The sequence below is a fragment of the Manacus vitellinus genome, unplaced genomic scaffold (assembly GCF_001715985.3).
Source record: "Manacus vitellinus isolate BGI_N305 unplaced genomic scaffold, ASM171598v3 scaffold_2_pilon, whole genome shotgun sequence".
NCBI classification, from domain to species: domain Eukaryota; kingdom Metazoa; phylum Chordata; class Aves; order Passeriformes; family Pipridae; genus Manacus; species Manacus vitellinus.
In genome coordinates, this window is record NW_021940208.1 from 37,060,709 (window position 1) to 37,335,200 (window position 274,492).

Consider the following 274,492-nt stretch of genomic DNA (forward strand, 5'->3'; position numbering starts at 1 on the left):
CGCGGCCGTGCCACAGCAGCGTCTTCTGCCGAGCCACTGCCGAGTCAGAGTTTCGTTTAACACTGATTTTATTTTTTTTTTTCTAGGCTTGTTTTTCCTGCTCGAGTTTTAGTTGTGGGGGTTTCGCCATCGCTATCGCGATAACATCTCTTGTCAACGACAAATCCGCCACCTACTGCAGATGTTAGTAACTAGCCTCCTCTACCTGAGAAAGTAGTTGGACAAAGCTCTGCCAGTCATACATCATCCGTATCCCTTTGGTAATTGCCAGTTGTAGCGACTGTCTCCTTGTTTACATCTGTAGCAACAGCGGGGATGACTCGCAGTAAAACGTTACTATGGGTCCCGTTTTAACTGCCTAGAGATAAAAAGTCTGTAGCTTGAGCTGAAGAGCTGGTCGGTGTAATTTGAGGCTGCATCATTATTAGGGCAGAGAGGGGTCACGTAGCACTCAGGTCACAGCCCACAGCAGTCTGAACTGACACACAAACTGTCGCATTAGCGTTATTTTCATAGCAGTATAAACCACTCAGCTTATTTTCTGAGCAAACTATTTTGCTCTTCATATTTTTCCAGTTTAACCATCTAATTTATCCATTTTGGTTTATCAGTTGTAGTTTTCAGTTTTAACATTCTGGTTTGGCAAGACCTCAAATACATATCCTCTCATGGCATCCTCCAAGCCTTAAGGGACATCCTGCAATGTCCCTTGGGACAGGAGCGCTAATGCAAAAAGTCTTATGTAGGCAGAACACCAGCTTCAATATGTGCTACAGTGGTACAAGTTAAAGCCAGACTGGCATTGCTTCCCTAAGCTATTTTTGCACACTTTAACATCTGAACTGCATTGTTGTACAGTAGATTTTACAACGAGGGTAACTAGAAGAATAATGGCCAAATTTTTTGGATCATAAAACTAAAAAATTTCTTGTCCCTCACTCTGCACAGTTAGCATTAACCCTTTAGCTGAGAATGGTACTTGAGATTTTGTGTCCACCATTGCGGGATGACAATTCAGGAGCCACTGCGATCCTCTTAACAGTGCACCTAGGAGAAAGAGCCATTTGGTTTCTGGCAGCAGCACTGGCTCTGCTTTAATCCTGCAGTGAGCTGTTTCTTTTCTGCCAGTTCAGTTCTGTGAGCCACCTCTAATTTAAGTGACAGCACTCATAGAGATACCGCTGTTAGCACAAAGGAAGCGGGAATGACTGCTCAGGGGTGAAGAGGGCAGCAAGACTACTCACCCCTTTTGGGGACGGTTGGTTAGACGATTCATCTAGAGCATGAAGCTGAAATTCAGTCACTTGAGCGCAAAGACCAATTTAACCTACCAGGGAAGTGAACTAAATGCTGGGCTCGCACTACAGCAGCGGCAAAACCCCCTTGTACGTTCTTTTGCAGTGGTTTTAGATGGGATAATCATTAACAGGCTCCAATGAAGCAGCCTGAGGGAGAGGTTGCAACATAGTGAATAGCTGCAACTGCTCACCAACACCATCTCCAAGACTATTAGATCCCTTTTGTTTTATGTTTGTATACGACCTACCAAAAGCAGTTTGCAGACAGCCACATAGGCTTTTAGGTGTTACGGCAATACAAATAATTAATAATAATCAGGAAACTTGAAGACAACCATGTGAATACATTAAAAGAATAGCAAAAAGAGACTGAAATTCTTTTAAGCAATCACAGATCCACTGATGTTCTCACATCATTCAAATAGAACAAGAAGCCTTGAAGATGCTACAGAGCTGCATTTTCAGCTTTTAAGGCTTCAATTTTTGCAAATTATCAGGTAGAACTGAAATTCTAAAATGTGAAAAGTTAATGTGAAATTCTTCAATTGTCAACATTGTGCCTGTTATGTAAAGCTGTTTGGTTCCTCCTTCAGTTGGGTGATTTCCTTAATATGGTATGAGATCTGATTATTTTGACCTCATTTCTTTTTATTACTGAATTCTTTATACAAATCCCTTATAAGATGAAATTAATCTATATAAACTCTACCACTAATATTTTAACTACCTTCAAAATAAAATTCAGATGTTAATCCAAAGTTTTCATGTTTTCTTCTCGCTTCAGCTTTTTATGTCTCCCTGAATTGATTCTTCATAGTAATCTCTTTTAGCTGTCCATTAACTTTATCCATTTATTCATTTATCCTTTAATCTGCCTAACACTTTTTATCCCCCCATCTCATTAATAGTGTTTCATTGGAAAGTCCTTTTGTTACATAACTTTTCTTCTTGAAGTTGGTCCCCTTTTCTCGTTTCTTTTCAGTTGTAAGATATCACACACCTTTAAGTTAAAAATTCCTAGTTTCTCTCATATTGAGCACGGTATTCCTGTGCCCGTGACATCTGACATGCCTCTCATGTAATTTCTAGTGTTTAAAACTATAATGGTAATAAGAGCATCCCTCTCTAATTCTTTGCACAATATAGTTAGGAATTCACCTAAGTTATATAATCCTTATAGCTCAGGAAATAGGAATGAGAAACCTAGGGACAAAGAAGAAAGCAACTTTCCATAGCCCTTATCCACAGAGCTTTGAAAATACATCTCTGTTCTTAGTGAAAGAACAGTTTCTCTCCAGGTCATCCCAAATGGAAAGAAGTGTAAATGCTACATCTGTGCCAGAGACATGACAGACAAAGCCTCTGGTGAGAGGCAACAATTTTTTAAAACTTATTATCATTGGCCAAGCTTCTTGAAACAAACTGGAAAATTCAAAGGGACCACTATATTGGAAGATCTTAAGTACATAAAGTACTATGGGCAGTAATTGTCACAGCATGTGCTGCAAGTGCATGCTCAGCTGGTCAAAGAAAACCAACCATATACCCAGTCAGACTTTTTTGAATTGTTAATAACCTGCCATAATTTTTTGTTGAATAGACATTAGATGCAAAATCTGTTAAATTAGGGTATATTATTGAAGTGACCAAACACAGATCCAGGTAACTAAATGTGAGTAAATGCCTCTGAACATTTTGGATTTGATATGCTTGTCAGTGGAGTACTGCATGTAAAGACTATTTTTCCAAATAAAATGGATAAGTGTGTTTTCTTTCTGTTTATTAGAGAAAGCATGTTTTGTTTCTTAAGACAATGCCTTGATAATGTATGCTGTTTCTGTACAAGGCACCACAGCAGCCATTTCATATATGATATCTGCATCTTCAGTTCCAGATATCGTGTTCAAGGAACTTAAAGTGTTAAAGGATTTAGACCTACAAACTGGTAAGCAACCACAGCTCTAAGCACTTTCTTAAGCAGCAGAGACCTCAGCATCTCACACGATCAGACTGTTAATTGCTAGTAATTATCCATCCCCTTAAGCTTTCTAGCCACAGTTTTAATTGCAGAAAAAATATTAAGTTATTAGAGGAGCTGTAGGCTTGACTTTACAATCCCATGTTTATGCATAACTTCAATCACCTTGAACTATTATTTCAGTAATATGCCATGTAGCTGGGATTGTTTGTCATTCTATTGCTTTTCTAAGAATGATCTCACTTAACTGTCTGGGAATTCAAGGTCCATTTCCATATTTGCAGTATTTTTTAACTAGTCAAATTTTATTTTACTTTCAAATCACCTTTTTGCAAGATCCAAGATACAGGCATTTTTACTTTTAAAAAGCATTTAATTAATTTAAATTACCCAGCCTTATTTGAAGAATGTAATGAAATACGTTTTGGAAATACAACTGAAGTATTAGAAAGTAAGTTCAGTAGACTGAACATATTACCAAGGCCTGAAACTTCTGGAGTGCTGGAGAAACCCTGGTGCTTCCTCTTTTAAGTACATAAAAAACGTCTCACTAGAAATGATGAAAGTTGTATATTTTGCAGGATGTATAGAGATTACAATAGTTTAAAATGCAATGCCAGAAGTTTGAGTAAGACATATTGGTCTTGTAGAGACATGTCAATAGCAGGAGACTCTCACTGCAATTTGTACACAATGAAAAGGATGAAAAATTAATCTGATATGGGGTGGGTGGTTTGGTTTTGTTTTTTTCTTCTCAAATGGCACTAATCTTTTTTGATGGTAATGACAGATTAGAATTTGTTCTGCCAATAAGACCCACTCCAAAACAGATTTAGGGGAACTGGAATGAGCAAAGTTCATAAGAGAATAATCCCTAGGCAGAATTTCATAAGCACCCCTAGAATTTAAGGACACATTTTATGTCTGAGTTCAGCATATTCTTATTCAATTTAATGTAGCACCTATTAAGAGAGACAATGTATTGAAATATTATATTTCTCTTCAAAGAAGAGAAATTTGATTGGGGATTCTTATTTTAGTCATTTTTTCATGTAACAGTCATCCCATGAAACTTTCCAGCACAACAGACTTTGAATCCAGTGAAGAACCACAATTTGTTTTGTTTAAAACTAAGTTTTAATCTTGAGTCCTGTGTGCTTACATGTGATCATAGCATCTTTCCAGGTGGGAACATTTGAAATTGGATGGGGTTTCTTTGGTCCCTTTTTTTTTTTTTTAATAAGGCTTCCCCCCCTCGAAAAAGTGTATCAGATCAGCTTACTAAAATCCCTGTTGTTGAGATAATACAGTTTGGTAGCTGTTAGCAGCTCAGATCAGTTGCAAAGCTATTTACTGCAGAAGACAGAGCAACTTCTGCAACAAGATCTTCCCTATTCCCAATTATTTCTGCTTTTATATAAAGGAGCCATTTACTTCTCTACCATTCCCCAACCACTGCAGTAACAGTAACATAGAAGAGAAAAAAATGAGGAAGAATGGAGTATGTGCTGTGGCTGCTGGAGCTGTCTACTCTGCCTGGCAGTGCCTACTACATCTACCTCATTTTGGGATTTGGAAAGGATCCTAGTCCACTCCAACTCTCCAGCAATGGAAACTAAGACAGAATTGTCATTGCCAAAGCCAAAAGGAACATCTAATATTATTCCACAAATATATTATTACAAAGGATGAACCACAAGCTAGAAAGGTTAGCAAATCTGTAGTAGACTGCACTTGTAGGCCCAGCACAATACCAAGAATGGTGCCAGTGTAGCTGCCAAAAAAAAAAAAAAAAGAACAGATGGGAACCCCTTAATCCTCTTTCTCATTGTCCTTGACTCTCTCCTAGGTAAATCGACATCTGTTGTCTTGACTCTGTTGCCTGCAGAGCATCTCTCATCTTCCCACGTTCCCAACTGTGAGAAGCAGCATCGTACAGCACACTGGTGATTCGTGTGAGACGTGTGCTTACATTCCTCTGCTTATTATGAATGTAAACCTTAGCACCACTCTCAGGCCTCATATGTGGTTGCAATATCCGGTACTTCCCAGTTCAAAAGCATCACTAGGAAGGAAGCCTGTCTTGCTTTAATTTGGCCAAGCTCTCAACTGCCAAAGACATCACAGTGATGACATTCATGGGAACAGAAAAATTCTTTGCAGCTTCAGTATAACCAAAAAGTCTGATTTTTCAGATTCAGAGATAATTCCCAGAGGAATTAAGCACCTGGACCAATTTCAGTCGCAGAGAAGTGTACTCCTAAATGTAGCATAAAGACACTGGTAACTAAGCTGCATAAAAAAATAGGGAAGAAGGATTTTAGAGCGGTCAAACTGCATGAAAACCTTGGATCGAGAAATGAAAATGCTTATTCTATAAACAAGACACAGATCTAGAAAAATCTTTTTGAGAAATGTATAAACAGGGAAAAAAGTAAAATGAAAACAGGCTCCAAATGCAACATGATACTTTTAGAAGAACAAGTCATAATGCAGAAACATTAGTATAATTAAATTACTGTTTTAAGCTGGTGCAAATATACAATGGTAGGTATTCTGTTATCATTAAAATGCTGAATGTTGTTTGTGTCACTGGAAATCTTTATGCTCATCTTTTTGATAACTAAAACAGAAATTAAAGTGTTTCCATACAATGTAAGAAGTAGGATGGAAGTTATGATGACATGACTGTGTACAGTTCCGGATCCAAGCAACACAGGGGAGAAAACCTGAAGTTCTTATCCCATTTCCAGACACGCTCTCAAAGGATTGCTGTGTAGCAAGACTGTGTGTAGCAGTGCCACCTGGTGACCGATGCTATGACCAAGTCCCCTGGAAATACTACCTACCTAGCACAGAGATTTATCGTATGAAATAATAAATTTTCCTTACTGTTCCTAAGCTCAGTATGTGATGTACAAAACTGACATTGAAACTTCCATTTTATATAAACATAACAATATTTGTAATGTAAACACTGACAGAGTATTTGTAACTATGGCACTTACACATATCGAACAGAAGCAGTTCTCAAATTAGGGCAACTAGACCATAATTAGCCACAGGATGCAAATGAAGTATAGGGAAGAGGAAACCCAGAACCCCTAAAATTAGCCTTTATGGAGACAATCAGCAATCTCATATTCCTTACTTTCTCAATGACACAAAGTCATAATTAACAGACATATCTCAGTAACTCAGTTCAAGTGACAGGTCATTTCTCCCCCTTCCCTCAGAAAAGCCTTGGAAACAAGAATCAGGAAGTCTTTCAAAGGTATGAGGAGTACTGAGCATCGTCCCTCCAACTTGTGTTCTTCCTAATGTGCTGATTTTGGCTGGGGTAGAATTAATTTTCTTTACAAGAGATAGTACAGGGCTATGTTTTGGATTTGTGCTGGAAACAGTGTTGATAATGAGAGATGTTTTTGTTGTTGCTGAGCAGTGCTTAAACACAGCCAAGGCCTTTTCTGCTTCTCACACCATCCCTCCAGAAGTGGGCTGGGAGGGGACCCAGCCAGGACAGCTGATGCCAACTGACCAAAGGGATATCCCAGACTGCATGACATCATGCTCAGTATATAAAGGGTGGAGAAGAAGGAGGAAGGGGGAATATTTGGAGTAATGGTGTTTGTCTTCCCAAGTAACCATTACACAGGAACAGAGCCTGGCTTTTCTGGGGATGGCTGAACATGTGCCTGCCCATGGGAAGTGCTGAATGAATTCCTTGTTTTGCTTTGCTTGTGTGTGCAGCTTTTGCCTTACCTATTAAACTGTCTTTATCTCAACCCATGAGTTTTCTCACTTTTACTCTTCTGACTCTCTCCCCCGTCCCACAGAAGGGGAGTGAGCAAGTAGCTTTGTGGTATTTGACCTGGGATTAAACCATGACCCTCCTCCCCTAAAGAACCAAAAGTAGACCTGGATGAGTAGGTATGGACAGTGCTGTACAGATAAAGCAAAAGTAAAGCAAATGTTTGGTCAAAATTTCTCAGTGACAAGAAAGTCCAGTTATGAACTGCCTGAGCCTCAGGAGGACCGTAACAACATACCATGCAAGCTCAGGTCAAGGCACTCAGGTCAGATATGGACCTGCACAAATCCAGCTTCCTAATGAAGTGAATGCCCAGCAAGCTAGCAGCCCAACCAACAGGCATATAACTGTCCTAAAAATCTATCTGGGAAATGAGCCCTAACATGATCAACCAAAGAATTCTGGAAAGGATAGAGGGTGCTCAGCTTCAAATGCCCCCTCCCCCTGCCTCCATTGTAAAGGTTCTTCAGAGATGAGGCATTTTTTGCTGCAGGTAGATCAAATGACTCAGGCACTTTAGTGTGTTACTTTAGTACCTGCAAGGACTAGCCAGAACCACCCTGCATGCCTCTGCAAAGGAGTGGAAATTACCCTCTCATTATACCTACAGTTAGGAGGGTAACAAAACATTCAAATATGACAAGGAACAGGGCAAGCAAGAAAAAAAACATTCTTCCCCCAACTTATCATCTATCTACTTTTGTTTTTAATTGATCCAAGGTAATGTATCTTCAGATAGAGTGCATAGGCTTGAAAAGGAGAAATGTAAAAAAATCAAAGGGGATGGGCTCACAGTGAACAAGAAGGTTACATACCTTTATAATGTGGTTAAAGAAAGGCAGGACAGTTTTGTGGAAGTAGGAACAGCGATGCTTTTACTTGGGTCATGACTAGGCCAAAGTGTACGGAAGCTCAATATATAAAACACTAGTGCACAGACATACTACAGCTATTTGTGTACTCTTTCTGTGGCGCTTTCTACAAAATAGCTTTTTGCAAGTGGTCTGGTGTGTTTGAAATTAAAGCAAAAGAAAAGTCATATGATGATGACAACAGTTGTTGTTAGGACATTCCTTCACTATTCTCTCCCCTGGGTTTGTTGACTGTGCAAGACCCCATCCCCCTTCCTTCCTCTTGGTCTGTTCTAGGCAAATGTTGAAAAAAATAAAACGTTCATGTGTCTCCTAAATACAATTAAGAAAAGGAAATAATTTAAATGCAATCTCCTGCAAAATTTCATTAATCTTGTCTGTCCTCTGTCTTTTCCTGATTCAATACAACATTTTGTCTAGGTCTAAGTAACTGATACAAATAGTCCTTGCAGCCTGCAGTTACCCATCAGCTCTTTGGTAGGCCCATCACAGAGAAAGACTGCGTATGTTTGAACTCCATCCTAATTTAAAAAGGAAAGAAAATTTAGTCATAGTCTAATCCTGAACTTAAGTAATTTACAGGACAGATTTCCATGCAGTAGGCTTAAAACAAAATACAGACCAGCTTTATCTTTGTTACCTACATGTTTAATGACTGTGGATTTACAAAAATATTCATGTTATACAGTTTTGTATGAATCAACAATTAGAATTAGGAACACATGAGGACTCCTGATTCTCTTTTAAAAGATCTGGTTTCTGCACATAAAATAGACAAACAATTCAACAGTTTGTCAGCTTGTCTGAATGTGTTAGTATTGCTATCCTACAAACCGATAGGTTTCTTTTAGTTTGGTTTCTTTTAATGAAGTACTTAATTCTTCCATTACTCAGTATAGGAGTTCCCACTGGTAGATCAGGATATGTCAGAAGTTTGAGTACAGAGCCAACTTCAAATCATAACTCCTCTGAAAATTCTCAGACAGTAAACTGGTATAGCACACATGTCCAAGCATCTTCCAGCCAGAACTACAACATGCTGGATGGAGTTCAGGGACATTTTAAAAAATATTCATCAATATTTCTAGAATATCTGACTTGACAAAATGTAAGTTACACTTTAGAAAGGCTGACAACTTTCTCCTCTTCCTGATGAACCAAGCAAAAATGCTAACTGGAAGTTCCCTCATTACATTCCAGCATCTACTGAATCGTTAAGATATGATTAATAAAATCTTTTCCATCCAGTTCCAATGAAGGCACAAGTTATTTCCAGCTATATGAAGAATTTATGTGCATTAGAACACATGGGAAGTATTTGTAAGGCTCCAGCTTTACTAAAAAAAAACCTTATTCTTTTTTTGGAACTCTTGCACTAATGTAAAACAATTAATTCACTAGGCCGAAGCCAATGTTTTCAAGTAATAGCAGCCTTACACTCCAACGTTTGCAAATTAAAAAAAAAAACACAAAAAAAAAATCAGCTGCTCACATCACTTTTCCATACACAGAGAGGATTTGTTTGCACTATGTTCAGCCTTGAGCCCTTGCAGATAGACAAGGGAAGAGCAAACTGTAAGTTTGTTTCAAGACCGTTTTGTGACATTCTATTCAGAGGGTCCCAGAAAAGACCAATCTGTTCCCCCCCGCCGCAAAGCAAACACCTCAGACTTCAAGCAGCACAAAGAAAGTATCATCCAGATCAATGGCCATAGCTGAAAACTTTTGTTAAAGCCTGTTCACTTATTTGGGCTTCTAAGCAACTCCAAGTACTGTTTTTATGCATCATGCATAGTACCCAAATCGTGGGGGTGAAAATCCTTTCTTTCCTGAAAGGATTGCTGCATGCAGCACAATGTGCTGTTTATTTTTATAGCACAAAAAGGCAGGCATAACCAATATCAACGACTTTCAGCCAGCTTTTAAAAAATGTTAGTGGGAAAAAACCATTAAGTGAGTTAGAAAGGTAGATGTTCTCACTTTTAAGGGGGCCTGAAATCACTTGAGGATCTGTCCCAGCAAAACTAGTGCTGAGTCTCTACCATTCTGAATTTGAAGCATAAACTTCAGTCTGCTTATAGGTATAACTTATCTCTCTTCAGATTTAATTGTTCTACTACACCACCAGCACATCTTGAGATGCAATAGTGTTGCTTTTACTACATCCCACAGTACATGCAATGTGTTTTTTGCTTTACGGAAAACTCAATGAAAAAAAAATTAAAAAACCAGCATGCAATCACACTGGATTTATCACTCCTCTTTGGAAATGCCCCCATTCTTCAGCATCGAAGTCCAAAATCTTGCTGGTTAGGACATTCTCTTAGAGCGAGTCTGCAGAACAGAGTGCAGTGGATGCCTAACACAATGCAACAAGCAAAGAAATCTTTTAGTGTCGTCCTTTCTCTGACGTGCTTGGCTAACACTCCAGCCTGAATTTTCAAGTTTCCTCTTGACTTTTCTAATTCAGAGCTTGGACTGAAGCAACTACATGAATATCCTAATTTAATTAGAAAGCAGACTGCTGACCAAAACATCAAGCAGAATGCAACAAATTAGTACTGGATGAAATGAAAAAGCAAAAATATATTAAAATGCTTTTGAATTAAATTTGCCTTCCTACCTTTAAGTAAAATTAGCCTCTGGGCTTCAATTCAGAGGATAAATTTTGGGTTTCTGGAATAACTTAATGCATTAACACAGTTTTTAGAAGCCTAGGTGGTGAGAAATAAGTATTTGAAATAAACAAGCCATTAAGACAAGTTCATTCTCCAGTTATTAAAAGATTGGAAACCAGGTCTGCAAATACCTGCACCAAACTACTTGACAATGCTATTCTTCAAGAATAACTATATGCTTGTTACATGTACCTTCATATTCTCCTTATATGTAATATCATTTCTGACTCCAAGAGCATCCCAATTTTACAGACAAAAGTGTTAACATGAGATTTACTTCTCTCTGTATCTTTCCAGTCAACATTTTTCAGGTGTCTTTCTGCACTAGAGTTCAGTGTGGGTATTCGGAAGTCTACAGGGATGCTTCTCCATATGCATCCTGATCTTCTGTCTACCAGGATGAACAAAGCTGAACATGTGTTCACAAACACTGCAGAGTTGGCTTCAAAGCGAAGAAATCTTCACAGCAATGCAAGGATGATGCCGAGCAATTCCTGTCAAAAAGACAAGGATACATACCTTGCAGAACAATGGCACTTTATTCCCTGTGCAGAAAGGAAAGTTTCCTTGATCTAACTTTGTCCAAAACGTCACTGTAAATGAAAATTCTCTTCAAACTGTTTCAAGAACAGATGCCATTTCCTTGAACTGTCTGAAGAAGTTCTAAAAAGCAAAAATTAAGATAAATTTCAGTTGCTTGAAGTATAGTTTGAACAGTTCAAACTAGCATGTTAGGCAAAAAACACTATCCATATTTCTCACATTCCCTTTTTCCTCCAGTTACAATGTGCAGCTTGAACTGAAAGTTACTGCTTTTCTTTTTGTTGGCTGGTTGACATTTGGGCACATTAACTACTAACTCTACAAAGGTGATGCCTTATTTGCATGGGCTTGTCTATTAATAGGGAAAGATGCTAGGAAAGAAAAATACAAAGTAGCTCTCATACCATGAAAAAATAAAATAAAAACACCCCTTTCCACACTAATGTTTCTACTCCCAGCTGAATTAATCCAGACTTCTCAAATGTAGCACCCATTTCCTATAGTAGCTGAATAGCAAATTGTTAAATAGCCTTCAGTCAGAATGAATACATTTTACAACACCAAAGGATTCAGAATATCCTTCTCAAATTTCTTCCAATCCAACAGTCTATTTATTTTAAGCTTATATGATATTCTAGGTGATGTATTATCCCTTTAAACAGGAATGACAACACAAGTGCTGCATTTATGCAAAATTTAAGATGCATAAATTCATAGATGAAGACATAGTAATTAAGAGTCAGTGGTGACAAAGAAGACTGATCTCCATTCCTAATCATTAGTAAATGTTAGGCTTAAGACAAGTTTTAGATTTTGAGGCTGGGGAACAGTTCCATAGATTAAGAATATTCTATAAATTTCTAATAAGGCAGAATGATAGCTGACGTGATCTGAAAGACTTTATGTCTTCAGTTGTTAGTTTATTTGTATGAGAACAGATTAATTACTGCTAAAATAACATTTTCAGATAAGAGATGTAGAACTAACTAACAGAAGTATTTAACTTCTGTGTTTTAAATAGTTATTTAATGCTTCCTCTTCGCATGACTGTATTGGTAAACAAGCAACACAAAAGTATGGATTAAGGTATACAGTTGCTCCTTCACAACAACAGCACTGTTTTTAGGAGACTGAGTCAAGTAACACTCACTACAGACCTTGAACTGTGGGATCGTCATTTCAAAGGACTTGTCTGTTATTTGTCCTGAAGGGTCTGCCACCGTCAGCGTCACTGTAACATACGGGTACTTCAGAGACCGGCAGGTGTCAGAGCTCATGGCGACTCCCAGCTTCCATTTCATATCTACAAACTGCAAAGACGAAAACCATTGGAAACAGTGTCAAAGAAAGAGATCTACCTTACCATTGCTATTCAGTTGGAGGGATGTTTCACGGACAATACAGGATGTCTAGAGCTCTTATCCAAATGGAAAGCAAACATACACATTCGGATATTACCATGAATAAAAAATCATCTGCCCATCCTTTTATTGGTGAAAAAATAAGCAATTTAATAAGTTATTTCCCTTAATCTGTTTTCCTTATCCAAGTACAGGCAATAGTCAAGTACACTGTATTTAAAATTCTACTAAGAGGAATTTCAGACACACAAGTTCACATGGCTTGTATATCATGAATGTGTTTGTCATGTTTTCTTTTTTTTAATAAGTTTCTAAATCAAAAACAAAGTTTCTAAGTCTAAACCAAATAATTTATAACGGCAATAACAGAGAAAAATTACGGCATTTTATAACTGTATTTTAGATAAATCACAAGTACATTTTTTGCCTTTTGTGAAGAGCCTTTATAAGCTTACTAGCAAGCCTCAGACAAAGATTTTCTTTTTTTTCCTAATTCTGTAGTCTTTTAAGCTGTTGTTATAAAAAAAAAAAAAAAAGATAATAAAATGCAAATACACTGCTATTTTTTCAAGCAAAGAAAGTATGCTGGAAATTGACAGAAAGTATCTTTAAAAATAATGTTTGAACTTAAGGGAGACAAAGAACAAACAATCAAGTGCTGGGGTTATCAACTTTAAAGAATTTAAATTACATTTAAAACAGATTTACATAAACAGCCAATCCAATTGTCTGCCAAACTGACTACCACCTTTGTTAATAGTACTACAAAGCATTAATCTTTAAAAAGGTATGAAACTGTTCAGTATGTAGACAACCTTTACTGCACATGCTGCTTTATCTGGATAGATATTTGGCAACATGTACATACACATATAGGTAGGAAAGCTTTTTGCAGTCAAGATACCACTGTGTGCCAACAACACAACGCACTGATGCTTCTGAAATGTTCATAGTTGGCTCAACTGCACTTGGTCACACTTAGTTACCTGCCCCACGGTGGCCACATTTCTTGCATCTTCTGCCGCAGAAATGGATTTGCCCTGCTCATTCCATACATGACGGATAACTTGAAGTGCATGTTTTGGCAGTGTGCTGACTGCACTGCCCAAGGTGGTGACGAGTTCTTCTGTAGAGAGATTGTTTCTGGCTGCTGTGCTGTAAGTATATCCAGAGAACACTGCATCAATTTCATTCCCCGCAAATTTAATAAAATTTCTCACTTCACTCCCAATAGCTTTTTTTTTGTTTCTGCTTTATGTGTACTTTAAAATACTCAGGCAGCCTGGGATTTTTTTTTTCCAGAATGTTACTCACCTTTTGTATTCACATGCAAAAAACATGACTTTAATATGTCTTAGTATACAGAGACCCAGCTTTGCTGGGCTTGCACAACATCCAACATTAAAACAAAAATAATCACAGCCTCCAAGTGCTGTAGCAACTGAAACAAGGCATAATTCAGTGAGAGATGTGTGCGTGGAGCAGTTAAACAATATCATTACTTTAGAAACAAGGCAATTTAATTAAACATTCAGCAGATGTAGTTTAAGTATTGCCAAATGGCAAGTAAGGACTTCTAGGTATAATCGGTACCAACAGGAGTCAAATGATGCCATAAACCCTCAACTGAAAAGGCAGCAAGTCTAGAACAAAGTTGCCACTTGATTTCCTCTAGAGAAACAGGTAAAAAAATAAATCCCAGCCTATGTTTGTTCATGCAGGTCCACTCCTCTTAAAAGAGACACTAATACAAGACAAAGTGAGTTGGTCCTCCAAGTAGCACAATCTAATATAATTTAAGGCCTTCTGTTTTATTGTTAGAGAAGTAGTATTTTAAATTTCTACTGGCATTATTTTCTCCAGTTGTATTAACGTTACATAAAATGTTTTGGCACTATACATTAAAAGAACAAGCAAGATCTTGAAAATTTTATGCCTGAATACAGAAAAACTTAGAGCAAAACAACAACTCAAAATACTCCCTAAAAACTCTACTCATGGCAGAGTGCAACATTATAAGCTGTGTGTCCTTCAAAGAGGTACAAATGCTGGTTTCTAATCTCCAAGAAACAAGAAAGTTTAAAAACACACTCCTCCCAGGCAGAGGTACAGCTGACTTAGCTTTAAAAGTGACCCTAACTTCCTCTATTTTGCCACTAGTTCTAAAGCTTGCAGACAGGATCTTGGACAATTTCCTCTCTTTGTCTTTTTATTACAAAAAGTTATATTATGTATTAAGTAACTACTTGATTTTAAGGACACAAACTAAGCCCAGGAGGGTTTTTTTGTGTACTGAGACCTACGAACTTTTGCCCTTTTCCCAAATCAGTTCATTTTATACCTGCATTTGATGTAACTTTTTAATACCATTATAAAGTTAGGGGGGAGGGGGAAGACATGGTGAAAAGTATATTATTTTGTGCTTACCTAAATAGAAATGAAAGAATGTTAGCTATTTTTGCCAGGTCACCAATGTTAATCTCAATCCCTGATGTCTGAATTCTCTAGAAACAGAATGTTCAAACAATTACAAACATTATGCATTAATAAAAGCCTCTTTGTACACACACACACGAACCCCCACACGGACTCAGGGATTCTATCCTTAACAGCATATACAGCTACTATACTTACAAGTGTGAGTATCCCAACTTACCTGACACAATTCAGCTGTATTTACACCTGGGATCTTATGGTTCAGATGATGAATTATTTGTTCGCACTGTGGAGAAAGTATTATTGAAGACATTCTTAATGCGTATTTTAGTACACAAGACAGAGCTAGTTCAAATACTTGGGAGATTACAAAACAAAAAAGAAAATGGGTTAGTACAAAAATGGACAACAGTAGGATGCTTTATTAAAGAATCAAGAATAAAGTAACTGAAGTGACTGATTTTAAAATTACATCAACTCCACGAAAAGAAAGTCAATCAAGAATTTATAATTTCTACCTCACTGGCTATTCCTACTTAACACACCATTTTCACATTAATTGAACAGTCATCTTGTTCAAGTGTACACTATACTTAACAAGCCAAATATTTTTTAGGAAAGCTACCTTGGTACCCCACCTAGATGACAGGCGAAAATAGATTCTTAAAAATCTGTGATAAAAACGTAAATTTCAGGCAATACCACTGCTCTTAGCAGGACTGGTGCACTTTATGAATCATGTAAGTGAAGCTACCACACACACAAGATTCCCTTTGCAACAGACAAAAACCAGGAAAGCTTAAACAAAAAGGCTTCCTAGAACCAGAGTGCCAGAAGCCCTTCCACATCCTTATCGCCCTACTTACCAGCTCTGCAAAGAAGTCTTGAGGTATTAAATTAATCTTATTTGCTGCACCACCAGCATCTAAAAAAACACAAGCAATAGCGATCAGGAGCAAACTTCAAGGGTTACAGTAAAAATATAAAATCTTCGTCTGAAAAATCCTTAGGCCATCGTGCATGCGTTTACCTTAATTCAATTTTTTAACCTAAATTTACCTAAAAGAAGTACACCCCTCTTCTGAGCCCACTTCCTCCTCAGCCCCACCCTTCCACGCAGCCCCCTATCCCTTTAGCCCCGTTCCCCCCTCAGCTCGCCCGTCTTCCCATCGGCCCCCCTTTCCCCTCACCTCCCCAGTCCCTCCCGCCGGGTCCCCCCTGCCCTCACCGAGCGTCCCCAACGCCTGCGCGAGAGCCCGCGCGACCCGGCGGCATGGCGCCGCGCCACCCGCCCGGCGCAGCCCCCGCCGCACAGCGCTCGCCGCCCTGATTGGCTCCGAGCGCCTCCAGAGCGAGGCCGGGCCAGCGGTACCGCCCCCATTGGCTGCGCCGCGGGGAGCATGCGCTGTTCCCGCGCGATGGCGCGGGAAAGGAGACTGGCCGTAGGGATAACCGTCCGCGGAGGGTTCGGGAAAGGCCGGCTCGAGGCACGCTTGATTGGCGCAAGAAGTTTCCTGAGTTTGATTTATTGACAGGGCTTTCTTGGAGCTCGTTGTCATAGGCTGGGGGACGCAAATCATAGAATCACAAGATATTAAGGGGTTGGAAGGGACTTTAAAGACCATCTATTCTCAACTCCCCTGCCAAGGCCAGGGGCACCTCCCACTAGACCAGGTTGCTCAGAGCCCTATCCAACCTGGCCTTGAACACTGCCAGGGATGGGGCATTCACAACCTCCCTGCGCAACCTGTGCCAGTGTGTCGCCACCCTCACAGTAAAGAATTTCTTCTTAATATCTAAACCTACTCTCTTTAAATTTGTACCCCTTACTCTTTGTCCTGTCACTGCAGTTCCTGTCTGGCTTCCCTGTAGGCCCCCTTCAGATACTGGAAAGTAGCTATGAGGTCTCCACACAACCTTGTCTTCTCGAGGCTGAACAGCCCCAGCTTTCTCAGTCTGTCTTTGTAGGAGAGGCGATGCCCTGTTCTGTGTGCACGCAGCACTTACAGTGTACTGAACTTGGTACAAAATGACCATACTTTGTTCAGGTGGTTTATAGAATCATTCTGTACACCTGTGAAAAAAGTGTGCAGTTTATGCGTGACTTGTGTAGGTAAACAGCGTCTTCAGCTTTATGGGAAAATAAGCACCTTTTGTAAACTAGAACCATATTCAATAAGCATTTCATACTGATCTTAAGTTTGGGCTGTGGCTGGAGTACTAAGGCAACACTGATCCTTCACCAGTCTCACTTTTAAAAATAATATTTTTAAACTTCTCTAGTAATCAGTTTTAGTTTTAACTTTATATATCTACAGTAATGTTAAAATTTCTGTAGACCTAGTCTGAGACTGTGACAGAGTAGTAAAACATAATATACAGTATTGCTGACTAGTTTAAAATTACATATTTTCAATTAATGAAAGAATCTAGATTATATTTCAGGAAAAGAATATTATGGAACATAATATATGTTTATGAGTTTTATACATTTATGGCCTGTCTGGTCTTGGCCTCTCCCTTCTAAAGTATCTAATTAAATGTGCAAATGATTTTAAATAGTGTGTGTTCTTATGACCTCATGGTTGTCAAAACACTAGCAATATATGCACCACTGAGATCTGTCTCTGATACCAAGGACATGACTTAACAATCTCTTTGTTCTTAAATTACATAACTCTATTACATACTTTGTTATCTAGAGAACTTCACATATTATTTTACATTGCAATTTCATTAAGTCTCTCAGTAGTGCCTTTAGCACTATGACTAATATTCATTATGGTACTTTTCTTTCTTTCTCCAAGATGTAGAGATGGATGTGAAGTTTAATATCTTTGTGGTTTGGTAATTACAAAATCATTTGCTGAAATTTGAAGTTATTTTGGGTTATTTTCATCAACATGTAAACATACTTTTAATTCTTTGAATTTGGAAAAGAAGGTGGTGAAGTACGCAGTGATTTCAGCTTGTCTGCCCATCCACAGAATTAAACTGTGCATCTTTAGAAAATTCTGCCTTTTGGAAGTGTGTTCTATGAAGTTTTTCATGGCAGAGAACGGAGATGCAGGCTATGATGGTGACCTGACAGTCCAGGCTCATCTTTTAGCAAGAAGACTGAGAACTTCCTCTGAGGAGACACTTAGTATAGAAACTAGAAGACAAATGTCACGAGCTACAAGTAGACTGAATAGAGAGATGCTACAGTATTGTTGATAGGCCAAAGCAGAAGCTTCAGGCATAGGCATGTAGCATCACCATAGTCCTGCTGAGTAATTATAGGGGGTAAAATAAAATAAAAACATCATTTCTTCAATTAGTAAACTTAACATTTACAGAAGGCAGTGCAATTTGCATCAAAACTCTCTAAAGAACTACACCAAGTTCTTCAAAAAGCTCTTCAGGCAGACAGGAGAAAGTGTATCAGTGAACTGGGTTCCTCCAGTGCCTGGGTCCTCAGCTGTGCCCCAACACCCTGCCCTTCTGGCCTCCTGGCACTTGGATACTTCTGGGTACCACAGTACTTAGAGACACCATCTGCTCCTCATGCTGCACTCCTTCCTTCTCTCACAGCACTCCAATCAGCCAGTGAGCTGGCACAGATCCCAGCTTTCCTGCACCCTCTCCGCTCACAGAGATGTACATGCATGCTCAGGCACCTGCTTCCCGCTGTCCCAGGTCTTTGTGCTCACAGGCCATGCAGGCTGGGAGGCCCAGCTCATGGGCTTTACAAAAACCTTGTCCAAATGTCTGCCTCTGGAAGTGCAAGGCCCTGTAAAAGTGCTGCAAGGGACGCACAGGTCAGCTGCAGTCTGTGGAGGGTGGTGGGCAGCAGCAGTCAGGGAGGGCTGGGGCCGACAAATCACAGAATCACAGAATCAGTTGGGTTGGAAAAGACCTCTGAGATCATCAAATCCAACCTATGACCAAACACCACCATGTAAATTAGACCACGGCACTAAGTCCCCCATCCAGTATTTCCTTAAATACCTCCAGGGATGGTAACTCCATCACCGCTGTGTGTAATCACAGCTTCTGTGAAGAAATTCCTCCTAATGTCCAACCTAAACCTACCCTAGTGCAGCTTAAGACTACATCCTCTCGTCCTGTCACCAGCTGTCTGGGAGAAGAGGCTGAACCCCACCTTGCTACAACCTCCTTTGAGGTAGTTGTAGAGATCAATAAGGTCCCTCCTCTTCTCCAGGTTAAACACCCCCAGCTCCCTCAGCCACTCCTCATAAGACTTGTGCTTGAGTCCCTTCACCAGCTTCATTGCCCTTCTTTGGACCTGCTCTAGCACCTCAACATCTTTCATAAATTAAGGGGCCCAGAACGGAACACAGTACTTGAGGTGCAACCTCACCAGTGCCATGATGGGTTCCTTCATTTTTAGCCTTTCTGAATTAACTTGAAAAAAGGCATCTGGTATGCATCTGGTATGTGTACATATATAAAATGTAATTACACTGTATAAGCTATGTATCTATTACAATATGCTTCATCATGATGATTACGATATGCTTCATCATAGCCAAAAGGCCAAGAAATGCTATGTTTATGGTCCTGAGATGCAATGTATGAAGGGATTTGCAGCTTTAGAAGAGAAACGCCATCTTTAATTGGGTTTAACACATATTAGCAATAATTTTCAGCAGGTCATATGGGGACCTCACTGCCCGGGTCCTTCCTGCTACACACACTGAGGTCTTCTCAGGTGAGGGGAAGAGGAGGGGCAGGCACTGATCTCTTCTCTCTGGCAACCAGTGACAGGACCCGAGGGAATGGCCTGAAGTTCTGTCAGGGGAGAGGTAAGTAAGATATTAGAAAATACCAGAGGGTGGCTGGGCACTGGAACAGGCTTCCCAGGGAAGTGGTCATAGCAGACAACACTCTCAGGCACATGGTGTGACTCTTGGGGTGTCCTGTGCAGGGCCAGGAGTTCGACTGGATGATCCCTGTGGGCCCCTTCCAACTCAGAACATTCTGTGATGTAGGGGAGGCTCACTGCGACTGCCGCTCCTTCTGATTTCCCTTTGTCCCACCTCGCCCCATGTCCTGCCCCGTTCCCCATGGGTGTGTTTCCCTGCGCGCTGCCCGTGCCGCCGTTCAGTTCAGCTGCTGGAGGCCATTTCAGAGGGGCCGGGCTGTCGAAGAGCTTGGCGGCCGCTCCTCACTCACTCTCGGTTCCTGCCGGGATCGGCTCCAGCGGGAGCGGACCCGGACCCGGACCGGACCCGAACACGCACCGACCCGAGCCCGCCAGCGCCGCCGGAGGCGCCCCCCTGGCGGCTGCCATGGACCCCCCGGCGGCAGGGCGGCGAAGGCACCACCGCCTTGCCCGCTGGAGAATCCAATTGCTGGGGGGAGACTGAAACAGTGGCGGAGTGGGAAGAATTTGCCGGGCCTTTGCGCCTCGGAGCACCTCCTTGGGACGGATCGCGGTCATCGCCGCGTCCGCGCCCGCCTCGGCGCCGCTGGACGGAAGCGGCGCGGAGTTGCGGGCACGGCTAGCGTTTGTGAGGGTTTGTCTCCTCCTCGGCCCGCCCCCCTGAGCGGCGCGGTGGGCAGCCCTGGGTAGGCCTGAGGCGCGGTCGAGCGCGCAGGCGCTGGTCAGAGCTGCCCTGCGAGTTCGGCCCAGCCCGCCCGGAGCGCCACCGCTGCCATGGAGCCCCATCGCTGGCTGCCCCTGGAGGCCAACCCCGACGTGAGTGCCCGGCATGAGCGGTGGGAGGGCTGCCCGCCCGACAGCCAGCCTGCTGTGCGAGGATAACGGAGGGCGGGAGGATGGCAAAGGGCAGAGATCTCGGGGCCGCGCCGGGCTCAGCATCGCCGCCTCAGGGATGTCAGGGAACGGGAGAGGTCTTAGCCCGTGGATCCAACTGGGGTCATAACGCCCTTTTGTTTTCTGCTTTCTTTTCAGGTCACGAATCAGGTAAGCAGCTTTTATCTGAGGTAACCTTTAGTATCTCTGCAGCTTTGGGCCGTCTCGTCTCGTTTTGCTGTATTAAAGGCTCCTGCTTCTCCAGGGAGAGTGCCCCCTTCCTCATTTAACGCGTGTCCGCACTCAGTCGTCTCATGTTGGACCGTACTGGAACCTCTCACGTAAAGATACTATATGAAAGAAAAAAAAACCAAAACAAAAAACAAAAACCTAACAGTAAAAAGAGAATAGTTATGGCCTGGCTATTAACGTAATAAAATGTGTTTCAAGGTGGGTTTTAATTAATTAATTATTGATTAAATTATTATTATATATTTATATATAATGTACCAGTTATGGACATGGACATGATGGTTTTGTGCTCGTGTAAGGACCTGCTTGCATCTCTGTGTCACAGTCTCATTCTTCTTTGGCTGACTCTAAGAAATAATGCCACTTTACCATTTGCACTTTGCAGCTTATGCATGACCATATTTGCATGATTTATTGTTGCTGTTTTTGTCAGGGTGGTAGAACCCACACTAGAGAAAAGAAGCTTGTTCTAGCGCAGAAAACAATGCTCATGCTAAATAAACTCTGGCTGAAGGGAAATCACACATACTCCAGCCCTGCATCATGTCCTCAGTGATAATTCTGAGCGTCTTTAACAAGCATTGGAGGTCAGATGTTGATTTCAGCAGGCCTGTTGATAATGTTAAAGATGGCGTTTAAGCCAAAAGGCTCTGAAGCTTCCAGCGGTAAGATTACATTCTTAAAACTATATTGTTGAAATATTTTGGAAACTGGGAATTTTTGTGTGTGAAGAATGTCTTGTTTGGGGTTTTTTGTTGTAGCTGCTGTAACGTGCAACCTGCATCTGCAGGAGAGTTAAGGGTTATTTGATGCTGGGTGGTTTTGTACTTTGTAGTTTCTTAGGGCAAATAATTTTACAATTCTTACCGTATTGCTGCTGTGGAGCAGTTTGAGATGTTTGTAATCTCAGTTTCCTGAGTTAAAATTGACAACCTTTCCTGGGAGCCCTTCCTGAACATGTGCTATTACTTCCTCATGTTACTTGTTTTTCTTTTTTTTTTTTTTTTTTTTTTTTTTTTTTTTTTTTTGAAATTCAGAGACTAAATTTCAGTTTGGAAGAAAATAAGTGTGAATAAATGACTAGTAGAATTTCAAATTCTCTAACTTCTTTTGACTTTCCAAATATTGAGATGAGCTCATCATGGTACAAATTAGGTAAAGTAGAAATTGAGGAAGAAAAACTAGTGACTGGTGTTTAAGCTGAAATATTTTATATCACTACGTGTTTGTTATATGGAGAAAATCCTAGAAGAGTGTTAAATGAATACTTTTAAGTGTATTTAAAATCCATCTCTCGTGTTCATTGGCTCTGCATTGGTGATGGATGATATGTGTCACTTGTGGATGAATATGGATTATAGGAATTTGTACTCTACAAGTAATTACTTGTTAATATTTCTGTGTAGAAAAGTCCACCTGAGACCAGTTAGACTTCCTGAGCAGTCTTAACTGAGCAGTCTTAACTGCTTCCTGAGCAGTCTTAACTTGTTATTATCTAGACTGAGTCACTGCCACTGGAAATCTTTAAAAAAAAACAATGGTGAGCATTGAATGTGAATACACCTTGCCTTATTAGTCATTGTTCCTTTTAATCTCATAATTTCAGTGATGAACTGTGTAGCAACAGGGCTGTTAGTCACAAGTTATTCATACCCTGCTTATGTTAAAACCAATAATAATAGTAATTCAAGATTCAAAGGAAGTTGCAAACTTCTTTTTAGAAAATCCTGTTGAGTTAAGGGATATCTGCAAGGACAGACATTTTTTTGCAGTACTCTGTACTGTGCTCTGTAAAATATTCCAGAAGTCTTCAGGATTAAAAAAAAACAGTGGTGTGCCTCCACAAACTAAAATGACGTGCTAGGTGTGGTAGTGAACTCTTAAAACAGAAATTTCAATGGCTTGTAAAAGGCATGGATTCTGAAATTTTGGATTGTAGTTAAAACTCTCATTACGATTTAACAAATGCTTAGGCTGTTTTGATTATTGTATCAATTTCCTTTTTTAATAGTAACTAGAAAAGAAGTGTACTAAATGCAGGTTCATTTGCTTTTAGCATATTCTTACCATACTGTGTGCTCTCTAGTTTTGAAATATAAGTTGTAAATTTGAGGATTTCAGTCTTTGTGGTAGAAATTCAGCAATAATGGAGAAGAACTGGTATTTCTCAGTTATGGGGTGTGTGAAATCATTCAAAAATATCTCAAAAGTTTTTCTATATCTGAAAGTACTTATATTATAATTCAAGTCTAGGAATTTCCAAGTCCTTATTGTATATAGAACGTCTCTATGCCTATGTGCTAGAATTATTTAAAGCTTCAGAAACTGGCTGGTGAGGGTAAAGAGGAATATTCTTTCTTAAAGATTTCCAGTGGCAGTGACTCATTCAGAATACCACAGCTGTGTGTTCGTAGTGATGTTTTTAAGGAAGAATGTACCACAGTTAAATGTGCCACACAGTGGTAACTGTAATGAGTGAAATCAGTAGTTAAATGTACCATACAGTGCTAAGGTAATTGTCACAGTACTTGTTTTTTTCTCCTTCACTTCTACAGTCTTGACAGAATGAATTGTTGTCCACCTCTGATACAGAATGAGTTGATGATTCAGCATTTACAAAGCTCCACTTTGTGTACAGTGGTGACAGGGAATGGTTTCTTCTCTTTGACCTTCATCTGGGGGGCCTGCTGTGACCAGTGCCACCCTTCTTCCTGAATCTCTTATGAGTTTTTCCCCACTAATGGGAGAGAGAAGGCAAGAAAATCGTGTTTATCTGCCCACTGTTTACCACATGATGCTTGTCTGTGTATCTTGTTCTCAATTTCTTCTACTACCCAAAGAAAACAAACCAGACTACATGCAAATTTTTGAGTGAAAAGATCAGAACACAAGCTGATTGTTCTTCATCATGATGTTGTTTCAGTCTGGCTTGCAGCCCACAATTGATTGCCCAGCAAGTGTAAATAAACAAAAAAGTAGTATTGATGGATCTCTTTCTTGATCTCCTACCTTTTTTCATTCTCTCTTCCCTTTCTTCATTTCACATATTCTAAGAAATATCCTTACTTCCTGGGTAAGGTACCATTTCAACTCCCATCATCATTAAATCCAGATAAGGGTAGAGTAGTTGACTGCATCTGATGAGTGCTAAAGCAGTGGCTTCAGGTAGCTCAAAGTTAAACTGTTGAGAGTTGGCTGTGGCTTGGGTTTCTCTTGCCCCATAGGGCCAGAACTTCCTGGTTCTTAGTTACCTTCCAGCATTATTTTCAGGCCTTCAATCCTGCTTTTGGGGGTTGGATTTTTTTGTTTGGTTGGTTGCTTGGTTTTTTTAAGCCATTAAGGTATTGAGAGTCAGCTACATAAAGAGATTTATTTTAGCCCATGAGCACCCTTGACAACTGTGACTTTAAAGTTACAGGGCAATAAAGATCTCAAACATAGAACAACTGGCAGAAACTGGATGCAGCCAGTCTTCGACCACTTATGGAACAGATATCTTCAAGGTGTTAGGCAAATACAGAGATGGATTAAGTATTAATTATCTTGGAAACAGTATCTTCCTAAGGTCTTTCCATTTTCTGAACTCTGAAACACTATCCCACAAGCTTTGCCAAAGGAAAGCTATACTGATCAAAGTAATTGAAAAGACAGTGCTTATGGTTTTTTGAAGTGTGTTGGGAACTAGTACTCATAGATGAGCTACTGTGTTGGAGTGAAAGGATGTCAGAAATGGAGAAACATAGATGTCCTTCTGAAAATGCTTAGCTAAACTTACTTTTTTTTTTCAGGTGAGGGAGTGGAGTTTAACTCTTGTGGTAAGCAGAATGAAAATAGTGGAGATAGCATGTATCTCCACTTGGAAAACAGCCTGTTATTATGGGTGTAGACTGAGAAAGTGGAAAACTAGGACTGTGTGTGTGTCCTTCTGTAAAGACAACACCTCAGAACGCCTTCCACAGAGCCATCAAAGGGGGAGTGCTGGGGCTGTGGCACAGCATAGCAAAGACAAGGACAAATATGAAGGGATTGTAGATGTCCACTGAAAGAGCACGTCATAAATGGCTTCTAGTTTAAGATACCTCCAGCTATGTAGCTGTCTTACAGAGTTTAAATAGGTAGATATTTTGCAAAGAGAAAATTGTAATTTGTTTTGGGGTTATTATTTATATGGATAGTTGAAAGATTGACTTAGATCTCTCTTTGTGTGTTTTTCAGCAAATGAAAGCAAAGAAAATCATATCTTTAATTTCTCTATTTGTACTTGCCTCTTCTGGCCTTTTCTTATGCTCTTTTTTGCTCAGTTTCTTAGTTCTTGTAACAAGGAAACCCTTACTGTCTTGAAGACAGAATGGGGTGCTACAGAGTGGAGAACAAGTGACAGTGGTTCATGTCATACTTATCTTGTTGCACTGAAAATGCTGTTCCCCACTTCCACATTTTCCTTTCTTAAAGGACCAGCAGAATCAGTAGAATCCAATTATTGTTATAGTAGAACTGTAAAAAAGAAATATGTATAACAGCTTATTTAGAAGAGTGGATTTATCCAGCTCATCCCTGTTATGAATGACTTTTTAGATCATGGAAACAGGTCTCTTAAGTATAAAAGGGTATCCTGTTTTGAACCAGTGGCTCAGTAGCTGCATCTCAGGACTCTGCTGGAAGCATTCTAAAGCTCTTGCTTGTTGGGATGGTTTTGAAAGAAGCCTGGGTCAGCTGGTTAGTCCAGTTTTGTACGTGCTTTGCATTTCTGCTTCTGGGATGCCTGGGGCCAATACATACGGCTTTGCCTGGGCATACTCAGTATTCAGTTTCCAAACTACTCCATGGATATATTAAAAATATATACCTCTCATTGTGAAGAACAGGAACACTAACTATAAGTCAGTACTGCTCTTTTAGACACCCTAAAGAAATAAACACAAGTGGAAGGATAAGAATTTTGTGGGTGTATGTTTTCTCACATTTTTGATCATGTTGATGTTGAAAGTGTTCTTTCTCCCTCCTTCATTGTAAATTTTGGAAAACAAATTTGTCATGATGATAAATGGGCTGTGTTCTCTGAACTTTATTATGAGGTCCTGAAATAGAGAGCTTGAGGATATTAAAGAATTTGTAATAGATCTGGAATGTCCCAAGGAAGTCTGTTATAATGGAGCATCCCTTGTTTGAGCAAGATCATAATGGGACCATCCTAAGTGAGAAGTAGGTGGTAAAGAAGAGTAATGCGCCTCATGTAAGTTCCAGCTATCTCTTTGTTCCTGATATACCTTTTGACCTGCTGTACAGAACTAAAGTTTCTACAGCTCCTGATGTGTCACTGATGTGACATGCCTTCTCTGAGATTTATTGAAAAATGATTCTTTTGTTTTAATTCCATAAATGTTAAAAGAATGAAGAAATATATCCTTATAATACCCTAACAATAAAATATTATTTGCGTGGTTCTTTTATTTTTAGAAAGGAATTTCACTTCTGAAACAGACCTGGGTTTGTTATATGCCTCCAGGAATGATGTATAAAGAATTGAAAGCAAAATATTGTGCATTTATATTTTTAATATAGATTAGTTTAATAAGAATTGGATACTTTAAAGGATGAATAATTTTCTTGATGATAATCTCATCAGTTATATTTTACAGCGATGCTTTAATCCACTGAGTGGAAGTACAATAAATTGTAGACTTCGTTTGTGTCTTGGTTCACATTTGTGCTTAGAAGAGGATTACAACAGTTGGTTCTTCCTACAGAAGCTCTTTGACTTTGACATCTGAGTGTCTGGAAATGTTTGTGTGTTTTGCCAGTTTTATGTTTTCACAGTTGCAACTTGTATACAAACACCTCACTAAAATATGGAAAACTCAAAGTCTTCGGTATAACGCCTTAGTATTTAGAATGTGACTATCTTGAAATATTTGCAGATGCTGTCCAAATTTAATTGCACTTAAATTTCAAGGTCCTATTTTGTTTCAGTTTTTGTCTTCACTGTTTTTACATGCATGTGACAAAGTAGAAAAGTGCGTTGCTACTTCAGACAATGTTTAAATTGCGCATTTACTACTTCAGAAGTTTTCTGTTAAAATAAATTGCACCCTCACGGGTCCTTACCCCACTTACCCTTTCCACATCGCCATCAATCCCACAGATCAAATCTTCTTTCTGTCTCTGTAATTGTGTTGGCAGAAGTAGTATTCTTAACGGCTGAAGTCAAGTCACCTGGATTGCCTTTGTCCCACTGCATTTCCATTCTGTTTTTGAGGATCCTTAAATAATAAGCACGATAACTTTTCCTGTTTTTTAAATTAAATAAATCTCATGAACCTAAATGGTAGCTGGTGTGCCTCAGAACAGAATTGTGTATTAAAGATAACTGCTCTGTGTTTCTTTCAATGCTTAACATCTGGTAGGTTAAAGTAGTGGTACCAACAATGAAAACAGTATAGGTTATACCACATGCTGCATAGGGAACATGTCTGAATGTTCTTACTGTAGTGTTTTTGCTATTAACCAGCATTTAGACATACAGATTTACAATTTGTTATCATTTAGAATAGAATGAGGTAGGCTGGAAGGGACCTTTTGAGTTTTTCAGACCAGCCATGCTCTGTTCAAAACAGATTCTCAGCAGCCTGTCAAGTTCGGAATTTCTCAAAAGACAGGGACTCCTCAGCCTCCTGGGCAGTCTGTGCTAGTGTTTTGCCATGGTTGTTATTTTTAAAATTTATTTTTAAATGCCTTCCTTATCGAGTTCAAATTTGCCTGTATTTCAGCCTGTGTTTTCTCATTGTTTTACTGTGTGCTGCTGAGATGATTCTGCCTCCATCTTCTCTGCACTCTCCCTTAGCTAGTTAAAAACAGCAATAATCAAGTGAGAAAGAAGGGCCTTCTGTGGGAAATTAGAAATTCATAGTAAGTGCAGATAAGGGGTGCGGGTGTGTATGTAAAGTAATTTTAAAAGTGGCTTTTTGATCGTGGACCAGTGAAAAACCAGGAAATGTTTTTCAGGAAAGTATTTTAAAACAACAAAAGAGACAACCAAAAATATGATAACAATCAGTAAAAGAAAGTTCTGAAACAGTTAATACTAGATACAGACGTGGGGGGGTTGTGGTGGTGGTGTTCCTAATCTCCTGTAAGACTTCTGTAATATATCCAAGTTTTTTTTTCTTTTCTAAGTAAAAACTCGAAGACCTATAAATCAGCAGTGTGATAAGCAGTGTCTGTGAAAGAGAATCTGATACTCTCTTGTGCAGATCTAGGGCTGCTATTTTATGTTATGTTGAGTTCGTAGTATCATTAAGTTAAGAGAAGGTAAGCAGTGGAAAGTGAGTGAGCCCTTGAAGTACCCTAACTGTTCCTTCCAGTAGAATAAAATTGTTTGGGTAGTCACTGAGTAATTGGAACACAAAGCAGCACAGGTCTCTCCCTATAAGTGACACTGTCTAAAAAGCATAGAGAGCTGTCTGCTGTCCTTTAACAGGAATGGTTTTGTCAGTGGGGAGGGGTACTTCACCTCCTGTTGCCTTACTAATTCCGTTTTGTACCAAAATCTTTGTCTGGCCTAGGAAAGAGCCAGAAAATGAGTGAGGGAGGGGAAGATACAGAAGTTTAATGTAGGTGTTAGTGTAACTTATTAAAATTGAAACTGTTGCTGGTGACATTTATTTTTCTGACTTTCCTGTGTCACATCTAATACTGATTTTTGTCCCACTAGAGAACTTTACCTGGTTCCTAACAACTTGGTTTTATTCCTACAAAATTTCTTTTCCCTGTCCTTGCTAAATACAGTCTTGCCTTTTTTTTACCCCAGTTGCCAAAGATTACATACTTGACTGTCACTGACTGAACTCCATCTTTTTCTTTGCATGTATCCACATTAAAAATTAGTTCCATATATTTGTTTTAAGGATCCTTCCCGTCCTGCCATCTGTTGCTCAAATCTTACCCAAATGTCAACCTCTTACACAGGGGCTCATGCTGCACAGTTTTTAATATCTACTTAATTTTTAGAAGGATATTTTAATCCTTTTTTTTTATTATTTTTTCCAAGCCTGAACAAAACCCTCTTGATACACAGAGGCATATCTTCTTTGCCTATTTTGGGTCTGCTTAGTATTTTATTTTTGTTTTATGGTTCTACAATAAATTCGTTAGGCAGATTGAGTGTTAAGATCACTGCTTGTCAGACTAAACCTGTGCTCTTGCTGTTCCTCTGTAGTGCTGACCATCGTTTCTTGTCATCACTCTCATTGCTTACTAGAAGTTACAATTTCTTGGATTGTAAAGTTTCTAGGCAGTATTGTAGCAAGAGTAATAGAAGGTGCTCTATATCTGTGGAGTTCTAATTATGTTAAATACTTAATTCAGGAGTTTGTAATGCTTTAGTAAATAGTGCTGTGAGTGTTTCCACTTCCCTTTCATAAAGACTATTAAAATGCATAAAACATGGGGATTTTGTGTGTCTTTGTTAGCACTATGATTTATTCAGCCTTATTTCTTAAAACTTGAATCTTATTTATTCTCCTTAAATTTTGGAAAATATGACTTGTCGCAATGTATTTCACATTGTAAATACTCTGTTATGCTTCTGAAAAGATAGTATATGAACGTACTCATTTAATATTATACTATTTTTTTTTTATTTTCCAGTTCCTCAAACAGTTGGGTATACATCCTGACTGGCAATTTGTAGATGTTTATGGTATGGAACCAGAGCTGCTTAGCATGGTGCCAAGACCTGTATGCGCAGTGCTACTTCTCTTTCCAATAACAGAAAAGGTAAATGTTTATTTAATAATCACTTAATTGCTTTGGTTGTAAATGAAATGGGGATCAGCAGTTTGAATCTTGTACTTTAGTGCCATAATAGATTCAAGGTGAGACTGAAGCCTTATTCAAGAGACTTCTTAATTAAAAATAACACAACAAAATGCTTCCTTCAGAACCTTCTTTTGATAACTTGCAAATATATTGCTAATTTCTTTTCAAATTTGAATGGGAAAAGCTAACGTAGAAGCAGAGAGGAATATCTCACATTTTTCTATTACACACAATTTAAGGCATTTTTTTTTTAATATGCACTGTGAAATGGATCAATTCTGCTATTTTTAGCAGAAAGCTACAATAGCAAAGGCAAAATAAGAAGTAGAGTGGAGGACTCTATCAAGTGCAACTCCTTTTTGAGTTTTCATCCTGTTGCACTGACCAAACTTCCATTCACTTCTAGTTCAGTCATCAGTATTGATATGGCTTTTGCTTCATGGACAGATGGGGTGTATTTCTAAGATGAAAGACAATTTCCACCCCTTCTTTCTCTATATTAGACTTTGGAGCACTTGATTTGGTTAAACATTCAAGTCTGATTCTTTTTCTGTCATCTTGTGTGTCTACATGGTGTTATTCATAGTGATCTTTCAATTTAGAAAAATCTTATGTGATTGTGATAAGGTCAGCCAAGAAGCTTGGAGTGAGTCTGCCCAAACTTCATTCTTTTAATATGTCCCTCAAAAAGAACACGTGGTTTGTGAGGACAAACCACTTAGCTATTAAAGCTTAACTTCTACAACAAAATGCGTTTAAATACAGAGAAGAGTGACAGGTCAGTCTTTTTACACGTTAGGTCCTGTAAACCTCTGCATTCTCAGTTTCTCCAAAACAGCTATGCAGGCAGTCTGTTTCGAGCTTTATTTTGGCCACCTTGATAGTTTTGAACTTAAGCAAGCTCTTCACTCACCTGTCTTCAGGAAATGTCCTCTCTGTCACCTTTGAGGCATTGTTATCTGTGTGCTGTAGTTTGTGCCTGGCTGCTTGAGCTAGAGGTCTGAGCTCCTTCCATGACTGTCAGTTTTGTTTTGCCTCCCTACTTATGTAAACCACCTTTTTTTGGACCATGTTATGGGAGCACTATCCAGTGGAAAGAACAACCTTCCTCTTGTTCCAGAAGGTGTATCCAGTTTCATCCTGAAGAAGCATACGACAAAGAAAACCAGAGAAAAAAACATATGCTCTGTTGCATCAATCAATCAAATTTGTCCACCAGCCAAATATTCAGCATGTTAATCCTTCTGAAACATAAGGGACACAAGTGTTTCTGTCAACTGTTTAGCTTGAGTGCATGAAGGCTGACTCTTTCGTGTGAGGTCCCAATGTTCTGAACCTTTTGTTGTTCTGTGTGAACTCCACAAGACCCTTCAGCATTATTTTGTATTTCTGGAGTAATTTTCTACTCCTCAACCTCCCTTTCAGAATGGCCTGTAATATTATGTTTTTCCTTAATTTATTATTTGTTTCTGTTTCTTGGCTGTGTCTATGTTTATGAAAATATGCCTCTTAATTAATTTTGCTGCCTTTGCAAACACTTCTCTGACATGTCTATTCTTCTGTCTGAAGTTCCATTTTTTCATGTTTCCTATATATCAATTGTCTTTAACTTGCTTTTAGGGCAAGATACTCTTGTTGTCATACAGGTAATTTTAGGGTTGTTGTCCAGTCTAAAATTCAATGGCTTTCTTAGTCTGCATTGTGGGTTGTGGATAAAGTGAATACTGTGAGTGTTGGCCATATTGGACATGGTCTGATGAATAGGATAGCTCAGGTTAGGAGGTGATCTGGTCTATGCCTTGCTCAAAATTGTATTTTTGGTGTTCTCAGCATTTATGTATTTATTTTTTGCCCTGGAGTTTATTTTGATTGGCAGGGAATAAATGGCAGCTATATTGTTTACCTTCTCTACTCTGAACTTTTTGTCCAATTAAGCTCTATAAAATTTTTATTTCAATTAAGCTTAGTTTTTGTTAACTTGTAGATAAGTGGTGATAAATTAAAATGCTTTGTAATTCTCTTGATATTAGTTAGATTATGAAGAACATTCAGACAAGATGCAAGTGTGGAATAAGATGCTGGAAAAATTTCTTGGGTTTTTTTTGTCACTGACGGTACACAGAGTCTGAGGGAAATTTCTCATGAATTTTCTGGAAGAGTTCCTTGATAACATTCTGCATTCATACGTTGCTTTTGTCACATTTGTATAAAAACCCCATCTATTTAAATTTTTTTTGTCTGCAAAAGTACCTAGTAAAAGAGGCAAAGGAGGAAGCATTGTCTGGAACATTTGCGGATTTTTTTCTTTCTTTTTCTGTTTGAAATTAAAATCTTAAAAAAACGACCAAACAAAAATAAAACAAAGAAACAAATCCAACCAAAAAAACCCCTCAGTGCTCCCCCTAAAGGACCAACAAACCACAGACAACAAAAAAACCTCCAAAAAACAACACACTATTGGGCAGTATAACAGATTTTAGTCAAGTATTATCTGTATAAAACAAGTACTGAACAAGATCGTTCAGTCAAACTAAATTCATTTTTACTACAGAAAATATTTTTTTTATGAATATGGCTTTTGAAGGGCCTGTTTTAGGGCCCTGTAAAAATATATAAATGTGTTTATATAAATCTTATTTTATATTCCTGGGAAAAATGAAATGTAACAATGAAACTTTTAAGAATGATTAATCACCTGAAGTATTATGGTTTTCTTGAAAGCACTTTGAGCCCTGTGTCCTTAAAAAGCCTTTTGTTGAATTGAAGAGAGATGATGATGGGTGCTGAGATCAAGGAAATAATTTAAATATTTTTGAAGTTATGTCAGATAACACATAATTCAAAATAATGTTTCAAATGTGACAGTATTTTGGTTAGTCTCAAGGCATTGGTTTAAGAAACAATATAGAGCTGTTCAGGTGAGTAAGTTTACATACACCTGTTGGACCACCCACGTTAAATATTTAAAATTACAATATTAGTTAGGTGTTGCTTTTTATACATTATTTTTGCTTGATAACGTAGCTATTTGTACTATTTGTGAAATGTCTTTAACTGTCTTTATAGTATGAAACCTTCAGAACAGAAGAAGAAGAGAGAATAAAAGCTAAGGGGCAAGACGTGAAATCATCAGTGTATTTCATGAAGCAGACCATTAACAATGCTTGTGGAACAATTGGGCTAATTCATGCTATTGCAAACAACAGAGATAAAATGAACTTTGGTAAGTTTTTTTGGTTGGGTTTTTTGTTGGCTTTTCCCCTTTTTTCCTTAAAGGAAAGGGATACATTTTGTAGAGGAAGGATACGTTTTGTACTGTTTTCTCTGAATATAACCATACATAAATTACGAACTCTGTTCAAAGTGCATTTCTACCTATAATTACAAAACCAGTATTTTATACTAATTCACAACTAAAGCACTTGAAACGTTGCAAACTGCAGCAGGTAGCAGTTCCTCTTGCAGTCAGCCTTCAGGGTCTTTAAGATATAGTGTAATTCTATCTTCAAAACTTTTGTTGGATTCTGTAAGCTTTGAATGAAGTTGCAATTAAAACATGAGACTAATCGTTTTTTGGTTTTTTTTAAGAAACTAATTCTTCACTGAAGAAATTCCTAGAAGATTCATTATCTATGACTCCTGAAGAGAGGGCCAAATATCTAGAAACTTATGAAGTTAGTATATGTTTTTACTTTTATTTAAAATGGTATAAGAATTACTTGCATGAGCAGGTACTGTCTTGCTCTTGACTTGACTCAGTGAAGCACCTAAACAGTTTGGTTTTACAATGAGCTTGTGATCAGACAGTTGCTACAAAGAAAACTCTGCTTTGGTATTTTAGAGTATTCCTTGCCCATAGCTCAGTCAACAGAATGGTTTTTGTCAATGTTCCTCATCCATATTAATTCACTGGCTTAGTTTAAAATTACTTTGAAATGCATGAGAAATGCGTGCATAATCTTCTTTTTTGTGTGTTCAGGATGCACTTTAATGGTCAACTTAAGCTGATTTGGTGCTATTGCTGAAAGGATGGTCCTTCTGCTTTCTCTTTTCATTTGTGCCTTCTAGTCATATCTCCGTGGTTTTAGCAGTTGAGGCACACAAAAGAGCTGATTTGGCTGAAATATAATCTCCTTCCCCCAGGACCCCAGACAATGAGATGAGCTAGCTAGTAAAGTGGTTAGCCTCATCATTAGTGCTGTTCAAAAGGATGTGACAGAAACATCTGGCCAGTGGTGAAAGGAGAACAGCATGGTTGCTCCTGATGGTAATGATGATCCTCTGTAAAAATGAAAACCTTGATGATTTCTAAATCTGAGTTCAATTTAAGCTTATTGTGAAGCCCCCAGGAATATGAGTGTTAACATGTAGTTCAAGGAAGTAGTAACAAACAGAAACAGCATAGGTTTGATGACATTTTCTATAGAAATATACAAAATACCTGGTCAGAGCTTCTATCTAAATTATTTTGTCTGCTCGGGAAGTGATGGAAAACAAAAACACTTGCTTGTAGTGTTTTCTTTGTGTAAAAGTACAATTTCAAACTGTCAGATATTTGATCTGAATTAATTGTAATGAAACTGAAATATTGGTCTTCCACGATCTTTGGATGTGGAGATTATTTGTTTATTATCTTATTTATTTATTACAAGCACTGAACAAAAATAGTTACATCTATGGCATTTGAGATAACAAAGAGCATAAGTAGATCTTAAAACATTGGAAGTCTCTCATTTTAAGGTCTGATTGAAATATGTTTTAATTTTAGGCTATTCGTGTCACTCATGAATCCAGTGCCCATGAAGGTCAGACTGAGGTATTCATTTTTTAAAAAAGTCTTTGTTAATAAATACTTTGAGTTTAATATAATTGACATAAGAACAATAATATATTAAAGATTTACAGTGAAATTGAGATTATTGCTTGGTTTGCAATATTGTGTCATAAGTCCAAGATCAGGGCACAAAGTGGCATTGTTGGGGGGAGAACCAAAATTGAAGCTTGGGGTTTTATATTTGTTTGGTTTGGGGTTTTGTTGTTATTTGTTTGCATTCAGTTTTTTAGCTCTTATGTAACATGGAAGATCTTTTCAAGCTTCATTTCAGAGTAAAGCAGACAGTAATACTATTTTTAATGAAAGTTAAGGTTTTGATGTTGCAAATTTGTAGGAAAGACTGTAAGATCTGTAGTACATCACACAAATGGAACAAACATTTCATGAGAGTTTGAAAAGTTTTACTTCAGGAAAAAAAATAGTGCAATACTTGGTTTGCGATCGTCTGTGTGCTATTCGTATACAATACAAATTCAGATAAATTCTCACTAATGTGTATATTTATTAGCACTTATGCCCCAACAGATTGTGTGATATGGAAAGTAACCTAAAAGCTGACAAAAAAACCTTAAAATCAACATAAACTTGAACATTCAGCATTTTCCTGCTTCAGTTATATGAAGTCTATTTTCCATATTTCCTGTTCAGCTTTCAGTATCTGTTCCACAGAAAAAAAAAAATTAGATTGCTGCTAACACTGCTTTGACAAAACCCTTCTATGTTGGGCTGTGACTCCAACGACTCATCCATTCTCTCTTTTTGCAGTACAGTAGGTGAGGTTTTCTTTCTCTTGTGCAGTGTCTTCTAGACAACGCAGGAGAAAGCAAAGCAGTTCTTTCTGCTCCCCCTTACCTTGTTGGGAAATGAAAATTAAGAGAATTGTTTTAACTATTTCTGTTTAGATAGTCAACTTCCATTGTGGTATTTTCTTTTCAAAACCACACCGCTCTTGCTTCTTTTCTCTTCTTCTTAATTAATCAAGATTCAATTTCAAGAAGAATCATCAGAACAAATTTGTATTTCTCTTCCTTTACTAAGTTAGACACTCAAATCTGGTCTGGTTTTTTAATAAATGAGTCTTTCCTAGATATTCTTTGCAAACTCAGTGTGAGAGATAATTCCAACAAATTGATGAAGACAGAATCTTTTCCTAAGACCCTTGTAAAAGAGAAACTTCTTTAGTTGTTTTGATGTACTGTGACATGCATTCAGGGAATGGTCTGTCTGTGCCATCTTCTGGCAGATATTATGGAATGATTGGGAAAGAAAATGCAAAGGTACTGTGCTTCTGAGAGTCTTCTTGAAGATTCAGGAAACATCTTAAGTGATGGTGGAATCTCTTGATAAGGGACAGTTAACTTCTTGAACTGCTACTAATTAATTTGTTTCCTGATCAAGATAACCACATTACAAAAGATTAATAATTGTGTGCAAAGATGAAGACTTTTTTTCATAATAGAAATTTACAAGATTTTTCTTAGCAATTATGTCTAAACACAAATATTAAATAGGTAGTTCCCTTGCCAAGTATTTATTATTAAATTTTGTATAACTGTATCTGGAAATAGTTCAATATGGATATTCCTTGGACTAGTAAAATAGATTTTTCCTATCTTTTTGTTTTCAAAGTTGGAATAGTACAAAGGCTGAATACATTTCCTAGGACCATTATTTTGGAATAGTTCTAGTCCATCAAACAAGGAGGGAAGAAACAAACAAGTTGTCTTACTGCAATATCTAAAGTCCTACCTACAGTAGTTAAACGGGCAGCAAGGCCTCTCCTGTTGTCTGTACCCGAGGAATTGTTTTACTTTAAAGTACTATTCTTCTTAAGCAAAACAAAATATGAAACGTGAATATGCTGAGAATGATAGTTAAGAGTTGGAATGAGTTAATCTCCTAGCCTTTTCCCTTCCACTGGTACATTTTAAATGTCACTGTATAGCTCTTCATGTAGTGGTTGAAGGGACTGATGAACAGCATGACCTTGAAGATGCTGAAGTTACCATATACAGGTCATATGAGGTTGTTGACTTGTCCTGTGGGGTAAGTTGGTGATTTCTTGCACCTTTGGATCAAGAAAGAAGAGAATCCTCTTCCTCCTGCATTGCGCTTCAGAATCTTTCCTTTGAGTAAAGTGGCTTATTTAGTTGCTTAATGATAGTAGGTGCTGTAGCTCTGTGACCAGAAAGTTCTTTCTAGATCTTCTACAGATTTAAAGATTATGAAAACATGCAAGCCTGCTTTTTCTTCGGATGATTAACTTGGCTTGCTTGCTTTGTTAGAATAGCCTGCTCTGTGGGTAGTTCTGTCCCTTAGATAGGCATTGCATTCTAGTGTTCACTCAAATTCTTCTGAAAGTGTTCCTGAGGCTTAACTGTATTAGACAGAGTGACTTCCAAAAGTGGGATATATGGCTGACATGGTTAGGAAGCTTTGCAACTGCTTTCAAGATTCTTTTGTTTCCTTCTACCATGCAAAATGCAGCATAACACCACTGAGATAAAAGTAAAATTTTTGAAGGTTTAAAAATAGCGCAGACTACAGACAGGTTCTCTTCTGATAATCCTGTTTGATTGGGGTTGTTTTAGTGGGTTCTGAAGTCTCAGATGTTTGAGAATTCAGCCTTTAATGCTTCTAAGTAAAGCTGTTATTTGTTGATTGGTCCTGACAAGTCTTGCTAAGTCTTCACAAGGTTTTTTTTTATAATCTCAATGAGTACTTAGTTTTTACAATACGCTAATGGATTTTCTGGTTTTGTTTCTGTTTCATGTATGTGATTGTTTCAAACCTCAAAATAAAGCAAGTCTAGCTAGAAATAAAAATTAGAAGTAATAAAATACAGCAATGCTATCTTTCTAGTATCTGTGTATTCACTCATCTTGTCTGATGAGTAGGATTTTTTTCTCTTTTAGGGTAATCTGTAATGAGATTTCTTTTTCCTAAATTCCATATGTTTTGAAGAAGAGTTCTCTTTGGGTAAAAAAAACACATTTGGCAAGATACTACTTGTATAACTTCAATCTTAATGGACCTCTAGATTCCAGTTCGTAATTGCTAGAAGAGAAGAGTTATGATGGTCAGTTTGTTTCTGGGATGTATCATCTTTGTGTGATCTATTCGGATGAAGTATTAAGATGAATCACTAAGCAACTGGATTGAAAGTGAAAACTATAGAATGTTCTGCCTTGATGGGTACTTTAACAGGCTTCCCAAGTTTGATATCTGTGATTAATTTGTCTGAAAAAAAAATGGCTGTGTTTCTATCTGCTTTCTCTGACTTTCAGTGTTGCACTTAAAACATTTACAGGCCATCTACAAACTGAATTAGAACTGGGTATCCTCTGGGGAGGTTTTTTGTATTGGTTTTTTAATGAAGTTTACTGAATTTTTATTAAACTACTTAAATATTTTCTTAAAAATAGAGATTTCTTTTTTTTTTTTTCTTTCAAGGAGATTAAACTTTAAGACCTATTTTTGCTAATTCATTTCAAGTTTGCAAATTAAAGGGATTGTAAACTTGGACTTACCCTTCAGGCCAGGTTTTGGACCAGGTTCTGTGGCTCCATGTCTCACTTCATTGCTGTAGAGCAATAGGTGAAGCAGTCTTATGGGTGCTTCTATGTGTAAAAAATGTAGGTCTGTTTAAAATTACTTTGGTAGCAAAGCAGTAAGATCTGGGAATGGTTCCACAGGAAAGTGTCATGTTGACTTCAAGGGTGGCTTGATTCTGATCATGTGTTCAAGTACCAAAATGAGGGCAATTAATGTAAGACTCCTGTAACAGTCATTCTGTTTAACTTTATGCTACTGAAGCTTACACCTTCTCAAGTGACAGGTATCTCATATCCAGAGCTGCCAAAAAAAAGGATCTAGGTGTTCACCATAAAGCTTCATAGATGCAACACACTCTTTTCTATGTGATAGCTCCCGAAAGGCAGGTATTGCTGAGACTAGAGCATGTGCCAGCTACCCAAGATCCTCTTTATTCTTCCATGAGTCTTCTGCTGAGCATATACTTCTGTTTATAATATCTAGGATGTCTGAAGATGTGAAAAATAGAACCTGTTTCTTTGGAGAACTGCACACACTTTTAAGCTGATCCTTATATTATTGCTTTATGCTGAGCAGTGTTAGGGTTTTCCATTTGTTTGTCTTGCTTCTTTTTTTTCTTCTTGTTCTTCCTATGCCTCCTTCAGTGGTTCATGAGCTGCTGAAACCCTGTACTGACACATAGCTTAGCATTTCTGATACCCTCTTACAAAAATAGAAAAACACACCCCCCTTGAAAAATCGCAACCCTTCAAAAATATTAAAATGCTGTACAGTTTGTGGATCTGCATTAGCCATCTAATTAACAGTGATCAGTAATGACTAAGTTATTTGAGAGAGGAAAAGTAGCAATCTATGGAAGTGATCAGGGTTAGGTTCATATCTATCTTTTTTTTTGTATTATTATCTTGGCTTCCTTTCATAACAAAACAGTAACTATTTTTACATAATGGATCAGAAAATCTGAGGGGAAAATTTTTTGAAAATGGGAAAGCATGTTATTACACGAGAGTGACATCCAGGTCTAGAGTCTTTTGCAGAGCAAATAGCCTTTTGAATTTTGAGTTGGGAAAGAAATTTATTTTGTATTCTACCTGCTCATTTGCATTAATAATATAAAGTTATGGTATAGTTTCCTGTGAGAGCATAGGAAAGGAGGAAAATGCAAATTGTTTAGCTCAGTTAAACAATGATATGCTATGATTCCTTGAGGGATGTTATTCCAGGTAGAAGATATTATCTGTGCTGATTCCTGAAATAAAGGACCCTTTTAATATGTAAGTAGAAGATACTTTTGTTTTACTGTCTTTCTACTGGCATCAATATCCAGTACTTTTGCAGCCGTGCTTCATTACAGCTTAATCCTACAGTAAGGAAAATGGCAAGCTTTGCCACATAAAGTTCTTTTTAAAAGATAAATTGGCTTTTAGTCAAGGAATTAGATCTGTAGAATAATTTGTATTCAATTTCTGCATTTCTAAAGGCTTTGACGTGCTTAACTCTTGTTCAAGCGTTATTTTGGTAATAGTATCTGAAGTTTTAGCTAGCTGCCTGTCTCTGTGCCTGTTGAAATCATTCTGGATTGTCAGATTACCTACAGTATCTTCTGTATTCCATGAGCTTCCCAAACAGTTTCCTGAAGGAGTTCATCCTTGTAGCCTTGTTGGAGCTAGTGCTGGCACAGAGATGTTACAGGCACACTCCTGGGAGGAGAGGAGAAAGTTTTGACAGGCTAGACTTACATCAGCTTTTGCTTCTGTGGACAACAAATACTCAAATAGTTGTGGTGTTAAGTAACTAGCAGGCTATTTGTGCAACATCGGGGTATCACTAACTGCTGACAAATGGCTTTCCATATCACTTTTTGTTGTAAAGTTTAAATGACAGAGTGAACTTCTTATTATGTTGTGCGGTACTTGCAGCATATGGAACCACTTTTTTCTTTAAGGTTAAAGTTTTTTTGGACAGGGGAGTTTTAGCAAAGGTTATGCATTACTGCTTAGCAGAATGCGATTTGTGGTCTTTAAGAAGTTTACTTGTTTTAGTGTTGTTACAGCATGGCTCAAAATAATGTTTTAGTCAAGTAAATGAACACAAGTGGCATGGCCACTTGAAATAGCTGTGCTGGATATTGGTTAGGGACTAATAAGAGCTTTTGATTTTTAGGAGAAAATTAGGAGCTCTTATATTTGTGTATTTTCTCTCCTCTTCCTCAGAGGCTGTTAACAGTGTCCAGCTAAATGAAGTTTAACCTACAGTGTTTCAGTCATTAGTTGCTATGGAAGAGAGAAGAAAACAGAACTGCAGTATAAAATATATCAACTATTAAGGGGAGCAGAGAAAATACTGGCTTTGGTTCTGTAAATCCTCCTGTTTGGGAGTTTTGTTTTTGTTATTTTAGTACATTTTGTACATCTATTTACCAACTGAAAGCTTCGGCTACTGGAACTATATGTTGAGCTGAATGAGGCTCAGAACTGAATGGACTGAGATGCTGCATCTGAGCTGCTACTTCAAATGGAAACAACATTCTTGCACCTCATTAGACCTTTATCAAAACTATTGATGGTAGAAAAATCAGCCTTTGAAAATCAAAACTAGTTTTGACAGAGAGTCAAAAGTCACAAATTAGAAGTCTCAGATGTTCACAAAATACTGAAATACTTGCACACATCAGTATATTTACTTATATACTTTGTGTTCACAAGTATGATCAGGAATATTTTTAACATGGATTGAAGTTGGCAGCTACTAAAAATGCTACCATAGCTTGATTTCTTCCTTAAAACATAACTGCGAACTGTAGTCTGTAAATTTGTTTAGTGTGCCTTGAGAACTGTAATATTGCTTGGAATGCACTAAGTTAGACTTTGATCACAGTAACAGTTGTTAACGTTGGCAAGAACTAAGTAGAGTCAATGCACTCTGTGCCCAACTGCTATAAAACTTGAACTTTCAAAGATCTCTAGTTCCCTGTGGCATATACAATTTATTGTTAGAGAAGAAACATAAAGAGCTTCCCTTTTGCTCCTGCCAAGAGAGCAGGATTATGTAGTGGGATTTTTGTCTTAAATCACCTGTATTCCTCGATGTTTCTTCTAAATAATCCATAGTGTTCAAAAGAAACATTTGCATCTTGGGAGAATATAAAATTAATTATATAACTGTTTCTTAGATGATTTTTGTTTAGCTTAGCATTACAGAACAAGCATGTAATCTTTCTTGTAAAGGCAGTAAAGTTGCCTAAAAATGTTAGCTGTGGCTTTTTCTCTTTTGCAGTCTACACAGTAGAAGTGTAAAAATAAGCTTTCTAGAATCATGTGAAGTGTTTTGGAAATTGTACTTGATTAGTCTGTGACTCATTGCATTGCCATGTTATCTAACGTGTCAGTGTTTGAGACATGCAATAATCTAATTTCTATACTGAGCAAATAACTAGTAAGGTATTAATATAGTATTGCTCTGAATTGTTATTCTGGATCTTACACTTAACTGTTACATCTGTATGAAGGAATTCTGATTTCTAGGATGAAACAAAACTATAGAGGATATTCGCACCCATAAAGCAACCCATGAATTTAAATAACAAGTTTATAAGAAATAAAAAACAAGTGAAAGTACCAAAATGTTTCTACAGTTTTGCATCCAACATCTCTACCAATCAATTGCCATAAGTTTGGTTTTGTTTTTCTTTTTTTTGCATCTCTCCAATCCATAATGCTTCCTGTGCTGTTCTTGCACTATCTGTGAGACAGCAAGCAGCAGGTTATAGCCATGTGTGACAGCCAGTGATGGTTGAGCTCACACTCAGCCTCTTTCCCTCAGCCAAAAGGGAAACTTGTTTGGCCCTCTTTTTTTAATTTATCCAACAACTAATTTGGGGGGATAAAATTAGAAGAGTTTACATTTCTTAAGATTTGCAACATTTTACCAATATGGCTGAGGTTAGACAGAGAATTGATATTTTATCAACTAACTTTGCTCAAGGAAGCACTCCAAAAACGTAGTATTTGATGTGCAAAAATGCTGTTCAATTTATTAAAGGCAAAAAATCCTGTGGGGGAAAAGCTATTTGAAAAAAAATCTAGTTAATTTAGCTTTTGCAGAATTCCTAATTTGAAATTCTCTTTTTTTGTAATTCCACTAATTTTTGATCACAGAAGTCGCCATTGTGATAATCTAGCTTGACTTTTGCCTGACATAGACCATAGAACTTAAATTTAGGTCTTCAGGGAGAGATAAATTATCACTAATTTTGGAAAGATTTTTTTGGGGTGCTCTGTTCTCACCATTTTTCTTGTCTTTACTCATATGTCTAGCAAAGTAATACTCTTAGGATATTGTCCATTCTTAATCATGAATTGAACTGTCATGGAGAATACTGTAAATATTTTTATTTTTACTAGCTGAAGAAAGATTAATTATACTTACTGGTGCAGATGTTGATCACCTAACACATGTAGCCCAATTTGGTTTAAAAATTATAGTCTCTGCTTAAATACGTATTGCTGCTGATAATTATGGTGTTCACTAAAGAAGTAGGTCTGTGAGGACTGGAGTTTATGACTAACTCCCTAAGAATTTGCATGTTGTACGGGCTTTTGTTGCATGTAAGGAAGTCCTAGTTAGGAACAAGGTTTTTCTTGCAGTTGAAATACTCATAATGCCTCCAGTTTGTTTGACTTCTGTGGTGTATTGTTGGAGATGAGCTCATGAAGCATCTTCTGCCCTTGTGGAATTCTTCCTTTGTCAGGCTCCTCTGTCTGGCTGCTTATCTTGTTATAAAAACTTGAAGAAACTAAATGTCTCTCAAAATTTCACCACCACCACCACAACAGGCTTGAAATGCTGTTAAAAGATTTAAAATACTTGAGAAGTGATACATAGATTTTAATTTGTATATTAAAAAACCCACTAAGGATAATCACTCCTAAGGAAGAAAAACACTTAGTTTGAACTCTAATACAGACCCTTTAAAACATTGTGTTTCACTCAATAATGAGCAATTATTTAAGCAAAACAAAAAAGTCTTCAAAAGGTGATGGGGAAAAATTGTAGATATTAAGTACACCCTCTCTGAATGTAATCTTAAAGCTGTAGTAACCATTATATTGCCCATTTGACTGGAAAAGTTGCACTTTTTGTTGTTGATTCAACCTTCTCCCATCTCTGCTCCAGAGTTTAGTGTATGGGAACTGTATAACAGTTTGTTGGGAGGAGTTACTGCACTCTTATGGAACAGTGCAATGGAGCAGATGCAGAACATGTGTCAGGGCCTCTGATCCCAGGGTTGGACCTATGAAACAATGACCACGACTGAAATTATTGTATCTCCTTTTGTTTCCCAAGTTTCCAGTGATGCTGGTATGCAGTTAAAGCTAATTTGATCTCTGTCCCTGTGCAATTGGCATTTCTTTCTACACAGTGACACAACCTCAAAATGGAGGAAAGAAAGCCCCAGTCCAGCATAGTTTGTCAGCTGATAGGCAGGGAAGCTTCCTAAGAGGAAAGTGGCATGGGCTTGAAGTTCCTCCTGAGAGGATACCCTGAACTTGAACTTCCAGATAGATGAATTTTTGTAGCCACTAGCAAGTTAGTCAATATTTCTTCTTAGAAAGAAATGGTCATGCAATACCAGATGCTGCTTTGTCCTGTCAGATCTTCAGTGCATTAGATATGAACTGAGATACTTTGCTGGATTGGGTTCCCCAAGCAAGATGAGCACACAGATCCCTGTTTCTAAAACCTGACAGGTCTGGGCATGGGCCAAGTCGTGAGCTTCTCGGCACTGTCAAACTTCTGCACTTTTAGGGATGTGCAAAAGCACAGCTCTTAGTGCCTGACAAACTTTATACATGATTCCTTTTAGATCTTAGATTTAAGTCCCTCTAGGTTTTAATAACTGGTTATATATAGGAATGAGTTTTGGATGGGGGCAGATGGTAATTGCATGAATATTTTTTTGGACCTACTCCATGAAGCTTTTAAGTTCTTTATAATGTGTCGTTTGCATTACAAACAATAAATTTAATGTACTTACTGGTTTATATGACAGTAACATTCAATTCTATTTCAGGGCTTTTGTTTTACCACTTCAGATATTTGGCCTATTACAGTTTTCAGCACAGGAATATGTTCCTGTGATCTTTTCGTCTTGTGAAGTTAGACTAATTCTCCCTTCTCTGCAATTTCTAGCTGTTAATAAGTCTTGTTTGAATAGAGTCTTGAGTTATGATTTGTCGTTCATATTTTAAATTGTAAATGTATCCTTTGTTTGAGGATGTATATTTAACATTAATTTCATAGTAATACTGACATGTAATTCTAATTTATTTTTTTTTTAATATTCAGTTGAAAACAACTTCAGTTCACATAGCTTAATTTGTGCTTATTATTAAAGCAATGCATAGAATTTTCTGGCTATTGCAGCCTTGTTAACTAGCCATTATCCAGTATTAACTGCTTTTCCAGAATTCCTATATACCGTTTCTGAAAATTTGACTCTTAGAAATGCAAAAGTATATTTTAAATGGAGAGGAAATTTCTCTTTTTTTTAGTTGATTTCACTAGAGGACTCACTAGTACAGGAAGTAAAGGACAAAAAGATTCAATGAATGGAATTTAAAATTAGGAGAAATACTCACTAGAAATATTAAAATATTAATTGCCCTAAACTTCATTCTATGCTATAAATTCAGTTTTGAAAACCTACAGTCTTTTCTGGTCTTGTTATATTCCAGCAAGGGGCATTTTTAATATATTCACATTATTTTAGCAATATTGTCCAGAAAATAAATAAGTACTATCAATAGGAATGGTGAAATTGTAGAATTGTGGTAGAAGTGGTAACAAAAGTGAAAAAGGGTTTATGAAAAAATCTTTCAATATTCTGGTCATCCCTGTACTGTTAAACAAATCTTAAATTTGATATTGTTCAAAGTCTTCTAAATGGTTTTACAGTAATTACACAGGAGTGCTAAAAGATAGAAATTTTTTTTGGAGCAAAAGTATACAGTTTAACAGCTTCCACTCAATGGAATGTATGAAAGCCAGAGTAAGTTCAAACTCTTAGCAAGGTTTTTTGGTTTCATTTTAAGTCTTTCTCAGTAAACAGGTATTACTATACTGCAGATTCTTGGAAGACTTACCAATCTTGTCTGTTTGTAAGCTGGCAGCAGCTTACAAAATTGTACAATATACTGTGGTGTCTTGCCTTTTATCATGAACTGTCTAGTCAGCAAAGCTCTTAAATTTCTGCCCCACGGCAGGTTCTTCCTTCCAGAAGGAGGTCTGTGGGCTGTGAGGACTTCTAGAAGCAGTGTTTTATAAGTCATCTTTTGAAATTTCCTTAGGCATGCTGAGAATAAATTGTTTTTAAAGCCATCTGATATGTAATCTAAATGTAAAATGTCTCAGATCAGTTCTTCAAGTGAAGAACATGGAAAAAAAAATCAGTAGTAGAGATAAATTGTAATAGCCATTAAGCTCTTTAAGTTTCTCTTGTCGAAGAAGTATAAAAGTATTGTCATTGCTAAATTCCTCTTGATTCATGTAGTTGCATTTTTGGCTTGGAAGTTTTCTGGTTTTGTCTTCTTTCATGAGGAGCTGCTGATATGTAAGGGTGGATCAGAATGCTTAAAATTCCAAAAACCCAAACTGTGACAAACCTGAGGAAAACTATGTTCTCTGGACAGGTTATGAGACTTGGTTACACTCCATGTTTGTCTTGGAGCTCTACAGTTTCTACTGTAGTTGATACTTGCTCTTCATGAAGAATTCCTAACCCTGTCTTTGTTCTTTAAGGTCAGCAATGTGGGAGCAGAAAGAACCAATTCATTGTCCCATTCTTAATAGAAAAAAAAGAAAAAAAACCAAAACCCTAAGATTAGTTGCTTCAAAAATAATAAATAATACAAAGAAAGTAAATAGTTTTGACTGGCACTTATGCATTGATTAATGAGTGAACATATTTTCTTTTTTGGAGAAGCTATCTAATGCTTGGTTTTCACAGCCCCTACTACAGTCATTCTATTGAATGCATAATTTGGGGTATACCTTAAGGAACTGCAGTTTCTATGCTGCCTGCATAACTAATGGATTTGCAAGCAGCTGGCAGGTCTCAGTGCAGATAAGTCAGGTATCACTGATGAGTATGTTTGGTAGCAGGTCTCTGCAGGGATTGGTCCTAAGATCTCTAGTGTACATCTATACTGTTAAACAATGTGGAAGACAATAACGAGCTGACCTAATTGCAGCCTTCCGAGTACCTGAAGGGAGCCTACAAGAAAGCTGGAGAGAGACTATTTACAAGAGATGTAGTGACAGGACAAGGGGGAATGGCTTCAGGCTGAAAGAGAGTAGGTTTAGATTAGATATTAGGAACAGTTCTTTACTGTGAGGGAGATGAGGCACTGGAATAGGTTGCCCAGAGAAGTTGTGGATGACTGATCCCTGGAAGTGTTCAAGGCCAGATTGGATGAGCAACCTGGTCTAGTGAAAGGTGTCCCTGCCCATGGCAGGGGATTGGAACTAGATGATCTTTAAAGTCCTCTCCAACCCAAACCATCCTATGATTCTATGATTAAAATACACCCAAAAACCTACAGGCAGTGTGAAAAGATCAAGATATAATAAAGCACCAGACATCAACACAGGACAATCTGGATTGTCCTTTAGATTAGCTTCAAAGAAAGGAGTAATCTTCTGAGGACAAATAAAAGCTGTGTAATTAACACAAAAGATAAACTTTATTTCTTGACAGAAGGTGAGGAGGTCATCTAAAGATGACATTGGGAAAGTAATAGTGGATCATGATACGCTAAAGGTGAACTCCTTATTTGACATCATGACCAGATGAACTAATGTAATCCATTTTTCCATGTTCATGTGATCATTAAGAAGGACTAGAAAGGTTGCCTTTGTGTTTAGCACAAATGTATTTAGTAAACTGTGTGAATATGTTACTTACTGTCTCTAGCTATAGACAGGATTGATGGAATATTTTATTCTGGGTTTTTTTCAGTAGTAATAAAATTGTTAAGCTTGAATGTTTGTTTTTGTTTTGTGAGTATGTCTGATTCAAACAAAACTTGAACTTATTTGGTCCTGTGGCCTGTGTGGGACAGAAGATCAAAACTAAATCATCACAATGGTCCTTTCTGATCTTAATATATTTACTATAACTTTGTCATTTGGAGCTGAGAGTCATTTTTAATACTTCTGTGGTCTTTCTTCTAATAGTAACAATTTGAATGGTTTAACATAGTCCTACTGCTTCCACGGATACTAAAGGGATCCTGAGTGTTAATGGCAGTACTGCCACTGGCCTGCTATTTTAGAAGAATAGGTGAAAAACTTAGGAAGTTGCATACCTCACCACGGTAAGCTTCCCTTTTCCTTTGCTTTCCTTTTATGTTAGACGTGGAACAGTAAAGAAACTCTGGGCTCTGTTACAATAGTTATTTGATTCATTTTAAATCCCAGAGTAGCACAACCTAGTTTTCCCAAATTACCAAAGAATTGTTGCTCACAGCTTTTGTAGCTGTTGACAAAACTGATTCATTCTCTGTTTTCAACTGTTCCTTCCATGAGATGATAATTAAATCCCTTCCCTCCTCACTTTCCAACAGTCTGTCTCTTGAATGAGTCAGTTAACTTGTATTCATATTATAAAGTTCCCTGGGTGTGAATAACCTCTAGCTTATCTGATTATAAACTTGATATTTGGACGATGTCTTTGCTTATTCTCAGTGTTCCTTTGTCTTCTCGTTCAAATTCAACACACTCTTGATTATTATCTGTGTGATTTGAGCAGTTAAAGGACAGTATACTAAATAGCGGACATTTTTGCAGTTGCCTTTTTAGGGATGTTGCTTCAAGTTTAAGTGGGCTAAGTATGTTCTTTTTTAATGTTTATGTAGTCGTCATCGTCCTCGCTGTCTTCACCACCATCCTCATCGCAGCCTCAGGTTAGCCACAGCAGAACGAAGGCTTCTCCATTGTGTCACTCTGCATCCCTCTCCTGGGCCAAACGTAATCATGTAGGTCCTGCAAAGGCTACCAGTCCATCAATCCGTCTTCGTCGTTGGCGGCCCTTGATACGCCTTCCATCTGTTGGGCTTCATTCTGTTGTAAGTGTAGTCCATCTTCAGTCTTTTCTTACTTTGACACGACTGGCCTTCTGCCATGTAACTTCGGTCTTCAAGGCATCATTTTTTGTTGGGGTCTTTTCTCAACCATTCTTAGGATTTCTTTCTTCCTGGTTTTTTTTTTCCCCCCTTTCCCCTATGTCGGACAGCAAAAGTACATCATTTCATGCTTTGCTGTCCAGGTATTTTTGATTCAATACACATGCCAAATCATTTTCAAAGCATAGAGGAAGTCTGCCTTTCATAAAGTGGCTTTTTTTTTTTTTTTTTGCCATAGGCTCCACATCCAACCTCTTCTTTTCACCTCATCTTCATAGCCTTTCATTTGGATGTGCTAAACCAAGGGGCTTCTAATTCTTTGTCATGTGATATGATTTCTTCTGTGTTTGAGACCTGGTTAAAGTTCTCTTATGCTAAACCTAGTCTCCTTTTCTTTCAGTAAGTCTTGCTTAATGGTCCCTGGGTATTTCAGTAAAGATAAAATGTTTACTGTAATCCCAAGGGGCTGGTTACTTTCTCAGTTGACATCTGTTTCTTTATCCAGTTTGTAGGCATACATTCTGGTTTAAGATGAAGACATTCTAATCAAAAAAGCTCATCATCAAATGCTTATACTTTTTTTCTTCTTCACTCACAGACCACAAATGTATCTTGAAAATCTGGAAAAAAAATTACATGCATGGAATAACCAATATTTCTGAACTATCCTATGACCACCAACAGAAACACCGAACTGAAAAGGGTCATTTTGTTGTATTTCATCCTGCTTTTAAGGAGTGATCACACTTTCAATGCGCACATATATTAAAAAAATCTTGATACTTAGAAGTCAATGGTCTTAAATACAAAATTGGGACTTGATTTTGCTTTTATCATTCTTTGATAATGACCACATTTCACCTGTGTTACTAGAAATTCTTCATTGAGGTATATGGATCTTTTACTGAGGTGAAATAACTATTTCTGACGGTGGTCCATTTTCTTTTTCATTCATTCCACATGTGGAAATTCTTAATGTTTTACTGCTATTAAAAATTAGTGTCAAATGCTTCCATTTCTTTATAGATTTTATATTTTTATCCTGATAAATATCTTAGGATGAGACCTCTTCCCAGACTCCTTTCTCTTCATGCGAATGATAATTACTGTTATGAAGTACCAAGCTCTCTTGTAATATTCAGAAGTATGGAACATTCTTGATGTTATCATTTAGAGCTAGTTAAATACCTTGAGATTTGAGGAGCTGTGGAGTTAAGCACAGAGTTAAGTTCTGTCCAACTCATGCCTCTTCCTCCCCCATTTAATATTTATTTCATTGACATTGACAAACATCTGACATTTTACCTGGGGATTTTGTTGTTTAGCAAAGCATGGAAAATTCTCTGACATATTTCTATAATTTGAAACTGGATTCTTTTATGAATTTGACTTTTATAAGCTTGTTGTTAACAAAAGACTTTTTGATAAAGACTTGAGCTTGAGTGTGCCTGCCTAGAATGAAAGCATTAATTGACCATGAGTTTACTGCAACAATAAATAAATGATGACTTATCTAAAGATGGATGTCACAGCATAACCTGTAGTGATTATAGCAGAGAACAAGTAGAGAGTTTTAATTACTTCAGAAAATGTCTAATTCAACTCCTCATCCATTGGTAGTGAACATTTGCTTTAAAAATGTTTTTAGAAAATTATAGAGTAAATAGCCTTCAGTACAATTGTATTAGGCAAAACAGAAGCTTTCCACTGAAAAATTTTAAAATACTACTCCTTAAATCCCCTGAGACCCTGTCTTCATCTGACAGATTAAAATTGTAAGGCCTATATGTAAAGATTTATCACTGAATACTGTATAGTTTGGTATCTGTTGGTAACTACACATTGCTCTCATCTTTACACTTTTGTATAACATGCCTTTCCAAGAAAATTTAAGAACACACAACTTAGATGTAAATTAGTTTAATATACAGGAAACCAGACAGCATTTTTGACAATAAAGCTGCCTCAGGTGGCTTGATAAAATTTGAATGACAAGGTAGTATTTATTGTCCTATTAACAAATATTATTAGTACAGCTCTGATCATTCTGCTAGATGTACAAAGAGGCTGAATTGGTCTCAGTGTTGTATTAGACCAACCTATGAGAAATATATGGGCATTCTAATATTGCTTTTATTGAGAAATCTGTGCTCTTCAAGGGGGAGAGGGGAAAACATGCTGTATATTGTGTTTAAAATAGAGTTGAACTTTCTCGTAGTTCTAAATACATTTCTACTACTAAAACATTGACAGATAGGCAGTAGATTGTTTCAAAATTTAGAGTGAAAGTCTTAATGCTGGGAGACTCTCTTTATACTCCTTAAATAAAAGCACTTTCCCTACTTGAAAACTTTCCTTGACTTCAGTGGTGGTTGAGCTTGGATACAGGTGCCCACCAGGCTACTTTATCACTGCCCTTCTCAGCAGGCCAGGGCAGAGAGAAAATAAGATGGAAAAAAAATTTGTGTCAAGATAAAGTCAGTTTAATAAAGCAAAAGCTTCACATGAAAGCAAAGGAAAACAAAAGGTTTATTCTCTACTTCCCATCAGCAGGCAATGTCCAGCCACTTCCTGGGAAGCAGGGCTTTAGTATGCATAGTAGTTGGTCAGGAAGACAAATATCATAGAAACGAATGCCTGCCCCCCTTTTCCTTCTCCTTTCAGTTAGCTGTTATTGCTGAGCAGATGTCAGATAGCAGGGAATATCCCTTTGGTCAGTTTGGGTCAGCTGTCCCAGCTGTGTCCCCTCCCAAGATCTTGCCCACCCCCAGACTGCTGATGGGGGATTAGAGAGACAGTGTTGACACTGTGCCGGCACTGCTCAGCAGTAGCCAAAGCACAGGTGTGTTTACCAACACCTTTCCAGCTACCGATGCAGAGCACAGCACTGTGAGGGCTGCTGTGGGGAAAAATTAACCCCATCTCAGCCAGAACCAATATGCCTTTTTAGAGTAGGTCTCCAGATGAATTAAGAACATACAATAGGAGGAAAAAAGTCGAAAACACTGTCCTAAAATGTTCTATACAAATCTGATAAATTGCAGAAGTGGCAAATTTTTAAGCTCATGTAACAACCTGCTTCATTAGTAATGTTGACTTTTCCTGAATCCTTGTCATTTTCTCTTGTTTTTTCCAGCTTATCTGTTCTTTTAGTATCTTTGCTTGCCTTTCATTTTGCTGCCTTTTATATTCAAGCTAATTTCCTAATTCTGTGAATCTTTTCTACACTTTTCAAATTTGAAAACATGCTCTTAGTTTTTTCACATTTACTTTCTAAATCAGACTGAAGTTTCTGTTCTTTAAAGAAAAAAAACAGGAAATACTATTTAGAGCAGCACACTGCTGAATACTTCCTCTTGCTTATGGATCTAAAATGTGTTTGTGTAAGTATTCTGTATCCAGATACTCTGATCCTTGATAGAACCTGTCTATGAATTTCACCTTCTTGCTTGACGTCCTCCCATTCAAAATCAGACACTACTAGTCCAGTAGCTTGGAATTGTACCTCACCTGACACTTGCATATTCTAGCTGTGGTTGGTGACACAGAGGTAATAAGCTCGAGACAACTTGTCTACCATGGCAGCAGACCAGAAAAATACTAAGGCAAAGGAACTTCTTTTCCATTTTTGTGCCAGCACTCAAGACAGTCCCTCAGCACCTTTCTCACAGAAATTCTTACTCATTATTCTGGGCAAGGGATACTTTGAGCTGTGCATGTTCAACTGTGAAACTCCAGAGCATTTCAAAACCATAAACTCACTGCAATATATTGAGCATGAATAGAGGTGTCACTGTTTCGTAAGAATGAGCCAGAAATAATCTTGCTAAAACTTGTGATCATCATTCCAGTGGTCTTTGTTTTAATTGCAGTACTTCAACCAAGATTCAAATGCCTTTCACAATCTTAGACGGTATATTTGCCCAAGCATGTTCCATGCTGCAAAATGGAAAATACAGGCACCTAATCTACCCAATAGCAATTGCATCACTTTTTCCATCTAAACCATACGTTGTGTAAACTTCATTTTTGGTTATGTTTTTTTTTTGCTTCTCGTTACTCCTTGTCAGTGAATTTGTATATTTAAACTCCCAAGGTTTTCCTTCTCTTCGACTGCAATTACTTTTGTCATGATTTTTCAGTTGGATGTATCTGAAATTTTTTATTCCTCAAGGTTCTGCAAAATTGTCTTTTCCATATCAGTCTTTAGTGCTCTTCTTCCAGAACCCAACAGATTCCTGATGCCATTTTCTTGATTTAACACAAGTGGTGGTTTTTTCCTTTCCCAGTCACTACTTGTATTGCAAAGCATTCTACTAAACTGGTTTGTGAGGCTTCTTGCTTTGTGCCTTTCTCTCCAAAGCAAGTGTAAGGAAATAGTAAAAGTACAAGATTTAGTTGGAAGAAGTTCCTGAAATCTGTCATGTAACATTGAATCTGCTTTTATAGTGTGGTCTTTCATGAATTTTAAGCAGGATGTGGTGAGGTTTGTTCAGTAGATCCCTGAGAGGAAGGCAATTTTTTTTTCCAATTGTGAGTTTGTCCCAGAAATGCAGCTTTAGGGAAAAGGAACTGGTTACACATCAAATTTTATAACCAGTTTTGTTTTAACTTAGCAACATTTGAAGAACATAGGATTTCAAATGTATGAAAATTGAATATTTTCTTTTAGATTGGGATAATGGTCTAAGTGCATTACCAATATAAGTTTGAAGAATTATACTTCATTGGACAGGTTGATATGATTAAGCAAACAGTGATATGGGGTGTACCACTGAGTTTCTGAAGTTTAGTGCAACAACAGGAAAGAAGACTGTTTCAGTTCATGAGGAGAGTTTCATGCAGTAGTGAAAAGTAAAATTAAAGGAATTTCTCAGTACAAGAAGGAGTAGGAAGGATTATTGTTTATATAGTAAAAACTTCGGAAAGTACCATTGTAATTACCAATTTGAAATTGCTAGTGAAGAATAGAGGAAGGAATGTAGATGTTGTTTCAATAGCATCAACTAACGAGTATTGACCTGAGACAAGTCAATTAAAATTGACTTCTCACAGCAGTCAGCAATTGTTTATTATTTAATTTGAATGTATAGGTTAGCAGAGAAGGCAGTCAAATCCTCTGAAAAACTGGGACTCGGTCATTTAAGTGCTTTTAATGTGGTATACAAAATTAGAGGGCACGACAGCCTTGGCTGTCACTTTTGTATGTGAGGCTGGGTATTCATGAAGATATGCTCTAATATTTTCATTGAGCATTACCTCAGTTACTTGAATAAAAATTACAGTTGAGATGATGTTCTCAGAACCACCACTTTGAGTGCTAAACTTTCTGTATTTTTCTCCTTTAAATCACTTTCAAGGCTTCTGGTCTTTATTTTTCAGGATGGATTTTCTTTTGAAGAAGTAAATTGGAAAAGTGATGTCTGCTAATCCATACTACCAAAACTTATTTCTTATACTAAGGTTGCAACCATAACAAAAGTTTCTGTAAGCTGTCCAAGATGCTGGTATTTGTCCTCTTTCTGTCTTTTCTGGATGGGAAAAAAATATGAATTTTCTTCACTATGTGCTATGGCACTTCCGAAGACTTGAAAAATGAGTCTTGAATCCCACAGGTTAGTTCCAAATCCTGATTAGACAATCATCTTATTTAGACTCCTGTGTCTTTCTCTTTCTTTGTGGTTTATACATACATGTGGTCCTTCAAATCTGCTGTCTCCTTTTGCACACTGAGTGGACTTCTAAGTGAAAAAATCCAGAGGAACAGGTCATTGCAACAGTTGACTGATGTTTGTGTTACTGAGGTCTTTGACAAGAAGAACAGTCAAGAGAAGATCCTCTAACTGTTCTAAAAAATACTGTGTAGTGATAAACGCGCAGGCAGACTTCTTAAAGATATGTTCTCTTGTTCTCTTAAGCACTCACACAGACAGTTTTTATTAGAAACTTGAAAACTTAGCCAAAGGTGTAGTTTTTCAAGGAGACCATAAAAGACATCTCCCTGGAGCTGACATTCCCTCTTTTTTCCATTCCTTTGAAATTTAAAATCTTCTGGTTCAAGTGTTAGGATTTCCAGAGCCTCCCAGTGAAGTAAAAATTGGCCTGACTAGGCTTCTTTTCGTGTGGGAGGTGTGTGTGTTTGTGTGAACATGCACACATATGTTTAGTTTTTTATCTCTAAGGAGGGGAGAGGTGTGGGGATTTTGAATCAGATTGATCACATTAGGAAAGTTTAATCCAGTTACTTGTTTGCCTAAGTTATAAGCAACAGATTTTTATAATATAAAGTTTTAGGTCATCATGACTGTTCAGGCCCTCTATGCTTTTGATTATGCAAATAATTCTCTGTCAAAAGTACTGAAATCCTAATTTTTCAAGAAATGTAAAAGATCTACTTTACTACCATCTAGACTAGATGAAAAGAAATCACAAGGGAAGGAGAATGCCTACATTAGAACATATGGTAGAAACTTTAATGATGGCATGTACTTTCATTCTCTGTCTCAGGCTGGGGAATTAAAAATGTAAAAACACATTTCTCACGGGTTGTGTCAGTCGCAAAATGAAAGCATGTTATTTAGATTAGTCACGTACAAAAACTCAGCAGGATTCTATAGGATTCTGTCTCTAAACTCTATGAAAAGTTAATCATGCTTTTTTTGATGGCTTCCCTGTCTGTCTTCTTTCTGTATACAGGGTCAACATTCCAAGCATGCCAATTGTGTCTCTCTATAGAAAGGGTGTTTATTAGAATTTGACAGAGAACCTACCCTCAAAATGGTCAAAGGGGCAACTATATCTTGGCCTAAATGTGATCAAAATCAAATCCTAACATGTCAAAGTCCTTTGAAATAGCGATACTTTGTGCTCTTCTACTTCATGTCATTTTGAGCCCAGGTAGAGTACGTTCAGCTTTTAAATGCTAAGCCATTTCCTTCCTAAAGTGAGGCTAACTGGGATGGTCTTCCCCTAACCCTGAAATTCCTTAAGCCTAGATTTCTGAGTTGGTAGGTTTAATGGATAAGTGAACATCTGTGAATTCATATGCCTACGAAGGGAATTGGTATGTGGGATTTTACAAGGATGCTCAGCTTTGCCTGTCTGCACATTTTTGTAGCACCACAGTTTAGATGTCTTTAAAAAGTTGGTTGATCAGTGGGAGTAACAACAAGATTCCATTGGTTGTTAGCTACTGTCTTGTGTGGTTTTCAGGAAGTTAGAAAACCTGTGGTCCTTTGAAGTTTGCAACTGGGGTATCCAAGTTCTTGTTTTCCCTAAGCCCTGGCTCTATTTGGCCTTTGTAAAACAAAATTATCAAAGGCCATTTCACTTAGACTGCTTGGAGTTCTGGTGGGAAGGTCCTCTTGTCCCTTTGATAGCTGCCTCATCTTCAGTGGCTGGAATGTTCTTTCTCCATTTTAGGCTCTCTGAAGCAGTGATGAAACAGGGTATTTGGGCCTTTCACACTTCAGCTGGTCATGGAGGTAACTCTCAAATGAGAGTGAGGGGAGATTGTGTGGGTTTTTGTTTTATTTTTATTTTCTCTCATTTAGAGCTTGCTACATAGAAATTCTGTAAGCTGATGGCAGTTCCTCCTTAATGTTGTGTTCCTTGCCCTTCTTGATGTATTAAAGGACTTATGGTGACTTCTTGTCCTTTGCTTTATTGTTTTGGTTGTTTGCTAAATTTCTTCAGTTTATGCTATCTTTTTAAGTCTTTTCTTATGACCTCAGGAAAAAGGAACCTTTAACCCAGTCTTGAAAAGATGATGCAATTGTAAGATTCTACAACACATTTTACACTCTAATCTGTTTCCGGCAAATTTTTACACTTTTGATCTTTTAAGGGTCTTTAGCAGTAATTACAAGATGAAAGAAAACGGCATGAAATGTATTTTCACACAAGTCAGATTCTTGATAATCAAGAAAAACTGAGGTGCTTTTTCCCATTCGCTCAAAACAGTATCACTTAAAATTGTGGATTGAAGTTCAGATGCAGACTGGACAGAATGATGAGGAATTAACACCCATCAGTTGCTATTGAACACAACAGTGGTGATGCTCCTTTTGGCTCAGAAGTTCAAAAACCGCTCAGTGGATGCTGGGAATGTGTGTTGGTGGAGCACTATGCTGTGCATGCCCAGTGTTCTTCTGAAAAAACTTTTGCTTGTTGTGGTTGGCAGTGCAGTACTGGGTTAGATAGATCTTTACCAACTGTAATAATTTTTTATGTTATGCCCCTTCGTGCTGTTATGCACTTCAGTCCTCTCTGGGTACAGCTACAATGATACCTTTTTGAAAATTCAGTCTAGGCACCTCTGGTTGTTTTCTTTCCTCCTCCATCTAAGATGTGTAAGCTGTTTCTTTTGATTGCTTGTGAAGAGGGAACAGGTTAACTCAACTGTGCTTGGCTTATGAGGAAAAAATATTTTGACCAAGTGAATGAATATTTTCACTTCTAAAATATTACAGGTTTCAGAGTTGAGCCCTGCATCACTTTATTGTGGGAGATGGGTTAGTGAAGGAGTTGCTATTTATATGAATATCTATTTTTGATGTTAATGTATTTGAGCTGATTCTACTTTTAATTCAGTAATGAAAAATAAAGCTTTTGTGTAGAGCTATAATTGGAAATAATTCCAGATATTTTACTGCATGTATTCTTACTGGTCTGTGCATTGCAGGCAGCTTCTTCATATTCCAGAATGATCTGCCCTGACTTCTGCCATTCTGTATAGATCCAGACTCACTTGTGATTTCTCTCGTCCAAGTGTTTTGCATATTATGATGATATGTGCTCATTAACCATATTGTGATACGAGTTTTAGTGAACACAATTTCTTTTTTTTCTTGTTTTGTCTTGCAGGCACCAAGTATAGATGAAAAAGTAGATCTTCACTTTATTGCCTTAGTTAATGTAGGTGGTCATCTCTATGAATTGGGTAAGAACACCTTTTTATCTGCCCTCTCCATTTGTTTGAAACAAATGCAAATAGTGATGCTGTTAACTGTCAATGTTTAGGAGAGATTTCTTGATATATAGGAGAGATTTCTTGTTATATAGGGCTGAGGTTCTTTTCAGCTACATCTTAGGGTCTGGGGGTTTCTGTCAAACAATTGCAGCCGTCTTCCCCTTACTTTTTTTCTTTTTGGTTCTCTTTCCCTCAACTCCCTCCTATTAAGATAAAATGATACAGAATACTAGACTGCCTCAAAACTTCTGTTATCATTTATAAAGACAGGAAGCAAGAAAAAATTGATGAACACTCAAAATTTCAGAGGAAACTAGTTATATTTATGTTCCTGCATTGCTTGTACTAAATTAACTGTATTCTCCTTTAGAAGTGTTAGCTGTACTATTAAGTCGCATGATACAGTTTAAACTGAAAGTGTGTAGTCAGGGTACCAACAGATATTAATATTCTGCAACTCATTTGTAATAGGCTGGTCATTTGTTTCCCTCTACTTTTTTGTGGTCATCAGGCCATTCACTGTAGAACAGTAGTCTTTATTTGCTGAATTACAGCTTTTTTCCCCCCTTCAGATTGTGTAGCACTTCAGTTCTGCTCTGATATTCTCTAATGACTCCAATATTAAATATGTTGCTGGGCAACTCAGTTTTGCTGCAGGCTCTTCAGAAAACCAGCAAGTACATCAGCATTTAAAAACTGGTCTTAAAGTCGCTGGTCTTTCCTATCATAATTTTTGCAGTATTTTATGGTTATAACATTTTCATCGTTTGAAAATCAACATGTAATTAAGCAATGCCCTTACCTAATCACAGTCTGGGGCATAAGTGGTATATCAGAAGTGCTTATGTTAATATTAAGTTGATCTAAGGGGTATTATCAGGGATTAGTTATGAACAATAGGCAAACATTTCTGTATTTTATGATCCTGTGTGTCTGTCAGTGAACTAGATCAAAAAGGTAAGTACTGTAGGATACAATATAAATGTTTTATGACTAAATTTCAAGGCATGGTGAATGGCTTGCTCTTCTTTCAGTAGTGTACTATTTCCATAATATGTTTTCATTGCCTATTAATTTACTCTGCTTAAAATGCAAACTACATACTATGATGACCATGTTTAGCTATTTTCTGTAGGTATGATGCAAGATAAAATCCATTTGAATTTTTTTCTTAAAATAAAAAAAAAAATAGAAAAAGAAGAGGCATTTAGCTCTGCTGTACAGTGGAACACCAGTAGTACTATATTTTTGTTCTTAAAATAACTTCTTTTTGTACCAGCGGAAGGAAGCAAAAAAAACAAACTTAAAAGTAGGAAAATGGGAGAAGGTTTTTCAATTGATTCACTGGGTTCAGTCACTGTGGGCAGTATGTGGGCTTTGGAAGGCAGAAAATGCTAAGGAAGCACATGGATGCTAAATGCTTGCGATGTTTTTGCCATAGAAAACACGTTATTTATAGTCACATGAAATTAAAATGCTGTTCTGCCAAGATGTATGTAAAAAACCCCAAGAATCGAATCAAACTTAACTTGCAGCAATTCAGAGCATTCATTTCTGTTTCCCTGACATTTTCTGAGGGTTTTGCATTGTTGTATCTTCAGTCATCGTTGTTACAATAGTGAACAATCTCTTGCTCATGCAAATCCAAAAGTTTGGAGTTTGGAAGTATTGTCAACTTTGATGGCATCTTTGGAGAGGGAAAGGTCTTTTACAGGGAGGACAGAACCAAAAGGCATTTTGGTCTAGCAGATACTGAGGATACCCTGACATATGTTTTCATACTGTTAACTCTTTGAAAGTAACCTTAAACATATTTCTATGAATGAAATTATTTTTCAAATGATGATAAAGATAGCATTATTATATTGCAAATGGGAGAAAAAAAATAACTATAGCAACCCTTTTTAAATGCTATGAAAGTACATAATACTTAGAGCTACTGGGCTTGTTTGCTAATTTATTTTAAATGAGAGAAACATTTCAGATATGCCAGACTCTTCAAACTGGTAGGTTTGTTGCTCGGTTCTGTCACGGAGTCCCTGCTCACAGCTGTCAAAGACCACAGACATACAGCTGTCTGTCTGAGTAAATCCATCAAGCGTAGTTGAAATTTTTCTACTCTACTGGAAAAACTGAAGTACTATACCAGCAGTAAAACAATAGCAACTTACACCCTTGTAAGTTTTCAAATAAAATATTAAAAAATATGTCATAGTTCGGATTATTTTTTTAATGTAACAGACTGTACATAATGATACTGGTTGAAGCAGTCAGCAGTGAAGGAGAGACAAGGGAAAAGCTAGCTGCATGTGTGATACCTTTATGAAAAATAAGATAGCATTTTTGAAAGTGAAGTACAAAAAAAGGTGTTCAAATAGTTTTAGCTGGAAAAATGAAATCTTATAAATGTGCTGTTCAATCGTGCTTTGTCTTTCAACAGATGGGCGCAAGCCATTTCCAATAAACCATGGGGAAACCAGTGACGATTCCTTTTTAGAGGTAGGAACAGAGAACCTTCTTAAATGGGGTTATAGAAAATTCCTGCTGTATTTCCACAAAGTTTATAGAATACATATATATGAAAATACTTATACTCTTGCTGTATTTATGGTTGGATGAGAAATAGAGCGAGTGGGATGGTAAGACAAAATTAGTTTTACTCAGTTCTAAAACCAGATATTTTGGAACACTCGTGTTGTAACTCTGGATGACAGAGTATCATAACATAAGAAATGTCAGAAAGGTTGATTATAACAGAAATTCAGACTGACTTGTCTTCTGTGCTGAGATTTGCATATACCCCTGCTCCTTTCAAGTACACGAGACAAAGTTATCAGATTGAAAACTTAAAATTTTTCATTCTCTTTCCTTTGGTTTAGTTATAGTTTGATAGGTGTCATACTAGACAGAAGTTGATTTCCTTTCTGAGTCTTGCTAATAATCATTCTCTAGTTTCACAGCTTCTTTTGAGTGCTTCTTTTGTCAGGAGCTGTTCAGTTGAGAAATTAATTGGAAAGGGATACACTCGGGAGGATAACTGTCATCCCCACAGCATGATACGAAGTTGAAGTTGAGAAAAGGCAATGCATAGATCTGACTATTATGGTATCCAGACTAGATTAACCTTTCCAAATCCCAGAAAAACTAAAAACAAACAAAAACCAAAACAATTTTATAGTTTAGTAGCATAGACTAATGTCTGTAAAGTTTGCATACAATTTGTGTTTGGACAGGGGGAGAAGAAGTTGGATAAAGCCTTCCTTATTTCATATGTAGCTTTTTTTGTGGTTTACTGATAACATGTGTTCTCCAGATTGTACCCTAAAGCTAGATGAAGGAATTACTTAAGATCTTTCAATTACCCCACAGAGCTTAGATTCATCTTGAAACAAAGGAAAAATTTCTGAATGCAGAGTACTAGTCAAGGCAAACTTCAGAGATGCATTTAGAAAGACAAGCAACACATCTGTTGCACAAAGTAATATTCAGTCACAAAAATTGTTTCTAAGGTTCTACATAAAACTTTTGCTTGTTTAGGCTGCCCATATGAGCACTGAAAATAATCTTGAATAGTGGTAACTCACCTCAGAAATACTGTTTATATAGATTTGTGACACTGTTTAGTAAACCTTCATGGAAAAGTCCATTTTGAGCATAGTTTGTATAAAGCATATCTTCATATTTCAGTTTTAGTGGTTTTTTTTTAAATTAATGTGATTTATATTGGTTTTCATTTTGTATTTTTTTCCATTTGTACTTTTTTTCCCTAGGATGCAATAGAAGTTTGCAAGAAATTCATGGAACGTGACCCAGAAGAATTAAGATTTAATGCAATTGCACTGTCTGCAGCTTAAAAGCTTTTTTCAGTGAGACTATTGCAATGTATTGTAACAATAAACTGTTGCCATATGTTAATAGTACAAATTTTGATACTTCCCTAATGTGTTGATTAATTGTAGCATACGTGGAATAAACTTTGCATTTGTCCTTGCTATATTTTGCTGCTTGTTCCTACAGCAACTTTGGGTATTTATATACAAGCATGCATTTTGTGCAAGATTTCTATGTGGTGGGTTTTTTCCCTTCCACCCCCTTAAAATTTTCAGAAATTACTGTCTGTGATGTTTCATCATAATAATGATGAGCTAGTTCAGAGCAGGATTATTGTTTGTATCATTCACAGATAACATTCTGAGTGGCGTATATGGTATGTTAATGGGTGAAAACTTGGAACATGAGGCTATCTCCATCTTTTATTTATAATGGTGCAAGAATATTATAAGAACTTCTTCAGGTGACTCAAATGACAAAGACATTTTTTCAGTGCATTATTTATAAATAAATATATGGAAGAAAAAAAGCAGAAAAAGGACTGTTCTTCCTGCTGGTGAGCACTAACATTTTAAAATTATCTTAATGTTTACATTTTGAATAAAACTTCACTTTGTTTCTCAAGCCTAATAATGTTAATAAATTGTCAAAAAGCTTTAGTTAAACCAATGTTTGCTATTTGTATATGTGGAAAAACAATTGTGGACTTTTGCCCCGGAAAAGGCACACTAACTAGTTCAAATGGGGTAGGACTGTGGAGGGCACACACAGATGAATAGAGCGATGTGAAGTATCTCACCTAACTGAAATAAATTATAGAAAAGTAATAATTGTTGTAATGAATTTTTGTTTAACAAGAACAGAAACAGACTATAGATTTTAAGGTAGCCATGATGGTCATATACTTTTCTCCCCTTTAGGAATATCTATTGTAAATTTGTCAGGTGGCATTACTGAATGCTGTGTGATACCCTTCCTCTGTACCATCCTTCTCACCTCACCCACTAGATCTTAAGATGCTGTTGACCCATTTTTATACATGAATTAGTAGCACTGTGGTTGTTTTGGATCTATTTTGTTGGTTTTGTTTTGAGTTTGTTTGGGATTTTTTGGCTAAGCAATCTTATGCTTTAGGATTCTTGTGAAGGTTGATTTTGGTTAATGTGCATTCCAGAAAAATATTCCTTATTTGTTCCTTAGAAGTGGAATAATTTAGGTTTGCTTCCAGTCAAACCCACTGCCAAAGGAAACTGAACCGTCCGTGTCCCAGAGAGTGCTCTCATTCTCTGTCAATTGTCATTGCAGGAAAAATGAATGGGGTTGTGCCAGAAGCAGTCTGGCAGAGTTTTCCTTCTTCATAGAAAAGAAAGAGGCCTGAGAGTCTGTCTTATCACTTACGATCATCTCTCTAAAACATGTTACCTGGAGAGTCCATTAACAACACTAGTCTGTTTTCTGTAAGTGAGATGGTTGGAAAAGCAAGGGAGAAAAACAACACTAATGAGCTTCTATTTTTGAACATTTTTTCACCCCAATAAAATGCAGTATTGTTAAGACTTGCTTTATGTTGCCCTGCAAGGCCCTGAAACTTGCTTTTAAATAAAAATCAAAGGATTTAGTAATCAAACCAGCTGAACTGTCTTCTTGATAATATCAGAAAAATCAAATAAAAGTTGGCACAATTGAATTGGGATATTGCATATTTTATGCTGAAGGTGACTTGATGATTAAATTTCAAGTAAGCCATAGTTAATACAGCTAAGGCCCTTTTAGGGGAGGGAGGAGGGTGAAGAAAGAAATGAAGCATAGTTCAAAGCTGTTAAACTAGCTACATCACTTGTCCGCTTTAGGGAAACAGTCACGCCTTATATGCTCTTCAATGTTCAGAAGACTTAAATGAATAACAAATGACTAATAAATGAACGGGCTCTCTTTTTGTGCAACTGTTTATTGCAAAATCCCTTCAGAACTGGAGCTCCTCATTAAGTACGAGAACTCATTAGACCAATGCATGACAAAGGATAACAAGGTTAGAATAGTAAATTTGGGGTGGGATTTTTCATGGGCACACTGGAAAAATACATCCTGAATGTTATGTAAAAACTTAAGAATTCTTACTATTTTGGCAATGGTAATTTTGTTCAGCATCTTCTACATAGTCTTCAAATCAGTTGTTCTGCAGGGTAAAGATTCCTTCTATTTTGTTTTAATTTTGTGTTAATTTCTGGTTTATTAATATATAAGATGGTATATTTTAGTGAACACTGTATTGAGATGCCAAAGGAAGAGCAATACACCAGTCCTTATGCCGAACTGTGTCTGCTTACTGTGTGGTCCCTTGCTAGATTGAAATTTTGAAAGACTGTACTGCAGAAATACCATCTCACCTAACCTGTGCAGTGCAACAGTCTTCCAGAGACCACCTTGTAAGAGCATTGGCACAGGCATTGGTGACCATCTTGAGGAGCATAGGAAGTAAAGGGATCTACAAGCTGCTGGAATATCCTTTTCCTCGACAGAACCTGTATAACTTGGATACAAGGAGTGAAGTACGAACTTGGCTGACTTGTCAGCAAGGTCGTGGCCAGGGGCTGATAAGCCCTGCAGACCACACAGTGCTTCGGCTCTGCAATGCCTCAACGTCTGCATCATTGCCTTTGCTGTACAATCTCTGCGTATTAGTTCAAGCTCCGTGGGAAAATAATGCTGTATTTTCTAACTTGTGCAGCCCTGCCAGAGCCTCGCCACCTTTGTGTGGAGGAACATGGCTTGGCCACAGGCACGCAGTGCTACTGACTATCAGGAAACCCCTCTTCACCTCCTTCAGTCCAGGCCAGCCATACACATCATCTTATGGAAACGGCGCGTGTAGGAGTGAAGAGATGATGCATGCTCCGCACTTACATTAACTTCAGCTGAGTGGAGCTGGTGTGCTATTATGCACTCAGGATTGTTCAAGCTCTTTTAAGTATATTGGTGCAAGTTTTCCCATGTTATTACAGCCGTTTTGTTAAGAAACCGTAAGGATTTAATAACCAGTACAATGCCCTTTCCTTTCAATCATGGCTGTGTGATTCAGTTAAGGGAAGAAGAAGAAAGATGTTGTTTTCTGACACTGAAATATGAGTTTTGGAAAATAAACACACTTAACAGCCCACATTTAGAAAATAAATGCTGTCTATCCTTAAAGGAAGCCTGCCTTGGTAGAAAATACATTGTGTCACATATTTGTAGAACTCTCCTTGAAAAGAACTGTTGCTTAACTTATCCCTAGGAGCACACACATATTGAAAGGGTTCATTTTTGCCAAATAGAACAGTACTATGTTTGCTACTTTTGAAGCAACAATTAGCAGTCATATCTGGTATATGTAATCTTTTTCTGATCTAGGACTCTAGTGACTTATCTTGTTAGTGCAAAGGAATAATAAACTATTTTGGTTGCTCAGGCTTACATAGATAACTTATCTGTGACAATTGTTTTAAAATTCACTTTGAGGATGAAATTTGCATGTTGGCACTTTTTTTTACTTAGTGAATAACTTCAACTTAAAAGTGTTTTACTTAAACACTGACTTAGTCAAGTTACTTGATTAATCAGATTACTCAAATTATTTGATCTAAAACATTAAACAATTTGTAAGAAAAGTTATTTGATTGCCTTGATGTGAAATAAAGCAACCAGAAATAAGTGAGAATTTGAAAATGTTTTTTTAAACACGATCTCTTCTGAAACCTGTTTCATAGAATTCTATTCTCAAATAAATTTAAACTTTTATAGAGTTCTTAATTACTTTCTCCTACTTAGGGACAAGCACTGTATTTTTAGATGAAGTGAAAAGACCTTAAAAACTGGAGAAAGATTGCTGTTGTTCCCCAGAAGAATGTTTGGTAACCTCAGCTAATGCACACTGATGTCAGCCAGCAGCAGCAGCTCATACATGCTTTATTTAGACTTTTTTTACCCTTTGTAGTCAATGATGCTTAATAGTGAGATGAGAAGGTTGTTTTCAGATGTTCAGGCTTCCCACTTGAGAAATATGCAGATTCTTCATTTGTATTTAGTCTTGTGGCTGATCTGGCTTGGAGCAGGAAAAAAGAGTGGGAAAAAACTTCAAAATTACAGCTTTGATTATCGTTTCATTCATTACTGACCCTAAAGCATAGATGTCTTAATTCATGCCATGGTGAGGAGCTAAATACATAATTTCTATGAATTTGTAACTTTAATTAATGTCAAACATCTGCTGTAGAACTTCTTTCAGCCAAAGTCACTGCAGTTTTCTTCCTTTGTGTAACACTAGCAACACTGATTTCCACATACTGCAGAAACTGATGGCTAATATCTTCTTGGTATGTTGGTTTCCTAAAAATTTTCTTTCCTATTCCAAGAAGGTTTTTTGTAGAGCAGAAATAAGATGCATTATCTCAGGAGAAGCAAATTTGTGTGAAGTACAAATTTTAAGTTCTCAGTAGTCCTTCAAAAATTACCTGTGTTTTGCTGTGGATCATAAAAGCCTAAGATGCATGCAGCAACTCAGTTTGCTACATACAGAGAAGATTTGGAAAGAAAAAATACTACTTATAGTTAAAGGAGAGAAAGATAGAATCATTAAGGTTGGAAAAGACCTCTAAGATCAAGTCCAACTGTTAACCAGCACTCCATGTTTCATCACTAAACCATATCCCTTCAGGAAATGCTGATTTGTGTGTAGTACAAATTTTAAGTTAGCTTTTCTCAGTAGTCCTTGAAAAATTATGTATGTTGTGCCATGGGCCATAAAAGCAAAGCGTGCATGCAGCAACTTGGTTTTACTTATGGAAAAGACATGGAAAGAAAAAAATGTTACAAAACATTCAAGTAAGAAAAGATCATAGCATTGTTAAGGTTGGAAAAGACCTCATAAGATCATAGAGTCCAACCATTAAACTAGCATTGGCATATTTACCACTAAACCATGTCCCCAAGTGCCACATCCATGCATTTTTTTAACACTTCAGGGATGGTGATTCCCCCACATCTCTGGGCAGCCTGTGTCAGTGCTTGATCACCCTCAAACTGAAGAAATTTTTCCTAATACCCAATCTAAACCTCTCCTGGTGCAACTTGAGGCCATTTCTTCTGCTGCTGCTTCTTGTTACCTGGGGAAGAGACTGAGCTCCACCTTGCCACAGCCTCCTTTCAGGTAGTTGTAGAGAACTTAAAATGTTAAATGAAATCAAGTACTTTTAAAAAAAACAAAACCAAAGCAACACAAAAAACCAAAACCCTCGTGCTATGTATGAACATTCCAGAAAACCACTTTCCCCTGATATTTCTTCGACTTTTCTGTTTAGCATGTGTCCATTCCTGTATTGGAAAATAGGATTTTGCTGTGTTCAGTTAGCACATCACCTCTCCTGGTTCTGGTGTGTCGGTCAGGGTGGGTCAACCTTTGTTGCAGCAAAGCATAATCCCAACCTGCCTCACATCAGTGGTTACTGCAGGAGCCAGAGCTCAGCATGGCACCCACCCCAGGTTCAGCAGTCAAGCCATACTGAGATCGGGCTTTAGGTCTGAGCCTGGGATAGCGTGAGGGGTAGAGAAGTCACAAAGAATCTGTTGCAGTGTGCTGTGAGCAGACATGGATGAAACAGAACAATGGGCACTGGTGTGAGTGCTGTGAGTTATACCAGAACAGAGGCCAAGGGTGCTGGGGAGGGAAGCGTGGAGGCCGAGCTGTGTGGCTCCAGTTCTGCCCGGGCAGCTCCGCTTTGGCCACTTTGTATGAAAAGCGCTCAAAACGAAGTGCGGCTCTCTCACGTCTCCCAAAGCGGTGGGAAAGCCTCCTAACTTCGTCCCCAGGCGGGACAACGCTGCAGAGGAGCGTGGTGCCGGATGCCCCGGGTGGCTGCGGTGCGGAGGTGAGGGGCCCGGGCTCCGCTCCCGCTGCCCCGGCGGAGGGCGGTGGAGCGCAGGGCAGCGCAGGGCAGCCCCGGGGCGGGCGGGGCGGCAGGTGGCGGGGCCCGGGCGGCAGTGGCCGGCCCTGAAAGGTGCGATTGTCCCCAGCTATTCCTGGTATGCGCCGGGGCGGAAGCCGCCGGGGCGGCCTCCACCGGCCGTGAGGGCGAGGGGCGCGCGTCCCGGCGGAGGGAGCCGCCGCCGCCGCCTCTGCCGCGGGGGTGCGGCCCCTCCCGGCCGCCCGGGGGGCCCGGCGCTGCGCTACAGCCCGCGGCTCCCTCGGATTCCTGCGTCGCGGAGCGCCAGCGAGCTCCCTCCCGGGAGGGGGAGTTCCGCGGGGAGGAGGTGGAGGGGGAGGAGACGGCGCGGGGAGCGTTAAAAGGAGGCAGCCGAATGACAGCGGCCGCTCCCGCGCCCCCGCCCCCGTGAGGACCGGCCGCCCCTGCTCGCTCACTGCTGGACATGGAGGGGAGAGAGGACGCGGAGTGCGACTGCCAGGTGGCGTTCGCCGAAGCCCAGCGATGGGTAGAGGTGAGGCGGCTCTCGGTCCTGCTGTGTGCCAGCCCCTCGTCACCCTGGTCCCCTCCCGTGCCCCCTCCCCGAGGCGGGGTCCCGCCGCGCCCCCCGCTCCCGCGGGGCTGCCCCGCCGTCGGGCAGCAGCTCTGGGGATGCGGCCCCAAACTTTGCTTCTTTGTCAGCAGCTGTGGGCTGCTATTTTTAGAAGGTATCGTGGCAGTTTGCAGAGATCTGTCTGTGCAGCATCGCCACCGCCCCCTCCTCTGAATCCAAATTAAAGGCTGGCTTGGCTGTCCGCCTGTCATTAAGGCTTATAATTTCTTGCCGTCTTGTAAATTACTTCTATAGCGCTTGCTCCGAGACAGTCTGAATTAAAGGCACTCCTTCCTGTCACGAAAGAGTTCAGGACAGAGAGCAACCTGAAATTAACACTCATTTTCTTTTCTCCTATTTTTAAACATGAGTGTCTGACTGCGCACAGGGCTTGATGTAAATATGTGTGTTTCTGTATCGTTACACCGAGTTACACCGGTGCGGTACGTGCTAATGCCTGAAGAGAGAGGTTGTTCCTAGGTGTACCCGAGTGTGGTCAGGCAGCGAGCGGCTGGAGCCAGCTAGGCTCATGGCGTGGAAGCTGAGAAATGTTGGGAATACTGAACGGCCTTACTTAAGAGTCGTGGTGTGCTTTTAAAGTAGAGCTTTAAAGTGCTGGTTTATATGTATTTTAACGTATTAAGCTTATTTCTATTTGCCTGTTAACTTGAGATGAAACTTACGATGTCAGAAGCGCTATCCCAGTAACTTTCGAAGGAGTATATATTCAAAAAACAATGTTTGTTACTTTTTATCTCTCATCTTTATAAGCTTGTCAAGACCTGAGTCCCGGCTTGTTTCCTCTGTAAAACAATGACATCTAGTGCTTAAAATCTACTGAGAATTTTAAACTGAGAGCACCAAAGGCAAGGGTATCACAAATGACCTCCACAAGTGTCACTTTGTGTGATTTGTGAATGTAGGTAATTAAAGCAGTCCTGGCTTCCCCATGTGTCAATTTTATAAGAGCTAGCTGTGAGTTTAGGTAATTAAAGCATTCCTCCCTCGCGTATACCTATCTTGCATTGCTTTTTGCAAACTGGCAAAGCTTACTTTAAATAGTTTCATTAAGGTGATGTCATCTTTGAAAATCCTATTTTAAGGGTTTGGGGATTTGTTTTAATTATTATTAAATTTCACTTGAAATTTATGGTTGTACCATTCCTACAGAAGGTTCCCTCTGCCTTCCAGTAGCACGTGGGAGCACTAGCAAAGCAATGTGAGTGTGGATTGTGCTGTTTGTGTAGAAGAAAACAACAAATGCTCAGCTTCCTGCCTTCCTCATCTAATTTGTATGACTATCCTTTGATATGTGAAAGCTGTTCTCATTTTAAAGGAACTTTTTAACTTGGGGAAACATTTGATTGTAAAGCGAGTAACTTGAAAACCTGAAAGTATTGGTAAACAGGATGTTAGGAATTCTATAAAGTTAAAGGAAAATGTAAATATTTATTTCCCTATGAAATTAGGCTTGTATTTCAGAAGTACCGGTGTGTTTCTCTACTCTTTACATCCAGATGGGTTAAAAAGCCAAGACTAACCATTTCCGTTGTTGTATGAGAAGAGTAATGATATTTTTAGGGTAATGAGACCCGTCCCAAGGTTTTGTGAGTCTTGGTGAAACAAAGTGGTGTATACATGATAGAGAGTGAAACTTGATGAGTCCTAATGATTAAACAATTACTTTTGAAGATGAGGCAGATTTCCAAATATTTATGAACTTGAAGTTCTGATGTTTTGGTAAGGTTTTGTGTGTCAGCTTCTCCCTAACATTAGAGGAAGATGAAAGCATACATACACTAGCTACTATGTGTTTAAGAGAACAAGCCAAAATGTCTGTGTAAACTGTTACTCTTTCTTTTTGCTAATGAAATCTGTGTTAACATATTTCTGTATTTCAGTACAGAACTTTTTGGACTCTGAGACTTAAAAAAAACTCAGAAGACCTGAGCTCAAACCTTGAAGCTGAGGGCTTTTTGCAATGGGAATGAGCAGCTGTATTTGTCAGATCTCAGGGGTAGTCAAAAACCCACCCCACAACATCAAAAATTTTCACCCCATGTGTTCTTGAAGGTCTTTGGGAGAGAAAATTGTGTCCTGGTTGGGTCCCTCTTCTGCCTCTTCCCAGCTGAATTCTCCATGCTGTAAGGCAGCCACTGGCTGGTGGGAGCTGAAACATTTGTTCCTAGTTGTGGTGCTAGTCTTATGCTAAAAAAAAGTGAAAAAAACCCCCACAAACCCCAAACCAGCCAACCAATGAAAAAATAAAAGAAAAAACAATAAAAAAAATCCCCACAAACCCCAAACAAACAAAAAACTCCCTCTCCCCACCCCAAAACCAAACCCTCAAACAACCCAAAACCAAAAAGCCCAACAGCTTGATTAAGAGTAATAAAACCAAAAAATTGTATCTGATATGTGGTGATAGTTAATGAAACATGTCGTTCTTTAATTCAGATTCATGTTGGGTCATAGTTAATGATAATGCAGACAAGGCAGGCCTGTAGTATTCACAGTGCAGAGACTTCAAATGTAGTCCCCAACCTCTAGTGTTTTGTGATTTGGGAGGAGAGATGATGTTGCTTGTCTCAGTTACACTCCTAGAGTCACTTTGGGAGGCCTGTCTGTCGAGGTCATCTACTTATTTGGGGGAAAGAATAGTCGTTTTCTGTGCAAAACTCAAGCTCTTCTCACATATTGTTTATCCAGAAGTCAGCACTAGTTAGTGAGGTTGGGTCCTTGCATCTGAGACTTTTGGAGCCTTCTGAGCTCTCTCTGGAGCAACTGGTGCTGGTCAAACTCACTTGCAGGCCATCTACCTCCTCAGCTGGGCAGATGGTGCATGCTGAGACCAGAATAAAACACTGGTACACCACAACTTAGAAATAGCTTCTCAAAAAAGAAGAAAGAGGAGAGACCTCATTACAGTCTACAACTTCCTAATGAGGGGAAGAAGAGGGGCAGGCACTGATCTCCTCTCTGGTGACCAGTGATGGGACCCAGGGAATGGCATGGAACTGTGTCAGGGGAGTTTTCAATTAGATATTAGAAATAGGTTCTTCACCCAGAGGGTGGTTGGGCACTGGGAGGCTCCCCAGGGAAGTGGTCACAGCACTAAGCTTGACAAAGTTCAAGAAGCATTTGGACAATACTCTCAGGCACGTGATGTGATTCTTGAGGTGTCCTGTGCAGGGCCAGGAGTTGGACTCAATGATCCTTGTGGGTCCCTTCCAGCTCAGGATTTTCTATGATTCTGTGAAAGGTAGAGCTGTTTGCCAAACCTAGAAATAGCTGGGTTAAAATAGTTTTACTGTGTTCTGTTCCATATTATAACTTAAGCAAGCCAAAAGCTGTTCCTCCAAACCAAAGCATTCTTCCCCCAGCTATTAAATATCCCAGACTGCCGACTCTGTTTTCCTGCCTCAAGATGTGGGAGGGCAGTCTGCCTCTCCCTCTCTGCAGTCCTCCACCAAGTTCACCCTTGTGAATGAAAGGGAGGCATAGTTCCTCTCCCCCGAAACACATTTCACCATTTTAGGAGCAATGCCTCTTGAAGAGTTCTAAAGAAAAGAAATGTGTGCTGTTTTCTTGTAAAACATCTGAGCTTTTGATTCCTATTCTGTGTCTTAAATGAACCCTAATCTTCAGGTAAATGTCTATGGTTTGAAATTGTTTGCTAAAGCAACTTGAAACCTGACCCACAAAGTCTGTAAATCTTTAGTTAAAGGGCCCTGAGGCAAATAACGCTTGATTTATTTTTTTTTTCCCCCTGAAGCACTCAAATGTACAGATCCAGTCTGAGCAAGGGTGGCCAGTGAGCGTGTGCCTGAATGAATTGTTGGACTGAAGCAGCAGAGCCATAGGAAAGCATGTGAAGCAACCTTGAGAAATGCATTGAAGTGAAAAATGGGTGTTGGGCCAAGTAACCCTTGCAAACTTTTACAGCTCTTCTTGTGAGCTAAATTTATTTCCCTAATAACTCATGTAAAGTTCTTAGAGTTAGATGTTCTGAGAGCTACTAATTTTGTGAGATACTGTTGTCAAGAGCATCAGTCTGACAGTCAGAATCAGGACCGTGTAGTCCTGGGATTGCTCCTCATGCAGAGAAGAGAGACTGCAGCAGAACAGAAGTCCTTCCTGATGCTAACCCTACCCAGCATTGATGGAGAGAGGTGTTTCACCATGAGGATTTCTGTAGCAAGATAAGGTTTTTATAATTTTCAAGAAGCTGCATTAGAGGAAGAAAGCACAACTTGTATGAACAGCAACTAAAGATACCTCTGCTGCTCCTGTCTGTCATGACCATTAAATAGGTACTGAAAAAGCCTAATTTTTCTGAATGCTGTTGCGTGTGCTGATAACTGCATGCATTATTGCTTTAAAGCGTGCTTTTCAGAATCCAAAACTATCTTCCTTGTAATTTAAATGTACCTGTTACCTTTTGAATGTTGGAAGATTATTTTGGGGCTTTTGGATTTTTTTCTTTTTCCAGGAACCCCCAAATTTATGTATGTATGCATACCCCTCCTCCCTCGTCCTGACACACACACCTGCTCAGAAGATTGAAAAAACGGATTTGCAGAGTAACTTGATAGAAAGAGTCTGCTTGAGGTAAAACTTGAGAGCCAGGACAACTTGGTGAAATCTTTTAGTTTGAACCAACAGTACAGCAATCAAATCCAGTGAATGGTCTGACATGTGGTCACCAAATGTTTCTGTTTGTTGAAGCTGTTTGAAGTCTGCATTTCTACTGTATATTTTTATGGCTTCTGCAAATGCAGCAAGAGGTCTAGCAGTGATGTTTTTCCTGTATTTGCATAGAGATCTTACCTCAGTGATTATTTTGTTTTGTTTTCCCCCCAAGCATGAATCTAATGCATACAGTCTGGTATGGCAGATGGGAGGAATAACTGTAGAGATAGAGGACTCATCTTACTGTTCAAATCCTCTTCTCGAAGGTACCTTTATTTAAGTTGAACTAATCATTATGAAAATGTTTTTCTCAGTTCTGGGTAATGTATTCTTAATTAATGTGTAGAGAGCCAGTCAATGTCCTGAATAGTGTCAGAATGAAAGATGTGTGAACAAAAAGGGAAAATCTATATATTTTGTTGTCTCAACTATGTTTAATACTGGGTAATTCTGTCAAGTCATAAAACCTGGGTGGGCTGGTTTCTGGAGAACATCTTACAGTACAGCTGCTGAAGCCCTGGCTCACATCTACATAAGGGATGTATTTAATCCTCCTTTAGGTGGATGCATCAATATTTCATTATTATGTCTAGAGTCTTGGCAATGAGCATTGCATGGAATAAATCTAAGTGTATCCAATTAATATATACATATGAATCGATACATAAATATACATTCTGCTAAGTAAATACTGTGTGAATTTAAATCCTAGAAATAATGTTCTCTCCACTGCCTGCAGACTCTGAAAGTGCTGTGGTAAAATGTCATATAACAGGGCTAGCAGCAATGTTTTAGAGGGAGAGGGTGACAGTAATACTGTTTGATCTGGCTGAACGTTATTCTCTCTGTTACTTTATTGTCCCCTTGCTTCCAGGCCTCGGGAAAGATATCTATAATGTGTTTGGGAGAAAAATGGGACTAACTTTTGCTTGAGAATAAAATCTATTTTCTGGTTTCAGCAAGGTGGGTTTATATATTTTCAAGTCTATATTTGGAAATTCTTAGGGTGAATCAAAAGTCTGTCCTCACACAGTCCTCTTCACACAGTATGTGATGGGCATCCATAGCTCTGAGCTGAGTTCATAGCGTAGTTTCCTTTATGGACAGTTTCTCTTTGTACTTTTGAGCATTGTTTTAAAACTTTGCATGAAAGCAGCATCTGCACGCACTTTAAGAGGAAGAATTAACTTGTTGACTATAGAAATGGGTATGTTTTCTATACTGGGGAAATGCATTGCTGCTTACAGGGATCTACAGAAAATTCTGTCCAGATTTTTGTGTTCTTCTGTTCTGTATTTTGTGGTTACCAACTACAGTTAGTTCTGGTGTTACTTTTGTTCTTTTTCTCCTGTCTTTTTGTGTGTTTGTTTTTTGAACTGTGTCCCGATCCTTTCTGCAGTTTTATGAGGTTATGCATTTTTTTTCTGCCCATAATTTAGGGAGAAGGTGAGATGATACTGATTTCCACATTTAGCATATTTTACTCTGGCCCCTTGCTCCTGCCTCATTACCAAGAGCTCACTTTTAGCACCTTTTCTTTGTCAGGCACTGTTTTTTGGTCTAAATTTTTAAGTTTTTAATGAGCACTTGTGTATAGTACATTAGACGGTGACCTTGCTGAGCTTTGGAAAACACTTGGGTTTTATTGTGTTGTAAGAACCAGATAGATTCCAGCTGTTTCTTGTACCTACCACTCCTCCACTTTAAAGTTCCTTTATCCACTCCTGCAGGACATTTTGAAAAAACCAAAACAAAACCCAACCTTTTTTGCTTAACAAGGCTAATATAACTTAACTATCATTTTTTTTAAATGGGCTTTCCAGCTACAGCAGTTTAATGAAAAACAGCATGTGCTCTCAGACTCAGTGTACTAGAAATGAATCTGCTGGTCTGAGGTGTGCTTGACACACCTCACTTATTATCCGAATTACCTTAGGGGGAGTGTTTTGGGTCTTGCTGTACTTCGCATATCTGAATACTGTCAATCCAAGTAAAAATCTAACTTTTAAGGAATGTAGTGAATAAGCTACTTTAAAATAGGTTTTGTGGTTTTTCATGTTGTGAGCTGCTGCATAAAGTTGTATATTTAGCTTTTTTGAATAGTGTTTAATTTTTATTTTTTCAATGAAAGAAAGATGTATGGATCTGACTCACATCGCGCTAGCTTCCAACTGGATACTTAGCTGTAAAGCTTTCATTTGTGTTATATTGAATAGAGAAATCTAATTTAAACAGTGTTTTCCGTTCATAGTACAAAACATCTGGGATTATCTTAGAAGGGCATGAAGATTATAAGACTTGCTTTATATTTTTTGCCAGTGCTGGCACACGTTGTGCAAATGTTGGCACATTTTTTTTGTACCAGCTCATGTGAAAGTTCTGAGTTTTGTTTCTGGATGTGATTCAGCTCTCAGTCATTACTATTAGAAAAGAAACATAATATACTAACTTAGGGAAATAGTTATCACTGCATTGGCCAAAAAAGTCAATCATTGTAATGTAACGCAGCATTAAAGGAGTTAGCTGAGTTGGGATTAGTTCAGCTAGCACAGACAGTGAAATCTGTTGTTTGGGCCAAGCTGTCCTCCTACAGTAGATCCCAAAACAATGTGGTTTTGTGTTAGTGCTGAGATAGTATCCCAGGAAGGTGTCATTGAAACTCCTGTGCTTGGCCTGTGCTTCTCCTGCCTCCTTTTGCAGTGGCAGTGGTGTGCCTGACCCACTGGTGATTTGGCTCAGGGGGTTCATCTGATGATGGAAAATCAGCCTGTTTTGTGGTATTTGGTACTTGCCTGGCTCCTGGGAGGCAAGATGCCTCATGCCAGGGAAGAGGTGGTTTTGGTGGAGACAGCCTTTTGGTGGCAGCTCACTGTTGGGCTGCAGCTGGCTTAGTGGGATGAAGAGGGGCAGATACCTGAACTTAGACAAGACATCCCTTTCCCTGGAGGCTTCTTAAGTCACCTGCTTCTGCTCATTGCCCGACTTTCTTCCTTACCTGACTCGGGATCTGTTGGTAGGTGCCCAGGGTTGAGGTATAAGCTAGACACCTGGATTAAGGAGACTGGCTTCTAGCTATAAATAACTTCTTCAGGATGAATTTCATAAGGCTGAAATACAGTTGGAACTATTTTACTCAGGAACTGAGGAGTTTCTGAGCAAAAGCATTTGAAAGTATTTGATATTCTTGCACACTGACTTCTCATATGGCAGAAACAGTCCTTGTGTCTCACTGGAGCTATGTTAGTTGGGAGATGATCCTTCAGAGGTACTGGGACACCTGCCCCCAAATTGAGGGCAGTCCAATCCCAGATCTAATCTCCAGTGTTATTTGTAAATTCTTTCCTGGAATTACTTTATTGACTGTGCTATTTGTTATTTATTTCTTATTTTTTTCTTTCAGGAAGGAATTTGAAAAATCTAGCCTGTGATTTTTCCATATGTTCAAATGTGAGATTTTCCACATGTTCAAATGATTGCATCAGCTAAAAAAATCAAGATGTGATAAAGAACAGAAGCAAGTGCAGGATGTTTTCTGTTTAGATTAAGGAAATTGATAAAAAACCAGCCAGTATGCTGTGGGGCTCCAAAATGCCTTTTGTGCAGCTATGTCAGAATTTCAGGGTGCTGGAAGTGGCAGATGAGTGTCAGTTTTTGCCAGTGGTAACGTCCTAGCTTGGATCAGTCATGATAGTACTGTGTCAGAGTTGCTGATACCTCCAAAACTATGACATAAGTATACTCTTTCAGTTAGTTATTGGCTACTTGACATTGAAGCAAGCAGGATGTTAACTGGATGATCTTAAGTGTCTTTTCCAACATTAACAATTCTGTGATTCTATGAAACCAGATGTCGAAGTGGAAGAAAAATGAAGATCCAGGTTTGACACTACAGGGTTGGAAGGGTTTTGTTGCAATACCTGTTGCACTGCCTTGAAATGCTTCTTTGGAAACTATTTAAGATTAGGTAAAGCAGGGGGACAAAGGCATTACTGCATTTTTTGCTCTAGGAAAGACCTCTTTTCTTCCTTGTGTCACCATGCCCTGTTTGCCTAAACAGTGCCACTGACAAAATGTACCTCTTTTGATGAACCTGAAAATGTTTCACTCATTTTCCTGAGTGAAAATGGGCCAGACATTTGCTTGCAGGTTCTTTTGAAAATAGAAGAGGTTGAAGTTGTAACAAAATGACACTATCTTAAGTAACTAGAAAGATTTCACCTTTGTGTATGTGTGTGTATGTATATATATATGTATAAAAATAAAATATATATATATAGATATAGAGAAATGTATATATATGTATATACATATATATATATCTATGTATATATATAGATAAAGGTTGCTTGTAGTCGATTTTATTTGGACTGAATGGAAATGGAGTAAGGATGAAGGCATGAGCTCTAGGTACAGATGGATATCTTTCACAGACATTTGCCTGATGCTGTGGAGGGGAAAAAAGCATCCCTGATATAATAAACATCAACTTGATGTTTATTCAGGAGGGTATTGCTTCACAGCTGTGAGTCTTATGTGTGGATGAATTTTTTCAAAGACAGATCTCCATTAAAAAGCACAGACTGGGTTGCTCACTAATGACCTAACTTTCATGTGTCTGATAAAATCCAAAAGTCCTCTGTGACGCTGGGGTAGGTCTTGCAAAGTATTCTCAGACTCCAGGAAGGTCTGCATGTTAGGTGTCATTGGATAGGGCTGGGAGCTGTGCACTGTGGAGAAATGACAGAGAAGAGGAGCTTGGAAAGGGACGAGGACAAATGTGCACCTAAGGTTATTTGTAAATAACTACTTTTTCTTCTTACTCAAGTGAATTTCTTACCTTGTGAGTATTTAAATTGTGAAATTTAGTAGAATGCGCTGGCTTTATAAATCTGGGATTTTCTTTTGCATTTGTTTTGCATTTAGTAATTTAAAACATTGGAGGAATACCGCTGGAGACTGTTCTAAATTTCTGAATGTATTATTACATTTATTTTAATTTTTTTCACTTACATATTTGTAAAATCAGTATCTCCTCTGCCTTACCTACCATGGGACATGGAAGCCTATTGTTAGACCTGACTGAAAAATGCTAGTATATGCGTGCTTATGGTTACTTTTTTATTTTCTTCCCTTTCTTACCTCCCCAGCCAAGAACTTCTAAAATTAGTGTTTATTTTTTTATTGTGGCAACTAAAATCTTGTATCATTCGATCTTCCAGTGGAATCTTTGATCTTTCCTTCTGAAAACTGTCTCCTCTTGAAAATTGTAATAAAAAGGCGAATGTTCTTTTCCTAAACATATTTGGATATACCATAGTTAAGAAGGATAATGCTATTAAATCATGTCTGGTTCTCAGTATAACGATGAATTTTGTCAGAACACAAAATACTTAACATGCACATTTCAGCAACAAGATTTGGTTTTTGTGTGCAGGCAAGTCTCTTGGAAAAACCTTATTAACTGGTCATGGTAATAAAGCGTAAGGCTGGAACAGCAGTTTCCAGCATCCCAGTAGATGATCGGGAGGCTGGCAGTAATTTGGTTTCCTGTGTCTGGTGCATTGATGGGCTAGATGCAATCCAGCCATGCAGACTTCCAGTGGTGACTCATCTGATTATTTTTTATTTCCTCTCTGATCAGCAGAGGAGGTAGGATAGAGGAGGATGTCTCTCTGGCAGTAGAAGATATTTCTAATGTCACGCTACCTTTCCAGTATGGGCGAGTGAAATGTGGAAAGGATATTGGTGTGTCTCAGCTGTTTGTAAAGGTATGCCAGCCCTCCTCACGTCCCTTTTATTTATTTATTTATTTATTTATTTATTTATTTATTTATTTATTTATTTAAATTTCCTTACCCAGCTGTGCTGTGACTGTAGCTTGGCCACATCTTACCTTTATTTTTGCACTGTTGCGCCGTATGGGAACGGGTGAACCTTTTGCACGCTCCCCCCCACATTGCTTCTGGGGGGACGATATGGAGAGGAAATCTGATCTCCAGGTCCTTTTCATCTAGACCCCACCTAGCACATGTTTCTCCACTCAAGAAATGTATGTCTTTTTTTTTTTTTTTTTCCTGATGGTAGGGAATATGTATTCCATTTTGGGCAGGGGCGCTCTTCTGCAGACCACTAGTGGGGATAGGTGTGACATGCACCAATTTCACCATTTTTTTAATCATCAGTGCATTTAAGTGTTGCTTAGCTTGCACATAATGGTTTGAATTTTTCACAGAGATGCAGATTAAGACTCCTAAGTGCTTTGACTGTGTCTGCTTGCCTGTTGTAGGCTGGGAATTGGGAGCAGTGTGGCTGCTGTCAGACAGAAATCCATGCGAGCCCATGTAGGTCTGGCAGGAATACCCACAGCATTATGCAATATAAATATCCTTTGAGATTAGGTTGCTACATGTTAATTGCAGCCAGACACAACACATCATTTTCTTCATGTAAAGAACCTGGATATTGCTCATTTTTTTTATGTTTTGTGACAGAAGGTTTAAGTATGAAACTTACTTCTGTGTAACCTCTTTTATCTGTAAGGAAGACTGTTACCAGAATACTAATAATATATAGGTGCCTCAACTATTGTAAAAATATAATGACTGTTCATTTTTTCAAGAGCTTTATGGTCTTAGTTATAGAATGCAGCATCCTTACCATGAGAAGTGTCTGTTGAAGAAGCTATTCTTGAGAAAGCTGCTTTAAACTCCCTTATGTTGAAGTAGGTATGTGGATTTCCTCTGCCCTTTTCTTTCTGGTGTTAGATGTGTAATACCGTGATATAAGAATTAAAGTCCCTATGTAAATGCTAGTATTTTATATCCCCTTCTATCTACTTTTAAAGTAGTTTTAATCCTGTGATTTGGAAGGGAAATAGGTAACATAAGGGAGATGCAGATAAAAATCCATCATGTGCTTGGGACCAGTCTGATAGACAGTATGGTGTATTGAGGATCTTCGCATGCTGTAAGGAACGCTTCAGGGATTGGATGTTATTGTAACACCAGCAGTCAAGTACCGAATACAGTTGCACATACTCCTCATGTTATCATGTTCCTCAACTTAGTAAGAGAAGTTTGGGTCATCTTCTTGACTTCCACAAGCAGCTCCTGTTTACTGGTTCAGTTTAAATGATTGTCTCTCTTTTTAGCATAAGCTTTACGGCCATGATGCTCTGTGGTTTTCTGATGAGAAAAATCTCGTTTTAATATTGAATTCTGAGCTGCAGGTTTTTGGGACTGCTCAGAAGTAGGCATGAGTTTTCAGTATGAACTAAAAGTTCATACTGTTTCCTGGATATAAGTGCCAGGACACTTTCTATTTTACACTGAATTTGACCAGGATCTGTTAGAGTAGCTCCCAGTGGTCACTAAACTATCACCTCTGCTGTCATCATTTCATTTTGACATGGAATTAAACTGACATGTTCTGGAATATTTACATAGTTCAGTACATACTTCTCTCTATTTAACTTTTTAGCATAAAAACACAGTTTTGGTGATGACATGGAATCTTTAATGACCATCGTAAAAGTACTGTTAAGTCACAGCTGTCAGGCTAGAGCTCTGAAAAAATCTCTGAAGCAGTGGCTAGTTTAAGGGAGAGAGTTCTCCAGCAGTCAGAAAATTACACTGCTATTTTAGACCTTGAAGCCTCTTGCTTTTATTCCAGTGGGTGCTTGCTGATGATGCTTATTGCAGATACCACGTGCTACAGTCTCAGACGATGGGGAAACTGCTGCGTGGAGCAAATGAGCATCTCTGCATAGATTCATTACTTGAACTAAGTTACTCACATATATGCAGTCTGGAAATACTAGAAGTCTTTGATCTTTAAAACTTAATGTTTGAAAATGTAAATGATGTGCTGCTTTTGATCTGCTTCTTAAATTAAATGGTAATTGTGAAAATTACATTTGGCAGTTTTCCACTTAAGGGTTTGTACTTTTCATTTTACACTATGTTAATTTTAAGCTCTATGTCCTTGCTGGTTTTTTATCAGAGAATTCTGGTGAGGGGGTGATCCTTATGTTTCTACACGGCCTAATTATTAGCAGTGCGTGTATTTCGTGATTAGACCCTAATGTGCAATTCCTCTAACACTGGTGCCAGGGATGGTCAGTTTTGCCTGTCTGCATGAATGTTCATGACTAGGGTTATAAGAACCATTAAGACTGAGCAGTAGAAAACTAAGAGTTTGAGTTGTCTATGCCCAGGATGAGAGGCTCTGACTTGTTCACTTAAGGTGTCAGAAAATTCCTGGGCACGTGCTCCACTGCAGTGTGGTGATAGGTCCTCACAAGCATCTGCTGATAGCAGAGTAGCAGAAGCTTTTTATCTGTGTCCTTCTATGCTACTGGACTGTTTGTTGTTGCCTTTTCAAACTACCAGCATCTTCTAATCAAAAACTGCTGGATAATTGAGAGCTCCTAAAACGTTGATGAAGCTCATGCAAAGTTCAGTCTTTTCCTTACATCAGCTTTCTAGTGCATAGTGGATTTGTCTCTTATTTACCATAAATGATGATAAAGACCTCTCTGCCTTTGTCCTGTTTTGTTATGAAAGGAGCCTTTGAAGTCTGAGGGCCACATCAAACCGCAGCTGGTAACTCGCAAGGTTATTCAAAAACTTATCCCTGTGTAATAGGTTCTTTTAAGCTCCTGTTGGTTTAATGCCAACTAAAAATCAGCTGCTAAACTGAAATGAAGTTGTTAATTACCCCCTTAGTAAAATCACTTTATGTACTTTTCAATTATTAATATTTGTTTAACTCTGCAGAGATTAAGTTTGTGGGGGAGAAGGTTCAAGGTGGTTAGTACTCAATGTCTCCCACAACACCTTTAAGATGTACTCATGGCTGGAGAAGGTTTTGTGTGAATTTTTTGTTTTGTTGGGATTTTTTTTAGGAGCAGGTAAAGGTCCTTTGTTCCAGATCATGGAGTGGGATTTTCTGGTTTGAATATCATCGTGTGGACCTTCTGCTGTAATTTGTGCTACAGTACCCAAATCTATCTTGCTTCCTATCTCCTGTTGAATTCCTTTAGGAATGTTTACATTAAATTCAGCATCACGCTGAATTACCATATTGCTGATTTCTGCTTGTCTGTGTGCTGGTGGATTTGAGCATTCATCTCCAGTTATTTATATAGGATGTTAAACAATCTGATTCCTTTAGTGGCACCCATCAGAGTTAGGAAATTGCCCAGCTGAGGTGAACAGGAACATATGAACTCAGAGCTGCTACAGCAGCCTGCCTGTGAATTTGAACTTTTTTGTCTTTTAAGCACAAAATAGAGAGAAGGTATTTTCAACTGGGGATTAAAACAGCTGCCAGGGAAAATAAATTAAGTATCTTTTCTGAGGTTATGGATATTATTTACCTTGTGTTTCAGTGCTTCTGTGTGACCTTATTTTCTTTTTTTGGTAAATAATGACTTAAAAAAAACCTTCCAGATAACTTTTCAAAATGAAAATGAGATCGCTTAGATTTTTTTTTTTTTTAAAGTTGGAAAGTGGATCCTTAAATTCTATTTCTTTGTCCAGTTGTGGTGGATTTTCCTCAATTTCTCTTCCTCAGTATGTTCCTTTTGGCTTCTGCATCCTTTTGGGTAAGGAGGACTTGTGGAATTATTAGAAACCCCCTAATTCTTGTATACATGTGAATTAAAATTATCTGATCAAAATCTTTGGGTTGGGAGTGGAGGGGGCCACAGGAGCCCTGTGTCCTCTCCTGCTGTGAGGACAGAGAACCACACTAGAGAGAGCTGGCTGGGAGTGGGACAATGCAGCAGGACTCTTCACCACCGCTTGTGAATCTCAGGCCTCTATTGTTACTCAAGTCTCAGAATTATGTCAATGAGGACAGTGCTTCTATTGTCTGTTCTGCTTGAAGCCTAGTATGAAGGGTCCTGTGGCTGAAAGTGGGGGTTGATTAAACAGTAAAGTACCAATTTAAAGATGTTACTTTGAAATATCAGGTGATGCTGATATTTTTTTTCACTGTTTTGCCATAGTGATTAAATTCATTTAAAGTCAAGTTAGAGCAAATCATTAATTAAAGTAAGGAGTTTTAGAAGTCCAAATTTTTTCTCTCAAACTTGAAGAACTTGAAACAAGTGAACTCCATAACTGCCTAAAAGCAGATAACTTGTATTTCTGGTGAATGATGTTGTCAGTTTTAAACCTCTCTCACTGCTCCTTTAAGGGTAGCCCAGAACTAAATAAAATAAAATAAAAGATCTTAAGCTTCAGACCAAAGCTTTGACTTCGAATGAATTGCTCAGGATGAAAAGATAAGTGGTAGGTGTGTTCTGTTTCATGGATTTAAAAAACAAACAAACACAAAGTAGCGTCTACTGTCGGGAGAACTTCTTTCCTGGAGCCAAACTTTCATAAACTTTCTGAAGCTCTTCACTTTCCCCCCTGTAATTTCATTTTTAACCCTGTTTGGGGGTTCTTACAACCTCTTCGGAGTTTGAAGCTTTTCTAGAGAGCAGAGCTACAGAGCTGGATGGTCCTGTAACCCTTTGTGCAGCTACCTGTGACAGAGCACAACAGCCAAGGACTTGCTATTTCCTGTAAAACTCAGCAGGAATAGGCATCTGATAGTACAAGTTTGTTCCCTTTTTGAGGTGTGAGGCTCGTCTTTCTCTTGTAACCAGAAAAGCCAATAGTTAAATAGCATTATGCTCAATTACATTCTTCTTTCCCTTCCCTCCCCTCCTATTGACGCCATAGGAAGAGGTTTGACAGTGACATGTCAAACCTCGGGGACTTGTTACTAGCAGAAATGTAGGTACTTGTGTGAAATCTTGGGAAAGTGAAAGGACCAAGCTTTAGGCTTAAAAAGGAAAAAAACCAACCTCCATGTTGCTCTTTTATAATATATACCTACAGAAAGACATCAAACTTCCTTCTCAATTTTATGATAAATAGCATATGCTGGGTTTTGGCATTAGATTTTAGAAGTCATGTTTAAATTAAATGCCAGTAGTTGGATGAAATGGGCTTAGAGAGGCTTTACTTTGTTTTGGTGCTCTAGAGCTAATAATTTACAAAATGCTGAGCTAAGGGGCACAAATTAATGACATTCCGGCGTCTTAAAATATCCCTCACTATATCATACTAAAAAAATGTGTATTTGCCATTCAAATGCTATGAATTTCACAAGTGTTTCATTCATGTGAAAAAAGTAACATCAAGACAGAAAGAAGTTGAGTTGATATTTTGTCAGTTATTTTCTGTTATTCTGGATAATGCTGTGCATTTTTGAGTAGCACAAAACTCTTTACAATGTTTGTAAAATTACTTTACTATAGAGCTACAAAGACTTTTCTGCCACAGTATCGTTCCCATGTAGGTTTTTTTAAATATTTTTAGCAGAGGTTTCAGTATCACAAATTTATTCAAAAAAATGTCACTAGCCATGAAAATCTTTACTTCTTAATTCAGTTTCACTTTGTACCAAGTTTTCAGATTTGTTAAAGTAGCAATGTCTTCCATTGCAGTGTATTGTGACTTTCCAAGGATTCAGAAGATATTTTGCAGGAATTCTCAACTTGCCATTAGAGTGTTTATAAAGGAAATCTTTCATGTTCAAACAGCATAAGTTGTTTCTAAATAATATTGAATATATTTTTCAGAATTGTTTTGTTGTACCGATTTTTTTGTTTTGGTAAGATGTGTTTTGGATAGTTATGTTGTATTATTCCTAGATGTAGGCAAGAATATTAGTATGCTTTTTGGTTATTTTGTTAGACACTATTTAATTTTAATTTACTTCTTCAAAGACATTAAATGAAAGATGAGCCATTTACTTTGTTGATGCCAAATCTGTCCTTTGACCTCTATTGATAAATCTAACACAGACTTTCATATTTGTGATTTTGTTTGTTTGTTTGTTTGTTTTAAGGTTCTGGTGCCATTAGCATGAAATATTTAGTCATCAGGCCTTGGGGTTGTTTCAATTTGCCAGGTTTCTTCATAACCTTCCTGAATTCAGCAGTAATGTTGCACAGGACTGCTGGAAGCAACAGTGGAACTGGAATTATCCAGGCTCTCGCCTTCTCCAGCACTGGGTGTAGGCAAAGACAGGAGACCAAGGTGTAGCAAATGTCATGTCTCTATTGCAGACCTGAGGCAGGGTTACATAAGGGCTATGCTGGATACTCTGACAGTGTGTGCTGAAGGGGATGGGGCTGACAACAGAAGTGGCTCTTCTCGTCTTTCCACCCCCATTTCTCAAATGCAAACACAAATAGCACATCTCCTAGAGCTCTCTACTTTTGTTCTGTGTTTCTTCTTTTCTCACCTCTGGCAGCAAGGCTCTGTTGAGTTTTGCATGTTCTTCCTTGAGGTGGCAAAAACTTGATTTTTTTTCCCTTTTTTTTTTATTTATATGCATATCTAAAATGATGCCTTGAGCAGGTGGATTCATGTAGCACCTGTAACCAAAAGCTATGTAATGAAGTCCAGACCTACTTTTACTTTGAATATTCCCTTCCAAAATATGTTATTTTTCTTATGTGGTTTCTGGAGATTCTTCAAATAAAACCCTGCAGTAGTTGCAGCTATTCTCTCCACTGGTATCTGCCTCATTCCCACGTAACTCTGTCATTGGAGGTGCCCAGGAGGAGCCCTCTGTCCTTGAAAGCTTGTAGGTCAGTCACTTTTACTAGCTCAAGACAATCTTCCATCAAGGGAAGGGAAAACAGATTTTATTTTCTTTCTTCTTGTTGTCTGACACTATCATGTAGTCTCTGTGGAAATGTAGAAGGTGCCAGTGGTGCATAGGCATCCTCAGCACCACCACCCTGCACTTTCCCAGCTCTGCAGGCATCTCCAGTGCAGCAGGTCACCAGAGGAGCACAGCTGGACCACTAAGAGCTTCTCTGAGCAGTGTAACACTAATAACTTCGCACATAAAGACTAACCAGTTCCTTCCTCCCCATCCCCTCTAAGTGATGAGAATTAACAGGCCTTACATAGGAATTTATTACAGAATTCATTAGAGGGCGTAAATTGGATGTGACCAGTACCATAGTCTTTAAATTCTAATAAATCATAGTCCTCTGTGCAACTTTTACAACAACATTAGAGTTACAGAACCTGGTGTTTGAGTTATGTATGATACTGTAAGTGCCACTTAAACTGTGTGTCTTCAGAGTTAGCAATTACCCTGATCTGAGTAGTTATAAGTACTTGTGGGGGTAGTACTTGTGTCTGTACCACGTATTATGCAGTTTTTCTTTTTTTTTGTTTTAATAATGTCATGTCATAGTAGACATTACAGGTTTGAATTTTTGGCTAGACACTTAGGGTATGTATCCTAAAATAAACTGATTTATTTGTAGACCTTTTTTGCATCTAGGTTGTGTGTTTTGAGCAGTTGCTCTGAAGAACCTAATTTCCAAAACAGCTCCAAAACTCCCTCTGAAACTCACTTTGTTCTGTCTTGTCCTTTAAATGCTGGAGATACATACATGCTTAACTAAGAATTTTCACTGGGTTTGGTATTTAGATGATGAGACTGAGTAATTATGTGAAAATTGCATATATGGCTGAAAGGAGCTTAAGGGTCACGTAGTTCATCACTACTCTCTTGTAAAACTAGATATTCTTATACGTAGACCATTCCTGGCATATCTGTCTGTCTATCTGTCTATCTCTATGTACTTTAACCTCTTAAAAACTGGTACTTAACTTTTCTGGTTGATTTTTCTTCCCTAATATGTGACAATCTCCTTTGCTGCAAAGTAAACCATGTAGTACAACTCTTGCTTTGATAAATTTGTAAAAGAAGTGTTCCCTCTCATGTCTTATTTATAATAACTGGTCCTCATACTCTTAAGACTCTTTTCTTGAAGTGTGGTACATGAAATAGCATGTACCAAACTAAGAGCGAGACAACTGCTGCACCAATACAAACTGGTAAATAACCACTTAAGGCAGTGGCATTGCATAAAAGGGTGTGGGGGTGACTGACTACAAACTGAAGTCAAGTCTGTTATAAAACAAAAAAGCTAACTTTGTTTTGAGATGTACAGGAATATCCTATTTAAGTGTTCAGTTACCCTGTTTTAAGAATAAGATTTTGTAGCCAAGTTCTGCTGAGTTTTCTCTTCCTGAACTTTGGACCAGTGCTCCAACTGAGGAATTTAACAGGAAACTTTTGTCTTCCCCCTTAATGTTCATGCAATGTCTCAGTTTGGGTTTATTAATAATATAGGGTGGTTGTTCACGACCTAATTCTGTAAAGAACATACTGGAGTGTCCTGGAATTTCAAATAACTTCTCTTGGGCCCAGTTTAGTCCCTTATCCCAGTCTGATGTTGTCACCTTAGAAATTTGTTCTGTACATGTGTGGTCTTCCCACTTTCACGTAATGACCTTTTGATTTCCCTACCTAGATTGCATTTCCATGGTCTGTCTTTAAATAAAATAACAAGGCTTTTTCCCAGTTGCATAACTTCATTCCATCTATAGCCCACTTAGTGCTTTTCTGGTGTGTCAGACCAGTTAGTTTGCCAAGGCAGGAAAAAAAAGTGACTTTTCAAACCAAAGTGTTACTCCCTCCCAAAAAGCTATGGCTTGGTGGTGGTAGAATCAGCAATATTTAATACCCTCCTAGAAACCAAAGTTGGGGAGAATAGTCTAAATATTTTTCTAACCCTTGTTATTCTGCTTTCTTTCTCATGTCATTGCATGTCAGAAGGGGATCTTTTATTTTTAATTTTTTTTTTCAGTCAGTGAGACCTTTCCAGCCCTGTGAGTTGGAGATAATTGCTAATGGCTTAGAGCATGCTCTAGAACAGACAAGAACTTTAATTAAGCAAATTCTTCCAGGCTTTGCCATCTTCAACACTTATACTCTCAGTGGTTGTTTTCCCAGTCCCATGGTTCTCTGAAGCGTTTGCCAGCTCTTTAACTGAACATCAAAACCATCTTTTCATTATCTGTTTATTCACCATCATCATGCCTGATTTGTACTTTCTGTTTATTCTAGTATAGCCATAGAATTTCTTCTATATTTTGTCTTTAGTTACTTTTTTACCTAAACTTGCCTGACTCTTTTTATTATGCTATTTGTGTGAATTCTGTTTACTTCTACTTTTGTGAATTGGTTTCTCAAACTTCCTATTTTATCATGCTACTCTTTGGTTTAGGCTATTCAGTTTCTCATCACATTTTTTGATAGAATATAAAAGTAAACTAACCATAGAACCTTATTGGTTTGATTGAATACCTGCCAGATTCTATAATACCGTTGAAAACAATACATAAACTTTTGAGACCACTTGCAGGATACTGGTGGGTGGTCTCTATACAAAGAGCACAACTGAGCCTTCATCCTTGTATTGTCCAAAATTGCTGTCTTTATTAATAAAATTTTTGAGTAGGAACCTGAGCTGTCTTAACATGTTTAATTTGAAGTTGTTCCATATTTTTAAAAAATCAGTTGTAATGCTAAAGACATTTGTGGTAGTCTGTATAACTTGTTGTCTGGCATCCTTGCTGACAGTCTACGTATTTGTTACTGGAGGTGCACTGGAGGTGCACTAACATTTTGAAGGTGTCCATTCTGGTTTAGTTTCCAGCAGATGATGGTTACAACTGAAGGCAAAAGAAAATGTCTGAGGATGGTTATTGAAATGGGGGGTGAGGGGTTGGGGGTTCTAAACTAACGGGCTGTCCTCAGGACATCTGTGCGATGGAGTGAGGTGCTGTGCTGAGCTTTGCTGGCTGTTTGTTTTGTAGTTACAGTTGAGGATCCTCTAAGATTCAGTGGTTTATTTATATTATGCTGTTGTGTTTCCTGCTTTTACTCCAATAAAAGTATTAAGGCAAATTTCCATATGTTTGTCTCAACAGAAGCAAAATATTCAATTATTTAAAAAAACCCCATTTAACTATATGCATGAAGGTGAAAATAAAACCAACCTGCATTGTTGCATGCAGAACAATAAACTCCATTAATTTTAGTATTGCTCAGAAAGAACAAAGTTGATGGTGAAAACAGACTGAAAAGAACTGAACAAGACTATTTTCTACCCGTAGTTCTAAAAGAGCTCTTAAGCCTTTTGGCATAAGGGTGATCTGGCTGATTTTAGATTAGGGTCTCTTTCCTAGTTAAACATGAGGATAAAAATAGCATTTGGTGCTAAAACACTCATTATGCACTGTGCTACTGTCTTTCTATTCCTGAACCAAAAGTGTTTTCTGACTGGGAGATACAGTCTTAAATTCATAAAGTCATGCTTATAAGTATATTTGATCAAATACTTTATCATCTCCCAAGCCATGGGAAATCAGCAAGTCTGGCAGAAATAATGCAAGCTGTACATGCAGTTTTATTTTGAAGTGTGACAGGCATTATGAAGGGAAAGGAAGAGCAAATGATCTTTGAGCATTTGTGATAAGTACAGTACAGGTTCACACCTTAATCTTCAAGATCAGGGCCTAAGAGGAGCCTTCTTAGCCAGAAGGGAAAGAGAAGTTTGGAAGCAGAGAATCATGATGGACACACTCTGTTTCTTTTCCCCTCAGAGTGTACCTATCACTCTGAAAGTGCAGTGTTTTGCTGACTTCAAAATTTTGCCAAACAATGCAGCCACTGTTCATTCAGATTTACGCATTCACTGATGTTAATGTATGGCATATTTAGAATATATTTCTTTCCTAACCAGTACTGTCAGTATGAAGTCCTAGATTTGTACATAATGGAGAGCCTGATAGTCTACCATAGAATATTTTTGTAATGAAAATGCAACTTAAACTGGAAAAAAGAAAGTCCTGCCTAAAACTAGGCATGAAACTAGGTACGAATAATTTCAGATTAGCAATAGTTTGTATATTGGTATGTGCTGGGTGGGTTTACTGGTCTGTCATAAAAGCCTAAAACAATGCATTCTTAGAGAAAGATGATGTTGGGACAGTTTGGTAGCGTATAGTGTCTAGATGCCAAAAGAACAAAGTATATGTATTTATGTAATAGTCAAATGATGAAGCTTATAATAAATGACAGGATGGTAGGACTGTGAGGGGGAAAGAAAAGCTTGGGCACTTTATTTTTGTGTTTCATGGTGTAAAATAAAAGTGATTTTCCCATCATTTCTTTACCCCAAATAATTGCAGATACTGAAAATTCTTATTCAGCTGAGGGCAGAAAATAATTATTGTCAAAATAAATTCCATTTTATAACAGCAGAGGTCAGAATATGTCAAGAGATAGGAGATCAGTTTTGCAGTGACACCCAGATTCTGTATTAATTCACATTTGCTATCAATGCAGGCTCTCAAACTGAGGCCCCAGGCTTAGAGAATATTGGCCAGCATAAGATACATGAGTTTTTAGTAGCGTGTTCATCATTACATGCATTAGTTAAAAAGACATTATATAGATTTAACAGTTTAGACTTATCTCTGGATACATGTCTCTGTATGTTGAGTATCGCAAACAAACTTTTAAGCAAGTAAGTATTTAAAAAAACTTGGTATATGGGTACAGGAGGAAGTGGTGGGTGATATTTCTCCTTTATATAATGATTTCTGATGCAAGAGAACCATTTATGAAAAGATGTGTTGCTCTCCCTATCTGTGTTTTTTACCATTTAATTATAGAGAAGGCTAGAAACACCTCTGCTCTAAATATGAAAGTACTGGTATCCTCCCTCCCCACCCTGCAAACGTGCTGACAGGTCACAGTCAGACAGAGGATGTTGGGTGAGATGGACAACTAGTTTAACTCAATGGGATAATTCCTTTGTTAGTTTGTAAATGTTGTGCAAGTCATGTTTGAATGCTTCAAGCTTAAGGTACATTCAACTTCTTGTTATAACAGAAAATATTTAAGAGGACATGTGCCCAATAAGGCACAGGATTTTGCGATGCCCCCAAACAAAATTAAATCTTGTGTTGGAAATAGCATCAATAGTACAAAGTACCATTTCTTTCTCTCTGGAATTTTGAATTAAAAAAACCCAAAGACATCATTCTGCTTTGATAAAGCAGTGACCTAATGTTAAAAGCACTTCTCAGTTTTGTTTTTGTTATGGTAGGAAAAGTATCTTCAACTGCTCTATTGAGCTGTAAATAGAATGGTAAAAAATTTCATGTTGAAATGGTAATCACGTACCAGATCAAGCAGCAGAAACTGGCATAACTTCATGCAAAATGTATGGAGGAAAATGTTGAAATTTAGAGGCAGTCTGTGCTTTGTCTGTTGCTAGGCAAAACTTAAGACATTCTTGAAATCTACATACCCTGGAAGACAGCTGGTCATAGAAAACATAGTAGCTCAAATCTGAAATGCTTGAGGCATCTTGCCTATGGTAGAAAAAAATCTCAGTCTTCCAGTGCATTCTCTATCTGTGAAAAAATGTATGGGTTACTGATAGTATTTCTCCATTTAATGCAGTGTTATTTTTAAAGACAGAATAAAGTTAAGCTAGAGACAAAAAATGCCCAAAATACATGCATCTGTTTATAATCCAAAACGTGCATTTTTTCTGTGGTTACAAGGTACAAGCATAATCCTACTAAATGAATAGAAGAGAGTAGTCTTTCAAGACTGTATTTATAGCTCTGGATAGATTTTTCTAGTACAATTGGCTGCTTTTATCTCAGTGCTTTTCTTGTGTGCATTTTGTGGGGCTTTTTTAATCACTTTAGCTGTATCTTTAGGGGTGATTATACAAATATATGTAAATGAGCCCACTACAGATTGGAAACTCTATTTTTTTTCTTCACAGGACTTACGGTCAGTGTATCTCTTTGAGAAAGGATGTATCAACCATATGCAGATAAATTCTTTAATACACTGCTGAGTTATTTTTTTTTGTTCAGAGGAAATCAATTTTTTCCCAGCAATGTAGAAATTTGTAATTATATAAAAAATTGGATATGTAAACTGTGATATAAATTTATGCCTCTCCCTTGCAAAGTATGGAATTGTTTACAAATAGTCATGAACATTTCTGCAAGGATGTCATAATAAATATAAGCAAATTATAATTGTCTTCTGTAATAAGGGGGAGATAGGCTGCTTTTGACTAGTAATTAAATCCTACCTCTGGGCAGTGTACTGGTAACTCTGTGTAGCTGGTGTGACAGTCAATCTTATCTTGGGTTCCTCTAAACACACCCAGGCAAGGAGGAAAGCACTCTGTCAAACCAGTTTGGCTCCTTAAATAATTAGGTAAATAAAGCTACATTTGCAGAGGAGCAGTAAAATGGCTGGAGGAAGTGTCGTGCTGGAGCTGGTTGAGTGACGCTTGGGTCATATGCGATGCTCAGCCTGGATCAGAAGTGGAGTGATAAGCACTGATGTTGAAGAGGAAAGATAGGAAGGGGGAAGTATTACAAGAGTTTTGGAAGAGCAGCAGTTGTCATGCCTCCCTTCTGGACATCTGTGCTCTTCACCTCAATGCTTTAATTGTAGTGCAGCAGTTATCCCTGCGCAGGGCCGCCTGTGACTTTGGCAGCTGCTAGCACTTCTTCTATCTGTGGTTTGGCAAACCAAGCAGAAGAATTCCTTGGAGAATAAGAGTTGGGTAGTAATGTATTTGGCTTAATAAATACTCAAACATTAAGACCGAAATGTTCAGATAGGAAAGACATAACAGGGCAGTATGGTGCATAAAGAGGGAACTTTTCAGTCATGTTAAATTGTTAAGTAGGGTGAAGTCCTGATTTTGAGATTGATGGTAGCCTGATCCCTGGTTTCCTCTAGCGATGACATTTCATTTTTGTAAATGCAAATATATCTCAAACAGGGAAGGAGTTAGATCTCATGGGGAAATGTGTATATATAATTTTAAATAGTGGGTGAGTACTGTTCAGGGAAGCACTGTGTCTGGTGTGAGATGATATAAGGGTCTTGAAGGAGGTGTAGCAAGAATAGGATCCCCTGAAAAGCTGAAAGCTATGTGGTCAAGCACAAGAGCATATTCATTTCAGAGTTCTCGATGTATAAAGACACTTCACTAACTTGCTACGTGTTCATGAAATATTCCTTTATATTTAAATACTCTAAAAGGGCAGTATTCATATTTTGGAACTGTTCAAACACCTAATCAGTGACAAGCATTGGTCAGCAAAATTTACTGAGCCTAAACTTAGTTATTCCTTTGCCCAGACTGAAATTCTGGCTCCTCTGGTTGTTCTCCTGTCATCTTTTCAAGTGCACGCCATCCTTTTGTAGCTCCCTTGGACTTCAATTTCCTCCATAGCCATCCTTCCTTCTCTGACTGCAATTATTTCATTTCTTTGCCAGAGGCAATTTCTTTCATCTCCTGCCAAGGAGAAGGACTACATATAAGCACAGAGCCTCTGGTCATATGTCGTACCTGATGTCTCTCATTAGATGGTGCTGTGAAGCAGTGGCAATGGCCTCTGCCGTCCAGCACTGTGGTAAAGGAGCTGTAATTCAGTATATCACTGCAAGCCTTGGGAAAGAGAGCCTTTGAAACTCTTGCTCCTAGCGTAGTAACTTGATCCAGGCACAGTGTTTTTCAAATATCCCAATATAATTATTTGTACATGTTTATATTCCTTTCAACTTATTATTTTAAAAATTCCTAATAAACACCCAGAAAAAAAATGCAGGATACAATTTTTCTTGGTGTCCCTCTTCTATATAGCTTATCTTGCATCTTATCTACTCTCATATCTCAAAACGTAAACGTGGTTTAGAAAGTCCCCAACTACCAAACAAGAGCTTTAAGATCTTGCTTTTCTTTTTATTTAAACAGGTCAGATCCGTGGAGTTCTTTTAAGCTAATCCTTCCCTCTGAATTATTCAAACTCCAGAGAAGAGCATAATATTTCTCCAGCTGAAGTTCAGTATTAATTTCAGTGAACTTCTACCTGATGGCTTACTTCTACATAACTGTGGCTAGATAATATTGAAATTTCTAAATTACATTGTTTAAGCACTGCAATTAATGGCAAGTGCCATAGTTTACTGGGAAGTGATGTTGTGACTATTTTTTCCAGACTCCGTCATGACACTTATTACCTTTTTAGTGTCTTTTGACCCTGTTAAGTGTTCATTTCCACAAAATTTCTTTGCTCGTTGTCCATGTGTTGCCTTCTTAATGAGCTAAGAAAACCTGGTCAAATGGCTTGAAAGCCAGTAGGTGTAGGAGAGAGAGAAATATAAAAGTCAGGCGATGTGGGGACAGGAGGGAAGATTTGATGAGGAGGGTGTTGGTTCCCCAAACCCCATGGGTGCACAAATGGGTGTATGTGTGAGAGAGAAAGGGGGATATTTGTCAATGCTTTTGGTTGAAGCAGACTCAATCCACATCTCAGTATGTAAGTTGCTCAAAGTACTGCTTCCAGTAAAGGCTGAAAAATTTGAAAAGATTGACAGATCTCCAGTAATAATAAAAAATTACTTCCATGCATGAATAACCTCGCTAAACATGCGAAAGCAATTGTATCTAAAGCATTTCTCCTTTGTGTGCACTTTCTTTGATGCCTTTTTTCTCTTCTGGTTGACTGTAATTTCAAGACCTTGTGGTTAGCTCCCCGGTTAGCTCATAGCACCGGTGCTGCCCTCTGGAGAAGTACGCATTTTAAAATATAGGGAAAATCAAAGTATTAAATACACCCAGGATCAAGGCAGTCGATTTGTAAAAGGACTGTAATCTAGGACAGAAGCATGCACTGCTCTTGGCCATTTCATCTGGTATCTCTGTATCTCTCTGACACTTACATAAATAATCCCAAGAGGGACCCACTTGCAAATAGTAGAGTTTTAGCATGTTTTTTTTAATCAGCATAAGCAAAGATATTGTTTTCCTTAAGGTCCTTCCTGTAAAAATAGATGCTAGTGAACTGACAGCCTGTATTCAAACTTGCAGCATATACTCCAGCCTGGAATGATAATAGTAGTAAAACTGAACTTAAAAAATACAAACATCCAAAGGCTTTTTATAGTTTGCATTTATCTTTTGTTCTACATGAACAAAAAATATTTAGAGATTCAATTACAGTGAAATGGAGACAATATTTAAAATACTAAAGATAAAATAATAGATTAAAATGGTAGACAAATGTAATTTTTAGTACATCTACAGCAGAAAGTCTAAACTTGATTTGCTTTAATCCTTTTTTTTACATTTGTCCTAAACAAATGAGATTTTTATCATCACTTAACGTTTTCTCCGTTAATTTTGTGAGTAATGCCTCTTTTTTTAATTGAAGCTTGTAAAAAAAAACCCAAAACAAACAAACCAGATTTTTTTTCTTATTCACCTGAAACCAAAGTGCTGCAGTTGTCATAGATTTTGTTTTCCTCTTTTAGCAAAGGAAATGATACAGACAGATTTTGTATAGAGGTTTTTGGGGTGGAGCTTTTCCATTATTACTGTCTGAACTTGAAGTTCTTTGTGAGGAAATGTGGCCATCCATCCCATCGGTCACGTACTGCCTGGATGCCAGGGCGCTGCATCACTTGATCTTTGGGTATGTTAAGCCTCTCAAGAATCTGCACAAAAGTCCACATGTTATCCTTCTCTTATCTCCAGCATGCTGTGGCTCCAGCTCTTTGCCTTTCTTTGATGCGTGGAACCCCTGTTTCAGTCGACATGATCATTTTGGTTCAGGGGAGAGGTGGTGGGATGTGTGAGGGAGTTATATGGAGATGGGGTTGGGTTTTTTTAATATATACATATATATATTCAGTACTGTATTAAAGCACAAATAGTTTGGACGATGCAGGTCACTTTATAAATGCAGACCCTTCACATGGGCATGAGAAAGAGAGTGGGAAAGGAGGCTCTGATGCCATTTCAGGACAGCAGGGAGACTGTGGTTTTCTCCTGGACTGCTCAACCAGCCATACAAAGCCTTCTGTGTCTTAAATCTTCTCCCAAGTCCTCTTTTCTAAGCTGTGTTGTTGCTAATATCTTCTAGTCTTTTTATTTCAACATCTTGAGGGAGATATTGAGAACATGCAGACATTCTGTCCAGGGCAAGCTTTTTGTATGCCCCAGTTGGACACTACATAGAAGTCCAGTTGTGACAGCTATGCATGGATTCATTTATCTCTTGGGTGCTTATCCCCCAGCTTGGAAAGCTGTTAACAACCTGAAGTTGGGTAACAACTGGTGCAGTGCTGCAGATGTCGATGTTTCAGAAAAAAAGAATAAAAAATGGTATACAGAGTGACTGACTTTCACAACGGGCAAGTTCAAAATCTGGCTAGCATGAGAGTACAAATATTACAAAACATGGTCATTAAAAGATATCTAAGCAGTGAAACTGGAATCTGCTTGTCATTTCTTCTCTTATCTCAGTTGATAACTTTTCTAGAAACCATTCCTTCATAATTTTTGTTCCCTGGATATGTTTAACTGTTTTCTATGGCAGAAAGAAGCACCACAGTCTAGTACACCACCATTTTACTGTGAATTACTTGAAGAAGACAACTTTCGGTGAATTTTTTTTTGCATGCTTATGGAATTCAGTGGCTGCTTTCTGCTTGTTTCAGGGTGAACAGAATGTTTGAATGTTTTTTCATGACTTTATCCTTTTTTCTGTTTAATGAGGAATATTTATGGTTAAGGAGCCAAATGCCACTATTCTCCTAGTATGGAGTTCAACTGGCAAATTTTAAAATAATGTTAGTCTTCTGTTGTCTTGGGAAGGTGCATAAATATCCACTGTTATTTAACTAAAGTTAGTTTTAAATACATATGAGAAAATAAATGGTTAAAGTTGAAATTGGCATGCATCACTGAAGGTGGCAGCTTTAGAGCTTGTGTGCATTTAAGCTGTTTATGGAATTAATAGTTTCCCAATAAATCAAATGTACCTATATAATTACAATAAAATATCAATGATTTCTTTTTTTCAGAGATGCCTAATCATTCAAATGTCACTTTGCATTTGCAAGTTTTATGTCTTATTACAACAACTACTGTTATCTAGTTTATGCTGCCCACATCTGCTCATACAGTGACACTTTTTTTATCAAACAAAATAATTTATGTTGGTTTTCTTAGTTTGACACCTGTCAGTACAGTCACTAGGATAAACAACAGTAGGCTTATTCATCTTGTTTTTCTTTGGGGGATGTTCTTACTTGTGGGGGAGGAAGGGAAGCTCAACTGATTTGATTGATCCCACATGTTTATCCTTGCTCTTTCTGAAGCACTGATCTCCTAAGTCAGGGATTCCCTGAACTATTGGAAGAAAAACATCACTTACATTCTTCAGATTCTGTTTCTACGTGTGATTTGACAGAAAACTTGAAAAAGAGTATAAGCAACTGTTGAGCAGAGATCTATGCTTCCTGCCCCTACTGCACCAGTAGTCATGTCCCTTCCCTTCTTGCTTGCCCCTTATTCATTGTTTTTCTTCATCTTTTTTAAAAAATGTAGTTTTATGTTATTTCAGGAGTCTTGGCGTGTTTGTCCAGAAGGCATGCCACAATAAGACCCCATCATTATGCTGATGATAGAAAATAACAGTTAAGACTTTTTCAATAATCAACCATTTCCTTTTATAAATATCTGCTCTGGTTTGTTATCAAAGGCCGTTTGGGCTGAAGACAAAAATTTCCACATTCTCTGAAATGTAATGATACCCGGGAATATGGGGTATGGAGTTAAACAGGGCATTGAGCAATAGAGGGGAATTATTCCAACTGAAAAACATTAGTGTTGTGGATGTAAAGGGGAACATTCACATGGTCCAGTATAAGTGATCAATGGCAAGATATTCACCTCCTTCAGCCTTCTTATTTTTGCTGTGCAGTTAAATTATATGACAGACTTATTCGTAGATATTTTTCTTCTTACTTCCAGCCACCCTAGTTCTTTTCCTCAGTGGAATCATACCTGTCATGGATTTTAGCAATGAGGTGTAAGATTTCAAATTAAGAGCTTCCTTTTGTAGAAATCCAGGCCTCGCTCTTAACTCTCGTGCAGTTGTTAGATTGGGCAATGTCATCATTTCATTGCTGGAGAGCTGACTGGGAAAGCCTCTGTGGGCACCAGCTTCTTGAGCAGTTGTTGACTGACCTCTCAGGAGTTTGTTGGACTGCGAATCAAATTTTTGATCAGAAGGGAATATAACAGCATGGTTCCCACAATGACCTTTGCTGCTTCGGACGTGGCATCCCTCCTGCTACCAGAAGTGAAATGCCAGCAGTGTTTTCCTATGGATGGAAAATACGAATGCCTGCTCTTTCTGTACATCTTCTTGGGACTCAAAATTCAGGGAGACAGATCCTGCTTGCCTCAAAAATGAGCTACTCTTTTCTACTACTTGACCTTGAGAAATCTAGTCATCACTATGGTTGGGCTGTTTGCTGCAATGTCAAAGGGTTTCTACCCAAAGTCTGATTTTGCCACTTGTGTTCAAGATTGTGTGCAGCAACTCTCTAAATATGGCTCCTACCACCTGCCCTTTGGGAGGGATTTAGATAAAACAAATTACTACAGGAGAAGAATATGGCAATGTTAAGGGTTTTTTTGGTTTATGTTTTTTAAAAAAGAGGAAGACCCAGCTGAGAACAGAAAACTGGATGGCAAGTCTGCAAATTCCAGACAGCACAAGCCATTTACTTCAAAGCATAATGGCAGCACTTTCTGGCAGCTACTGTGTATGCCATTTAAAGACAAGTTCGTATTCTGCATGGCATTTTAGTGGGACTGCAAATAGTCCTGAAGGGGGGCGGCAGGTCTTTCAGTAGCACATCTGAACGCAGAAGAGGGAAGAATCCTTACTGCCTTTTTTATTTCCCTTTTTTTTTTTTTTTTGGATGTTGCTCTTCTTTTGTGATAGACACAAAAGATAAAATTTGTCAAGTTGAGGTATGGCATGTTTCTGAAAACAGTTTATAAAATGCAGTGGACTTAAAGTACTATATAAAAACGTGTTATGAACCTATTTCCAAGCATGGCCAAACTGTTCAGATGCCAGCACACTGGGAGTTGCCTGCATTGCTTGCTTGTTGGCTGGGGTGTAGCCTGTATATCTCCTTGTGCATCTACAGTAGCAGTACTGATCTGGAGTGATACATTGGATGAAGGTGGTTAGAGCTAAACAAGTACTGTAACTGGAGATATGTAATGCTGGGATTATGTAAGGATGGAGCCATTTGCCATGTAGTCTGATCCAGATTTTTGGTAGTGGGTAGGGGGAAGAAAGGCCATTGGGAAGGTAGTAATTCAGACGCAAATGTGAGGTGATCTGCTGAGTCAGGCACTGTGACAGAAATTGGCAGGGCATAGCCAGAACTCTGTGCTGGGGATGGCACCATTGTGTCACATTTGTATCATTGTCCCAGTTCCCTAGAGAACACAAGCAGTCCTCTCTGCAGCATGATAAACTTGGCTTTTCTTGCTGCAGGCTGTGCTGGGCACCTGAAGTTGATAAATCAGTGTAGTATCCTTGAGCTTGCCGTCTGATTAGCTACTTGCCCTATGAGATCCTGGCACAAGCCTGCCTTCAGGCAGTCACTATCATGTGTGGTTCAGTATCTTTCTGGAACCTTCCATCCATAACCTACGACCCTGTATCAGGGAATGGTATGCTTCACGCTGATGCAGGTAGCATTTCTCTCAAATTGTGCAGGGTCCTTGCATGGCTTGAGATGGTGTAGTCTACCTGGAGTGGGGGCAGAGGAGCTCTTAATGAGGTTGAGAGAGTAGTCTGGAGGGGTGAGTACCTGTACCAAGGTATCGTTCAGATTATAGGTTGGGCATGATACAGTGCTGCCTCCTTGTTTCTGAGCAGCTAACATGTTTGTGATGGAGAACTGGTCAGCCAGCATGCCTGTATATGTGGTATGATTCTTGCATTGGATGAGGAGAGTCTAGCTTTGGTGTTTCCGTCACTGCAATGTTAGACTGAGAAACCTACTGGGCCCTTGCACTTTGAGTTCCATGTAATGGTAAACATCAACTGGCCTGTGATAGAGCTGTCCTTTTGCTAAAAGCTGTATAAACCAGTGTAAACCATGGAAGCAGCTTGACATGAACTTCCTTAGTATTTTTTTGTTAAAATTGAAAGTTCTTTCAACTTTGGATAGCTTTTAAGGCAAAAAAAGCCCATTTTATGATTAGCTATATTTGGCCTCTAGCACAACAAACCAAAGAAACATACTCAGTGTTAATTTTTGCACTGACACATATAATCATCTATATTCTTCTGTGCTTTGTACTCTTTGTTCAGTCCGTGATGATTTTGATGTCATGCCATCCTCAGGATGGTTGATCTTTGGTTATTTCTTCTTGGTTTGTCTCCTCCTACAGGAATCACAGCAAACCTGAAAATAAGCTAGCCCTCTGTATGTGTAAGCATTTTCAAAACGTCTACATTTAAAGACTTGATTTGCATACTGTTTGAAGTAAATTCGTTGGACCTGACAATTGTGAGTTACCGAGGTATTAGGGGACGCTGTCTTTCAAAAACAAAATCAAACTGTTATATAGCAGCAATTAAATGTGATTTTATGATGCAGTCTTTAATTATGTCATTGCTCTCTTCATATAAAAAAGCAGTCTAAGAAGAATAATACATTCAGCTAAATGAAGGAGAGAAAATAGACATAATTTGGAAAGAGATGTTATTCAAACATGGATAAAATCACTTTTGCAAGATATTTTCTCTATTATTTGGTGGCTCACGTGACCTAAGAGGTTGAAAAATAGTCCAAAATCAATTATGCTTACATAATAGTACCACACCCCGTATAACCAGTTTTAATGAATAAACAGTGACTCAAAAATCGTAGACATAGTTTGAAGATGTAATATCTTAGGGTGGGATTCACTTTGTCTTACTCAGGATCTTAAAAGTCAGGGAACTCTGAGCCAGTTCATGTATTTCCTTTTTTTTTTTTAATGATATCTATTTCCTCTGCAGGCTGTAATAGCTACAGCTGAGCTTGATGCCCTGTGCTGGGTATGAGGCAGGTGAAAGTCCAACCTGAAAAAAGTTCTCAGTCTCTATACAAAAGCAGGTTTTAAAATGGAGTGCTTATTTTTGTGACACCAACAAATTCAACATGTTGTGCAAGTTGGAAGATGTTTTGGTTTCGAGTACCAGTGTTAAATTGTTCTTTGAGAATATCTTTTAATTACTTAATTATTAGTTAGCCTTTGAAAGTCAATATTAATGGAACCTAACTTGGCAGTACCGACGCTTTTATTTTAATATCAACAAACCACATAGTCATCAAAGTGTGTGGGTCACAAGATTGGTCTGACAACTCCATTCTGTATATCAAATCAGTGTTGATTGCTGCAGTGGCTGCACAAATAACTTAGTCAAAATATTTCCAGTGTAGCATCTTCTAATGTAATTTTAAGAGGTCTGCAAGTCTAATAGAGGCATTTACAACCTTGTACTCCAATTGGACTCGCTTGTTGTTCAAGGATGTCTTCTAGTTACCTGAGGTCATGTGCCTGAAGACTTTGTGGTAGTCAAATGTTCCACATGCTATTTTGGAGACTGAGGTATTGGGTTTTCCTGTGGAAAAGATGACAAGATGCCCCATGAAGACATAATTATGCACTGCAGCATGGCACTCTCACATTCTTCAGGAGGGGCTATGCTGAAGTTCAACTTGTCTTCAGTGGCACATGCTCCTTGACTTCTCAGGAATAATTTTTGAGGACTGTAGGCCTTAGCTACATGCTGCAGTTCCAGGACATTTTGGGGTTTTTTTAAAGGAATTTCAGCTTGAAGATTGTTTGTGGATATAGAAGACATTGCAGGGTTGGGATGGGCTGAACTCTAGTTGAAGGAAACACCTTGTCATTTATTGCATGAATGACTTACCAGCAAACTCCCTATTAACCCAAACATTTGAACTGTGTAGTCCTGTAGATGTCAGTGACAGCTCCAAAATTAGAACAACTTCTGGACTCTGAGAGTTGATTGGAGTTTGAAATGTAACCATAAAGCTAGACCCCACTCCTACAGCCTTTATATACGGTACATTTCTACTGTATGTCATGAAACATAAAATTTCTAACTTGCGGAATGAGGGGCGTAATTTATAACCCATATTTCCTATTACCTAGGAAACATAAATATTTGTATTGAAACTTTCAGTGCTGTTTTGTTACATTGGCTACTTTCCTCAAAAATATTATCACTGAATATACAAAACTGGAAGCAAAATACAATATTATGTTTGAGATAAGGATAACTTTCAGATTCTGTGTTTTTTAAGTGATTATTGAAAATATTGCTATAATACAACCTCTACTTTTCTGTAAGAACAGACTGTTGTTATAGAAATATTTTATAAAATGCAGTTCTCCCTGGGGAATCACAATCATCCTTTGTTGTTGAAAATTGCTGTGTGGGTTTTTTTTTTTTCCCCTGAATTTTGGAATTTTTCTTACCTTGAGTTGATGTGCCATCATTCATCCTCTGTCATTATTTATTAAATCCTAGAAAAAAACCCTTAAACCCAAAAGAAAATTTTGGTAACATCTAATTTTGTCCCCAGTAGGGTGGTTGAACTTGCAGCATTTGAATGAAAAAAACCCCTATGTTAAAACTAATTACTTAAATTGAAGGATTTCTGGTGTTTGTATACCCTTCTTTTGCTTTTTAGAAAAAAATAATAGGGTGATAATGTAACAGATCATAAAAGAGCTACATCCTCTCCTTTGCTCTTTTTACCAAGTACAGCTCATTTGTTTCTCTACTAATTTCCTTAATTACTGTGGTAACCAGTAGCTTTGCTCTGGATGCACGCAGGTGCCACAGCATGTTTAATTGTGTGCCTGTGGGCCTGCACAGTATTGAGGACGGTCAGGGTTAGGGTTCATAAGGGAGGCTCATAATTAGCTGGTGACTGAACCTGGTGACCTCTAAGCTCAAATAAATACCCTTCCTAGTGTTTCATTTCTGTAGTCAACTGGGATAAAACCTCTCTTTTGGACTGTTTGCAGAATATTGTCTCTTTTTCTGAGCATCTTTTTCGTATTAATCCTGAACATTTGAAAGAAATCTGCCAAATTTGATTTCTTCGAGGAATGTAGGCAGAGGGAAGATCTAGTATTGACTTCAAGTATTGAGCAAGCGCTATGTTGATGCTTTTGTTTGAGAGTTAATTATTTGTTTTAAAAAACTTTGCTGAAAACATGTAGGCAATGCTTTGCTTTTGGCATTGAATATCTTAAGTCTTTTATAAGATATTGTTTACTGCTTTTTCACTCTTAATATAAAAAGCAGTTTCATTAATACAGTCCTACCACTTGCCAAGCAATGAGAATTGATGTGCACGTGGTAATGCAGACTTGACGGAGTGGTTCTTTAGTCACACTGCCTTAGGTGCAAGTGGCATGAAAAAAAACCCTATTAAAATACTTTGTGCCAGATATCATGAGTATACACGCTGTAACATGAAGCAGGAGATAAAAGACTTTGTCTTTCTTTTGCACTTCTGTTTGAAATTTGTTTTATGCTTTTCAGTGTAAGTGGTACTGCTTTAGAAAATAAGTATTCCCACAGAATGTAGCTGAAGATTGACTTATGCTAGAGGAAACTACTTTAAGATGTTGAATATGACTTCTTTTGAGGCATAAAGAACTTTTAAATACTTATTTCTTTAGAAATTAATATAAGAAAATAATAGTATGAACTAAGTGCCCAATCAGTGATTGTTGGTTTATTGTTTTATTTTGTTTGGGTTATTTTTTTTCTGTTCTGTTTTTTTTTAGTACTCCTTAGATGCTCTTGCTAGTCCTAATTTTGTGCACGTGTCCAATTCACTCTCAATTCTTTCTCTTATAGGCAGTTACTGGGAAAAGCTTTGGAACCCAAGACTTTCGAGCAGCTCTAGAAAATGGAGTCCTGTTGTGTGAGTGAGTATTGACTTGCCTGTATAAAAATCCTTCGGGTTAACATCAGCTGACCTCTTTCCTTCCCGGCCTCTGAAATTTTTTTTGAAGTACCAAAAGTATTTTGTATTAAGTAATTTTTAACTTTTTTTAATACCTGTTGTTTGTCATGGGAAGTAAAAACAGATTTTGGAGATTCTCTTTCTAGATCTACAAATGTCCCACACACTTGTCTGTGTGATACTGCAAGGATCATGCTGATCCTCTGGCCAGTTGATTGATTTTTTTGGGTATAACATCTGTGATATCACTGGGCTTTCTCTTCAGCTTGTGCAAGGTGGTGTGGCCATGGCTGGGATCAAAGCACTTGGTTACCCCTATACCTACTGTTGAGGTTTGGTTTTCTGTCCTCCATCCCCAGCCCCTGAGTGTTGGTTCTGTAAATGTTGAAAGCTACCTATGCCTAGCAGAAAACTTTACATTAAGTTTTCTTTTTAAAAATACTACACTTCAGAAGTGAACTTCACAAAATTGTAAATTAAAGATAACAGTCAGGCGTTTGATTTCATGTGCCTATCATTTATTGCTTTCATGGTTGCATCCAACTATCTCAATAATATTGAATCTGTTGAATGCAATTTGGTCTCCTTCCCGAAATTCTATAGGGTGATAAAAATAAACAGACTGGATCTCCAGCATAATGTAGAAATATGTTGTCATATATGTGCACATGCAGTCCAGATTTCAGTACTTTTTGGACTTACTGTTTTAAACAGCAAACTCTGACCTCAGCTTGTTTTGGAGTACTTTCTGTAAGAAGCTTCCTTGTGTTTATATATTGTAGGCTTGGCAGTAATGGGACTTGTCTGGTTTCGTTGCTAGACTGAGTCAGAGGTGTAAAATGTCCACTCGTCAGGTCTCATCCACATATCTGTAATTGGTTTTGTACTTACTGGAATAAGTTTCCAGGACTGGAAGTGGTGCTAATCCCTTAGTATTTTAAGGAACAGCAGGTGTAAATGTCATTAGAACACCAGTGCAAGAGAAATCTCATTAGAGAACTACCTGGGATGCTAGAAAAAAATACCACAAATCTCAGAGCCACTCTAAAATCAGTTCAACCAATCTAACGTTCAGAAAATATTTACAAAGGTTCAGTTCTCTGAGCTTTTTTTTTCCCTATATATTATTTTTTCCTTCTGTGAGTGTTACTGTGTTTTCTGTTCCTGCCTTTATTTTTCTTTGGGCCCTTTGCCCATCCTGGCACATCTTGCAAGTTGCTTCTGAAGTTATCTTGTGACATGGGGAGTTGATTAATTTTCAATAATATTGTAGAGGTGGATGCTGTATTTTCGTTACTTACATAATTAAACATTAATGAGTGTGACTGTGGTAATAAAAATAGTTAATCCTTTTAATAAGAAGGTATTTCTTCAGGTATGTGTTTAGTGGGATTTGTATATTGTATTCAGATGTAACTTTAAAATAGTGTGTTTATGAATTGGAAGTTAACTGATACAACCTAATCCTTTGATATCTTCATTGTTGACACTTATTTGGCAAAAGAATGTGAGCCTCCATGTGCCAAATGCAAATCAGTTAAATTTATCTGTAATTAATAGAAAAGCAAGAAAAACATCCTGCAATTTCTTTGGCTGAGCAGCTTGCCTTAGGAGGCACACAACTTTCTTTAAAGCAAGATGCCTCATTATGATTCTGCTAAATAATATAGTTATTCTCCTGTTAAATTCTCCTGATAATTTTAAATTTTACTTACTTGAAGTACAAAGAAGAGTGATTTTCATAGAAATTCTGTGGAAACAGAAAAGAGCAGATGGCAAAAGTTTTCAAATGTCCAATTTTCACTAAAGATAATATAGTGTAAGATCTTAAGTAATTGAGACAAACTAGGAATTATGTTGCCCATTTCCTTGGTTCACCTTTAGTGTCCATGGATATACTATCTCTGGAGATTGTATGTTTGACTTAAACTATAGCAGATAAGACCTACACTTGCACTACATATCCCTATAGCAGTTCAGTTGGTTTGTTTGGCCTAATCAATGACCAAGTGCACATGTTGACAAAATAAAGCCTTTTACATTTTACTAGATCTCATGTGCATATATTAGAGAAAGAAATTCACTAAAGTTTTTCTGATCATATGCTACTTCATGTTCTTCAGTAAAATAAATAAAAATTATGCATTTGGAAGATAAAAAGATAAAAAAGGGAAGGAACTCAACCTTTTTTTTTAATTCCATCCCAACAGATCACTTTTTTTTTTTTGAAAAGTCATCAAGTGTATTTTGATTAATAAGTAACTTGGTGTAATTGAAAAGTCTCAGGACCTGCAGACTTTTTTTTTTCTTTAGGCACATAAGAAATGTATCCTCCACATCAATGTCTAGGGGTAAACTGTTCTTTGTGTTATTTTCCAATTACCTTGGCTGCTTGAGATGAAAAATACTTTTTCCCCACATGAAGTTTTAAACTCCAGGTCTTGTCTCTGCGTTGCTGTGTGTGATCACAAAACCTTGCTGATGCTTTGTGTTGGGTAAAGGGTCTAGCCAGGCAAGCAGGGACAAGAGGGAGCAAGTCAAAAATCCTCAAAGGCAGATGAAGTCTGCAGAGTGTCCTGAGATCTCTGTTCTCTACTGACCCTGTAGTCTCTTAGTTTGGTGAATCACAATACTTCCCTATCTCTGTCACTGAAAACCTGGATATAAAGGTGCAAGGAATCCCGTGCCTCATCCTCACTGCAGGACAAGGTATGAATTTGGGCTTGTGTATTCAACACTGGTGTGTTAGTCTGTCCTATCTTCTCAGTTTAATTACGAATTTTATATAACGAGTGATATCAGCTGCAATTGCTTCTGACTGAGACTGAAAATTACTTGTGCATGTAAATTATATGTGCCAAAAATGATTGTTGCACACAGCATACTGGACTTGGTAACATAAAAACTGAGTTTATTTCTTGCCCTCACAGGAATATTAGTGCTTTCACGCTGAACTCTGAGAAGCAACATTCTGATACATTTTTGACATCTGCGTCAGAACCTTTATGTGAAGAAAATCTTTAAATAGGAAATTTGAGTCTGATTAACATCACCACCCATGTAGTAGAAACATAGATCAGTTTCTGCCTACGCCTACCCAGGCATCTTCTTTTCTTCTTTCTCAGTTTGCCATTCTGAGAAATCACTTTGTGTGTGCGTATGCAAGTTGTCTCATTTTTCCTTCTAAAGTCTGTTGCTTGTCACTTCTTGGGAGTGTTAATAGGTTCAGATCTAATTCATTCAAGTCATGTTATGTTAGGACCATATGCAAAGTATTTCTTACTAAGCATTGATGCTCATGCATCATCAAGTACAGTTGATTATGTAACATAAAATCATTACTTTTTTTTTTTTAGTTTGATTAACAAGATCAAACCTGGCATCGTTAAGAAGATCAATCGTCTGTCAACTCCAATTGCTGGCTTGGTAAGTAATGACATCAAATCTAATATCTGGGGTATGACACCAAGTGCTCTTTGTTTTTTAAGGAGCACTCTTGTTTACTGTTCTTACGTAAGAGAGAGAGGTTTTTTTACATAAGATTTTTATCTTGAGATAAAGACCTACAAAGTTTTCAAAATTAGTTCCATTTTCATTTTTTTGTTTAAAATTGTACCATTCATATGTTGTCTTAAATCACAAAGGTTGCCTAATCTGTGATTCAGATCTGTAAATTCAATCATCCTGTCACTGTGTGAAGCTTCATCAGCCCCAGATGTATCAAGCACTGGCTTCTGTGCACGAACCTCTGTGGCATTATTTGTCTCTATTTAAAAGCCACCATCCTATCTTATATTCACAAGCCATCAGATGTCCCTTTTTTAGGGAGTGGGCAGAATAGGAAATGTTCTGTGTAGTTAGAGTATTTTTAGAACCCATTTCACTCCACCCACAGCAAAGCTTCAGTTACATTAAAATAACTCTGATGCAAAGATCTCTCTTCATGCTTCCGTTGAGGTATTTGCCAGTGTTTTGGCTGTAAATCACATTTTTGGGGGGAGGGGGCAAGATGTATATAGTAATTTTCACAGGAAGTTTAAAAGATTTTTCTCTTTGCTGTTTAGAAAATTTGCTACCCAGGGACTGTAGGATAAGTTTTGTAGCCATTTTGCATCAGAAACCCTTTCGTGGGCAGGCAAGTTCTTTCTTCATAATTTTTTTCACTATGAAAACCTTGTTGGATAATCATGTCACTAGAGTCTAGACTATTTAGTCCTGTCACAAGAACAATTGGTCCCATATTAAAAGATCTGAGGTGAACAGGGACATATGCTTGATTCCTGTAACAAATTGAAGATCCCGCTTTATGAACATGCAATCTCAACGTTACCTGATTTCTTAGTAGGAGTAGAATGCAAAGCTTCTCTAGCTACTGTTATTTATATGTTTTAGTGGGATGAGCCAACAAAACATTGGCTTTTGCTGGTCAGCCATGTAGCTCATTGGAGAATAAGTGTAGTTAAGTTGGCTGGAGGTTATAAGCTTGGGCTAAATTGCCATATATTAATTGCACAAGCTGAGAATGTGCATTTCCACATCAAATGAATGTAGACAGTATTAGTTGCCTTTGTCCCAGAAAAAACTCAGGTATTAGGCTTGCAAATAAGACTGCTGCACATTCTTTTCTTTTGAGGCATAGAAAAAAGAATTCAAATGAAACCAAAATAATTCTGTGGAGGACACCACGGTTATTTGATCAGCAGTTTGATTGCCTAAATGGCTTCTGAAGTAGCCATTAGATTCAAGCCACAAAACCATAGGCTAGATTTTATTTTTGTGGTGATTTAAGTGTTGTCTTCAATCGTAACTGTAAGAACTCTTGTTTTTATATGCATGTTTTTTTGTTTATTTCTAGATGCAAAAAAGTGGAGTATTCATTTGGTGTGTAGTTTATATCTTACTTGTAGTGTATTATTGTTTCAAGTTGTTTCTAGTTATTACAAGTCTTCAAAAATAAAGCAAAGGGGAGGAAAGGTGAATGATTCTTGTAAATCAAGATCACCCAGTGTTATTGTTGAAATACGACTTAAACCTAGTAATTGAGAGAGCTGATGTTTTGTGTTTACCTGTAGAAAAGGTTTTTACATAAATATTTCAGTTGCAGGAGATGATGATTATGAGGGCCATATTGGGGTGGGTTCAGAAGATGGTGCTTATGGTGACTGTAGTGGGAGTCTGGTTTTCCAGACTTGAGAGGGACCTACTCAGTTATACCAGCTTTGAAGAGTCCAGCTTTCATACTGGCATATAAAACTCAAACTAAAAAATATGGGAGTTTTCACTTAAAAAAGCAGATATTGATACCTGACAGGCTCAGGATACTGTGGTTAACGAACCATAGGATTTAGAGATGGGAAGAGCTTGCTAGGGAGGCTGTAGGCTTGCTTCTCATGTTCTGGAAATATTTTCACTGCTTGTAGGTTGCTTCTCCTGCAAATCTGCCTTTTTTTTTTTTTTTAAATCCAGTTGGAAGCTTTAACATCAAGAGACAGCAGGGGTTTTTTTTGTAAAGCATAAAGAGATGCTGCAACTTTTAATTTGGGTCCTGGAAATACTGTAATCTGAATATCTTCTGATCATGTTCTTTCTACAGCTTCTTCATGGTCTTCTAGACTCATGTCCTGAAGTCCATTTCCAGAATATTTTACACATTAATCACTGGGCAATTAGCATCCGTTTCTCTCTTGACTTCCCTGATTAAAAGGAAACAGACCCCCTGTGTTCTTGACAGTTTTGTGGCAGTCTGATTATCAGAAGGAAACAAATGCTTTGAAAGACATCTTGTTTCTCTTCCCCCTTCTCCCCCTCATTCCCTTTTGTTTTTCTTTCCCAGGAATTTCTTCAGTTTTGGTTTTGTTCCCTATGGAGTTAATATATTTTAGTTCCATATAAGTATGTCATTTAAGCATTGTGTACACTTCAACTGCCTGACAGGTTTTTTTCAGCGGTACAGAAATACAGTATTGAATAGATGTCTTTGGTTGAATCTCCAGATGGATTTCATTATATTTTTTATTTGATTTCATGGTTATTTTGAAAACTAATTGTCTGAGTTAAATAGTAAGTGAAAGCCTATAGGAATAACGAAACATTCAGTTTTGTATGGAATATTGTGTGCTATACTTTTTTTTTTATTAAGTTAGGATGAGGTGCTGCTTTTAATGACAGAAATGCATTATTGATTTTTTTATGTCATATTTACTTTTATGATACCTTACTTATCATAAAATCCAATAGGGGCTTTATGTTAACAGGATTGCCTCAATTCCAAGCACATTTTAGAAAACTGAAAGTCTTAGCTTTTGTCTCTAGTTTGATTATACTGCTGCCTAGTGATTTTTCATGTGTGAATTGCAGTGGTTCAGATATAATTATGATGGAATGGAAAAATAAATACATGTGTTTTGATGATTAAATACTCAAATGAAACTTGGCATTCAGTTAACAAAAAATGCTTAGTTGGTACCAGAAAAGTTTAAAAAATTGATTAAACTTCTCCCCAGTTTTTTGGTATGGCGTGGGAAATCTGGACTGTAGCTTGTGTGCGAGGGTTTGTAAGAACACTTTGGGAAGGAGAGTTGGATCTAGGCACAACTTCATATCCAGCTAGCAACTTGTCCCTTCTGAGGCATGTGCCTTGTGTGGTTTGGGTGAGATCTAGCCATCATCTTAGCTGTGTTTACCTATTCATTTTTGTTCCAGTTTGGAAAACTGAACTGCTGGGGGTAAGGCAAGTCCCAGAGCAGTTGCAGGGAAGCGGTAGTGAGAAAGGTGGGTGACTGAGGAAATGTCCATGTATCTCTTATGGTGGTTTCCTGGACAGTGAGGGGTGCCAACTGCAGGGTGCAAAGGAGTAACTCTAGCAGTAGTTGTAGAAAGTTGCCACTTGCAGCAGGTTGATTCTTAACAGCATATGGCAGATTTTGGAGACAATGATGTTCCCATAGATGTCCTGAACAGATTTAATTGGGAGGTTGCTGTTAGTTTGTTTGCTTTAATTTTGGTCATTTTTTAAAAATGCCATGTAAAACCTCTGTACTGCAGTAGTTGCTGGAAAATTAAAATTTAGTTTCTGATTATGTTTCAAACTGTCTAAAATACACAATTTGTGTAAAGAGCAATACATATATTTTCCCTAGTACAGCAGAGAGACAAGCAAAGTTGTACAGAGCAGTAGTTCCTCAAGCCCTCAGGCATTTCTAGGGGATATGGGAAGGGTAAGAGAAAGGTCAGAGGACTGTAGAAACTGAGATTTCATTATGAATGGTAGAGAAAGTGCTATCTGCACTTACTTAAAAATCCACTTTTCCTGGTCCATACATGTGTGAAACAGATATTCTTAAAGAAAATTACTCAAATTGATAAATCTTTGTGTTCAGATCCTGCAAAATGATTTTGCTTAGAGTTCTTGGGGAGTAGGAGTGGTGGGAATAAAATGAATGCTTAACAAAAGCAAACACAAAGGAAAAATGTTTTCTCAAAATATACTGAGTTTTCAGTTTGACTCCCAGCATGTAAGATGGTTTGTGTACAATTATATGAGGGGGAGGACTTTGGGGTTTGACAACATACTTTCCAACAAGGTTCTGCTGAGCATTTTCAGAGGTGCATCTCTGGCAGCAGCACCATTGTTCCCCAGAAACCTCCTGTTTCAAACTCAGTTGGCTGAACACAAAGAATCATAAACTAGAATGAAAGTCACAAGACACTATGAGACAGTGAGAAGATGAATGAGTTATGTGTAGTTTATGCAAGCTCAACATATCTGTCAGAATAACACATTGCTCATTACTCGTGAGGAATAAGTGTACACTCTTCAGCATGGCAGTTCTAGTTAAAGTACATTTCCAACTGAGACCAGGTGGTGAAGCAAAGTCAGAGATAAGAGTCAGTATGTCTTTTGGAGAGGGGTAGCGAGTGGAAATCTTGCTGCCTTGCAATATACCAATTTGGTCTTCTAAGACCATCTATCTTTGCTTGCAGCTCCTGTGAGTAAGGTGGAAGTACTATGCTTTGCACTGTGGTTGCACTCCTCACATCAGAGACATGAGGGCTGTGATCATAAGACAGGGCAGAATAGAAAGCTGTTGGGTTTTCAGAATTGTAAGTGAAATGTTATTAGCACTTTTGTTTCAAGTTGGTCCATGATTTTAAACAAGTTGATGTTGTCAATTCGGACTGTCTCAGTGTGAGTGCTGGATGAATATCAGCACAAAATTTTATCTTCATAAAGTTCTTCAGCTTTGGCAGAAGGTTTTTTTTGTGAATTTTTGTTTCCCTTTCGCACAAGAGAATAATATTGCACATCTCTAGGCAGTCCCAGGTTTGAACATGTTTATCTGAAATACTGTAGTGTGGGATTTTTTTTTCTAGTGGGGAGTTAGGGTTCCTTTAGGGTGAAGAGTGTCTTGATAGTTTTCCATGCATATTTTATCAAGCATTTATTTTCCTGGTTCAACAGGAAACTTATCCTTCTGACAACTGCTACTCAAACATCATTGCTTCTCTTTAATGCAATGTGATATAACACCACGGCATCCTATAATGTGCTTATTTAATGTATCAGAAGGTATTAATACCACTTGTACTAAGAAAACAACTTTCAACACTGTTACTTAGATCAGTGGCTTGTACCTTCTGAACAAGGGAAGTAGGGAATGATAAAGGTAAGAGGAGAGACTTATGAAAGAACGCTATACCGAAATGAAAGAGGAGATAAAGAAAGGGGTGGAGAACATTAAAAAAATAAAAGTTTCTGTGCCTTTGTGCCTAACACTTTGCAAACCGTGGAACCACCCTGGTACTTCCTTATCTCTTGTCATCAGGGAGAGCTGGCCAAAATTTTCTTTTCTGTGGGAAAATGTTCTTGACAGGGTGGTGTTGTTGGTTTTTTTTTTTTCTCCATTTCTTTTTTTTTTTCTTGTGTTGCAGGAGAATGGTATGCAGATGATATTTTGACTTTATTATAGGATGCTTTCAAAACAATTTTTCCCATAAAGTCCACACTTGCATAGCTTACTTCAGTTGTATGTTTTATTTAGGACTTAGATACAAAGTTCCTTCTCTGGAGTACTTAGAATCAAATTGATTGTGTTTTCCACTTAAATTTAAAAAAATCTGATGGTATATGAGATGCTTTAATTTGATTTAAAATTAATTCCCTTTTTTTCAAAGCACCTCTATTTCCTAAGTTCATTCCTTTATGCTGAATATCCTCACTATTTTCTGTTGCTGTTCACCTCCTTATCTTTAATATAGCGTTTATATTGGTCCATGCTTTCTGTCTTCTTGCATTATATATATGTATTTAAAATAATTGTTTTCTAATCTTAAACTCCTGCTCTGTGAATTTGACTAATATGGGCTACATTAGTAACATTAATAGTAGCTTGTCTGGTATGAGAAATTGAGTCTAAGAGAACTTCTCCTCCTTTCCATTCCTCATGAAAAATGAGGAATGGCAAATACACAAATACATGGACTAAGTTACATAAAAGCTGCTGCTGTTTGTTTTGCTTCATTACCAAACACCAAAAAATGTGGACTTAAACCTTCTGGTTTTGCAGCCACTAACAGTGTCCAAAAAGGCTCATAAGAAATAGCCTCATAAATTTTGGTCACAATCAAACTAATGAGCTGATAAGCATTTGATGTGCTCTGTTTGTTTGTCCAACTTTTTTTTTTTTTTTTGGGCAGTGATGAGGGAGTAATACTGAATGATGTGGAGCGCTGCTATTTCTTCTGAAAGTTTAAGTCACCTTTTTGGAGAGTAACAGAACACATAACAGCTCATGCAGTGGCTGTGGGCTCTGCCTTGACTCCTGTCTCCATTGCCCTCTCCTGTGGCTGACCTGGGTCATGGGATTTTGATTTGTCAGTGGCCTGTACGTTCAGAAGTACAGTTTGAGTGCATATGCAGCCCCGCTGCTAAGAGTGAAGCTGCATTTCATTTTCACCTGGAAGCTGATAAGTCTGGTATTGCCTTTCATAAGGCAAGGCACAAGATGATATATGTATTTTTCTGAAAAGTTGGTAATTTCAACATGTAAACAAAAATACAGAAGCATCATTGCCTGTTTTCTGGATGAGTATGCTGAGCAAGTTTTTGAGGATTTCAGAAAGACAAGTATTACTTGGCATAATCCTTACTTACATGAGGGGAAATTCTTGTTTTGCAAGAGCAGTTGGTGTTTCTCATGACTGAACTTCAGTATGCCTAAAACTAAGAGGAAGAGGGAGAAAGTGAAAGGGGATATGGTCTGACCAAACTCCTGCCTTGCATCAAACATGCTCTCCTTTGTAAGACAGTCTATATGTTTAATGCAGGCTCAGGAGCACTTTGGATGGCAGAAATGAGGCCAGGTTCCTTTTTTATAGTAGTAGTTCTTGTTCAATATCCTTCTAATGCTACAGGTAACAAAACTTCTCAAGACTGTTATTTTTTCTTGTGGGATGCAAGCGATTTGTAGGAAAAGGGAAACATTGTGCTCATTTTTTAAAAGGGTAGAAAGGAGGACCCTGGGAACTTTCAGTCTGTCGGTCTCATCTCTGTGCCTGGGAAGATCATGGAACAGATCCTCCTGGAAGTTCTGCTAAGACACACGGAGGACAGGGAGGTGACGCAGGACAGCTGGCACAGCTTCGCCAAGGGCAAGTCCTGCCTGACCAACCTATTGGCCTTCTGTGATAGAGTGACCACATCAGTGGACAAGGGAAGGGCTACAAATGTCATTTATCTGGACCTCCGTTTACTTCTCTAAAGCCTTTGACATGGTCCCCCACAACATCCTTTTCTCTTAATTGAGAGAGATGCATTTCATGAGTGGACTATTTGGTAGATAAGGAATTGGTTGGATAATTGCACAGAGAGTGTAGTGGTCAGTAGCTCATGTCCAGATGGGGATTGGTGACAAGTAATGTCCCTTAGAGGTTCTTATTTGGACCAGAACTGTTTAATGTCTTCATCAATGACACAGACAAAGGGATCAAGTGCAACCTCGGCAAGTTTGCAGATGCCACGAAGCTGAATGTTGCAGTTGACACACCTGAGGGACAGGATGCCATCCAGAGGGACCTGGACAAGCTTGAGAAGTGGACCCATGGGAACCTCATGAGTTTTAATAAGACCAAGTGCAAGATGCTGGACAAGTGCAAGTTGGCGCAACTTCACGGTATCAATACAGGATAGGAAATGAAGTGATTGAGAACAGCCCTGCCAAGGAAGTCTTGGACATACTGATTAATGAGAGGCTGGATGTGATCCGGCAATGTGCGCTTGCCTAGAAAGCCATTTGTGTCCTGGGCTGCATCAGAAGTGTGACCAGCAGGACAAGGCAGGTGATTCTCTCCCTCTGCTCTTGTGAGACCCCACCTGGAGTACTGCATCCAGCTCTGGGGTCCTCAGCACCATAAGAATGTTGACTTGTTGGAGCAGGTCCAGGGGAGGGCCATGAAAATGATCATAGGCTGGAACACCTATCTGTTGAAGACAGGCTGAGAGAGTTGAGGTTACTTAGCCTGGGAAGAGAAGGCTCTGGGTTTCAATATTTAAAGAGTGCTTATAAGAAAGATATAGACAAACTTTTCAGCAGGACCTGTTGTGGTAGGACAAGGGGTAATGGTTTTAAACAAAACCAGTATAGATTTAGACTAGCTATAAGGAAGATTACTGTATTACCATGAGGGTGTTGAGACACTGGAACAGGTTTCCCAGACAAATGGTGGATGCCTCATCCCGGGGAACACTCAAGGTGAAGTTGGATAGGCCTCTGAGCAACCTGATCTAGTTGAAGATGTCCCTATTCACTGCAGGAAGGTTGGACTAGATTGTGTTTAAGGTCCCTTCCAACCCAAACTATTCTATGATCCTATGCTATTAATCTGAGAAAATATTTTTTCACCTGGGAATTGACACAGCATGGTAGTTCAAATGTACCCATCAAAGTATTAAGTTTCTCACTCAATGAATTTTAGTAAGATTTTATCAGTGCTACAAAAAATTCAATTGGAAATTAGTATCTGTGTTTCCACTGGCAACTGAAACTTCTGAATTTTACTTCAAACTCTTAAGCAGATATTTCTACAAGTTTGGGAACATGATGGACACTTTAACTGTGGTATGAAGCATTTTAGAAACCTGATTGTTTTGCTTAAGAAATTAAGAAAAGTCTTGCATCTTATATAAGAAGTTTTTAATGTGTCAGATCTTGGAGTACTTCACAAAGAGCTCTTTACCATTGTTTCAGTTCTATACCTAAAGACAGTAGAGTGTGGTTAGTGGGAGTTTTAGTGGCTTTTCTGAGGTTAATCATCAAGTCAGAGTAGGATAGGGGTGAAATTTTGACTCTCAGTCCAGTTCTTTCATAGATTACAGTGTGAACAAAAAAAAAAAAAAAAGAAAAATTAGCAAATGTCATGAGTAATGCAAGGCCTGATAGGAATGTATGTCAAACTATAAATCACTTCTGGTACTCTTTTTGCTGTCTCATGGGAAAGAGGAATGTGGCTTGTATAGAAATACTTCTGTTAGACAATTAAGAAAAAAGAGTTGTGTGCTAGAAAGGAAGTCTGGTTATTAATAGTTGGAGATGACATTGTTTTGTATGTTTCAATGCCTGATAGTGGGAGTATGTAATCTCGGCAGTGGTTTGCTGATGTTTTGTGCCCTTCTGCTTGAAAACATATGGTACATTTCAGCCTTGGTTCTGAATTTCCTTTAATTGTTTTCTGTTGCTGCCTAAACACTTTGAAATGTTGGGTGTGGGGAAAGAGAAGGTTGATGTAAACTCTTTGTGACATTTTTAGTAGCTGCTCAAGACATCGATTAGGGAGAATGAAACCCAGACTCTGGGTTGAACTTGACAGATTTTAGGTGAGTGATGATGAAGTGAAATGTATCTAGAAGACATCAGTAAGGAGAAATTGTATGGGTGCAGGCACCAAGAAATGGTTCAGCTACACACCCTGGCCTCTTGTCAGGGGACAGTAAGTGCTGGTTGATCTCTGTGAATCAAAAGCAGTATTTTGGGACGCTTTAAATGAGATGAAGTCTTCCAAACTGCTGCTTTCAGTGTTTTACTGAGATGATATGTCAAAATCCTAATTAATTAATTAATTTTAAAAATATTGTCAACTAACTGTAAAATAATGATTAGCAGCAACAACTTTCTAATATGGAAAATTTTCATCCCTCCTCCTGCTCTAAAGCAAAACTCTGAAAAAGTATGACCCTTTTTGACTCAACTTACCAGCAGTTAACAAAATACATAACTATGGTTGCCAAATAAACTGCAAATAATTTCCATTTATCAACTCAATCAGCTGTAGTCTCTAGTATGCTCTGTCATTTCTGTGCTATTTTTATTTTCTTAAGTAACTGATGACTGTTTCTGTGTTTGTAAAGAAGCATTCCTTCCGAACTGGAAAAAAGAAGTCAACCACGTAGAAAAAGTACACACCTTAACTCATACATGTGACATTCATAATCTGATTTCTCCTGCCTTTGCCACAGAAGTACAGATTTGAGATTTCTGCGGCAGTCAGTGTTTATTTGTGTTAAGTCTTCGTAAGCTGGACACTAGAGTACGTTCCCCCCCCCTTGTCAGATATTTATCAATGTGCAGTGCTTAAAATTCATGGCAGTTTTTAAAGAAAGTATATGTTAATTGCAGCAGTGATAACTTTTTCTGTGTTATCAGTGGTGGAGCTGTACAGCTATGCTATTTACCCCTCTCTTTGGTGCAAAATCCTCATACCACATTTTTTAACGCCTGTCTGAACACCTCCACGCCCATGTGCCTACTGAGTCACCCTCCTCCAGTGATGTATGTGAAAGAACTATTAAGTACGATGCCAACACCAAATGCTGCCAAATGCAGGGTGCTGAGCTGCTGCTTTCTGCAGGGCAGTAAAGCTGGCTTTCTGCAGGTCATGAGGATGGAGAAGGACATGAAAAAACCTGGCACTGATGCAGGAGTTCAGGTGGGCTGCAAGGCAGGTCATCTCCAAACCCACTTATTGATTGGGGATGCTGGGAAGGCTTCTCCACAGCATAGGATAACCCCATGTAGGGCAGCAAGGATTAAATACAGTACTAGGATTTAAGAAAAAAGATGTCTGGCTCTTGAAGGAAGCAAAGCTAGAAGAAACTTCCAAATTTTCTCCTGGGAAGACTGAAATACTAAATGATAGGCTAGAAATCAGGGGCTACTAGAACTGAGGATCTGAGGCTCTGTTTCAAGCCCTGTGTATACAGGGACTGAATTTCATCTATATCGAATTGTTAACCTCTGTGAGCAAAACAAAAAACGTATGTATACAAATTAAAAAAAGGGGGTGGAGGAAGAAATCAAGCTCTGCCAAAACTTTGTGTTTCAAGAACAAGAAGTCTTTACTTTTATTACTCATTAGGTTTCAAGGGAGTTTCACCTTTAAGTGGATTACTGTCATTCCAGTTCTGTGTAGTAGGGTGACTTGGCGCTGGAGTATTTAACACTCTCCACTTGCAAAGTCTGTTTTGTATAAACTGTTCGGGGCGTAAGGCGCATCACTTGATTTTTTTTCTGTTTTTTTTTCTTGACTTTGACTGGAATGTAACTAGCTGGTGGGAAAGTTAAGGCTTGTCTAAACAAGGAAGTAGCCCAGGATGCTTCTTCCATACTGGCTTTCCAAAGCTGTGCTTTCTTTACAGTAAGAATGCCTGCAAGTGGGTAAACTCTATTAACTAGACACGTCTGCCAATGTTCTGCACTTTTGTCCTTCTCCATTGCAACTGAACTTATTTGGCAGTAGTGACATCCCAGAAACACACCTGTGGTTTACAACCTGATCACTCTCTTATCAATAAAAACTCACTTGGTACACATTGTTGCCTTAATATATGGCTGTAACGTCATAGTGAACGTTATGCTGTAGCACGGTTAGAGATATGGGCCTGGGAGGGTTTTTGAGTCATTGAGGACAGTTGACCCTTTCTTGTGTAAAGCACCTCAAAAGCTGTCAATTCAAAAGTCCTGTTTAAAAAGAAAAACCAACAACCCACATTAATTTATGTTGTGTGTTTTCCTTAATCCAGTTATTCCTGTTGCAAAGAAACTGTGGAGCTCAGTGCTGCAAGAGGTTGCAGGTAATGAGGTGGGCTGGGCTGAGATGTCTTCTGCTGGCAATTACACATGGTGGTGGACAGTGCCAGGAGCTGAGTAAAAAATTCTGGGGAAGATCCTTAAATATAAACCTACGTCTTATAGAGGTCCATGCAGCTGCAGTCATTGCAGATGGAATTGGGGTTTGGGGGACAGATGGACCTTTTTGTCCAAAACCAAAATGATTCTTTACCTAAGACTGCTTCAAAATGTGGTTTCCATAATGATTGAACCCCGAGACTCTCAAGTTGCAATAGTGAGGGGGAATGTGCCTCTTCCTAGCTGATCTACAGTTATTGATTCTTACAGCACCAGGGTAACGGGAAAGTTTGTGCAAAAGTTTCATTCCTTCATTCTCGCAGCAGGAGCACCTGCTTTTTGACAGGAAAGCTGGAAATGAATCACTGAAGATTTAGTATCTGTAATCATGTATAGAGCTAGGGCAGGGAATCCCTGTGTCAAAGATCACAGTAATTTATTGTTTTACCCATTGTGGAAAAACAAGGAAGGGCGCGCAGAGGGGAGTGGCAAAGCAATTAGCACGGTTTCTGATCTTTGGCCAACACAGTGCTCTGTGCACTCTGTTATAGGTGGGATAATTTACTGAACAGAAGCCCTGAGGTCACTTCAAGTCAAATTATGTCTGCAGGATGATAGTTTTAATTACTATTTTTAGTTTGGGGCCCAAAAAGGGAGGAAAAAAGCAGTTTAGGTATTCTATCCACTTCTGCTTTCAGTTGAAGGTTTTTTGAACCTGCTAGCCTTTAGAGAAGTACAGAGAGCTGTACGAGCTGGGATCACAATCTGCAGATGGGATGAGTGGGTGATGGGCACCAAGCATCTTGACATGCAAGGCCAAGGAGGTAATGGGGAGTTTCTGGCTCCCAGGCCTGTGGTCATACCACATGGTTGATGTTCAGGCCTATTCCCTCCTATCCTCTCACCCCTTCTGCCACCACCTGCAAGTGCAGCCAGAGCTAATGACCGAAACGTACCTCCAAGGAAGAGCAAGTTACCTAACTTGTTCAACTAGCTCCTGCTGTAGGTTTCTTTCCTTTTACCCCACCTGTGAATACAAACAATGCGTAGCTGAGCAGTGATGCTGCTGCAAAATGTAGCTCTAAATTCTGTATTAAACTGACTTGAGCCAACTTGAGTGGTCACTATGATGCTGTGTCTATGAAAAACATTTTCTACTTTGAAAAAATAGCAATTTTTTAGAATGGAAATAACCCTTACTTAAGGGAATGAGGATGCCAATAAAGAGGGTTTGTCATGAATACAGAGCTGAGGGACACACTGTAAGCTTTCAAGATGACTCCAAAAGTCTTCATAAATGCAATACTAAGAAAAATGTTTGTTAAATATGATCTATTCAGTTGATTTTCAGAATTCTGTGGCCAAAAAATGCATCAGTTTCTCTTTCAAAATGTCAAAAGCATTTGTTGCTAGGCACTATAGATACTTGGTGGGGGTTTTTTGTTGGTTTTTTTTTTTTTTTTCCAAAGCCTGGAAATTGAAAACAACTTTTTGCACCAAGTCGTGGTCTGGATGATGCTGTAATACTTTCATGCAAATGTGCTTCATAGTCCTGCAGGCATAGGGTGCCATCCCCTTCATACTGTGGGAAAAAAACACAAACCTTAAAATCCAGGCCCCCTCCCTCCCCCCTGCAAAACCCACCCCTTATCCTCTCCCCCAAGAAAAAAACACACCATCCTAGAGCTTGAATAGCAGTGTAGTAGAAATAAGGGCTTTGACTGAAATAGCGAGTATTTGCATCAGAATGGGAGACAACCTGGAGGACTGTCTTCATCTGTTGACCAATGCAACCAGGAAAAACAGAAAAACACCATATTAATCAAACTGTTTTTCACCTAGTTGCCAAGCGACTTGAAAGATGTGCCATAACTTGTATGCCTACGAGATGCTGCGCTTTGGTGCTTATGTAGGGCTTCAGAGAAACAGTTAACTAGGAAGAAGACAGGCTTACCACACAGCATGACTGCACCCTAAAGAAAGCAAATGTATTTACACACTTGTTTAAATTAATATTCCTGTCTCACACGGATAATCATGCAAATGAAGGATTTATTTTTAATAAAATTGCAGCTCAAATACACAAGCCGAATTTGGTGTGATGTTGTGCTGCATGTAAGTAGTCAAAATAAGATGGTATTTATGTGGAAATCTCTTTTAATTACCTTTTATTTCATGCTCTTTCACATTGGACATTTTTAAAATTCTTTTTCTGTTTTACACACTGTATGTCCCTTCTCAGGTTGGTGGTTTTGATTTTTTTTGTCCCTTACTTAAGGTCAACTCTTTTTTGATCCTTTTTGCATATTTGCTTTTTTCTTTTCTCTCACTTTCCTGTTCTTATGTTAATTCTTTTTTTCTGCATTTTAGAAGCGCTCTTTTTCCTCTGTTTTTCTAGGTGTTGAGGAACCTATGTACTTCCCCACCACCAGCACCTCACCAGTGCTCTGTCTTCCTTTTCAAGTTCTTGCCACAGTGACATACATTAGGAGCTGATTACAGGCACAACACAGAAAAAATACCCCTGCCTTGATTTTTACTCTTTAAAAATTGTTATTTTTTAAAGGAAGGTGTCTATATTCTTGTGTATTCCCATACAGTGACTGGCTTCTTTCTTCTTTGAAGTCTGGAGGGTAGTGATAGGAATGAAGACCCTTCAATGGCAGCTCTGCTCTTCCCATCCCATTCACCTGCTGGAGGCGCAGAGCTCTGGTGCAACCCCCTAGCCCCCTGCCTAGAAGCAGAAGCAGCACTGAGGACCAGCAAGGATGGACAGGAAAGCCTTTGCTCTTTCCTCTCCTCATGTCCATGAGGTTGCACAAGTGAGAAAGGCACCTGCTCTACTAGGACACTGGAAGGAGGATGTGGACCACAGTCTCATTTTCAATATTGACATGACATCTTGGCTCCTTCTCAGCATTGGTTAGAGGGAGATGCTTTAGAAATGGGCAGAGAGAAGGTTTTGTGCCTGGTGATGCCCCATGGGGACCAGAAAGGCAGGCGCACAGCTGAAAGTGTGCAGTATTGTTTGTCATCTCCCCAAACAGCAGTATTTAAATGCCTGCTCGTGGATGACCTGCTTCCCACTGGCAGCTCCGTCTCCCGTATTACGACTTTGCAGAGCTTTTGGGTGTGGTTCACTTTGAAGTTTGAGGCAAAAATGAGATACTGAGCGGTAATCGTTCTACCTAGTCAGTGTTCTATGTGGTGCATTTATTATAAGTCTGTAGAGCATGTGGGAAACTCAAGTTGTGCTGGGAACATCTGAAATGCTCTGCTGTTTCATCATGCACACCGTTTGGGGGAAAAAACAGCCCTTCCCACAGTCTCATTCCAACCTCCCCCACCCCCTCTCACTAAAACACTTAGAAGTATTAATAGCATACCAGAAATGAATTACAGTTGAATTTTGTGGTTTAGACTTCAGGCTTTATTTTTGTTGTGATGTAAAACCTGTAATTCTACGACGCTTATGCCAACTTCAGATGCTCACGGAAATGCACAGATCAAGCTCTGTTAATAACATGAACAAAAATGAACTAAATGATTTTATCCCTGTTAGTTCAGGAGCTTTCTCTATTAATGGTCAGAACCTTATGCTTTCTTCAAAAATATACTTGATCTGCTTGATGATGAATCATTGCTTTTGGACTGGATAGCTCTTCTCTCCCCTTCTGGTTTTGCTTTTCTTGTGCTGATAGGTGACACCAGTATTGCCTCTTGTGCTCCATTGTATTGGTATAATGGAATCAAATTCTCCAGTTTTTCATTGTATTAAGTCCCTTGTCTTCCCTCATCATCATAATCCTTTTTCTTTGCAACTCTGCTAATTTGAATCTGTCTTAAATTTAAATGGTCTGCCCTCACTCATAGAGACTGGGAATACCTTGGTGACAGAGGAGAGTGCTGGACACAAGTATGAATCTTTCTTCCTCAAGCACATCACTTTGATGACTTTCAGCACCTGAAGATAGCTCTGGTGTATTGTGCTTCTCCAGGCTTTTGAGTTCTGAATGTTTAAAAAAGAACCATTTTTGTTAAGTGTGGTGAGGTTTGGATTGCAGTATACCCTTTGAAGCTGAAACGGTAGTGACCATTAATGTCATTAAAGTACAGTTGCATTGGTAAAAGGCATAGTGTAATGGCTTCTATATTTGAGTGCATTAATCACTGAAAAATGTTCCTGTTTGCATTTCTAATGACATATCTAATTGTAAGGTTGATAACTTGTCATTTCTTTCTACTTATTTCTGTGGTGCTATTTAAGATTCATCTTCACATTCATTATTCTGGTAGAGTTTAAAATGGCTGCTAGCTATTTTGAGACCTGTAGCTTTGCTGATTTACTACAATGATTAGGGACAGTCAAGAATAACTTGGCAAGGATGGTATTTAGAAGTGCTGATCTGTTTAAACAATACCTTTTTGTGTCAATATCCAAACCTGAGCAATAGCCACTTGTGTGTCATCTCTTTATGCTCTGAGGGTCATTTCCAGGCTCTGACTGGAGCAGAGCTGGTGTTGGGGCACTAACTTACAAGATGGCAGGTGTGATCAAATTTCTGACTTGGGAGCTGGTGGAAGGGAGATTCTGAACCATGTTTTATCCTGCATGTGAGTGCCGTGACTAGCTGTGTTCTGCCTCCCATGTTATCTCCCCCTGCCTCTGGCCCCATTTCTGAAGGTCTTGACTCCTCTCAGCGATGATGTTCTCAGGCTGTGTGATTTATCAGGAGGTTGATGTTGATAGGTTTAGTTGCTGAGACACCTTCAAAATTAATTCTCTCATGTGCCAACAAGCATCCACTGATGAGCATCTCCTCTGCTTTGTTTTCATTGCTCTCAGGGTGTAGGCAGCATCTATTTCTCTAAATCTGACTCTTCTTCCTTGTTTACCTGCACAATATGCTCATTTTCTGCACTTAACTAGTTGACATAACCCATTGGTTTGGGAGTTTGCTCTGAGTTTTGGCTACAGGTCAGACCAATCAGACCATGTTGCCTTCACTGGTGTTGGTGTCACTTCAGTTCATTGCCTTGCAGCTGTTCATTCCTTCTGCTGTGCTGCTTTCTTCTTGTGCCTTACCTACCAGTTTCTTGGACTCCCTAGATCCCTTAACACTGACCTAATAGCTGTTGTTTAATAAATAGTTTCTCTTCTTGTACTGGAACTGTAGCCTGTGACCTCTTCCATGCAGACGAAATGATGCCTTTTCAAGTCCTTGGGGTTTTGGTACTAATATGACACTCAAATATTAGGGGAATAAAGTTGACACATCTCGCCAGCTTTCCCCATGTGGCATGAAAAGGAGAAAAGGGGCATTGCATGGAAAGGAAAAGTAAATGCCCCTTCTGAGGCTGCACCCCACAACATGAAATGCTACCTTGCCCACACGTGCAGGCAGCCCTCTGGGCACTGCAGGTCCTAGTGCACAGGCAGAGGTGAGGTTGCCTGTCCTCCATCCTTTCCAGCCCCCTCCTCTCACCTACCACCACATCATGTGTCCCATCATTGTCATAGTGTTGCATCCCCCTGCAGCAGAGCAGCCCCCACCATGGCACATCGCGCATCAGGCTTTGGGGCATAACCTTCATGCTGTGAGATACTTGGGATCTTTCAGATGTGGTAACACAGAGCCCGCAACCTGCATGGGGAATAGCTTGTTCAAATATTTTCCTTGAATGAAGCCTTGTTTACAGACTGATAAGGAATACTAGAATCCCAGGGACCTTCAAAACAGAAGGTTGTGGGGATTCTTAGGTTTGGTTTACTTTCTGAAGTCTCTATTAGAAGCAACTCTTGTTTTCTTTGTAGATTTTTTTTTTTTTAAATAAATACCTAATGAAGGAATAATTGTTACATCTTGTGATTGTGTCAAAAAAAAAAAAGTTTAAAGTGTATTAAATTCTTAAAGCAGAGCTTTTCCACACTGTGAAACTCTGATACCACTACCTTGACTTACAAACCCTTAATGGCAGGGCTGTGCACAGTTTATGAATTAAATAACTTTGTGTACCTTTTCCTTTGGCTTCCAGCTGAAGGGAGCAAGTGCGCAAGAGGGCACATTCTTTTGTTGTTGATAGCATTCTGCCTTAACGAGAAGGAATTTCTTGCTTATTGCCTATTGTTTATGAAGTGGAAAGGGAACACAAGTTGTATAATATCTATATATATCGTTGGAATAATTCTTTTTTAACATTTCCCTTGTGAGTCAGTTGATCCTAGAGCAGGTGCAGGGAGTGGGTGCTGCACCTATATTTTGTTATAGACTGGTGTGAGGTTGGGGCCGGGGAGAGTGGGGGTGGGAGGGGAGGGCGGGAAGGGGAGGAACTCCAAGGAGAGAAAAAACCCCTCAAGTAAAGCAGCAGCAGTCCTGAATACAGTTTGGTTTCTGTCTCTCTGGAGCTTTGCTCAGCAACCAAACCCAGACTCCAGGTGCAGTGTTCCCTCATCAGTCTGTGAGCATAGAAACGGCATGTCCCTCCTCTTCTCCCTTCCCTGCCAAGAGTTTCTGGGTGGTGAATGTCAGTAGCTGGAGTTATTTTTAAAGGCAAGAGGTGAGGCTTGTCGTGCAAAGCTAGGAAGAGGGCGTTTGTTTGCTGAGCAGAGCTGACATCAAAGTGGAGATTGCTGCCTACTGGCTCACCACTGCCTTATGCCAGGTAATCTTTAACATACCCCTCAGTCCCCGAGATCGCAGCCCAGCCTGCCTGTGTGTCTGTGAAACGACCAGCGTTTATGATCCAGAAGATTGCTTTTTCAGTATTATTTACGTGAGCTGGACTTTGACATTTAAAGGCTCGCACTAATCATCTTGCAAAACCTGCTTAGTGCTTTTAACTAAGCAACTGCTTTCTACTTCTCTTTTCAGGATAATATAAATGTTTTTCTGAAGGCGTGCGAAAATATTGGACTGAAAGAAGCTCAGCTTTTTCACCCAGGAGATCTTCAGGATTTGTCCAATCGAGTTACAGTCAAGTGAGTTTTGTGGTTTTATTTTCTCCTTTCCCTTCTCCCTCTAAGGTCTTTCATGGTCTTTTTTTTTTTTTTAATTTGCCTATGGAAAATTCTTCTTTTAATCTGGTATGAGCAGTTCTGAGTACTGTGGTGAGGGTTTAAGCCTTGTTAACACTAGTAGATAAGACTTGCAAAAGTGTTATTTAAAAAATGAAGTATTATTATAATACTTACCTTAGAAGCAAACTAGTTATTAATGAATATTTACAACATTTAATATGAGATGGAAACTGTTCAGGTTATTTTAGACTTGGAGCAAAATTAACTGTTAAATGATATGGAAAACATCACTTATCTTTATGTTTTGTGATTACGGATGTAAAGTCTGACAGGCTGAGGTGGTACTTCTGATACTTATCCATATGGATTTGGGGTTAGGTACGGTGTTCCTAAAGGATCGCTGGTCTTTTCACTCCACGTATTAATCAGATGTTTGTCACCATATGCCGTGTCCTGTGTCAAGGGGGATGTGCGTGTGTGCGTAGAAACTAAGTACTGAATTGCACACAGGCTAACTGTCATGTTTACGGAGAAGAGTTTTTCTGTGAAATAGCAGTGGTTTGGTTCTGAAATATAATTAGTGGATTCTCATATTTCAGGACTGCTGTGTCTCCTAATAAGAATTTTATTACCAGTTTCTGAGAGATTAAGGTGGAATTTTACTATATAGACAGGTGTTTTAAGATAAATGTGTTGTGGCAAAAATCATCCTGGGACATCTAGCTTTGTTACAGTATGAACTGTTTTTATTATGTTGGTATAAAGGCTGAATTTATTGTCTCAAAAAAAAAAATAAAAATAAAAGCTTTAGTGAGTTTTGCTGGAAACCTGTCAGGTTAAATGTTAAGTATTGATCCCTGACTTAAATTACCAGTTTTATTAAAGAGGAACAGACAGTAATCCTTCTGTAAATACAAGGTAAAAAAATACTGTGAAATGACATGTAACAGCTTTAATTAGAAAGAAATCTCTTGTAGGTGGATCGGGTGGTAGAATGTTGACATGCTCTCTCCCTGGTTTCAGAATGAAAATTCATACTGTTTTGAGGTCTGATACTTGATATGGCAATGTGTTTTCCAATCTTTGAGTCATACCCGAAATGTAATTTCTCACTAATCTGGTGTTTAGGGACTTGGCACCTTTCCAGGATGTTGGTATTCTCTCTGCTCGTTCCCCACGTCATGCCAGAAGCCGGAGGGTTGGTAACCTCTGCCATGCTTAAATTATCCACAAAGCCCTTGCTAAAGTTATTTTGGTGGAGGTTTGCTCTGAGGGTAGAGCTGGGAAGAGTTGAAGGCGGTCAGGAGTTGGTCTTCCAACAGTGTCAATAGCGACAAACTGAAACTTTGGGGAGGTCGAGCTAGCAAACTGTTGTGCAAGTTATGTTGTCCAACTTGTCCCTATGTTAAACCACGGCACCCAAGTGAGGTCAGCCATGAAATTCATCCAGTGTATCTGTAACTGAGGTTTTTTTGGGTCCTTTCAGCACCGCCAGTTCCCTTCCCAGCTCTGTGAGCAGAGAGTAAGGCTGGAATTTGAAGTTGTCATGAAGCTAAAGAGGTTTTACATCATATCTATTCAGCAATGGTCTAATTAGTGCTTTTCAAAAAAGCAGATTTAACTATTGAGTACTTCTTATGGGCAGCAATGCGGGGGGTCTGGGTTAGCATTGAAAGAGCTGCCAGCCATATAACCATGCTCTTTTAATTTATTTCAGTGTAAGTTTGATTCTCCACACATTATGTATCATATGACAGTCCCACAGTGTGTATAAAATGCTTACAGAGTAATTTAAACCTTCTGTATCTGAGCAAGCTGTAAAATGGTACTCTAACTGTACTAGCACTTTTTGATATGTTTAGGAGGTTGAAGAGGGACGGGAGGGAAATTTTATTCGAAGAAGTGAAGGAAATAAGTTAGATGAGGATAACTTCGTCCAGTGGAAAGTTAATTATAGAAATAATTTGGTTACCCAGAGGACAAGTTAGTCTTCAGAGGATTTTCAGAGGATTTTATTTCTTGATAATCTTTCAGGATTATCAAGAGAGAAATGCTCTCTGATCAGGAATTTTGTCTGATGTGTCCTTTTATTATTTAATAGAAATAAATAATTTCATACATTCAAGCTGAATTACAAATGTCTTCAAAACTTGAAGGATGCTAGGGCTCAGAAAAGGGGTACTATTTCATGTCTTGCTTTTGTGTTTTCCTCTGTTAACTCTAGTTTCACAATTAGAAATAAATAATTCCTTCTCACAAAGAAGGAAAACTTTTTATCTGCTTTTATAAAAGACTGCATGTATCTTCTGGCTTTTTGACATTCCTAAGCAAATTCATTTTGCTGCCATTACCTGAGGCTGACTGCCCACATCTTAAACCAACTGCAATATGTTGTATGGGGTAACATTAATGTGTGCTTGAAGCAGTGTGTATTTTGATACCTCAGCAGGACTGCTGTGTTCTGCTCTTATGCCACCATTAGCATATGCTTTTTATCTACCCAAAATAGATTAAATAAACTGCTGCTTAAAAAAGTCAGCTTCACAGAGTGGTATGGCAGAGAGCAGAGCACTGGTAGGATACATGTATGTACTGTCAGGCATGACAAGGTGCCTGATTTGCTTTAGATGTGGAAAATAGATAAGAGGAGGGTGCCATTAAAAGGGTGGGTCCACTTCTGTTTCTAAGGATGACATGAGAGTTGTCATCTTACATCAGAGGAAAAACAGTCTCTCACACTGGCTGGGAGGTTGCATCTCTGTCCATGTTGCACTTTGCCTTCTGTAGACTTTTTTAGTTGATCAGGCACCTCTGATGGTGGGAAGGTCCCCAGGAGGAACACCTACCTTTTGAGGGGGATGATCTCTGTGAAGAGGTGTCCCATCTGCTTCTCCTGTCTCTGCTGCCTGGCAGTTAAGTGTGGTATCTCCTCATTTTACCTTGTGGGAACTCACTCATACACCCTCAGGCTGTTGGCATCTCAGACTGCCATCCTGTCCAACCTGGACATGTTCCCTTTCCAGCAGGAAAAGTTATTTTGTCCTTTATTTCTGAATGTGCTTTGCTGATAGCACTCCCATCTAATCAACAACATCACAAAGCCACTCAGAGATACCAAACTCTTTATTTGTATGTGATGAAGTGTTCTTGTGACATCTGAGTTAGGGTAAAGACCCACTGTTCCTCGTGAACAGAATCTGTTCTAAGAAAATAATCTGTCTATCTGGTAAGGAGGCTACAACTTTCAGTTGCATTTTGTTTTCTATTGCAACTGAGATGATGCATAGCTATGATGAAAACCCCTCCTCTATAATTACTGGAAGTAATCTGGGATAGGAGAAGTAAGAATCCTCTTATATACCCAGACTCTCAGTTCCAAGTGATTATGTGATTATCTTTTTTGCAAAGGAAAAGCTCCTTAAAATTTTATTGTTTAGAAGTTTGTGTGAAGAGGGCTGTCTAAAATTACTGGTTGCTGCTCCAAGCCTTGCAAACTTTATACTTTGCCAGCTCAGCAAGATTAGTCGTTGGGTGATGTGGAAAAAGTATACTGGCATGGAAGGATTTTTTCTGCAAGTGAAAATGGGAATGGGTATTAATGTCTGAGATTTATAGTTCAGTCTTTCTGTAAATCTGCAGAAGTCATTGCTCAATGGTATACTACAGTGATATGTCATGTGTTTCAAGAAAAATCATCCAGATGGACTTACTCCTCACATACCATGTCCAGCAGTCATATGCATATCATCTTGTTCAGTGTCTAGTTATTTGTGTAGGTGCATATGTGTCCATCTTCAGTTCTTTCAGTATATTTGATTTTTATTTTTTTATTACTCTAGGATTTTATTATTTCTAATTGGAGCAGATGTTAGTTTAAAACCCAGAACTTTGAGTTTATTTTTATTTGTACTAATGCAAGATTGTCTTAATACTTAATTTGATTCTTTTTTAGTTCTGTCAAAGTAAGGATGTAATATGAGCTTAGTGACTTGACTCTCAGTTGTCAGCATGGTTACTATTTAAAAACGTTAAGCACTTCCTTACCCAGTTCTTTAGGGGTGACACACCCAGTTGTTCCCAGCTGTGGAAGAGTTATTAGTAAAATCATACCATGGAGTCTATGAGAGTTCTCATAGACAGACACCAAACTTAATTCTGATGGAGTTTGTTATCCCAGTTATCAGTTTTAAAGGAGACAGCCTGAACAATCAGACTGAGAGTGTAAACTCAAATTTGTCTTTTCTTTCAAGCAAATTAATTATTCTACCTGAAAAAAAATTATAATTCTGTAAAATGAGGTATCTAGTTAAAGAATCTCATTAAAATCTAATAATAAATCCAAACAATGGTGGGTTAACAGATTAGAATATTAAACTAAGAAAAAAAAAAGAAATCCCAAAAATCAAAACAAACACCCAACTCCCCCCCAAGAAACAATTCACTGCAAAATCCTAAATAGCAAACTTTTTTTAAAGGTACACAGCCTCTGAGTTCTAACGTTGAAGTTTTATCATACTGATTTCATTCTTCAATAAAAGAGCAAATTAAAATACTTGGCTTCCATTAATATTATTGCTACAGGGTTATATTTAGAGTATGCCTTGAATGAAACTAAAAACTGAGACCCCATCTGGAGTACTGTGTCCAGCTCTGAGGCCCCCAACATAAGAAGGATGTGAACCTGCTGGAGCGAGTCCATAGAAGATGATCAGAGGGCTGGAGCACTTCTCATATGAAGACAGGTTGAGAGAGTTAGGGTTGTTCATCCTGGAGAAGAGAAGGCCCCAGGGAGACCTTACGGCAGCCTTCCAGTACCTAAAAGGGGCCTAAAAGAAAGATGGAGAGGGATTTTTCACAAGGCTGCATAGGACAGGACAAGAAGTAATGGCTTTAAACTGAAAGAGGGTAGGTTTGCATTTAGATAGTGGGAAGAAATTCTTCCTGTGAGGGTGGTGAGATACTGGAACAGGATTCTCAGAGAAGCTGTGGATGCTCCATCCCTGGAAGTGTTTAAGGCCAGATTGAATGGGGCTTTGAGCAACCTGGTGTAGTGGAAGGTGTACCTGCCTGTGGCAGAGGGGTTGGAACTAGATGATCTTTAAGGTCCCTTCCAACCCAAACCATTCTGTGATTGTTCCCAAAGATAGCTGGAAGTATCTCATCACCTTGCAGAACTTAGTATTTTTATAAGACCTTCATCTTTTTGCTGCTCTGTACTTTTTCAGATATTCATTATCAGTCTTGCACACTAAATAAAGTGTAAATCATATAAAGTAAACAGAAAATCCTGTTGGAGAAGTCTTGCTGAAATGAGATTAAGTGCCTACATGAGATGAAATAACAGAGCTCTGACTGGCGCTGGCATTTCAAAACTTTGGGTACTTTTTAACTTATCCATTTAATGTTTCTTTAGCACAATTTTTTTTCCCGATTTCCTAAAGCAAAAAGCAATCCTGGAAAAATTTGAATGCTGTGCTTTCTGTAGCATAAAGCTCTACATAACTAAAGCCAACTGGAGAGAAGTGACAACTGTTATATGCTGTGTTCATCCTTGTGTTCCTGCATTTCAGCTGAGTTTTTGAGACACGCTCTCTATTTCAGTTGAGAGAGAATACTTTCTGAATTTGAAATACCACCAAAAAAAGTTGTTCAGAGAATGATGCTTTCAAAGTAAAGCCTGAAAAAAATGAAATTGTTGCTGTGTGATGTGACTTTAAGCACATATTCTGCATCTCTTGATCCATTTGGAGAAGGATACCCTTCATCGAGTGTTCTTCTGATTATATAAGGGTTAACTAGTATAACAACATTAACTATTTTAAGCATACATACAGAATCTCACTACCTTGTACATCCCAACTCTTATCTCTTACTAAGCAACTCTCTCCTTTTAGGGGTTGTCAGGAGGGAAGCCTTCTAGCAGTGAGTTAAGCCAAACACAAAGCATCCTCTAGCACCTATCTTCTTTATCCTATAATTTGAATTACAATACCACCAGTGCCTTCTTTCAGTGATGAAATTGCTTCTCTTGTCCTTTTGGGCCAACCACTAAATGTGCGGGTCTAATAGGATTCCTAAAAGTAAGAGTGAAGAAGTAGCAGAGAGGAGTTGAATGCAGGTGTAACTCCTTCCAGTGCTAAGCTCAGTCCCTTAGCAAATTCCTGTTCTTGTGGTAGGTAACACCCAAGAGCACTATTTCACTCTATAGTAGATATTAGTTTTCATTAGAAATTTTTTTTTTTAAACAGAAGTTGATGTTTCTTGTGACTTGAATTTTCTTCCTGTCTAGTCCTGGGGAGTATGCTGTGTTTCCTGATTCCACTTGTGTTTCCTGCTCAGGGTACTTTCTTTTGCGGAGTCAACAAAGGCGAAGTGAAATTTCTGTTCTATGGAATGAACGTTAGCAATGTCAGGTAGACCACTGAAGAAAGCAATCTGCATAGAAATCCCTGAAATATGGTCTTTTTGAGTGGAGAACTGTCATCAGTGGCCTTAGAAATTTGTATTTTGGAGAGGACTTTTTTAGAGTTGCTCTACCAGTATCACTCAGTTTTTTAAACTGTCTGGCTGGTGAGCTACCTGAAAGCTTGAGATGTGATGATGAGACACTGTTTTGGGACTCATATCCTATTTTGTCCTTCAGGAAGAGCTACCATAAATTGCTCAAAAGAAACATCATCAAAAACCTTGAAAATGCATACTGAAAAACAAACAAAAAACCCCACCCCAAGAACAATAGCAACAAAAAAAAAAAAAAACAAAACCACAACAAAAAATCCCCCAGCAATGAAGGGAGAGAGAATGCAAGTCAGTTTGTGGGTAGCTCAGAGCTGGTGTTTGCTGTTGATAGTACTGAATTCATACTTAGGTCTTCTTCCATATCTAATATGTTTCTGGAATTACTATACCATCTTGAAATATTTTTTTCTCAAGAATTTAATGCTTATAATAAGAGTGCATAATGGAGCTGAATCTGAATTTACTGTGCTGATTTTTCCAAGAAACATACATTTTAATGAGCTGAAAAACTTAGTTCTAATTTGGCTTCAAAGTAAAAAAAAACAACCAAAACACTAAACACACAACCTAGAACCACCCTTTCCTGCCTTTTTATTTTGTGTAGAATAGAAAGTTGTGTGTTGGATGGAAAGTTGGATGAAAGCCAAGTGCTTCAGTGCAAGAAGTAAAATAACAGTTAGCCCAAAAATTGTACCTGTGTCAATTCTCCAACTTATACCTATGTGACTGAAGAGTCAATCATCACAAAGGCTTGGGCATTTTAGAAACTATCTTTCAATTCAAGTTGAGATGAAAGGAATAAAAGACAACTTTTTGTGGGTCTTGAAAGTTGAAATGCAAACCATTTAACCAAAACTTATTTAGAACAATGAATGCTGCTGTTTCTCCATTTATATTCAGGGAAATAACATTTTTTACACATGTGGTTGTAATAGGCCTTTATTGTGGTAACTGAGTTTCCTAGTGACAGTTCCTTTGAAATGGAAAAGTGCAGCACCCTCATTTCAGAATGACTCTAGAAATGTTCCTACAACTTTGTGTGTAAATTCTCTTTTTGCTGTGGGCATTGTCATAGAAATATATTAACTTCCTGGGGATAGACGTATTCTAAACGTTGAAATTTCTATATTTATTTTGTTTATTATATAACTAATTTCAAGATCATTCATTTCACAAGTTTAACATTTATTAATACTTAGAACAATATGCAGAAATAAAGAAAATGAAAAGAGTGTATTGTATCAGTCTAGTGAAACTGTTGTGCTTAAGTGTAAAATATTCATGCTCATGTTATTAATCTACATAAGCTGTAAATCACTCCAGTAAAACCGTTGTAGGCAATAAAATATGTTCCAGACTTTGGACTATACCTGCTAGAAATTTATGTCCGCCTCTTCAGTGTAGAGTCTATAAAAGTGTTGGGTGTGGTGCTATTTAACCTTTCTGTTTTATCTGTGAATTTTCTGACCATTATGAAAAATGTTTGAGATATATCATTTTTGCTGCTGAGTAATTTAACAGTTAATAATTTATACTTCCTTTATGAGATTATACTTTTGATAGTGTTTGATTTTACCATTTATCTATTTTGTGAAGATGATTCTGCTGTAAGAATGAAAAACTCTGCAGTTCTATACCTGTACCTAGAAGTATACAGGAGGAGTCTGAACAAATTTGGAAAAAAAAATACATTTATTGTGTGTTAGTTGTATTGAAAGCAATTCAGGTATCTCTAATGGCATAGATTCATAGCCTTATATTGGAATTCATATACTGTTACTAGATTACTGTCGCTTTCTGCTGAGTGGTGTTGGTTTGTTTAAAGTCCTCGTTTTTGATCCTATTACATTTTAAAAGTATCTCTGGGGTAACTTTTTTTTTGGAGTAGGGGGTACATTATTACTAAAAGCCTTTACAATAATTTTTCACCATTTGTGTTAAGAGAAGTTTCTCTAACCTTTCAGGATTCCCATGGGAATCCATCTAAACCTTAGGCACCTGTATTCCTTTTAATCCCATAACATACCAGGATAAAATGTAGTTTATAAAACAATGCAGGAGAGAGAGGAAAGGATTTTGGATGAGTAGCAGTGAGCTACCAAAGAAGGTAAACAAAAAATCCACATTTTTTGGTGGTAATTCTTTTTTTCTTCCATACAGAAAAATTTCTGTGTCTGATGTTGGAAGCTGAAGGACTTATAAAAAGGATAAGCTTGTGTTAGTTAATATCAATTAAACAGAAACATATATGCAAATTTACTATTTTATTATTTTTAATTGTATTTTACTGCTAAATTGCTGAAGAGCAGTTAGTTTTTCTGCAGACAACTCAACAGGAAGAGCTTCTATATTTAAATAGTGGGGGAAGCTGACTTCTTGAAGTTTTCCATGGATACAGAAGTTTGCCAATTAACCATACTCTGTAAATAGAGAAAGTAAAGCTGAACAGCATATTAACACTTCTCGATCCTACTTCATACATAACCCTACTTTTGGCCATTTTTATTCATGAGCTTTCAGAGGTTTCAATTCAAAGTATTATTACTGCTTAATTAATTACTACTTATAGTAAAAGTGCCATTAACGGATTTTATACTGTGAATACTACAAAAAGCAATTGGTAATGCAATAACGAATTCAAATATTCTTATAAAGCGCATTTCCAGAGGACTGCAGGGTTGTTTTCATGTTGTCACTGAAACCAGCTAAATGAAATAATGTCTCACCACATGGTTAGATAAGAAGGGGCGGAGAGGTGGAAATGAAGAGTGCTAGATAGCAGCCAAGCTTAACCACACAAAGGCATGATCTCTTCATGTTTCTTTTAAATTATAGAGATCTGTTGTCTTTAAGAAACAAAAGGGAAAAAAAAAAAGCCAACAACAACAACAACAAAAGAAAACCCGACTGGAGGACTGTTCTCCAGACTGAACAAGCTGGAGGATCAAGCTCAGGATCTCCAGCCCTGACCATTATGGTGATCTTCACTCAGCTTGCTCTGCTTTATCAGTGTCTTTCCTGTACTGCAGGATGCCAAACTGGGAACAGCACCATTATAGACATAATAATAAGTGCATAATAAGTGCTGAGGAAAGGGAGAATGATTAGATCTGTTAGCCTTCTGGCCACACTCCATTTTGTATGGCCACGTACCGTTTCGTACAGCCCTGGGTGCTGGTAACCAGTGTTGCCAGTGTTCGCTGCTGGCTGGCGTTCGGCCCAGAAGGACCTCTAGGCCCGACTCCCTGCCCCACTCTGCAGTCGCAAGAGTTAGGTTCGTCCCAGGAGCAGGACTTGGTCTTTGTCCTTGCTGAATGTCATATGAAGTTCCTGCAGAGCCAGTCCTCCCCACAGCCCTGCCCTCTGACGTATGTATCCCCTGCCTGCATTCCTGTCTGCTTGGGGAGGGAGCACAGTATCAGAAACTGACTCAGAAACGAAAATTTTGAAAGCTGCTGTAACTGAATGCTTAAACTGGAGTAAGAAGGTTGACTAATGCAGGTGATATTTCTTCTTTCCTTTACCTTCTAGAAAAAAATGTCCTGTAAGTGTAAACACATACACACCTTTGAACCCAGTTTGTACAGATATGCATCAACTGACGTGGATTCCAATGCAGTATATGATAAAATATTTAACTGGGGTGGGGAAAGGGAGTCTAAGTTCAAAATACTTCTGCTTTTGCAAAGGCTATTAAATTACAGACAGCCACTTGTTCCCTGTGAATAACCACTGAAATACGCTTGTCAGATTTATGATGTGGTAATGTATTCTTTTTAACTCTGTGACCTGATGTTTGTTAAGATACCCTCAACTGGGATAATTTTCTGGGGTGAGGGATGTACTTGGTAAAGCACTAGCTAAAAATGCCTGAGTTAACAGAAGGCACAGTATATTTATGTATGGGTTGACTTGAAGATGTGATGTATTTTCAACACAGATCTGTGCAGTAGGGAATTACTGTACAATTCCAAACCCTAATCCTAATTTCTCCAAATTTGCCAGTGTTGAATACTACAGTAAACAGCTTTGAATTGTTTTTTCAGGTTAACTTTTTTTTCAGAATATGTATAAAATAGAAGAAAACTTTGGTTGCTTAAATGAGAACAGGAAAATCAGAACAATTCCAGTTTTATACACAAAATGATGAGTTCTGGAATAGCAGATGCTGCTCAGGCCTGAGATAATGAGGTCAGGAGTTTTGTAAGAGTTTCGTAAAGGTATCTATTCAGTGTTCAGTGCCAGTCAAAAAACCCAAACCAACAACCAACCAAACAAAAAACCCAAAACCTCAAACAAAAAACCAAACAAACCAAAAAACCAACCAACCAACCAAAAAACCAACCCCCCCAAAAGACCAACAAGCCCATCCCCCCAGAAACCTATCCAGAAACAAGTATTAGGAATAGGAAAAAAATGGCACATCGCTATGCTGCTGTGGTTAATCTGGAATTTTCTGGTGTTGTAATACCATATGAAGCTTTGGACTTTGATCAGTTTCCTTTTTCTCACTCTCTCACTTCACTTCCCCAAATTCAGACCTATGGAACTGGAATATCTTCATCCTCATGGCATTTCTCTGACCAAATGTAGGAATAGCTTCTGCTGTGTATTTAGTTCAACACGCTGAGAGTCCTGAGCCTGAAAGCGAATGATGGATAAAGGATAGAGCTGCACAAAGTAGCAAACTTAAAACAAACAAATAAACAGAAAACCCCCAGCAGATGGCATGGACAAGTGATTCAACTAGTCACTACATCCCATGTTATATGACTAATCAATGAACCAAATGAAGGGGCAATAGGGCTTCCTTGCCAATAGATAATGTGGATGATGAAGTTTATTTGCGTTCAAGTGGTACTGGAGAAGTTCAAAGAAGGCAAATCTTTTAAGAGTAACTTAGAATGGGGAACCACATCTATCTTGCGAAGTCCATGAGGGAGAAGCATCTTGCCTGCTCTATTTTTACTCTTCCTTAGGCAACCTCTTGGAATTACGTGGGAGGGTGGGATACTGGACTACAGAGAATTTTTTGATCCGGCCCCATGTGGATGTTTGTGTCTGTGGTTTTGAAAAGGTTACATGCAGTGCAAGCTGTTTTTAACTTCTGTAGATCTATGATAAACTCCTCCAAGAAGGAAAACTAAGGAAGAAAATCAGACATAAATTTTATGGAGGGAATTATTTTGATTTGATAAATCAATTAAGCAATCTACCATTGTTAAGCTTTAGCAAGTGTGGAACATTGTACGCAGAGCTATCTGGAAAGATGAATAAAATCACAGTGGGTCTCTTAACCTAGACAAGTATCTGACTATTTCGATATGTGACTGGGTTGTGCAATCACAGGGAAAAATATTATCATGAATTATTAATAATTTAACATATTATGTTTTTTCATTAAACTATTTGAAATTTTACTAAAAGCTTCATCAGAATAATGAATAAGAATGGCTGAAATAAGCTGGTACATGTATTTGCATATACTATATTCAGCATCATTACTTAAAACCTACTTTTGCTCTAAAAGAATGAGTCAATTTAAGAGGCTTTTGTTACTGATTTTGGCATTGGAAATGTAACTGTAAGATCACACATCAGATGGTTATGTAGAAGGCACACCCACACGGGTTGAATAAGCGCAGAATAAGATGCATTGGTAATGATACTCCTCTGCTGTGCTTGTCCTGCAAAACCCTCTCTTCTCTCTGTGCAGAACATTTTATTCTTTGAAATCTGAGCTTGCCTCTGGTATTGAATGTTGGCTGCTGTTAAGAAATCATACAAAAGTCACTTAGCACTGGTGGTTTACTAGTATTTGCCATTTCACTGCGATATTTTCATTCCTTCAAGAGGAAAAGAATATCTTGCAAAAGGATACTTTTCTTTTTATAAACAACATTTTGCCTTTCTGAAGCATTTTCCTCTTTCAGCTGTAAACAAATTCCTTAGTTAGATTTCAGTTTTCTCTAATACTATTTGAATAACTCGTGAATATGTTCAACAAGCTAGTTTGATAAGTAACCTCTACCTGGATAACTGGAGATTTCTGTAATGTAGTATGGTGATCATGATAAAATGACGTGATATCACTTGTAAATTACTTCTTTTTTTTGTTCAGTATTTTATTTCATTGATTGGATAAGATTTTAAATCTCTGAATCCAGGGAATGGTGGCACCAAACAGCACGAGTCTGAGTGCCTGAGCTTTGCTTGCTTGGTACCATGTGAGCAATGGGTGCACAGTAGCTGCTCTCAGCTGTGCACCAGGCTGCCAGCCCAGGAGGACTAAGGCAGGTATTTATGCTTATGCTGTGTCAAGTGTCTGCCAAGTTGCTTGTTAAACTTCCTTTAATGGACAGCATGAGATTTAACAGGAGGAAAGCTGGAATGATAAAGACTGAGGCTTCTAGGTTTTCTCAAAGTGTGTATAGACTGTGGGGCACTGGAGTGAAATGGCAGAGAAGGGAGGAAGCTGGGCAAGTTGCATTCCTGGTCAGTTTGCAGATGACACCGAGCTGGGCAGGAGTGTTGATCTGTGGAGGGTAGGAAGGCTCTACAGAGCAGTCTGGATAGGCAGGATTGATGGGCTGAGGCCAATTGGATGAGATTCAACACAGTAAAGTGCCAGGTCCTGCACTTGGGTCGCAACATGCAGTGCTTGGGGAGGAGTGGCTGGAAAGTTGCTCAGCGGAAAATGACCTGGGGTGCTGGTCAACAGCAGGCTGGACAAGAGCCAGCAGTGTGCCCAGGTGGCCAAGAAAGCCAGTGGCATCCTGGTTTGTATCAGAAATAGTTTGGCCAGCAGGACTAGGGCAGTAATTGTCCCCCTGTACTTGGCATTGGTGAGGCCACACTTCAAATCCTCTGTTCAGTTTTGGGTCCCTCTCTACAAGAAAGACATTAAGATGCTAGAGAATGACCAGAGAAGGGCAACAAAGCTGGTGAAGAGTCTGGAGCACCAGTCTGATGAAGAGAGGCTGAGGGAGCTGGGGGTGGTTTAGCCTGGAGAAAATGAGGCTCGGGGAGGACGTTATTGCTCTCTACAACTACCTGAAAGGAGATTATAGCAAGGTGGATGTCAGTCTTTTCTCACTAGTAACAAGCGACAGGCCAAGAAGAAATGGCCTCAAGTTATGTCAGGGGAGGTTTACATTGGATATCAGGAAAAATTTCTTCAGCAAAGGGCTTGTGAAACATTTGAACAGGCTGTCCAAGGAAATGGTGGAGTCACCATCCCTGGAGATATTTAAGACTTGTAGATATGGCATCTGGGGACATGGTTTAGTGGTGGAATTGGCAGTGCTAGATTAATGGTCAGATTCAGTAATCTTAAAGGTCTTAAATGACTCTATGATTCTAGCTTAATTATGGTTCAGGAGAGGTGGGGAAGCAGCGAACACTGAACATTTATTCTTGTCAGCTGTTGCTCAGGAATATGTTCGCGTGGTTTCCATTATTTAAAAATGGCTTATTACTGTCTGATCAAGTCAGGAGAGAGAGAGAGAAGCCTGCTTTTATCTCCCAGGGAAGGAATCCTTTTGATGGACATGTACCAAAGGCACGTGTACATTACTTATAGAAGGAGCTTTTGTTTGCAGAATTTTTGTCAGGAAAGCAAATATGTTCAAGCTCGTAGAAACTGTTTGGTTAGGTTTAATTGCGTGTAGATTTTGGCATGCAACATTTAATGGAACATGTTCCTGTTATTTGTGCATCTGCAGTTATAGGAGAGACTGTCCTCAAAAAGCTAGAGTAAGAAGCAGTGAAAACAGTGGAAGAAAACTACTAAACTGTGGGGGTTTTTCTGCCTTCGCCCACGAGAGAGAGTAGTCCAGCTAATTAGGTCAGGTTACTTCAACTCTTGGTAATGTGACTTTTTTGTTAGTGCAGTTTTAAATTATGAGGACTCCCTTCAGTTTCAGAAAAATCGTAATGAGATTTTTGTTTTTTAATTTGCCTGTAAAAAAGTCTAGAATACGCTTTTACTGTAAATGGAGAGGAGGTAGAATCTTCTTGGTTTCTCGTTCCTTGGTTGTCAGTGTCTGCGTGCCACCGCTGCTCTTGTTTGGAATAGCCTTCTGATAACTCTTCAGCTAATTTGGGATACCCAGTAAAGATGCCTTCGCACTGTTTTCACTCTCTATTGCTCAGATGTCTCTACCAGGCAACTCACAAAACAAACAGCAACACTGGGTCAGTATCAAAGAGTGCACACTTTGAAGTAGGGGGCAAATGACTGTTATGAAAGGTTAGTCTTTAATGCTGTTACAGGAGGTAGTTGTACAGGTTTTCATGCATTTGCCTATTAAGGTGTGTAATGCCCTGATTCTTACATACAAAAAATAATTAGTGAGTAATTATTAGAAAAAATTACCTTGCACTTTCATTGGTGGTGGAGCATACAGCAGAGATTAATTTATAGCCAGAATTTGAATGCATGTGGCTCTTTGTGATGGTCAACAAAACAAGACAGAAAAACAAAGAGAAAAGTATAAGACAAACTGGCTAAAGATGGTCAATTTAAGACTTGGAGAAGAGAGAGGGAAGAAAAGAAGTTGTCTCATTAAATAAAGCAAGATGCAGTCCATTCTGATCTTTTTACCTGCAATAAAATTAATAATTATTTAAGAGAGTAAATACACTGGATAATTATATGTTTAATTTTTCATAGAGAATTGCTTTTTGGTTTGACTAAAGCTCTCTTACCACTGGTGGTGCTCCCTGGCCAGTCTTCAATTTGTGAAAGCACTTTGGTAAAGCTTGGTTGTACCCATGAAACACAGGATCCCCTATGCAAGCCAAAATTAGCAAAAATAAAAACCTTTGTGAAGGAAGTAGAATTTCAAAACAGTTTTTATTTCTGTAAGTTGCTCTGGAATCATGAGTGTGCTAGTGAGCATATTTTTGAGGGGAATTGGTATGACACTCAAAATGAGTGCATATAAGATTTTACAAATTAGAATAATCACAGACTTAATTTAAATGTGCATTTATGTACTTTAAACAGCCTCTTTACTTCACATCCAGTCTGATTTCCATGCTATCAGCATTCATCAATGCTAAAATTTCAATGTCATTCCTTAACACAAGAATAAATTTGGGTGTGCATTTGACAACAGTTAATTTTGTCTCTTTGCAAAGAATAATACCTCTGTGCTTTTATTCTATTATTCTTTTCCTGGTGGCTTTCCTTTTTGAAGCATTGCATGTTTTTTGTTGGTAACTTCATTATGCAAAAGAAGTTCAAATATATTCACATGTGTACCTATTATGTGTCAGGGTTTTTCCTTTAGGGCCTTAGGTAATAACTATATTACTTTTCATAATATTTCAAGTAATTACATACTTGAAATTCTGTCTAGAGTTCATGCAACAGTTCTGGATTTCTTTCCCTAGCAGAAGCTTCCACAGATTCTTTCCTACCTGAAAAAAATTTGGGGGTACATATTTTTACATGTATTCAATGCACTGTTTTCCAAATGAAGAGTTTTAAATGCAGAGTGGCAGTGGACTTCATATTTATCTTCTTTCCCTTTGAGAAATAAATATCTGACTATTGCAGTGGTTTTGAATCAGTGTCTTTCCAAAAATTAGTGCCAAACAGATGGCTGATTTGTTATATCATGAGCTGTTTTTGATAGTACTGATTTCTGTTACTAAAGATGAGGCTTACCTAACTTACACTGCAGTATAAGCTATTTTTTTAGTATCTTAGAAAACTTGTATGCTATACTACTCTGCCATAAATGTATTTCAAAGACTGTTGTATGTCTTTGTACCTTTACTTGATTAAAAAACAATCTTTGACAGGGACTTCTCTTAAATTTATTTTTAAGATATATACCCTAGCAGGTTAAGTGGGCCACTAATTACATCTACACTGAAATGTAGAAAGGATAATATATTAAGAGCACTCCAGCTGGTTTTTCATGGCCTTTTCCACCTGTCTAACACTATGCAGCAAGAAAGTGGAAGTATATTGTAAAATGCTTTCAGTGTTGTGTGGATAAAGTGGTCAACAGTTTGCCATCTGGCATCCAAACTTGATGATAATGCTCAAGCTTATCATCTGTGTGTGATGTCTGTGGATCAAGGGGTGAAGGTATATTCATCCCATTCTTTTCTCCTGTACTTTATAGGGGTTACCTTCCTGTCAAGGGACAGATGAGTTTTGCTGCAGTTTGACAACCTATTCCTGAGCCATCAGCAGAGACTGATGTGTGCTTTCCTCATTAGAGGATGCTACTGGATATTCCTCCACTGCACTGAGTTAATTTCTACTTGTAGCTCTGTTAGCCTGAGGAGGGGAAGCCTTGGAAATTATTGAGTCTTACTGTTGCAAGGTGCACATGGATGATGAGACCTCTGAGATTACTTGATGTGTGATTCTTCCCCAGTTGTAATTTGTTTCAGGTAGAATTAAGTGTAAAGAGGAGAAACACCTGATTAGTTTTATTGATTTGTCTTTTAATTTTTCATCCTGTCTAGATTATCAGTCTTAATTGGGGGATGATAAAGTCTCGGCTTTTCCTGAATTGTAAAACAATTAATATAGTGAGTGCACTGTTGCTGTTAGGATTTCTTAATCAAAGAGGGCCAAAAGCTTGAGCTCAAAAGGGCTACTGCTACAGACAATTCCAAGGTAGCAGGTCTGGATGTAGCAGTTGCTAATGCAGCTGTCCCATGGGAAGCTGAGACTTGTAGCAAACTGGTGCCATAAATGTCATAAACTTTGCAGTTTAACCACTAGTTTAATAATCTTTGCAATGATTAAATGCAATAATAATTGCCATTCACAGGAGGTTTGAAACATCCTTAGTTTTTGGAAGCTGTGGATTCCTAGGTGAGAGTCTCAAGGTTTTATTTGCCCTTACCTGGGTGAAAAAGAGTGCCTGGTCTTCGTTTGGAAATCACAAGGATTGTTGGAAGAAAAATTTGTAGAATAACCTCTTCAAGAGCCCGAGGGTTACTTTTGTGTTATCTTGGCTCTGAAGTTTGATTGACTTCTGAGGAGGATAGCTTACAACCACCATGTTTGTTTTAAGGAACCTACTTCTCCAGTGCTTCATCTGGTTAGACGGTTGGTGAAATTCTGCAGACGGCTAACTGTAATTTCCAAGAATTGGTGCATATAGTATCTTCTTTCTTGTGAGAAGGAAGATTCCTACTTTAGCATTTACTCATGCACTTATTAAAGATGTTGGGAATATTGCCATGGCCTCACTTGGAGCAGAATCGAATAATTTTGTTCCACTCCCTCCCTCTACCACCAGACTTAGTTGTAATAGCTTGTTGGAGCATTTTGGTGATGTCTTAATTAGTGTATTAAGCTTTTTTCCCCCCTCAGTCATCAGTTTTGCTACATACTTCATGAGTACTGGTGAAAGAGAGGTGTGAGATCATCTGTAGTTCCCTGGCTAGGATTGTTTTCCCATATCATTAATTTTGTTCAAGTTTTTATTCTCAGGCTCCTCTAACTTTACAACAGAAACTCCTAAATGACTAATAGCACATTTGGTTTCAGTATATTGGGACGCTCAGAATGGATATAAATGTTTCAGCTTCAGGAGGTATACGGTAAGACTAGCTTAACTTTTCTCCTCCCCCACCCCCCCTTTTTTACTTCCCACACAGGCTTTCTAGCGTTCTGGCAAAGCAAGTATTTGGACTTTTACCCATTCTCTCACTTTACAGTAAAGGAGCATTCATTTTTCCAGCATTAAAAACTTGGCCAGAAACCCTGGCCCAAAACCCTTAATGTTTTGAGCAAATGTTTAAAAATACCCTCTGACTTGGCTGCTCTAAGTAGCTTTAAAAACACTGTTTTCTATTGCAGTGGACAAATTCTTTTTCCCCCAAAGAAGCTAACTGAGAAAGCTAATACTTATCCAATATTATTGATGACAACAAATTGAATTTAGACATTTCAAAAGTTATAGAAATAATTCTGAAACCATAAGGAACCTCAATCAGAATAGTTGCATCTTTAAGGAGCTCTTTTACTTGTGGATGTTGCAAGAGCTGAGGATGGGAGGTGGGAATTGCAACCGATATGGAAAATATGTATTTGTCTTGCATCTTGTCCATTCTCTAAAACAAAAGTGCATACTACACTTTTGCTCAGTTTTTGTATCTTGTTTTTGTTTTAAATGGTATTGTTATTTCATGCCATGTCAGCAGGGAGAGCTATTTAAGGGAATACATCCTCTTTCATTATTCTTTTCTGATAAGTTTGCATAGATTAATATTTGACTTTTCATTAAGTGAAGAGCTCTTTCCTGGCTCTAGATATGTTTTTATAAATGCAGACAGATCAAGAAAACATATGAAATAATAAAGTTCGGTTCTACCTGCATGCCTCACTTCTTTTGGGCATATTTGATCACCCTAAGTTAATGGAGAACCGACTAGTAGAGAGAAGTCAGGTTCAGTCTGTGTTTCATACTGTTGTTCTCTGTGTGATGAGTGATGTGCTCTGTGTTGCTAGGGTAACATGAAGAAACACAGAGGAAAATACGGTAAAATTCCAAAAAGGAAGCATTATATTTTTTTTCAGAGCTTCTTATTTGCTCATGAAATATTTTGCCAAAATATTGCTGAGAAAACCCAACAGTTCTTTAAAGGTTTTATTCCAAATGTAGAGACTAAACTAAATTATTCAGTCATGCAGTAGTGATTTACTTAAGGAAAAATTCCAGTGTCACTTTAATTTGTTTCCAAAATGTGTATCATGGAATAAGCTGTGATTACCTTGTACCTCAATTTTTTCATCTTTGGAAAAATTTGTATTTACTGATAGAGGTGGACAAAGCAAAGTCCTAGCTATATGACTTTGTGACTAAAAACTGTGCTTTTAGTAATCCCACATTAAATTGCACAAGAACAAAAAAAAGCATTTTTTCTTTAATAATACAATAAAAGCTGAGAATAAAAAGAGAGGCTGGCATAGACACTGCCCCTATTCTATGTCCTCCTGTGCAATAGTTTGGCCAACACTACGTTGGAATTGCTCTACATTGGAATTGTTCTAGAGGAAAAAATGAGCCATCAGAAATCTGAAGTGTCTCCCAGTACAAATCCCACATACCCTCAAAATGCAGAGGGTCTGCCTCTTCTCCAGAGGATATCTATCCTCACGCATATACCTCATATTTATGGGTCTTGGCTTTCCTGAAGAGATGACGACTGGAGCAGACTGAATCCCAGATTACTTCCCATTCATGGGCTGTGAATAATGCATCTGTAGCTTCTGCTGCTAACTCTGAGTCATCTCTGCGCTGAATTGTTTTCTGTGTATGTGTTATAATAGCAGCAGCTGAGCAGATCCCTATTTCTACTGGTGACATTGGATGTTAGCACAGGTGTGAACACAGCAATACCCAGTGTAAGTTACTGTCAGTCATATTTTTGCTTTACCAGAGGATATTTTCGTTGTCAAATATCTGGTATAAATTATGCAGTATAGACTTGAGTTCTGTTTTTTTATCTTATTTTGCACACCCTGAGAAATTCAATAAACCTTGCTTTTGAGTGTTATAAGTTGCAGTAAACTGTTTTGCTTATTATATATCATCACCTGTTTGCTTGACACAAAAATAACAAAGCATTACATTTACTAGATCTTTCCCTGGGCATGGACCAAGGGAGGAGATCGAATGAAGGAGATGGTTGGGGTGTTTTTTTTCCTCTTCCATGTATATAGAGGCTGTAAAAATCTCCTGTCTCTCTGAGCAAGCAAATTTGTCTGCCAAATCCTAGTGCTTCCCAAGGGACTGCCTCTGAATTTATCCAAATTGAACAACTGTATTAATCCAGAGGGTTGAGTGTAAGAGAGTGCACATAGGTAGTTGCTGTGGAGTAGTTGGTAGATGGAAAATTTTTCACCTTGACTTCCATTGCAATAACTTGTTTACTCAAATCTGGAGGTGGTGCAGAGGTGTCTGAGCAATGCTTTGTGGGAATAAATGGGTCGGTATTGAGGGCTGTTCTAAAAAGTTACCTCTGACATCTGTGTGTGGGAAGAGGGCATGTTGAAATACTCCAGTTAGGTGTGAGAGTTGGGAGTAAAAAGGACAACAGTTTTGGAAATATTTAATAATGGCAAAGAAGCATCAGGCAGTAAAGTGAATTTTGGTAATGTCTTGAAAAACAGTACTAACTGTGAGTTGCCATGGTTGCTGCAGCTTAGCTGAAACAAATAATAGGCTTTATACATATTTTTTAATTTTTTTATAATGCTGTTGAACTATTTCTGGGCAAACAGCTGCATGTTTTTGTGGTTTTGCATATATTTCTAAAAACTTACACAATGGCACTTAATTGTCTATTTTGAAACTTAGTTTTCAGAGTGACTTCTCAGATATACCGACTGTTTGTTTTGAAAAGAATACTGGCACAATTGTGTGTTCCCTATATTGATTTATGTTCCAATTAATCTACAAAATTTACAATATGGTCTAGATTTGTGTGGGAGAATGAAGGTAAAGGATGTTCAAAACTAAATGCAAGAGAAGTTAAGTAGGTGATGACCCTGATGATCAATGGGATGAGCTAAAGTATTTTGCTTCTTGGAAGGAGGGAGTATAAAATCTCAATGTTTTGATAAAGTACAAGAAAGAAAAAAGGTAGAAGTGGGGTAACATTTAATATAATCCTTATACAAAGGTCAACTGAATTATATACAGGTTTTAAAAAAAGGAAAAAAGCATCAGGGAGATAAATGGCGAGATTCAGCAAAATCATGTGCTCCAAGTTCTGAATACCAGAACTTTGGAGCATCTAAAAATCTATAGCATGTGTAAGTAGTGATATGATAGCTGTCTATGAGTTTATCTAAATTACAGTGTGTATTGCAGTAGTTTTTTCTTGAGAAGCACTTAATTTCACCTCTGAAATTAAAAAGTCCTCTTGGACATGAAGAAACTGATTTCCTTTGAGAACTTTCTAATGCTGTGTGAGAGCTGGGAGTCAACTGCACAACTGCTAATAGTTTGTGCATAAAGTCCATCATGAAAGTCAATGAATGTTCTCATGCTTCTTGGCCAAAGGGTATGGCATGTGTCAAGTGGCCTTCAGAAATAAAAAACCTGATATTTATTTTTGCATAGGTACTAACCTAGATCTGGAATTTAAAGTATCCAATGCAGGCTGGGGAAACATTCTAGATTTTCCCTGGAGAAACCAAGCAAACAAAAAAGTACAAGAGATACACAGTTTAATTGCCTGGAATTAGTGAAGCTGCTGAGTTTTAGAGGGGTTTAGGAATGGAGTAAGGAAAAGACACAAAAAAGGGACCAGTCAACAAAGCTACACTGATCATTATACATCTTAGAATCATTTATGTTGGAAAAGACCTCCAAGATCATCGAGTCCAACTTTAATTTTCTTTAAAATAGCATAAAATTTGGGCAGGAAGATGGAGGATCCTATCAGTCTCCTCTTTGCTGTAGCAACAACATGCAGAGAATGCTCCATTCTGCTTCCCGTACCCACCCCTCAGATGAGAGCCAGGGAGTGCTCAGGGTATTGTTCAGGCTCCTCTGCATACGCTTGTTCTTCTGGGGGTTTTATTTTTTCTTTTTATTTGACAGGCTTGCTTTCTTCTCTACAAAATACAAGTTTTCTCTTTGGAAGAACCTCTTGATTAGACTGGGATTTGAGGAAGCTGGCAGAGATGGACCACCCAGGGAGGGGTCAGATAAGAGCGTGAGGAAATGGATAATGTTATCATCTGGTGACTTGCTGGGGTTGATGCACTTTTCTATAAGTGCCTGTTTTTGTTTTGATAAGGGCTTTAAAGATGGTGTGGAAGCATAATGGCTGAGATCAGCAAGGAAGTGCCATGCTCAAGAGGCAGTGGGAGAGGACGGGCCCTGAAGTGATGGGAGGTGATGCATTCCCACGGAGGGTGTTGGCTGACTGTGTTCCCTCTCTGCGTTCTTGGGCATCTCTTCTCCACCTCTCAGCCCTTCTCATTAGTAGGTGAGGGCACAGGGTGGGGACCGACTACTTGGTCATCAGGGCCCATGGAATTCCTTGCTGCCAGACAGGGCTTTTTGGTGGGCATGAAGAAATGCTTTCTACTGTCATTTTATACCTGACTCTGTGTGGTGTTATGATGTAAGTGGGATTGGGTCCAGTGGATATGTTGCTATGGAAAACACATGTTCTTTTTATAGTCAAATAGAAAGATGCATTTCCAAACGCTGTTCTGGAGCTCTGCAGTCATAGCCCAACTGGTTTATTTCCAGTGTTCTCAGCAGTGAACTGGGGCTCTCGGAGTTGAATATCAATTTGCTATGAATCCAAGTGCTGGAGGAATGTCCTCATGTTTCTGTACCCATGCAGCAACCACATCTTCCACTGGAGCCTTTCTATTCTCAGCAGCACGTGGGAATTCATTGAAATCCGATAGCAGCAATATTTATAGCAGTTGAGTAGGTGGCCACAGAGGCTGAAATTTAGCACAAGCCTGCTGCTGGTTGGACAGACCGTGTCTGTCTCCTGTGCAGTATGCCTCGGTGGGGGTGGAGAAATCCTTCAAGTCCTACTACATCTTCCTCAGAATCTCAGAAGCCTGGAGCTTGGCAAGGAGCTTGGGAGTGGGTTTTTCTTCAGTGTGCTGATCTACTCCAACTCCCAGGCTCTTCCAAGTCCTTCAAAGGGCATCTTGGAAGTGTAACTGCTACCTTGGTGAATGGAAGTTCAAAGGGAGAGCAACAGTGCTTCTTTTTAAACAGAAATCTGTTCAAGTCCTGTGTTTGTGAGGTCCATAGTACAGAGGAAGGGAAGAAAACAGATTGGCAGCTGTTGGGGTTTCTGAAGTATTTGTCACCAAGGAATGGGTTTGGCACTGGGCAGGGTGCGTTTGTCACTGGCACATTCCTTTCTGTCAGTGGGAGTGTCTCCGTCCTTTCTTTCTTCCCTTAAATGGGTTCAGATTTGTCTTATCTCTTTGGACATGACCACACATATTCTTGGCAGCTAACCCTCGTTTAGGGGAGGAGGATACTCTGTTCAAACTTGCTTGTTTGTTGGTTTTGGTTTTTTTAAATTGTTGTTTGATATGTATATTTAAAAGTGTTTCTATATAAGAAACAGACACTTAGAAAACCACATTCTCTGAATGGGATGCTGTAAAATAATCTTCCAGAATCTTTCTCAGAGTTCTGGATATCTTCAATTTGGTCTTGAGCTCTACATTCATGTTCTTCCTGGAAAATAATAAAGTGAAGTGTCAAAGTAGATTTGACATCATGAGTTTCTAGAGGCTGGAATTTAGTACGTTAGGATGTGGGGGAACCAGACCATACAATGTGTTAGAAAAATAAAATCCAGACTATTGAGTCTGTTGTTTAAAAGTTTTGCAATAAGTCAGAAATAAATGTAACTTCTTAAAATGCACTGCTCTTTTGTAAGGATGATTTCTTAAATTACTGTGATCTGCTATCTCCTATAAGGTCTTTGATTATCTACAATTTAAAAAAAAAATAATTTAAATACCCCAAAGTGCAGTAATATAATACTACCAAACTTTGCTTGCTCCTCAGAAATGGGAAGCACAGCACACCTCTGGCTGGGGTGTTGTCACACAGGGACTCTTATGGTACTGGTGTGCAGAGCAGAGTCCTCCTTCACCAGCCCCCTGCTCGCTCTGCTGCAGCAGCATGTTACCTCTGCCATGGTGCTGGTGCAGCAGTTGCTTGTATGATCATGCACTAAAACAGACCAGCAAGTTAATTTGGGGTTTGAAAATGTGTATTAGAAAAAACCCAAACAAAGAAATGGGTGCAGCCCTCTGGTCCCAATGGGTAGCATGGAATGGTAGTGTGATTCAGAGTTGTGTTGGCATAACCACGGAGGCAGCAAATAGGAGCGGCTGGAAGGGAAAGGGAGATCAGGAAATCCTTAAACCAAGCTGCTGCCAAAGCCTTTGTATTGTCAGGCTAGGGCCTTGGTGACTAATTCTGCTATTTAACCTTGAGCAAACAGTGGAGCTGAGAATAAATTCCTTGAGCTGTGGCTCAGTGTGCTGATCTGCTGTGTCACTTTGCTTTATTCTTGTAGAGTGGTCCTCGTTAGAGAAACATCTGTTGGTCCATGCTGGCTGGGAGTAAGTGATGTTTGTCAATATGTGTTGTGTTCAAGTGTAACAGTGGTATTTGGTCTCTAAGCATATCACATACTGACAAGTGAGAGCTATTTCTGTCCCATTTGTCTCTTTTCTGTTTGCTAAAGGATTGACGTAGATAATATGGTTTACACAGAAGGTATTATTTCTCCACAGGTGGTTATTTCACATCTTTTTTATCAGTGTTCAACTTGGATTTGTGCAGTTGTGCTTCACAATTATAATATCCCATATGTGTTATCTTGTGGCCTTTACAATTTTGAGACCTCTTTGTTAGCTGGAATTTGGTATTGGGGTTAGGTTAGGTAATGCAGAATATCGGTGTTGTTTTTTTTTTAAGCTTCAAAATAAATGCTTAAATGCTGAGACTGTGGCAGGAGGAGATGAAGTATTTGTAGTAAAATTTTTCCAGCAAGATCTTAACCACTCTCTTTAGCAGCTTTCTTACTTCGGTCAGACATCTTTAGCAAAGTTGCATTGTTAACAAAAGGAGGTATAAAAAACCTCTGTGAAAATAGAGAAGTTTGTGTTTAAAAACACATGGAGTGATTTAGTAAGTACTGTTGCATCGTCATTTGGAGAGGAACTGACTTCTTTCAGTAGATTAACTTTAAGATGCAGCCTTGGCAGGGCCCTTCCGAGCAAAGCAGCAGCCTGCTTGTGACTTTCAGCATAGTGGTGTTCTCTTATTCAAGCCAGAAATTGGGTTACACAGAATATTTTCATAAAGATGGTTGGCACCAACTGGACTCTGTGATGATTTTGGATGAAAACATCCAAAAGCAGACTTCTTTCACAGTAGCCAAATGTAGGATTGACATTTATTTGCATTGATGAAGATTTATTTGCGTTGATTCAGCAAGTGGGCTACCCCTTCAGTCCTTCTGCTCAGACTGTGTCTATTCTGACAAGTTGTTGAAAAGGTTTAGAAAACAATAGACGTAGTTCAGAGGAGGAAAGTAGTAATGCAAGGGAAGAAACCTTGTGCATGAAGAGTAAACAACTTGTGAGTTTGCTTCTATTGTTGGCAGAGTGAACATGTGAACAAAGCATGGTCTGTGATTCGAGTATGTGAAATATCTCCCTGCCTGCATTTTGGGTCTCAACTGTACTGACTGGTTTACCTGAATGTCCTAGTGCTTGTGTTCTTTATAGCCCAAGTACGCAGGCCTAGTGTATTTATGGTTATTCCAGTATAGAAAATATATTGAAATATAAAGACAATTGAATATTGCTCTGTTGCAAAATGGTTGACTGAAATTATCCCAGAGAACTCAGGGAAAGGAGGTGTGGACATCATCATGTTCAGTCACCTAGCTTTGGTCTTCATGAAGGTTGGCAGCCTTTTTGATATAGGCTTCAGCTGGCTAAGGGCAGAATTTCTCACTCCTTACTGGGCTGCTGAAGTTTGGAAGAAAACTTTAAGGCATCCTTAGCAAGGGCATGCATGGCCTCTGCTTTTATAATTGCAAAAAGGCAGAAGTTCTGCTAATGACAGACTTTGAAGGTAAAGAATGTGAACCTTTAAAATGCTCTCCATTGGGTATGGGAAGTGGAATGTTAGTACACACCACCACAAGAATAGTTTACCATCCTCTGCTTGGCATATCAGTCTGTCTCTAGTAACACCTTAGGTCACAACCATGGTGTGTCCAGCAACATGGACTCTGGAAAAGAAGTCAACCTACTGAAAAAAATGAAGAGGAAATCTTTTTTTCTTCAAAAATAGTCTCCAGTGAAAGAAGAATAGCAATTTGTTTTGGAAGGGATTAAAACAAACCAAAAACCCCAAAACAAACGTGCAAATATTTAAGATTAAAGGAGAAGAGTTCCTCCTTATCTGTGAGAAAGAAGTCACTGACTACAAAGCCAGAAACATCTCTGACATGTAATATTAAGGAAGCTGCAGGCAAAGATGGTGCAGGTCAGATCCATCTCAGGACTTTGCGTGCCTGGTAGCCTGATTTCTTTAGGATGTGGAGATGGGCAAGGCACTTACAGTTACACAGAGTGGAAGTGGGTGCTCTCAAACTAGGAGGAAAGAGAAGGAGGGGACGGTCTGCGTCCATGATGATTGTCACGTCGCATTGAACATTACATTTCTGTGAAGAGCTGGCCAGGCTCTGTCATCGTTTCACTAACTTGTGACGGTCTCCTATGGTTTAATGGTTTATTCTACCTTTTTCCTGTAACCTTTGACTGGCTTGTTCCTAGACAAGCAGGAACAGGATAGGTGCCCTATTACATTGTTGGTCTGGCATGTTATGGGGCTCTGCACAGGTCTTTCTGCTGCTGTATGTGAAGTCTTTTCTTTTTTGTTTGAATCCCTTCACTGTGCTGTGTGTGAATCTTGCAGCTGAACCAGCTGCAAACCAACATCTGGGGCAGGTGAGAAGTTGTTTCTATGTATTTAAGCCATTTACCCTTCCATAACTGCTGGCACTGTGGGCAGGAGTGTTGTTCAGCCACTGTCTGCAGTTCAGCCCTGAATATTTGCATCTGATGACTAGGTCTGTGTTACACCACCTTTGTGAGCCCCCCATTCAAAAAATTTCTTCTTGTTCTTAAAATGAGCAGGAAGACAACAGAATCATTGTGAGTGTCTGCTGGTGCACTTCCAAGGTGTACTACAGACTGGGTATATATATAAAAGAAGATTTTACTAATATTAGTGATTGCATATGTATTTAATATTTTTTGAAAAACATGTATTTGTATAAAAGAAACCAAACCCCTTCTACCCACCATACAGCATCTCTCTCCAGATGTCTCAGTTTCAGTTCCTCATTGTTTTGTCTGAAAAATTTTCTCTAGGCTGAAGTGTTCTCTGTGTTTGAGTCAAGTATCTTAGAAAACAATACAATCAGGGAAAAAGTTACAATTAAATCTCCTTTCATACGGAATTGACTATCTGAGGTTGTTCAGCGTGGAGAAGAGAAGGCTTCAAGGTGACCTTGTCTCAGCCTTCCAGCACCTAAAGGGAACCTACAAGAAAACTGGAGACGGACTTTTTACTGGGACATGTAATAGGACAAGGGGAAATGACTAAACTGAAAGAGTGGGTAGGTTTAGACTGGATATTGGGAAGAAATTCTTTACTTTGAGGGTAGTGAGGCACTGGAACAGGTTGTCCAGAAAAGTTGTGGATGCCCCATCCCTGTAAGTGTTCAAGGCCAGCTTGGATGGGTCTTTGAGCAATGTAGTCTAGTGGAAGGTATCCCTGCCCATGGCAGAGGGGTTGGATCTAGATGATTTTCAAGACCCCTTCCAATCCAAACCATTCTGCGATCTTCCTGGCTAATAGAGGTTATATTTCCCAAAGTCAACAGCTTGTTTTCCACTTCTGTTTTGTCAGTAACTAAATTAAAGGTAATTAAAAAATCATAGAGCCTTTCTGTGTACCTCTCAAAACAGAAACTGTAATAGATCAGCTAGTTTCTCACTCTGTATGTAACAATTGAAATAGTACAGAGTTATGCTTATGTATTCAAAGTGAAATGTTTTTATTTCTTTTGGAACAGTCATAGTTTCATATTTTATGTTTACTGCTATTTGGTCTTGAAACCTTTTAAATCTTGAATTATGATTACATTTTAAGTCAGCTATTTTAAAAGATTTTCTTTTCTTTTCCTCACTTTCTGCCCTGCTTCAGGCCGGAGGAAACCAACAGAAGAGTGAAAAATGTAAGACACATCTACTTCAATATTTTCTGAAACAATTTCACACTAATTCTGATTAATTATTTTTAAACACTTCTGTTTATGGTACTATCATGTTTACTTTATTCTTCATCTGTTCATCTATCTGATATAAATTAGTGCCATTTTACAATGATCTCTATGCAGCTTACTTGCCCAAATCAATGTAATTATTGGAAACAGTACTTTTGTCAGCTTACTGGACATACATTAAATGCATCATAACATTCCTTCATTGTTTTTGGTGGCAATCATAGCTAATACAGTAAACAAGATGTTACAGTTCATTGTCCAAACATCTCTAGCAGCATGCTGAGGTTCTTTTATACTGGTATGTGGCATGAGAGGAAAGTAATTAAGTTTGTATTTAGGTTTTTTGCTTGTTTGTTTTTTTTTAGGTTTTGATTACATTATACTGGCTTGGGAGAAAAGCTCAAAGTAACCCCCATTATAATGGTCCATACCTCAGTCTTAAAGCCTTTGAGAATTTATTAGGGCAAGCATTGACTAAGGTAAGGAATCCAAAAAAGGACACTAAACAAATAGCCTGAATTTTGTAGTTTGTTATACATTACAGCATCAATTCTAAACAGTCTCTTGGGGGTTTAATTTTATTATTAGTTTGGACAACTTAGTCATTTATTTTATTTGTTTTGCTTGCTATCAAGGTCCATGTGAAAAGAATGATTTTTAACTTACATTGGTTCTTCTGCTACCCATATGAATTTCAGAATCCACCTGCTCTGATTAATGTGGTAGATTGTGAATAGCCCAATTTCGATTCCCTTTGACTGAAATAAGAGAAATTTAAGACCTTGTATTGAATCTCCTATCCAAGCTGTTGTATGTGTTGTTTTTAGAGGTTTGCAGTAGTCTTTGTTGAAGTTTTTTTGTGAACTCAAAATGCATTTTAAAAATTTTTGAGTTATAACTCATGAGTAGCATTTGCACCTTAAATTATTGTAAAAGACCTTTCAAAACTTACTCTCCTAGGCACTTGAAGAATCCAGCCACCTGAACAGAAGTGGCAGGGATAGTGGATACGGTGATATTTGGTACGTTGACCGGGGAGAGCCTTTTTCATCTTCAGCTAGCCATAAAAGAGACGATTCTTTTGATAGCTTGGACTCTCTTGGTTCAAGATCCTCCACAAGCTTTTCATCAGATATAACCTTAAAAGGTGGCAGTGAAGGTATGTTTTTATCTTTAAAATCTTTTGTTGACATGTGTCATATGAGTATAGGAGAAGACAATGTGTGGAGCTAATACTTGGGTGTCCAGTACTTAAATTGGCTTGAAAGTCGGCTCTGGTTTTGAAACTGCTGCAGTTGAATTTTGCTTAAGCAAATATTGACCTTTAACAGTTGGTAGAAACAAAGCACTGCTCACACAAATCTTCCTAGGAAGGGTTACTGGAACTCTTGCTCTCACTGCTACCTTAGGGTGTGTGTATGTGCAGTGTTCAGTAAGGAAAACTGGTAGAAATCAGATCTTGATGTCATCACCTAAAATTCACCAGTTGCAAAAGTCTCTTGCCTTGTTCCTAGGGTGCTTATGTCAAACTTCTCTGTTTTCACTTCATTTGTGACTATTCAATATTCAATACTGAATAGTATTTGTTACTTTTGATAGGAAATATCATGGAAATAAGGGTAACAAGAAGACAGTTTGTGACATTGAATCCTAAAGCCGTATTCTAACCTGTGTTTCTCTACCGTTTTAAAGTTCAATACAAACTTGTAGTCTAAAGTTATAAAAAGTGTTAGCTTCTGGATTTTGTTTCATGTGAATAAAACTAAATCACTGGGCAGAGGCCACGTGGAGCATTTCTTATCTGAGCAAAGCAACGTGTAGCCATGTTCAGTACATGATATACCCTGGGCTTCTACTGGGCATTAATCTGGTGAGACGAACATGTTGCTGTACTATTTGCTGTTAACTTGTTTTTGTTAGTAAATTTACATGGGAAATATTATTTAATTAAAAATTTATATGCTCTTTCATGTCTTCAGTCTAGAGGTTAGCACTTTGTTTCCTGTGATAACGAAAGAATGTGATAATGAAAGAATGGAACAAATGTAGCAGGGTCATGCAAACCAAATTGAGCTTAATGGATCGTATCGCAGCTTTGCCACAAACTTCTAAAAATACCTATCCTACTGTCCTGTCAGTAGCTCAGCAAATTTGCAGCCAGAACATCTCAAATATGGAGTTAAATTTTAGAAGATTTTGATCCAAGCTCTAGCTAGAAGTTTGTGTCTAGAGAATAATGTTTGTGCTTTCCCTTGTCTCCCCTTTCTTCTAAGGTTGTGACAGTGACACAGACTCAGAACTGCCTTTCAAAATGCATGACTCCCACAAAGATGACAGGTCTTACCGTAGGATATCTGTGATTGAACCAAAACCTACCACTGACTTCAATCGCTTCTTACCCAATAAAAACAAGCAGACGGCTTATGTGCCAGCACCATTAAGGAAGAAGAGGACAGAGAAGAATGAGGACAATAGGAGGAGCTGGGCAAGTCCTGTCTTCACCGAGTCAGATGGAACGTTTTCAAGGTACTGGTGTGTGGTCTTAGTAAAGTGGGCTTTGATTTAGAATTTTTTTAAATAAATGATTTGCAGCTGCTGTTGCTGCAATGCAAAGTCAAGTATTTGATTTTCAATATTTTAACCAGGGGGATGTTTTGGTGTGGTTGTGTGGTTGGTGTTTTTGGTTTTGGTTTTTTGGGTTTTTTTTTTTATGTTTGAGTAATGCTTTGAAGCTGATCAGACTCCAGGTAGAGGGTATTTAAATGATCTTAAATGCAAGTTCACGAGAGATAGACCTACGGTTTTAGTTTCTCACTAAACCCTTTCCGAAATATGGTGATGAATTTCAGTTGTCCGGCTTCTTGATGCATACTGATGAGATTAGTGGGCAGTTCTTGGGTTTCATCCTTTGTGACTTCACTGTTTTCATTCTATTCCTGTTTTGATCAACCTCAGTGGACATGAAACAAATCCCGTAGCTTCCTGCCAAAATAGCAGAGCAGAGTGTGGGCTCACAAATCCAGCTTCCCTCCAGATGGTCTATGAGCATGACAGTGGGTCTGATTCAGAAGATGAAAGAAGGCTGCCTGATGTTGTTTTGGATGACTTAGCAAAACGTAGATTTCTAGTCAAAAAGAGCCCTGTAAGCTCTGCTGCACCTGGACACCGTTTCGTGTTGCGCAATGACTCTCCTAAATCTTGCTCGCAAGAAAGTTATCCAGCTGGTCCACTAGCTGCAGTGCTTGAACCACTGAGGTCAGAGATACTAATCCAAGATGCAGTAACTATTGCAGTCCATTAATAACTCTGTAAAGTTAGTCTTCTAATCAGCATTTTAACACAGCTGATAATTTGATATGCCTTTTCTGTCAAACTTTGTATTTTTGTCAGAGGAAATATGATGCTGATATAACCATTTAACTTTTTTTTTATTTTATTTTTTATTTAATATATCTTATTATTTCTGGTGCTGCAGTGATGGAATTGAGAACTAATACGCTTCATTCACAAGGCTGAACTCCTGAGCCAAAAAGCATGTCTTTTTGCATTCTTTATGTCAAGTTGCTCCTAAAATATCTTAACTGATTGGATATTTTGAACAGTAACCAGAGGAGGCACAGGCAGTTGGATACTAAAGAGGAAAACAAACCAAGAGTTAACAATCCTTCAGAATTATCTGGGTATTTTGATGAGGACGAGGAAGAAGTAGGCATCCCAAACATTGAAAAAGATGATTTCTATTTTCGCAAGCTAAGTTCTTCAACATCACATACAGTTGTTGCTTTTGACAAATTTCTTCCTAAGTTTTGGACTCCAGAAGAAGAATTGCTATGGAAAAAAATCAAGAAATCCTCTTTTAAACCCTGGTATAAAGAGATTCAAGGGTTCAGGTGCGTTTTGATGCATGCCTGTTTCTCTCCTGTGTGCAAAGCCTATAAATAAAGTGTAGTTCTGTGACCCTATTTTTATTTTTTATTTTCATTGCCAGTATAGCAGCAGGATACTTTTATTCTTTTTTCTTTTTTCCTTTTTTTTTTTTTTTTAGAAAATAGTTGAAGTACTGTTTTTGTAATACTGTTGCATTTTTGCCAACTGTGCATTTTATTCAATGAGTACACTTCATGGGTTTTTTTCTTTCCCTCTGCTCATTCTTTGTGCTGCTGTACAGTAGAAAGAAATCAGACTCTGAGGATGAGGAATTTGCTTACAAGCAAAGCTGTACCATTGTTGCTAATCAACCAAGACCAATTTTTGACTGGAACAATAGTTGCAGAAGGGATCAGAGCTATAAGCCAACTGCTGAATATGTGAGAAGCTCATTGTCACAGATTGCAGAAGGAAAAATCATGGAGTCTTCTGATCAGCCCAGGTTGATACTGCTGCATGAGTTGTTCTCTTGCTGCCTCAAAAAGAAATGTCTGGGTGTGCAACAGCTAAATGAAATTAAACCATGTCCCATGATGTCGTGCTTTTTTGGTTATTACTCTTTTGCTGTTGTGGTTTCGGTTTATTTTTTCTTTTAGTGTAGCTGTAAGTTGCTGGTCTTCTGAAACACATAGATGTGGAAGTATAACATGCTGCATAGGGCTACTGGCTTTGTGTGTGAGCATGTAGGCGTGATGTTTCTGAGCAGGTTAGTATGCTGTGATACCTTTGCGTTGGTTGACGTGTGCTGTGCTACAGTCCGTGGTGGTGGATGACAAGTGGTGTAGTTGTACTGCTTGGGATACTGCAAGTCTAAACCAAATGTATATCACAATACATTGTGATCTGCTTGTCTCTTGCTGCTTAATGATATTTTTACTTCCCTCCTTTTGTTTTATATGCTTCAGTCAGTTTTCGTTACTTCAGGCCCTGCAAAAATACTCTGACTACATGTCTTCTGAAACGGAGACCAAAATTGATCCCACTTCTGGCCCTAGGCTCATAAAATGTAGAAAGAATGTTTCCTTTATACCAGGATGCAAGCAAGGAGATGAGGAAAATGGATATCTGTATCCAGATTTGGAAAATGACGACTTGTTCGTTCGGAAAACCGGGGCTTTCCATGTGAATCAAGTTGTTCTTCAAGACCCTCGGTTTTTAAAAAAATTCTCTGATCAAGAGCCTCCTCTAGAGGGTGAGATAATCCTGCAACCCAGAGAGGGCCAACCTGTGATTCCAGATTTGGAAAAGGATGACATGATTTTCCGTAAAGTCCTCTTTCAGAAAAAAGAGGTGCCTTTGTCGGGTGCTCCTGACAAGTATCACCCAGCACTGTTTCCTGATCCATGGAGTCTTCCAGAAGAGATCCGATCCAAATTTCTATGTTTACTTGAAAAAAACACGACACTGGAGGAAAGAAAGAGCAACGGCAGAGTACTGTCACCATCTTCCCACCATAAGAAGGATGATATGCTGACCCGCAAGATTGAATCTTGGAAGGTTGGAGGCAACATACAGCCAGTAAATTTTATCCCAGGTCCATGCAGTGAAGAAGACTGGAAGAAGTGGGAAGCAATCAGGGAGGCCAGCAAAGTTAGACACAAGAAACGGCAGATGGTGGAGAGGTCAGGTTGTGTCCTGCACAGATTGTGCTTGAGTGCCATTGAACCCTTTCCATTCAGAAAAGCCTCGTCTTGTGCTGAACCATTCATAGAGTGCCAATCTGCTGTTTGTTCATGTCGTCCTGGAAAAAGCTTTTTATTTGCTTTGAATAAAAGCCCATGACTGCAATACCATATTTTCAACAAAAAAATATAATGTTTTCTAATTTTAGGCTGCCACTATAGAGAAAATATGTTATCATTCCATCAGGCTAAAGTTCTGCATAAGTTTCTTTCAATGGTTGTACAGGAATAGTGATTATTCAAAAGTCTTTGGAGGCTAGAAATATTTCCTTTTATTTTGCAAGATAGTAGGTGAAAACATTTCTGAAACACATTAATTCTTTAATGACAAATTCTGGAAATGGGCATTCTGATATTCTTGCTTGCGCCTAAGTATGAAAATGCTCGTAAACTGTCCTACCACAGTTCTGAGATGATTAGATGAAGTGAAGAAAAAAAATAGTGTTTTGTTTGCCTGAACTCATGGTGCATGCAAGTTGTATGTCTATGTAATATTAAATTCCACTGTGACATATTTTATTCTGCCAGTATTTTCCACCTACTTTCATACAGTCCTAATTCATACTTTCTGCTAAGTCTTTCCTGTTATTCTCAAAATTTCTCGTCTGACTGAAAACTATTTCTTAACTACTTCCTAGCTCTCCTTTGAATTTTCTACTTTCTGGGGGAGAGTGGAGTTTCAAATGTTTCCTTAGCTCTGAAAATACGGCATTGCAAGTTGCAGTTCTCCCAGCTATGCATTATTACTTTGTGACTAAGACACTTCTGTGTTCCAGTTGATACTTTGATGTTGCTGCATTTAATTTTTAAGCTTAATACTGTAACTAAATGCAAGCTTCACTGAGGAATATTTTTGAAGTGCTTGAAAATATTGCACATTTTAAGAATTCATTCAACAGCATAAAATACCTGTATCATAAAATACATTTAAGAATACTAAAAAAATCTTCTGTAATTACCCTGATTAATTGTGTTCACGACTTAATTTGCTAAATGTCTATATAAGGCCTTTTATTCTTGTCCAAGCCAAGTATTACTTTTGTTTACTATCAGAAATGCTTGAAGTAACAAGAAGACAGCCTCTGTAAGCCACGCTTCTTGTTGGGACTCAAATTGGCCTTAATTTTGAGAAATTTTCAATTTCTTGAAATGAGTCTCTTTTGAGCATCATGCTGTTCAGCAGCATTGGAATAAGTGGTGCAGAATTAATACAAGGCTCTGTTCGTGCAGTATTGCTAAATCAGAAGTGTTTGAAACTTGCAGGCAGCCTTATTCTGTCAGTTCTGCCCAACTTGCATATCATGCAAGTCCTGGTGTGTTTTTTGACTAGTGTCCGATTCCCAATGTGCTGTTCCATGCTGGCTGGTTCCCAGGCTTTCAGTTTTCACTTTACTTAGTAAGAGTGCTGGTATACTAATGGTGTGAGTGTTATCAATATCAAGACACTGAATCTTTTCTTTTTTGGTTTCTGATTTCTCAGACTGTTTCAAAAGCTTTCTGATGAGCAAGGGTAAGTTTTATGAAAGCTTGCAAATCATTATGCCTTTTTTTTTCCTCTTTACATCTTTATGCATGCACAGTAGCTAAAAACTTATGCTGAAAACAACTTGTGCATGATGCTTTGTTCTTCTGTGCTTTGGCAATTTACGTAACAAATGTAGAAGACTAAAAGCTGTGTGTATGGCAAAAGTTGTCTGTGGCGTCTAGTGTATCCAAGTTATAGTTATCAGGCACTTTGAAAATCAGGTCTAATATTTTCTTCCTACTGAAGTATTTGATGTTCTGTATTTAAATTAGGCTTTAAAACATTGAAAAATGTAAAGGAAGATCAGTACACATTTTTTTTTGAAAGCTGTACACCTAGAACCTGAAATTAATAACAATATGATATTTATCATGGGATTGGAGAATGGTCGGTGGTTATTTTATATTCTCCAGGTTATTGAATCCTCAGTGATAAACTTATTGGTTAGTGTCATGTGAACTTAGATGTTGTTTATGATGTACTGCGAGTCAAAGAGAAAGAATTTTTCCACTTAATTTGTGATGACATGTTCGGTATTTGGTATCTAATTATTTTTTATTGTAAATGTATTTATTTGTTTACTTCTCTATTTTTACTCTGAGGCAGAGCTGATAAATTACTAAATACTTCCAGAAGAAACAAGAAGTGTCTCAGAAGTTGTTAAATGTTAGGGGAGGGAGACTCAGAAGACTCAAGTCACTAGTTAGATTTTTAAGTCTAGACTAAAATTAAAACTAACATCCTGTTTCTTGGTATGAATATAACTGTACTTAGGGTACATTGTATTTAGGTCTAGATTTTCTTATTTTGTTGCAGGCATATATAATAACTCAAGAGAATTAAGTGGAAACTGTAGTTATATAAGTGTTCTTGAACTCACTTGGAATAAATTTGATACAACTTTTATGTAGAATTTGGTTACCCCAAACCATTTCTATACATGATGTAACTTAAGCATAAAAAAAGAGGAAAAGAATTGTACAAGAGTTTCTGCAATAGTGACTAGGAGATTTTTGCTAAATTTGGCACTCTTCCCATTCGGAAAATAGACAAGCAAACAGATACAATGAGTTAATGCCTTTGTCTTTATTTCTAGAGGCCAAAGTCCAAAGTCTTATGTTACCAACAAAAGTGAATTGGGCCTCTTGGGAGGAAGTGAGAGTCTGGTTTGTTAGTTCAGACCTCTGTTGGAATGTAACAGATTAGAGCAAGGCTCTGTGCTGAATCAGTTTAGGTTTCAATCTGATTTTCCATCATATCAGAGAAGTGCCATGTTTTCAAGTCCTATTAGAACTTGGTTACACCCCCCATCATTCATACTTCGGATAAATGAAAACAAAGGTATTTTTGAAAACAAACAAACAAAACTCCCTCAACAAATCAAACAACAAAACCTCAAACCTCAGGAAACTAGCTTTCATTTTATATATTACAGCATTGAACCTTACAATGAAGCACCTGCATTTGGTTTAGTGTCTCAGAGGCTTGTGGTCAAATCTGAGCAGAAGTCTTGTTCTATATCTGAATTAAATATCCTGTTATGTTTATCATATGTAGTGTGAAAGAATAAGGGAAAAAACAGCATGGGGCAGGGGAGGGAGCATGAAAGATGAACTTTGAGGAATTTAGATTGAAGGGAACTAATGAGTAGAAGTTCGGGAAACTTGTAGCCATGTTGAAGAAATCAGTAAGAAGATGGCTATGTTAGCCATGCTTAGCTTAAGAAACAAAAGAATGGGAGGTGATAGTGTGGCTGTTACAGGAGAGAAGTCAAAGGATGGGAATTTGGACTCAGGGAGGGGGCAATGCCTTTTGTGTCAAAGGAAGGAACAAGATCAATACAAATAATAAGTTTGAACAGAAGTAGCAGTTGGATGCGAGAAGCTCAATGTGAATGATCAACATGGAGCTGCTATGGAGCTGCTTATTCCCTTAACCTGATTTTATTTGCTCAAATGTCCAACTAATGACTTGCGTGCTGGCGCTAGAGCATGTCCCAGCCTTGTTCATTCAGCTGCCCATGTGTTTCCTGCTCTATTTGAAATAACACTTATGAGCACTCAGTTCTACTAATAGAAATCTCTCCCCCTTTGAAGGTTTCACTTGCATAAATGATAGCTAAGATGTTATAAAGCTGAGTGCTGTTTTTTCTTCCTAGGAGTAAATCTTTGAACGATGTCAGTGCAGAGGAGCTGCAGTCATTGCGCAAAATCCGTTATGAAGAGCTACAAAAGATAAAAGAACAATTGCAAGAACAAGATCTAAAGTGGCAAGAAGTAAGGACTCCTTTTCACCTCTCTTTGTATGTCCTACTTTGAAGGACTGCCTTCAGTGTCCCTTGTAAACAAACTTGGGCATGTGTGCAGCAACTCATGGGCTGTCTTCTAAAATGATCCATCTCGTGCAACTACCAGTGGTTTTGGGGATGTCTGTGTAATGCAGAACTGAAATTATTTTAAATATTGCCATAAGATTCTGATTAATGCTTTAGGATAAGACTTGAGTGTATTGTAATAAAACCATCAGGCTTGATTTTTGATGACATAAAGAAAAGTTAGGGCATAACTTCATGTGTTATCTGAAATTTGTGATTCTTTTTTTTTATGAAATGATTGGAATCTCTAGTATTTGATCCTTTGGGAAACGGGGGGAGGAAATAATACTTTGTTGTTCAAATTCTTGAGGCTTCTATCTCTTAGTAATTCTGTCTTAAATCCGGGTTGTAAACTGTATGGTAGCTTTGCACAGTATCATAATGGTATCTGAAGATGTTTGATTTTATTAAAATCTCTGCTTGACAATGAGTATCAAAAAGAAGCTGAAATTAAGAACAAAGCACTGAACAAGAAGTTCATAGTTGTTTGTTTAATGCATCTCAGCCATCTCAGTTCTGATATTCAGTACTTTCCTTAACTCAGCTCTGGTATTTCATGGACACTATTTAGAGTTCACATTGTGGTTTTACAGAAATGAGGAAAATATAGTAATATATGTTTTCAATTTAGAATTTAAAGCATGTTTATTCTCAAGCTAATGTATTGGTCTAACATAATAGTAATTTGGAAAAATAATAATATCCCAAACTCCAAAGCCTTCAACAAAGAAATACAGATGGCATTTGCATCAGTTTTCAACTGTGTGTCACTGGGTAAAGTATTCTGGAATAAAATTGAATATTCTAAGGAGGGGAAAAAATGGAGCAAAATTATGTGCCTTTCCACATGTAGTCCAATAATTAAAATTACTAGCTTAAGAAGGCAGTGAGCCTGCAAGCCTAACTGAAATATGAGAACCCTTTTATCATTTAGCAGAAAGGTACATTAAAATATGGCTGTGATGCAGAAATGTGAATAAAATCAAGGCTATAAGTAGCATGTGATGAGATGCCTCTGTGCTTCTATGGGGTCTTGAGAAAATCTGATGGGATACATTCATGTTATTCTAATAGGATCTAGCAAAGTGGAAGAATCGTAGAAAGAGCTACACTTCAGAATTGCAAAAGAAAAAGGAAGAGAGAGAAGAAATTGAAAGGAGAGCCTCTGAAGTGTCTGGAACGAGTACCAAGTCACTGAAAGAAATGCAGCAGGAGAGGTAATGGCCCTAATGGGAGTATTATGTTGAAGAACTTAAATTTGAGCATTTTTATTCCTTTCAATTCTTGAGCAGCTTTTGTAGCCAAGTTGCAATTGATTCTGCAGAGATCTCAACAATTTTAGTTGCAAAACACAGTGCAGAAATCTAGGCAATTGGAGGGCTGAATATGGTTTACTAATGCTGTCTTTGCACAGAATGTTAAATGGTTTTGCTCTATAAATGATATTTTGCTCTGCTATCTATAAATAAATGTATTGAGAAGTCAATATTTGCATTCTTTTGAAATTAGTTAAAACAATAGTGTTGAACTGAAGAGTTGCCTTTTTTATTCTTGGATAAGCTTAACTATTTCTCTTTATTCTACCACTACATTTGCTATTCTTTTAGCCACTGTGAATAATTACAATCAGAATTTTAATGTATGTTACAGAGCTGTAAACTTTTACTTGATTTTCCCTTTATCCCTAATTGTTCCTCTGAGTATTTAATCTCTGAAGAGTAAAAAGTGTAAACTGCATTTCTACTGTCACCATTTCTACTGGTGACAGTCTTATTTATTTGCTTAAAATGCACGTATGACTGAGTTGAAGTATTAGAATGGAATGGCATGTATTCATAAAAGAAATTTTAATGAATTTAAACCCAGAATATTTTGGATTTCTGTGTTTTTTTAGTTCTGAGGACAAAAATTAATTGCTTGAATAAAAATATGGATGCTAATTGTATTGAATATCCAATATCATCAGAATCTTAAAAATTATGTGGTAACGATTATCCAAGTGGTGGTTGTTCCTTTATGACAAAGGAATGAATAGCACAAAAAGAATAATAATCTGAACTTCAGGACACCATCTTATTTAGTTATTTAAAATTCAGCATAGTGTATTCATAGAGCAGAAATGTCAACTAGAGTTATAGAGTTCAGGCAGTGTTATGGCACTACCTTCTTTACATTCTTTCCTAAATTAAATATCAGTTTCTGGGGATATGTAATTTGGATGGCTATATAATTTTCTTGGCAAATATAAATTTCTGTCATGGCGGCAGCCTGAAAATGTGACAGTAGTATCCCTGAGTGCTATGAGAGTATTGAAATGGGGAGGAGGGGGGAGAAGGTAGATTTAAAAAGATACGAAAATACTAATATTTTTAAATTATGCCATTCATTTTAATTTACTGGAGATGTATTTTTCGATTTATACTCTGCCTTGAACATTCAGTAGTTGAAAGACTTAGGACCTGCCTCTTTGTTGGGTTACTTTGGTGTTCTAACACACTCTGTCCCCCTAGGGAGGGGAGAGATGAAGACTCCTATGGGCAGCGAAAACAGGAACACAGCTGGAGGTATTCACTGAATGACGATGTGTTTAGTGAAGAAAAAGCACCTTCTACATGGTCAGCAGCAAAAGATTACCGTTTGGAAGAAGATACTTCCTACAGCACTAAGGACAGCAAAAGTGAATATGCCTCACAGCTGCCCAAGGAGAACCTGCCGGAGAGCTCGGCTGCTCAAGAAGCTCCTGCTCTGCCAAAGAGCCTGGCAGAGGAGCAGAGCTCTGCTCTTTTGTCTACTCGCTACTCAGTGAATGCTCAAACTGGGTCAGCTCAGGTTTCAGCTTCTCTCCCGAGAACTTACCAGAAAACTGATACCTCTAGGTTAACATCTGTGGTTACACCAAGACCTTTTGGTGTCCACTCAAGAGGAATCTCGTCACTTCCACGGTCGTTCACGGTAAAATTCTGCTTCATTCCTGGAGTTTGTAAATGTGGGTCTTTAATAGCTGGGGGAACAGTAGAGTTTTAAAGTTTTGTTGCTTTTAAAAAAGTTGTCTGCTGTATGATGAAGGCTGTGTTAATAGAGCAGGCAGTTCTGTCATGGCTTTGGATGTTTACTTGTGTTTCTGTTCTTAAACATACTCCTGGAATTAAAGCTAGTAACTATATTTGGTAGAATATTCTCTTTATTACTTGTGTAAGTCTCCTTAGTGTGCCATACAAAAAAACTGTCATTGTTGGAGGTAATTATCTGGAGCTAAGTTAACATAATAAAGTGGTAAAGATGAATTTTTCAGGTGATGTAAGTTTCCTCTGCTCTGCTGACTTTGTTGAAATTGAAATTTTATGCTAGCCTAAAATTTGTCTGCTCAGTAAAGCACTGAAAAAATGAAATTGATTCTCCCCCTGCCACATTACTATGTTGATTCTCATAGCTTTCTCCTAAATCCTTATTTGTCTAAATTTAAAAAATGGTAAGAATGCAAATAATTCTAAGCAGAATTATTCTAAACTTTAACAAGTTTATCTTAAAAAGTCTGGCCTATTTATTCTGCAAGAATTTAAAGAGAAAAAAATATGTTTCTCTTCTTTAGTAATGGGTACAAAAACCAGAATTTGCTTGAAAGGGTGAGAGGTGTTTTTGTTAAATATTAAGATCACTGAAAAATTTAAAGAATTTTTTTTAGAAGCACATATTTACCAAACTGTTATTTTTGTCCTAGATGGATGATACTCTGAAATACAACGGAGAAGTAGAAAAAGCTAAAAGAACTCAAACTTTGTTCACCAGCGTCTCCTTTTCACAACCAGACTCTGCACACCCTCTCTCCACTAGTGCATTCAGAAGCAGAGGTGAGGAGGAAGAGGAGGAAAAAGAAGGTGTTCAGTCAACACCTGCTCCTACTTTGGCATTACCTGTAAAATCCCAAGACCAAGATGCTGGAAGCAGTATTCTTAAACCTGAGTATGGCATTCCTTCTGATTCTCTTTCACTTGCATCTTCTGCAGAAATTACGAGTCCAACAGAGCCTGAGGATTCAAAATCCATGGTAAGTGTGGAAATAATGGGATTACTTAGTGTAATTGAATGCTACAGCAGAGTAAAAGAGAAAATATATAAAATTTCATCTAATGCAAGTATTTTTCTAGCAGTAAGAAGACAGCTCAGAGATCTTCTGTTTCTTTTGATTTAATTCATGAGAAAGAGAATATTTGGGAAAAAAATTGTTTCTTTTGCTGCATTTTTCCCTACCCTTCATATGCCATGTGCTTAATTTTATTTATTATTCTAAATGAAAATAGTTTTTCTAAATATTGTTTAGCGCTTGGAAAGTTTTTTGTTTTTTCTCCAAATTAACACATTGTGACACAGTCAGGTATGTCAGTTAGATAAATTACCTGAACTGCTGTAGCATTCATTTGCACTTTTAAACTGGTGGAGGAAAATAAAGATCAGCTTTTCCAAGGCTAACCATAAACATCAGTATCATACTATCCTCTTTTTTCCATCTGGCTTGAGTTCCTTCTCTCTTTTTTTAGCTATTTACTTGAATCTCATTAATGTTCACATTAATTTTGAAGTAATTCGCCATCTCTTTGCATATGTGCTTATCCAGGAGTTGGGTCTTTGTGTTCTTTTTGAAGTATGTATCTTCAAGTGCTGTTTCCTCCAACTGATTGCATGTTTCACGTGTAAAAAATGACCAGCAACAGCTTTGATTTTTGATACCTTTCTGTAATATCTGAGAATGTGCTTTATACTGCTTGACAGATTAGAGATTAGTTCTTTGCATTCCTGATGCTGCTGTAAAAGTTAATTGTGCCAGTGAATTGTGCCAGTAATTGTGCTTGAGTGAAGGTCGTAAGACCTTAGATGCTGATTTATGAAATCACTTCCCATATAATCTTTTCAGAAATTTGATGACTTTGAACCATTCTTCTTCCTAATCACTTGTGGAAAAGGAACATATTGCAGTTCCTGATACCCCTTGGCCATTGCAGTGAATTTATCTTAAATTTTTGAAACTGTGATTGATGTATAAGGAAAGGGATCATAATTTTTTTTTTCTGTCTTGTAGCAAAAACAGGCAGAGGAATTTCTGTTCTAATCAGTGAAAACATAGATTAGATATGGCTTCTTAGAATCTCTTTCAGCATGGCAAAGGAGAATAGCATATACTAGGTCCATATTATTTTTTTTTCTCATCATTAGTCAAGAGATTATAAATAATCCTTCCTACAAATGAGTAATATGGGTGTTTTATTTTAAAAATTAAAAAAAAAAAAAGACAGCTTGTGTTGTGTTATAACTTAACAAACTGTAACTTAAGGAATGCAAGTTCCATTTGTTTGTAAATCATTGCCAGAGATGAGAGATTGATATAGTTCACTAGTCATCTGGGCAGTAACACCAGGTCTGTGGAGCACTGACTGTTTTAGAGATGACCTATCCAAATGATGAAGTTCAGTGTACAAAGTCACATTGCTCCTCTGACAAGTGATAGGTTGGAAGAGTCATGTTGGGATAGTGGAAAAAAATAAGAAGACAGGAACACAGTCATATTCCAAATGTTTGTATGTTCTCTATCAGAGTGTGCTAACCTGTTAGTAGATTCACTTTTAATATACTCACCTAAGGGCTTGAGTTGAACAGGAGCATTTGCACGCTGGTAGCTGTGTTGTGAAGAAAAAGACTTACAGCCCCCCTGGGCTGTAAGGGGGAGTGTTTTCCCAGGAACATTCCTGTAACATGAGACCATACCTCAGAATGTTGCCTTGCAATGTTGTTTTCTTCTGTATCCAGTGCTCAGGTACTGCTGAAGCCTCCTCTGGCTGCACCTCCCAGAGACTCTGGCTGGCTGCATCTGCTTGTGCAGTGCTCCCTGTAGCTTCCTGTTGTATCCTACCAACATAGGAACTTTGGGGAGTTGGCACAGATTTCTAGAGTTTTAAATATTTTAAGTTAGGAAAGATGAATCCCACCCTTCAGGAATGCTGGTTCACTAGGCAGCTAAAACATAGGTGTCCATTTAATGCATGTATAAAAGCATACTGGGTCTCTTCCATGCACATGTTGCTATTTTAACATTATTTGACAGAAAAAGTCTATTTTTTTCCCTTTTATTACAATGTCAGTTTCCTGATAATGAAATGCATAGCATGCACTTGGGTATTTCAATTGTTTTTAATGATTTCACATTAAAATGTTAATGTATGCAACACATTCTTATTATATAGTGTGGGATTGAAAGCAAGTGTTTCAAAATGTTTTCCTATTCAAATATTTTTGTTGTTTAAAGTGATTATGTTAGGGTTTGATGCAGATATTGAAAGCATCTTGGAAGTCCACTAGAATGGAAGAGCTGAATTTAGCTAATTTTGGTATTAGTTTTATTATCTAAGGTCTCCATAGCAAGCTAGTAGTATTTCACACGAAAGAAAAAGAGTAATTTTTCACTTAAGTAAATCTGATTGCAACATTGAGCTTAAAGTAAGCTGATGATGTTCACTGTCGGATGTGCAAGAAAAAAAATAAGATTGATTACTGGTATCTAGTTTTTTCACATCTCTGGTGCTCTCTCAGGAGGCAGTACGTTCAACAAATTCACAAGACTATCCAAGAAGACTCATTTAGGGCTTTAATTTCCTCCAAGATCTTAAGTTTTGTAGCATTGTGTTAACAAAACATTTAAACTGATAGAAATGCAGAGTGGAATGTACATGTAGAGAAAATATAAATGTGAACTGAAAGAACACCTGTTTGAATAAAAAACAAATGAGTTAGTTAACTGACTTCCAATACTGTTTCCTTTATCTGTGATGCTAATAATAGATGATTAAAGTGCACATTGTGAGCAGCCTCACTTATTTAGAGGATAACCTTTCCCTCATTTGGATTCCTGTGATACCAGATACTGTAGTGTCATGTTTTATTTTTCAGGAACAGTACAGTGAAATGAGAATCAGCATAAACCAGAGACCTGGCCACAGTCGCAGCTTTGGGTTTACAACAAATTGGAGTTCTTCAGGAGCCTTTGTACAGACAGTTGAAGAAGGTAAATGTGTATTAACTGCACAAATTTTTGTTCTTATGTTTAGTTTGCAGAGGCTTCTAAATTAAGGCATTTGCTGCTAAGAATGCTGCAAACATTTTAAAAAATCAGGTGTAGAACTGAAAAATCAGTATTTAGTTTGCTAATGTGTTTCTGTGAATCCTCATCTCTTGAAAACAGGTTGAATTCAAAAATGCATTTTCCTAATTAAGGACATTTCTATAACCACTGAAAAGGCATAAACATGATTATTTGTTCACCAAGCCCCTTACTGAGCAGTAGTAGGGGGCACGTACAGACTTCTAATATCCAGATTGTTCCTTTCAGTGAAGTTTAAAAGATTTCACTTCATATGATTTGTAAACAAATGCAGAGGAAAATTAGTTAGGAAATTTAGTTAGTCAATTTGAATTTTGGAGACGGTTAACATGTTTATAACCTGTGTTCAACATACTTTTTTTCAAAAACTTGCTCATGTTATATCCTTATTCAATTCCTGTAGCTCCATTTAAAGGAATGAAGGATGAAAGAGGTGGGTGGCCCATTGAAAGATTAAGATGTGCTTTCAGCTAGGCACTTATCAATGTTGTATTTCTTGTTTTTAAGTCTAATTTAGGTTGGAAGGAACCTTGAAAGATCACCAAGAGCAAAACCCTGCTCAAAAAACTGTTTAGACAATTCAGACAGGTTGCCTAGGGCTTTTACCCATGTGGGTTTGAAACCCTCCAAGGATGGAAACTGCACAGCCTCCCTGGGCATTGCATGATTATCCTCTCAGAGAAAATTTCCCCCACATGTCCAGTCAGACCAATCTTTGTCCCAGTCAATTTTATAACCACGGTGCTGTGTTCTCCTGCCACACATTTCAATAAAGAGCAGGCTTTCCCTTCTCAGTGACTCGATGACTTCTCTTGGTAGGTACTGGGGAGGCTGCTGTTAGGTCCCCTTGCAGCATCTCTTCTCTAGGCTGAACCTCTTAGCCTCTCCACTGCTCCAGCCGTGCCCATCCCAGTGCCCTACCATTTAACTTGCCCCACTTTATTGATGTCTCTCTCACAGCAGTACACCAAAACTGGACACGGTATTGTCAACATGGCATACCAATTGAGGAGTGAACGGAATAGCCACTTGTCTTGACCTGTTGGTCATGCTAGTGTTCATATAGCCCCAACACTGCTAGGGTCCCCCAGCCTTGCTCTCCAGCTCAACAGTGCCTGAACCATCACCAGGGTTAGTCTATCCCAGAGCAGGACTCTGCATTTTGGCCTTGTTGAATGTCAGATGCCTGCTCTGAACGGCAACCCTGCCCTCCAGTGTTTTAGCCATCCTTTTGGCAAGGTTTGCAAACTTGATGAGGGTGTATTTCACCTCCTTCTCCTGATTATTGGTGAACACATTAGAGAGAGTAGGTCTCAGGGTACATCCCTGGCAAGCTCCACTTGTAACCAGCCTCTAGGCTGAGTATGAGCCATTAACTGCTACCCACAGAGCCTGACAACCCAGCCAGTTGTTCACCTATCTGGTTGCTCTGCCCTGTAGACAATACAATCCCAATTTTGATACAGGATGCTGTGGAAGATCACGTCAATAGCCTTATTAAAGACAAGGTGTGTGGTATCCATCACTCCCCCCTCATCCACAGATCTATTCATCATTAAAAATAACCAGGTTGGTCAAGTGTGATTTAGACTTGGCAAATCCAAACCAACTATTCCTAGTCACCTTTTTCTCTTCCATGATCCCAGAAAGAGCTTCAGAAATACTTCCTCTGATTGTTTTGTCATCCTAACTAGCTGTATGATTTTCTTGAGATGATAGCTTGCATTTATCTTTTTAGGACTTATAAATGACTCTGTCTTCTATATATGCTATTCCTTTAAAAAAAAAAAAACCAGTTGAGAAAACCTAGGCAAAATTAATTTCTTGTAAGTGTTCTCAAAAACCTAAATATGAATTAAGCTTATAACGCATATTTCAGTGAATCCCATTTACTACATATAAAAGAAAAAGAAAGAACATAGTGCTCATTTTTACAGTTTTCAACTTTTACACTAAAAAATAGGTAAACAGCCTTAAAGTCATTAATCTAGTCTGTTCTGCCAACTTCCACAGTGCCATATAATCTTTATTATTTCAGTCTTTTCCCTCTCAGTTTCCCTTTGCAATAATTTTTTGAGATTGTCTTGATGTAAGAATGCACTTCTGTGATCAAACACTTGCAGTCACATAGAACACAGTAAATTTGACCTATTTCCTTCAGGTTTTATTTTCTTTGTATTTATCTATTGTAATAGCAACAGATGGGGATAGGTTAGAGGACACTAAGTACATCTAGAAAATGAATATTTGGTTTGTTTTGTTTTTACTGGGGACTAGTAAGAAAGAAAAGTCTTTTACCTTCAGGGAAACTTGCAGAAAACAGCAGTACATGTTTTATATCACAGAAACTAAATCCTTTATAGCAATATAAAGAAATTATTGTTAATTCCTATAGTTTTGGAGGAGCTGGACAGAGAAAGACAACATACAGCTTTTGGCACCTAAATTTCTAGCTAGTCTCTGCAGGCTTCTCACCTTCTCTAGAGCTGAATCAGAGCAGAAACCCAATATAGGCACCCTGGTTTGTCCTTTTATTCACAGACTGTGGAGGAAGAGCAGCTGGCAAAGCTACATGCTAAAAATTGTGTAGCCTAAATTGTTCTGGCTAAGTTAGGTCTACATGTGCAATCTAAAGACTGCTGCTATTCATTCAAATCTGTATGACTGGAGTATGGTATGGATATGTCTTTGTAGTAATAGTGTAGGAAGAAGCATGCAGTCTTAAATTCACTTTGTGTCATAAAACTGACCTGAGATATACTGTTCCCACCTCTGAGCTGGGTCTTCTCATCCCTGACAAATTTTTTGAGTAAGATGAACATGACCTTTTTTGTTTCCTAGGGCCTGTTCTGTCACAACACAAAACAGAGAAATTATCAGTTTTGGTGACTCCCCTTGAGCCTGAAGCATTCCCTCTACCATGAGCATAAGGCTTAGTCTAGATGCAGTCAAACTATATGGTACTAAGTATCAGACATAATTCCAAATGTTATATGATCTTGTTGAAAATAGTAACTTCAGTGTTAGTATCTTCAATAGCATTCTTAACAGTACCTTACATTAATAGATTAACATCTTCCTGGCTTTTAAGGAGATGCATGTTTTTTCCAGTTTAACTATTGCTCATGTTTTCTTCCCCCAGATAAAACCCCTACCTTTTCTTCTACAGTGTTACTTAAAAGCAATTGGTGTGTTTGGAAAATTTTACTGCTAACTGCAAATGAAGTTTGTAGTCCATGTTTTAAGAAGAATGCAGAAAAATAAAACATGGAGCTTTGCTCTTCTAGTATAGTAGCTAGTGTTGCTTTTTAGTGAATTATGACAAATCACTGTTTGGTGCAGTATTAGGAAGCATAGCATTTGTTAATTTCTTAACTTTTTCATGTGCCAGGAATATTAAAAGCTATTGGAATCCTTAGTGGATGATCCAGACTTAGAGTGGTATTTTACTAACGAGTCAGATAGACAGAAGATAGGATGAAGCATATGATCTAAATTCTTCTGTCATATTTGTACATATTTGTTTCTAATATTGTAATAGAGCATTGTTCTTGGTATATTTTAAATAAGATGTGTGGATTTCACTACTTACTTTGGAAAATGCTTCCATTGTGTAGTTCAATTTTTTTTTTATTAACATGAGGGTTTATTGTTCAGTGCTTAAATACATTTTTACTTAGCTTTTCTATTTTCCATTCTGCTAAGGGAATAATTTTAAATGGAAAAAACATTCATATGTAATTCATCAAATCATACTTGGAGAGTCTGACTTTCTCAGCTCATTCATTTTCTGAATTAAATAGAGAAAAAGTTTATGAACTGATCTTTATGTTCTCTGTCCCTAGTCTATAATATTGCCTGCCAATGTGTTGTAGTTGAAAAAAGTATAAAGTGCAGCCTGTCTTGCAAAATATCAGTAGGTTCAAAGTCCAAGCTGCATAGAATTTGCTCTTAATTGATAAAATAAGCAGAATCCAGAGAAGTCTAGTGGTACAGCACCCAGCAATATCTTGAGTCCAATTACCAGTCAATTCAGAGCTAACAAACTATTTTAGCACAGCAATAACACAGCATGCTCTTGTCAGTAGAGTCCAGAAACTGTAAATAAGAATATGGGAAAGCCAGCTTCTACTGGAATTAACAGAGTGCAGGCTGGTTTTTTGGCAAAGAGGAGGATTACCCAAACATTGGCTGAATTTCAGCTAATTGTTGCAGACCCTGTGGTGCTGCCTCTCTCTCACTATCTCAGATTATAACGGTGAGTTAGTGAAGGCAAGATTGAGTCCAAAGGTTGCTTATTAAAAGGGCTAGCCAGAATGTGAAGACTTACAAGTCCAAAAGATTGATGCTCTTTGTCATTTTCATAAGTTCTAAATTGAAGAGCTACTTTGATACTGAGTTTACTGATTTTGTATTAAAATGTAGTAGATTTTTCTAAGACTTACTGAATATCGACCATTAAGCATTTCTTTGAATAACTCCCCACCTCACTCCCCTCCAGTCACAACTGTGATAAAAAAATAATTATGAGGGGAGACATAATTTTATTTTTCTTCTGTTTTCTGCAGGAAGCCCTGCAGCACTTTGTCAGCTGCATATAGATGATGAGATCATTGCTGTCAATGGCACAAAGGTTTCACATATGGACTACAGTCAGTGGGAAGAAGCCATCAGCAGAGGACTAGAAACTGGAAACCTGGTCATGGATGTCAGACGATACGGAAAGAATGGTGAGTTGTTTCATCAGGCAGATACAGTATGCTCTGTAAGGCAAATAAGCTTTGTCTCTGCTGTACCTGACAGCTGAGAGTCCTTATTACCCTTACAGGAGTAATATGTATCTAAGCTAAGTAGTTTGCCAGTGTGTCTGTTGCATTTTAACACAACTTGGCTTTTTTAACTGCTTGTGCATTAGAAATGTCTTGACAAGCAAATCTTCAAAGCATTGAAATACTGACATCTTTCTTGTGCTCTGGCCTTTTTCTGAGAGGATGCACAGGTGAAAGAGTGTGCAACCACCACAAAAGGGTATATAACATTTCATTTCCTTCCATACCACAAGAATAAAGAGGACCTGTTCTTTAGACCATAATAACTGTTTAAGCCTTTCTCTCTCAATGACCAGCTCCCTTTCTTCAAATGAGGATCATGTGTTCCTTTCTTCAGGGGGCATTTCAAATGATGTATGAGCTTGTTGGTGGCACCTCTGTGCTATGATTTTGTCCATTGACCCAAATACTGTGATGCTGTAATCTCTTCTCCAAAATGGTACTGCCCATTCTGGCTAGTATTTCCATCCTGGCCAATAGCCTTGTAGCATCTCTAGACTTGCCATGGTTTTAATCAGGATACCCTTTCAAAGTTCCATAAGAATTTTTACAAAGTTCAAAGTGTGACCAATGACTTCTTTCACAGTATAAATACAAAACATTCTTTTAGTAGGAAGCTGGGTAGAATAAGTTACCAGTAAGTGGGGAGAAAAAAGTAGAGTGAGAGAGAGACAAGAAACAAATTGCTTTGCAGGACATAGTACAACTGTAGAGTAAGATTAGTGGCAAACAACTCATTGAATAAAATTTTTGGTAGTGGGAGGGGAAAAATAATGGAGTCTGAGAGAAGAGTATCATTTGTCTTTGCCTCTTTAGTTTTGCTAGTTTAGTTTGGACTGCCTTTTCTTCCCCCCTCTGTGCTTCCTGATGAGCATGGACATGAAAATGACCCTTCCCTGGATAGTGTATGAGTCTCATTGTAACTTGCCTACATAAAGTTGGAAGACTTTTCTCGATCCTTACTAATGTTAATGAAATAGTTTCCAATGAATACTAACTGCTCTTTAATGTTGAGCTGCTGTAGCACATATTAGCAAAACATCTGGCAAACTTTACCTGGCTTATGACTAACACATGCATTTTTGGGGAAGGCGGTCTGCTCATAAATGCCCTTTTTCCTGTCTTCACAAATTCCACCTGATTTCTGTGTCTCCCTCTTCTGTTGTGTGTGGTTTTGTGTTATTTTAATGTGTTTTCACTAACTCTTGTTCTGTTCTTTGACATTACTGTCTATATCAATTTCTTGATCCTCCACATACCAAAAAGATTGGGGCAAAGACCAGCCTTCCCTGCCACATGTAAGGCATAAAATCCTCAATCTCACCAGTATGGCTACCAACATTATAGGTACATCTGAAAATAAATGGATTGATGCAACTTCTGGAGAACATGTTTCAAATGTTTCCACCATATCAACAAAAAGAGATTTCTCCAGCAGCCTTCGAAGTTCTGTGAGTATGTTTTTGAAGGGTTTGTGGGATTTGGGAGAAGGAAGAAAAAATGTAATGTCTTGGTAATGGGAGGATGGAGAAAAAGTAGTACAAGTAAAAATATAGGACACTGCAAATATGGAGGTGTAGCTAAGTATATATTAAGGTAAATAAGATGTTTTAAAGACTTGCTACTGTCTATTCATGAGTGGACACTCATGAATATCATTTAATATGATATTCATTTAATTCATTTAGTATCATTTAATAATGATATTAAAACATGTGCAGACTATATTTTAACTAAAACATATAATGTGTTTTTTTCTTTAGAGAAGACTTTGATCTGTGTTATTAGCATAAATGGAAGTTGCAGCCCAAAGAACAAGCGTATACGAGATTTCAAATTACTTATAAAGGAGCTGAAATAGAAAGATCTTGGCTTCTGGCATTTTCTTGCAAACGAATGTTTTTTTTATTTCTACAGCAATTCACAGCTGCTTATTGATTCCCTCAAATGCCTGCGGTTGCCTCATTATAAAATACATTCAGGAAGTTTTAGATTGTTTTGTATCTTTCTATGGAAAATGTTATAAAATGTTTCATGATATATAGTTCCTGTCAGGGAAGATGTGTAATTGGATAAACTTCCAAAAAAAAAGAAAAAAAAGAGACCTCCTTTTTTTTTTTTTTTTAATTTTTCAGGATACAGAAACAAAATTGATAAATGGAGCACAAGGAGATCTTGGCCCCAATGAACAAAGAGGTAAACCACTGTTGCTATTCATCTGCTAATTGTGTCATTTGCAACAAGCACAGATGTTAAACCTGTAATAATTGCAAGCTTTATACAGTGGGTGAAGTGAGACCTTAATAAACTGAAAGCTAGACAGATACCACAGACATGTTGTTGCATCTAAACTCGGTGTAGTTTGCTTCCATGACATGCTAGGCAGTTTGAGAACTGACAAAAAAAGCTGTAACAACCCCCCCTGCCTCTTCATTAGTGTTTATAAATTTACTGTGTGGTAGGGGTGAAAGAGAAGAAAGCACACAATTTATTGTAATTGCTACTGCATTGTGTAGAGACTGAGTCAGTATTAGTATTGATTTATTTCAGTGCCCAGGAAGAGTGTAAAGAGTGTTCAACTTTTGGTATTCCCCCCTACCCTCATTTCAGTTGTGAGGTTTTAGGGATAGCAGCTGTTTCACTATTATTATTTTACTTTTATTCCTGGAGAATGATATTGATTATTCCTTTATGAATAATAATTACTTACGATGCTGTGAGCAGTTATAACCTTACTTGACAACAGTGAGAGAAACCAGGTATGTATACTTCCTAATGGAATAATAATCCTTAAATAGGAACTTTGTGTTTCATTTTAACTTGAGTACACATGGCAATTTATAAAAGAATTCCCCCAAGATATCAGTTGCCCTCTGGAGATGCCTTTCTGATGACCTGAAATGGTGATTAGGCTCCTCATTCCAATGTGGTATCCCAGTCAGGGAGGCTTAAATTAGACAGGGAGACTCTGAGTCCAAGTTTGACACTTCTACAATTGTTATAGTTGGACATTGTTAGTGATAAAATGAAATACTAATCAGTATATGATGTAACCTACTAAGGTTTTACTTGGTATTGCAGAGGCTTTTTGTTTTTCTGAAGTGATGTTGCTCGAGATGAGAGGACTAGCACGTTTCTTATCCAGTGGTTATAATCTTTAAAAAAAAAAGGCACCTCATTGACTTGTTTGTGTTCTTTGTATTTTTCAAATAGCATCTGAACCTATTTCTTTGAAAAACTTAAAAAGACGGTCACAATTTTTTGAACAAGGTAAATCAAAGAGCTAACATTTCATGTACTTCCATGAAATTGTTCCTGCTGCATACTCTTCCTAACAAGTCTGGTGCTGGGTGCTCTACCTCTTCAGCATTGTTCGTGGCAGTTATAATGAAGCAACATAATGAATTTCCCTTCTTTTCCCAGGGTCATCAGGTTATTCTTACAATTCATGGGTCTACCTTTGTGGTAATGGGTCTTTGTGTGTTCTTTTACATCTATAGCTGTTTAAATCTCTTCTATGTCCTTCATCCTTTTTTTTTCCACTGGTTAGAAGTAAGAAGGATAGCACTCTTTGGTCTGGTTTGCTACTACCTACAAAACAGGAATAATGGTGAATATTCCAGCAGAGGTTTAGTGAAGATGTCAGAGCTGTTGATAAAATATGTAACTCTGGATTTGAGTTTATCTTGAGTTGCAGCTCTGTGCTTTCATGTAAATTGATGGAAAAAGGCCTCTGCTGGCTTTCCAGTCTGTGGTGATATCGCAAGATCCCAAGAAGACCGATATAAATTTTTAATTTAATATGCTAGCTTTTAAAGGCAGAAAATGAGGCACTCAATTTTGGTTTTGTAGGTTGCTTTTCAGTGTTCTGCATGTCACAGCTCACATACTTCCACTAATGTTATATGTCTTATGCTGTCTTCAGGCTATGTATGCCTTGCTGTTTTGCTGTAGCCTGAAAGAGGGAAATTCTGGCCCTTTGGAACTTCAGCTGAGTTTTGCCAATGATTTGAGTGGGGCCAGGATTTTGCCTTTAGTGGTGATGACTCTTTGACAAAAGTGACTGTGAAGTGCCACAGCATATATCTGTTTGTGGTTCTGTTTGCTTTTAAATACTTCTGCTGAATTGTGTCTGTATGGTGGTATTTTGTTGTTGGTTGTTTTGTTGGTGTTGGGGTTTTTTTTGTTGGTTGGTTTTTATTTTATGGCTGGCCAGAAAATTCGTTTTTATTTTAATTAGTTTTATAGCAATATTTTAAGTATTTCACCTCTGCTTGAGGAGGAGGACAAGGTTGTAGTTCTAGATTGTACGTTCAATATAGTTATGTTAATTTTAAACTTTTGACACTTCGACTTTACAGTTATATGAAAGATTCATCTTTGTAGACCCGTGCAGTTCAGCATAAGCTTACAGGGGTGAGAGAAGAGGGGAGCAAAGATAGGTGCTGTCTGTGCCTCGCTTTAGGATCTCCTGGCACAATTGCAATAGATCAAGCTGTTTGTCTTGTTGCCGCTGTGGCTGTTGAGATCTGACAATGACAACAAAATTGTGCATATATAGAATGGACACTAGCCTGTGACTCATTATCTTTTGTATCCGAAGTTTGACCTTTTTTCCACTTCATGTGGTCCTACTTCAGAAATCTGTTGCAACTTTTTGCTTTTATGTGTTTTCTTTAAACTTGGAGATTAAACTTTTTAAATTTGGAGAGCTAGGTAACAATTACACTGTAAACAAACAAAAAAAAATTGATATTGCTCAAGAAAGGATTATACTTAAATTTGTACTTCTCCACATTTTCTTGACTTTTAATATGTTAGCATAATACATGTCTCTATTAATCATCTTGGCACAAGATGATTAAGTCCAAGTGTGATAGCCTCAAGTAGCATAAGGTTTGTGGTGAAAGGTGACAGTTTCACTAAATTCAAGCGTGTGCTTTGGGGAGTGGGAAAGGAGGAAAGTTGGAAAGGAGAAATACATGGTTTTGTGGTAGAGAAGTTGCCAGTGGATGTCTATTGGTCTTAATTCATGTCAAGGGCAGTAGGTGATTAGCTTCTCTACCTTGGTGCCACATTCTGGGTCATGCTAAACAGTTGGGTTTCACAGTAATAATAGGAGAGGTATAGTAAAGAACCTCTGTATTGCCACAGTTGGAGATGTACTGCTAATTCAAGCAATTGCTGATGGCACTTGTAAGCATGTAAAGCTTTTAAACAATTGTGCACATTTAGTTGAAAGCACCTAATAAATTCTACCCTCGAGTAGGTTAAGTGGGGCAAATGCAAGCATGTCTTACTAAGGAAGCAAAAATTAAAACTGACTTGCCGAAGTTACACAAGTCTTGCAGTAGTTAGTTTGTGTGGGTCTAATGATTTCTCTTTCTTGCCTTCCAAATCTCACAGGAGGCCCAGAACCTGCAATGCCTGATGTAAGTGCTGTTTATGAACTACTGATTACTTGTATAATCCTGGTCTTTTCAGGAAGCCCACTGCTTTCTGTTGCCTTTTATACTTCTTTAAAATTTTGATCAAATCTGAGAGTACTAAGATTTTCCAATTTGTTGCTCTCTGTCCATTTGAAGAAAAGGGTAATTTAGGTCCTTGTCACTATAAAGTTCTAGTGTTTGTAATGGTTTCTATTTCTCACTTTAAAAATTATGTTTTAAAATGTAGAGTGTTGATTACACGGAAGAGGATAATATTATTTCATTTTTGTGCTATATTAGCTCCCAGTCCCATCCATTAGTGCTCCTAGTCGTCGGGTTTGGGATCAAGAGGAAGAGCGAAAACGACAGGAAAAATGGCAAAAAGAGCAGGACCGTTTATTGCAGGTATAATTGATCTTCATAATCATGAGCTGTCAATCCCTTGTGTGCAGCAACTGTTACGAAAGAAAAGTATCATGTGACCTCTGTAATTTTTCTTACTGATTGCCTGAGGAGATTCTCAGATGTGTTTTCTGGGCTGCACATGCTAGCAGTTATTCAGAAAAAAGAGGACAGTGCATTAGTGAGCTTCATAAAATCAAACCCAGAATGTGTATTCACTATAGCCAGAAGTGCTCAATCTTCACAAGGCTGGTATGTCCTTACTGGCTAAGGAATTAAAAGGATAAGTGAAAACATAAAGGGCAATAATCTTCACTTTTGATTATGAATTTTATTTTTTTTCCCCTTAAGAAAATTACCTCTAGCCTGAGTTTTACCTTCAGTTAGCAATACTGCCTTATATTCGTATATGAAGAGGAGGCAGCTGATACCACGGTTAGGCACCTGTTAGAATCCTGTCATTTAGCAATCAGCTAATCACTTGGAATCAACCTAGTTCCCAGGACCTCTGTGAGTCAGAAAGCTGGACTTGCTAATGCAAAACCACCTTGATAACCAGTTGCTTGAGCTGGAGGAGAGTGTTGCAGAGGAAAGGGGCAATGTTTGTCATCTTAGAATAGCACAAAAAACCCAAGCATATGTCTCTGCAAAGACCTCAGGTCAATGAAGCATAAGCATGTTCAACCACATTCAGAAAGACGCATCTCTGCAAATTAAACTAAAGTTTGTTATCTGATGGCTAAGAGAGACATCAGTGAACATCATTTATTCTTCACAAGTTTAAAACTCTAAATAAGTTTGGTGTATTCAGCAAAAATTTGTGATGTCAAAGTACAGCGTAGCAACTCTGTTGCTTTTTTGGATGTTTGATCTTTTGTTGTTCGTTTGATCTTTTGTTGTTCCTTTTAGCTTACAAACTCTGCCAAGCAACAGCTGTACCTTCCTAAACTTATCTGTGGTCTCTCTTATGGTTTGGATGCTCCATTTGATGCCTGAAGATATGGCTTTAAAGAATGTAAACTTTGGCTCCCCTTTCTTGAGAGCAGACTCACCTATCTGCCATTACTTTTCGTTTCTTTGCTTCTTCTTTTTTAGTCCTGAAGTAGTAAATTTGGCAAGAGTAATAATCTTTCTCTTCCCTGTGATCCTACTAAAGAATTTTTAAATACAAAGAAAGGAAGCAAAGTCTCTCTTTGCTTATTTCCAGCATCTTAGAAGGAATACTTTTGACATCATTAAATATTTTGCTTTTCCCTAGATATAAGTGGTGACTGACAAAACAACCAAAACATTTACTGTATGTCTTGAGTAATGCTTTAAGACAGTATATCAATTTCATACCAAATCTAGTCATAAGACAAATTTGGATGTCCAGAAATTGGGGTTTTTTTAGGTAACATTTCAAAAGAACCGAGAGTTCTTGCTCAGACCAAATCACTGCCTCATATTTCACTTAGTGATCACTTTATATTTACCATATTAATGTGTCTAGATCCAAGTTAAATATAATCACTCTGTCTTTCCAGAAATACCTTAGATAGCTGATTTTTTTGTTCAATGGTAACTAAACTGGAGGACAGGGAATATAACAGATATGAGATCAGTTGTTGGGAGACTTACCATGTAATAAGCCTGGATTCTCCAAAATCAATTATAGAATTCCTTTGAATTGTATTTGAGCCAGGACTTAATTTGTGGCAGACATAATGTTCTAGAGGAATTCATGCGTGTTTTTACAACCCTGGTCTGTTAAAAAACACATTTAAATACCAGTAGTAAATTTTAATGCAAATAAAAAATATCATGTTTCTTATTTGCATATTTAACTTCAATCTAACTTAACAGGAGAAATACCAACGTGAACAAGAAAAACTGAGGGAAGAATGGCTACGAGCTAAGCAAGAAGCAGAAAAAGAGAGCTCCAAGTATTTTGATGAGGTAGGCTATGAATAAGGCTTCACTGACTAGTTTCATGAGGACTTTTTTCTCTTATATGAGATGCATGCAAGTAGGCAAATAATTAATTTCTCTGTCATTTGTCTTCTCACTTTGGAAAACAAACTGTTGGCTATGACTTGGTAGAAAGAGGTTGCAAAAATGGGATGGAAAGAGTAAATGAGATGTTTTGAGATGATGAATTTGACCCTTTTGCTTGTGGATTGGTTATGTAATTTACCACCAGAAATATGTTGGCAAAAAGTTACAGCATGTGTTAATTATTGTGGCCAGAAATGGTCACCTTTCCTGTTTATTTACCTGCCATGCTACTTGTTGAAATTCTCCTTCAGTACTTGATCATCAAGCATGTTCGTAAGTGCCTGATGTGTTACTGACAGCCAGCTCATCTTAGCTCTGATAAATTTACATACCAAATCAACTTAAGATTTCCTATCATATGTTTTAAAACATTGAATGCATGTAGTTCCTATAGATGCTGACTTTTGTGGCTGTTGTTTATGGGAAGATGAACAAGTTTCTTCCTGAGTATGGGCACTGTCTGAGGTATCTCATCTTGATTGCTATGTGAGTGCTACTTCAGGCATCCAAGCTAGATTGGTTGTGTTTATAGAGTGATGAATAAATAGACAATAATTTAAGGCTTAGAACTTCAACAAGAAAGCTTTTTGAGCTGTTAGAGGACTTTGTTGTACAAGAATGTAAACCATTTCATATTTTTCCTATCATTAGAGGTTTTGATGGACCCATAAACTTTATTCGTTCTCTGCAACTAAAACATCTCTTGACCACTGAAAAACCTTTTCTCATCTTTGAGAGAAGAGTCATAGGGTGGTAGGTCTGAGGCTTGACTTTGAAATGGTAGGAGAATGGAGGAGAGTAGGAGGTTCCTCCACATGAGGATTCATGTGAAATTCATTGGTTTGATATACACTTGCAGTGTATGTCTTTGTGTATACACCCTTAAGTAGGTCTCAGGTTTCTAAGTGAAAACAGTAGGGAGAAATGCTGGGTATCATGGAAGGGTTTGTTTTCCATGGGTATTTAAGTGGGGAAGGGATGTCTTGACATGTAAGTGATACTTTAGAAAGCAGAATGTTTCACATAGTTGTGGCTGCGCTGCCTCTAGCGCTTGCTAAGGCTGCTGTGTGGAATGAAGCTCTTGAGTTAGGAGAACATGTTAGCAGGCGCTCAAAACATGAAACCAAAGTACACCCTGCATCTTGCACTGAGAGTGTTGGGGATGCTTTTCGCACAGTCTTCTCTTATGGAATACATTCACTTTTCTGAGTGAGCAGCCTATTTAAAAAATGGCTCCTTTCCCTAAAAACATGATTTTTTTTCTTTGTTACAGGAGCAGACTGTTCTAACTTTAAATACGACATCTGTCACTTCTCGTGCTCCATCTGTGTCCAGCTGGAGAGCAAGCCCTGAAGCAAATATTCCTGAGGAGCCAGAAGGAGATGGAGGAAGAGAGCTGGCAGTGAGCTTGCTGCGTGAGGAAGAAGGAAGGAGGAGGCTTCAGGAGGAACGGAAGATCCAGGAGGAAGCAACCCTGCGTTTTGAGCAAGAAAAAGAACTCCAAGAGTTGGAGCTTGAGAAACAACGTAAAGAGAGGGAGCAGCAATATGCTGAGGAACAGAGGCGGCGGGCAGAGATGGAGGAACAGAAGCGTCAGGCTGAAAGGCAAAGGGAGGTGTCAGCGGAGATGCCTCAGTATCAAAGGTGTGCACTTGTGATAGGATTTACTCTCTCTTCCTTCTGCAAATTCAAATATACTTCTAATGGGAGTGTGTCTGTCCTGGATATATAAGGATATTCATGTAAGTTTCATACTGTAATCAGTCAGTGCAAGATACCGTAGGAGAGTCTTTCTTTCTAAAGACAGAAGGATAAGGCATAACACAAAGTCTTGCCCCGTGAATCAAGTGCTATATTAATCCACTTCAACTCTTTTTTTTTTTTTTTAAATGGGAAGTCTAAATACAGTAATTACAACCAAATCAAAAATGACATGAAGCACTTAGTTGTGAACATTATGTAAGGACTGCGCACAAGCCTGTAAACTGAGAGCCAGTCACTCAATGTACAGGGTTTCAGAAGAAATACCAAGTTAATGCTTTTCCAACAAATGCATGACTGATTTTGCAGATTTCTCTCTCATTTTAATTCAACAGTGTAACAATAAAGTTTAATTGCAATTTAACTACTGGGTTAACTTGTCAGTGAAGGATATCATGGTATGTGAGTGAACACATGCTGTCTTGCCTGTTAGAAATATCCATTGCTCTCACTACCTCCTTCCACAGCTTGGTTTAAAAAAACCCAAGCAAACAAAAAAATCCCCAGTTATTAGTTTGCAAGTTTGTTTTCTTGCCCAGAAGTTTTCAGACTAATGTCACAGGAAATTAATCTGTCTCAAACAGAATAAACCAGTAACTTTTTCGTATTTTGTGTGCATTTAGCTTACAGCCTTGTGTATGACTAGCTTTGTGGTTTCTCTTGAGGTTTTTCTCCTGTTCTTATGTAAGTAATAAGAGATGACTGAAGATAACGCATGGTATCAAGTTAAGTCTTAGGAAAAGATAATATGATTACAAAAATTGCATGTATTTGCAGAGGAGATTGTAAGACCTAGAGTTACTTTAGCTCATTCTAAATGACTGCTGCTTGATATGCCTGCTGAGCAAAGCAGAGGCACAGTTGTTACAATGGCTGAACAGGTTCTTCTTGGCAGCTGAGCCAGGATATCTCCACAGTTTTAGCTTGCCCCCGTTGCAAAATAATAGGGCTTTGTGTGGTAACTTATTAAGCTGCTGTAATATCTGCATCTCTAAATCCTTGATATATGCTCTAGTCCATGGGGATTTCATTGCTTCTGAGGTTGCTGCTGCCAAAGGATGTGTTTTACTAAACATGGGTGGCTTTGCTTAACAGTAAAGGAGCAAGTTCAGTGAAACTGGACTTTAAAATAGCTGATGTTAAATATTTGCTTTAAGATGATATTCAAGAATAGGACTTGAAATCTGAAATGTTATATAAACACCTGCAAAGGCATGATACTTGCTGCAAAGAGCACTGAGGTTGGGGACAGGCAGCTGAAGAGCATTGTCTGTGGAACTTTGTGAGTTTAAAAACTGTACCTATACAATTTTCTAGAATATAAATGTAATTTTTAGGGAACTGCTGTGGTTGAACAAAACTTACCTCCTAGCTTTGGAATAGATGAGATAATCACTGTTGTATACTGATGCTTGTAATTTTTACAGCATCCTAAAGTCATAGATTTTCATGTTTCTAGTTAACATGCCTGAACTTTCTTAGTTTTCTCTATGCATACTTAGTGTTTGTTTAATTTCTAGAATATTTTTTTTTAATATGTATTTTCATTTGTCTTTATTTTGCTTCTAGACATTATGAGCGCTATGAAGTATCTAAAACAATAGAGGATCGAGCTGGCCATCCTCTCATTGACAGGTAATAATGAATAAATACATAGGCTGAAACATCTTCAGCAATAACCATTTTGACATGCTAATTTTGTCACTTTGCAAAAATGTAATTTCTGGCAGTTTTTCTGATAACCTTTCTTTTTCTGTCTTCTTTTGTTGGTTGTATTTCTGATTGATAAAATTAAACCTCCTTAGAACTTTAACTGTTTTTTCTCTAGATTTTTTTTCCCCTTCAGGATCTATTTTGAATATTTTCAGTCGGAACTATTTATATGTATGTGTGTGTGTCTTTTTCTGTGTATGAACATAATGTATCTTTTTTTTCAATAGGCATTATGAGCGTTATGAAGTTTCTAAAACCATTGAGGAGCAACCTGACCAGTCATTTGCTGACAGGTGCGTGTGATACTGAATATCAGCACAGACTGTAACATCACCATTTCTTTTTCAGAAGGCTTTTAAACTTCTAATAAACTTTATTAATGGCAGCTGAATGTACGCTTTGGATTGCTGCTGTGTTTTGCAGTTTTTATGGCTTGTTTTCATATTGAAAAAACAAGCTGCCAAACTTTTGGCAAATGATGCACAGTGTTGTAAGCAGCAGTTAGTCAGTGGTATTTTACTGGGAGAAACAGAACTGTAAGGAAGTAAATATGTGGGTGGTACTAGACTTACCTGGCTGGAAAATAATTTCAGATACAATTGTGCTTGTGTCATAACGTGCTATACAAACTAAGGTGCAATCATCCCAATCAGGGTTGTGCAACTTAAGAGAGACTTAAGAGAGAGTAAACAAGAAGGGAAGTTGGGAGGCAGCAGCAGCATATTTATCAGGGAGATAGAAGATGTGCCACTTTTTAAGTTACACAGGTTATTTTTAAGTTATACTCTCTTACTTTACAAATCAAGTGGTTTAGATTGCATCTCACAATAGTTCTGAAAGATGACTTCTGTGTATTTGACCATTTTTGTAGTTGGAGTGAGCATACCTTGTTTATATAAAGAGGAACCCCAAAACTTACAGGGTACAACTCAATGGATCTGTTACTAATGAAAGATCTAAATTTAAATGCAGAAAGTACCTGCACTAAATAGCTACATCTTGGATATATGTGTGACAAGGACACTCAGGTGCTAAAATCATCCTGGGCAAGGCTTTCCTGCTTTTTACAGCTCCTGTTTACTACAGGTAGCTATGAAATTGTTGCATCTTTTGGTCTTTCTTTGGATATTTTTGTCTCCTGTTATAAGTACAGCATAAGTTGTTGATGGAAGGGATGGTGAAAAAAAAAGGGTCTGTGGATCCATGGTATGCAATGATAAGATCTTTGTCTGTGATGAGGTCTCCTAGTTAAGACAGAGAAATGAATGTTTTCAATATCCTTAGGAATAAGTCCAAGTCGACTTCAGAACTGAATGAATTCAACACAATCAGAAATGGTAAGTACTGTTTAATTTCCATTATTTTTAAATTTATTGGGGAAGGGGAAGTGTAGGAGAAAAAAATAAGATGTATTACACATAGTCATCCTAAGAAAATTAATTGTCAGAGTGCTTTTTGATAGCTATGTTGTAAATCAAATTCGTACCATGCCCTCCTTTAATGAATTTTCAACAGCAAGAGGAAATTCATATAATCAACATATAAACCTAGGACAAATATGATTAACTTCTCTATTGAAGACTATAGCAGTGATTATGAACAACTTTTAAATGCCTAAATTTTAATGATTGATATTTATGAGATTAAACCAATCATGTAGATATATCATTGAAGATGTGTATGCTTTTGATATGTTGACTCTGTCAACAAAAAAGATCTGCACGTACCAAGATGCTAGCATATTTAATACAACTGTTTGTCTTCTCAATTTCTGTTAGTAGGAGTAACAGAGCTAAAAGTCAGCTTTCAATATTATCACAGTGGCTTGTGTCTTGTATTCCAATTTATTTAAATGACTTCAGTTATGGTAGAGGAATGTCTGTAAAGCAAACAAACAAACCAGATTTAAAAATATGTTACAATAGAAAATGCCTGCAAGATATTCCTGTGTCTAAAACATGGTTAAAAAAAGTCGTAAGTAATCAAAGAAAAGTAAATGTTGTATTAGAGGATATATTGCAGATTTATGGTGTTGCTTTCATACATTAAGGCATGGTCATTGAAACTTAAGAGCAAGTAAACTCCCACAATATTTTATAATGGTAATATTGATATAATATATTGCTATAGTGATAACAATAAATCTAATAGTCAGAGCAGTATTTAAAGGGATGGAAATTTCAATTGAATGACTTATTGCTCAGTAATTTTCTTAATTAGTCTTCCTGTGAAGAATGGCTACTGGATCTAGGAAGTAAAAAATTGTTGCCTTCTGATATGTCAATACCTATTGGAGAAAGATGGTTTATTTGTTTCCGCTTCCAAATTTTCAAAGGCTATCTATACCATAAATCTTATTTCAACTGAGTAGTTAACACAACATCCAAATAATAGAGAAGTTATCTGAAGGATTTCCCTCTCCCCTATATATCTATCTAAAGCAAGATAAGCACTGTGTTTAGTGCCTTGAATGAGGAAAGAAATTCTTGTAAACAGAGACAACTTATGGAAGAAGAGAGTATGAACTCTTAAAGGAAAGGACAGTTTCCAGCTATTCAGCTGTGTATTTTATACATGGTTCAGTTTTTATTAGAGGAAGAGTCCAAATTATGGCACTAAAAGAGACCACGCCCTTTTAAAAGTACATGTGTGTGTATATATATATATATATGTACAAGCAAATATCAATGCATATACACTTAAGAAGTGAAGGAAAATACTTGTATTTAAGTTAAGGATTATGTAAAAGGCCACATTAATGGAAATACAAATAAAAAATTTATAATAATGTATTGCCAAGTTTGGTACAGGTTACCCATCTGTAAAACAGAACCAGAGAAACTTGTAAATATAGTGAAGAACTGTAGCTTTTGGAGTTCTAGCCAGAGCTCTGACAGCATGATAACTACTTTTGTGCCTTAAGGTGTCTGACTGAAGTTTGCACATGTTGTCCACACAGGTACCCAGAGCAGGTTTTCAGAGAGGTCCTGGAACACGGGTGAGTCACAGAAGAAGTCTCAGAAGGAACAAAACCTCTCTGCAGCGGAGTTGGAGAGACAGCAAATCCTTCAGGAAATGAGAAAGAAAACATCTCTACACACAGACAGCAGCTGGATAAGGCAGCGCAGTTCCAGTGTACATAAGGAGCCCATTAGTCTGTACAGCAATAGTATGAGGAGGTAGGAATCACATTAAAAATTAACTTCGTCCCTCATCAAATATTTTTGTTTGGTTATTCTGAACTTCAGGTTGTATTACAGAGCACAGAGAGCTGTGAAATGCTGTAAGGTAAACTGCATAGCAGCACAGATGGAAGAAAGTAGCTATATTACAGCTGGGATTAAGTGGGTTTTTTGCAAGTAAGGAAGGTGAATATGCCCTGTAAATAACTCGGCTGCTTATTTCGTGGTTTGTATAGTAGCAATAGAAATCAGTGGTGTGCCTTGTCATTGACAGATGTGCTTAAGAATTTCAGCATGACAACTTACTGTGGAAATTAATTATTATGGCTAAGGTGTATACCTTTTTTAACGTAGAAATATGTCAGAAGGTTTGGATGGGTTTTTTTTTCTTTATTTAATGCATGAGTGTTAGATTTGTCACTTAGGAAACAACCGAGTTATCAGTCAGGAGAGTGTTTGGCTATTCGGCCAACACCTTGTGCCTAGGTGATGCTATCCGGACTGGGTGGATTGTTATTTTCAATCTGGTATCCCATGGAGAAAAGAAAAACAAACCTGGTATCTGAGGTCTGTTGCTGTTCTGTGGATTTTGATACAGTTCACTCTGATAAAGCTGCAGTGAAGAGTGTTTTGCTTTTATCAAGTAGTCATTAAGTGCCACCTCTCTTTTGCCTCACCTGCTTTTTCCCATGAGAACTAGGGCTGGGCACAAAGGATAATTTGCTACTCATAGATTTTAAATCAGTGTGTGAAGACCATTGCTCAGAGTGATCAGACAAACATATTCATGCTAGAAAGTCTTAAAGATGCTAGGATAGTGATTTTCTCTTTTAAAAAATCAGAATACAGCTCTTTTGCTCCAGCCGTACTGCCATTTACATTTGAGATACGTGTACCTCTGTTGCAGGGGGGAGTCTTTGGACAATCTTGATTCTTCAAGAACAAGCTCATGGAGGCACCACTCATGGCTGAACCAGTCTGCCTCCTCTTCATCTCTATCTTCTAGTCAAGATTTTAGTCGTCCGGTGTCCACTTCAAACCGAGCCTACATGTGCACTCCTTCCTCCAGCAAAGCCCCTCCTGTGGCCACCTCAGCGAGAGCCCCATCTGTGTCTCAGACAGCCCCTCGGGCTCAGTCTCCCCTCTCTGCTTCCCAGCCAGGGTCCCAGACACGCAGCAGGTGAGTGTGTACCCTTTTTCTGGGAAGGTACAAATTCTGGGCAGCGCTAAAGAGCACGTATATGGTGGTCTACAGCAGCATTCTTGTCCATAATGTAGATTAACAAGTACCTGGAGTTTTCTGGCTGGAGGGGACAGTGGAAATACAGGTTCATATTACCTCCCTACTCTAGTCACTGAAAAAATTCCACGATTTTGTCATCACTGCTTGACATTGGTTAAAAAAACAAAGGAACTGGAATAAATCTGCAGTCTCTGAGCTGTGTGTTGGTTACCAAAATGATTAGTCAAAGCCTATTCCAGATGGCATTTCTGACATTTATTTTCCTTGGTTTGTTTTAACAAAAGATTCCTGAAACCCACGCTTTATGACCCTCATTTTGGTCTCTCTTCCCCCCTTCTTGGCATGTGGCCAATATCATCTTGAGGAGCACTCAGGAATGCTCATAACCCGTGACCCTGGAGAATTACAGAGTAGGATGTTGGTTTTAATCTAGGAGGAGAAAGCAAGAATTGCAACATATTTTGAAAAAAAAAAAAAAGGAATTCAGTTGCGGTATGGTAGATAACTCTGCTGTTTTACGTGCTTGAGACATTTTAAAAATACCTTGGGAGAAGACTTCAGAGAATCATCCCCACACAATTATGTGTTATATATAACAACAGTGAACACTACTTCACTAGCTCTTACACTTCTAAGGCACTTGTGATAAATTGACTATTTTTGTTGTTGTTTTTTAAAGCAAGGCTTTTATGTTCTGTATAATGTAAGAAAATTACCTTCTTAACCATGTTTTTCTTTCTTGTTCTCACTTCCATTTCCTAACATCTTGGTAGATCTATGGAAACTGACCTCCATATGGCTTCTGTTCAAGGAGTTAACATAATATGATATGTCCAGGCCTAGCCTTCTTTTATCTAACAGGGTGCAGATGGTGGGTCTTGGCCTTCTGAATAGTTCCCCACAAATAAGAAGACAGGAGCACAAAACCTGTGTGCTTACACTCCAAACTTAACAGTACACTTTTTATTTGTAGGAGCTATTTTATACAATGAAATATCTGCCAAGAATGTGACAGAATTTCTTAATTTGTTCCTATGTAAATTTGATCTAAATTCTAACACTTCAGCTTTCCCTAGCTTTCAGATCTATTGTAAATAATATTAATTTTCAGTTTATTTTCCCCAAGCAGCATAATAGTCCACTTTATACCCATATGTTTTTTATTTTTAATTTCAGAAAGTATTTGTTAACTTTTCTTTGTCTTTTACACCTTTTCAAGCTGGTTTTAAGGTTTTTCATTCTATATTTAGGTCAGTCAGTGGGAAGAAAATCTGTTCATACTGTAATAACGTTCTGGGCAAAGGAGCAGCCATGATCATTGAGTCTCTTGGTCTTTGTTATCATTTACATTGCTTTAAGGTGAGAGCTGGGAGTCACATCATGAAGGAACAGGAACTAATCAGGAGCACGCATGGCTACTCAGTGTTATGCTCACAGGGGGTCTTACTAATCACCTGCTTTGCCTTCTACTCTTGACAGCGTGGTGCATGCATATTTCCATGAGGCAGTCCTGTCTGCAGGCATTTAGCACTTGACTCTAGAAGTGTTTCTTAAATACCAGAGCTAAGAAGCAGGACTTTGATAAGTAAGATGAGCACTTTGACTGTGAGATCAAAGTTCGTTCTTCTTCGAATGGGCTGCAAAATATCAGAAGATGCTGAACCACTTCTCACAGAGAAAACAGCTCCTCTAATAAAAATCTCAGCCTGGACCTGGCAATTGAATCATTTAAGAGGATCTGTCCTTTCTAAGCTAATCTCAGCAGACAATGTTCACATGGTGTTTTCCAGGTAAAGACATGTTTGCAGAGTTCAGCCTGGCAGGATAAAACTGAGAACCAGACCAGAAACTGTGTTTAGTGCTACTCAGCCATGGTCAGAAACTAGGACTATAAGGTCATGCTTGGCACTGAGACATACTTACACGATTTCCCATCAGCTTGGGGCATATGCAGAGCTGAAAGAATAAATGCCTGCCTGCAAAAGATGGCAAAGCGGTCCTGGTTCCTCTGGCCTTGGACCAGATGAGGAATTAGACTCTGATTTGAAGATGCTGTTGGACCCTACTTCTTCCATGACTTCAAGAGACTTCTGTGCCAGGTTCAGAACACTTTTCTTCTGTACCCAGCTCAAGTGCATCACCTGGAGTATTACAAGGGATTGACTCAAAGATCTTCCTGTTCCTGCCTGCCTGAGCAGGAGAGACAGGACTAATCCATGGGGACTGGTTGCCATTCCCTTTCTGCAAGATGTATTCTGTGCAAGGGAGTCCACCTGTAGCTCCTAACCTACACAAGAAAATACCAAGTTTCTGTTTTTCAAATTTCTGAAGATTAATGAGCTGTTGAACAGACTGACATCCAAAAGATTCATTACTTGGTTAAGCAGGGAAACTATCTGTGCTTTGTAGATTCAGTAAAGGGAGTGTTATGTTTTGGGTTACATTCCTTCCAGATGTGGTTCATATTCACAGCAAATACATGTTTAGCTACCATAGAAAATAGTTTGATGTTAGCATGAAAGCAGTCAAGCCCCTTATGTGTTTATGCAAGAAAAATTAAATCAACCCCATCTCTCCAAATCAGAACTTGTTTTGATGTTGCAAATCCAGGAAATTGGGAGTGCCTGAGTATTTGCTGCTTTGAGTGCCAAAGGACTGAGGACACCAGCAGCATGTAGTGCCACATGGAAATCTGCAAGTAACACACCCAGGTGTTCTGTGCCAAAGTTACTGTTGCCATCTAGAGAACAAATTTTTTTTGTGCCAAGCCAGAGTTTTCAGAGAGTCCAAAGTTCAAATTAAATTTAATGAACTAATCTCTAAAAACCGTCTGCTTTATGTTTGCTTAGTTGGTGTATCTCTGCTATTCATTGTCCAGTCGTCACCTTTAAATACTTTCTTAGGGTTGGTTGCATTTTGATCTACTAATTGTTACACATTTGCTTCTAGTTGATTGTGGGTTTATGGGTCGAGCTTTGTTGAGCTTAATCTGAGCTGCTTTTGAACAGCATTTTTGTTTCTTAGTATTTTGAAAGAAGTTCCTAATTATTTATCTATGACACAGTGTGTTGCCTGTGGATGCGACCTTGGTGGATCCCGCTCTGGAGCTGAAGTTAGGATCCGAAACAACCAACTCTTCTGCAACGACTGCTATATCAGATTTAAAAGTAAGGCAATCCAACTGCAGTGTGCATGACTGTAGTTCTTCTCTGTGCTGTACAGCTTGATAGCTTTTATGTTTAGCTTTCATTTAGTGTATTAGTAATAGGTTCAGCAAGATCTGATTGCCAGTTTCTGTCTTTTGTAGGGTAGCCATTCCTAACTTTTGCTTGCCAGTAGCTGATTTTACCACCTTGTTATTACGCAGCTTCAAACAGACAGCATGGTATAGTCATCTTCCTTTCTTCATAGATCTGAGAAAATGGTGTCAGGGAGTTGTCAGGTGCTAAACAGGCTTGTCTTGATAACAGAGAAGCCTTTTTGAAAAAGTGTCAACATTTTTTAAAAAAAGTAATCTGAAATATGTATTTAATTCAGTCGTAATGCATACTTGGAAAGCTATTAGTTTATCCTGTGCAGGTGGCACAAATGCTGGTTTCTTTTTGCAATGCTATTGTTATTGGAATTATAGGTCTGTAATTGGTTATTCATTTAGGTACAAGTTCAGGAGGAATTGATTTACTTACAGATCTTAATTAAAAGGTGCAGTATAATTTTTTTCCTTTTTATGGTTTGCAGAATTTTGATTTCCTGGAGCATGATGTTAAGGCTTTGTATAGTGGTGTTGAGGTCCTTTTTTCTGCTGTCATAGATGATGGTAGACATCCTCCTAATTTTGACAAGTCTTGAGAGTTTTATATGGCTCTTTTTTGTATAGCAAATATGTAATTCTCTAGGATGATAAATTTCAGGGAAGGGAAAGCATTTCTGAATTACTTCCTGGGAAACATCTCCATGTTTCTTTATGAGCCCAGCACATTTTTCTCACAGTGGACCAGAGGGCAGTGAAGGGAACAGGGATACTCATGCTACAGCATTTCAGCAAGAATTGGGCAGCTGCTGGCTGAGAAACCTAGCTCAGAAAAAGAGAAGCTCTGCATCTGATGCTGTTGCTGTTTTCAGGCTCTTTTTGGCTTCCAGGAAAAAGAGGAAGTCACAGAAACGATTGTGTGGTGCCCAAGCTAAAACCAGAAAACTTCACACCTTGTGAGGCTGAGTGCATTCACAGAGGCTAATGTTGAGTGCAAGGATTCCACTGTGGTCAGTGGAAGGAGGAAGAGAATCACCCCTTTTCATCTGGAGGTGATGCAAAGCGCTGGGTCATATCTCTGAGTTAATGTTTGGAGAATGTCTCTCCTTGATGGCAAGACTACACTGAAGTGATTGTGTTCCTGTTTGAAGCACCCAGATTTGTGGGAGATTCACTCTGGAGCTTGCTCATGTTATTTTTAGCTCTGTCTTTTCTTTTGAGGGGAAATATTGCTGAATGACTTGAATAAGTAATTTTATCAAAGATGAATTGCTGTTTAGTCTGTCTTTCACATTACAGCCCATAAAGTCACAGCAGTGTCTTTCAGAAGCAGAGCTGATCTGTAAAGAAATGGTTCTATTCCCTTCCCTTCAGACTGCATCTACTTGGGCCAGTGGGCACCTCAAAACATAATTGTATGAGATACAAGTAAATCGGGAATTGTACGAACTTGTAGGTACAGAATAAAGTATTTAAATTAGTGATGAGTAATTGAAATCAGCTATTTGAATAATACAAAAACCAGCTATGCAATTACTGCAGTGAAAATGTATTGGCACCACAGCACTGGTCTGTGATACAGGTTACTTTTTTTTGCAGTTGTCATTTGACATCAGCCCGGCTAATTACTCATTAGTTTGGAACGTGAACATATTGGCAAAAAGGTTTGATAAACTGTAGGGTTATTAATATTCACTGTGCAATGTTATGGTGTGATATTTTTGCACATTTTTATGTTAATTTTGTGGTTTGAACTTGGAACATTGTGGCAGAACACAAATGTATTGGCAGATGCCCACAAAGATATGCAGAGAGATAATAAAAAAAAGTTCTTTATATTGTAACAGGTATTTAGCAAATTTCAATTTCATTATTGAAGGGTAAATTTAGAAAAACTGTCACACTCTATGCTAATGCTAAAAATAGTTCTTAGAAACTTGGTAAGGTGCATGTTCTGTGGAATATTACTTGGCCTGAAATAATTGCAGTGCTATAATTGGATTAAACTCAAATTTGTATTTTTCATTAAATTTGGATTGCTTGATTCAGAATGTATACTTCAGTTTGTGTTACAATTTTCAATAAGTATTGGAAATACCGTTTTCTGACTATTTTAAACTTGGAAATGTTAATTGTTGTCGAGAAGGTTCTTCAGTTACTAGACTTTACTTACCAATTTCTTCTGTCTCTCTCCAACAGCTGGACAACCAACCTCCATGTGAAGCAAATGAAGATATGAAACCACTGTTGCAAATAAAAGAAGAGGTGATTGCTGCTGATGTAGATCTATAAATATATATATTGTGTATGTGTGTTTTTTCTAAGAGTAACTCTTGCTTGTCTAGTCTTCATAGCAATACATTGTATTCTTCATATAACTATTTTTATTTATAAGAAAGTAATTGCAGTAAGGAAATATCTGGGAAAAATACTTTCACATTTTCAGCTTCAAGTACTGAGAGCAAAAGAGAGAATAACTATATTTTCAGTAATAACTTCAAAATATTTTTGAGGCTTATAATCAACTAGTTGACTTTCCAATGGTATATGAAGAGGGTATTTTGTTTCTAAGCTCTTGAAATGAGCATTAGAGAAATAGCTAATATAAATACATTTTTGCAATTGCTGTCTTTATTTTTTGACATATACTGAAAGTGAATTCTCTAGGTTAATATGAAGCTGCGTTTAAATGCACATGAGTGTGTTTGCTTTCCATATGCTGGTTTATAAAATTATGTGCTTTTTTGAAACTTAAATACAAAGAATAACCTGTTTGCTCAGTGGTGTTGGCATAATATTCTGTGGAATCCATTTAAGGGGGAGAGTTTTCTTTTCCCATTTGGAAAATGTAACTATCACTTTTTCCTCCACAAACTGAGTGGAGAATGGTTGTTGAATAACAGTCAATTTGTAAATAAAAATTCTGATGTTGCATTTATTAGAAGCTTTTTTTGTCTCTTCAGCTAAATATGTCTAAGGTAATGTGTTGAAGTATAAAATTGTTTTAATTTCATCTTGGGAAAGATATTTAAGATGTCCACCTATATATGTGCAAGAACAATAGTTCTTGCTTTTCTCTTTTCCCATGTAGTCAATGCCAAATTCTTTGTGTAGATCTCTCATCAACCTCCTCATGCTTTTTCCCTTCAGCATTCAATAAAAGTGTGCTCCTTCCTGAAACACAATTGGAAGAGGTGGATGTTCCCCATCCCCAAAACTTCTCTGCTGTGGCTAGAAAATATATTTTTGGGTTAGGTTCTGCTCCTCATGAAAACATAGTTGGAATGTGTGCTGCGTGTCCATATCCTTGGAAGCAGTGAAGAAAACATGGGATGTAGATTAGAGGAATTTGGGGGAGCATTTTGTGGATGAAACCAAGGAAGAGGACAGCTGGGAGGTGTAGGAGGGCTTCTGAGTATGAGCTTGTACATGGCATCGCGAAGAACTGCATGAGGCTTCCAAAGCAGTTTAGGGTGCTCCTTCCTCTCAAGGGATCTTGGGGGTGGATAGGAGAGCTAGCAGATTGGGAAGAGAGATTGTGGCTATGATACCTGAGGGCAACAAAGGAAGATCATGCTATTTTGGTGTAATGGAAGAACTTCACCTGTGTGGGTCTCCTGTAGCTCTGCATACCTCCTGTTTTCCTTTGGTTTATTGATCTTTCCTCTGAACATCTGGGTGCTGCCCTATGCCAAGGAACTCCCAGCTAATAAATTCTGAATTACAAAGTGTCAAACATTATTTTTAATTTTTTCCTTTAAAAAATGTCATAAAAATCTAAAATGCCTCATCAACCATGCCCACCTTTGTGACTTGGCCTTGGATTTTGGTATTCAGTTAAAGTAGACTGGTAAAGATATTTAATTTGGTTTCTTCTGTTGTGGTAAGTAATGACATGGTAGACCACAGGTGAGAACACTGGGATATGAAGACCCTAGTCCTCAAATACAGAGTATGGATAGATAGTCACACTGCCTGCTCACACAGCTCTGGGAGCCTGGGATCCTCTCTGCTGCCTGTGGAAGATGCTTGCTTCCCTGAGAGCTATTCAGACAGAATAGGAACCCAAACTAGTGGTGCTGTGCAGATCTGGCTTTCCGTTAAGGCACATACCTGATGGAGATGGAGTGGATGCCCCCCTACACTGTAGTTTTTAGACTTCTTTTATTGTAGGCAGCATCAGATTATGAACCACTGCTTCTCTCCCACCCCCTCCAAATTTCAGATACCCACAGTCTCCATCACCAGCCCTGAAATACACTGAGAAGAGACACAATTTACCTTTTTTTTTTTGTCACAAGTCAAAGTTTCTCAGCTTCCAAACCACCAGTGAATTTATCCTAACCTACCCATGGTTTCCCTCTCCCAGCATTGTGTTGTGCAGCAAAGCTGTGAGAAAAGTCAGAGATGGCCATGCTGTTTTTTGCATCTTGAGCCCAGTCACATTACCTTATTCCTGGGAATCATTTGGGCATGGAAATTGCCTGGTAGTGGAAAATGGAAAGAGAGGAGAAAACTCAGCAACCTGCAGTCTGCATTGCTGCCTGACTGGTCCTGTAGCCTGGAGTGGTGCTCTCTGAGCCAGGCTGGCTTTTCCTAAATGATGTCAAGTACTTTCATGTGGGCTCCAATTTAATTTTCTCACAAAATGTCTGCGAAAAACTGGGTTATTTCATTAGCTTGCTTGTGAGCAAACGAGTGCAATTTCAAATTTAGTGGGCCTCAAAGAGCTGAAGTTGAAGCTCTTGGAGAGTTGAAGCTGAGTTTCTCACCCTTGTTAAAGTCCTGTTTTAAACAAGGCTCCTTCAAATCTGCGTTTGTGAATTCACATTGACAAATGTGAGTAATAAAAACTCCTTCCTCCTCTCCTTTCCTGTTCTGGAGGGGAACAGGCAGGGGAACCCACCTTATGGATGTTGTATCTGTCTGTTTTGATCCTCGATAAAGTATTTAGAAGTGTGCTAAGCTCTCAAGTTCAGCAAAACCGGTTGTTAACACAAGGTGGCAGTGTGTAAGTGCAACTCGCGCAACAAAAAACCCTTTCCGTGGTTGCGTTTGTAAAGGGGTTGCGTTTGCTGAATGATGCTAAAGTTGTGATGTAAGGAGAGTTGTAGAGAGAATTTTATCTTCATCTTGGGCCTTTCTAGCCACCTGGCATTGTGGAGATGTGATGTGCAATTGAATCTGAGCAGACTAATTGGTTTGGGGTTTTTTTTCTACTAATTCATTGATTAGCTGCTGCTTAAAGCACTACTAAGTAGGGACAGAGGTAAAGAGAACGTTTACTGTGGAGAAAAAGGGACTAGATAATTTCTGGTGGAGGTTTCTGCTGTATTTTTTAAGATGCTGCTCAAGGAAGAAGAACCAATTGCTCTCCCTCAGTTCACCAGCTTCAGACATGCTGTTTAAGGTTACAACCCTCATATGCATGTATCTACAGGTGAGCTGTGTGTTCTGCTTTTTACTCTCAGGTGTCTGGTGCTGCTTGGAGTGTTCTCAAGTTGTCTAGGACATCCACCCAGGGCTGGGCAGGATATGGTGCAAGTCTGGGAGATACTCATGCAGCTGCCAGGGCAGGTTTTGCAGGATACTGTAGTACTTCTGAAAGGGCAGCAGAGATTTAGGAACAAACAGCTGAATGAACCTCAACTCCCTACAGCCAGTGCAAAGGTGTGATTTCCTGGGCCTGTGGGTAGGTGTCCACTGTCAGGTGAGGTGCTTGGCTGTCTAAGCTTCACTGACATTAACAGGCATGCAGATGATGGCTCACATGTAAACACCTGCATTTTTACATATCTGTGTTTATGTATCTTTATGCTGGCTGAATTTTTCCCAAAATACCTGAGAAACTCTATTTAGCTAAATCTCCCCTAGCTTTAATGAGAATTTCTTTTAGAATTTATCTAATAGATTTGTTGGAAATTTCAAGCTGATTTACCTATGTGTTCACCCGTTCAGGGAAGCTGCAGCAGCACAGGCAATGCTGGTTAGTGGTGATATTTATGCAGCAAGCCCAGTTTTAGAGCCTGATGTCTGAATTTCCAGCTCACACTGATACCAATCTCGTTATTTTTAGTCAAGTACTTTGCGGGTGAATGCCAAAAAGAGTTCAAGTGATAAGTTCAACACTTCCCCTAGGTAATAGCTGTTGTAAAATGACCCACCTTGTCACTTATGGAGGGCAAAAGCGTTTGAAATCTGACAATTTGAGCTCAATGTGAAAACCAGTACACTTGCAGCAGTGTTTTTAAATTCCAACCAATCATTTGTAACGGATTAGCAAAACCTGTGCTATAGCTGTAATGGGAGGTTTATTAGCAGCAGGCATAATTATATAAAAGAGCAGCTTCATGCTGGTAGCACTTCAGCATTTTCACTTTAGCTCCATGTTTCTTGGGAGCTAGGGGCACCAACATAAAACAACATATGAGGGCAATGTAAAGCTCTCAAAAGGGATATTCTAGTGTGAGCGGTAGGGTATCAGTTTATTAAAGCCGAAGAATTTTTTTAATTGGTTCAACCTTCTTGAAAAGAACTTGCCAATTAAGTAGCTGCTGTAGGCAACAAACACTCCAAAGACCTGCATACTTGTGCAATCGGGATTACTGGCTTTTAATAGTTGACATCGTACAAAGAACCAAAACCTTTTAAAAAAAGTATGTACAAGGGTGTGTGTACACACAGTTTCTCTTTATTGTTCATAATAGAAGAAAGAAAGAAAAAGCTAGGGCCATGGACAGTTTTTGAACACAACCCCATGAGAGCAGGCTCGTAGTTAAATGGCCTTTTGCAAGTACTTGTTCCAGAGCACGTGTTTCTGATTCCCTGAGCTGGAATTTTCTGTTGTCCTCAGGCAGTTGACCAGATGTGCCATTTATGGGTGCATCAATTGCATGTGGCCATTTTGGGCTGGAAATTCACAAATTTCAGGGTCAGATCAGGCTACTGCAATCATTTGGTCTGCCTGTATCCCTAAAAAGATCAGAATCTCTCATACAATAATTCCCATATTGAACACAACTTCTGTGTGAACAGCAGTGTTCTTTGTTGGAAAGAAGCTCTGTGTAGATCTGAAGTATGCAAATGATGAAAAATCTACCACATGTCAATGTAAACTGTTCCAGTGGTTAATTAGCACTCTTAAAAATGTTAATTTTATTTTAGTTATTTTAATGAGCTTTCTAGCTTATGATTTTATTTTCGTTCATTTAACTTGATTTAGTTTCTTAGAGCTGGATTAACTCTTTTTTTCTTGTTCTCTCTTAGACTGTAAATATGATATTGATACAATCCCCTTGTTTTCTTTTTGTTTTGTTTCTTATACCTGTACATAAAGCCTTATTGCTCACATCAGACAGAAAATGTAAGATTACCTCCATGGGTGGATACTGTGGATAGAAAGACCCTCTCTCAGTGAATTGCAATACAAAACTCTCCCAGGAGGACATCTAGAGCAGAGAAGAAATAGTCTTGAGGAGCATTAAAAAATCTGATGCTCTCTTAGAATTTATTTGTGTAATGCATAGTTTCAAATAAGAGCTAATGTCTGTAAGGGAATTTTGCAGTGTACATTTTCTGGCACAATTAGTAAGGCTTTGAATGGCCTTTGGGGGAATGACTGTGCCTGAGTTCCTGTGTGGTTCTGTTAATTGTCCTGTCTTTGGGAATCTCTTACAGGTGCTTCCCCTGCTGATGTGTCTCAGTTGGCAAGGGGCAGAGATCACATTCCATTTTTATTTCTCAGCGTGAAGTGTCAGCTGCAAAAATACAATTAGTTCCTGTTATGTTTAGCAGATATTGATAGGAGGCATCCAACTTGTGGCCTTTCATCAAACTCTAGCTCTGTAAAGATAACAACTACTGTCTTTCGATGCCCATGTAAAAAAGACTCCTGCATAGAAACATTAATTTTATTTGCATGTACACTTTAAGTAAAATTCTTTCCTACTGGTGTAACTGTTGGATTTATGAGATATATGTGCTGCGTCTCATTATTAAAGCCAGTGGTTGTAGCACTGTACTCCTGGATGTCTGCACACATGAGAGGAGAATCCCAAAATAGTTTGGGAAAAACCCTATTGATTGCAATGGAGGAAGCTGGTAAACAAACAGCCTTCATCTAGGCACAGCTACTGTCTGTAAGTAAACCACAGCATACTGCAGAGTGGCAGTCATGAGTTATGCTAGTCACAATATTTTATGCTAAATTTTTATTACAAATGAGAATGTATTTCTATAAACAATTTGAATGCTTACAAGTCACAAATCACTTCTTTGCTATTGGAATAATTGGATGGTTTTGGCTTTTTACTAGTGGACTCAGTACTCTTTGGAGTTTTCTGTTTCTTATGATAGTTCATGGCATGTGTAGCACCTGCTAAACATAGGATTTTGTGTTCCCTCTTCCTCAATGCTGTGTCAACTCAGCAATAAATGAGAGGTAATTCTGAACTGAAGGTTGTCCCTGTCAACGTACGAAGATATTTAGGTTGTTTGGAACCTTCTGTGTTACACCAACCGCCTTAGTTTTGCCATTACTTAACCCTTCCCGTTTCATCTGCTTCTTCTAGTAATGTATTGATAAATGGAAAACAAGCAGTGAGCAGATAAACACCGGTTTGGTACTGGAAGGATGGGTAGATGCTGAATAAGAGGGGATATACAGGCTGTACTATCCACACACCGTTACTACACTAGTGCCCTCACTATAGCATTTTGAAGCTACACAGTGTTATCACATAGCACATTCTTAGTATCATATACACTGACTGTTCTCTTAAATCCTATTTCAATGCAGCATCTTTTACTTGAAGCTAAGAAAATCATAGTCTTTTAATTGTAATCTCCTTGCCAGCTTGTGAGTTGTTCATGATTGTGTATGAAATGCTAACTGAAGGTACTGGCTTCATTAAGCTTGTGAAACCAAAGCATCCCTCCACCTAGCACTAGAGAGTGTTTGAATTCCCTTCAGTTTATCAAGGCTATGATCTTGTAAATATGTCCATAAAAATATCAATAGATGTAGAATCCCAGAAGATAAGGAGAGAATGTGTACATCTCAAACACTGATAGCTGGGTGGCTGTGGAGCCAACCAAGGATTGTGGTAATAACCAAGCATTTTTGGTAATAACATGCTGTGAGAAAGAACAGGATGTCGCTGGAGAAGTGGGCCATGCGGAGATAGGGCAGCACTTTTACAGGACAACGTCCTTGTTCCTGGAAATAAGCACAAGACAGTTCAGTGCAAGGACAGGAATGAGACAAAGAAGTGGGCATGGACTGTAGGAGGGGATCAAGATCACCAGATGCCCAAAGCCCTCCAACCCATTTCTGGAAAGGTCTAGAGGAATGGGCTATGCATAATAACTAATGTGTATAGAAAGCAAGAAACTGATCTTCAGGGGGAAAAAACCTGTCTCTAAAAGGTACCCCCACCAAACCCAGGCAGCACACCCCAGGACCCTGGTCATCCCATCAGCTGGACCAATGCTGAAACCAGGGCTGGTGATCTCTCCTCTCTTCCTTATCTTACCCCTTTATCCAAAACTCACTACCATGTGCTTATATAGTAGGTCAGGTTCTAACATACCAATTGCCACACCAAGTATATAATTTACTAATAGAATTTTCTGAGTTTTTGCAGACCCTCTGACTTTTGCCGTTCCTTTCGACCATGGGCGTCTAGGAACCTTGAATGCTCCTTTGCCTTTAAGGCTGTGATGTCACAATAGACAAGGGAAAAAAATGTTCCTGGGTCAGTCCCTCAAGAAGCAGATATTTCCACTCACTGTTTTTCATAATCAAAATATTATTTTTTTTCTCTCATTAGTCCTGCATCATGTTTTGTTTTGGTTTGGTTTGTTTGTTTTTTTCTGTGATAACAACAATGGTTATACTGTTCAGCAAATATATTTATCTTCTGATGAGACCTGATGCTGAGGCAGCAAAACAGGTGCATTTATAATGCTGTTCTCATGCATGTAGGTCGACTGTAACTCTGATTCCCACAGAGCCTGATTGGTTTTACGCAGAGCATCAATGAACATGAGCCTGGGAGTCGGCTGCCTGCCTCTTGCCTCCCATGATGGAACAGGCTTTTTGCAACAGCACTGCTGTTCCCTAGCATGGGAAAAAGATTTCCCCATGCAACCCACGGGTTTGTTCTGCTGTTCAATAAACCCCGGTGGCTTGTGTGAAAGGAGAACCTGCACTGGTGGAGATTTACTTCATTACTGTCCACTTAGAGCAGGAATATGGCTCAGATCAGCAAGGCCCTGTAGTGAGGCTGAGAAGTGGTAGCTGTGACTGAGCTAAATACACTAAAGGCTATGTTGCTGGATAGCGTTAGAAAGATTAGCTCTGTTGTGAGCAGAACTACACTGGTTTACCTCAGTTGGGGATGTATACATGGTGCAGGTGAAATTACAACTACCTTGGAATTCTTGTCTCCAAGTTTTTTTTGTAGAAGCTGAAGAGGTCTCGTAGAGGTATGACCAGGGTTTTTTTGGAAGCTTGAGAGAAAAGCTGGAGATTTAAGAGTGATGAAAACAATGTACTACAATTCTGTGAAGACGTTGAGTGCTCTTGTATTTTGCTGGACTACAAATCTCCATGATGTTCCTGAGGCCTCTGATTTCAAACTGTCTAATTGTAATATTTTTAAACCAGGTGATTCTTTTTTTCTCCTTAAAGCAAGAAAAAATGAGACCAAAAGGGATAGTTCGATTTTAAAAAATTAACTTCTGTTGGCATTTTTTCAGCTAATAGAGTGTGAAGAATCTTTGGTAGGTGATTGCTTCACCAAAAGATAGGTCAAGGTTGAATTCTTTCTTAGATTATAAAATGAATTTCAGGCAATCAACTGATCCTGGACTCTTGAGTGATGGGTTTGTGATCCCGCATTACTTTTTAAAAGGAGTCTATGAGCAGTATTTTCTAATTTTTCTAGTTGGATGTTTGTAAAATAGATCTGTGTAGCTGTAGTGATTAGTTATTTTCCACATGAGGACTTAAGTTTTAAATTTTCCAGGCATATTTGTAGCACCCATCAGCTGGTAGTAAGGTTTGTTGTTCAACCTACCAACCTGTGAGAAGAATATTTAAAAGGATAATAAATGTTTCTGTTTAGTCTTAGATCTTAAGTTTGATCAAGATCTAAAGTTTTTTGTCTTTGGCTCTCTGTTTCTCTGTGCAGAGGACATTCACTGTGGGGATGGAGAGATTGCACTGCCATGCATCATCTCCATTGGTGCTAGGTTTTGGGATTCAAATCTCTTTCCAGACAAGTCCCTCTGCATTGGGTCAGATTGGAAGGGATAGTGTTCGTTTCCTTTCTCTGCCCCTATACTGAACCCTGAACCTCTGAGACATGTTTCAACACTTAGAAAACATAATTGGTAGAAAGTGGCTTTCATCTACCACCTTTTCAATACAAGACTGGGCAGATAACAACCAGTACAGATAAACGCTGGGCTTTAACGTTAGACTGTCTGTAATTGACACTTTATTGCCTAGACGGTGGATTTTCTCCAAAGTTTCATATCCAAGCTCTTTGTACCTTTGACCTTGCTTCCCTTGTGGCATTTGAGGCGAAGCCTCAGGCTTTGCAGACCCATACAATGATTAAAGAGTTAGAAATGCCTTTTAATTAATTTTTAATTAAAAGGGAGGAAGTGGAGAACAAAAAAAGAAAGAGACAGTACTAAAAAGGCAAAATCTTTGTTCTACTCTAAGTTGGCTTCAGCTGTTGTTACGTTTGAGAACTATGATTGATTCAGTCTTTCTTCTTCTGCTAAGAACTGGCAGGGTAACAGTCCTGTGCAGGGCTAGGACTTGGACTCGATGATCCTTGTCGGTCCCTTCCAGCTGCATATTCTGTGATTCTGTGAGGGCACGTGGATATTTTCTTGCATAAGTGCATGCAAACTTTGAGTACTCTTGTCCCTGTGTGCTCTGGTCTCATTCTAAACTCAGAAGTCACAGATAAGAAATCAGAGCCCAAAGTGGATCACAGAGTTTACTGGCCACTTATGCAAATATTAAATATTAAAATAATTTTACAGGACTGCATCCATTAACACAAACGGATATAATTTTTTTGACATAATATCACCTCTTCTTCACCTCTTCTTCACCCTCAAAAATCTTGTCAGCCGGCATGAATCTCATCTGTTTAGGTTAAATGCATTAAGGCCATTTAATAATAAAAGTTCATGTTCTTTTCCATAAATGGCGTTTAAATATATTTAGTGAATGAGCCTAAAGATTTTTTTTTTAATTACAATATACTTAATTACCTTTTTATGCTGAGAAACTTCAGTGGAGTTAATGAACTGCTCAATGTAATATTCCATTAGATGAACATACCAGTTTCTATTTTATTTGCTGACAGTCTAGGTTGAGTTTTGTTTTGCTTTTAGATTAGATTCAAGTATTCATCAATTGTATTTCCTTTACATACACTTGGAGACCTAATAAAAGGAAGGGGAGCAAACTAAGTCTTCTAAGCTATATTCAAAATGCAAGTTGTTATAGATCCTATATGGTTGTTATAATACATGTAGATGCCATGTGAGGCTACCCAACTCTCACATCAATTTTTTTTAATAATTCAAATTGCTCTGTGCATGTCTTAATATGATTTTTTTGTGAGAGGTGAGGAGGTGGGGAGTAGCTGCCTGGTAGGACCAGAATTAATTTCTTCCCTCTCTTTATAGTTTGTGAGGTATGGTAGTTTGGTTACAGCTATGGGCATGAGTAGGGTATGTTGGTCCTTCTAATGGCATTTGTGTATTTTGCAGGTCCCAGGTTTATCTGCTTTGATCACTCACAGGACTGACTGGGTTGCCACTCTTGGAACTGGGACAGAGCCCTTCCCATGCACCCCAGGGTGCTTGGGGTTTTGCCAATGTGTGGGATGAGCTAGAAGAAAAAGGGAGCTTTACAAGGCAAACTCCCTGCCCCTGGCAGGATTTAGGACTGTGGCAATGATCTTGATCTTTTCTGATATATTTCTATGGCACATTATATAAACTCAGTTTCTGGCTGACTCTGGATATTAGATACCTATTCATTAGCTTTTTTTCACTGTTTCACTTTTTCTATCTAGTTGAGACCTACATCTCATATTCACTTTTGTCACAGCTCCCCCTCCCAGCAGCAGTTTGCTGGCCTCTTTGTAATGCAGTTGTGTCCCATGCTGAATTGGGTTTTCTGTGACGTCATTCCCCCTCATTACTTAAGGCCACCAGAATACCCATCCCAAATATGTATGATTGGGCTCAGGGCTCAGAGTGAATCTATCTTGTTTCCCAGGTCATTAAATATCTTACCCCAAAATAGTCTGAAAAGGAATTTCTGCAACATCCATGATTAACCATGATTATTACAGTTCTTCCAGTCTTTCAGATCACAGCACAGAAAGCCAATATAAGTTATTTTTTCAGATGTGATGGTAAGATGCTGTATTTAGAGTTTTAATAAAACACAGTATTTTATGAAGCATATATTCCCTCTACCTGCTTTCTGATGGCCACTTGTATCTCTGTACATCAGATTTAAAATTTTCTTTCCAAAATGTATTCAGATGGCAAATTACATTGAGCTCTAAGCCAGTAAACTCTGGATATGTGCATAAATATGCTCTTTTGTCTTTTTCCTGTGCTGTATTAGTGAAATGCCTGGGTCAAATCATCAGCTTGCTTCCTGATATCTTTGAAAGTGAAGGTTGGTGACTGTTTCTCAACTTTAGGAATTCAAATTTATTTATTTGCTCTGTTAGGGATAATTGACAATGAACATGTATTAAAAATAAAATACTTGTTCTTAGATTTTATCATTTGCTTTTCAAATTGGGCAGTTAAAATAATGAAGACTTTTTTTAATCAGTCTGTGAGATTCATTCTTCAAGTATGATGTCATGGAAATATTTTAAATACTGCTAAAAAATTCACACTTGTGGAATTGTTTTGTGCCCCTCACAAAGAGAAAAGTTAGGACCTCAGTATCAAAAACAGAAAAATTTCCTGTTCCCTGTTGTCCAACATTAAAGGGTGGCAGCCATTTCTTAAAATGACCCTACTTTTATATTCTTCATATGCAATAAAAAGGTCTACTGTAAAAACTGATGGATGTGTATTTGTCAGAAAGGATCTGGTATTTCATTAATTTCAACACAAAGAGACTTTGAAAGGATACACTTGATGATTTTCCAAGAGCAGCTTTTTCTTTAGCAGCTTGAGATTAAACAGGAAATCAATCCAAATCAGTCCATTTCTTTGAAAGATAGAAAAAAAATGGGTTTTTTTAACTTTTGCTCTTGTTACTTATTTCCAAACATGAAGTAAGCTATGAATTGAAATAAAAAAATAGCAATTTTCCTGTGCATTTTAATTTTTTAGCTGTTAATCGCAGAGTGTGTTGGTTACCTGAAATAGGTCTTCCCTTTATTTTCAGTAGGTTAATAAGTAGTAAGTTTAACAATAGACAGGGATTTTTGATTGGTTACTATGGCAACGTATTCTGCAAAATTGCCTTCAAGAAATATCTCTTAATTTGCCATGTTCTAAATTATACGTTAAGTATTTTACTGTATTTTAATTCAGTAAATGCTGCTGTATTTTATGCTATTGCATGAGTAGCAAATTAAGTCATCCATGAGCTTTTGTCTAATTTTGCAAATGGACTTGATAGACAGAGGCATTTAATTTATTAAGAATGTATATAAATGCTATTATTATTCTTATTATTTTAATTATTCTAGTCTGCTTCTGCAGGTTATTTTATGTATGAATCCCTACATTTCATTTTTTGTCTTCCCTGTTATTTGATGATGCATGTGATGTTCACTGAGATCCCTTTCATCTTTTTTGATGCAGTTGACCCACTCTTCCCTCTTCATCCTAACAGCTGTAGTAAAAACAACTCTGCTGGACAGTGGGATGCTTTTGTTTATTTGACTGGTTGATTTTCAGGCAAAGTAAACATTTGTGTGGCCCAAATTTATCACAGAGCATCTCACTAAGTCTTGCAGAGGGGTTGCACCTGTGATGATTTCTTTACAATGCACAAGCACTGTGCAGATAGTGTATGGATTAGTGCCCTCAGATGCTCCCAGGATTTTTTTCATCCTGCAGGTGTATATAGATAAAGGTAATCATACCTAGGTATGGACTCCTCCTATTAACGGGAATAGCTCACCCGTGTCAAGAACTTTGCTCTGAGGGTAACTGAGCAGTAGAACAGACTGCCTAGAGAGGTTGTGGAGTCTCCTTCCCTGGAGATATTCAAAAACAACCTGGACACAATCCTGAGTAACATGCTCTAAGGGACCCTGCATAAGCAGGGAGGTTGGGCTAGACTGGTTGGACCTTCACTGGTTTGTTCCAATCTTCCAGTCTTCGCAATCTTTCCAATCCACTCCTCCAAAATCTTACCCACTGTGTGAGCTGGTGAGCTATCTAAAGTGCCTTTCTCAAAATACTCGTTGCTTAAATGGCTTGATACTATTCTTCATGGAGTAGTAGAGGTTAAACTCACATGGCAGTCTTTCTGGAGGACAAATGCATGACTCCAGTGAAACATTTAGTGACTAATGAAAGAATACTATAAAGTGTCTCTAGCCTGAATCTCCAGGTCAGCCTCTCTGCTGGCAGAAATCTGACAGCTGTTTGGAAAGTCTGTTGCTGAAGACACTTCAGCAATAAGACATCAGTGGGTTGCAGCTGTCGCGCACAGATTCGTGTGCGTCGTGCTGAATGGAGACTTTGAAAATGGGAGTTGTGGTGTTTTCATGAGTGTAGGAGGAAACCTCTCAGAGGGACCAGAGTGAAGAAATCTATAATTTCTTCATTACCAAAAAAAAGAAGAAAAAACCCCTGTTAGTTTGTTCATTGCCATCTGTCTTTTTTCGAATAATCTATCCACTAAACACAACTGCATTTTCATAGTGTTTATCTGCCTGCAGTGCAGGCCCATATGCATCTTTGCTGTGCAAATCCAGAGATTCCTGGGTACAATCAGCACTGCCAACATCCCCTTGAAAAATATGTTTAACTGTGAAAAAGTTCTGCAAGGAGACAGTCATTTAGTTCAGCTAATCTCCTTTATATCTGCTTGATGCTGCCTGATTCACTTCATACAGAGGTGGGTTACAACAATATCTTGAAGAAAGCATATCCTCTTATGACCTGTATGCTCCCAAACAATTAACCGCTTACTCTTGAAAGTAAATTCTCTGCTCCTAAAGCCATTATCTCATTAGTAAGTAAAGCTCACCACATTTTGGCTGATTGCTTTCTTGAAACGATTTTGTGGTTTGTCATGCAGAGTGATTCCAGAGTTTGATAATTCATTTTTCTTCTCTATTTAAAGGTTTTATTAAAACTCATTGCCATATAGGTCTTTGAAGATCTTGCAAATAACAAACTAATGATCATCCTACCAAAATAATATTTAGGTGTGAAAATACATCATAGGATAGCCACAATGGAAAACATATTGTCTGAGAGAAAGAGAAGGGAAAATGCATTGGTAATTACAAAAATTCTTTTTTGCTTATTTTGTTTTGGAACAGTGTTGTTTTAGCTTTACCTCAAACCTGACACAAGCAAATCATTGCGTGGCATGTTTGTAATAAGGAGTGTAAATAAAAGATGGTGAAACTTTCAGTTATGGTATTCAAAAACTGTGAGAAGAGTTTCCCTCTTTTCCTACCCCAGGCAAAAAGAAAGGGAAAGGAAAAAACAAACCAAAAGTTTTTATATGGGTCATAATTGCCGCTTGTGCTAAAAATATGTGCAATTATATGTAAAAAATTGGGCTGCTCATGGCATTTGTATAGGGACCTCTAACCCATGTGATGAAAAGCATCTACCTTACCCTACATCTTCCTCCATTTCCACCCCATTCGATCAGTGTCTCACCTTTTCTGTCTAGGTGTTAAGGACCATGACACACAAAGGTCCTTTATGGCATTATTGAGGAAAGGTTTGCATGTGTGTGAAAACAGGAGAGGCAGCTTAAAGTCAGACCCAGGCCCAGGGACATAGTCCCAAGGAAAGGCTAGAGAGAATTCCTCTGGGTGAAGAAAGAGGACTGAAGCTGTAAGTTGAGAAATGCCACATTTTTTAAAATCTGAAGAAGAAAAGAAAAATTAAACAGAAAAGTAGTAATTTTTAAAGCAAATTTCCAAAGGGCTTTCAGTGAAACTTCAAACAGGAGCATTTTAGGTCTACATTGAAAGGCAAAAATGCAGAGAGACAAATTTCAGAAGACTTTGTAGACTCATAGGTGTGGTATGAGGGAACCCAGAGAGTGCTACCAACCCCTGAATTTTCTTTATCCAACACAAGCACTGTGACCACAGAGCCAGTGAAAATTCATGGTGATTGCTGGGTCTTGCAATGTTTTTAGAGGTCATGACATTATTCTCCCTTAGAAAGGAACAGCTGCCAAGAAAACAAACTTTCCCATAAGTGGGAATTGCTTTCTGATGAGCCAGGCTATTGCTTATAGCTGTCTGACTTCTGTTGTATCCAGGCAAACTGCCTTTTCTCTTCTTTGCTGATATATAGCAAGGCAGTTATGGAGGTTAACACTCACCTCTCCTAGTCAGTTCTGACTCCACTTTAGATTTTACCTGCCAGCCTTCAAGAGGAAAGCAATTATTTTTCTCTAGTTTTCCATCTTTTTGTCTTTTACTGTTTGCCTTCTGATTTGTATATCTTTTTCTTTGTGAATCCATGGATGGGTGTGGTAGATCTATATTCCTTGCCTTTTCCCATGGAAAAATCCAGAAAATCCTGGATGAACTATGAAGATTTACCTTTTCTGAGCAATGTCTAGCAGACAAAACCCAGCAAACAGCATTTATATTGTGGTCATGTATTTTGACATGGCTCTTACTCTTTCTCTGTGACACCCGTGCACCATCTAACATAAATTTTGCTTCAGATTGTGTACAAACTGAATAGTTTCACCAGGGGAAGTGTTCTACTTTCAATTCACACATCCTCCAGCATAAGTGAAATAGGAGCTTTTCCCTATTGACTTGGGAAATACCTTTGAAACCTGTTTTAATGCTTTCCTGTGAGTAAAAGGCTTCTGTGATTGCATTGTTTCTGTCTGTCAGGCTTTTGTTGGCTAACATCCACTTAACCTGGCAGTGATGTGGAAATCTCAAAATAACTACATTCCTGGGGGTTCTGTGAAAATGCTGAGTGGATGGAAAAGGCTCAAATCAGTGCCTCCACTGAAAGCTCAGTGGCTTCATGCCTTGGCTGGCATGCATAAACTAAGTGGCTCTCAACTGTCCTGGGCTCTTCATGGAGGGCTTGTGGGGACATGCATGTGTGGCACTGGAGAGGTTTTGGGGACAGAAGCCACAAACCCATAGGCAGCCAGTGGTGGGACCCTTTTGCTGCTCATGAAAGCAGACGTTTTTGAACAAACATGGAAGTAGCTTTGCAGTGTATTTTAAAGTCGTGTCACATTGTTTATGCTTTTCTGCCCATTTGTTTGGTTTTTTTTCCTCAGTCTTTTTCCCTGCCTTTCATCCCAGTTTAAAGCTGAGAGCGTTTTTCCTTCATTCTTCACCTTAAATAGTCTTGGAGCCAATGAGATAATGTGAAAAACAAATTAAAACCCTTTCAAATAATCTGTGAAGGTGTGTGTGGAAAGTATCAGTGACTATAGCTGGTTAATGTCACAGCACAGCTGATGTCAAGCAGAGAGAATAGAAACAGTGTTTAATCATGGATGTGAATACTTATTTAAACAGGTGTTCAAGACAGTGTTCCAAATTTTGAGGTGATATTAACCTGTGTTGATAGTAGTTGTATGTATATATAATGTGTGTTAACAAAGTGAACACATAACCTACTGTAACTACACAAGATCCAAAAGGAGAAAAAAAAAAAGGAAAATATATATATTTTTAAAGCCCTGCCTATAAATACGTTTTTTAATCTTCCTCACTAAGGTAACAAGTAGGTGACTGTCATAAACACTAGCAATCAATGCAAACACATTTGGGAAAGAATCTTGGATGCACAGAGGTTTAGTTCACTTTTTACTGAAAAGAGTCAATTCAGAATTTGGGACCTTCTCTTCTTCAAGCAGATGTTTGGTACATGCAAACACTCTACCAAGCTACAGATTCACACACTAATGTATATGTCCACACACATACCCACCTGTGTGTTAAGTGTCTGTGCTCCCACCACAGTCCAAGGAGACCTAATCAATACAGTTTTTGGGACTGATGGAGAGGGATGGTTATGCATTTCATCCTATGCCAGATACTTAGGGCCCAATTCAATTGTTACACATACCTAATACTGCTCAAAACAGTCCTAGACATCTAGGGCACCTGCATAGATCTTGTAGATGTGTGGCTGCTTCTGCAGGTGTCTACAATGAGAGATCTGAAACTGGAGCTGAATCCTAGATTCAAATTCCAGCGCCCCAACCCGGGGCTTAATGAAGTTGCTCCACAGTCATGTTAGCTGTTTTATGACTACAAAAGATGTTCTCAAATGAGCAGGTCTCAAACTGTCTGCAGGTTCATATTACAAACCCAAGACTTTAAACAATACCTGTGTAGCACTCAGATATTTGTAGAAATGAAATAATATGAAGATCTGCTGAGCAGCCAGTGAGCTTCCCATGTGTGCACTCAGAGGCTCTGCAGGTAGAGGCCAAATTTAAGAGATGATAGATGGATCAGTTCTGCAGATAAACTAGTTTGCACTGAAGCACTATTTTCATGGTTTCCATTGATTCAGATCTAATTAATTATGATTTTTCTGTGTCATCTGCCTCTCCTGCTGCTGGGTCTATTCTTTTTCTGTCATTAGCTCACTGGTTTCCCTCTCATTTTAGTTACAACTATAGAATTTTCTTCCTGCTTTGTTATCCTGGAGATGCTCTACATAACATAGCCACCTTAAGCCATTTCAGCTGAGATTAAAAGTTATGCTACAGCAAACTATTAGAGTGAGAATGAGAAGAATGAGCTTTTAATGACAATCATTAAAAAACTCTACAAGAACATACAAGGCTTTCTTGTGGGGACATGAGATGTACTAAAGTACGGATGCTGGTTTTAGGATTTAAAAAAATTCCTCCTGTCTTCCTTACTCACAAGAAATGAAATTGAGACCTCGGCACTGAAACCTGGTCTTTGTGTACATGCTATGAAATCTTGTCTGTCACCAGCAAAGTCAATGGGCATCTTGCCACTTATTTTTAAAGGAAACATGACAGCACCCTGCTGCCATGGCCTTTATGTATCAAGTCCTTCCTAGGAGGCTTTGTGCTTTCTAATTCTTCATAGGGCACTTCTGTCATGACCTGCTTGTAACAGGACCACCAGCAAAGCAGGGAGTTGCCTTACAAAGAAACCAAAGTGCAGGGAGTTTCCCAGCATCTGGAACCAAATACAATCAGCAAATGCCAGTGGGCAGCCTTCAGAAGGTTTAACAGGTGAGTCATTTAAGTGACACATGTAGGATTGATTTGTTCAGTGTTTTCACACTTTTCCTTTTAGTTCTGACACTTTTCTCTCTTACACGGGGTAGAGGGAAAGAATAACTGGCACGTGCCTGTATGGGTAACACAGGGAGGTTGATATTAATTATTAAAATCGTGAGACTGACTTTTGGAAAAGGACTAGAGTCTGGATGCTTCCATAAGTTGTTTGGTTGGTTGGTTTTGGTACTTAAGGTGTGTGAGACACCTTAAATAATAGGCTTTACAATCCAAGGATGGGAATACATTACTTTTGGAGCAAACCCCCTTTAAGTAAGCTAGACAAAGTATGCTTAACTAGTTACTTTTGAAAATACAGACCTCTTCCCTTTAGAAAAAATGTCTAGAAATACCTTGTAGGAATGAAGACCAGTGATCCTGACGTGTGAGGAACCTGGGGCTTCCATCCCTATTGGGCCAGATGTGAATGATTAGAAAGCAAAGGCAAGAACGGACCTAGTGTTATTATTTTCTTTAGCAGCTGTTATACGAGACGTCTCTCCACCTCTGTAGGAGAGACAGAGATGCTGGGGAGCACAGGCTTATCCCAGGACAGCCACTCCCTCTGCAGGCAAAAAGATTGGAGGTATCCAGTCTTCAGGCTGGGTGAGAAAGTGGCACAAAACATGAGTGGATATGGGGGGACGCAACATAGTGACGATGACATGACCAACAGATGTTTTACATTCAGGTCATCCTGTGACTTCAGAATTTGCTGGAGTTGAGGTCTGAAGCCTCAGTGAAAAGCAAGTCTCTCTGAAGGGAAATGGCAGGCAGTGACAGCTGTATTCAAGTAGCACACTAACAAGGGCATCTGATTTGTTAAGTGCTGCTCTGCTCCCTTCCAGCCACACACATCTCTGAAGTCTGCTGTATGGTATTTTATTTATGCTAGGAAAGGGGTTTTTTTTAGACCATTTCAAGAGTTGACAACTTCGGCTATTAAGTTGGGTGATCTGTGCTTTTACTGAACTAAGGCATAGTGTCTAGCTCTTAATCTCGGAGTGTGGTCTCATACTTTCCACCCCTGATGTGCTAAAAATAATTCAAAGTTGGCTTAGTCCTGCAATTTAAACTCAGTTGCTGGACATAAGCGTGTTTCTGTTTTTAACAGAGATTTTCTGGGCAGAAATCTGGGCTTTTTAAAATATTGTCTATGTAAAAATAATTCATGGGCATTTTATCATCTATCTGATACTACAATGATATTTAATATGAAATTTTAACTTTACAGCATAGAGCAAGAGTTCTGCTTCTCCTCAGTTTGGTTAATAAATGTTTTATGAACTTCATGAATGTGTGTTTAGAGTAGATACCAAAAGATAAAGCATATAAATAAACCAGGTTTTAAAAAATCCCTAAATGCTAATTTGTTATTTAAGTACTATGAATATGAACTTCCATGATAGACAAAGACAGAAATGTGCTTAGACTACAAATTCACTTCCAGTCTTTTGGTCTTGTCAGATAATAGGGCTTTTTCTGTTTGAATCACTGAATAGTAGCTGTTCTTCTAGATTCTGTTCTGTTCTAGATTCTTCTATTGCTCATGAAGGTAGACTAAATACATGCAGAAATTTTTTCTGGCCTTGGCTATATGAAGCTGTTTTAAAAAAAATCTCAAACCAGTACACATCCATTGATCCCAAATTTTTAAGTCTATCAAGTTACCTTTACAACAAGGGTTATATGTCTTATCAGTTTCTGACTATGGCATACTGAATGATTATATATATTAACTCACAGGTGGCTATTGAGGAAGATAAATGATTTTTTCAGAGAAAAAAAAAACTGGCAGCAATTTGACTGGCTTACCTGATCTTCTTCATAAGCAGGAAAGAAAGCTAGGGACTGATGTCTGGGATCTTATGAAGGTATTCTCAACATTTATAGTAAGAACATTTTAATTACTCAATTTAGGTTAAAAGCTGAAAGTCCCTAAGGAGCCATGGAAAGAGTTAACTCCAGAGAGTAATTTGGACCACTGAGATTACATATACTTTTGCCTACCTATTTAGGTGCCTTCCAGATGCTTTTCTTCCTTCACTGGAGTCAAGAGTCTCCAGCTAGACCTTTAAGGTTAGATGCTGTGATGTCAGGAGACATTTCCAAGGGACAGTAGACTATTAGTTTCAATATTGTTCTACTCCTGCATCACAGGGGCAGGCTGCTACTACTTCTTCTTCCCCCTGAAAAAAAAGAGGGAAAAAAAAGGTGTAAATACATTAAATTGTGTTTAAAAAGCTTTTAAAAATACATTTTAACATATATATTTATATAATTATGCATGTATAATGCACAGAAAAAATATTAGACCAAAGGGAAAATAAGAACTAACATTTTTGAGGCAATCCACAACATGTAGTTCTTTTCATAAACTATTCAGACTCCAACTTACAGTGAATATGGGAGAAATACCTTTTCTTCTTGGAGAGATTTCTTTCAATACATACTTGAAGGAGATGAGAACTTAAGAAGCACCTTTTCTGCTGCTGTTTCATTTCCCCCTTTTGTATAGAGCACTGAAAAAGGCCTCAAACAATCACAGTCATAGCAAAGCCCAGCAGCTAAGTGAGGAGCAACACTGCAAGTTACTGCTTTTGTGTTAGGAAACTTGAAAATGGATGAAGAGCTTTAAAGGATTTGCTCTATTTATGAGCATGCAGAGGGCACTGCTTACGGTAGTAGGTTGGAACTCTTGTTTCTGCTTTAAAGTTTCAACTTTAAAGTACTCATCACCAGTATTAAACACAAAGATTTTAAATGCTGCTTTGGCTGTAAGATCCTGGATATCTCATTTGTCTCATTCCCCATCTCTTTCTTGATTACCCCTGTTATGATCTCTAGGTGCTAAGGCTGAGATACAGCAAATGTACTGAGATTGCAGACAGAGGAATCTGTGTACATTACTTTGCCCATGTTTTGAACCAGGAAACAGCTAATCTCTTTGGGATGGGACTGGAAAAATTTCCTATTTTTTAACTGTTATTTACTATTATTTTATTATTATTTTTAATCAATATCCAGACTCATTAGTAATCTTGTAAAGTTCTTCAGGAATAGCCCAGCCTCTTAAATCCTCATGTTTGGAGCAAGCAAGTCAATATGATATTTAATATGGTTTATATTTAAATTCTGTGTTGGATTATCAGCAAAAGAAGCCTGCCTTCTCTGGCAAAACCAGAAGTTACCATGAAGCTTTTAGAAGGATATTGGAAGTTAACTGTTTGTTTGTTTGTTTTTTACATGGATATATCTTAGAGAATTTGATTATTAAAGAATAAGGTACTAATCATTGCTAAACACACATGAGATTATATGCTGTAATAATGGAAAGCTTAATGCACAGCTCCCTAGAAGTCACTGCAAATCTTTTCATTTATTTCAATAAGACTGAAATCAACGTCTTACCTTAGTGAGACTGAAGATACTATACAGCTCTTTACTCTCCAGGCTGTGGACAGCTTGTTTTCCTTTCCTTCATTTTGCTCATTTAGACATCAAGGTTACTTGCGTCTTTGTTTAATATCAGTTTTGTGTTCAGGCCCTGTGTCTGAGGAAGCTTAGGCTGCCAGCAGTGCTGAGGAATATGTTATTTGTTTAAAACCCATCTATTCCTGTAGATTTCTTAAAGCATAGCCAACCATACACTTCTATTTTTACAAAATCTAAATTTTGAAGGATTAAATCTGAGTTGAAAAAGTTCCTTTAAATACTTACCATAACCCACCTGTGTCTCTTTTTCAACAAACCTGATTTTTAATGACTTCTCCTTGTTTAGTAACTGGCTGTATATGAGTGAGCTTTCTGACTGCTGATGGGGAATAATGGAATATCTCTCTGTTTCCACTGCAGAGCTGTTTTTAAGAAGGCTCACAGTAAAGCTGAGTCTCTTTTGTTTTCCTGCTTTTTCAAGCTGATTTTAAATCAGTTTGTCTCTGAGTGATTTTTGTCCACCCTTAGTAACAGGGTGTTTATTTTCCTAAATCTTTTTCTTTTATTCACAATGTTGTCTTAGGATCAAGGTGTACCTCCATGCATGGTTTACAATGGGTCTGAAAAAGGAAACTAAGAAAAGCAGTGAGGTTAAATCTGGATTATGACTGTCTGTCCCTCCTTTGGAATCTTTTCACAATCAATATACTGAAGAAAACCACTGCTCACTGCAATACTAGTGTTTTACATCCATGCTTTTTGCATGGGTAGGGATGACATAAAAAGCCTAACAAGAAACCAACTGCCTATGCTCTGAATTTTCCTGCATAAAGCTAGACTTATTCTACTGCCCTAGATGGACCTGCAGCAATCCATATCTGCTGAGCATTAGTACCAAGTAATTCCCAGGGATTAATTTCTGCTGGCTACAGATGTGGAGGAAATGGGTGGCACATAAACATAGAAAACAGATATCCTGATACACAAGATCCTGTAGAATATATGCTGGCTTATTACAGTGTATTTTAGGACACTATGTTTATACTGGTATTTTTTTTGAGTATCAGCTGCAAGACAAATGTAATCCATATTCAGCTTTCCTAATCTCCACTGGATTGCTGTGCATTCAACATAATAAATTCACCATGATTACCCTAACCCTGAGAATGATTCAAGAAACTCTTCAGTTCAGTATGTTAAAACATGCTGATGTTAAGTTTCATGTAGTTTAGTCTTGTAAATAGTTTGGATGGTTTGGGTTTCTGATATTTCCTTGGCTATTACTGAAATTTGTGTATAGGATGCTTTAAACTACTCTTGTAATGGATGCACTGTAATTTCTGGGCAGTAATTCATGCCACTGACCATTCTGCTGCAAGTATAAACACAAAATAATGTGGAGGACCAGAGCTCAGGACCATTGTTTGCAGGGAGCGGAAGGTGTTCGATAAAGTGTCTTCACAGGCTACCAGACAACAGCCTAGCATCAAAAATGTGCTATCCTGCTGTCTTGGCTTGTCCATTGCGTTGTTTAATTTCATTTCTTAATATAAACATATTGGAGGTGTTTTCCTTTTACTCTGCAGGATGCAATTCCTGCATGAGATCCAGAGGCAGGAAAGGCTGGGAAAGCAAAATCGTCATTGTGCACCTTTTTCTTCTTTAGAGCTCCAAAGCTCTTAAAAAAGCTGCTGTCAGAGTAGAGAAAGGCTATTTGTTAAATGTCTGTATGTCTGAACTGCCATCATAACTACTGCAAATATCAGTGCTATGGCTTTGAGGTGACAAGCAAGCAAAGATTGAATGTCATTTTATAAAATGATTTATTTTCACTAGGCTGGGTCTATTTCATGTGTGGTTTTTTTTTTTTTTAAGAAAGAACTGCAGGACTCAGAATAGAACTTCTCTAAATGAAAATAAGGGTACCAGAAGAATAATTTCCCGCTTTTGTACTGCAAAATCTAGATTGCTAGAGTATTTAGTGTTTTGACATATTTTTCTCAGTATATAGACATTGTATTTATTAACTTACTTATAGTTATTAGTATGGCATTTAGATGAGTTCACAGCAGATTTAATTATTAGGTGCTAAGGCTTGTGATTTCATTGCTGTGTAACACTTCACAGCACTTGCCATGATATATGATGTGCTAGTCTACATTAAACTGTGAGCAGGACAGTGTTGAGGAGAGATTTGGGAAGCTTCAATTTTCTGCAGTCAATATTATATTATATTTACATTAATCCATTTGAAAATTGTCTTCTTCCAAACCCAGTGTTAGAGTAGGGAGAGATTATGAAGTTTCATGCAATTTCAAAACTATTGCTGAAAAAAGCTTTTTTTCCTTTCCCTTTCAGTGTTTGCATTGCAAAATATCACTGTCTCTTGAGTTTAAAAAAAAAAAAGTACAAGTACCCAGTTATGTATTCTTCTCCACTCAGCCTTTTGATCTCATCTGCCTTTACCATTTCAAAGTGCTCCAATAGGCACACTTGAGACTGGTATCTCAGTTCTTCTTGCATTTAAAACAACTTTTCTCCATTTAAGTAATTTAGTATGTATGGATATAGCAGAATAGAGTTTAGTCCTTTGTGTATCTGTTTCTTTTTGGTTTTTTTTGTTAAATAGAGAACTGACATGATGAGTGTCTAAGTTGCCTCACTAACAAAAAAAGGGAAGTGAACTGAAGTCAGGGAATTGAAGTGAATGACAGGTGAGTGAGATAAGCCTGAAATAGCAGCTTAAATGAGTGACAGGGGAAGATTAAAAGATATAACCGAAGGCAATGGCCAACAACTCATAGAATCTAGGACACAAGATGATGTAGAATAAGGCAATTTTGGAGGGGAAAGCAATTCAGACAAAGTGAGAGTGAAAGGGGAGCTGCTACAGGATATCAGTATTTTCTCCAGTAGGAAAAAAAATTAACATTTTTATAATAAATGATGGGGAAAGAGAGAAGAGAATAGGCCCCTGTCTGACAGAGAAACAAAGAAAGTGAGAAGGAAGGAAAGTGAAGTCTTTGCAATAAAAAGGAGAGTTCAAGGGCTAAACATTTATTGTGAATAAAATGGGATTATAGTGAGAATCATTTGAGGAGGCAGGATTAGATGTAGTTAAAATGCTGAGGCATTGGAGGCAACTCAGACCTGATTTCTGATTATTTTCAGTAGTGTAATGAGTAGCATTCATAAAGCCTCCTTCTTTCTCTGTTTTCATTGAGCAGTCTGAGTGTTTCATAAATTCAAAAGAAAGATTATATATATACACCTATATATATATATATTTGGTAACACACTTGTGAAGACAAAATGTTCCACTGACATATGTGTAACAATTGCTAAAATAGGATGCAAAGCAAGAACAGGTGACAGATTTGAAGGAAAACCTTATTCTTCAGCGCAGCTCATTCCTTCTTTTCTGCCTAGACCTGAGAACACACTCTAGTTAGAAACTGAATAAACACTTTTTGGTGATATTGAAGGTGGACATGATGGACTAGTTATTGAAACTCTGGTTTAGGCAGTTTTCTCAAAAAACATTTGGACACAGCCTGTGGAGAGCCCACAGTGGAGCAGGCTTATCCTGAAGGATTGCATCTCGTGGAGAGGATCCACATCTGTGCAGTTTTCAAGAGACTGTATCACATGAGAGGGACCCCATGCTGGAGTAGGGGAAAAGTGTGAGGAGGAAACAGCAGCAGAGAGGAGGTGTTATGGACTGACCACAAACCTCATCCTCAATCCCCCCTGTGCTGCTTGTAGAGGTGGAAGAGGTAGAGATATTGGAATGAATAAAGTTTAGCCTGGGAAAAAGAGGAGATGAAGGGGAAGATACTTTTTAAATTTTGTCTTTTTTTCTCACCATCCAACTCTTATTTTAATTGGAAATTAATTAAGTTAATCTTACCCAAGTCTGTTTTGCCCATGATGGTAGCTGGTAAGTGATCTCCCTGTCTTTATCTCAACACATAAGCTTTTCCATCATGTTTTCTCCTCCATCCTGTTGAGGAGAGGGAGTGGGTGAGCAGCTGGGTGGGTGTCTGGCAGCTGGCCACTACAACTATATTGCCTGCAAAGTCATGTTGTGGGCCAAGAGAAGACACAGGGTCAGATCCTTACCTGATGAAACTTGGCAGAGGTTGCCGGATTTCAGAAGAGTAATTCTGCTGACAGAGATCCCAACCTATGATTTTAAGTCTCACACATCATGCAAACAGTGATATTTAGTTGTTTGGAACAAGCTACATGTAAAAGTACAAGGACTCAGGAAGTGCAAGTTTGGTGGTTTTGGAGGTTTTTTTTAGCTTAAAGCAGTAGAGCTAAACCTATTTTTGCACAGCAAACAATTTCAGCTCTGCCCTGTGGTTATTAAACTGTCTGAGCTATTCTTCTGAATAAAACCTAATACCATTGTGGAATTTGCTCTTTTCTAATTGAACTAAGAATAAACATAGTAGGATACTACTCTTCAAAATGAAGCGCAAACACAAAAATGAGGAGCAATAATTTTAATTGTTCAGAAAGAACATATTTCCCTCCCACACCTACCTTCTTTCAGCTTCTCCATGTGTTCTTTTCCCTCAGGGACTTAAGGCACCATAAATAGTAACCTTTTGTTCCCTGGCATTATCATTTTGTTATTGCTAGATTTCTTTAGTTACTGGGTTTCTGTATGTGTTGAACACTTAATGGCAATTTTTTTTCAATAGGGACCTCTGAAAACTTGAAAGAAGACATATAAGAGAAAGGGGAGTGGAAAAGAGACCAGTCAAATGCAGAATGTGTGCCAGCTATCGCTCAGCCATTTTGAAAGACTGCTGCAGAAAAGAGCAGCAGCATTAACTAAAAACCACCCCCTCTTGCTCTGCACAGTCACTGACCTCACGTGTTGCTTTTAAGAGCTGTGCAGGCTCAGGGATGAATTTGTATGAGTACAAGAGCAGCAATTGCACTTTGAATGGGGAAAGCTGCATTTCTTCACCTCTGGAAGTTGTACTACCTAATAAACCTACCCTGCACACACATAAGAAGGTAGTGTGAAGTTCAGGTTTCCCAGAAATGGAGTAGCAGTCAGCAGTTAGCTTCTGAAATTTCTGATTATTGCCTTTATGATGTTTCTTGGTATGCTCAGCCAAGTGTCATGAGAACAGCAACTTTTTTTTAAGTGAGGACCTGATACTTTTTTTGACACTGAGGTGATAAAAAAATGTAATGGCTGGATTATGATCAGAGCTGACACATCATACGGCAGTGATAAGAGATATTAAAATCTTAACTGTATCTTCAGTTTAATAAGAATCACAAAAATGCTTACATGAGAGTTCATGGTCCAGGTAATAGAAATGGATCTGGTCTATTGAACAGAGGTTTTGAGGGCTTTTTATTTCCCCAACAGCATTTTAATATTTCCATATGTTAAGGCTGTCTCTAGCTGTATGAATGTTACCCCCAAACTCTTTGTTTCACAGTCAAGGAGAGCTGAAAAATGTGACTGAACCCTACTAAATAGTGGGCTGGGTCAGGGTTTGACTTAGTTACTCTTTGTATGCTGAGACTAAATCAGGAACTCATTGGAGTGAGAGTTTCTTAATTTCTGGATGCAGCCTAATGATGATATGGGTTGCAAATATTAAAGTGTTACTTATTTCTGGGGTAACCCAGTGGGATCATTGACCAAATACTAAACTTTTAATTTATCGAAATTCCTTTGTAAAAACATAATTAATGCAAATCAATGTAAATTAGAGTGAAAGTTTAACTCAAGGTGTAGTAATTCCTTTACAACCTTTTGGTTAATTGATTGGATTATCATCTCAGTTACACTGCATTAAGTCAAGTTTCCCTTCAGCAACTTAAAACAGGTGTTTGACATGGATGGGCTTCTGTGTGAACAATGGACTCAGTGGCTGAGTCCCTGGTTTTACTAATCAAGCCACAACTCTGATTTACCATGATGAAGCAAAACCAAATTCACCAGAGATAACTCTAGATAATGCTCAGGCTTTTTGTTGTTGTTGTTGTTGCTAAAGAGACAAAAGAGCTTCATGAGCTTCTTTAATGATCAGTAGGGGATGTTGTTTCAATAAATGCAAGTCCTGAATAATTGAACTTAAAAATTATTAGCTCAGGTAGAGCCCTAAAATCGCATTTCAGTGTCATAAGAGAGGAGCGTACAGTTCAGAAATTACCTCAAGGGACTATAAATAGTAATTTAAACTCTAAGCAAACAGAATGTTGGGGTTTTTTTATTCACTGTTTAAGTGTGATTGTCTGACTGATACTAAAAGCATACTTGAATTTATTTATATATTCAGGGTTTGTAAACTCACCCCATCACTATGTTTTGGTCAAAAGGAAATTTAGCTAATGGACCTTTGTTGTGGTTGACCTTGGCTGGATTCCAGCTGCCCACTAAGCCACTTTATCACTCCCCTCCTCAACAGGCCAGGGCAGGGAGAAAATAAGATGGAAAAAAACCTCATGGGTTGAGACAATGTCACTTTACTAACACAAAAGTGAAGGCTGGGTGCTCACAAGCAAATGAAAAAAACCTAAAGACTTCTTTCTCTACTTCCCAGCAGCAAGCAATGTATGGCCACTTCCTGAGAAGTAAGGCTTCAGCACACATAGCAGTTGCTCCCAAAGACAAATGTCATCAATAACAAATGCCCCCCTTCCCTCTTCCTTTCTCTTAGCTTTTCTATCTGAGCAGATGTTATATGGTGTGGAAAACCCCTTTGGTCAGTTTGGGTCAACTGCCCTGGCTATGCCTCCTCACCAGAATTTGCCCACCCCAGGCTACGGATGGTGGGGTTGGAGAGGCAGTGCTGATGCTGTGCTGGCGCTGCTCAGCAGTAGCCAACTGCTCAGTAGGTGTGTTGCCAACACCTTTCCAGCTACCAGTGTGAAGCACAGCACTGTGAGGGCTGCTGTGGGGAAAATTAACTCCACCTCAGCCAGACCCAATATAACCTTACTGGTATTCCAGCCAGAAAACAGAGAGAGAGGGCATTCATGCAGAAGTAGCTCTTACCAGAAGAATTTATGCAGGTTTTCCAAGCCTAGCAAATGAGGTGTTGCCATCAGGACGATGTTAACACCAGTGTCGTGGTAGTCACATGGCTGATTGTATCTTGATTCAAGCAAATGAAAGATTTCTGTGGTTGTAGTTAAAAAATGGCTATCTTACATATGCTAGACATATATTTTCAATTTAATGGGATCTGAAATCATATTACTATTTATTCATAACAACATACGTGTAAAAAGCAAAATTACATCACTCACTGCAAAAAAGTTTTTATCTAGCTTCAAGAAAAAAATTAGATACAATGCCTAGAAAAGAATTATGTACAATAAGATGGGAAGAACAATATGAATTCAGTCCTCTGGGAAGGTCTTTCTGCCTCTCAGATATAACGAGATATTTTTCATTCCAAGTAAATATTATGATTAGAATGTGACTGATTGTGCCAGGTGCTATTCAAATAAGTGTGAAAACATAGTTCATACACACATTTAGAATCAAGCTGCTAAAAAAACTGGAGTGGGAAGGTGTCATAGCTTTAGTTCTGTGACACTGAGAATTATGTGATTTACCAGCCAGGGGCAACGATAAAGCATGGCTAAATTAAGAAACAGACATACCACCAGTTCACTGCACTTCAGTCAGGGTGAGAAGGCAGTCCAGGAACAGGTCTCTGGGCTGATTGAACCACCTTCTGCTCCCTCCATGCCTGCTCTTGAGTTGCCCAATGGGCAGGATTAGCAGCTGATGAAGACCAAAAGGGACCCTGTTAATGCAGAGCCACCTCATGCTGTCAGACAGCAGAACCAGGGAAAGTTCCCGGAGCTGAATTAACTTTTTGTAGGATCCTGCCCCAAACCGTTTAGCAGTGACTTTTTGGGTATGGGTAGCCCTCAGCAATATAAGGGTAGCTAAGAAATATGTGCATGCATATATCTATGCCTATAAAATAACTTTCTTCATCTCTTTTATAATTCTGCGTTGTGTCAGTGTAAAAAATCCCCAAGTTTAGGAGCTCTATGTCATGAACAAGACAAGGGCTGAGCTTTTCTCCAGTGTTATCCTGTGCAAGTATGCAGCAAAAAATAGATTTTGCTGGGAGGCCAGAAATACAGTTAAAACTCTGATACAGATCCAAAGATTGCACCTGCGCTTGTTCCTGCTTGTATTCTCTTGCAAGGATTATCATCAGATTTATTATCCAGTGCACATAGGGGTTGAACCCTGCTTGCCCTAATGAGAGAGTTGTGTGAACTAGATGTACAGGCATATATTTCATGTACTCATTGTATATAATTAAGACATGTACTGATGTCCTGTTTCTTTTGCATTTTAACTTCTAAGACATCTCTGGGCTGTATTGCCAAAACCTAAAATGTGTTTGGGAAATAATTGTCTTCTCTGTAAATCCCCACTTAATATACTTTTTTCACTAAAAGATCCACAGAACTTTAAGGACTCCTCCTGTTCTGTAGACCCTAGTTAGGTCATGCTGGTATTGAGCTCTTTGATAAATGCTTGCTTTTGAGGCAGGGATTCATCCCCCCAGGGTGCAGAAATCTCAGAGTTGAACATCCAACTGTGAGTTATACATCCTACCAGCTAGTTTTACTTTCTATGAAGAGAAACAGATTTTTTAAGATGGCAATTCATAAGACCCATGTTAAATATTCCCAGAAGACATTCTATGTCATCCTAAGAAAGATATCAGAGAACATTTGGAAGAGGTCTTGCTTTTCTCCATAAACTACATAGCTAGTTGATTTACAAACTGTTATTTGCTCTTCCTTCAGACATTTTGAAGTAAAAAAATCTGTGTCAGTGTCTATGAACACATCTAAATTTTGTTTACCCCACAGTGTAAGGATACAGTGTAAAATAACTCTTCAGGGGCAGAATGGTAGCTATTTCATCTAGGAATCTTCATCCATGAATCTCAGAAAACCGAACCTTTTCAGTTTAAGTGAGGCATTAATTTTTTTAACTTAACTGGTAACATTTATAGTATTAAGGAAATGAGTAACTGGATTTTTCCCATTTTTAACCCATTTTTCCCCCCAGATATTACTACAGAGTAAGTTCAAAGAGGGTACAAATGCCATGATATACATTTCTACTGTTGTGCTGAAGCTTACACACACAAGCTCCTGGAAGTTCTTTATTAAAACTCTTTTTACGGATTGAAGGAATTAATTTCCATATATCTGGTACAACTCTGAATTTATTCCAGGCCAGATATGATCTGTAATTCATAAAAATACTTTTGAAAAACAACTTTTTTTCTTTGAGAGAGAATCAGTTTGCCATAGGAACAACAACAGGAATACACAAATTATACAAATTCCAATATTTAATTGTATGCATTAACTATTACAACATAGCTCTGTCTTTAAGTAATAATTGATGTTGTGCTGCACATTCAAATATTGTTAATGTATCTCATTAGCCAGGTAGCTGCAGTGCATTTTGTTTCATTGGTGGGTGACAAGGAGAATGTGCTTCATTAGCTAGAAAAAAATGTTGACAGCTGTACGATCTATGGAAAAATACAAATATGCATTGATCAAATTTAGATTCACAGGCTTGAATGTTTTGCTGAAAAAAAAAGAAAAGCCCATGCTGAGGAATTAAAATGAGATTGAAAGAAATTTTAGAGTCAGAGTAAGATTACCAAATGAGTTTTGCCCACTTCAGTTTTCTTTGCAGTGTGTGCACAAGAAATAATTGGAAAATTACAAATGGAGATTTTTTTCCAAAATAATTTTTAAAGGTTTCTTTTAGTGAGATGCAGCGGTATGGAAATTATTCACGGGTGAAGAACTAAACAAAGAGAAAAAGTGTGACCAATGCAATTTGCTTTTTGGTGAGATATGAACAACATGAAGGCATTTCCCATCTTTCACTATTTTGAACTCAGCCTGGATTCTATCAGAAATGCAAGTTGGGGAGGGATTTAAGCTGTCTGGGGTAACGAAGCTGTTACTCAATAGGGGCAGCACAGTCTCATGGTCTTCTCCTACTCTAGCTATGCCCAATGCATTTGGCTGTCACCACTTTGTGCTATGACAGAGCCAGCTGTTCACAATATGTTGAAGGCCAAGAGTCTTCTCCTCCAGAAAACCAACTGACAAAGAGACAAAGTCGTCTACTTCCAATGGTATCACAATAATCCCTGAACAATCAGCTTCTTCACTCATCACGTAGCAGAATGGTGCTCAATATGGGAGACATACTCTGCCTTCTGCTTCTGAAATGAGGTATATGCAAGAACACACAGCCTCCATTCTTAATACTTTGTGAGACACCAGGATGTACATACAAAAATGTTGGAAATGCACATATTCTTGTCAAAGACAAAACTGGCAGAAGATGGGGAGATATGCAATAGACAGAACACAGCAACTATTTCTGTCTCTGCACAGCTCAGGTGAGAAGGGAAGTACTGCTTCTATTTTGGCATTCTCAAGAGTAGCACACTAGGCTGTGCAGCAGAGGAATGAGAGAGAGACAGGGAAGGAAGCACAATAAAAATACTTCAAGAATAGTGATTAACTGCCTGGTTACCTCAACCAACCAGCTTTCTTTTTTTTTTTTTTTCATTTTATTTCTTTTTTTTTTTTCCCTGTTGCTATTCTTTCTTTTCTCTTTTTCTTGAAGAGATAATTCAGAACTGGCTATGTTTCCACTCTATATCACTTGGCCTTTAGCCCTGTGGCTCTACAACATATTTTCTATTTTTATATGCTTTTTCCCAGCTCTATGTCACCGTTACTATTTTACGTGGTGGTTTATTCCAGCTCAAAGTATCTGAAATTTCAGTTGGTTGTGGAATATCTCACCACAGTGGCATTTTTCTAGCACAAAAAATAAGTAAATTGAATGTGACATGAGGACTTGAGGAAGACCTGAAATGGGTAGACACTGCTGAGATAGTGTTGAAGGAATCTTTTTTATTAAAGGAGCCAAATCTGATGCAATTTCATAAAATTTCTGTAAGAAGGGTCTGGACCCTTCAGCGTCCTACCTGAAGTCAGATGACTTCAGAAGGTTTCAGAATTACAGAACTGATTGTTCTGTGTATTCAGCGTGGTCACAGATCTCAGAGAAGGTCTGCACAGAGGTAACAAAGGGGTTTCATCAAAGTCAATTGCTCCAGGTTGCACTAGCAGTTCTGAAAGCTAAGCTACTATGTTTGGAATTGCAGGGTCAACAGGGAGAAGCAGGTCTCTAAGCCCTCAGGAGAGGTGAAGTGCCTTAATTAGTCTTTCTTCAGGTTTGCCTTTTTTCCTGGATTATTCTTCCAATTAGTTGTTTGAGCATCTGAACAAATGGTTTTCAAGTAATGTTCTATGTCTATATATCTATATACCTTTATTTGTGTCTATATGTATATCTATCTGTACATATGGTTTTGGTTTTGTCACTTTGGGTCACATGCTGTTAGCTCAAGAGCAGGAGTCACTGACATGCTTCTTCAAAGTCTGCAGAGACCAATTTTATTAGTGGCCAATCTGCTTTTCCTGGCTGTGTTAACCTATCTCCTTCTTAAATGCTGAATTTGGTAGTAGTTCTGTGCAATGCAGAATACAGAACTGCCTAGGAGCACATGTGGCTTTTAATTGGTCCACCATTCCTGCTAAGAAAATGAATGAACACTTAAGTTTTTCTGTATAATCCAGGCACTATTGCGAATAATGACCATTTGTACATGTGTAGCAGCATTTTTACCTCTGTATCTTCAATGCATTTTTATACTTAGGATTGATTTGGTGTGTTATAATATTGCCATGCTAACTAGTAGAGGACTGTATTCTTATCCATACAGAGAAAATACAACTCCAGTTTTTGAGGCAAGGTCTTTTGAGTGTAATTTTAATAACATTCTGTTATTTCTCTCCCCTCACTCCCAAACTCTAAGTTAAAATTATTATCAAAGTTAAAATTATCAAAGTTAAAATTATTAATGTCCTTCTTGCTTAATATTAAGCTTCTCTCAACCATTGGTACATCCCACCTCCCAATAACATATTCTTGATTTAGGGTGAAGATTACAATCCTGTGCCTAAAAGAACTTCTGTTACTATATAATTCAGATATGAAGAAATTAAAACATTTTGTAAGACATTGTCCATTTTTGGTGAGTAGTGGGGAGGACTCAAACTAATCAGCAAAATTTAATTTTTAATTATGTTAAAAAATATTATAAAATATTCACCAGTAAATGTGTGCTATCGATGCTGAGGTCTTTGGCAATTTTTATACAAATATACAATTTAGTTCATATTATTTCTGTGGACAATCTAAAAATATAGTAATGTGAAAATGTAAAAAACTTTACAGAACATAAAAGGGAATTCTTGAATTTCTCAAGCCTGTGATTGTGACCAAAATACACAGGCCTGGTTTATCTGAGATAAACAGGAAATTAACTTATTGTGAGACCTTGTAAAAGGGCAAGGAGATATTTTTTTTTCAAACAATTAATTCAGACACTCATGGTCATTCCCACATAGATTTCACTCACTCTCAGACCCCGTTGAAGGTCTCTTCCAACTCAAACCACCCTGTGATTCTGTGACTCACCACCACCAAGCACAAGGAGATGTGTCCTAGTGGTCTGCCCAGGGTCACTTGTGTGTGACAGGGAAAAGGGACACCAGCAGTTAAGTCTTCATCATGTCACATCGTTCTTTTCTGGTGATGATAAACTTTTTTTCTCTTTTTATAAGACATGATGTGATTATTTTGCCTCAGAATCTTTCTTTCTTCTCCGTGCTTAAAATACAGGAAAGTTTTGTCATTATTGCTTCATTTTGGGTCTCCTCACAGCTATACTGCCTCTTTCAGCTGGGAAAAAAGGAAGAGGAATTGTACACACACTGTGGTGTCACCTTATTGTCACCTGCCCATTGTTAGAATGCAGATCTTCTGCTGAAAGGTCATATGTGCAGTGGTTTTATCAGATTATAGACCTGCTGGTGTTGATGAGAATAACAGTCTGCTGCTGTCTGCCATGTCCTTGGTTGATCTGTATTGAGTTCTCTGGTACTTTCAGATATTTTCATTACTTCTTCATTCAGGCCAATCAATATTTCTGCTGAAATTTCTGTGAGCTAATGCTTTGGATCATTTGCTCTAGTTTTGAGAGTCTAGTCCTGGTTACTATTCCTCAGCATCTGAAACACACACTTTATTCTATTTAAAATGCAGCTATTCAATACATTTGCACTGCACACTTAAATACCTCTATCCTGCACACTGATTTGACCATAACAGAAAGGGAGGCCATTGCCAGTTTGACATAAAAGTAAAACAACAAAGAAATTAGTTGTGTTACTCCTTTTCTTGTTACCCACTGGTTTGCTAGGAGACTATAAGAAATACAGGGAAAGGACTTCCTGATTTTTATTTGCCTTAACAAAAATGATATATTTAATATCACTGAATATGCAATGCTTATATATTTTTGGATAGGCCTCATTTTTATTGAAATTATGTCTTTGCAACAGGACACTTCTTTCTAGGAGTGGAATTATGGTCCCCTGGCTCCCCCAGGCCTATTGCAAGGCAAATGCAACCTTTATTTTTGGTGAAGATTTCTCCATTTCTAAGAAATCATTGCTGAGCTCAAACTATTAATCGGAATTTTAACTCAGTCTCAGGAAAATGATAATACAGTATTTACCAATTATCCCAGAATCTATTCTACATGATATTTGTTGTAGGTCTTACACTGGAGCACTGGATACTTTGTACATCTCTGTTAGGATTACAAAGTAGCTATCATATTTTGGCTGGTCCTACACATTTATGTGAAGTTGTTTCCTGTTAATCTTCATAACAAATGCATCTCTGAAATCCACGTATTTAGAATCTTAATACATATGTGCTAGAAAATGGTATTAAAAAGGAGTGGCATCATCAGAGTGTAATAAAACACATATAATAGCTTGTAGAGATCTAGCTGTACTTGGGAATGTTGCTGATATTTATACCATTTTTGACTGATCTTTTCCTTTAAGATCCTCTGTCCAACTACATGTAGTAAGCAGTGTAGGTGATTAAACATAAAGAGCTCAGGTGATATATTTAATGGAAAAAATAGCCTCTAGCTCTGCCTTCAGCATTTCAAAGCATTTACTGTCTTGTTTTTTTAGGTGTATAATAAAATGTGAGGTGTATAATAAAATGGCAGCAAGGGCTGCCAAAGTAATTATAATTTCTAGAAGTTAGCAGAGTACATTAACAACTGGATCATTAATTACTTTAAATTCTCTTAAATTGTTTAATAAAACATTTTTTCACAATATCACTTTGGCAGATGTTCTTGTGTGTTCAAAATAAGCTGTTGATTCAGTGCCCCTTATTGGGGCTCTCTTGTTCTGGATCATTAGACAGGAACAAGAACAGTTTATTTTGTTTTACAGAATTCTAGCACTACATGGTGTGATAATCATATGTGTTAACCGGTAGCTATGGACCATAATGTAAACAATGCCCCATGCATTGTGCAATGTTCTGGGTTTATGTTTGCTATTATGGTTCTACAAAGAAATCCCAATTAAATATTTCCTGCTATGGATTCACTAATTTATTCACGTATGGGTCTTGTCATCTCAACGTAGGTGTGCCAAAGATATTGTGGATAAAATGAAAGTGGAGACGATGAAGAAAGAAAAGCTAAAATAATTAAAAATTTTAAGACTTTGATCATCTCTAGCATTGACATTTCACACATCCCACGGTAGTTCTATATGCAGTCCACTCAACTGCACAAAAATTATTGAAAAATAACTGAAAATAAGGGAAGAAAATTACAACTTTACTTGAAACCACATTGAGTAAAACCAGCTGTGTCTATGTCCTTTTCAGCTTAATTTATATGCAAAACACTGAAAAGGCATAAAGTCACTGAACTACAAAGTAAATGAAGACTCTAATATATTGCCAAGGAAATCTGAATGCAATATTTTTGATGAATACAACTCTTTGTTGAAAAGATGTTGCTTTGGCAAAACAGAGTGATTGGAGATGCATGAATTCTGCAAAAATTTACATGAAAATGTAATTGATAGAGGAGGAAAAGCAAATCAAGTAGATGGAGTGTGGTACTTGTATTTTTGGCAGGAAAAGGTTGGACATGTCTTTTAACAGGTTGACTGGACAAAAAATGGCAAATGAAATTCCACATAGATAAATGTAAAGCAATGTACATGTGGAAAACCCAATGTTATCATTGCATAAAATGATAGGCTCTGAAGTGGTCATTACTGCAGCAGAGGAAAACCCTGGGGTTATGATAGATAGTTGAAAACATAGTCTCAGTAGCAATCAAAAACCAGTTCAAATGCTACGAATCATTAAGATGGAAATATAAAACAAGGAAAACCTCCACCATCTCACTGCTCTGCAAACTGTGTTTTTTTCACAGCTGATGCATTAAGTGGAGTTCTGGTCCCCCCATCTTCTAAAGGAGATGTTGCAATTGGAAAAGGTGGCAAGAAGGAAAGTGAGAATAATTCAAGGATGGAGAGTGCCAGTATAGCTTGGCAGAGATCTGCAATGCGTGAGTGGCACAGAAAGTAAAAGACTGTTTGCTGCCTCTTCTAGTGTAAGAACAAAACACCATGAAATGCAACCAGTGATAGCCAGACTTCAAGCAACTGTAAGGAGTCAATTCTTAGTGAAATGAGTAGTAGACCTGTAAAACTTCTTGTCGGGGAATGCAGCCCTTTGTGGCTGTTCGTGAGGCAATGTTTGCACAGATAAATGTGCATCTAGCCATCTTTACGAACAGTGATAGTGCCTATTCAGATTACTGCAAATCCTGCCATTTGGCTTTTGCTGGATCAGGACCTTTATTTTGCAGACGTCAAATCCCATTTGTGATTGATTATCTATTCCAACTCTTAGTATTACAATAGAGTAATTTGTCTTTGCTCTCATTCGATACCTTTTGTTTCCACAGTAAGATGTCACCCACATGACTTGTATTTGCAAGCCTGCCTGAGCAGTTTATAACTGTGGTAATAGCTGTAAAGCAGAGCCAGGAGGTCAGGACGGCTGGCTTCTGTTTGCAATCTAGTCACTGAGCTAAAGCAGTTAAATTACTTTCTTATCTGCACTTACAGTTTGCCTATTTGTAGATAGCTGTAAGAATAATCCTCAAAGTGGGAGAACAGAGGTATACTGTGCCCTCAGGTTTTGCCCTGTTTTCCTAAGATGTGCTCACTACTTCTAGGGGAAGAGGATTTTATTTAAAATACATGCAGAAGCTACATGGAAAATGCTGCTCCTGCAGTATGCAGAAGCTGTGAGCTCAGCTGGAGCTGTGAGATGTTGTGACCTACCGCCTCAGGAAGGTGATATATCCCCTGAGCTGCACATTCAGCATCCCTGGACACTGAGATGGGATCACACAGCTCTGCTGGTCTTACTACCTGCAGGTCCCAGTACCCCATGTCTGCTGGATACCCCTGATCAGCAATACCCTGCTGTGGTGAACCCCTTCTGGGTGCTGGGCAGTTGTTTCAGTTTCATGGACTTGGGTGTCTCTCTGCCTATCACAATACCAGCATCTTGCTCCCATGAAAGAGAGTCATTTCCAGGGCCTGCTGAGCTTTAACCCATTTTATTCCTCCAAAACAGCTCTGAAATACTTGTCTCTCAGAGAAGCGGAGCAGTAATGAGTCTCCCACATGAAAACTTACTACTGTAATAATTCAACATATGAAAGGTAGATTTGATCCAATGATCCAAAATAGAACCAGTTAAATGGGAAGTCCTTTTACGATTATCACAGGCCCAGGGATACAACTGACACCTTTTTGTTTCCTTTCTTTCTCTTTCTGTCTCTGTCAGTAAGCTATAAACCTCTTGCTGTTCTGTGAAAAAATCAACAAAGGCTGAAATGAAATGAGGACTGCGGCTGCAAAGCAATTTAAAGAGTACCCTTGGTTTCCACAGACAATCCATTACAAATTCCCTGGAGTTTTTTTTTCCACTCCATTCTTGGGAAGCCATACCAAAATCTACCCCAAACTCACAAAATAATTGTTAACTAATTGTTAGAATTTCTTTAAGCTAATGGATCTTCCTGGCTAACTGGGTCAGCTGAGCTTGTGTCTGAAAGAGTTAATAGAGCTGAGTCAATAAGACAGTCGATATTTAAAGGACAAGAGCCTGAGAGAAGTTTTCCTCTGAACAAAACAGAAGTAAGATGTACAGTATGCAGGTCTTCCAGTTGAAGATGCAAACTGAAATAGCACTCCAATATGTAGCTGTTTTCTGCATCCTGAACCCCTTAAATGATCACTCTGATCTGTTTGAAGGTCCACTCCTTGTATGCCCCAGGTCTTTCTTATGAGGATGTATGAATTTTGTTCTAAGAAAACATCTACCAGACCATAAACTTTGCTTTCTTTTCCTGTGTTTCATTGTTATTTTTCTCCTATGCTGAAAATTCCTGTCCAAATACTCACCAAGTATTTGCAATACTGGGAGGTGATGACCACATGCTTATTGTCACAGCCAACATGTGTCAAGCTCAGAAACAGATTGATGAAAAGCAGCAGAGTGAAATCAAACCTTAAATATTATGGAATTTCTTTAGAAAGATGGGTCCTTGCATGAATCTTGAAACAGTAGCTAAGTCTGAATTATGCTGTTCACAACTCCAACCCAGCATTTCCCAAATATGGGAAAAATATTCAATTTTCAATCATTTAAGCAAAACTCCTCAGGAGTCTCATGATATACCAAGTACTATCTCAGCTGTGAACAAAAGATTCAGGATTGCTTATCAGTGATGACAAAAGAGTCTAGAAGGCTTCTGTTTGATGAGTTTGGAAATGTTTGGTGAGCACAGAGAAATTACATGTATTGTAGTCTTGAAGCATTCTGATTTTGGTTTTGGTGGTTATAATTGTTCATATGACTGCAATGTAGTGATGTTCAATGCTAGTGATCTGCTGAAGGGGACTCTTAAAAGTCTTGTTATAATTCTTCTACCAGCACCAAGGCAAAGATAGAGTGATGGCCTTGCTTCTGATCTGGAGAAAGTCCTGCAGCTCATCTCTAGGCTACTATTTAATCACATTACCAAGACACATACAACTTATTACTGAGGAGTGAATGTTTTGCTTGTGAAATGAATCAGACTGAACTGGAGTAACCCAGAGTTTTCAGACAAATTCTCAACAGGAACAACTAGGAGTGCTTTCAGATCCCCCTGTAGTACATGGGGAGAGTCTGGTACATCAAAATGGCTAACAAAGTGGAGACCATCCTGTAGGTGACTCTGAAAACAACAAATAAAGAAAGCAAAGCAGGAGATAAGTCTGAAGCCAATGCACATTCACCCGAGGTGTCTTCAAACGTAGAAACCTTGTACTTTTTAAAGCAACGTTGAAGTCACTCATTAAACAACCCATAGGGAAAGAGATACAGGGTAGTCCTCTTAGTCTTTGTGCTCTGTTTCTGAAGCAGTGAATCTTGAAGTAACTTGTGCACAAAGCTCCAAGTATTGGTTTTAATCAACCTGATTGAAGAATGGGAGCAAATACTGACATTAAAGAATGGGAACAAATACTACATGTCCTTGCAAGGTCTCTCCCTCTGTGTACTCACTCTCAGCTAGAAGAGCCTCTGATTGTGATTAAGGTAATCTCAAGAACAGATAGGAAACAGATCTCAGTCTCCCTTTCCTTTGATATGTGACTTAACTAGTGAGTTCTTCGTAGAAATTTGGAATAGTCTGAGGAGAGAAGGTAGCAACAGCAGTATTTTAAAAGAAAATTATTACCTCTGAGTTACACATCTATGGACTTATGGTAGTTGTTTTCTGTGTACACTTACTGACTGGAAATGATTACTAGATACCGGTAGGGGAACAGCTAGTTTCTAGACCCTGAGTGATGCTGGACGTAACTCAATTGCTGAGAAAGTCTCACTTTGAACACTGTGATACTTCCAAGATTATGTAGCAGATAAATAGAGACTTGAAAACTGCAATTTTGAACTTAGGGAGCCTAAATTCGGTGTAAGTTCTGGCTTCTTTTATTTTCAAATGAAGTTCTTGTCAAATGATAGCTATTCACATTCTCAGGAAGCTGCTGCTGTGAGATGTCTACCTTCCTGGACAGTACTGGTAAACCAAAAATCTTTAAAACTAGAAGTATGACTGCTTTAGACTTCCTGGTCTGAACTTCAGGTAAACATGAATTATCTGTGCACCTGCCATCAGAAGATTGTGATAAGTGCTTGCCCCTAGTTTATCCTGTCTATGTCATGGATTACCATTCCTGTTTGTGTCCACAGGTGGATTTCTTTGACTTTCTACCAATTTCTTTTTCAGAATATAAAATAAAAATCACCAGCAAAAGCGAATTTAAATGACTCATCCCCTTTTTGAGTTTCCATCTTTCCTGCAAGTCTAAGCTAGAATTCTTGAGGTTAAAATGAAGGATTTTTATAACTTGCTTGCTGTGTTAAGATTAGCATGAGCAAAGGAAGAATGCTTCTTTTTTTGTTACAGATCTTTGTTAAGATATTGGCAGCATATCACCAGACAGCATGCATCTTTCCTTGATCTTTGCAGTTTATTTGTAAAAACAATGCTTATTATTGTAGCAGAGTTGTAAGCCAAATTTCTTTTCTTTATTTAACTAAAAAGTTTCCCCTACAGGGAAGAACAGATTAACAAGGTAAAATGTTATCTCTAAGACTTTTTTACTGAGGAGAAAAGGTCTTGCAGACCTTGGCCAACTGTTAGTATTGTTAGTATTGTTTCTATATACAGTTGTCCTCAATATTCATCTTGACTGTTTGAAAAACTCTCAGGCAATGTGTTCTGCCACCAAAGGATCTGCTTATGAATTGAAATTTTATTGGGAGAATTCAATCCTAAAGGATGAATCATTGTGGCTCAGAGGAGAGCATCATGATAGACAGATAAAAGGGAATTAGTATATATGGTTTCAACAGAGAAAAGAAAGATAGTCTGATTGCTTTGCTTGTTGGAACAGCAACAATTTATTTAGGAGTATTGTTACTAGAATAGCAGTCAGTTTATTTTAAGCTGACTGGAACTCTTTCAAAGGCTCAGAATTTCTTTTATTCACTTTTATGTAGGTTCCAGTTCACACTTGGGTGGGTGCTTTTGCTTTGTGCTTATTCCAAATGCTGCCTCGCTTTCCTGTTTTGCTGGGATAACTTTCATAAGCCTTTCTCATTGAAGCATCATCTTTTTTATCCAGCAAATATAGTATCCCAGTATGTTTCCTGACAGCTACAAAAAAGACAAAAATCTCCCACTGATACACTTGCAGACACAGCCCTTGAGACAGTTTTTCTACCTTAATGGAAAAAGTAAGATCATGATTACAGCAGGGCTGAAAGGTCAACATGTTATTGCCATACTGGTACAATTATATTACTTAGAAGAAAGAGCCAGTTTTAATCAACCAGTACATATGGAGAAAAAATATTTTGTAAGCAATGAAGAGGTTAAATACTGCTGCCTAACGTCCATTTCTGTATGTTCTTTATGTCATTATTTGCTTGACTAATGATACTGTTACAGAGTAAGTTAGAAAAGAAAATCCTATTTTTCCAATTACTGTTCTGTAAATAAGTCAAGGAAATGGTTTTCAGCTTAATAGAAAAACAGCAAAAAGTGTACACACAGCCAAAACTCCCACTGATTTGAGCAAATATTTTCAAGGTGTCACAAGCGCATTGAGCCTGTTTTTTGGGGGCTGTTTTTTTTTTTATATTCTTGTTTAAGCAATTGTCAGCTTTCCACTAGCACCTACATTCTTTCTTAATACTTTTTTTCTCTTCCAAAAACATTTATCTCATACTGTGGCTACTGTTTAAATATCTATTGATCTCAGAGCCTCTCCTGATGCCTTTAATAGATTTCTGTAGAGCAGTCTGACCTTCTTTTCTCTTGTTGAGAATTAAGTCCATCACTTTCATTGCTTTAAATGCTGTGGGGAAATCCACATCTTCAATTTCCTTTATTCACTCCGTCAACTTTCTAGGGCAAACCATACATTTTCTCCAATGCAATTTGTTTGCAATTCTGGTGTCAAATTGATAGTTGCCATATGAACAAAGAGGTTTTCTGCCCCTCTAGCAAAAATGCTTCCTATTTTGGGGAAAAAAATAGAAAGAAGATTGCAATTAAAAAAAATAAATCTAAGATTTCTAATGTCTTCCATACCATGTTAAGTTGGTGTTGTCCTCAAGAGCATAGATGAATGTATAGAGTACCCTAGTTGGAAAAATTGATCTATCTGAGAGATCATCACTGATTGGTTATCCCTGAGGGAGAAGGCATAGAGGAATGGTGGCCAAAGTTGTTAGCATCATGCATGAAAGCAAAAAGAAAGGTGACTTGAACTGTAAATAGCAGATCAGAGCAACAGAGTTCAGAGGTGAGTAAAAAAAAATCAGACCAAAGGGCAATGATGTTGACTCTGTATCTGTGTGGATGTATAGATAGTTAGGCAGGTTGATACATTCTTCATAAACTGTGATAAGTGTGAATGTTGAAAGAGGCCAAAGAGCAGTAAGGAGTAGTCAGCAAACTGGCAGAATTTAAGTGCTTGACCAAGTATGTACCATAGGGACAGAAGGAGAAATTCAGCTCTGCAAGCTAATTTATCTAAAAGGACTGCTTGGTGAGTTGGTTGGGTTTTTTTCCTTCTTTTTCTCACTACCTTTAAATGATCTGACTTTCCTTTTTGAAATCATGTTTCTGTTTGCCTGACATTAATATTTGTGTCTTGTTCTTCTGTGTTACTTTACCTTCGAAGTGCCTAAGCATTTGTGCTTCTCCTAGAAAGACTTAGCACTGAAAAATCTTGGTATTAGGTACCCTTGAGATATTGCCAGTTCTCTTATTTGCCACTTTGTTTATGACAAAATATCATGGTAATAATGCTGAAGTTCCAGTTCATTTATTTTGCCTCTTCTTTTTTTTCATTTTTCTCCTCTCTCCCCCCCGTTTAATAATCAAGGTCTTTATTTGTGTTCTAGAATCAGATCACTCTTGTTTTTTACCAGATGCATCTAGTGTCCGTGGCCTTTATTCGCCATGTCCTTCATGTACCTCTTGAACCGTTCTTTCACTTTCTGCTTTTTGAAGTAATTGTCTCACCTTGCTCTTAGTACAGTGAATATACATAAAATGTCTTGGCTCCTTACAGTGAAGAGAAGCAGACGTGCCTATGCCTTGGCAACAGGCTTCCTGCAGCAGCGCTGACAGCTTGTTTTCTCCTGGTTAAGGGAACTACAGGGTTTGGAGGAGCTGTACAGCACTAGAGAAGTAAACTTGGGTTGAGTGAAAGATCTACACCTGTGACAAAGGAATCAGAGAAATAAGGTAGTGGATAAGCATACACCCATTCAAAATATTCCAATTGAACATCCTCCCATCCTTTAAAGCAGGCAAGTTTCCACATGCAGCGGATACGAGAACAGCATCTGAACACAGCGATGCTCAACAGGGCTCCAAATCCAAAACCTGGGGATCTGTAACCCAATGTGTTCGAAGAGTGTTACTTTTATAAACATTCAGACCAGCAGCTGTGCATGGCAAAGCATCAAAGGAATGTGCTGCTTTTCTTTTACTGCTGCCGTGATGATTTATGGAGAAGACCCTTTCCCTCAGGAGATCAAAGCAGTGTTTGCTACCAGATACCTTGTTCACATAAGAGGCAATGGGAGAGCTTGGAAAAAACACCAGTTTTCTTATGTCCTACCTGGATGCTTTCTTTTATCTCAGTTTGTTTTGGTTTTGTTTTTTGGGGGTTTTTTTTGGTTTTTTTTGGTTGGTTGGTTTTTGAAGTAATTGTCTCTGCTTTTGGATTTTTATGGTGTATATTTTTTTGTTGTTGTTCTTACAGGACAAAGAATTGATGACTATAAAAGCTGAGACATCAGTAGTATGTTGAACACCAGTAACTTTTTACAGGACTGAATGCTACTAAAATTTGAAAGGCTCACAATAAATCAAAAATAATGGCTCTGGTGTCACCTATTTCTTCTTTATGTATCTATAGGAACCAAATATTTGTTACAAATAGTTACTTAAAAACACAGCCAACAATCAAGGCAGAACTCAGAAGTTATGAAATAAATGTTTGCCTGAAATAAGTATCTATCTTTACTATACTATTAGTTCAATAAGAAATACTTGAAATATAAGTTCCAGGTTCTGTATTTCTGCACAGAGGAATCAATATTTCTTTTACAGGTAAAGACTGTCAGAAATCACTAGTAATACCCTTTGAAGCCTGTATATGTAACAAGGAGCTGCAGTACTTCATGCTCCATAAACTTTACTGCTTTCCTGCAATTTCAGACCCAATGAAGTTAGAGCTATATTTAAGAGACTCTAAATATGATTAGCAATCATCATTGCTCCTACATTATTCACGGAGATGTCGTGTGCCAGTTACTGGCATTGATACATGATTTCATATATTCTTCCCAAGTGGAAATTGATTTTAAATTATAACCCTTAATTTTGCATTCTAGGAGGTGAAATGAAAAAAAATATCTCGGTCAATATCTGTAATCTATGATTTTTTCCAACAGAGTTAATCCTGAAATCTACTTTATCCTATGGAGAATGCCACCAATAGTTTCCATAGCAAATACAAATGATGTTGTATATCCCAGAACTTAATAGATAAATCCACTGACGGTCAGTTGAGATGCTCAGTTTAACAGCCTGAAGACACCTAGGCCATTCAAAACAGCACTAGGATTTGATTTATCACGATGACAGGTGAGAGGTATTTTACTTAGCATTTCCATTAGCTGTGATAAAAAAATAATTAATAAACCCCTAGATATTTGAATGTAGGAATTGCTTCATAGTAACCTTTACATTAGTATATTTTTTGCATTCAATACTGTGTGTCAGAGGATGGTTTCTTGTTTAACCTGATGACAATACTGGAAATTATAATTTGCAACCTTATTTTTTAAAGATAAAAGTCCTCAAAGTGCCCTTCAGATTACTCTCCTCTCCTTCAGAATGAAAGGAAATAACTCAATAGGCTGCCAAAATTCCCTTCCCCACATGTTCATGGGACAGGAAAAGGAGATGGCACTTTATGCCAGCCTAATTGCAGCACAGACCAGATTCAGTGAGACCTACTGTTTTTTATAAAACATGCCTCCAGAGTAGTTAATGAGGATGTTCTACTTAGAAATAACCTGTCTGCCTATCTATTTAAGGTGAGATTTGTGTCTGATAAACAACAGATCATCCCTACTGGAGTGACACAGGAGTTTCTTAACTGTGTTCCTCTATCTGGAAAATAACCAACTGTTCATGCTATCTGCTAATGTGGCAGCTCATATTGTTGTGCTGTTAGGGTGGTAAACCTATTTACAGATGATGTCAAAGAATAGGATTTAAATAACAGAAAGCTAGCTGTTTCTCCAACACACAAAGGAGAAGAAACATTTTATAAAGGTTCTTTGGTAGGAATTGTTTCATTGCATGCACAGAGAACTGATGGATTGGACAGCTCCAAGCAAATATTCTGTTCCAGTGTCATGTGCTGTTTCTTCCTTTGCTGCAGAAGTGCCTGAGAGCCAGTAGAGAATTTCTGTATCATGTTGTTACTGCTGCGTGAACGAGAAAAGTCTTCAGAAGGTAAAGAAGAGAATCTGGCAGGCCAGAAGGCACCTTCTGGAGGTGTCACATCCGACTCCCCTCCTCAAAGCCAGCATCAGGGTTTGCTTAGAGCCACATCCATTTTAAGTATTTCTACAGATGAAGTTCCCACAACCTTCTGAGACAACCTGTTCCAGTGGTTCCACTCTCATAGTGAAAACCTTTTTCTTTATAGCTGTTCACATTTTTCTGTGTTTCAATTTCTGCTTGATGCCTCTCCATCAATAACCATGCACCTACTAGAAAAATATGACTCACCTTTATCTGCATCTTCTCATCTGGTGTTGTTCACAGCAATAAGATACCTCCACCAACAGCCTTCCCTCCTCCAGGCTGAACAGGCTCAGACCTGACATGTTTTCCTTCTACATCATGTTATCCAGCCATGAAGCTGCCTACTGGCCTCTGTTGCCCTTGTTCCTCTATGTCAGTGTCTGTCTTCTACTGTGGAGCCCAAAACTGGACACGGTATTTCAGATGCGGTCTCAGAAGTGCTGAATTAATCTCTTCTCTTAACCTGCTGGATTGACGTCCCCTAATATAGTCAGGACACTTTGGTGTGCTGCAAAGGTGCATTGGTGGCTCATGTTCACACCCTCCAGTTGAATCCCTGAGTCCTTTCCTGGAAAGCTACTCTCTAGCCAACTGGGCCCCAGTCTGCTGTGCTGCATGAGATTATCCTTCACGCTGGACTCTGCTGAAACTCGGGAGGTTCCTGTCAGCTCAAACAATTGAGAAGTGTCATGTCAAATTCTAACTGATTCAGTATTTTTAAGAAGAGACAATAGAATTAAGAAGGTGGCTCCAACAGATATTGCATAAGTTTGTGAAGACTCTTATTGGGTATACACTGAAAGCCTCAGGAAACTCCACAATGCTCTTAGCTTCCAAAAATTTCACTTGAAACTCTATTCTCTTTCTCTGAGAAACTGCAAAATATGTGCATGCAAATGCAACCATGTACTTACAAATACATATACATACATTATACCATGGATCTCTCCACTTTCCACTGAGCTCCATTAGAACACTCAAGCAAGAAAGCAAGCAAAGACCCTTTCACATTATAGAGACTTGTATTCATTCTGCAAAGGGCTGTAGAGAACACAGAAGTAAGTTAGTATAAGGTCTGTTAATCTTGACAATATCCTCTTGATTGCAGCGTCATGATTGTGATGCTCAATTCTTGCAAAATTCAACTGTGTTGTTGGCTCATTAGGTAGTCAGCTACACTGCTGTGTATATTTTGGAACAAAGAAAGTTTAACGTTGCTTGTAACAGGGACTCATGAAACTTTTAAAAAAACTAGTGAATATTTCAGATGAAAAATTGAAGTTTTAATAGTACTGTTTCTGAAATGTAACTACCACAAGATGGAGGTACACACTACAACTGAAATGGTCGCTAGAGACTTTTTCTGAGATTATGATCAATATGGGGAGAGTTTCATGTCCCTTACTTTTGATTGCAATACTAATGGCACTATCTGTAGTCTGAACTTGCTGTGGATAACATGTGGAGCTCATGGCAGGCTTAGGAATTTATGCACCAAGACCAAGATGTATTAATTGAAATCTTGAACTCATTGAAGCCAGCAGCAAAAATGCTATTGATTCACACAAGCCTGGCTTTTATTTCTAGAACTTTTTATGAGCACTAGTCTTGCACATGTTAACGTAAATGTCAGCTAAATAAGAGAACCAATATCTCCTCACCAGGAGATATTCATTTAATTTACATGCTGCCCTTGAACCCAATAAAATATTTGTGTTCTGAGCTGTAATAAGTCATTAAATGATGTTAAGAGCCCAGGAAAACAGACGGAGAACCTTCAGGACATGCCATCTGATGAAAATAAAACTATAATCCTACTGCAAGAAAACAATGTGCAGGTCGTACACATGACATAAAGTTCCACAAAAATTAGAATTTAGGTGTGGCTTCCATGGAGATTGCATTTGTGCATGTGTGTGTTTGTGTATTTGTGTGGCTGAAAGGTTCACAACCTGATAGTGAACATCAAAGTATAATAATTTTAAATTAGTATCAATACAGAAAAAATATCTGTGCAAAGCAGCAGTTTTTTTAAAGAGTTCTAGGGAGCAGTAAGTCAGGGTCAGAAAGCCCACTGGCTTCCAGAAGCCTCATCAGCTTCCACTGGTGGGAATGGGATGCCCTCAGCCTTCCATGGGTGAGGATTTGTCACCCTGTTTACAATGGCAAGGCAAAATCTGCCAAAATCTCCTGGCAGGTGACCTTTTGTAACATAAACCGGCAGATGGCAGCCTACGGCCAGTATTTTTTACTGTTCTGTTTGCTGCTGTAATTAGTAAATTCCCCATGGGAGAATTTTGTAGGAAAGCTATGATATATTTAGATGCATAGAAATATGAAAATGAATGCTTGTATTGTTCCTTCCTGTCTTATCTCTGTGGCACAACTATGCTCATTTGTAATTTTGGTGCGGAAGGAATTCTCCGTTTTTTCCCCATTCAGCTGGTGAAATTTACTGCTTCAGTGTAGTCTGCCCCTCAAAGAAACTGGGTGGAAGCAGCTGATCCAGGGACAGCAGGAAAGAAAGTTTTAAACTGTTGAATGCTCCTGACTACAATCTTTAGTGAAGTCAAGAAAGTAGTTATGACATTTTTTATTTTCTATTGAGCTTTTATCAGATTGCTTTAAAATAAATAAATGTGAAATTACAGAAGTAGCATCTTCCTTCCCCTGCTACTGTGCTAGTACACTATGCTCTGAAAGGCTAACAAATGGGTGTTTATTTATCCATACATGTGAAGAAGTGGCCTGCAATATAAACACAGTGCCCAATCTAGAAAATATGATCCCAGATCTTGAACTTGCTTTTTTAATGTTTCAAATTGCTTTTATTTTAAGTGTCTAGTCCCTTCTTTTCCCCTGTTCTGTTCCACTCTGCCATCGCCAGGCTCCAAGCACCAGAGAGGGAGCAGGAGACCTTAGAGAAGTATTAGATGTTAGGATTAGACTAGATGATAGGAAGAAGTTCTTTACTGGGAGGGTAGTGAGGCACTGGAACAGGTTAACCAAAGAAGTTGTGGATTCCCTATCCCTGAAGCTGTTCAAGGCCTGGTTAGATGGGGCCCTGGGCAGCCTGATCTAGTGGGTGGCATCCTGCCTGTAGCAGGGGGGGGCTGGAACTAGATGATCTTTAGGTCCCTTCTGACTCAAACCATTCTATGATTCTATGAAATGTCCATATGGGGCTGCCTATGCCCACAGAGACATGCACCATTTGTGCTATATACCACTTTGCAGCAACTCCTTGCCTTGTAATCCTACATGCTCGGATGTAGTAAGTAGGTTCTATAGGTTACAAATGTCCTTTTTACAAAAACTTTTACACAAGCAGGTGGTATGGTAGTTGTTCTTGCAATACTAAAATGACCAGAATTACTTATATGTTATCACCTTAAGGACATCACAGGATGACAGTCAATTTGTAAAGTATTTTCTTTGGATCAATGGAGAGAAAAGCTGAATGTTTTAGAATGCGATATTACACCACAATTCAATTTTATAGACATGAAGAGAAGTTTCATGTATATTTATTAGGTGAGCCTACTTCTTTCTTTAATTTGCTGAAGAAATATCTGACCACAGAGAGGTTTTTTTACAGTATTAAAAAAGCTATTAAGAACATTGCCAAAAGGATATTTCATCAATAATTCAGGATATCCTTTACAAAATACAGAAGTATTTCTAGGACTTCTAAAATGGAAAAGCTCAAAGTTTCTAAATTCTTTTTCATAGAGGGAAGTCTAGTCTTGTCTCAGTTGCTATCCAGACATAGAAAAATGTGATGGAAGTTACCTTTGATACTACTCATGAAAAAAGTCTGGTTTTAACGTGAGCTGTCATATGCCCTTTCCAGCCTTGAGATTTGCCTCCTCTCTTCAGGAAATACAAAAGTGTCATCTCGGAGCCTCAAGTTTTTTTTCCCTCTTCTATATTCTTGTGATGGGTTGGTCCTGGCACCCACCCGGTCAAGCACTCATCCCCCAGCAGGATGGGAGAAAGAATCAAAAGAGCAAAAGCAAGATGATTCCCCGCTCAAGCTAAAGATGTTTAATAAGTGAAAAAAGCTGTATGTGCAAACAAAACAAAATAGGACATTCATTCACTGCTTTCCATTGACAGTTAGATGTTGAACCACTTCCTGGAAAATTGTGCCTCAGTACATGTAATGCTTACTTGGGAAGACAACTGTCATAACCCCAATTGTCCCTGCACCCTCCTCCTTATCCTGATTTCTTATGTCTGAGCATAACATTATAAAGCATGAAACATCCCTTTGCTCAGTGGTCAGCTGTCCCAGCTGTGTCCACTCCCAACTTCTTGTGCTCCCCCAGCCTCCTCTCTGGGGCAAAGTGGAAAAAACCTTGATGCTGAACAAGCACTTCTCAGCAATACCAAAACACTGGTGTGTTACTGACACTGTTTTACTCACACATCCAAAAGGGGCTGCTATAAAGAAAAGTAACAACCCAGCTAGATTCAATATGTCTTGCCCTCTCCCCCATTTTTGCCAGTGGATCAGCATTACATAGACAAGAGAAAATGAAGAAATTCAATCTTTTTGGTCTCTCTAACCATGTAGACTATTCAGACTCATTCGGAATAAACAAAAGCAGGGATGGTGTGCAAGACTTTCTCCATAGAAATATTCTGCTAAGAGAAAATAATTCCCTTTGGAAAAGAACTAAGTAGTGCCTCTTTGTGTTGGTAATATATTTAAAACAGGGCTTTATTTAGACGTTAAATGCCTTATAGGTTGCAATTAGCCAGTGTAAACAGTATTGCTTTTTGTTTTCCTAAATGCCTGAGGGAAAGATACCTGCAATGATGCCTGTTAGTAAAGTCTAGGAACAAGTTCCTGCAGAGGTGGCAAGTGCTGTGGGAAGCACTCTGCTCTCTGGTAATTTATGCACGTGTTATCACCTGGGTATAGACCAAAACGCACTTACCAAGAGACCTGCCAGCTGGCCTGAGTGCCCTCTGGTGGGATGTTCTGTTGAAGGCTTATGGAAGGATTTCTAGAAGTCTGCTGGAAATATCCAGCCATTTTCTCCACTCATCTTTTTTGTAGAAAGTATGAGAAACACAAGGTACAAACTAGAAATTCACCTTTTCTTATTACATCACTGTTTTGTATGTGAAAAGTGCCACTTGCAACATTTCTTATTTCAGATGCTTGCTGACATCTCATATCCTGTAAAATTCTCATTGGGAAGAAAGGAATTAGGCTGTGCTTTACGGATTTTTTTTTTTGTTCCTTTTTGTCGGCAAGGTAGAGACATGACACCAGTTGTTATGTTTTGGGGGCAGGGTGGAATTTGAGAGTATAATTAGCAGCTTTAGAGGAGAGTAATTTTCCCTTAATTGCTTTTATAACAATGCAATAATAGAATCAGAAACAAGGAATACTAACATACTGCTGTTAAATTCTGTTAGTGGAAGGTGACTGAAGTGTGACTACAATACAGAAAAAGAAAGATTTCCTAAATTCTCCAGTCCTGCAAATGCAACACCTCAAATCCAGACCCTTGTCTCAAGAGGGATGGTAAAGCTGTCAAACCCCTTCAGAGACCAGTCACTATGCAGTAAATGCTATGTCTCACAACCTTATCTTTGGATCTCACCTGTCCTCTAACACGTATAACATGGCTTTTCATATAACTGTGGTGCATTAGGTGTCAGATTGTTGAGGCTAAGGTAAGTGCCCATGTTACTAGAGTGCATCCTTCCTTTTTTTTCATTCTCTTTCTCTAGTTATGATATGCTGTAATGAACTTCAGCTGGTAGAACACTGTGTTCCCTAATTGGCAGCATATGCAGTAATGAAGAACTTAATTCCAAGCAAATATGGTTGAAATTATAAGAGCAGAAATATTTACAAGAAGGTTTTAAATTTGCACTGGCACACCTCTTTATCGAAACAGACAAGTCTGTGTGTGAGGGGTACTGGGAGGAAAAACGGGGAAGAGAAGAAAGGATGAGGGATGGGAAGGGTAAACTGAGAATGGCAGACTTTATTAGGGCTAGTTGAAAGGGCCAGTTTTGCAAGTTTGTTGAAGATTCGGAGTTTTAAATTTGCTCCTGTGAGTGCTGATGCAAAATTTTCATATGTATGGGAAAAAGAAGACACAAGTGCACACACACAGCACTGCCTCACTGCACAGGCCTTCATATAGGCTACCTATGGGTTTCACCTTTTGCATAGTGGCAGTAGAGGCTGAGCTTTTTCAATGTGGTCAAGCAGAGTAGAAACTTGTTTCCGTACTTGTTGACAAAGTTGTTTGCTAAAGAAGGCAAAGGACTTCTTACTTATTTTGGGGAAGAAAACATAACAACAGAATGGTAAAACTCAGAATGGTAAAACTCAGAAAACAAATGTTCTAAAAAAACAGCTATTTCTAGTAGTTACAGATTCTGCCTAAGCGTTGTAGTATCTTCTGTGGTTCTGCCCTCTTTGTTCAATGTTTGCAAACAAAAATAAGATCTGAAGTTTTAAGAAATTGTTGCAACATATTTGCTGCTCATCTGTGTTAAACAAATATTCTTAAACAAGGAAATAGTACTGCCTAAAAGGTAACATTTGACAAAGACTGATTCTTTCATTTGAATGACATCCAGGCACAGCCTGTTTTTCAGATTTGTACGATCAGTAAAGTTAGAGTTTACATGCTAGCAGTGGTGTGTCAGTGAGATCATTCCTTTAATGTAATACATGAGGCTATGTATTACAGATTCTAACATCTGTATTAATTTATTTCAAGTTTCATGATTTAATAACAGTACCTCTTTCATTACCTGTGTTTCTATGGTAACCAAATATCCCATAATGGCTCTGTTATGATGCCAAAAAATGTTTCAATTTAAGCTAATCTATTCAATTTTACATAATTATGCTGCAGTACTAGCGGGGATGATGTTACAGCTTTTTTTTTTTACTAAGCTTATTTTAGTGCTGAGAAAAGGAAAAAAATCAACACCAAAGAGACTGTTGCAAGAAGCTCTGGGATGTCCATGAGTTCAAAAAAGCTTTTATAGCTGTCTGGCATCTAAATCCAATATATTTTTTGATCTTGTGGTCCTCACAGTTGTGTCCTGTGATTGATTTTTACTTCGAAAAAACACTAGAGTCCTGCTTTGATTCTTGTGTTCTGCTTTGATTCCTGTGTCCTTGCTTTATCTCGTATGGATTTTGGATATCTTAGGTTTCCTAAGATTCATTCGAGCTTTCCCTAGGATATGGGCTCTCATGCTTCAAAAAGAATGCTTTTTATACTTATTAAGTAATGTAATGTTGATTTGAACACCCTGATCACAATAATCTCATGGATAGACTGACCTCCACTTCTAGTGGCATAATTCAAGAAGCTATTATTATGCACCTGTGATCTTAATCCTGGAAGTACTTAACACACATGTAAACTTGAGTCACCAGGGCTCTTGCAAGTACCTGTAATTCAACAGCTGCGTAACAGTTTGAAGAATCAGGTACCAAATATAATTTTTTTGTTCTGTTGTTATCAAATCAGTGAGTGAAGCAATGGACTTGTAATGGTGTTTCTCAGCACGGTTCCCTCTGGTGCAAAAAGAAGTAGCTAGTATTTCAGCAAAGTGTCTTGGAATCAGTAAGCTATATGGCTATCCTTTCTCTGTCTGCTCAGTATTCTTCCTAATTTCCCCTGGGATTCTCTTACACTGAAAAACTTCTGCCCTGATATGAACAAATTGATGCAGGAGTTATTTCAGTGTTGTGTCACTGCAAATTCCTGTTATGAGAGCACTACCAAGCCTCCTGGTTTGATGAAATTAAGCAAAGAAAGAAACTCTCTTATAATTCCTGCAACTGCAGCTAGTAAATGTGTTTTGTTACTTGAACTTGACAAGATAAATAGCAGCAACAAAACTGAAGCCAAAGAACTGAGAGAAATTGAGTGATTTTGCCTATACCAAATTAAGGAGAGGTATATATTATAGGAACAGAAGATGAAATAAACTGGGTGAATATATAAAACATACTCTATGCTGTAACTACAACAACAGCATACATATACCTGGCAGATTGACTGTAAGTGGATGTGCAATGAAGGCTAAGTCAAACTTGGGGACTGTGGCTAATGGACAGGCAGTATCACTTGCTATGAAGAGGACGATAGACAGCATGGCTGGAGTTGCTCAGTCTCATTAATGCTGCAGGATATACAATGCCCAGCTGGAGTCTCTAGCCTTGCAGCTGAGCACAAACAAATGGAGGCAAAAGGTGTCTGAAATTTTTTCTGAAGTGGAAGGAGACAGAAGGGAGGAAGCTTCCAGCACATGCCCCTTGCAGCAGGAAGGAGGTAAATAATTTGTAGCTTTTCTGTTTTAGATCCCCTGCCTGAAAAAACCCACAGTCTATTGTTTCCGACTTTCCCACTATTCCATCCAAACTGCCCTTTCTGTCATCCTTCTTCCTCTTTCCTGCCCCCAAGGATGACTGAGTTGGCTAAAAAGACACCACATCCTGCACCATTGTCCAACCATTGCTGTGGGAGGTTGCAGAGCTGCTCTTCTCCACACAATGGTGACACCATCAACAGTCGTGAGAACTCAGCAGTGCAGGCACCAAATCACAGTATGAGTGTCCAGACACTTGGCAATGCAATTCTGATTCCTATTCCTAGATGACACATCAGAAAGAACTGAACTGCTAAAACTATTTACCTCAAATGCTCCCATTCATTAACTATCTTACAAGTGTATTAATTTATGGAGAACTGATAAATACTCAGAAAAAAAGAATCAGTAATATTGAGCTTTATATCCCATTATTATTTTTATATGTTCCAGAGACTGGTACCAAGCTCTTTTTGTGTGTAATAATCAGTAATGACATAGCAACCTTAATATGTCATATACTGTAGCTAGCTCTTTCTCTAAGTCCAATAGTGAAAGAAACCAAGGAGCTGGAAACAGTTGTGTTATGTTGACCCTGCAGTGTGGATTTTATCATTGTAACATCTTCAAATCTCTGGAGTCAGGAACGTTTAACTGTTCATTATTGGATGCTTAAAAATGAGACTTAATTTCATGATCAGTAATGAAAGAATGTCATCACAGAACAGACCTTGAGTTCCTGTAAACTTTGTTCTGTCCAGCCCTACTCAGTGCAACAGCCACAATTTCTGTCAGCTGAGCATTTGGGAAGAGCCTTCACACAGCTCATCAATATTGTGCTGTTTCCAACCTCTTGTATGAATACTTTTTGAAAACAGAACATTGTTATGCTTGCTTCCAGCATTTCTTGTGACTCGGTGGGATGCTGTGTTTTTCCTGGAAAGAGCACGGGTAATGTAACATTACAGAAGACAACTGCAGAAGATTCACCCATTCACAATCCCTTGAATTCCATCCAAGTGCAAAATTAAGGATATGCAGAAGAGAATAAAAGATTAAATTTGTATTCTTCACTATTCTTGAAAATTATATACCAGCCTATTAATTGAGAGAAGAATGCTGCTAGTAGAGCAGAAGTTTGTTCTTCAAAGGCTGCTTTCTTTTGGCCAACATCCCCTTGTTTATCAACGGAAAACAGGCAGAGCACTTCCCATCTCTCCCTTTAGGCTGAACATTCATCTTCTGTTTATGCCCTCAGCCCACATTAAGCCACAAAATTTAATATTATCAAAGCTCACTGCTTTGTTTACAAGACAGCATGATGCAACAAATAAAAATATTTTCCATTTTAAAATCTTAAGATTTGTACACAGCCAAAGAACATGTAGGCAACTCGGACAGTACCCATACAATGACTTGAACATGTTAAAAGTGGATGTTCAGAAATATTCACCTCTGCTTGTATGGCTTTGTAACAGCCTTCACACTTTAACATGCACTATTGGGTGTATTGTGGAAATTTAAAGTGCAGTAAATGGGTAATTTCAATTGTTAGACTACTATACTCATTACAAGTAAGAGAATACCCTTAGGTTCACAACACAGAATAGAGTTTTCTTCTTCAACTAACAGTCTTTTGCTGCTTTAATACAAAAACTATCAGGAGGCGCTGAACCTTCTAAAAACGCACACAAAAAAATCCCTAAAGATGTTTCTCAACACTCACTGGAGTATTTGTGATGTTGTTTCTCTTTCTGCAACCCAGGATAGACAAAGAAGATGACAAAGAAGCTGGTATGATCCCTATTCTACAAGTGAAGATCTGTGATAAAAGTGGATATCCACACAGGCACCAAGAGGCTGTGTATTTAACTATACTGTCGAGGTGAAAAATAGGCATATGTGTGCTCCTGCCTGATCCACATACTTTCTGTTTCTCTTGTGAGCTACTGTCACATATGTAGCTTAGGAAGAGGCAGATTTAAGATGGTGGTGGATTTAACTGTATCTCGATCAGTCACACCCTGCCTAATCATTTTACATTGTATGAGCACAAACTTTTATCAGACCATAATGCACTTGCATTTGCATTGCACTTTGACTGCACTTGCAACAAATATTCAGGAGGGCAAGTGACCTGAGTCAAGAATGGGCTTAGATCACTGTGTAGCTGACATACTGCAAACACATACAGGATCACAGAGAAAATTCTGGTTTAGAGGGGGAAGAGGCCACCAGAAAGAGCATGAGCTTTATGTTCACTGCTCCCAGCTGCTGCATAATAGAGGGTTTGCAATGAGTCATGAAAGTTGACTCATAAAGAGAAGTAGTTGCAGCAATAGCTGTACATTTTGCCACTTCAACTTAATAAAGTTTCTGCCATATGCAAAGCATTGACTTATTTCTGCAGATGATAATGAAGAAATTGAATTATGTATTTAAAAATACATTGTAAAATCATTAATTGCACTATTGCGTTACTGGGAAGTGCCTGACCAGTTATCACAGTGGGGTGTCAATCTGATTCTATCATCTCCATCTAAATATGCACAAAGCCACTCCTGTGCTCTTTTCTCTGTATACAGACTTCCTTAAACCTTATCTTTCTTCTTCCCAGAAAAAACTGATAATAGTTGTTCTAACGCTTTGCTTTTATACATCTGTAGGGTGGATATCTGGTTCTCAAATTCCTCAATTCCTTTTATAGGCACTGGAGAGGAAGGGGCATTTTGGAGGACATCGCCTACTTCACTCTAAAGTGGATGTATATTTTTGGAGTGACTACTTTACCGCCCATAATTCCTTCTGGCATAATCTATACATCACCTTGTATCTCTCTGAAATCTCTTGTTGAGATCATACACTGCTATGGGCAGAGACCATCTTTTGTTTTGTGTTGATACAAGCATCAGCTGAATGGGATCAAAATTGAAGCTCTGCGTGTTCCAGTCATGGGCATAAGAACAATAAAAGAACAAAGTACTGAATATACTTCCAGATAATTATATATTTCCTATCCTATGTCATCTAGTAATTTAAGGGTGTTTGTGTTTCCAGATGTAAGATGTACACATGGTTTGAAAAGAGGCAGAATTCAAGCAGCCGGTGCTCCAAGTCCTTAATTTCTGTGACAGGGCCACCAGAATAGCAAATCTGTGAGCAGCTAGAGGAGCCTCATTTATCACCTCCTCTGCTATGGTTGATGAAAACAGCTGAAAGGTAGAAATTCCTGAAACTCAGAAGGAAAATAGTAGCATAAAAGAGTTTTTTAATTTTTCTGAGCAGACTGTAATGACTAATTATATGTCACTCTGGCTAAATAATGAAAAAATTTTCTTCTCCTCCAGGAAATCTGAATTTTTAGCCTGTCCAACATAAGTTTTATGAGCATGCTTTAAAAACATTAAAATGCATTTCAGCAATCCCTATCCAATATTACATTCAGTCGCTCATTTTATTTTTATAGCATTCTCCATACAAGTGCCACAGAGAGTTGACTGCAAAGCACACTTAATTAAAAACACAGCTAAGTAAATAGGATTGGGTTTTATAAAGCACAAGACACCTATCATTTTAATCACAGACGGAAATGTAGTCCACAACCAAGAGGCATAGGCTGCTATCTAGAGAAACTGTAAAAACAATCCTACTTTTATTTTCACTGAGTTTCATCAGAGATATTAAAAGAATATATATTTCATATACTATAATCTGGTACTTAATGTTCAGAAAACTAAATACTGAAAAATAATTTCACATGTGTAATAAAATGGACTGTAAGAGTGGAGGCATAAAGCCAAATGTCTATTTCTCTTTCAGACAAAAATAAAAAAAACCTGTCAAAAACATGTGGTCTTCAGCTTGGAATCTTTAGCAGCACAGTAATATTGCCTTCAAATTTCTTTGTAGTCATATGAATTATGTTGCTGTTTTTATCATTCTGCTGTATCTCTGGAGATAACATTTATGTATTCGGTGTGATGTACGATAAATGAGCTAGATAATTATGAGTAAGCTGAACCAGCTGCAAATATAGATAATGTACATTCATTATGCTATCATAAGAAGCAATGTGTGTATGTAAAGGTTTGTATACTGTGGTTGTGTCTGGTTTTTTTTAATTATGTGAGATATTTGACAAGGTTTTCATGTCTGTGCAGACTGCTACAGTCACGTCTATGACTCCAGAGTGCAACCCATAGTGGACTTTATGTCAAGGCTTTTTGTCTTTAGCTGCAAATCTACTTGGAGCACTGAATATCTCACAGCAAGACCATGAGTGTTTAGCTGCTGTAGCCCTGATCCTAAGAAAAGTCAACTTGCTGGGAATAAATAATAAACAAAACTTATTAAATGGTTGTTTCATGATAAGAATGACATGTTTGAATATAAATTACTAACCCTGTAAAGAAAACATATACCCCTTGTCTATGAAGGGAAAAATACTAAAATTACCTATTAAATTGCTACTTTAAAGGTGAAGGGAAAGCTCATTTGCACTTGATAGCTGTTGTTGTTATCATGAAATCATTTTGACATTTAAATGTCAAAAACATTTATATGAATATGCTCTTCTTACAAGATTTTAATTGTCTTTGATCATTTTAGTATTTCTTTGTCTTTTAGTGTTTTAATTTCACTGTGGATTTATGTCCACGTGATGCACTAAGTCCAACATTAATCCTATGCAGTGTATTGGGAAAATGGTGACCGTTGAAACTTCTTTTCTTTGCATACACTTTAGAATCACTTTCTGCTTCCCTCCCTGTTTTCCTTTCCAACATATCTGTTACCTTCTCCTTTATTTCCATGAGCTTTGTCTTCCAACATAGAAGTTGGACTTGTGGACCATCTCAGATGGTGTCATCACACTCTTTTCCTCTCATCTTTTATCATTTTCTCCAGCCCTTTTCTGCCTTGTCTATTTAGGGTGGAGTTTTTAGCCAAGGACTCCAGGTTACTTTGTTTTGCTCTGTTTAGTCCTTAGACTTTTTTCCAATAACCATGATTATGAATGCTAATTAGCTTTCAGAGTTAAATGTGACATAACATTGTTTTGATAGAGACAGGTTTAGGCATTCTTGTGTGAGGGAAAAGATCTGACTTCAGTTCATGGGATGCTTTATAAGTTCATTAAAGTGAAGCTGGGTGAATTGCTTCTCCCAGGTAATGTAGGCATCTACAGACCCAACAGAGATGTGATTACTTCCATGACTGCGGAAAATGCTGAAGGCTACCGTGAGTGCCTGAAGAAAGGTGAAAGGGATACGATTCAAGGACCCCATCCAAAAAGTTTATTTTTGTTGAATTTTTTCAGAAAGAACTCAAGACCAATTAGTACTATAACAAATTAACTTTGCATGTTCTGTTTGTTACACATTCAAGGAAAGTAAATTTCTTTCTGAGTTAGACACCCGGGGTCTTTCAGATGCTCAGGAGAATGCTCAGTTTCTGTGTGCTTTTTCTTCCTGCACCTTCAAAACAAGACCCTTTGTCCAAGGGTCTAAAAAGGGAATATGTCTCCTCCAATGTGTTCTCTCGTTAGTACTGCTTATGTAGCTTTCACCAGCATTTCATTCCACTTCATTTAAACAAAATATGGCCTCTGTAACCAAGAAGATAATTAGTAGCTGGTGGAAGCTCATTTGTAATTATGTTGAGTTGAAACTAGTAATTATTACATTACTTTATATTTACAATGTTTTTTTCTCCCCAATCCCCTCTGATTCCCTCATAGATGCCCACGAATTTTGCAGCAATTTTGCAGTCACTGTGGTGGAAAATGGAGGAGATACCAGCCTCAGCTTGTGAGTAAATCATCGTTCTCTAGATGATACTGTTTAATCATAGACAACTCATTGCTGGGTTTCATTCAACAGTATCTTGCTTTGACACTGCCAGAGCTGTCTTAAAAGTTACAGTTTTGTTTTAATTTTTTAGTAGTAGAATGTTTCTTGAGGTTCCCTCTAGAAAACATTCAGTCTTATTAACAATTTCTTGTGATAAACACTGGTATATGCTAGTAGTTGTACTTCTTAAATGGCTTTGGGGAAGATTGGATATTTTGTGAAAGATGAAAGGAAAGCACTGCCACCGAGATGCACCTCAGCATAACTGTGCTAATTGATGGAACATGCACCCTTCAGAAAGGCAGACTTTGCCTTTTTTCTCCCCTCTCTCTTAGTGCTTTCCCCAGGGTCCATTGGGTCTAATGCAAAGCCTGGGGACATTTCTGGGGGTTACACTTTGATGTGTTAGCACCACTAAGTGGTGTCATAAGTATCACAGCTACAGGGGTGCTATTTGCTCTTCTGCTTTGACCTCCCGCAGAAAACTGCTTGTTCAGCAGCACAATGAATCGTCTTAGGCCATCTCTGTGAAAAAGCCAGGCAAGCCTAGGTTAAAAATTCCCCACCTTTGTGTGCTAGCTTCTCTTTATTTAGGGATAAAAGCCTTAGCATTTGTCAGTCTTTAGCTTTAAAACATGGCCTCTCTCTGAATATTTTCCTGGTAGTTTACAGAATTTTGCTGACATAAATTTCTTTCCGTGTAAACAGATGTGAATATTGACAATAATGAATAATAATATCTCCCATGCCTTTTATTAACCCTGTTTTTTTCTGGATTGTGACCAGATCTTGTAGCTCTCTATGAAATCCTTCCCCACCTTTCAGTCTTCTTCTTTAAAATGTTGACAACAGAGCTCCAGAAGCTATTGCAGATGATATGCAGGGAGGCAACACCACCTTCCTCCTCGTTTGATACCATTTGCTCTACAAGCTATCACAGTGCCAAGATGCCTAACGTAGCATTCATTGCCATGATGCCTAATGTTTTTTCTGTGTCTCTACATTGAAGAAAACTGGTGTCATGTAACTGTTGCATCATTTTCTCCTTGAATGCTTCTGACAGATGGGATTCATTTCAAGATTAGGACATATCAATTTAGGCTAAAAAAATATAGTACCCAGTGATGTTTGTGGAGGAGAATTTGTAGTCAGTGATATGAGGGGCAATTCAGCTGACCATCACAAGGGATATGATTTGTTCACAAGACAGAGACATTGATGGCACTTCCCGTGTCCTCAGTAATTTCATATGGTGGTGCTCTCGAAGGACAATAATCTCCCAGAGGTCCATATGACATCATGCATGCCTAGAAACCTATCAAATGCTACTGCAAACCAGTGTGTAGGCAGCTGACTCATCGTCTAGATGTCTATTTTATCATGAGCTGAAATGCTTCCTGGGGCTCTATTGCCTGTAAATAGGAATTTAGACATCTATAGACGCTATGTGAAGACATTTTAAGGTTCCTAGTCTGAAACTGATTTGTGCCCAAAGGCTCAGTTTAGTTGCCTGAAAATGGATATTTACCATTTCTTTAATCTTGCCCTACTTTTTCTCTAATTGCTGTCAGGGCTTCCTGATAGTAGACTGTGCAGGGAGAAAGGCTCTAATGGTTTTGATATCCCTAGGTGAAAGATGTGCAGTTCTCCCAGTCTGAGAACATTTAGCTTTAACATTTACAAAGTTTAAATTTTTCAGAACCAAGGAACTCAAAGCTACTCCATGAAGACCAGAAAATTTAAGTACATCTTTCAGATTTCTCCTGAGATAAGGGCCATATATATCTGTTGAATTCATCTGCCTTCAGGTTTTCATTGGCAATTTTGTCAGCACAGTCTAGTGTCAGGGCCAGTGCTAGGACTTCCCTTACACATGGCATGCTGTATAAATGATGTGTCTTTAACATTCCAGGTACATGACTCTGAGCTTCAGTAATACCAGTATTATCATCTTCTTTCTTTTGAAACAAACAATGCTGGTTCCTTGAGGCCACTATCATTGGTCTATGCAATAGAAGTCAAGTCCATGTCTTTTTACCAAATGTTCCTTAATCTTTGGCCTTGATGATCTTCCTAAATTTTCTACTACTCTCTCACAGTTTCTTCCAAAATAATAACAGTGAGATTGTGATGAGTAATACTAGGAAATATGACAAGCTTTTGATTTTTACTTGGACTATGAAGTATTTGTATTTAGATTTAGAATTAGGGATAAATTTAGATTCAGATTTAGATGCAGCAGGAGTACCTAGAATGTGAGAGCTAGAGGACTTAGATTACATCTCTGTTTTCTAGGTTTTGAGATAATTTTCTGTAATGTTTTACAGACAATTTAATATACTACTCACTTTCCTTTTTTTCTTCAGTTTTTTCTTTGAGATTTATTTATGAATGTCTAAAACCCAGATGCTTGAGTGCAGTGCAGATAAAACCCGTTGCCACCAATGTTGCCACACGATCTTTTTCACATTGTATCATAGACTCTTTAAGCCATAATAGCATGCTAAAAAAACTACTGAAAAGTTGTTGCATCTGATGCTTGTGCCATTTCACACAAAAACTTACAGGTTGTACAGCCCAGCTGGTTGTCCCAGGTGCATGTGCACTTCATTTCAGGAGATATCACTAAAAAATATTTATTATGGGTAGTGAAATGATTGCAGGAGAAAAACATTGTTGTAATGGGAACTGCAGTATCATTTAACTTCTTTAAATTATTTTTTATCCAAGTTGTTGTCTTAATAGTGCCTTTCACAGATATATTAGATTAGCATACTCATGGTGGGTTCCATCTGCCAAAACATAAGATTCTAAAAATTAGACACACAATTCTAAGTTAGTCATCCTATGATATACTGTCATTTGAAAGATATACACACATCAAGAGGAGCATTCACATTAAACTCTTGTTTTATGATTAGCTGAATTGCCTTTGACATGTAGCTATCCCTCATTACTTCAAAGTGAATACAGAGGTACAAGCTTAGGTTCAGGTATGTAATTTTAAGTTAACTAGAATATTAAATTTGGACAAATGCAGTTTTGGTTGATTATAACTACTGCTTATTTGGTTTCTCTAAAATCTTTCCCCAAATAATCTATTTTTATTTATATAGCACAATTGTAATTAAATTTTTATTGTTTATCCAAGAAAAACTGAGAGAGTGTGATAGCACGGATCCAAAATATGGGAAGTTTGCGATATAGCCACACACTGGCAAATGACCTGATGTCACGGATTTTTGTCTTGAACAATGTCAGAAGGAAACAGAAGCAAGGCATCCCCTTTTCAAAGGGATGGAAATGACTGTGCTCCTCCCTAGGGTCATGGGTTTGTTGGGAAGCCCAACCCAAAGCTGCTCACTTGGCTTCATACTTCTGCACGAGTGCATGGTGAATTTGCAGGACTAAATGCTATTTCCCACACCTGTGGCTGTTCTCATGTTTCTGTCACTTTTCTGATAAGACATACAAACTGTTTTCAAGACCATGAAGCCTAGGAGTGCATGCTGCCATGCCAGGAGTACGGCATAACAAACAGAAGCAGCCTTTTCCTTAGAAAAAGAGGGGAGATGTGAAATTCTGGCAGAATAAGAACTGTCTTGCACTGATGAAAAACAGACTATTTTAATCTTTCTCCTCTGTGGTTTTACATATTTCTTGAGACAACAGATCTTGATTTGCATTGTCAACTAGAATCAGCATCCCTAACTGATATTATCTGATTTTGTTTTCATGAAAAAAGACAAAAAAGTGTTCCTTCCCAGTGAGCAGAAGTAATTATGCTTTAGATGAACCATGAATGCTGTAAATTTTATTCCCTGTGTTTTTAGGTACAGATCAAAATAGGCTAAAGAAGTTTGACATTGGTTTTGAGACAAGCAGGTAGGAACGGGGAGTAAATACAGGCACTCATGGAGTGTCTTAAGGCAGAGAGAGTTCCAAATTCTGTGAGCCAGTCTGGACCCCGCTGAGTTGCAATGTCTACTATGAAAAGCCTGATTTTTGCTCTTTTTTGCCTTAAAATAGTTTATAAGAATATTGGTTTATTTTCAGATGTTTGAAGTGTGTTGTCATAGTTATGTAGTGAATCATGCTACCTAAAAATACATCCCCTGTGTTAATGTAAGGTAGTTTCAATCTTATATAATGTTACATAAAGCAGTTGTACCAACACATCTTCCTAGTCTTTAGTTTTTCAACTAGTTATGGCTAAGCTGTTTGAAAAAGAATCTTTTTTTAGTTTTTGGATTTTTTTTTAAAACAAAAATATTAGGATGGGTTGTGTTTTTACTGGTGCCTGAAGAGGCCTGTGCTCTGCTCTCCTTTGCCAACACCATGTCATTTTGGTGGCAAAACTGAAGTTAAATGCTCACTTGCCTCAGTGAACAGGGAGCAGTTCCAAATACCCATTAGGTTGTGTAGCATTAGTTTATATAAACTGTTTATGAAGGTGTCTGGTATTACAACCAGAAGGTATTACAATCTTTATTTTTATTCTCCAAAGAAACATCATCATGTTTCCCTGAAAGACAGAATGCCTTTAATTATCATTTCAGTAGTAAGTATTTTTGAAAGATTTGTTCCATGTCACCCAGAAAGTGTAAGCAGAACATATAAATTAAGCCACATCTCTTGTAGCCAAACTAGTAGCTTTGAACTGAGCTAGTCTGCTATCCTTAAAGACAGATTTTATCTGTAAAATCTTAGAGACAATTGCATATGTCTTTAAATAAATCTTAAGTAAAGCTGATTTAAGCTATAAAAAGATGGAAGCAGAAGTTACGTTAGTGTGAGATGGTATATTTGCCTTGAATGAAAAACTATTTTTACCTGATGCACAGGAGCCATCGGTTTTGGTATCCTACATTAGGGACACCATCATAGCAAGTGACAAAAAAGTAGCTGTTTAAATGGATATCCCTACCCAATGGTTTGCCAGGGTTGTTTGTTGGGAGAACTGTTATTTGCCACCTTACTGATATGTTTCTCTTCTTGAAATATGGTGACGGCCCTACCCATGGTGGTGCATCCTTTTCCAAAGGCAGCTAATTCATTCATCTGATTTCCCCCCTGACTACTACTTTTAAGTCAAATTGCTATGATCTCCCTGAAACAACATCCCTAGGCTTCAGGCCAGCTTCCTTGATGCTGTAATACCTCTGATTTATTCTTTATCTTTTTTTCTGAAGGATGGAATAATTTATGTTATGATATAAATGACTCATTAGGGTCAAAGTTTGGATAAAAAGAAATCCTAGCTTAAGGAAGGAGTTAAACATATTTATGTAACAGCCCACTGTCTTTCCTTGCATAGATTTCTAGTAAGCACTGGAAAACTGGACGTTACAAAACTTCAAGTAGAATCAGGAATTTTTATAAAGTATGAAATAAAAGTGCTTATAAAGTAATTTTAGAACCAGCTAGTCCAAACAAATTTGGCCTCCTTTTGTTCAGGTTCACAAAGCAGTCATTTATTTTTTGGAACAGTATCCCACCAGTAAAATATTGAAAATAGTGTTGCTGGGCATCATGTTCCGTTGAGAGTCCCATGTCTTGAAGTGAGGCCAGCATCATTTGCCTAAAAAGCTCTAATCTGATGCTAATAGCAATACTCCTTCTCTGACAGATTCTGTTTTTCTGTTGCCCCCTGCTGTTTTATGTTCCTTTAATCAAAATCTTTTGTAGTTCTTTTTTTCCCCCAGTAGATTCTGACAAAACCTCTGGTTTTATTTAGGATGGGACTACTCATGTTTTATTGTTGACTGTTATTAGTTAACATGTGACTTCTACTTCCCAGCATGAACCTCCTGCCTCTTGGAAGAAGGATGTCTGCCATCAAACATTGCTTTTTGACATTGCTATTGCAGTCAGGTTACCAGCAAGGACACCCACAGTCTCATATATGATGACGCAGAGAATTGTCAAACATGCAGAAACCAGAGGTACGTGCACATCATTCATAACAAATGAAATGAGCCCGTCTGTATTCAAGAATAGTAGGCAAGAAGGATTTTGAGCAGAGGAAAAGCTCTGCAGCGCCAAATGAGAAGCCTGCTCTAAGTTCTGGAGCTCAGCTTGAGTGATAGCTGCAAGCCCAGCTTGAAATCTTGCAAGAATCTACCATGTCTGAATGTAATGAACAGAAGCTAACTCTTAACTTGTATAAACCAGTGGGATTTGTCTCAAAAATTTCATTAGATATTGAGGCAAGCAAAGGCCATCTGAATACAGGATAGGCTCCTTCAGAGGGAGAAGTGGGATTTTTAACATTTCACCCATCATGCCTCCTTATAGCAGACCGTGTCCTGGATGCAGCTGTGCAGTGATCTGCTGCTTCTCCCACCACTCACAGGGATTCATTTGTTCAGCAAGCATGTCTGAGAAAACTTATTAAAGGCCCTACAAATGTCTCCTCACTGCCTGCTGCGAGACACATTAAGGCGATCAGAGCAGCTTTCTAGAAATTTTGACAGCATAATAACATTTGTTTTGCATTTTTTTTAAGGGAACACATTGCTTTATTTAGACAAGAACTAGCTTTGCTTCCCTTAGAGAAAAAGCTCAAATCATCCTTGTAATTGGTGCAGCAAGTACCATTTTCCTAGACAGGCAGGATGGACGTTAGATTTTTTTCTAATCTAAACAGGACTATTGTGCCTTTTTAGACTGCAATAGCTCTGACTGCATGAAAACAAGAGAAAATGAAATATATTAAAAAAAGGGAGAAAGTGAGGCATCCTAATGACATCTTTTTTGAAATTGCCAACTGCTCTGCTTTTGAGTTTGAACAGAGGTACTGTTGTTGCCTGCTAGTAGATCTCAATAAACTCTTCCCAGATTTATAATTCCCAATAATTTAAAACAAGCAAACCCAGCAATTTACAGTTAACATGTAGCCCATTCTAACAATTACTTTTCTTTTTTGGCAACCAAAATCACATAAAAATGTAAAAAAAATGCTAAAGGAATTAAATTAACTTATTTTTTCTTTAAAAAAGATATTCCAAATACATGCTGTTAGCACTATTGAGACAATAAACATGTGTGGTAACTACTTAGGTTGGTTACTTTAATAAATATCTTTGCTTAGGAACATAGGAAAAATAGAATGCAAACTACTCCTACTCGTACACTGAGCTCTGGCTGAGTGTACTTGCTATACACTGGTATTTTTTCCTGTGCTTGCTCTTGTACTTGGGGGTCCATTATATTAGGTATATGTCGGGTGGGGTCTTTATATAATAAAGAAATGGAGTCTGCTCCCAGCTGAGGTGGTGATCAGAGAGGGTTTATTTCAAACCCAGCACTGTTTTTATCCCTTAAAACCATGTGACCTTGTGACCAATGAGGTTATCAATTCCGGGTGCATGTCCCCTGGGCTTCCCTGCCCTGGTGCATCCCCTGCACCCCTGGACACGCCTCCTACAGGTATATTCAGTGAGGAACATGTACAAAGACATGTACTAAGACATTCCAAGAATTGTCATAGGATGCACTGGGAACGTCTTTCCTTTTCTTATGATGGCCAAGAGCAGTTAGACTGCTAAAGTGATTTAAACTTTCACTGTTTATGTAAAAGAAAAGGCAACTAATATCTTTTGGGGATCACCATGTGACTGCAACCTAATATTTAATGTTAGGAATTGCTGATATAAATAAGATGCAGAATTTGCAAAATTGTTGAATGTCCCTGAAGAACAGGACGTGAAGGAGCTCTGAATAATCCTTTCCATTTTAAAATTCCTGCTGAGACTCCAAATGCATTTTACCTTTTCTGTACAGAAGAAAAAAGATGAGATGTGGTCAGATTTTTTTTATGGATACAGGCTGACTAACAGGGGACTCCAGAACTCGCAAAGGATTTTTTTTTAGGTTAGCAAGGGAACCTTGCCCTCTGAGAGAGAGACACATGGTGTGCCAGAACACCCAATTGCTAAGATCAGCTCACGTACATGAGACATTGCCGAGGCTTCTGGAATCTAGTAGTTTTTTTGTTTCAGAGAGTTGTAGAACTCTGCCTCAGGCATTTGAAAGCTTGTTGTGCTTGTGTTTTAAAATTAGGCAGGCATGTGAGGAAAGCTCTTAATCTCCATGGATTATTTTGCCTCTGCTGGATGTTTGGGATTCCAGTTGATAAGAGTTGAATATTTTGTTGTTCCAGAATTAAGTATCAATTTAAATGAAGTATCAATTGAAATGTAAATCTCTGCTTGCTAGTTGCGGGTCACATGGTGATATTTTATTGGCTTGAATGGAGTTTTTGCTCTTTCTGTGTATTTCAGTAAATCCTTTTGGCATTACTACGGCCTCCCATTTCCTTACAAACAGCCAAGGAGCTACAAACAATTAAAAAAATTCTGAACGGTCTCAGATACAAACAGAGTTGGAGATTTCAGAGCAGACAGTCAGACCTGCCTGCACAAGGAAAGCCACTAATAACACAACCAAAACTTGGGACTAAATTACCAAAATTTAAATGCCAGAGGAGCTTATTTGTCATATCTGCTGCTTGCCTCTCCTCTTTTGTTTTGCTTCTTCTTTTTGTCTGTGGCTAAATCATTTGGGTTGCAACTGGAAAGTTTTGCTGCAAATGTACTAATAATGCCAAGGTCACGGGTTCAATTCCTGTAGGGGCCATTCACTTAAGAATTGGACTCGATGATCCTTATGGGTCCCATCCAACTCACAAGACTCTGTGGCTGTGACTCTGTAACAAATTCTGTGCAGTTGATCACAACAATTCGATGTGACATAGCCGCGGTGGTAAAAGGGGTTATCTGTGCTTGGCCATCAGTCTGATAGGGCAAAGACAGCAGGAAGAGCTGATCACTTCAGCTTCTGCTTTATGGGACAACCCACTTGCTGGTAGGAAGTTGTTAGATTAGGTCAGCCATCGCAGGCAATATCACACAAAACCCCTGAGATTTTAAAAGTCTGGTGACAAACACAAATGAATAATATGTACACTGTTGCCCTGCAAAACTTCTCATATGAACAAACCTGACCAAATAACTTTAATTCTGGTTCTCTGGTAAAGCAGCAATCATGAATTCCCAGTAGTGTGGAAAAAACCAGGACAATCAGACAGTCCTTTCTAGGATCCTGATGTGATTCTAATTCAATTTGTCACCAAAATTTTGCTTACCTGCCCATTCCAAAGCTGCAGTTTTAGTTTCGTATGTTTGTTTTTTTTCCCCACAGTTGTGGATCTGACAACCATGTCAGAGGGAAAAATTGTTCAGATTCTGTATGTGAGTCATGTAGCTATCTAATTTTAGCAAGAATTCAAAGGTGAGGTGAAGACACAATTGCTTTCTGACTTACCTTCTTTTGAACATTTTTGCTGGATTTGATTGCCTCCTAATACTACTGTCTCCTAATACTACACTTCCTATTGTATGAAGGGTAGTAAAGAAATCAAAATACATTTTGTTCCTTTATAAATCTCTTATATGGCTGCCAACATAGGAAAAAGTCGAAATTCTCTGTTACTATTCATTCACTAGACCATCTACCAGGACATACATATACTTCAAGCCATAAGAATTTCTTTCAAACATGTAATAAAGAAAATTGGCAGCATTTGCCGTTCCTGTAGCAGGTCATGTTTCTGCTAGTAAAACTGAAGAGATGCTCATATAATTTTCTTGAGCTGCCTAGTGGAACAATTTGCTGGGCAGTGTGCTTGAAGTCACTGTCAATTTTACTGACATAAACAGTTTCAGGCTGAAACCTCTTTCTGAAATGTCTCCCCCTGTTCCCCCTTGTGGTTTATTGGGATACAGAAGATGTGGTTCCCATCACACGTCAGTGAGTTACTAATAGCAAGAAAGTGGAACTAGATAATTTCTAATGCATAGCCTTTACTCATGGTATCACTGTCTGGGATATTTGCAATGTCCCAGGCATTGTAACATGATCCACAGAGTGTCTGACTAAGCAAACTGCCTTACAATTCACTTAAACTATTGCTTTCTCTCTAGAGAGATTATTTTCATATTATAAATAATTAAACTGCATAATTCATTGTCACACGATACTGTAGGGGCCAAAACGAGTTCACAGTCTTCAGCATTTATTAAAGACAGTTATCTGGATGCAATCTCTGATGTAGGAAGTGCAGTCTTATACCTGAATGGGAAGTGTGTCTAGGAGACATGTTTAGGTCCAGTCAGATCTCTCAAATTTACAGGACATTGTACTCTGTCATTTAAACCTTATAGTCCATTCAAATCCCTCAGATTTACAGGACAGTTTACTCTGTGATTTAATCTAATTACTTACCCAATAATGAGAACATTCATCCACCCTCCTCTGTCACAATGCAGGTGTCCCCTTTATCACACCAGGAAGCACAGAAGCCTCATCAGTTCAGCTGCTATTGGATATGCTTCAGAAGATTTTTGAGTAAGCTGATGTTTTATACCCTCCAGCTTGGAGGTTTGATCTCTACCATTTCTGTAAGTTAATGGATTCTGAGGAAGCTACCATGAAAAAGATAAAGACTGCCAGAGAACAGCAGTTTGTGGGTGATCATGGCCCTCTAGCTCTTCCTGGCCACTTGTCCTGCCTATGTAATATTCTGGCTTTGACCTAATGGTACTGTTCCCAGTATACATCAGGATTTAGCATGAGCTGGCTTAGTCAAAACCTAATCAGGAATTGAGTGAACAGTCACAGAGGCTCCAGGGGAACCTTTACTGTATGCGTGCCCATTTTCCCAAGCCACTTTTCAAGACAGACAGTTAGTGGGATGGATCTTTGGTATTACTCAATTTGGCTGATTTTATGTTCTTATCATTACAGAATCAAGCTTAAATGCATTTGACAGTCCTTATCCAAATAAATAGTCTTACTGACATCAGGCAGAGTTTATGTTTCCTAGCAGTTGCATTTTATGAGTTGCAAGGCCTATATAGAGTGAAATGGCTTAAGGCTTAGATGAGCTTCAGCTGAATTTCTTGGCATAAATCAATATACTTCAAATACAGAATCTGAGCAGTTTTTTTCCTCTGTTCTTTGACATTATCATGAAAAAAAATATTTTGGAGGACATCTCTCAGCCCCTATCAGAGAAAAATGGTTCCATCATGATATAAAGCAGCAGTTGGTCAGTCAAAGATTTGAGCTAAATTCATGACTTTGCTTGGTTACAGAAGTCAAAGGTAAAATGATGATTAGTTTCTATGAATTCATTATTTAATCATTACTTTCCAGACACAGCTATCCCACTACTCTAGTATCTTTGACCTTGGCAATAAAGATAAGTTGCTCAATGATTAGGAATTTCTTAATTTCACTGTGTTCTGGCATCCCATTTTGCTAAGAAGGAGAGATACAGTTTGCCTTGGTAACATATTTTTGGATTGTCACATGAAAGTTGATGTAGAAAGTACAATATAATCCCCTAGAGAATTGCTTGGACAGGTATTGGATATGCTTACTCTAGGCCTTGAGAGAATTTTTGTCTGCATTAGGCAGCCTAGGGGAGCTTTCCAATTCTGAGTGTGGGAATCTACCCTGATTACAGCTCCTCACCCTTTTTCTCCCCATCTTCTTTTCCCTTTACACAGAAAGGAAACCTGGTCATGTTCAGCTTCAAATGATGAGACTATTATTTTGTGCTTACCCAAGCCACTAGTCCTAGACTTTCTCCAGTCATGATTCTCCCAGGCAACCAGCAGTAGGACAAGGCCTTAAGCATGGTCTTAAGCTGTGCCAGGGGAAATTTAGTTTGGATATTAGGAAGAAATTTTTTACAGAGAGACTAATTAGACATTAGAGTGGGCTGCCCAGGGAGGTGGTGGATTCACCATCCCTGGAGGTTTTTTAAGATGAGACTGGATGTGGCACTTAGTGCCATGATCTAGTAACCACAGCAGTGTTGGATCAAGGGTTGGACTTGATGATCTCAGAGGTCTTTTCCAACCTTGTTGATTCTATGATTCTATGATCTATCAGACCCTGGTACCCTGTTGTGAGCAGAAAGGTACATCATTTGGCCACACATAGTAGGAGACTATCACCATGAAAATGGTAAGTCAGTGGATGACTTATAATGTATTTAATCGCCTAAATGTAATTGCAATGCATGACAGAACATCTCATAGTACTCAGGTCTAAATTCAAATCCATTTTACTGTGAATCGAGTCCTAAAGCAGACAAATGTGGAAATACAGATTAAAAGACAAAGATGACCTCGAAATAGGCATTTATGTAATTCTGCAGAGAAGAAGGGGAAATGCTAATCAGTGTTCATTAATCTAAAGAATAAAGTTGCTGTTTATTATTTCACCTTCAAAAAATATGCCTTACAGGAAGCTTGAACAAACCCAGCTATGTCAAGAAGAAAGAGGAAAAGTCAAGAAGAGAGAAGGTCTGTTTTTTCACTTTGTTTTATGTATGTATTTTTCTAAATCTTAAGATGTTACAGTATTAAATAGACATTTAAAATTCCTGCTGCCCATTCTTTGAGCTTAGGACATATAATGTACTCCTTTATGAGCATGAAATGATCTGCAGGGGTCCCTTCCTCTCTGGTATATAGGACAATGGGGCATTAGTAACACAGGTATACAAGGCACTCTTCTATTAGGCAATTAATCCAGCAAATATGAATAAGGTGATGGGGTTTTTTCCTTCATTATTTTGCTGGTGGGAACATAACTAAGCTAACACTAGTTCCTTTCCTTTTGTCATTCCTGCTCATGTTCTCCAGAGCCAGTTTCTAATCCTCCTTTGATCTTCCCTCTATTTATTGCAAGTCATTCACAGGACTGTGATTTAGAGCTGAAGTTTCTAGGGTTTATTTTCCCTGAAGAGCCCTCTCCAAGACTATGGGTAGAAGACCTCTTTTGAAGAGGAGACAAAATGTAATCCTGATGCAGACAAATTTCTGAAAACTGAGAAAGTGAGCAGAAAATATGTTTTCTTTACATTTTATTGAAGTGAAGAAGTTCTTTGTTTTTTCCAGCCTAGAGTTTATTTCTTAAACAAAGGTGGCAGAAGAAGGACTTGAAATATCTGTATTGATGGCATATATCATAAGTATTTTCAGAGGAAATAGGGAGTCAAAAGAGCCCTTTTAAGCAACTTCCACCAAAAGACCATCTGACTAATGGAAACATGCAGATAAACAAGCTTTGAAACTACCTTTGTTGCCCTTGACCATTCTGTGATGGACATATCAGTCAGGTTTTTATTTTTGCATCATTACCTTCTAGGAAACCTTTGCTGCAGCTGCAGACACCTGCTCACAAAATCTTTTAATCAGAGCAGATGACATGACAGATTGACAGGTCCTGTTGCAGTGGAAGCTCATGCAGTTTCAGCTCTGTATCTGTGCAGTACTGATTGGCTGTATGACTGTGCTTTCAGGCTGACAGCATCAGTCTTACCTGACAATCTCTGTGTTAGCTTCGCTGCCAAATAACATTTCAAGTAATAACTTGAAAATAATATATTCTCTGAGCAAAATGGTAATTTATGTAGGGGCTTCAGGAACTGGTGACTTGGCCATGAATAGCATTTAGAGCTGGGCATTTTCACTGTAAGGGTAGGGTCTGAGAGTGGAGAATCTGACAATTGTATTTGTTTAGAAGTGTATTGCAATTTTATTGTTATAGTTCAGGTAGATATACTGCTGAAGTATTTGAAAAGGCACAATTTGCATGTTGAAAAGATCCAATCTGCAAGTTTATGAGAGGGTTTCTTACTGAAATTACATGGATAATGGCTTAACTCTTTATATTATCAAAAAAAAGGGAATGTGTCATGAGTGTGTCTTAAGGAAGAAGAAAATAGCATAGTGAATCACTCAGCACCATGTGCACAATCCACTGATCAGTTTCTAATGCTCTAGTTTACCTGAATAAAAAAAAAATAAAAATTGAAAGGAAATATATGCCTGCCCCAATTAAAATAAAGAAATTAAAAGGCTATTTATTTCCTAAATAAAGTGACTGTAAGGCAAAAATAAAGGAATTATAAGGCAACATTTTTGAGCTCATAATTAACACAAGATATGGGTAAAATGTGTAAAGCACTGCCCTGCTGAGTTCCACACTTTCCATCTAAGTAGCTTCTCTGGGTTAGCTAATTAACAAAAAGGTCATTGTTCTCATTTTTCCAGTATCAACTGAACACTAAAGTGGCACATCTGTGATTATTTTGGTAGACGAGGAATGCTGCAGTTGAGATGAAATTTAAGTTTCATGAAGGCTAAGAAAAAATTCCAAAAATTTAACAAGATACTAATCTACTCTGCTCTAAACTTCTTTTCTGAAAGGAGAAAAAAGGAACTATCATGAAAACACACAAGCAAGGAGAAATGGAAAGAGAGATGGCCTTTATACTTTGATCAAGGGTGCATCTGACAAGATGTGTGTGAGAAATAAGTTGACAGTATGAGTCAAATGCTGAATGCTGAATCAATAAAGTGCCTGTAGATGCAAACCGGCAGTACAGGTAAGTTGGTTTCTTCTTGTGTTGCTGTCTACAACTACCTGAAAGGAGGTTGTAGTGAGGTGGGTGTCAGTCTCTTCTCCCAGATAATAATGATAGGATGAGTGGAAATGGCTTCAAGTTGTGCCACGGGAGGTTTATAATAGATATTGGGAATTTTTTTTCATGGAAGCGGATGCGAAGCACTGGAATACACCACACAGGGAAATGGTGTAGTCATCATCCCTGGAAGTGTTCAAAAAACCTGTGGATATGGCACTTGAGGACACGGTTTAATGGTAAACACAGATGTAGTGCTAGGTTGATGCAGAGATCAATAAAGCTAAGATGATCCCAGTTTGGGGGCAAGAAACTGGAATGGTTTATTAGACTTCCAAGTTCATATTTAAAGGGTTTAGGATCTACATATTCAACAGGGGGTTGTAACTATTACAATTACTATAAATAGGGGGTTTCAGGAGACAACGTAAGGGGAAAACCCAGGTTAACAAATTTGGCGTCTTATACATCATAGGGGAAAACCCATTTTATCTTGGGGGAATTACAGGGGAAAAAAGGTATTCAGGTTTACAGAATGCAAGGATTCAGGGAACACAAAGGGAGAGATAAAGAATAATAGGTCTTCTGCACAGGTTTGATGAGATCAGGGTGCGGGCTCTCTGGCTTGGGCAGGGCATGTGATAACATCATGCGATAACATCATGCAAAGAGTCTCTTCACATCCTACTGGAGAAGGCAGGAAAAATCCACGGGGATGAGGTCAATGAAGAGGGTTTTTCCCAGCTTCTGTAGCCCACAGCTTATTGCAAAGACCACTCAAATCTCTCTCTGCAGATATTGTATTTTGGGATCCAACAGGTTGACAGTTGGACTTGGTGATCTTAAAGGTCTTTTCCAGTCTTAATAGTTCTGTGATTCTATATGATCCCAGTGTTGTCGACACTAAGCTTAACTGGAAATGTGTCCTTTTGGACAATGCTACTTGGAGAACTACACTCCTTTACATTTCACTCTCTTTAAATCTATTATCAAGTCATAGCATGGTTTGGGTTGGAAGGGAACCTTGAAGGTCATCTAGTTCCAACTCCCTTCCATGAGTAGGGACGTGTTCCAGGAAACCAGGTTGCTCAAAGCCCCATCCAACCTGGCCTCAAACACTTCCAGGGATGGGGCATCCAAAAGTTCTGTGGACTACAGTTGAGTTAGGAGAAGCACTCAATAATGCAGGGGATTGGTGAGAACACTTGGAAGTTTTTCTCAGATTTCTGACTGGCTTCATTTACACCAGAAATATAAGAGACAACCTCATTTTTTTCATAATTGATTGATAACATTTCTTTAGATTTTGCCAAGAATAAGGCAGGGCTGATATTAAAGAAAAGCAAGAATATATTTTGATTTCACTTGAGTTTGGGCTTGAATACTGCCAGAAGGCCAGAAGGATTCTTATTTTAAATAAATCATTTCTCTGTGTCCTCCAAGTAATTGACTTCTAATGCTGCAAGGTATGATTCTACTCACCTCATTTGATTTCTCATTAACATCCTGTAATGCAGACTTTCCCTTCCAGGAATTACTGTATCAAATGTAATTTTTGATTGAGCGGAACCGTACATCCAAAAATTGACATTATGCATAAATGTACAAGCTAAAGAATGAGGAAATCTGATACTCCAAGTTAGGTTCTGTTGCATAAAAATGCCTTTAGGCAACTTCAGATGTGTTTGAATTAGAAAAAACAGAGGTGAATGAAGTTTTGCAACCCTGTTCCTTCTGAGTTATCGGGAGGAGGGATGAGTGCGAAAACCAAGTCAGGAGCTCTACAGATAATTTTTTGACAGGGGTGCTGGATGGACTGACAAAGAGGTGCTCTGATGGAACTGCTTGAGAGGATGTGATAGCCAGTGGTAGTCTTTGCTGCAGTCATCATGAGATAATAGAGATAAAGAACCTGAGAAAACAGCTATCAGAATAATGACCATGAACTTCAAAAAAGCTTGTTCAGGGACAGGGAACTGGTAGTCATGGGGGGATGCCAAAGGGGCCAGAGGTTGCTGGTTGATCTTCAGGAATGACCTCCTCAAAGTGTGAGAGCAGTCCATCCTGATGTGCATAGTTGAGCAGAAAGCCACCTTGACTGAAAGGATACTTCCTGACTGAGTTGATCAGGCAGGCAGGGACGACATGTCTGATCAGCATGGCTGCTTTCTGTGATGAAATGACTGGCTACTTATACCATTATTTACCTTGGCTTCCCAAGACCTTTAAAGGTCTGCCATAGCATACTAAATGCAAAATTATAGACTAGGGGGTGAATGAGTGTAGTGGGTTGACCCTGACCAGATGTCAGGTACCCACTAAAGCCACTCTCTCACTCTCCCTCTGCAACTGGACTGAAGAGACAAAAAAAACCAGCTAAGGATTCGTGGGTTGAGAAAACAGCTGGGGGAGGTCAGTTACTGATTACTTTCATGGGCAAAACAGACTCAGAGTGGGGATATTATTTAAATTTATTACTAACAGCATAAGAGCCAAAGACCGAGAAATAAAATAATCTTAAAAACACCTTCCCCCCACCTCTCCTTCTTTCCATGTTTTCCCTCCTCCCCCCCGTGGTGCAGGGGGACGGGGAATGGGGGTTACACCAGTTGTTGTTTCTGTTGCTGCTCAGGGAGA

At 38.2% G+C, this 274,492-nt stretch overlaps 3 protein-coding genes across 13 annotated transcripts; 2 read left to right on the forward strand and 1 right to left on the reverse strand.

Moving 5' to 3' along the window:
* Window positions 1-8,585: 8,585 nt before the first annotated feature.
* On the reverse strand, window positions 8,586-16,536 carry COMMD6 (COMM domain containing 6). The gene is made up of 7 exons (XM_008927378.3): window positions 16,206-16,536; window positions 15,844-15,902; window positions 15,198-15,263; window positions 14,969-15,045; window positions 13,528-13,696; window positions 12,338-12,490; window positions 8,586-11,300 (listed from the first exon to the last, which is right to left on the reverse strand). The coding sequence occupies exons 1-7, from the start codon at window positions 16,534-16,536 to the stop codon at window positions 11,250-11,252; spliced, it is 906 nt and encodes a 301-aa protein (XP_008925626.3). The 3' UTR covers window positions 8,586-11,249.
* A 4,004-nt stretch (window positions 16,537-20,540) lies between these two features.
* UCHL3 (ubiquitin C-terminal hydrolase L3) lies at window positions 20,541-62,009 on the forward strand. The gene is made up of 9 exons (XM_018071511.1): window positions 20,541-20,681; window positions 20,898-20,909; window positions 29,637-29,765; window positions 32,874-33,030; window positions 33,396-33,481; window positions 34,576-34,623; window positions 57,246-57,321; window positions 59,792-59,850; window positions 61,122-62,009. Exons 1-9 carry the CDS (start codon window positions 20,640-20,642, stop codon window positions 61,203-61,205), a joined length of 693 nt encoding a protein of 230 aa, XP_017927000.1. The 5' UTR covers window positions 20,541-20,639; the 3' UTR covers window positions 61,206-62,009.
* Window positions 62,010-67,459: 5,450 nt separating this feature from the next.
* Window positions 67,460-197,563, forward strand: LMO7 (LIM domain 7). Of its 11 annotated transcripts, none has more exons than XM_018071112.2 (34): window positions 67,462-67,653; window positions 103,194-103,264; window positions 106,659-106,728; window positions 125,354-125,460; window positions 153,804-153,834; window positions 154,248-154,361; window positions 154,843-155,041; window positions 156,156-156,408; window positions 156,838-157,137; window positions 157,485-157,772; window positions 158,051-158,251; window positions 158,715-159,431; window positions 160,972-161,001; window positions 163,175-163,292; window positions 164,465-164,607; window positions 165,901-166,342; window positions 167,109-167,435; window positions 170,327-170,441; window positions 175,106-175,267; window positions 176,633-176,817; window positions 177,502-177,562; window positions 178,580-178,636; window positions 180,773-180,798; window positions 181,096-181,200; window positions 183,043-183,135; window positions 184,508-184,878; window positions 186,565-186,630; window positions 186,936-187,001; window positions 187,993-188,045; window positions 189,668-189,887; window positions 190,798-191,070; window positions 192,384-192,492; window positions 194,198-194,300; window positions 196,583-197,563. In XM_018071112.2, the coding sequence occupies exons 1-34, from the start codon at window positions 67,585-67,587 to the stop codon at window positions 196,603-196,605; spliced, it is 5,568 nt and encodes a 1,855-aa protein (XP_017926601.1). In that variant the 5' UTR covers window positions 67,462-67,584; the 3' UTR covers window positions 196,606-197,563. The 11 variants fall into 11 exon arrangements, with proteins under 11 accessions (XP_029816826.1, XP_017926601.1, XP_029816828.1 ...); XM_029960968.1 differs by lacking the exon at window positions 156,838-157,137 and having other exon boundaries at window positions 67,463-67,653; window positions 167,109-167,238; window positions 167,395-167,435; XM_018071117.2 differs by lacking the exon at window positions 156,838-157,137 and having other exon boundaries at window positions 67,463-67,653.
* Window positions 197,564-274,492: the final 76,929 nt, after the last annotated feature.

Excerpts from the sequence above, each read along its gene's own strand:
- UCHL3 (XM_018071511.1), top strand. The coding sequence starts at position 20,640 with ATGGAGCCCCATCGCTGGCTGCCCCTGGAGGCCAACCCCGAC. Across the intron at positions 29,766-32,873 it reads TCTTTCCAATAACAGAAAAG|TATGAAACCTTCAGAACAGA; the intron begins GTAAATGTTTAT and ends CTGTCTTTATAG. Across the intron at positions 59,851-61,121 it reads GTGACGATTCCTTTTTAGAG|GATGCAATAGAAGTTTGCAA; the intron begins GTAGGAACAGAG and ends TTTTTTCCCTAG.
- COMMD6 (XM_008927378.3), bottom strand. The coding sequence starts at position 16,536 with ATGACAACGAGCTCCAAGAAAGCCCTGTCAATAAATCAAACTCAGGAA. Across the intron at positions 15,046-15,197 it reads ATACAGCTGAATTGTGTCAG|AGAATTCAGACATCAGGGAT; the intron begins GTAAGTTGGGAT and ends TTCTGTTTCTAG. Across the intron at positions 12,491-13,527 it reads ATGTGGCCACCGTGGGGCAG|TTTGTAGATATGAAATGGAA; the intron begins GTAACTAAGTGT and ends TCGTCTTTGCAG.
- LMO7 (XM_018071112.2), top strand. The coding sequence starts at position 67,585 with ATGGAGGGGAGAGAGGACGCGGAGTGCGACTGCCAGGTGGCGTTCGCC. Across the intron at positions 156,409-156,837 it reads TCAGATGGAACGTTTTCAAG|TGGACATGAAACAAATCCCG; the intron begins GTACTGGTGTGT and ends GATCAACCTCAG. Across the intron at positions 157,138-157,484 it reads GCAGTGCTTGAACCACTGAG|TAACCAGAGGAGGCACAGGC; the intron begins GTCAGAGATACT and ends TATTTTGAACAG.